The 230000-nt window shown below is 41.8% G+C and overlaps 12 protein-coding genes, 2 long non-coding RNA genes and 2 pseudogenes across 16 annotated transcripts in view; 11 read left to right on the top strand and 5 right to left on the bottom strand.

Moving 5' to 3' along the window:
* Positions 1 to 5207: 5207 nt before the first annotated feature.
* On the top strand, positions 5208 to 10690 carry LOC117375771 (class I histocompatibility antigen, F10 alpha chain-like; annotated as a pseudogene).
* A 15559-nt stretch (positions 10691 to 26249) lies between these two features.
* On the top strand, positions 26250 to 28929 carry LOC117375770 (GTPase IMAP family member 8-like). The gene is given in 4 exon segments (XM_033972088.2): positions 26250 to 26337; positions 26589 to 27857; positions 28128 to 28580; positions 28583 to 28929. Coding segments are annotated over 4 exon segments (2157 nt in total).
* A 7581-nt stretch (positions 28930 to 36510) lies between these two features.
* On the top strand, positions 36511 to 43118 carry LOC117376682 (GTPase IMAP family member 8-like). Its single transcript, XM_033973206.2, has 4 exons — positions 36511 to 36751; positions 37335 to 37383; positions 37703 to 37759; positions 38759 to 43118. The coding sequence occupies exons 2-4, from the start codon at positions 37371 to 37373 to the stop codon at positions 41098 to 41100; spliced, it is 2412 nt and encodes an 803-aa protein (XP_033829097.1). The 5' UTR covers positions 36511 to 36751; positions 37335 to 37370; the 3' UTR covers positions 41101 to 43118.
* Positions 43119 to 56100: 12982 nt separating this feature from the next.
* Positions 56101 to 61132, top strand: LOC117375768 (protein mono-ADP-ribosyltransferase PARP14-like). The gene is made up of 3 exons (XM_033972085.2): positions 56101 to 56292; positions 60800 to 60885; positions 61127 to 61132. The coding sequence occupies exons 1-3, from the start codon at positions 56118 to 56120 to the stop codon at positions 61130 to 61132; spliced, it is 267 nt and encodes an 88-aa protein (XP_033827976.1). The 5' UTR covers positions 56101 to 56117.
* Positions 61133 to 61190: 58 nt separating this feature from the next.
* On the top strand, positions 61191 to 89511 carry LOC117375767 (protein mono-ADP-ribosyltransferase PARP14-like). Its single transcript, XM_055224025.1, has 22 exons — positions 61191 to 61230; positions 64471 to 64590; positions 64662 to 64724; positions 65494 to 65679; positions 67354 to 67479; positions 67745 to 67846; positions 72040 to 74194; positions 74357 to 74488; positions 74717 to 74789; positions 77792 to 77845; positions 78536 to 78757; positions 78859 to 78964; positions 79765 to 79914; positions 80810 to 80872; positions 80946 to 81131; positions 81433 to 81633; positions 82347 to 82474; positions 83085 to 83317; positions 84081 to 84352; positions 87488 to 87630; positions 88120 to 88294; positions 88968 to 89511. The coding sequence occupies exons 1-22, from the start codon at positions 61191 to 61193 to the stop codon at positions 89243 to 89245; spliced, it is 5208 nt and encodes a 1735-aa protein (XP_055080000.1). The 3' UTR covers positions 89246 to 89511.
* LOC129456499 (uncharacterized) lies at positions 69194 to 69918 on the top strand. The gene is made up of 3 exons (XR_008648798.1): positions 69194 to 69226; positions 69595 to 69665; positions 69744 to 69918. It is a non-coding gene; the product is annotated as an uncharacterized LOC129456499 (long non-coding RNA).
* Positions 89512 to 93726: 4215 nt separating the features above from the next.
* Positions 93727 to 121615, top strand: LOC117376681 (protein mono-ADP-ribosyltransferase PARP14-like). The gene is made up of 23 exons (XM_033973205.2): positions 93727 to 94002; positions 96775 to 96860; positions 98435 to 98462; positions 98534 to 98596; positions 99797 to 99982; positions 101589 to 101714; positions 101984 to 102085; positions 103884 to 106056; positions 107786 to 107917; positions 108146 to 108218; positions 109934 to 110170; positions 110848 to 111069; positions 111171 to 111276; positions 112060 to 112209; positions 112420 to 112482; positions 112556 to 112741; positions 113042 to 113242; positions 113931 to 114058; positions 114674 to 114906; positions 117350 to 117621; positions 117938 to 118080; positions 118553 to 118727; positions 119438 to 121615. Exons 1-23 carry the CDS (start codon positions 93828 to 93830, stop codon positions 119713 to 119715), a joined length of 5538 nt encoding a protein of 1845 aa, XP_033829096.1. The 5' UTR covers positions 93727 to 93827; the 3' UTR covers positions 119716 to 121615.
* An 806-nt stretch (positions 121616 to 122421) lies between these two features.
* LOC129456510 (GTPase IMAP family member 7-like) lies at positions 122422 to 123957 on the bottom strand (annotated as a pseudogene).
* A 4272-nt stretch (positions 123958 to 128229) lies between these two features.
* Positions 128230 to 131741, bottom strand: LOC117375765 (GTPase IMAP family member 8-like; the record flags this gene model as incomplete). The annotated part of the gene is given in 5 exon segments (XM_055224024.1): positions 128230 to 128688; positions 128690 to 129024; positions 129105 to 129623; positions 129670 to 130284; positions 131726 to 131741. Coding segments are annotated over 5 exon segments (1944 nt in total), but the record flags the coding sequence as incomplete, so codon positions are not given.
* A 4210-nt stretch (positions 131742 to 135951) lies between these two features.
* Positions 135952 to 163523, bottom strand: LOC117376683 (phosphatidylinositol 3-kinase regulatory subunit alpha-like). Its single transcript, XM_033973207.2, has 17 exons — positions 163327 to 163523; positions 157117 to 158526; positions 156827 to 156956; positions 154411 to 154503; positions 154115 to 154186; positions 152793 to 152909; positions 151270 to 151468; positions 150871 to 150953; positions 145322 to 145424; positions 144463 to 144561; positions 142979 to 143159; positions 142720 to 142845; positions 142040 to 142182; positions 141399 to 141575; positions 139684 to 139758; positions 139435 to 139605; positions 135952 to 138907 (listed from the first exon to the last, which is right to left on the bottom strand). Exons 2-17 carry the CDS (start codon positions 157306 to 157308, stop codon positions 138718 to 138720), a joined length of 2151 nt encoding a protein of 716 aa, XP_033829098.1. The 5' UTR covers positions 157309 to 158526; positions 163327 to 163523; the 3' UTR covers positions 135952 to 138717.
* A 1496-nt stretch (positions 163524 to 165019) lies between these two features.
* zgc:101664 (uncharacterized protein LOC450064 homolog) lies at positions 165020 to 176132 on the bottom strand. Of its 2 annotated transcripts, none has more exons than XM_033973210.2 (5): positions 176048 to 176132; positions 174248 to 174455; positions 173282 to 173623; positions 172681 to 173004; positions 165020 to 166703 (listed from the first exon to the last, which is right to left on the bottom strand). In XM_033973210.2, the coding sequence occupies exons 2-5, from the start codon at positions 174353 to 174355 to the stop codon at positions 166500 to 166502; spliced, it is 978 nt and encodes a 325-aa protein (XP_033829101.1). In that variant the 5' UTR covers positions 174356 to 174455; positions 176048 to 176132; the 3' UTR covers positions 165020 to 166499. The 2 variants fall into 2 exon arrangements, with proteins under 2 accessions (XP_033829101.1, XP_055080117.1); XM_055224142.1 differs by having other exon boundaries at positions 165035 to 166703; positions 172681 to 173001; positions 176048 to 176068.
* A 9640-nt stretch (positions 176133 to 185772) lies between these two features.
* Positions 185773 to 197569, top strand: LOC117375764 (protein-lysine 6-oxidase-like). Its single transcript, XM_033972080.2, has 7 exons — positions 185773 to 186379; positions 191391 to 191499; positions 191705 to 191836; positions 195080 to 195233; positions 195914 to 196009; positions 196729 to 196844; positions 197295 to 197569. The coding sequence occupies exons 1-7, from the start codon at positions 185857 to 185859 to the stop codon at positions 197299 to 197301; spliced, it is 1137 nt and encodes a 378-aa protein (XP_033827971.2). The 5' UTR covers positions 185773 to 185856; the 3' UTR covers positions 197302 to 197569.
* A 2402-nt stretch (positions 197570 to 199971) lies between these two features.
* On the top strand, positions 199972 to 215087 carry sncaip (synuclein, alpha interacting protein). Its single transcript, XM_033973212.2, has 15 exons — positions 199972 to 200100; positions 203254 to 203338; positions 204739 to 204808; positions 205209 to 205609; positions 206678 to 206809; positions 208211 to 208397; positions 208644 to 208861; positions 208972 to 209151; positions 209835 to 209948; positions 210058 to 210183; positions 210249 to 210418; positions 212292 to 212381; positions 212837 to 213141; positions 213961 to 214999; positions 215037 to 215087. The coding sequence occupies exons 2-14, from the start codon at positions 203282 to 203284 to the stop codon at positions 214572 to 214574; spliced, it is 2664 nt and encodes an 887-aa protein (XP_033829103.1). The 5' UTR covers positions 199972 to 200100; positions 203254 to 203281; the 3' UTR covers positions 214575 to 214999; positions 215037 to 215087.
* A 5277-nt stretch (positions 215088 to 220364) lies between these two features.
* The window catches only part of LOC129456516 (uncharacterized), a 77720-nt gene continuing 68084 nt past the window's right edge, over positions 220365 to 230000 (top strand). The window contains exon 1 of the long non-coding RNA XR_008648802.1: positions 220365 to 220459. This is a non-coding gene — a long non-coding RNA (uncharacterized LOC129456516). The remainder of the gene's footprint in view (positions 220460 to 230000) is intronic.
* Positions 222687 to 227500, bottom strand: rnf214 (ring finger protein 214). Its single transcript, XM_055224090.1, has 6 exons — positions 227299 to 227500; positions 226826 to 227025; positions 226189 to 226322; positions 225839 to 226067; positions 224979 to 225188; positions 222687 to 224609 (listed from the first exon to the last, which is right to left on the bottom strand). Exons 1-6 carry the CDS (start codon positions 227354 to 227356, stop codon positions 223845 to 223847), a joined length of 1596 nt encoding a protein of 531 aa, XP_055080065.1. The 5' UTR covers positions 227357 to 227500; the 3' UTR covers positions 222687 to 223844.
* Positions 228701 to 230000, top strand: part of snx2 (sorting nexin 2) — a 26990-nt gene continuing 25690 nt past the window's right edge. Inside the window, exon 1 of one of the 2 annotated variants that reach the window (XM_055224092.1) lies at positions 228701 to 228898. In XM_055224092.1, the coding sequence (XP_055080067.1) occupies positions 228833 to 228898 (66 nt within the window). In that variant the 5' untranslated portion in view covers positions 228701 to 228832. The remainder of the gene's footprint in view (positions 228899 to 230000) is intronic. The other variant, XM_055224091.1, reaches the window with a different exon arrangement.

The raw sequence follows: 230000 nt of genomic DNA, 5'->3' as shown, positions 1-230000 counted from the left end.
TTTTGAAGCGTGTGTGTTGATTGTTTGCAGTGTGTGGTTTGTAAATATATATTTATTTTGACCCATAGCACTTGTTTTGACTGTATTTTATATACAAATATACATTTTATATTGTGTTTTGATATGATATATAAATGGACAGTAATAGAGCAGCTGGGTGTGCAGATACAGATTCCTCTCAGTGTGAGTTTTCAGTAGGGCCCTCACTGATGTCTGTGGGTTGAAACATTCAAAAGTTATTGCACTTTTTCCAAACGTTCTCCAAATGTCTTCATTCAGATAGGTGTGGAGAGGCCTGGACTTACTCATGATAAAATGATTGTAAAACTCTCATTTTTATAGGTATTGACCTCAAATTTGAAATGTAAGTGGTCAACGGTCTTGTCAGTTGAGGTATGGTGTATTTTTGTCCCCAGCTCCCTACTGCAGCTTTCTACACCTTCATTTTCACAAAATTTCTTTGGTGAGGATGAGAAAAAAATTGTTTTTATGTGTGTTCCAAAGTGTATAAATGCTCAGCAGACAAACTTACAGTGATTCTGACACCTGTGGGTAAAACTATAGTTTGTTACCTTTACAAAGACCCCAAACTAGTGTAGTTACTACTGAGGGTTCAATAATGGTGATTATTTTAATTTGGAGAGGTCAGAACAAAGGCAATTTCACCAAAATCACCCGGAATGCTAAGGGGTTTTAAGCACTCAACAATAAAAGTATGTCGCTGTCGTTTCGCTTCTCTCTCGCGCACTAATGTGCGTCTGTCTGTCACAGCTTCAGACTCCACGTGTGTCTTAACCTTAACACAGGGGTCACCAACCCTGTGCCCGCGAGCGCCATGTCGCCCCCAAGCCCCACATGAGTCGCCCGCAGACCTGTTCTAAAAATAGCACAACTCACTAATGAGCTGCATCTAAAATTAAATTTTATTCTGTTGCTATTTTTTTTTATCACCCTTGCGTTTATATAGATTTAAAAGTGACAATATCTTAAACATATGTTTATTGTGCGTGTGACAAAACCAGTGCTCTGCTCTGCGTTGTGAGGATGCGCTGAATGCAGTTTCTTACTCCAAAACATGGTAGAAAATTAAGAGATCACTTTCACAACGATTTAAGACAGTAAAAGAAACCTGCACGTATCTCATCTGCAGAGCGACTGTGGTGACGGCAAAGCGGCACAATGAGGAGGGACACTTCACTACGTCTCACAAAACTCCACACTAACTACCCACGGGGAAGCGCACTCCCCACGGGGACGCGCACTCCCCACGGGGACGCGCACTCCCCACGGGGGCGCACACTATGGGCAGAACAAGCCCAGAGCTAAACGCAGCTGTGGGTAAACAACAGGCTTTTTTCAAGACACCGGTGAAAAAGTCACACAACGCAACCGAGATTTATTTTAAAATATGTAAGCTTATTTTTCTTTAACATTACATAATTGATAACTTTATGAAACATGGTGAAATGTATATTATTTATGTTTTGTTAAAAAGGTTTGTCAATGGATAGTGAAAATGGGACACTTTTCCTATGAGATGTAGTGATGTAAGTGTCATCTGGAAATTTAACAATTACTAAGATTAGTAAAGTTAATGTGCTAAATACTGATATCTATTTCCCTCCTTGCTCATTGTTGATAATTATTTTGAGAAGTCATTAATGTGATCAGTGTCTTGCAACATGATCAGTGTGTTCACATAGATGATCATCATTTATCATTATTAATAATATATAACTAAAGGCAAACTGAGAAAATGTGTTATTTCAGAAGAGCGTCTCAAACTGGTAGCCCTTCGTATGACTCAGTGCCCATAAAGTAGCTCTCAGGTTAAAAAAGTTTGGTGACCCCTGCCTTAACAGCATATGGCGCCAAATCAAACACAGAAGGAATAGTTTAGAGTCCATAAAGATGTTCTACACAAGCTATTAGCCATGTTTTTATTTTTGGACAATCCGCCTCTTATTCAACTGCTGATGCAATAATATGTATGTAGATTCAATAGCGCAAGCATATGGTGGCGCATTTCTAGGAAAAAATCAGTTGAATTCTCATAAAAAACAACATAACATTTAAGTCTAGGAGCGTGGACAAAAGCGGACTGTGACTTTCATAACCGCGGGAAGCAGGGGTGCTGGGGGTGCAAGAGTAGCCTGTGCTAGATTCCCAGGGGACAAAACTATATCTATTCCTAATAGAGGTAAGATTACAATTAAACTAATACTCATTTAAGTGGTTTTCACACATGCTGGTGTGAAACCCTCGCTCTGTGGAGCAACCCCAGTGCACACTAGATTTATTTTGGTTATTTAACTTTTTGATCGGCCTTATTAACTTGCACCCATCATTCATCCCTAACACACAGCTTGAGCCAAGTGCGAGTCCATCAGCTGATCCCTGAACTTTTTTTTTTTTTAATAACAAAGCGCTTCAAGCAGACGGAGCCTCGTGAATAAAGGCGCACACGCTCGCTTCCTCTGCAGGAGGTTGTCTTTTCTTTCTCCTGTGGCTAAATACACCATGGAGACTGTCCGCTCCAAAGTACGAGTGGAGCTGCTCTGAGACCTCTTCTTTCAGCGCTCTCGGTCCGGCCTATAGTGCAACTGCTGGGCTCTTTTACGTCGACCCGTCTTAATGACAGTGTGAAAAATTGAAATGAAAGAAACCTACCCTATTTTGTGCCATTTTACATGGGTGGTGGAGCGTTGTCCAATCTCCGATCTGCTGGTCAGGGCCAAAGACAAAGATGACCTTGGCAGAGGTGGTCAAAGTACTGCATTTCATTACTTGAGTTTTAGTATAGTTGCTCTGGTCAAATATTACTCCAATACAACAAAAGGACCTCAGTCAAATTACTACTTTAGTTAAAGTACTCAAGTATTATCCATAGAAATAATTTGAACATACAGACATTTTTGCAAATCATTTGAAATCAGTATTGTCTATAATGGCTTGACAAGATGCACATTTCAATTTGTCTAATTCTTATACAGTTCTAGAAAAAAAGATTAGAACTGACCCTAATGACCCTAAAATAGATTAAAACTTTGTCACCACAAATGTAATGGAGTCAAAAGTATATTAAGTACCCAAGTACAAGTCAATTAATATAGATACTGTGAAGTTAACTTAAACGTATGTTATGTCTTCACATTAAAGTCAGTGTGGCTACAAACTTTAGGCTAATGTTGTCTATTCCGTTTATTCCAAGCACTGCATGTAGGGTAACTAAAGTCACATCCTTCCTGTTTCACCCTCCAGCTTTTATATAATTACTATATTGATCGTCAGCACTGATTTGCCACCTGCTCTTGACTAACGCCAGAGGCCGTGTCCCAATTTGCCAAAATGCCCTTAAATGCACCCTTCGAAGTGTGCGTCGAAGGGCATTACGTAACTTCCGGCGCTGTCCCATTTCAGCTCACCCGACAAATGCGGACAAAAATGTGCCAAGTGTTTCCATGGAGATCGACCATAACCGAAGTGTCTCATGTCTCATTTCGCCAAATGCATACCCTTCGAAGTACCAAAAAGGTGTATTCCTCAGTGTAGCCCCTTGCTTAAATGGGACAGGCCTACACCACGGACCGTACTTCCACTGCTGTATTTGCGCGTATGTTACGCATGTTATTTTTAATTATTTATAATAATTTATTATTTAATAAAAAAAAGAGTCAAGGTGTCATTCTTGCATCCGTTTATTTCTGTTTAGACTGAATGAACTACGTTTGAATATAAATAGGTAAATATAACGTTCAAAGTTATTTTTTCCCAATTGTAGTTTCTACATAATGTTAACAAAATATACCTTGTTAAAACGTAATAACAGAGACAATATAATTTTTGCATTCATAGTCTATAAACCAGAAAACACTGATTAGCAACGTAACGATTCAGTATTTGGGCAGATTTAATTTGATCTATGGCTAAGCCACTTTTTAAGCCATAAGATTAATATTTAATCAATAATATTAATAAGATTAATACGTTTGTGGAGCCAATCTCAAGCATAATGAGAAGGTTCTACACGTGTCGATGATAGGTTTATGGGAGATTCACTGTTTTTGAAACAAATCTCCAGAGTTGTATAACCCCCGCCCTCCATTTGAAACTATGACATCATCAGATCGTAGAACAGGACTGTGTAAGCTGTATTTCTCATTCTGACACTTGTGTTTGTTCACAGGTGATATTTGTTTGGACAGATCAGCGCTCCATTCTGAGGCTTCATGAGTTTTCAGTATAAATTAAAACTTTCTCCTGCTTGAATCTTATTAATTAATGTGACATTATTGGGTGGCAGAGTGGTTAGCAGCGCTCGTGGCTCATATCTAGAATGTGTTTGTGACTCCAGATCAGGATCCTGGCTCAGACCTGGTTCACTGCTCCTGACGGCTTTAATCCAGAGACACTGAAGGAGAGGGCAGATGCAGAGGACACATTTCTTACCTTTGACTTTTACTGGAGTGGTTGTTTAAAGCAGTTAAAGCCTCTTTGAAATCTGAACCTGGGTTATAGGGCAGGGCCATGTCGTATTGGTCATGATAAATCATTGTTTGCTTTGGGGGTGTTATGACATTTGGAATAGATTTGGAAAGACTGCTGCAAGCATCTAACTCTTACCAAGCAGCATGCTAGCACCATTATTGGTCTGGGGCCCAATCTGGAATAAAATGATAAGGACAGAATTTTGTATGGTGCATGGCATCAGGAAAAGCTGTTCACAGGGCACTGTAGGTCCCCCAAAAAGAAGGCTGTTAATGCAGGAGTTGACAGCACACAAAGGTGTGTACTTGGTTCTACTGGGTCTGCAGCTCAGTAGCGGAACTGCAGCTGCCTAGTAGAAACTATATTCATGCGATTATGTAACATTCATAACAGCCATGACACCAAACCTTATCAAGATGGTCACTAATTCTAAAACTCATTTTGAACACCTTAAGGCAGTTGCATAATAAATGGTTTAAGGCACAAGATGTTGCCATTCTGCTGCAAGGGTTGGCAGTGGACCATTGTTCCCCATCAACACAAAGCCCACTGAAGTTACTCCACGCAGACATGCCACCTGATACAAGTGGGCAGGCAAATACCAAGCTCTGTGTCAGGGACAGAGCAGAGCTGAGTCCCATTCAGCCAAAACCACCTCAAACATCTCAGCCAGTTTTTATATGCCACTAATGCCACCTCAGACCACAGCACCTGGCAACATGACGCCAATGTTCTCTTCATCTCCACACCACAATCTGAGAGCACTCCTACTGATCCTGCCCAAACACAAGACAAACCACAAAACCGCAAGCACACAAGGACAATCACCTCCCAACAGATGCACCAAGTGCGGAAAACTCCCCACCACATACAGCTATAGCCAGTTTAAAGGCAGAATTTACTACCCCAACTGTGAGACACTCAATAAGGAGCAGTGGAGCAGCGATTATTATTATTATTATTATTATTACTATTATATTTGTATTATGCGGGCGCTTTGAGAATAAAATTGTAACATTTTAACATTAAAGTCATAGTTTAATGAGAATTAATTCACAATTTTATGACAATAAAGTTGTAATTTTACAAGAATAAAGTCGCAGTCAGCGCAAAGATGTAATTTTATCCAGACTTAGGGGACGGCGTAATTCACCACCACGACCAGAGTGCAAAAGAATGGCCTTTATTTGAGTTAAAAGATTACATTAAAACCTACGTACGATAGTAGATCTTTATATTGCTGGCCGTTTAAACATTAACAACTGTTGAATCATTTACCCAGATATGACACCCATGAGCCTCTGTGCGTAGCTGAGCGCTCCTGGGCAGGACACCGACAGGTGTAGGAGTCTGTGCCTGAGGTGTACCTGGAACATCCACAGATACAGGGTGTGCGCAGTGCTCCAGACCCTGTACTGGGGAACGGAAGACAGTGTGCAATGTCGATCCCGCATAAAGAATTCGGGATCAGGGACTGAAACAAGCTGTCTATAAAATTTGTCTATAAAATAGCTCTAAGTACTAGATAACAACAAAACAAAAAGAAAGAAAAACATTATATAGATATAGATAATATAATATAATATAATATAATATAATATAATATAATATAATATAATATAATATAATATAATATAATATAATATAATATAATATAATATAATATAATATAATATAATATAATATAATATAATATAATATAAATAAATATAGATACATTTACAACAAAACATTACTTTGATAACATTGTTTCTTATAAACGTGATTTATATTTGTATTTACTGTAATTGAGAAGGACTGCACTAAACTGTGACCATCTGCACACAGAAACAGGACAGCACAGTGGACGTAGAGATTAGGCTACTTCGGTGCGTAAAGCCGGGGCTGCCCAGTGCGCACGGCTCCACAGGCCCGGGGGGGCTGAAGTTATCAACAAGGAGCACATCTTTGAACGGTGAGTGTGCGCAAAGTGCCCATGTTTACAACAGTAGAGAAGCGAAGGTAAACGAAGCGGAGTATGGGACTGCACTGAGACTCCTCCACCTGTTAGTGAAGAGTGGGTCTGCGCTGAGACTCCTCCACCTGTTAGTGAAGAGTGGGTTTGCGCTGAGACTCCTCCACCTGTTAGTGAAGAGTGGGTCTGCGCTGAGACTCCTCCGCCTGTTAGTGAAGAGTGGGTCTGCGCTGAGACTCCTCCGCCTGTTAGTGAAGAGTGGGTCTGCGCTGAGACTCCTCCGCCTGTTTAGTGGAGTGTGGGTCTGCGCTGAGACTCCTCCGCCTGTTTAGTGGAGTATGGGTCTGCGCTGAGACTCCTCCGCCTGTTTAGTGGAGTATGGGTCTGCGCTGAGACTCCTCCACCTGTCTGCGTCTCAGAGCACAGCCTGTGTTCTGTACAGTGAGCTCCAGGGGGCGCCAGTCTCTGCAGCTTTTTCCAGGAGAAGTCCAGTCACTCCACAGGGACAAAATGTGGCCTACTTCATTCAACAGTTTGTGGCTGATTAAAGGCAGCGTACAGCAAAATTGGAAGCAGAGTCAAAAGCAGAGTCAAAAGCAGAGTCTAACGATGAGTCTAACAATGAGTCTAACAAATTGAGATTACACCACTGTTTTAAATCCTCTCTTAGAGGGAGTCATGCACTCCTGTATGAAAGAGACCACAGAATAAATGCGACCTTGACCAAAGTGATAGAAAAGTATAGCCGCTATATCTCAGTTTCCTGTGATTACAAGAATATACTGTTATACTGTTGCATGGGAAACAGAACGTTTTGTACCTTTGTGAGAAAGCAAGTAATCTATTATATTTGTATATTGTTCATTAAATGTCAATGTTTTTCGCTACAGTTTTATCCTCATAAAATTCTGACTTTATTCTTATGAAACTATTACTTTATTCTCACAAAATTACGACTTTTTCTGGCTTCGACTTTATTCTCATTAAATTACGACTTTAATGCCGTCGTAGTTTCGTAGTTAAAAATACTACCATTTTCCATTTTGAGATGCAAATGAAAATCAGTTTAAATTTAATGGAAAATTAAATATATTTGTTTATTAAACATTAATTAAAACAAACTTGGTCATAAAAAGGATATTTACCTGTTAATCTTGTTCACACTTTAGTTACAGTTAAATGATTTGGCCCCATCTTAATCCTGCACCAGTCACTTACTACACTAATATCAGATAGAACTGAATATCCCTAAGCTCATTCTTTAACGTAGTAGTGTTTTCATTTATTAGAATTTAAAGCTCAGCAATATGATAAAATCTATTATGATAAATATTTTTACTTTTATATTTTTGGATTCAGTTGTATTTTGTCGTATTAAAACAAATAAAAATGTCTTTCTTAATTTCATGAACATAAACAAGACAGACTTTTAATCAGTTTCATTTCACACAATAGCCATATTTCCTTCATCCAGAGTCTTGCGTCTGCTCCAAACCTGTTGTTTTTCCTGACAGAGGACTGGCTATAGACTTCTCCGTTCAAAAGACCCAATCTGATTATTGACCACTAGAAATGACTGAATCTCTGTTTGATTCATTGCACAGCCCTTTTTGTAATGGCTGCTCCAGTTTGTTGTTGGAGTAAATGGCAGAAAATCACAGGGGGTGGATTTTCTATATTATTGGTAAACTGCTTTGTATATTCATCTCAAAACTCTGCAGCATTCATTCAAATTAAAGTCATTCATAAAAATCACTAATAACATAAGAGCCTTAACTGTTATTTATACTGAGATCTGAAATGGTTCTTGTTGTTTCCACAGCAGTTCACACTTTGAGATATTTTTACACTTCATCATTTCAAGTTCCAAACTTCTCAAAGTATGTTTCTGTTGGATATGTGAACGACCTTCAGATCATTCATTACGACAGTGACACAAAGAAATTGGTCCCCAAACAAGAGTGGATGAACAAACTCACAGAGGAGGACCCTAGGTACTGGGAAAGAAACACTCAGAGATGTTTGGAGAATGAGCAGGTGGGAAAAGGAAACATAGAAACTGTGAAACGCCGCCTTAATGTGACCGGAGGTTTGTGTCGTCTGCACTTTTCAGATTATCATGTATCAACTTTTTATAAATGAAACACATTTAGTCTGAAATATTTATGGACAGTTTTTTCTTGTAGTGAAAGTAGGAAAAATGTAGTTTTGATGTAAATCTTTTTGTTTGTTTGCAGCACTGGAGTTTTGTTGGTCAGGGATCAGGGCTGTGGTACATTTACTTGTTTTTCATATTCTATTCAGTCAATCTTTGTATATAACCCAAAATCACAACAGCAGTTTCCTCACAGAGCTTCACAAAGTTGTAGATTTAAAAGAAACAATAATGAAACATTGACCAACTGAAGCTGTAAAATGTGAGGAATTTAACCATTGCAAATGTAAACATTTCACTCCAAAATGCAACTTGTGATTTATAAAAAATGAAATAAGAAGTTTGAATCCTTTAAAGGATTATCTGAAGCTCTATGGCTGTGAATGGGACAATGAGACTAGTGAAATCAGAGGATATGAGCAACACTCTTTTGATGGAGAAGATTTTATTTCATTGGATTTTGACCCTGAAACTTTTGTCGCTCCAAAACAACAGGCTTTTATCACCAAACTGATATGGGAGAGGGATGGAGAGGCTGTCAGAGTGAAACACTACATCATCCATGAATGTGCTGAGTATCTGAAGAAATATGTGCGCCACGGAGAGAGCGCTCTGAACAGGATAGGTAAGAGACATGTAGTTTTAAAACTCTATAACAGATAATGACAAAAACTGTCATAATTATATAATATGTATAATTCATATGTATATGTATATGTATAATGTGTATAATTCACGCTGGAGGGAAACAGACAATAACGACTATGGACTATAATGATTATCTGCTCCCATTTCAGCTAAACACTACAGGGGAGGGCATCTGACACACAGGGATACAGGAGGATGGGAGGGCACCTGACACACAGGGATACAGGAGGATGGGAGGGCATCTGACACATAGGAGGCTGGGAGGGCATCTGTAAACATGTCAGTAGTTGTGTAATGCACTGTTGTGGTGCTGTGTAGAGCTCCCCCTGGTGTCCCTGCTGCAGAAGTCCTCCTCAGCCCCAGTCACGTGTCACGCCACAGGCTTCTACCCCGACAGAGCCATGCTGTTCTGGACCAAAGACGGAGATGAGCTGCTGGAGGACGTGGAACTTTGAGAGATCCTGCCCAACAGAGATGGGACCTTCCAGACTAGTGTGTCCCTGGACCTGTCCTCTGTCCCCCCTGAGGACTGGGACAGGTACCACTGTGCATTCCAGTTGTCCGGGGACAAAAATAAGTATCTGACCAGACTGGACCGTTGCATGATCAGAAACAATGGTGAGTTTTTGATCACAGGGATGTCACAATATCACATTCTAGTCTGAAGATTATTGTGAGAAGAACTATCACGACAAAAAGATTCTGTAGTTTTTGACCTCTGACCAAACAAGAGTTACATCCTTAATTGAGTTTGTTGTGGTTAATAGCAGACACTTGACCCACCCTGCCTAGTATGAATGTGGTGTGTGAGTGTTGGTGGTCAGAGGGGTTGATGGGGCAGATTGAGGGCAGAGTGAACAGATAATGCACCAAATTGTAAAGTGACTGAGCGTCTGGAAAAGTGCTGTATAAGATGATCATGCATTATTCCTTAGGGGATGCTCACACTCACTCAATCAGACCCAAGCATAGAAAGCCCCTAAAGCGCGGTACGTTTGTCCAGTGTGAGTGGACTTTGGCCTGGTTGGAGGAAAGTTCTTGTACACACACACACACGCTATTTATGTTTACGAGCCCGTGTATCAGGACACATTTGACAGCTATATCATCAGGAGCTTCATGCCCCTGGTAGGGTCACCCATGGCAAACAGGTCGAGGGGGATTGGGTCAGACTACGAGTGGTTCAGAAGCCCGTTATGACGAGTGAAAAAGCAAGGTCAGCTACATTGCCCAGACCGCCGTCACTGGGGCCCCACCCTGGAGCCAGGCTTTGGGTGAGTGCCTGACAGCAAGCGCCTGGTGGCCACGAAGACCACGAGGACCGGTCGGGCACAGCCCAAAGGAACGACGTGGGGCCGTCCTCCTGTGGACCCACCGCCTGCAGGCTGATCCATGAGAGGCTGGTGCAGAGAGATCTGGGCAGCAGTCGAAGGCATGGGCCTTGACAACCGGATCTCCGGACATGGATACTGGTTCTGGGGACATGGACTGTCACCTCGCTGGGGGAAAAGAAGCCTGAGCTTGTTCGAGAGATTGAGCGTTACCAACTAGATATACTTGGCCTCACCTCCATGCACAGCTTGGGCTCTGGAACCCAACTTCTTGAGAGTGACAGACATTTCCATTTATTGGGCGTTGCCCCCAGGGAGAGACTGTGAGCTTGTGTGGGCTTGCTTATTCCCCACAGCTCACCTGCCTCGTGTTGGAGTTCACCTCAGTGAACGAGAGGGTTGCGTCCCTGCGCCTTTGGGTTGAGGACAGGTCTCTCACCATGTCGGCCTACGGGCCAAACAGCGATGCAGAGTCCCTAGGAGGGGTACTAGACAGCGCACTGACCAGGGACTCTGTTGTTCTACGACTTCAACGCCCAGGTAACGACAGTGACACCTGGAGGGGGGGTGATTGGGAAGAACAGCCTCCCTGATCTGAACCTGAGTGGGGTTCTGTTGTTGGACTTCTGTGCTAGTCACAATTTGTCCATAACGAAAACCATGTTTGAGCACAAGATACCAGGACACCCTAGGTCGGCCTCGAAGAGATTCTGGTAAACTGTCCAGCGCCCCAAGAGGCAAAAGCAGTGCTCCACCAACACTGTTTACAATGCAGGCGGAGAGCTGCTGACCTTAACAGAGGAAGGAATACTTTGAGGATCTCCTCAATCCCACCGTCACGTCTTCCGAGGAGGAAGCAGAGACTGGGTACCCGGAGGCGGACTCATCCATCTCCCTGGCTGAAGTCACTGAGATGGTTGGCAAGCTCCTCGGTGACAAGGCTCCAGGGGTGGATGAGATCCATCCTGAGTACATGTTTCAGGTGGTTTGCGATTGTATGTTTCAGGTGGTTTGCGGTTGTATATTTCAGGTGGTTTGCGGTTGTATGTTTCAGGTGGTTTGAGGTTGAAAGAGGAATTAATTAATGTACTGGTCTAATATATCATATTCTTCCCAGATGATAGGAATTTTTATTGGCTCTCAGGTCTTCAGTTGAACTGGCCCAATTGATCATAATCAGTACTTTTTACAGCAAATTTGAGCAATCCTACCAATATAACCTAAATAACATCACATTGCATTGTCATACAGACCTAATATTAATATTTCAAGCCTTATTTAAAGTATAGAGTCAAAACTATGTTAAATGCACCCATCTGAATTATCCACTGTATTGACCACTGGCCCTCCATGTCGAATATTTTTCAAGATATGGCCCTCGTTGAAAAGAGTTTGGGCACCCCTTATTAAGAGTATGAATTCACTTAAAGTAACTAAACTAGACATTTAGGATGCAGACAACGCACATCAGTACCTGTGTCTGTGATGTTAATGTGACTCACCTGTTGTACCCGTGTCTGTGGTGTTAGCGTGACTCACCTGTGCTGTCCCCTGTCTGTCTCAAAGAAGAACTGCACAGCTCTCATCTCTCCTGTGTCGGCTGCTCTCGCTGTTGTTCTCACTGCTGCTGTCCTTGCTGTGGTCACCTTCATCTTGTACAGGAGATGTAAAGGTAACACAACATTTAGTCATGTGTTTCTCCTTTTGTCCAAACTTCAAACATTAAACTAACATGTTTTTTTGTTTTTGTTTCAGCCAAACAGCCCACGCCTCATAAGTAACACTTTTATTTACTATTTACTTTATTTACTTTTATTAATACTACTACTATTACGGTACTGTGACGATAAGTTAGGAATGTGCAAATCGATTTTAAGTATCGATACTTTCGATACCAGCTGTTCTAATTTATTGTATCGATAAAGTTCTAGAAGAATCAATACTTGTATGAAATTTCATATAAGCCTTTGTGACTCATCATAACACAGTGTTAATGTGATTTCCAAAGTAGATTTGTGTTTTAAACTGTTGTTCAAAGAGTAATCTAGAGGCAGAAGCAGTGCTTCACTGTGTGTAATAAACTGTACTTTTGTGTTGTAGCTCCAAATGAGCCAGAAGTGCAGGAGTTGAACCCTCAGCCACCGTGAGTCTAACACTTTACTCTGTGTTTATCATCTGCTCCAAACCTGCTCCTTTAAGGGTGAGCTCATACTCGCCCAATCCAACCGTGTCCAATCAGAAGCCCCTAAGCCAGACAGGTCAGACAGGTCAGACTCATTTGTCCCTTGATACAATTATATTTGGCACTCGAGATCATATCAAATATGTATTAAAGCTGGCGCGCAGGCCGCCGCGTCAGTATAGCGCATGCACCTCTAATAATACGAATCCCAGAATGCTTTGCAAATGTGTTGGCGCTGGCCCCCACCACTTTTGTTGACACTCAGTAGCATCTGCTACCTGTCGCTTCACTCAAATTTAATCCACCCCTTCTGAAAAACATGCAGATCTTGTTGAAATGTTTCAATAAATATTAAATTTGGCCCACGATTTAGTCACAGTTTTTAATTTTGGCCCTCTGTGAATTTGAGTTTGACATCCCTGTCCTAAGGGATTCACGCCATTCTGAGGCTTCATGAGTTTTCACAGTTTAATATTAAATTCAAACTTTCTCTTGCTTGAATCTTATCAAATATGACATTATTGTGTGGCAGAGTAGTTAGCAACGCTCTTGGCTCATATCTAGAATGTGTTTGTGACTCCAGATCAGGATCCTGGCTCAGACCTGGTCCACTGCTCTCAACGGCTTTAACCCAGAGACACTGAAGGAGAGGGCAGATGCAGAGGACACATTTCTTTGACTTTTACTGGAGCGGTTGTTTAAAGCCGTCATTCTGTTTGAAATCTAAACCTGGGTTATAGGGCGCAGCCGTGTCGGTCATGATAAATCTGTTGCTCTAGGGGTGATAGGAAATTTGGAATAGGAAATTTGGAATAGATTTGGAAAATAGAATTTGATTGCATCAAACTTCTTCCACTTAGGCCCAGAGCATCTTAAACACTGACTGTGGAAGATCTTACTGTATATCTATAACATAAAGAGCGTAAGACAAGTTTCACAGTTAAAGGTGCCGTACCTGATTTTTACTGTTTTAAAAATGTAAAAAACAGAACTAGTTCATTTTAAATGTTTGCAGTGGTCCAAAGTTATTCTCACTTACCTTATGCATTCAGAGCATCCTAATTATTCACCATGATGAGTTTATAAGCACAACTCTCACCGACCAGAGTGGAGTTTTGTCATTGTAATTATCTGGACCATACAGACTCTAAAACACATATGAAAAGACCTTTTTATACCAAAGACAGAGGTCTTATTAAATCAAAATGTCCAAAAAGAACATTATCCTCACATATTTTGTATTTAGAAGCTTTCAATCTCCATATTTCAGCCTTTATTTGGCTCATAATATGTTTAAAGTCTCCAATAGAAATGTTTGACTAGTTGACTGCTAAACTAATCGTTAGCTGCAGTCATAGTTTATACCGTTAATGTAAATCTTCTCTTTTATATTGTGATCAAATTGTAGTCCCTGCTCTACTGGAGCACCTGTAGGAGACCAAGGACAGATTTATGATTTAACTTTGTTTTTTAAGGCACTAAAGACGTTTATTGATATTTTGCAACTGATGTTATCAACATTCCCTGGGTGTGTGATGCTAACTGTAGGCACTGCTCTGTCTGAAGATCTGTTATTCAACTTAGACTTAAATCTGAGTTTTGTTTTAAAAAACTGTTAAACAACTCCCTAAATTTATATTACAAGGTAGATAGCGTTAGCCAACAGTTTTTTAGTTGGTCTCTCACCTTTTTGTTGAAAATCAAACTCCTAAACAGGACCATCAACGCTCCTGAAAAGGTGTTTAAAGTTTAAATCCATTTTGTATTTTTCTTGAGTTTTCAGACCATTTAAAAACTTACTTTGCAAGTGTTTGCTAACTGTTTACTGAACATTCTTCCATAGACATACATGCAGTACACTTCCAGCATGATGTCACTGTATCTATTGTCAATGCTGTTTTTTTCCATTGTGAAAAAGTATTGATTTCGTTTGTTTATTTAAATATCTGCTGGATCAGTTTGTTTATTCTATTTCATTATGGTTTATTATTGTGTGATTTGTATAAACTTTTGTGAAGGCTCATTTTCTTATTAACTGTAGATGCACAGTTTGAACTCATCTGCACATTTTTGCTTTTCAATAAAATCTAATTGGATGAAAAATATTGTTTCCAAATATCCGTGATAAACTTTGGACAGAACGAGACAGGAGCGCCAACTAGTGGTGTACATGTCACTTTATAGTATAGGGCAGGGGTGCTCAGACTTTTTCAGTATGTGAGCTACTTTTAAAATGACCGTGTCTGTAAGATCTACCACCTAATACAAAAATGTTAAACATATATTTATTTGTAAATGTATTATGAATTCTTACATGTACAGTGCATTTTGATGTACCTTGCACAGCGTCATGAGATAATACTGCACAACACAATTGAACTTCTTACATGTTCATAATTAGTTGAATGATGATTACTGCTCTGATGACTTGCACTGAATGGAATCAGTGAGGGATGCATAGTTCGGGCAGTAGCTTCTGACAGTCAGCCAGGAGTAAAATTGCATTTTTCGTTTGAAAGCGATAACAGAGCTAATCATGTTGATTACGGTTTTGTCTTTTTTTCATAGCCATAAAAATCACGTTAAACGAAGTATCAGAATTTACTGCATTTTTTAACACAACTACTTCTATTTTACACATCCATCCGTATTTTTTCTTTTACACATCGAATAAATGACTGGGAAAATCCCCGCAGCCCCCGCGCTCTCACTCGTCACCTTCTAGGGACAACAGAGGCAGATTACTGTAATGATGGTAAAATATTTAGATAGCCCCATGTCTCCGCTTTGAGACGCCGTTTGAATTTACATGAGAGCACGACTGGGCACGGAGTTACGCTGCTGGAAAGTCCGCAACCACGATCTATCTGTGACGATAAGATCCGACGCTATAGGGTTAATAACATTATTTTAATAACAGAAAATATGTAAAATGCATACATTTCCCTGAAATTCATAAAAATGTAATCCTCATTTAAACTATAGATATTTTTTAACCAACTGATTACTGATACTGAAAATATAAAATATAATAAAATGAAATAAATATCAAAATAATACATTAAAATGACCTAAATATCAAAATAATACATTAAAATGAAATAAATATCAAATTAATACATTAAAATGAAATAAAAATCAATAAACTTGATAGCGGCCCCCACTATTTGAGAAGCACTGAGATAAATTACCATGCCTTTTGCTACCCCCTCCCAAACATGTTCAAAAGAATATGCTCCGATGATTCACTAACCAAGCTTAAGACAACAAACAAATTCATCTTTTAAACAAAATTCTTAAAACTGTTTTTGCTGTTTTTGTGAGTTTTGCCAAATGCCAATTGAGAGAATAAATGAAGATACTTAAAATAAAGTTCACAGTTTTTGTTCTTTGTGTTCAATGCACTTTGTTCAGTGGAGTATTTCTTGTGAAACATATAGAAAAGTTACAAACTACATTAACTTCCATTACCTGGTTTTCCTGATTTAGGGGTCACTATTGTATCATTTGTGTACACTGCACATAGGACCTTTATGTGTGGAGTTTGCATGTTTCTCCCCGTGTCTTGGTGGGTTTCAATGAGCAACACACTAAACTTTGAGCTGAGAGAATTTTCTTCTTCAAAATGATAAGTGACCAATGAGCAACTTTGATTTATGCATGACTGAAATAAACAAATCTGATTGCACAGTAGCCTACTATCTGACTCGAGGCACGACGAGGGAGTGGTGCCCAGACCGATATCCTGTTTAAAAATACAGAGGTATATAGTGTAGATTTATCCAGGTGACTAGTTAATAGTAATTCCATAGTTTGCACAACACCTTTGAGGTCATCACCCACTACTCTGGCATGTGTCCTCTGTTTGGTTAGAAGGTGGTTAATTTACCAAGGATACATATGTTACATTACCCATAATACAGAAAAATAATTTAGAAGAAAAAAGAGGCATGGATATATATTGCCTTTGAATATATTTAAGTTTGATTAAATAGGCTAAAAACTAAAACAAGGTGAGGTAAATAGGAAAAAAAAATCTTGAATTTTGCTATATCATTTTGAAACCTGTTTACTTAGCCTACATAATTACACATTTTTCATCAGTTAATATTTTCCCATAAAATATATAGGCTACATAAATAATTCCAATAATCCTAAATTAAAAATAAAAAAGGTCCCGATTTGTAAAAATGTATCCCTTTATTTTGCTGACATAGGCCTATTAGGGTGTTTTGGATATTTTTAGAAATTGTTTTTTTTTTTTTAATTGCCTGGGATCCAGAAGACACACTTCCCAATCCTTCATGAAAATGTGACTCAACACCGGTGAGTCTCCGTTTTCAGATGGGCGTGGATGACAGGTGGACAAGACACGTGCTTGCATGGAAGGGCCTGTCCCATTTCATGCACCCGATGAATGCAGCCAACAAATGTCTCCTGCGTTTCCATGGACATTGGCCATGAACAAAGCATGCGTCCGAGCAGACTTTGGGCACTGCTATATCCCATCATGCACCGCACGTGTCTTCTTCTATGGGAGAAACAATGTATATTTTCTTAAAGTTATGTAATACTTGCTACAATTGGGAAGAAAACACATATACCGTTATATTTGCCTATTGATATTCAAAGGGAAAGATTAGTTCCTTACTTCTTTCAATATAAACAGAAATAAACACCTGCGACAACACCTTGACTCTTCCTCTATGAAATAATAAAGAATTAAAAGTAAAACTGTAATTATTTCAGTGTCCACATGTTTTGGTCATGAGTCAGCAACCGTCATGGTTGCTAGGCGACATAACGTAATCGACGAAACGTAAGTGCACAGACAGGCCGTGTCCGAATTCGTCAAATGCATACTCTTCCAAGTACTCTTCGAAATACCCGGCCGAAAATGTGTACTCCTCAGTGTAGCTAGCTCTGGCCGAAATGGGACAGGCCTACAACACGGCCCATACTACCTCCACTGTCTTTGGCTGTGTCCCAATTCGCCAAATGCACCGTTCAAAGTAAGGACATGGATTCCCTAAATGAAAATGAAAAAAATGAAAAAAAGGCTTAACTCAGAATGAATAAATAGTTTATTAAAAGCATTCACTCCCAGTAACCACTTAATTAAGGGGTTAGAGTTAAGAGTTAGGAGCATTAACTAAGAAGTTTCTAAGCCTGAATCATCAAGGCTTTGTTCATGCTTTATTAAGGCATAAGTATGTGTAGTCATTATAAAGTATTACTGAAAAGTCTTATCAATCATATACTGCACATCATTAGTATAACATCCTGCCAAGATTTGAGTTTGGCAGGATTCAGCGACAGTCCTATAGTCCTCCATATGGATCCTAAATGTGCAATAACTTCAGTTACAAAACACATTATTTCTCATTATGTCATTATTTCTCTTATTTCTCAGAATACCTTCTCACTGTGTTGAGTCATGCGCTAACATTCAGGGCTCCCTCTGGTGGTTCACTGCACTGTGTGGATGATACCATGGATTGCTCCATCTGAGAGACAGATGGAGCAATAGGGTCAGCCTATCTGTCCTCAGTCAGTTCGTGCACAAATACAACGACATGTGTCGACTCTCAGCTTATACAGTGATCCACCTGCCGATCAAAGCCCTTTTTATGGAACTGAGAGGAAGTCATTAAGTGTACATTCACACTCCGCCAATGAGACAAATCCACAAATACTAGCCTACAGAAATGCCATTTGGTTTAGGGCCTTCTTTGGAAGGTGTGGAAAGAATGCTGTGCAAAGAAGCAAGTACAATGTTTTATCATGTAAACATTATATACAGTTAAAATTCAATTTAAACAAGAGAAGCAGGGAGTTTCCCACCTGCCGACAAGTAAGTGGACAAATCTAAATTTCCACAAGTTATAAGTCATTATAAAGTAAAAGTACAGTCTCCACAGAAACTGTTTATAGGAACATAACATACATTATAATACGTTATTTGTATACTACTTGTATACTAATTGTACAATAGCCTATATTCCGAAAACACTTAAACAGGAGAAGTAAGAGTGTCCCACCAGTCGACAAGTTAGTGGGCAACCCCAAATCTCCACATCCTATTAGAAAGTATTAGAAAGTGTACTGATAATAATTTAGTCTGCACTTGCACTTTCTGTTGCTGGTGAGTTGAGACACCTGTATACTGCGCTGTATACAGTACAAGTAACAGTTTTTGTTTGTTTGTTTTTTGAAAAGTGACACGTGGAACAAATTCATTGACTAAACAAAAACTGCAAGTAATGTAGCCTACATAACTTATTTCCAAAATAATATAGGTTATCGATTAACTTTATATTCTCATAATGTCAAAATAAATTTTAAAATTCATTTTTTACATTTATGAACTTTTTTTTTTTTTTTTTTTTTTTTTTTTACAGAGAAAGGAAACATTTAATGGCATCAACAAACATAATGATATAGACAGATGTGTGACTAGCAATAAATGAAAAGCGTTGTCAAATGAGAGAGCAAATAAAAAAAGAGAGCAACTAAGATAGAAGTAAATAAATACAAGAGAGCAGGGAAAGAGAAAGAGAGGGGTCACACAAGCAAGGTAGGTCTTCAGATACAGATTCAGTTACTGCCCCGATTGAATCTCCCATAATGCTATGCTAAGGTGCGATTCAAACTAGAGACCTATATGATATGGTTTCCATTGTGAAGACACACTGGGGTGCAGACAAATAGGAGCAGAGGTCAGCACCACTGGTCCGTGGACAGCTCCTCCAGCTCTCCTCCATGCCTGACCCGTGGATTTGATGATGAGGTTTTGTTTATGGTGACAGGTGGAGTTCACCAAATGTGACCTCTCTCACACAACAGATAGCTCTTGTTACCTTGTGATAATGAACTGTGATCAAAATGTCCACCTAAAAAAGGGAGTGGGAAGAAGTATCATTTATTTAATCCCAGACCCAAATGTAATATTTGATTATCTCTTACATCACAATCAGAGCTTTGTTTTTGTCCATTTTTAGCACTAAAACAACATCATCCACAAGGCTATATATTTTTTGATGACCTAATTTTTCCGGGTCACGGTGAAGGTCAAGTCTGCTTTATAATACATGCATCATTATGAATAAATTAAATTAGACATTAAACTCATGTTCAAGTAATTTCATTTTCAACAAACCTATAATACAGACTTATATGGAGGATATTGCTATTGTACTGTCAAAATTCTGAATGTTTATCATGTTTTTGGTTAATATTTGTGCAGTTACTAAGACATTCCACATGAAACTGGTAACAATGTCTTCTCTATCAACATAAATTAACATATTTGAAATTATTTACACACAATAAACACAAATGCTATGCAAAAACAAAATTGCTATAGGCTCACCCCTCCATTTGATATTTTGACGTAAATGTTACCTACAGTTTTTTTAATCCACAAATTAACTTGACAGAAAGGTAGCTGTTGAAAATGGTGGGTATAGAATATATTGAGTGCTGAGAAGAGAAAAATAGAACATAGACAATATTGGTTAGATAAGTGCCTCATCACATCAACACTTGGCCAGGTGCACTGAATGATAAGTAGAAATTTACCCTGAACAACGTCAGTGTTTGGGGTTTTTTCTTTGGAATTGAAATTGTAAAATATTCTTTACAAAGACAGAAAACACATGAATACATGAAAAAACCCCTTATAAAACAATAGAGTATATTACTTTTACCAGCAATAAAACAACGAACCAAGTCAGAACCAATGTGTGCTTATTGAAGTGTCTCGGAAACCACACCCATGTCATTCTCTTAGAAATTGGTCCATTCTAGTTTCATGGTGAACAGATGGCACGTTCTCTTAAATTGCAATTTTAAGTTATATATGTAAATAAAAATAGAGTTTACAAGCATCAAACAGACTAAGATTTTGCTTTTGTCCTAATATGAACTGTCAGTTTGATCAGGCGCCAATAGAGAGCGCTCCAGACCACACAGAGATAGCCATCTAAAAGGGTGTGTTGCATTTTCCCTATGCCTTAATTCTGTTTGGTTGTAGACCACTATATTGATTACAGCTTGTATGACCAAGCATACATATCTTACAAGGGGTAAACTAATAATAACTTGATTGCAAAATTAAATGTATGCATTTTGTTCAGTAAATTGTTACATTTATTACAACATGCAGAGTGAATAGCTTGTGCAATATTGGCAGGTATCTACTTTAGATATATGACACCAGTGTTGGGAGGAATACTTTTCAAATAAATTCTGAATAGTTGAATTAGAACGTATTCTGTTACATGGTAAAAATCTGTACTGTATTCTGAATATTTAGAATACTTTCACACTGAGTTGCATTGGGCTGTAATGTAAAAACAAAAAACAAAAAAATAAAAAAAATAAATAAATACAGTATAGTTTTAAAACAGCTATATATATTTACACCATTTATTATGCATTAATTTATGCAACAAAAATGTATCATTTTTTCATGAAACTCAAGGCCTTACCTGAAAAAAAGCATTGTTGACAGCAAAAAGCATTGTTTAAAGCTTGAATATGCTAATTTACATATGCATTATTACAGTATTTTGATGTCCATAGGTTGTGAAACAAAAGAGTGGATCTAGAGTATTTAAATCCAAATTCATTTACATATTTTAAAAACAGTTGTTTAACTGGGCAAAAGTGAAGGAGCTCAACCTGCCATATTTTCTTTTTACCAGGAATAAAATCTGCCCGCTAGTAGCAACCGTTCAAACGTGATGACCAGTAGTATGAAGACTCTTGTCATTCAGAGAACCAAGCTTAGAACTTAATAAAATGTTTTATAATATTGCTTTTTTTAAGCATTAAACTAGTTAGTTTGAACTTGTACTTTACAAGAATTAGTTGTTAGTGATCACATTTTAGCTCATTAGAAGGCACCAGATTACATAATGCTGTAAGGTGACACTGATTGGCTCACCTGGCTTATATGGACAGGGCATCAGTGTCTTTAGACTGAACTTGTTTCCATTTCTTACAATGTGTTTCAATATAAATATTCACTACTGTCAAGTTACCAATGACAGTTGCGGTTAATTGCATCTTACTCATTTATACATTGACCCATATAGCCACATGTTTTACTATGCTTTTCAATCATCACTTTTGAGACTTAAAATTGTATAGGCTTGGCTATTAAAACAAAACTTGTTGTGATTTTGGGCGTTACAAAAATAAAATGAATTGAATTGAATCAGTGTGTGTGTGTATCAGTGCATGTGTGTGTCAGTGTGTGTGTATCAGTGTGTGTGTGTGTGGATCAGTGCGTCTGTGGATCAGTGCGTGTGTAGATCAGTGTGTGTGTGTGGATCAGTGTGTGTGTGTGGATCAGTGCGTGTGTAGATCAGTGTGTGTGTGTGGATCAGTGCGTCTGTGGATCAGTGCGTGTGTGGATCAGTATGTAGGGGTGTGTGTGTGTGTGTGTGTGGATCAGTGCGTGTGTAGGGGTGTGTGTGTGTGTGTAGGGGTGTGTGTGTGTGTGTATCAGTGTGTGTGTATCAGGGTGTGTGTGTGTAGGGGTGTGTGTGTGGGGGTGGGTGTGTGTGTGTGTGTGTACAAATTAAGCACAGTTTAGGCCTTGTGCTAAACCATATGAATCCTGAAATAGCATCTCCACAGCTCCCCCTGGTGTCACAGAGTGGTAAAGCACACATTTCACAGAGGGTATTTTGCATGACACACTCCTTCCTGCTGCCCTTTATCAAATATGAAAATACTTTCACTTCAGACGCAATGACATCCACGCACTGATCTCTGTGGGTTTCTGAACATTTTACTGAGAAATACTGAGTTTTTAGGTGGGTTTATGAGATTAAATGAGACATTTAAACGTTTTTAAATGACACATTTAATCATTCTTAAATGAGACATTATGGGGGTTTTTTTCAATGAGACTATTCTACCTTTTGAAAGTAGAGGGTCTGACTGTTCTAGTGTGATATCTTTAGAAAAAGTTATTATTTACCCGTTACTAGTTACCTCACTGGCAGGCCCTGGTCCAGACCAAACTGACTGAGGAACGATCTGAGTTACGTTACTTTGGAATTACTTTATTTGCATTATTGTACTAAATAAATAAATAAATATGTGCAGCTATTTTCATTAAAGATATTTAAATAGAGTGAAGGGTATGTCAAGTAATAAAGCTTGTGAGTTGCATTACAAATACATATATCAAAAATATGGAATGCATATTGATTGAATAAAGTTTCTTAGGGGCATCACATATACATATATATCTTTTGATAGTGAAATCATATAGGTTTTGAATATTGTCATGTAATCACCATCTTTATACTAGAGTTTGAGCACCATGTACTAACACTGAAACTAGATTAAAGGTAACATTGTAAAACGTGAATTATGGAAGACAGTTGGTGCTTTGCAGAAACTCTTTTACCGAGTTAAGGCAACATTGTAGGAGGTGAATCATGTCGTCTGACAAGCACCATCCATCCATCCATCCATTTTCTTCCGCTTATCCGGGGCCGGGTCGCGGGGGCAGCAGTCTAAGCAGGGACTCCCAGACTTCCCTCACCCCGGACACGTCCTCCAGCTCCTCCGGTGGGACCCCAAGGCGTTCCCAGGCCAGCCGAGAGACATAGTCCCTCCAGCGTGTCCTGGGTCTTCCCCGGGGCCTCCTCCCGGTGGGACATGCCCAAAACACCTCCCTAGGGAGGCGTCCAGGAGGCATCCTGAGCAGATGCCCGAGCCACCTCAACTGGTTCCTCTCAACGTGTAGGAGCAGCGGCTCTACTCCGAGCTCCTCCCGTGTGACCGAGCTCCTCACCCTATCCCTAAGGGTGCGCCCGGCCACTCTGCGGAGGAAGCCCATTTCAGCCGCTTGTATCCGCGACCTTGTCCTTTCGGTCATTACCCAGAGCTCATGACCATAGGTGAGGGTAGGAACGTAGATTGACCGGTAAATCGAGAGCTTCGCCTTCCGGCTCAGCTCCTTCTTTACCACAACAGACCGATACAGCGACCGCATCACTGCAGACGCTGCACCGATCCGCCTGTCAATCTCCCGCTCCATCCTTCCCTCACTCGTGAACAAGACCCCGAGATACTTGAACTCCTCCACTTGGGGCAGAGACTCACTACCCACCCGGAGAGAGCAAACCACCTTTTTCCGGTCGAGAACCATGGCCTCGGATTTGGAGGAGCTGATTCTCATCCCAGCCCCAAAGGACACCACGAGGGACACGGTCGAATGCCTTCTCCAGATCCACAAAACACATGTGGACTGGTTGGGCATACTCCCATGAGCCCTCGAGGACCCGATGGAGAGTATAGAGCTGGTCCAGTGTTCCACGACCAGGACGAAAACCACACTGCTCCTCCTGAATCCGAGGTTCGACTATCGGTCGGATTCTCCTCTCCAGTACCCTGGAATAGACCTTACCGGGAAGGCTGAGGAGTGTGATTCCCCTGTAATTGGAACACACCCTCCGGTCCCCCTTCTTATACAGAGGGACCACCACCCCGGTCTGCCATTCCACAGGTACCGTCCCCGACCACCACGCGATGTTGCAGAGACGTGTCAGCCAAGACAGCCCCACAACATCCAGAGACTTGAGGTACTCAGGACGAATCTCGTCCACCCCCGGAGCCTTGCCACTGAGGAGCTTGCCAACCACCTCAGTGACTTCAGCCAGGGTGATGGACGAGTCCGCCTCTGGGTCCCCAGTTTCTGCTTCCTCCTCGGAAGACGTGACAGTGGGATTGAGGAGATCTTCAAAGTATTCCTTCCACCGCCCGACAACATCCCCAGTCGAGGTCAGCAGCTCTCCACCCGCACTGTAAACAGTGTTGCTGAAGCACTGCTTCCCCCTCCTGAGGCGTCGGACGGTTTGCCAGAATCTCTTTGAGGCCGTCCGATAGTCCTTCTCCATGGCCTCCCCGAACTCCTCCCAACCCCGAGTTTTTGCCTCTGTGACTGGCCGAGCCGCGGCACGCTTGGCCCACCGGTACTCATCAGCTGCCTCAGGAGTCCCACGAGCCAACAAGGCTCGATAGGACTCCTTCTTCAGCTTGACGGCATCCCTTACTTCCGGTGTCCACCACCGGGTTCGGGGATTGCCGCCGCGACAAGCACCACAGACCTTACGACCACAGTAGAGGTGGAGAACATGGCCCACTCGGAGTCCATGTCTCCAACCTCCCCCGGGATCAGGGAGAAGCTCTCCCGGAGGTGGGAGTTGAAGACCCCCCTGACAGAGGGCTCCGCCAGACGTTCCCAGCAGACCCTCACAATGCGCTTGGGCCTGCCAGGTCTGTCCGGCTTCCTCCTCTGCCAGCGGATCCAACTCACCATCAGTTGACAGCTCAGCCCCTCTCTTCACCCGAGTGTCCAAGACACGCGGTCGGAGGTCAGATGACACGACAACAAAGTCGATCATCGACCTCCGACCTAGAGTGTCCTGGTGCCACGTGCACCGATGGACACCCTTGTGCTCGAACATGGTGTTTGTTATGGACAAACTGTGACTAGCACAGAAGTCCAATAACAAAACACCGCTCAGGTTCAGATCGGGGAGGCCGTTCCTCCCAATCATGCCCCTCCAAGTGTCACATGGGCGTTGAAGTCCCCCAGGAGAACAACGGAGTCCCCGGTTGGTTCACTGTCCAGTACCCCTCCCAGGGACTCCAAGAAGGCCGGGTACTCCGCACTGCTGCTTGGCCCGTAGGCCGACACAACAGTGAGAGACCTTTCCCCGACCCGAAGGCGCAGGGACGCGACCCTCTCGTTCACCGGAGTGAACCCCAACAAGCAGCGGCTGAGTTGTGGGGCAATGAGCAAGCCCACACCAGCTCGCCGCCGCTCCCCGCGGGCAACGCCAGAGAAATGGAGAGTCCAACCCCTCTCAAGAAGTTGGGTTCCAGAGCCCAAGCTGTGCGTGGAGGTGAGGCCGACTATATCTAGCCGGTAATGCTCAACCTCCCACACAAGCTCAGGCTCCTTCCGCCCCAGCGAGGTGACATTCCATGTCCCCAGAGCTAGTCTCCATGTCCGGAGATCTGGTCGTCGAGGTCCCCGCCTTCGACTGCCGCCCGGATCTCTCTGCATCCGCCCCGCATGGCTCCTCCCGCAGGTGGTGGGTCCACGGGAGGACGGCCCCATGTCGTTCCTTCGGGCTGGGCCCGACCGGGCCCTGTGGGGAAAGGCCCGGCCACCAGGCGCTCGCTGCCGAGCACCCACCCCAGGCCTGGCTCCAGGGTGGGGCCCCGGTAACGCCAGTCCGGGTGACGTAACTGGCCTTGTTCTTTGTCTCTTCATGTAGGGCTTCTGATATGATCATGCATTTATATTAGTCTAAACACAACTTTTGGATGTTTTGTAACATTATGGAAATACCTGTACAAATGTCTTAATTTCCAGTGATGTCCAAACAGGAACAGGGGATTTTTTGTGATGTAACATCTCATCATAGTGAAATGTGTTGTCTACTGAAGGTGGAAATGTCAACTTGTCCTTTTGTGTTTTTATTTACAGAAGATGGAAATTGTCATAAATGCAGTGGCAGCTATGGACTCCTGCCGCCGTACTGTAAGTGAACTTAGAACTCCACAGCACAAACAGACATTTAAATATTTAGGACAAAAGCCTCAGACCTCAGCTTTATCAAAGTATATCTTTGGTCCAAAGTACTAAATATAAAACATCAAAAGTATTATAATTATTAATAAATAATTAAAATGCATCAAGTTTAGTGTTTTTGGGGCACAGCAGAACAAATCAATAAAACCTCCTGCCAAGTGTAGTTCACAACTGAAGTGAGTTTGTTTCTCTGTTTCCAGTATCTGAGCTGAGGCTGGTTCTTCTGGGGAACAGCAGGACGCTGAAGAACTCAGTGGGAAACCTCCTTTTGGGAAACAAGGAGTATGATCTGTCCACTCAACATGATAAATGTGTAAAATTCAGTGGAACATTCCAGGACAAACCATTGACTGTGATCCACACTCCAGACCAGCTGCTCTCCACCACCTCACAACAACAACTCCAACAGATTATACGAGACATCAAAGATCTGAGCGCCCCTGGTCCTCATGTGTCCCTGCTGGTTCTACAGCCTGAAGACTTCACTGAGCAGCACAAAAGCAGACTACAGTCAGTCCTGGAGAGCCTCAGTGAGCAGGTCTTCCAACATTCACTGGTGCTGATGTCCAGGCCACAAGCAGAGACACCAGGGTCCATGGAGAAATACATGAGGCAGACACATATAAGGGACATGATCATCAGATGTAGATACAGATGTATGTGGATGCATCACTCTGATCTATATCAGCATGATCTGAAACAATTTAAACGTAAAGAGCTGTTCTCAAGAATCTGTGACATGTTGAAGGAGAACAGTGGAGATCATCTGAGTCCTGACGCTTTTGAAGAAGAAGACTCAGGTCTGACTTTGGCCTTTGGTACAAAAGAGAAACCCTCTCTGAACCTGGTTCTTTTTGGGAGGAGTGGAGCAGGGAAGGCGTCAGCAGCTGAGTCCATTTTAGGGCGAGCAGAGCTCCCTGCAGCGAGCAGCCCAGGGCAGTGTGTTAAACATGAGGGAGAGGTGTGTGGGCGTCGGGTGTCTCTGGTGGAGCTGCCAGCTCTGTCTGGAAAACCTCTGGAGGCAGTGATGCAGCAGTGCCTCCGCTGCATCTCCCTCTGTGCTCCTGAGGGCGTCCACGCCTTCATCCTGGTTCTACTGCAGGGTCCCCTCACCGACGAAGATAAGGCCGAGCTAAAGACCATCCAGGACACACTCAGCTCACGAGTCCTTCTCTTCACTATGATTCTGGTCACTGTGGACTCAGAGCCCACTGCTTCAGCTGAGCTTCAGTTTGACAAAAGAGACACAGACATCCAGGAGCTGTGTCAGATCTGTGGAGGAGGATATCTTAGATTCAACCTCAGGGACCAGCAGCAGGTCTCTGAGCTGCTGGAGTCTGTAGAGAGTTTAAAGGCCAAGAATGAAGCTCACAACTTCACCACAGAGACACTGGTACAAGGTCAGAGAGAGAAGATCTCTGCTCTGCAGAAAGAACTACAGGACACAAAGACCAAAGAACCAAACAGAAGTAAGTATTTAAATGTATTGTTCCCTGAATTCACACACAACTTCAGATACACTGGCTCTAATCCAGTTAAACATATTTGGGTTTATTTGACCTGACAGAGGGTTGATGTGGATTGGATTGAACTGGAGTCAATATATTATTACTGGTGCATGTGAATCAGCACTGAATACACTTCAGGTCACAACATGGAGACACACAGCTCCCAATAACCTTTAAACACACACCATGAGTCATTTGTTCCAGTGAGTAAAGGATGTTCATGTGTTACAGGTGATCAGAGTCCTGACTGTCTGAGGATCGCACTGATCGGAAAAACTGGCACAGGAAAGAGCTCTTCAGGAAACACCATCCTCGGGAGAGAGAAGTTTGAGGCAAAACCAAGTCATATGTCAGTGACCACAGTTTGCCAAAAAGCTGAGGCTGTGATAGATGGACACCATGTTTCTGTGGTGGACACTCCAGGTCTGTTTGACTCCAGTTTGTCCCATGATGAGGAAAGACTGAGGTGTGTGAGTCTGCTGGCCCCAGGGCCACACGTCTTTCTGTTGGTGATACAGATCAGATTATTCACAGAAGAGGAGAAAAAGACTATAGAACTTATTAAAAAGGGGTTTGGGAAAGAGGCTGAAAAGCACACCATCATTCACTTTACATATGGGGATAATCTGACAGGTTCCATTGAAGAGTTTATAGAAAATGATTGTGATGATATAGTTCACATTGAGAGTTCATCTCTCAATGTGGAAACAGGTACCATGTGTTTGACAACAGGAAAAAGAACGATCGCACTCAGGTGAGAGAACTGATGAAGAAGATAGACAACATGATGAAGGAGAACGGAGGAGGCTGCTACACCAACGACATGTTACTACAGGCAGAGATAGACATTAAGAAAGACATCAAGAGAATTATGGAGGCGGGACAAGATAAGATCAGGAGAGAGAGGGATGCTTTGGAAAGACGATCAGAAAGAGACAAGAAGAAAATGGATAAACTCCAAAAACAATATGAACAAGCACAAACCAAAATTAAGACACTGGAGGAAAAGATGTCCATGTTAACAAGTAAATAATCAAAAACATTAAAGGAATTAGTGATCTTCAAAAGGAGGAGACAGAGAAACATACACAAGAAATGAACAAAATCAAAGAAAAGGCTCAAATTGGAGAGGGGGAGTTATAAGGAGCAAGAGCAGAATACTTACGAAGTGAATAAATAAAAAACATTATATACATTTTTCACATTATAGCATGAGTATATCATCTGTACAGAATACAATGAACTACAGAGGGTCTGATTTGTAATAAGAAATGAAAGGCCTAAACCTGTGAAATGGTGAGTTTTGTAACATCAGTAGAGCTCACAGCTTGTCCCCCTTAAGTGAGTCTGTCGAATAAATGTGTAAATATAGAAAAGACATTAGTCCTACAGTCTGAGGGCCTTTTTGGTGTTTACAGATTTTGTTTTCAATTTATTTCAAGTTTTTATGTTGAATACTAAAAAAAGTCAACTAAAATGACTGAAATGAAAAACTATTACGCTGTACAATTGTTTGTGTAAATAGACATTTATTTTTCTGAATCCTGCAGTAGGATGTGCAGAGTCCTTTTAAAACATTGCATTTTAATTTCTAATGTTTGCCCAAATCAGCAGTTAAAGAATATATTTGCTACTATATATTTGTCATTGGGAAGTGAAAACATGTCATTAAAATGTAGAGAATCGATCCAAATCAGTTCAAATGCATATTGAGAGGGAATCAGATTCATTCACTGTTCTCTGCAGATGTGGTTGGATAAATATGGACCTTTGTAACTTGTATGAAATATTTAATAAAAATAAATAAAGGAACACTGGCTCCTGTCCCCAACATGCAGCGCTCACTTTTTCAGATCTTTGTCATTGCTGTAAAAATTAGCTGTAAGTGGCTGCGGCCTTTGGTAATGTGCAGTTTAAAGACTTTTATTGCATAGCAGCAGAGATCACAGAGAACAGAACAAACTACTTTTCATTCATCAACAAGTCCATCATAAACAACAACTATGAACAGAGCTATACAGAGCTATACAGAGGCCCTGCTTTAGTCCTGGTTTAGACCTGCTTTAGTCCTGCTTTAGTCCTGCTTTAGTCCTGGTTTAGACCTGCTTTAGTCCTGGTTTAGACCTGCTTTAGTCCTGGTTTAGTCCTGGTTTAGACCCGCTTTAGTCCTGCTTTAGTCCTGCTTTAGTCCTGGTTTAGACCTGCTTTAGTCCTGGTTTAGTCCTGGTTTAGACCCGCCTTAATCCTGCTTTAGTCCTAGTTTAGTCCTGGTTTAGTCCTGGTTTAGTCCTGGTTTAGACCTGCTTTAGTCCTGGTTTAGTCTTGCTTTAGTCCTGCTTTAGTCCTGGTTTAGTCCTGCTTTAGTCCTGGTTTAGTCCTGGTTTAGTCCTGCTTTAGTCCTGGTTTAGTCCTGCTTTAGTCCTGCTTTAGTCCTGGTTTAGTCCTGGTTTAGACCTGGTTTAGTCCTGGTTTAGTCCTGGTTTAGTCCTGGTTTATACCTGCTTTAGTCCTGGTTTAGTCCTGCTTTAGTCCTGGTTTAGTCCTGGTTTAGACCCGCTTTAGTCCTGCTTTAGTCCTAGTTTAGTCCTGGTTTAGTCCTGGTTTAGACCTGCTTTAGTCCTGGTTTAGTCTTGCTTTAGTCCTGCTTTAGTCCTGCTTTAGTCCTGCTTTAGTCCTGCTTTAGTCCTGGTTTAGACCTGCTTTAGTCCTGGTTTAGTCCTGGTTTAGTCCTGCTTTAGTCCTGCTTTAGTCCTGGTTTAGACCTGCTTTAGTCCTGGTTTAGACCTGCTTTAGTCCTGGGTATCAGATTAGTAAAAATGGATCAAGTTAGGTTTGGTTTGTTTAAGCCCCATGCGCCAGAGTCCATCTTCAGTTTGAGGTTAGAGCTGGTTTAGCCCTAAAACCTGGTCTGGTGCATTACATAAGAGCCTGATTTTATGTAGAGCACAGTGACAAAAACATGTACATTTGAATGAGTTTTTTTCCTCATATTGACCGGTCACGATATTTGATTAGATTATTTTGTCCTATTAAAAACAAATAAAAATATCTTTCTATATTAACTTCCGGAACACAAAAAAGAAACACAAAAACAGAAAAGAAAAAAAAAAAATCATTTAAAAAGAAAATCTAATTTCTTCTTTTTAATGTTTTGTTTTAACGTTTTTTTTTTAATAGGTTAAATACAGTAAATTAATTTGTCTTGCTCGATATATTCATTAGGGTTAGCAGCAGCTACTAAAGTCAGATGCATGTCCTGTCTCTGTTCTGTCTGAATGAGAAAGGTTTTGCTGGGATCATTAACTTGGATGATGATTAACAAAATGCAAACAAATCTTAATTAACTATAATTATTACAATTAATTGGGTGTTTATTTGTTTATGGATTTAAGTTTATTTATACAGCACATTCTGTACACTCAGTAATTCAAAGTGCTTTACAGAATAAGAAAGACATGAAAATCAAAATACAAACAAATGATTCCCCGACAGGACGACAGACTCACAAAATGGATGCACCATGAACAGGAAGAAAACATTTTAATCAGATAGAACATTTCAAACGAGTCAAACAGCATAGCTCTGGAATCAGTCTATTTCCTCAAAGCTTCAACAAACTGAAATTAATTTTGCAGAGACAAAATATATTCACAAACTTTTCAATATCAGACTTGTGTGTTCTAGCTGTAGCAGTCAGAACGTACAAAAAATAATGTTATCAAATATAAATAATAATAATAAAAGTGTGGTTCATAGAAGTGTAGCTTCACAAATTACACAGAAGTTCTGAATTTCATTTTTCTCACACTTTGGTTTTAAATCAATCAGACTCATTGAGTCAGATGTAACTCAATTTTTTAGAAAGACATTCGAGGATTGCTAATTCTCTCAAATCAAAATGGAAAAAATCTCTCAGAAAATGCTAATTTGTTGCCTCCATATTGTGCTGATACTAACCCCTATTTTGTAATTTTCTATGATACATTTGTATATTCTCAGCAGGTCTGATTATGTGAGCTCAAAGCTCAGAGACTTCATTTACCATGTGCTCCTCTGCACATGAAACCAGTTTAAAACCTGTTTGGTGGATTAAAGTATTTGTCAGATAAACCATCCCCCAGTCAATAAGATAACACACTATTGTGAATTAACTCCCAACAGGTTCAAAAGTATATTTAAGGTCTGTGTAATCAGTAAAGCTTACTTGCGTGCCTTAGGCTGAGCATTTTATATTCTCCAGGTGAAATTCCTGGTTGTTGGATTTGTTGTAAAAAAGTTTGCTACTATATTATATCTGAAAACATTAAAGAGCCTGTACCCAAATTTTCCATGTATTTGTGAATTCTGTGGTGGTTGGAACCCTTTGGCTCAGGGCCGTAGTGAACGTGTGTCTTCAGAAGCACCGGTGGCAGCAGAGAGCACTGGAGTCAACAGCAGAACCTGTGCCTCACAAAAAACAGTTAATGTGGAAATGTGCAATGTGCTAATGTCTAATGTAAAGCAAGATCCTGTACCTTTCCTTGGAGATAAGTTTGTCCAAAGTTAGTAACTTCTGATCCAAAGCAAGTGGTCAGCCCAAGCACATTCTAATGGAACAGAATGAAGTTCAAGGACTACAGATGGAAATTAGCATTTTGCTGAATCTGGTGCAGCCATCTTTTAAATGTATCTGCACACTGTCCTTCAAATAAATAAATAAAATAAAAAATAAAAATAAGTGTTGCACAGTGGATCCATTAAATAGCACCTATTCTAATAGATCTATTTATTTTAAAATTAATTCTGTGCACTTAGAGTTCTTTTTTTTTTTTTTTTTTTTTTTTTTAAATTCCATAAATGTGTGTTTTTAGAAGCTGAATAATTATTGACTGTGGCTTTGTAATTCAGTTATTTGATTCCCCTGGTTCACAAAGAGGCTCACAAAATGGTTGCACAAACAGGAAGAACATTTTTATAGATGACAAAAATTTTGAACAACATATCTCCTCATTTGACTAGAAAAGTATTTGGCTGAAAGATACTCTCAGTTAAATGTATTTCCAATAGACTCAAATAACTTAGCAAACGTAAAAACAAATATAATGTTGAGAGACTTGAAAATTCAAAAGGAAGAGCACATCTACAAAACATATGTATCTGAACAGTTATACATAGTTCTTTATTTCCATGCTGACAGTTATAATATTGGACACTACAATAAAAAGGGATGTGAACAATATACAAATATATTACAGTGCTTACTAAACATGGGGAATCAGCGTTTAAATTTTATGCAGCTAAAACTTGGAACAGTCTTCCTGAAGATGTGAGACAGGCCTCTACTTTGACAATGTTTAAATCCAGACTCAAAACAGTTCTGTTTAGCTGTGCATATGACTGACAGGTTTTTATTCTGCACTCTTCTCTTTTAATGTTGATTTTATGATGATTATTTGTGATTATTTATGTTTGATTTGTGTGATTTTAATGTCTTTCTTATTCTGTAAAGCACTTTGAATTACCTTGTGTACGAATTGTGCTATACAAATAAACTTGCCTTGCCTTGCCTTGCCTTGCCTTACAAAATGTTCTGTCTCCCACAAGACAGTGTCATTTCTTACTCTCAGACATAACGTTACATTTTGGCCAAGGTCACATTTCACACTTCTTCACAATAGCTTTTTTGATACAGAACGAGTAACACCCACCCTGAGATGATTAAAAACACTGGTGTAATCGCAAATTGTTAGACTCTGCATTGACTTTGCATTTGATTCTGCTTTGAATTTTGCTGTACGCTGCCTTTAACCCGACTGTAAAATAAAAATCTACAGAATGATTCCCGAGCCTCTGCGCCTGTTTTTCTGCAACAGAACAGAAACTGACAGGGACTAAAATCAAACTTACTCAAGAGTCAAAGATCAGTCATCCTCTTGAATCCAAACTAGATTTAAAAACACGGGAAATGCAAATTACTTCATTTAATGCCTCTATTCCAGCACAAAGATATTATTATAGAGTTGTTTTTCAATAATTTGGGCTTTTTGAGCTTTTTTTGTAAACAATTTATTAAGTTTATCCAGAAGTTAATTGGACAAACAATGTGAGGTCTGTAGTATACTATAGGAAAGAACTACTGTGGCAAGTTTTGGATATACAGTGTGTCTAGTGATCTAATTTCATTGCTATACTTAAAAAAAAATAAAATAAAAATCTATATTTCATTGTAATAGGCCAGAAGATATTATCACAGATATTTTCCCGTGTGCTCCTGACCTTCTGCACCTATAATCAACAGGTTTAAAAACTATTTGACATCTTCAGTTCTCACAAACCATCACCCAATAACACAAACCACTATTGTGAAATAACAACTATGCTATGTGCTTATGGACTTATGACTAAAATGATATGCCCTTCATAATTTAAAGGCCCTGTAAGTTTTTGAAGCTTAGTTATTTGTAATTAAAGTTTAGTATAGTAATATAGTGTTAGAGCAATGTCGCCAATGTCATTTTATTCGATGAGCAGGTGTGATGACCCATTTTGGCATGTTGTTGGTTGAAAACCCTGTAGGAGCAAATTTCTTACTCATAGCAGCACTATAGTGAGAGGAAAGAATAATGTGGGTGGAGCTAACATTTCAAAGTGACCCATATTCTTAATTCATGGTCCTAAATCAGGTACTGTGCCTTTAATCTGTACATTTCATCATACAGCCTTTTAAATGTGACTGTGTTGTGTATCACCTGTAAATCTTGTGATGGTTTGGGACTTCAGCTCAGAGCCACAGTGAACATGTGTCTTCAAACCGACAGGTGGTAGCAGCAGAGAGCACTGTAGTCCCCTCAACAACCGCTCGCAAAACCTGAAGAAATTATAGTTTGTTTTATTTATTATTTCTGTTATGCCAATTTACCATTAAAGGTTAAAAGTGAACAACAGAGTCTAACCAGAGCTTGGAAAAACACTATATGATTCAGACATTACTTTCAGTAGAAACAAGACTGAAAAAGCGTTGACATAGTTTATTTATCGATCAACAGCGACTCTCAATGGTTGTCGAAGATTTTGAAACAGCACAGTGGATTCTCATAAGGAGAATCATTCAAAACACAATCATTATCAGACAAACTTTAATGTGAGGAATGACTTGGAATAGACAACAGAAAAAACAGAAATCAGAGAAAGAGTCTAAATTAATAAACTGATTATTAATAATAAATTTTTATGTTATATTTTTGTTCTTTATAGCCTTGGTGTTTCACATCTGCTGTGGAGTCTGCACACTGTAAACATGGGTACATAACAATTGTATTTTACCAGGTTCCAATCTAAGGTCTATTTTTTGTGTTGATAACCACAGTAAAAGAAACCTAGTCTTTCCATTCTCAAATAATCTGCCGTAGAATTTTAAATTATATTCTTTAATGTAAATACTGTCACCTTTTCCATTGTATCAGCCTCTGAATACAAATATTCTTGTTTTTTATATATATATATATATATATATATATATATATATATATATATATATATACATATATATACATATATATATATATATATATATATATATATATATATATATATATATATATATATATATATATATATATATATATATATATATATATATTGCTAGTATTACCAACATATTTTACCGCTTAATTGCGTTGTTTTATGGCAAAACCAAACTGAACCCACAAAATCCCAAACTGTAAAGAAAGTTTATTAATTTATATTTATTAAGTCACAAAAAACTATATAACTGGCCATTTTTCATCAATTTTATCAGTTGTGGTGCGACTTAAACTAAAATGTAACACCATTTAAACATCTTACTTCATCATCATCTTACTTTATCCCTAAAATACTGCACAATGAACACTGGCAGACTATTTAAAAAAGTTTTATTCTCCTATGTGTCAACGAATAGGCTCTGAGCTGTTTTTAATCACTTAAACCCAATAAAAAAGGTAAAAGTGGAAGCTGATTTTAGCGCGACGAAAAAAAAAAGGTGTTGCTATGGAAACCACCTCTGACCTCTGACCCCTGCTCTGACGATAAAAGAATATTAACTACAACTAGGAATGAGCAATTGTTATTTTTAAGATTAAACATTATTCTGTCACTTTCATAAACTGTAATATTCTTTGCTCACTTCTTTAGATGGAAAAAATAACTTAATATAACTATAATAACGCCTTTATATAAATTAATACATTAATTACTGCCAACACAAGGCAAATAAAAACGAAATATCTCATCTCTAGACCTAAGAGCAGGTCCAGGATTATATAAATATTCTCTTTTTTAATGTATTTTTTATTAAAATTATCATTCACCATTTCTACAGTAGTGGTTGCGTGTATTCTTGTATGTCCTTTGTTATTTAATATCTACGTTTCACAGTGTTGGCTAGAGTTCATTTACAGAGCTGAACGTTGATTTTTTTTTTTTTTTTTGAAGAAAAAAAATATATAAAGCTTTCATTCAAACTAACGAAAGCCTAAATTTGCACCAAGATTTAGCATAGTTAATGAATACGTGTGCATTTTAATCTCTCACATGTAAATATTCTCAGTTGACCCTTGACCTGCTCCTTATCCCACTGTCACTAATAAAAGTCTGTGATTGGCTGAGCGCTTGTGTCGCTGGTTTAATGTTTAATGTTTTGTGCGCGTTGTTTTCACGGATCATTGTATTTTCTCTTGTAGATCGTCTGATTGTAGGTTCGTCTATTCCACACTAAATCCATTTCTTTGCTGTTATTTTTTAATGGGACGATTATCCTGCGGTTTGTGAAGTTTGGATGTGAACACGACACTTTCACTTTCACACCGGACCAAATGACGCAGGTGAAAAGTCTCACGGTGAGTTTAACTAAATAAACCTCTGTATGGAGCTAATTACGATACGATTGAGCTGTAATGTCTAGTCTAGTTTTTGTTTTTAGCCAACTAAAAACAAAAACGAGGATCAGACACGTATCGTAAAGTTTTGCTGCAGATTCGTGTTTCCCTCGTGAACATTTTCCCGTCCACAGGATCCACAGCTCACGGTGAGGAGAATTCCGCAGATTCCTACAAACATTTTAACAGAAATTTGCCCAAAAATGTTTCTTGAACTTGCTATTGGGAGTTGTTACTCCTATATATGCGTGCGTTCAGTCTTTGATTATTATGTTTTTATATGAGGGTGATCACGTGATTATTTTACATTTGAGTGTTAAAATGAGACTGTACCAAGTGAATTACAATGTATGATAGTCTAAGTAAAAAAAAAAAAAAAACCCATTCATACCAGAAATTACATTAGATGGCAGGCTAATTAAATATGAAGAAACACAAGCTGCAGATAATGTGGCATAAAACTGAAATAAAAGCCTAATAAGCATTTTCATCATATTGTTATTGTTAAACAAGGTCATTGTCTTTTTATTTTCTTTTTTTCTAGTGCGAATTCACATGTTTTTGATGATCGATGTAAAACATGGCATGTCCAGGTAAGTCCAACTCCATAGGGATTCCTCTGCTCCAGTTTTCCCTCTCCTCTGCTCTTCTGACCCTCCTCTCTACTTTATCTGATCCTCTGCATCTGCTGCTCTTCTTGACCCTCTCCACTGCATCCTCTGCTCCATCTGACTCTCTCCCTTTGTATCCTCTGCTCCGTCTGACCATCCTCTCCTCTGCATCTGCTGCCCTTCTGACCCTCCTCTCTGCTTTATCTGACCCTCTCCTCTGCTTCATCTGACCCTCTGCATCAGCTGCTCTTCTGACGCTCTTCGTCTGCTCCTCTCATGCTTCATGTTTTTTACTTCACAGTGGCAGAGTTGAAGCCCCTGAAGCACAGCAGCAGTTACGAGATTCTTCCTCCAGATTGTGAGTCAAAACAATTCCACTGATACAACTTTAGTTCATTGTCATTTAAGCTGCATTTCCCGCTCTCACAAAACTTTTAGTCCATTGCTCGTATTTACACGCATGAATCTTTAGGTGAGGACTTTCTCAGACAGAAATGAGGCAGAGTAGACCGCCATCGCTCTGTCACATGAGATTGATCAAATATTTCACAATTAGATCAGATAGCATTTTGTCACAAAGTGCTGCTTTTACAATTTACTCTAAATTCACACCTTAAATTTTACCATACCCATAAAATCATGTGCATACTTCTGTCACATCAAAATGAAATAAGTGAACACTATGTAATACATTTGACCTTATTCAAGCCTGCTTTAAATCCAGGTGTGGCACAGGGCAGAGTGCCTTTGGTCAAACAAAAGACCATAAATCACAGTGCTGATAGTAAATGATTAGCTTTTCTCTCACATCACCTGATCGTTCATATTACAGTACAGCTCGCTCTCTCTCTCTCTCTCTCTCTCTCTCTCTCTCTCTCTCTCTCTCTCTCTCTATCTATCTATTTCTCTCTATTTCTCTTTATGTCTCCTCATCGGGGTCAATGTGTGACATTCAAGACAGACACATCAATATTTTACATTGAAAGATAACAAAAACATTACTATATTACTACTACATTACTATATTACTATTAAGTTCATTAAATTGTAATTACAAATAGCATGTTATAAAGCTTATCCTCAGGTACAAATGAATGTGTGAAAGTACAGTCGGCTAATTGTTGTTAAAAAACATGTTATTTTCTTTATCAACCTAAGGCCTTTTATGAGTTCACTTCAGTAAGGTAAGAGAATGGTCATCTTGTGGTCACTCAGCAATCATCGTCAGTAGCATGTCGGCATAGTTATCAAAATACTATTAATGAGAGTTAGGATAATGTTTAGCAATAGATTGTGGGAAATGTCTTTTCTGTCTTTATCTTGGTCTAAAAATGTTGTCTATTTGTGCTTTTTCCAGTTTTGGAGCTGAGGCTTGTTCTTCTGGGGAGCAGCTGGAGTCTGAGGAGCTCTGTGGGAAACCTTCTTTTGGGAAAGTCTGGGTCCATCAAATTTTTACCTCAATGTGTTAAAGTCAGAGAAACATTCCAGAACAAACCAGTGACTGTGATCTACACTCCAGACCAGCTCTTCTCCACCACCTCTCAACAAGAACTCCAGCCGTTCATACGAGACATTAAAGATCTGAGTGCCCCTGGTCCTCATGTGTTCCTGCTGGTTCTACAGCCTGAGGACTTCACTGAGCAACACAAAAGCAGACTACAGTCAGTCCTGGAGAGCCTCAGTGAGCAGGCCTTCCAACATTCACTGGTGCTGATGTTCAGGCCACAAGCAGAGACACCAGGGTCCATGGAGAAATACATGAGACAGACACATATAAGAGACATGATCATCAGATGTAGATACAGATATATGTGGATGCATCACTCTGATCTATATCAACATGATCTGGATCTGAAAGTATTTAAACGTAAAGAGCTGTTCTCAAGAATCTGTGACATGTTGAAAGAGAACAGTGGAAATCATCTGAGCCCTGACCCCTCTGAGGAGGAAGACTCAGGTCTGACTTTGGCCGTTGGTACAAAAGAGAAACCCTCTCTGAACCTGGTACTTTTTGGGAGGAGTGGAGCAGGGAAGACCTCAGCAGCTGAGTCCATTTTAGGGCAAGCAGAGCTCCCTGCAGCAAGCGGCCCAGGGCAGTGTGTTAAACATGAGGGAGAGGTGTGTGGGCGTCGGGTGTCTCTGATGGAGCTGCCAGCTCTGTCTGGAAAACCTCTGGAGGCAGTGATGCAGCAGTGCCTCCGCTGCATCTCCCTCTGTGCTCCTGAGGGCGTCCACGCCTTCATCCTGGTTCTACAGCAGGGTCCCCTCACCGACGAAGACAAGGAGGAGTTTGAAATCTTACAGAAAACATTGAGCGCTCAAGTCAAAGACTTCACTCTGGTCCTTATCTCCATGGAGTCGGATGCTGCTGAACCTGTGGACTTCTTCAAAGAAAGTGGTGTGGACCTGGAGGAGTTGTGTCAGATCTGTGGAAGAAGAGCCCTGTGTCTGAACATCAGGGACCCACAGCAGGTCCTGGAGGTGATGAAGACTGTGGACAAACTAACACAAGGGGGCACCAGAGCCTACACCAAAGACATGTTTACAGAAGCTCTAATAGAGAAAACACAGAAGTCTCCACAGATATATTTGAGCCAGATGGAACTGAGGATTGCTCTGATTGGTAAAAGTGGCAGCGGGAAAAGTGCTTCTGCAAACACTATTCTGGGGGAGAGATGTTTCCAACCAAAAGCTGCTCCAAAAAGAGCGAAGGCGAGGTGTGAGGCGGTGTGTAGGACGGTGCAGGGACGGCAGGTGATGGTGGTGATCACGCCCCCTTTATTTAACAGGAGTTTCAGTGAAGAGGAGCTGTCCAAATGCATTTCTCTGCTGGCTCCAGGACCTCACGCATTTTTACTGCTGCTGCCGATTGGGAACATCCACAATGAAGACCGCCGATCCCTGCAGCTGATCAGAGAGAGGCTCGGAGAAAAGGCCATGCAGTTTGTCATGATTGTTTTCACCAGAGGAGACGAACTGGAGAATCAGTCTTTTCAGAATTACATAGAAGAATGTGATGACTTTGTTAAGGAAATGTTAAAGGAGAGTCGGGGCAGGTGCCACATCTTAAACAATAAAGATGAAAGTAATTGCGCACAAGTTGCAGAATTACTGAGGAAGATTGACAAAATGGTGCAGACAAACTGTGGCTTCACCAAAGAAATGTTTGAAAGTGAAAGAAAAGAGATTCAGCATGAGATGGATGTCAAAGCGCTGAAAAACCAACTTACCGAGAACAGTAGAAGGTTTGAGCAGGAGAAGGCGCTGAGAGACAGGCAGCTCAAAGAAACAGAGGAGCTAATCAAACAGGAGCGCCGGGAACGGATGAAAGAGCAGGTGGAGGAAACGAAGAGACGCAGACGAGAGGTGGAAACGGTGCGTGTGGAGTGGAAGAAGAGGGTGGAGGAGGTGGAGAGGAGGGCTGGAGGAGAAGCCGAGGAGAGGCGGAGAGCGGAGAAACAACTGGAGCAGCTCCGCAGAGAGATGGAGCGGCGGAGGCAGGAGTGGGACAAGGAGAGGGCGGACATCTTGGAGAGTCGCTGTCAGGAGTTGAAGCAGAATCTGGAGGTGCAGTCGGAGAGCTACAGGCAGCTACTGGAGGAATACCTCCGCAAACGCAAAAAGTGGACATGGATTCTGTTTGTGTCACTGCTGTTTTCTTTGTTTCTGGGATATTATTTTCTCCTCAGCCACAACTGAAGACACGGGGCCTCCATCCCATTCTTTTAACACTCTATGAATATTACACTTAAAGACACTGAAAACTTGCAAACATACAGCACTTCAGAGTCACAGTGCGATCCAACATTTATGTAAATTTGTCTGAGCACATTCTGTACTGTACAGGAGACACGGCGTGGAGGAGACTGATGGACAGTGGTCTACAGTCCTTTAGCCAATCAGGACGCAGAACACAATGCACGCTCATACACTGCAAAAAAGCATGCAAAATTCAGAGGCCAAAAAACAGCGAGGCCGCTAAAGGTGAACCACGATATAGTGAGGGACAACTGTAATTGTACTTTTTTGAGTAGATATTTATACCTGTACTTGCACTTGTGTATAATTGCAGCCATATAATTGTAATTTTCTTTTTAAAAATAATTTAAGTTACTGAATATTGCACAAGTCCCAATTCTGTAATCCATGTCATGTCTGTGTTTGCTCCTTTCTATCACGACAAACACATAACAGCACTGAATCTGCAAGTTGTGGTTTAATATGACTACATTTAGTTTTACCCATTTTGATTGAACACATTTTGTATAAAAGTGTGATCTACAAAGCTTCTAAAATTGTGTGACAGGGTGACTAGTAACCAGTATTGAGTATTATTTGTCACTCACTTTTTACTTTTACTTAAGAACAATTTTGGCTGCAGTATTTGCACAGTACATTATTAGCGATGTATCAAATTTTCTGTACTCTTTTCACCGCTGCCGATTTTTCATGTAGTAGAGTAAGTCTGTTTAGTCCCTGTACAGATGCATTACTTGACGAAGATACAATCCAAATGTGATGCCATAGCAAAACCCCACGACGTAAAGCTGCACGATCTTCATTTAAAGCCCACCCACAGTTACATAGTTCATAGTATAATTTAATAACATTCTTATTCTTGAGTCTCCATTAAATATACCGAATGTTTATTTTACTTTCAGAAACATGTATTCTCAATGTGAGTGGGCTTGTCTAAATGGAGATCACAAAGTTTAAAGCCATACCGTGTAACATTCTAGAAAGCAAAGAAGAACATGTTCCTAGAAACAGTGGCGTAAAATTGTACAGCTCCTGCAGTTGTCATCACACAATCCCATCATGCACCTCCAGACCCCATACTGGCAGAGAAGCGGCTTACCATAGAAACTAACTCCATCGGCCAAAATGAACAAACCTTTTAGGACTTTCAGAGATTGTGGATTATTTTTGCTCACCGGGATGTAAACATTATCAAGTGTAGAAGAAACCGTAATCCTAACTCTTTTTACAGGATTTGTCATGCTCCAGATTGAAAGCAGAAGTGTTTTTCTGCAACTACACAGGCTGCAGCTAAGCGAGCCGTTTCATTAGATATGAATGTATTTTTATGTTGATATATTTTTGTTTATTTGGTTTTATTTTAATGATTCAACCATTGTTTCACGATTCAAAAACTGTATGTTTGTGTCTTGTCATTAGCATTATAGTCTATTTATTAGGGCAGTGAGAGTAGTCTGAAGAGAGATGATCCCAAAGGCATTTTTCTTAACACTGTTCATGTGCATAACATGAATTGACTGCTTAGAAATGTTGACTGTAGAAAATAAAATCCCAAACTAAAGTTAAAGCAATGTTATTTGTTTTTATTACATTGACATGGGTAATTTAGCTGCCAAGTAGGCCACAACATCTGCACATTAGTTAAAGCACTAACTTTGCTATTTCAACTGTTTCACAAAGTTTATTTCAAAAACTTTATTTGTCACAGACATCTCCAGGGATCTTTTGTGACGTGGTATAAGAAGGTCAAAAGTAAACCAGATGTCCTGTTATGGCAGAGTTAAGATGAATTCAATGCGATCTGTTCTCTTTAAACTTACACCCGTGCCAGGTAATAATGTTTAATCGGTTTAGTTTTAAGATAAATCATTGTCTATGATTTCATTTTAAAAAAAAGAACATCCAAAGGCAGACTCCTGGCCTTTATTACCACTAATTTACACCTATCAAATTTTATCATGCGGTGCAGGAACTCTATTTGAAACAATTATTTCTGTCAATCTGCTGATGAAGTAAAGACTTATCATAATTAATTCGCAATTATAATAAGAAAATATTTGGTAACATAAGGAATTAATTCAAGTACATCTGCAAAATGATAAAATACAATTGGTAAATGAAGTTAAATATCCTGGATTAGTTCTTGAGCCAAAACTAAAATTTGACAATATAAAGAAACCTAAATTGCTTCAAACTAATCAGACATTAGATCCCCAACCAGGCGACCCTGTCCTAAATCCATAGTGTGATTTTTTTCCCATAAATCTATACTGCATGACAGCATGGGCCCAGGCAGCTCCCTTAGACACAGAGTGCATCGGTTCAATGTACTATCAAAATCATGGATAGAAAACCAGTCCACTTTCATTACTGTCACATCCTTAAGAATAATAATAAGTCTTGAGAGCTTCAGCAATTTGTATTTAAAACAAACTCTATCCACACCTGTAAATAGTGAGAATGAGGTGAATGAATGAGCATTGAAAATGTTTAACTGTAGAATTTATAAAGATGATTAATGTTCTTATGCATTTTGAATTGTGTCTTGTGTGTCAAATAAATAAATACATAATTAATTCATGCCACAGTAGATTAGCTTTGGTCCAGATTTTGAAGATCAAAAGAAATAATTGTTTTGATTATGCAGTTTTTATAATTCAGTGTGGTAAAAACTGTGATTATAATTTAAGCCCAGTTAACTGTATAACTAAAAAATTAAGATATTTCAGAAAATCAGAGTGAAGTCAAAGAGATATGTGGTGTAGGCAGTGAGTGTTTGTTCATGTTTGATGCCGGGGATGCTTATTTCTCATCAGTACAGGACCTGGAGTAATGAACATTTAACACAGTCTGGTTGTATTGTCTATTAAAGTTTGATCATGCTTTTATTGTAGGGAGTATTATATCCAAGGACCAAGCTGGAGCTGTCTTTGGTACATTAGTGCTGGGCTTCATAAAGACAAAACTATATTCTGGTAAAAAAAATAACTCATTTAAAGAATTCCAACATGGGCATTTTATGTTTATACAGTGCATTTGACCCATCCTTCAATGTAGAGCAATCTGACAGGAGCAGTTCATGACAATATATTCGTATATTATTAATGCTGGATTTCAATAGACATCGCAAATTTCTATGGGCCAATAATATTTAATAGTGGGGCAAAAATGAATATTGTTAAAATGCTGATTTTTGCTGTTATACACTGTGTATAGTCACTAACAGAAATTATCAGGTTCATTTTACCTTTTGGATATTTCATGGCAAAGTACAATGTAATAAATCAATAAAAAACATTTCTTATATAAATAAATACACACACACACACACATATTATGTTGATGTCGAGAGGTTGATGTCGAGAGGTTGTTTTCTTGGTTCTCCTCTTTACTGCTCTGCATGTACAAGCAGGAGAAATGAGAGACCAGGATAGAGCCTCCAGCCCAAGAGGAGTGCTTGTCTCTCTCCATAACTGCTATTGTTGTGCTTATTATTTTGGTCTTAAAATGTTCGTATTGACCTGCTCTACATGATCCTGGTATTTTATTTCACTATTTTGTGCCTGAACCAAGATATGAACATTAATAACAGACAAATCAAGTGCTTTCTTTCCACAAGTTTGCTCCTGCTTGGTTTGATTTACAGCATTGCTTAAATTGGCTTATTGGTTGCTATGATACTTGGAACACAGCTCCAAATTTACCTCTATAACTGTGAGCCTCAATGAGCTTCATTTGACTGGAGCTGAACGCTGTAGGTGACGTCACACTCACTTAGTCCACTTCTTTATACTATCTATGGGGAGAACACGTGAAGGAGAAAAGATGGGCGACCCGCAACACCGTTTGATGGACAGGACATCTGATGGAACGCTCAACTCTTTTGTGGATTATGAGGGAGAGAGATGGGAGGGCATGAGAGAGATCCAAACTTCATGTCTGACACTAAACATTAATAAAATGGTCAGTATGTATTTTACCAAAACTAACAGAATTAAAGATACGCCACATCTTTGTTAATGGAGTAAAAATACATATTGTAAGAAAATACATATTGTAAGAAATATATTCAAAATTATTAATAATGCAGCTCCACCTCCATTGAAAATAATGCATTTAACTTGGTTCCGAACAAACTCCCTGATCCACTCGCTCCTCTGTGAACCCAAACTGCACAGGTCCAAACAGATCCTCGGCCTTTTTGCTCAGTCGCCTTTTCTTTTCAAACCATCAGACAGAGAAACAGCTCCAGACAGTCTGAAAATGTCTGTAGATTTGAATCATTTTACTAGAAATTTGAAAAAGTACATCAAATGTGTCAGGATCAGTGAACTTCATTTGTAGTGTTCTGTTTCACTGTAAAGACCTGCACATTTATTTATTTATTTTTAATTGGTTTGGACTGTAGGAAACATAATGTATTGGATATGGGAACATTTTATTTATTTTACTGTTAATGTTAATGTTGGGCTGACTTATAATGTAATCGTAATGAAATGTGTATTTTTAATATGTGTTCACATGCAGAGAAAGAAAGAAAGAAAGAAAGAAAGAAAGAAAGGAAGGAAGGAAGTGAGAGACAGTGAGAATTCTTGTTTTTTCAGGTATGACTTATGTTCAAAGATCAAACATCATTAACCCCTGAATTACTTAATAAAGCCCACTAGGTGGTGCTGTAGAGCCAATAGCATTTTTGTTTCATACGGATGGGCCCAGTAATTATACAGATATTAACCATAAACCCGGTGAGCACATGTGACAGTTAAACAGCAAATTCCAACATAGAACTCTGGCCTGTCCCCAGCTTAGTTTAAACTGTGAGGGATTTTACATGTGGTGACAGTGATTTGAGTTCAACCTGTGGCTGCCACATCTGTGTAAAATATCTGTAACCACCACAGGCACCCTGCTTTGAGAATTTTATCAGACTTGTAAATTGTATTATCATTAAAGCACTAATAGAGCCCCTCCCCCCCGTGTCATCCTCTGCCTGTTGCCTTTGGGGTTCACTGGTGCATCAGTCAGGTATACAGCTGCAGTAGCCATGGTTTTCACACATGGACATGGGTTACCAGATGTTATCCCCTCAATGGTGACTTCCCAGGGAAACATCATAGAGTTTGTTTCTAATTTCAAGTATCTTGGCTTTGTACCAGATGATGAGCTCTCTTCTAAAGCTCACCTGCAAAATTTAGTTCAAGAATTGAAGATAAAGCCTTTACTCTTCAAGCCTGCAAACGTATCTGCTACAGTTTTGTACTGCAGTTTCACTTTGGCCTAAAAAAAAGAAAATTTGAAAAGAAATCTGGTCTCAATTGATTTTTTTCACCTGGTTAAATAAAAGTTAATAAAATGAAAGCATTATTGCTGCTGTAGTAGTAGCAGTATTAGGCATAGGACACACTGAAATTTGGTGTCACAATTACCATGGCCAAAATAATTGCGATTAACAATTAAATCATGATAATAAAGTTGCAGACAGTTATGGATATGGATAGCAATCCTCTGGCTACACATGCATTGAACAGCCATGTGTTCAGCTGAAACAGGCAGGCACATTTGTTCATCTTCCTTCTGTCTATGCTAGAAAGAGGCCCACTGATGAAAGTCTTAACCCCCACTTTATCAAGATCCTCGAATCATTTAATGAAATCCTTTTTTAAGATTTCAATCTGATTCATTCCGGTGTCAACTTCACCCACGTGCACAATCAGCTGTTTAATTCCTCGGTGTGTTGACAAAACTTTTGGGAGGAGTTTTGTAATCCCAGAGACAGTGTGACTGGGGTACGAGCAAGTTTGGATTCCTCTGTGGCTCACATCTCTGATAGCACCGTCTCCTAACAGCAGTGTATCTCTGACCTTGACGTTTGGCACAAATCGCATGTCTGCCGCCGCTCTTTTCCCAACTTCATTGCTCTTGTTTTGTGACAAAAATCAATTTTCTGTCTGTGTCAGGGGTAAAATTCTGTTTGTAAGCTGTATTTTCAGTGATGTAACTATATTAGCATTGTCTTTTATCATTTGTTGCATTGGCTTGAATTTCTTGTCTTTACAAAGTTTTAGAAAAGACACAGTATCAGTTTAAGTTGAAAGTAGCAGTTTTTTCACCCTCTTCTCTGAATAACTGTAGGCTGCTTACCACTGGAAGTCATAGGGAGTGTCCGGTGACGTCCTTTTTCAGATTCTAAAACAAATATCCGTGCTTGTAGCTCATTAATTTGTTGTTGATAGTTACGACAGCGTTCGCAGAAAGAATTCCTTTAGTTTCTTCCCCTGGACATATCGCTGGGTCGTCAGAAATTGAGTAAAAAAATGTAAAAATGGTTTAAAAGTGTTGGTTTACTTTAAAGAAAATCATAACTAAACAAATCTTCCAGCACTGGAAGATGATTAAAAATAAAGTAAAGAAGGAAGCAACAGGAGCAAGCAAGGTTTGCGTCTGCGCTCTTCAGAAGTAGGAAGCACTCACTCACTTGAACGGTACATGAAGGGGTACTTCGAAAGGTGCAGCTATCAAATTGGGACATAGCTTTAGTGCTTGTGTGAAGGGCTTAAAAACCTGGACTACACTTAATTATCTGCCTCTTCAAAAGAGGTAATTGTTCTAGATATAGTCTCGCAGACCTCAGATAAAGAGGCCTGAGAGACTCTCTATCTGACCAGAGAGTCACACTGGATAGTGTCAGTGTAGCCTCCACTACTGTGAGGAAGCTTGGAGTCTTATTTTACCAAGAGCTCTCATTCACACCACATATAAACCAGCCTTCTTCCACCTGCGTAATATCACCAAAATAAAAAAAATCTTGTCTAAAAGTGAAAACGTTATCCATGCATTTGTTAAATCAAGACTAGACAAATACCTCCCACTAGACACACGCCCTAAAAACTCTATAAAAAGCTTTCAACTAGTTCAAAATGCAGAAACCAGGCTCTTAACAAGAACTAAGAGAAGACCCCACATCACTCAGTGTTGGAGTCCCTTCACTGGCTTCTGTTGAGTTTAGAAATAATTTCAAAGTTCTTCTCCTGACATATAAAGCCATAAAGGGCATGGCCCCATCATATTTGCAAGATGCTATAGTACCATATGATCCAAACACAGCACTCCGCTCTCAAAATGCTGGATTACTGGTTGTTCCTAGACTGTCTAAAAGCACAGTAGGAGGGAGAGGTTTCACTTACCAAGCTCCTGTGTTATGAAATCAGCTCCCTGCCCATGTTAAAGAAGCCGCCACAGTCTTTACATTTAAGACCAGGCTTAAAATGTTCCTCTTTGAATTAGCTTATGGCAAGGCTAGTTAGGTGCAGAAATAAAACCTGCAGTTTTAGTTAAGCTGCCTAGGAGTAGCTATACTGGGAGAAGTATGGTGACCTGAGTGCTATCCTCTGTTTCCTCCTGTTTCCCTGTCAACAACATTTACTAGTCAGTTCACCTGCAGTTTGTTCATTGCTATTGCTATATTGTTCCCTGTCCCACACCACTCTGGGGAGCGCAAGTGTTTCAGATGCCTGGCCACTGACTGCCCGGTGATGGCTGGACCCTAGATCTCCTACTGTGCCCTGATTCTGTTCTGTGGATCTGAACCCTCCCTTCTTGCTCCTGGCTATATGGCCTGGGTCCCTGGCTGGGCTGGCTCCTGTCCTGCCGTGGGTGGGCCTCCCTCTGTCCCTTAGCTGAGTGGGCTCTGGCCCTAAAGATTTGAACTCTATCTATAAATGGATGTGCATTAGTCTGGGACACATCTGCAGCCTGCTGTCTATGAGAGTGGATCTTTCCTTCAGCAGTGACATAACAATATAATAAGTCCAAAAAATGCCAAAATTGTTGGTATTCTGGGAAAAAGGGCTGCAATTATGTTGGAATATTCAATCATATATCCATATACTAACTTATACTAACTTTTGAATATTGACTTATTTATTGGGATTTCCTATTAGATGGACCCAAGGGCCAGTTAGTCTTCCTGGTTTTTTTTTAAATACTTTTCAATAAAAAAAAAAAAAGAAAAAATTAAAAACAATAACAAATGAATAAAAGTTTCAATTCATTTACATGATTAAAATGTAAATATTGTAATATTTCTTGCGCTAGCACCCACAAAACTAAAACTGAACCTATCCTGCGTCTCCATAAGTGAGCTTTGTGAATATGGTCAGACGCTTCTCTCAGACGCTGTTCTCCCAAGTCACAGTATTGAGTTTGTTTGTATTGAGTCAACCAATTTCAAATCAGTCAAATTGTTTACAGTTCTAAAAAGCTGCCCTCTCAACATCTCATCCAAATTGGCAATTCCAGCATCAAAAGAGATTTTAGGGATGGTTTTAGTGATCATTTAAGAAAAGATAAAACAGAAAGAATATGGTACATGGACGAGTGACTGATGGTAGTCACAGGGGCCACTGGCACATCGGTGAGTCTACCCCAGGGCAGCTGTGGCTACAATAGTAATTTAGCATCATGAGTATGGATGAATGAATAATGCACAAAATTGTAATATGTTTCTACTCACTCTACGTCATAGAAAAGACAAAGGATCTTACCTGAGGACCTTTCATTGGAAGAACAAAAACTGTAGAAGTTATGAAACCATCATTATTCTTTATGTGAAACCACAGTTGAAGATCAGACGTAAGTGTGACGGTTCCACATGTGCAGGAGGCTGGTTCTTGCAGAGTTATGGCTCACTGTGGCTCTATGGTATTTATGAGGCTCCAGGGGCCACCTGGACCTGGGCCAAAGTGGCTGATAGATGTTCTGACCCTTTCACTCTCTCTGCACCTTCAGCTTGTAATCATCACAACACTCTCCACACAACAACTGTGCATGACATGTCCACCAGTTTACTCCATGGGACTGAAAGGGATAATATTTTACACATGATATCATATTTATATATAATATTTCAATTTTTTATCACTTGTAAAAGGCAAATGTTTCACAACTTCCTGTGTGGATTGCTAAAAATATGAATAGCTTTGTCCATTGATTTGCACAACTCTTACTACTCTATTGTTTAATTAAACAAAAGGTCTGAAAAGTAAAAAAAAAAAAAAAAAAACTCCCGCACACCATCTCACTCTTGATTCAATTTTATTCTCACAACGTTTTGGTCCCTCTGACCTTCCTTATTAACTTTTCAGACCAAGTGCTTCGCCTCCTATGCACCTGTCGCCCACTCTGGTGTGCAGAGTCTACACAGAAACGAGTACAGTTTAACTAAACAAAAGAAAAACTTTAACTGGCTCTGAAGAACATCAGCATTTATATTGCAGAGACAAGTCCATCATCTAAATGTTGCAGTTTATGGACTGATTGGATTAGTTGGTATAGTGTAGTGGTCAATGCCATGTAAATCATTACAACCAGGATCATTACAAGCTTAAGGTAATTTGAGTATCTCAATCAAATTCTGACAATGTATAGATTTTTACAATGCTCTTGGAATACTTTGGGGGATATTCATAAATGAGATATTGTTAAATAAAATATTCTTAATATTGGGTGCAGCTTGTACATGTAAAGCAGATGTTGCGTGGTTAATGAGTTGAAGGTGTGTGGACTGGCCCTGGTTTACAGCCGCCTCCTGCAGCTCACACAGGGTTTTTAAAGGTCCCACACATCTGGGACTGAGGCCCCACATGCCTCAGCCACAGGACAGGCGTCTGCATGTCTGACCCTACCTTTAAATAAGGAGCGTCCAGAGGAAAACAGCACCAGTGATCAACAAAGAGACAGACACAAGAGAAACAAGAACAACAGAACAGAGCATGGTCCCAGTGAGGATCCTCGCGTTCGGCCGTGAGTATTTGTTTCAGCTTAGGCCTTTTCAACGCATGGGTCCAAGTTTCACAAGCTCAACCAGAAAAAGAAAAAAAAAATTAATAGAATTTTACCATTAGCAATATGGATCTCAGTTTTTATTATGTTTTTGACCTGTGGAGTCTATTAGATGTGACATTTGTTGGAGCAAGTTCTTTATATGCGCTTCAACATGGACCACTGTTTTGAACTGAGTTATTAGGAATGTGTAACGTGCAGAGCTGGGGCAATTTTGCTTGAAAATAAAACTGATTCAATTTTCGATTTTTTTCCCCCTCTCCACTAAAAATTTCTGCAAACTACAGAAAATTGTTAAAACTAACTAATCTATTGGTCATTGGGGAAACCTTTTATGAATGAGATAAAACTATAAAACTATTGTATTAAACATGCAGCCCCAGTATTTAATTTGACGTCACAGATTTCAAATGACTCAGCGCTGGAATGCGCTAAACAATGCAAGAAAGTGAGGAAACTGTTGTTGTTCTTCTTCTTCAATTTTCTTCCAAACAAATTGATTGAATTTGAACTTCAAATTAATCGATTAATCAATTAAATTGTTTGTGTTTTTTGCCCTGCCCTAGCAACGTGTAGTGTAATATGTTTGCTTAGTACAAGCTATATTCTACAACAAATCATATTAATTCATTTTTTTATTCATTAGTGCTGGCTGCAGCCTGGTATCTGACTCCAGCGGCTGGTGAGTGCTTTTCATATTCATCTGTCTGAAGTGTGTAATTTGACTCCTGTTTAATTGCTTTCACTTTACCATGTTTTCATTTTTTTAATAAAATGGATTGTTTTAGTATGTCTGTCATTTAGCACTGTTAATGTGTTATTTATGTGTTGAAAAGTAAGAGACTACAGACTAAAGGCAGATATGGACTAACTGCAGCAAAGTGAACTGTGAGACTTTGATCATGACAGACTTGAATCTGCTGAATGAGACAGGCAGCTGTACAGTGTGATTTGATTGGTTTGTGTTTGACAGAGGGAGAGGTGGTGTACGCCTGCCTCAATGACACCGCCACTATGGCCTGTGGTAAGAACATTCATTTTGTCAACTATGTTTAAAGCTGTTAAAACTAAGGTCATTTGTCACAAACAATGTGATTACAGAGGTGAAAGCAGTTCTCTTATTGTATATATATTGTAGTAGTAAAGTCACTGTTTACTATTACAAATTCCTTAAAGCAGTAAGTTTATATTTATATGTTTATAATAACACTAGAGGAGCAAAGTACATGTGAAAAACTCCTATTCGTACTAAAGAAACACTGCATTTAACTTGCATGACTGCTACTGATCATTAGGGATGGGGTGAGATTGAGTCCATAAGAACGAGACAAGACAATAGTTTGACATGATAAAATTTCCCTGTTCAGTTGACATATTTAGCCTCACAAGTTTTTATTTCTTATATTTTTGTTATTGTAGAATGTCTTTATTAAACTAAGGATTCTCAAAACTTAAATCACCAGCACTTTACCCTATTTCTTGTCCAATCCAAATGTAAACACTGTAAAAAATCTCTGAAGATCATTTTCCACATGTGCATAATCTAGCAGCGATTTCATTTTACAAGATCTTGTTCCATCCCCTCTAGACTCACTGTTCTTTCAATAATGCCTTTGTAAATAGTTGGATTTTAGATGAGATCACAACATTATATAGTCCATAATATTTAATACTACTTGGTGCTTGACTTTTTAGATATTTTAGTGGTACAATGTAATCAATACAGAAATCTGCCAGTGGCCACAGAGACATACCTGGTGTTGAGCTGTAGAAATCTCATGTGATGCTTTTCTCTCTTCTCCCTCCGCTTCTTTCTTCCGTGTTTCAGAGGTGGGCACGAAGATCAAGCTGGAGCACATCTTGTACAAAGTGGGAGTTGGGACTCGGTGTGGAGAGGGCAAAGCTCAACCGGACGACGGGCCAGACACGTTCTGCACCTTCCCCTGGGCTGAGATGGTGGTCGAAGATCTGTAAGAACAAAATACTGTCACACACCATAACAGTAACAGACAACATCCTCATTGTTTTATTATAGAGGTTATGCAGATGACAGAACCTTTGGAACATTATTATCGAGTGGCAACAGTATATGAGTATCAGGGGCAGTAATGACATTTCTTCTGTAAACACTCAAAACACTAAATCTAAAATGTGAAAGAGCTGCTACAGCTTAATAACAAATATAAGTCCACAACTCTGATACATTTTTAGTTTGTACCTGACTTTAAAGCAAGAAAATCAAGTCGACAGTAGTAAAAACACAGGAACAGCTAAACAACAGGGACACTGCACACCACAGACACAGTTGAAATGGATGTTTCTCTCCTTAAAAAAAAAAAAGTTTTTGAGTCTGTGTGCTGAGAAAATAATTATTGTGGGTGAAATCAACAGCTCCCTGGACAAAAATGAGCCAATAAAAAATAAAATGAAACACATTATGTCTCTTGTTCTGTTCATAGTTCTTCCTCAGTGCCACTCAGTGTTGAAGGGCATTTTTCAAATAAAGTTATGTCACTGAATAACCTCTATTTAATGGTAGCTACTTCTCCACCTTGGTACTCCGAAAGGAATACAACTATTGTGTAAACCAAACTTCATTGCAATAACATTGAATACCTCCATCCAACAATGATTGGGTTTCTTACCCACAGTATGGCATTAAACTTATACACCACCATGGAGACAAGCAGGTGACAGCTCTGTGACGAGGTGACTCTGCTCACTGTACAAATCATAATTATTGTGAAATTTAGACATGTTTTGACATTATGGTTGCTAGGTAACAGTTATGGAGTTACCTCTATGTTATATCTGCCCTTGTCCAACAAGGAAGCAAAATTATAAACTTTACCAAAATGACAAAACTAGAAAAGACTAGTCTTTTTTCTTTTTTTTTTTTTGGTAAAATCTTAAATCTAATGACGTTAACTATGTTTTAGAGGAATTAACTTGAGAGTTGAATAATGACTTCTGTGGCTAATTATTGCTTCATTCTGCTGTTTTATTTGTTGCAGCTCAGGCCTTTATGGTAAACTGTCTATACTGTCTATTTTACTGGGATTATCCTGCTTTATTGTTATTGTGTTGTAAGTAGTTTCAATCGTTTATGTCTCTGTAACAATATATCATGCTTCAAAATGTGTTGTTGTAACAGGTCTACTCATAGTTTTTTGTATTTCTGATAAATCTCAGGGTTGACTCCTCTCTTGTGTGTCAGGTGTGCAGACAGACGCTCCTGCAGGGTCCCCGTCACAGAGTACGTGTTTGGAGAGTATCCGTGCAAAGAGGAGACCCGATACCTGGAGGTGTCCTACAGCTGTGCCAAACCCCCTCCTCCTCCTCCACCCCCTCCTCCTCCTGCACCTATCAAACCTGACTGTACGTACCAGATCACCTGCTAACCCCTGTGCACACCAAACCTGACTTGCTATGAAAACGCACACTTGATTTACACATATGGAACTTGGTTGCAGATTAGCCTGTATAACTGCTCGCCTCAATTGGCTTCATTTGGCTGCCACTGAATGCAACGGGTGACGTCACACTCACACAGTCCTCTTCTAATATACAGTCTATGGTGATGACGGAACAGGCACTGTGACAGGACAGGACAGTCGAGCATTCATAAGAACCAATGCATTTTCAGGTTTACCCAAAGTCTCACCACATATAATACACAGAGCAGTGCATGGGCGTCCTCAAGGGGCCACTAATGTGTACTACACCAGCTGTCAACTGCGTGGTGCTCATGGGCATACATTTGTTAGTCAAGCCTAGTTTAAGTAGCATGTGTTCTGTCTTTAACTTATTAAAACTCATATCTTCCCATTTTCTCTCCCCTTCTTGGGATGACAAAGCAATGCTTTTGCTCATGACATAACTAAAGCTGAAGAACTTAAATCAGGCCTATTCAGCAAAATCGACTTTTCAGAGCATGTTTTAACCATGTTATAGTTGTATTAACCATTTACTCACCCGAAGTTGTATTTGGAGTGATTCATGCAGGTTTGAGTAATTTTCAATTTATTATTTTCAAGACACCATACTACCGATCAATCACCGTGTTCACCTCCATTGGTACACACTCACTGAGATGTACTTCCTTATCCAGTTTGCTCGCTATCCTGATCTGAAACTATCCATATGAGGTGCCAACTCTACTTTGAGGATGTTTACGGCGACGTCAGCCCCCACTGGGCCCTGCAGTTTTCTAATGTGGAAGTCAGCGGACTTGCTTCTTATATTAAGTTGTTTTAGATGAATAATGCAATTTAAGATGAGCTAATTAAAACATAATGATCCATGGCTTTCATAAATTATAACTATAGACCACAGACAAGCACAATAAGCAGCACAGTAGAATATTAAATAAAGTCAAACAAAAATAAAACTCCAGCGACTGATTCATTCACATGTAACCCGCACTGACCTCATTAACTTGCTGTTTTCTTTCATGATGTAATGATTATGTTCTGTTTCAGGTGACGATAAACCTTCTGCAGACAAATGAAACCTCCAGATCACAAATTTAAACAAATTACATTTCATCTTTTTTACTGTGAAGAATTAAAATGGAAGAAAAAGGGTCAGTTTATTCCTCCATGTTGTTGTTTTATGCAAAAATAATAAAACAAATGACCCCCCTCCAGAGTGTAGAAGCTATTTGCCTGTTTTGTTTGTTCAGTTAAATTAAGATGTAATTCTTAAGTTTAGTTATTTTTGTTTATGTCAGTTTATGTCAAATGAATTTACCAATTTCGTTTTTGCTAATTTGCATTTGTTATATATTTGGTTTAGTCTGTGAGGCGCCTAGGGGATAAGGGGATATCGGTGGGTGGTACAGGTAGACCAGAGTGCACCTGAATATATATATATATATATATATATATATATATATATATATATATATATATATATATATATATATATATATATATATATATATATATATATATATATATATATATATATATATATATATATATATATATATATATATATATATATATATATATATATAGTTGTTTCTCTTGCTGCGCGGAGAAATCGAAAGTGAAAGCAGCCGGTGGTGCGTCAGTTTTGTTTGCGCCCGTGCAGAGAGAGCTGTCTGCGGGAGGATGGAGGAGTGGGGCATTGTCGTTGAGGGCGACTGGGCCCCGGAGCAGAACAGAACCGCGAAGAACAAACTGCTAAAACATTTCCTGAGCGAAAAGAAGTCCGGCGGAGGAGAGTGCCGCGTGGAGACCGTGGACGGGGTCGCGAGGGCTGCTGTCCTCTTCAAGTCACGACAAGGTTTGTGTCAAGTGTCACGTCACCTGCTGCTCTACTTGAAAAAAACAAACTGAGAGAAAACGAGTGTGTTTGTGCTGTTTAAACATGTATTTGTATGTGGTCCTCTGAGGTTCCCATAGGATTGACCCAGTTACTTTTTATTTAAGTTTAGAAGTGTAAGCAACACATTATCCTGATGTTATTAACTCATGTAAACACGGTACTAAGATTTCCAACTCGATTAGACAGACCTGCTAAAAATAGGCTCACAAACTAACACAGGCCTGACCATTCGACCGCCCCCACCGCTCACCCCAAGGCACCAGCTGAGCACAAGAACAGGAAAAAAAAAAAAGTATATATACATACACATACATCTCAATACATGCATACACATATACATACACACATATGAATTTAAATAAATATTTAAATACATTAATTATTAAAAAAAAAAAAAAAAAAAAATCACCCTCTGCGGGTGGTCTCATCCCCTCTCTTTTCCATGCTCTAGTCCTCTCCCTGAGGCCTGGGAGCTTGAGGGTTCTGCGCAGTATCTTTGCTGTTCCTAGTACTGTACTTTTTTGGACTGAGATGTCTGATGTTTTTCCTGTGATCTGCTGTAACCACTCCTCCAGTTTGGGGGTCATTGCCCCGAGTCCTCTGATGACCACAGGCACCACTGATACCTTCACCTTCGAGGCTTTCTCCAACTCTTCTTTGAGCCCCTAGTATTTCTTTAGTTTCTCATGTTTCTTTTTCCTGATGTTCCCATCACTTGGTTCTGCGATGTCCACCACACCAGTTTTGCTCTGTTGTTTATCCACCACCACAATGTCCAGTTGGTTTGCCATCACCATTCTGTCAGTCTGTATCTGGAAGTCCCACAGGATCTTTGCTCGATCATTCTCCACTACCTTTGGAAGTGTTTCCCACCTTGATCTTGGGGTTTCCAGTCCGTACTCTGCACAGATGTTTCTGTACACTATGCCCGCCACTTGGTTATGCCGCTCCATGTATGCTTTCCCTGCAGCATCTTACACCCTGCAGTTACGTGCTGGATTGTCTCAGGGGCCTCTTTGCACAGCCTACACATTGGGTCTTGTCTGGTGTGGTAGATCTGGGCCTCTATCGCTCTGGTGCTCAAGGCCTGCTCCTGTGCAGCCAGGATTAGTGCCTCTGTGCTGCCCTTCAGTCCAGCTTTCTCAAGCCATTAGTAGGATTTCTTGATATCAGCCCCTTCAGTTATGTTCCGATGGTACATCCTGTGCAGGGGCTTGTCCTTCCATGATGGTTCCTCCAGCACCTTTTCCTCTGCACTCCACTGTCTGAGACATTTGCTGAGCATGTCATCTGTTTGGGCTTTGTCCTTGATGTACTTATGGATGTTTCATCGACTGACTGTGGCTCTCACACTCACTAATCCTCAGCCTCTGTGGTCTGTATCTCCTCCTTTGGCCAGCTTATGATTCCTGCTGGGTTCTCAACTATATATATATATATATATATATATATATATATATATATATATATATATATATATATATATATATATATATATATATATATATATATATATATATATATATATATATATATATATATATATATATATTGGCATTACAAACAATCAGTTGAAGTTCAGAGCTCATGGACAGTTTTGGGACCTACTCACAGAGGAAAAGTACCCCAACATGAGGAAATGTGCTATCACCTTGACTGCATTATTTGGCCCCACTTATTTATGTGAGTCAGCCTTTTCTCACATGAAGATCATTAAGTCCAAGTACCGTTCCACGATGACTGATGACCATTTGGAAGTGTGCTTGAGGCTGGCTGTCAGCAGCTACTGCCCGAACTACGCATCCCTCGCTGATTCCATTCAGTGCAAGTCATCAGAGCAGTAATCATCATTCAAGTAATTACGAAGATGTAAAAAATTTAATTGTGTTGTGCAGTATTATCTCATGACGTTATGCAAGGTACATCAAAATGTACATCTAAGAATTCATAATACATTTACAAATAAATATATGTTTAACATTTTTGTTTTAGGTGGTAGATCTTTCAGACACGATAATTTTAAAAGTAGCTCACATACTGAAAAAGTCTGAGCACCCCTGTCTCAGAGCATGTTTGTACAGATCTAAACTACAAGGTTTGCAAGATTTTATGCAGAATAAGACCGGGGATTTAGTTGTCGTGGGGGAAATTATGCAAATAATGTGCCATTGTCGAATGTCTGCGCTGTCTAGCGATTGGCAGAGTAACCATGTAATACTCTTCCATATCAGTAGGTGGCAGCATGTAGCTAATAAGTAGCTGCTAATTGATTTCAATTTGAGACAAGAGAATTAGTGATACGTGGATGCGTCAGGTGACAGTGGCATTGTGGCTAGCGAGACTATATGGTGAGAGTGATGGAGAAGTTTTTGAAAAGGAAAGATGCTAACTCCGAACCGGACCCTGGGCAAAACTCAGACCCAGATGAAGGCCCAAGTAAGAGTGGAGATCAAAAGAAAGCAAAGACGGTTAGCTCAAGCAAAACCTCTGGCGCAAGGCAATACAGCGAAAGCTATATTTTATTTGGATTTACTTTCACTGGAGATCCAATGAAACCAACTCCGTTGTGCTTGGTGTGTGGTGAAAAGTTATCCAACAGTGCTATGGTCCCAAGTAAGCTTAAACGGCATCTTCAAACGAAATACCCTTCACTTCAAAACAAGAATGCAGACTATTTTGTTCGCCTGCGTGAACACACGGAGAAACAGGCAACTATTATGAGAAAAACCACAAAGGTAAACAAGAGAGCCCTTAAAGCTAGCTACCACATTGCTGAACTTGTAGCTAAGTCAAAAAAGGCGCACACTGTGGCAGAGACATTAATACTTCCCGCCTGCAAAGCCATTGTAAATGAGATGCTCGGTTCTGAAACAGCTAAAGAAATAGCCAAAGTTCCTCTCTCAGATAACACAATTTCCAGACGTATTGATGACATGTCTGCAGATATCGAAAGTGTGGTTTTGGAAAAGATCCGTATCAATACGAAATTTGCATTGCAGCTTGATGAGTCTACTGATATTAGTGGGCACACTCAACTCTTAGCCAATGTGCGTTTTGTGGATGGAGACGCAATCAGAGAAAACTTCTTTTTGTGCAAGGCATTACCCGAAAAAACAACAGGAGGTGAAATTTTTCGGGTCACATCAGAATATCTTGAACAAGGAGGACTTAAGTGGGAAAACTGCACGAGTGTTTGCACTGATGGAGCTGCAGCTATGGTCGGGCGCACCAAAGGCTTTGTAAGCAGAGTGAAGGAAAGAAACCCAGATGTGATTGTTACGCACTGTTTTTTACACCGTGAGGCCCTCGTAGCCAAGACTTTACCAGCAGAACTAGTTCCTGTGTTGGATGATGTTGTGCGCATCATAAACTTTGTAAAGTCGTGACCCGTGAAAAGCCGCATATTTGCGTCCTTGTGTGAGTTTCTGTGTGAACTCCGCACACCCGACTGGGCGACAGGTGCGTAGGAGGTGAGGACAGGTCCTTGTGTGAGGAAATGGGAGCGGAGCATAAAGCCTTGCTGTTTCATACGGAGGTCCGGTGGTTGTCGCGCGGCAAGGTCTTGGCCCGTGTGTATGAGCTGCGGGAGGAACTTAAAGTATTTCTGACAAATGAAAGGTCCGATTACACAAAGCTACTAAAATGGCAATCTTGAAATGTTTACACTCACCAAGCAATGGCAAGATGTTAACACTGCTGTGAGATAATAGTTAAACATTTAAAAACTCTTGAGGAGAAGATGTCATTTTATTTTTCTTCAGCCTCCACTGAATGCCTTGACTGGGTTAGGGACCCATATAGCTCAGCATCAGTTGGTGGAAAGGACATGACTTTACAGGAGCAAGAGGAACTAACTGAACTGAGACAAAACCATGGTTTAAAGCTAAGCTTTGCTGATTTACCTTTGGACAGTTTTTGGTTAGCTACTGTCAAGGAGTTCCCCATTCTGGCAAACAAAGCTATTTTGACATTGCTTCCATTTTCCACGACATATCTGTGTGAGGTGAGCTTTTCAAGCCTGACTGCTATAAAAACTAAAAACAGAGAGAGACTGAGAGTTGTTGAGCAAGAGCTTCGTGTGTGTCTTTCTTCAATTCCTGCCAGGATATCAGCTCTGTGTTCATCCAAACAGGCCCAGGTTTCACACTGAGTGAGTAGAAATATTTTATTTTATTATAAAATGTTTTTTTGTGTGTTTATTTGATTCCTGTTCAAAATACTTTGATGAGAATTATTTTATATTGTAAACATAGGCTGCAGAGTTTCATTTTTTAGCATTTTCTGCTGATGGTGTGTCTTGTGATTTTTTCAATGAAAAAAATGTGCCTTGGCTCAAAAAAGGTTGAAATACACTGCTCTACCATCTAACCAACCAAAAGATTTGAAAAGACAACAGTGTGTGCCTCAGTGGAACAGGTGAACAAGAGAAAGTCTGAAATCCCAAAATGTTTTGTTTGTTTTTCAGTGAGAGACCGAGTTCTATCCAAACCCATCCATGAAATCACAGTGGACGACAGGAGTGTTAAACTGCGGCTCAGTGAGGACTCTCCGGTGAGTAGAGCCAGAGGAGCAGAGGAGCAGAGCCAGAGGAGCAGAGCCAGAGGAGCAGAGTCAGAGGAGCAGAGTCAGAGGAGCAGAGCCAGGGGAGCAGAGTCAGAAGAGCAGAGTCAGAGGAGCAGAGGAACAGAGCCAAAGGAACAGACAGGGTTTTGGCCAAATTTGAAGTGTTTGTGATTAAAACTGTGCGAGGCGATGTCTTAAATGGGAGGGTGTGCGCTTTTGTCATTCCCAGGTTTGATCCAAAATGGCCGACTTCCTATATATTTTATCTATCAAACAGAATGCAATTCGTCCAGATGGACGAATATTCTTCCACTCTGAGGCACATCACTTGCGGTGTGCCTCAGGGTTCCATACTTGGCCCAATTCTCTTCCTACTATATATAAATGACCTGTGTTCGATCTCCAAAAAGCTTAAATTGGTGCTCTTTGCCGATGATACTACAATTCTGTGCTCTGGGAAAAACCTGCAACAGTTGATGGAAGAGGTCTCCAGGGAAATGAATAAATCAAAAGAATGGTTTGACTGTAATAAATTGTCGATAAATCTGAAAAAAACTAAATTCATGGTAATAGGTACCAAAAAAATTGACACTGAACTCAAGGTGACTATAAATAATGAAATCATTAAATGTGTGAGTGAACATAATTTCCTTGGAGTTATCCTTGACCATAAACTTTGCTGGAAGCCTCAATTAACTGCAGTAAAAAACAAGATAGCTAAATCCATTGCAATTATGAGGAAATCTAAATGTTTGCTGGATGAAAGAGCACTTTATACTGTATATTGTACATTAATTTTGCCTTATCTTAACTACTGTATAGAGGTGTGAGGAAATACTTATAAAACAAATATTAATATTATGTCCATTCTTCAGAAAAAGGCGATATGGATAATTCATAATGCTGGGTACAGGGAACATACAAACCCTCTGTTTCTTAAGTCAAATATAATTAAATTTGAAGATCTAATCAAATTCAAAACTCTACAAATTGTATATAAAGCACGATACAATCTGCTCCCAAATAATATCCAAGGCATGTTTCAAATTAGAGATAATACCGTAAATACAATCTGAGGGGACAAATGAATCTTAAGAAACAGTGTGTTCGCACTACCCTAAAAAGTATGTTCATTACCCGACGTGGAGTTGATCTTTGGAATGATTTGGAAGAAAGCTTAAAATGTAGTATCTCTCTAGTAAATTTCAAACAACTGTACAGATTAAATAATTAATTAATTCAAAAGCTATGCTACTAAAGAAGGATCATAGTAAAACTATGAATACTCATCAATGTGTTGGGTGTTAACAATTCTCCGTAATTCATTATCTACTGCCTCAATGTACTTTATATTAACTACAATTTAGTGAGTTTTCAATCTACGTAAACATTATGCGCACACATTACATGCATGCACATGCACACCTGGTGTGTATGTGCATGTGTTTGAATGATTCACACATACACTTTACTTGCATACACTTGCACACGCACACTCGGTGTGTGTGGGCATGTGTATGGATGTTACACACATACACATTACATATATACACACACACACATACACACGCACAGATAGTGAAGGAATGTTATAATTGTGACCTAACTTTTCTGTACAATCTTTGCTACTGCGATCAGCATCTTAATTGTGTGATTTAGTTAAATATGGGCGGTAAACTCTCACAAGTATTATACTTTTACTTACTCCTTTTGAGCATTGTGCAAAATTTGGATTTGGACGTACACTGTTTTTTTTTTTTTATTATGCCTGCTCAAATAAACAATATTCATTCATTCATTTTAAGGTGGGCCCATAATATAATTTTTGTCATGTCCTGACATGTTCCATTTTTGATGCGAGTTTCAGATTTTTACGTCAACTTTTTTCCGAGTCAGGCTCCCATTGACCCAATGAAAATCAAAGTTTTAGGGGGCAAATGCACCTTTTGAAGGTACCCTTCGAAATACTCCTCCAAGTGTAGTTTGAAGCTTCCAGACGAGAATCTGCCCTCCTCAGAGGGCCTGTCCCATTTCATCTTGCTGAAATGGGACAGGCCCACACCACGGACCGCACTTCCACCGCTGTCTTTGAGCGTACGATACGTACATTACGTACGTTATTTTTAATGATCTATTATTTAATAGAAGAAAAGTCAAGATGTCGTCGTCACAGCCGTTTCTTTTTGTTTAGATTGAATATCAATTGGCAAATATACGTTCAAGGTGATTTTTTTTCTCAATTGTAGCTACTTCATAACTTAAACAAAATATACCTTGTGAAAACGTAATAACAGAGACAGAGGTAACAGTATCATTTTTACATTCATAGTCTATAAACCAGAGAACACTGATTAGTTGTACATAAAATGGGATATTGCAGTTTAACGATTCAGTATTTTGGCCAGTGGCTACACCACTTTAATAACAGTAGAGGGCACTGTTTCCCTTCTATGTCGTGCCAGTTCTTTTCATCTTATTATTGTAAAGTATTGTCTAGCAGTCCAGCGCTACATCAAGCTAGTATATTGACTTTACTAACACGAAGGTAAATGACACATGCCCACCAGGGGGCGCAGACCTATGGAATGTACCGGAACTCATGAAGATTTTGTTCATGTCTCTGTAATCTCTTCTGTCCTTTCCTGAGAGTCCGTTGCTTCATTGTTCACATTACCTGTGTGGAACTGATTAAACTCTTCTGACTTTATGTTTCAGTTTTTTGGTCTTTGACGCTTACAATAGAAACAAACATTTTTACATTATTCTTATTGGAATAATAATTTTTAATGATAATAAAGTCTTCTTGTTGTCTAGCAATAACTGCACATTCCTTTATTCCATGTAACTCTCCTCCTTTTTAATCATCAAACACACGGCCTGTACAGATCTTTATTCAGATTTAACAGTTTCATGTCACACTGATGAGGTAAACCAGTACGAACATTTGAACATGTATTGTGCAGCGGACTCCATTTTCTTCTCTTTTTTGCGTAGTCGTGGTGCATGATGGGATATAGAAGTGCGTGAAGTGTGCATGGATGCACGCTTCGATTATGTCCGATCTCCGTGGAAAAGGTGGAAAGAGCAGGGCACGTTTGTCGGGCGCATTCAGTCGGGTGCATTGAAATGGGACAGCCCAGAAATTACGTAACTGCCCTTCGACACACACTTCGAAAGGTGAATCTAAGGCCATTTTGGCGAATTGAGACACAGCCTGTGGCACTTTTAGCCACTGGCGCCCTCCTGTGGCACCTAGTATTCCCAGTGGTTTTCCAAGTACAAACCTGGCTTAGCTTCTCAGATGTGACAAGATCAGGCTTGGACAAGGATTAGAATTGGTCACAAACAATTGGCAAAAAGAATCTGAACTGACAAACTAATACAAGAATTACATGTATTTCAGAACATGTTTGTACAGATCTAAACTACAGGGTTAGACATTTTTATGCAGAATAAGACAGAATATTTTTTGTTTGTACAGGAAATTGTCATACTGTACTTTACTTTGCAGCATTTGTGATTTGCTAATTGCAGCAGTTAGTGATCTCGATTGGATTACGTTTAATTTTGCAGAGCATAGTTTCCACGTTCCTGCACTGACCTCTAACCTCTTGAACAGTCAATGGGACACTCAGGTGATCTTCAATGTGTTCTTTCTCTTTCATGTCCAAACCTCCACAAGCAACGCTCCAGGTAAAACTGAACTTTGTGAGATTATGTTTTGTGAGAAGAAATCTGCCTAATTATTTTGTATTCATTTTTAGATGCACAGAAAACTGCTGCGCCTCCTCAGAGAAATGAAGCTCAGAGAGAGCAAACCAAACCAGGTGATAATAACAACACAATGTACTTGAATGACTTTAGTCTGACTGTAGAGCCACTGAAACAGCTGTACCTCAGTAAGACTGAAATAATCAAGAAGGCAGCACTACAGAATTGCTAAAAGTGCCTTAAAAATACTTACTGTGTCTCCAAAGATCTGACCTGTAACCTGGCCTGGGGGTGTCACATGCTGTTTCCATGGCGATAGAAGTTTAATGCCATACTGTGGTACATACAGGCAAAGCAATAACTTCCCCAGAGAGACAAGTAAATAGCAGGCACTAGGGCTGGGTACTGTTAGATTTTTTTGATGCTTGTACCTTAACGATACCTACTTTTCAATACCACTTCCTGAATGGGTCTTTTTTTGGTGCCTTTACAATTCAGTTTTGAATGTAAATTAATGGCCAACATCATTAAGAGAATATGTAACATTAAAAAATTATGTTATAACCACACAGTTTGCACGTACTTAAGTTTAACTTTTTTTTCCGGCACATTTGGCACTTTATATCAAAGGCAGCTTCACTACACTGTTACCTGGACGGAGGAGGATTATGTAGAACTTAGTAAAAGGAAAATATAGAAGCAGTCAACTGGACTAAACATTGTAGGAGTGAAGACATTTGGCTGCTCATCCAAGTCACTTCTTCAGTTCTGGTTAGATCACCTTTTCTGGTTAAGTTACGTAGTGCCCCTTTAAGTACTCAACAAATTTGAGAGAGTGTTTTCATATGAAACACATTAAAAAATATTCTTAAATCTCTGCCCCAGACCGAGGCTCCTCTTCTGGGTCCGATGCCCGGTGCAGTGTGGCTCTGGGGCCGGTTTCTGAGGGCACCTCCAGAGACCTGCTGTGTGTCCTGGTGGAGAACGTGTGTAAATTGGAGGAGGAACAATACGACCTGGAGCTGATATGGGAGAGTAGCGTCGCCGTGGTAACCTTCAAGAATCACACAGGTACAGTGTAAAACTCACACCTGTCTCACTTTAAACAGTCCAGTTTTCACATTGGTCTCGAACTTTATGTGATTGGAAGGGGTCAGGAAATATTTTACAATATCTATGTAATTTCCTGCATTTTAGTGAATTTCAGATGATAAAGTAATTAGAGTTTATGGAGTAAATATGGTTATATTACTCCTCAGTTGAACAAATACTTTTATTAATAATTGGTACCATTTCACTAGAGAATTACACTGGAGTTTAGGAGACTATATTACCACAACACTGTTTGCTGTACTTGTACTTCTATCTGCAGTTTCATCACACTATGCATCTTTAACTGACTTAAAGGTAAAGCAGGAGTGGGCAAACGTTTTGACACAAGCCACAGTGGGCTCTAAAGTTTCACAGAGGGGCCGGGCCAGGATATTTAAATGTATATATCACATTAGAGATTTGGCCTGTAGCAAAGCATGAGTATACAAGGCTCATTGTACAAATTGTTTTCCAAATGCAATAATTAAGTGAATAATTGATTTATTACATTTCTGTTAAATAAGCACAGCAAGTACCAAAAGATCACCAACTTGTTGAAAAGGTAAACTGAACAAGGTTCTTAGCTATTTCAATATAATTTGTTCATGTTCGGTGGGCCGGATTAATAAGCCCAAAGGGCTGTGTGTGGCCCCCGGGCCGTAGTTTGCCCATGTCTGGTGTAAAGAATACTGCTGTTTTACTACCATAACAGTAATAACACAGTAATAACACTACCATAACAGTAATAACACTTTAAACATAACCTGCTACTCTTTGTTCAGTAATTGTTAGAATCACTGCATTATGAGAATATTTGACCCACTCCTGGGTTTTATCACACTGTAGTGTGGCCAGTGGCTCCTGAAAAATGCAGAGGATATAATTCTTATGAGGTAAATAGAGCATGAGTTCAGACCTCATATATGTCAGTATTATAGTAGTGTTAGCTACGCTGTGTAGCCGATTATGAAACTGTGTAGCCACAACACTGGTCAGGCACATACGCCCCCATTCCCACATGTTAAATCCCACGTCTCATTTCACGTTTTTACTCATTATAATTTATTGGTGAACATGAAAGTTATTAAAAAACAAACACCGTGCACCAGCATTGAGAACTAGAGGCTGCAGCCACTTAGCTTCATATCAGCATGATGCCAATTCTGAATCTGATTCTGAATCTGATTCTGAGCAGCAGACAGAGCGAACATGTTTAATATCCAGCACTAAAAGTTTCTCATGGTCAATGCACTGCTCTGAGGGTCAGTGCTGGTCAGGGGGAGCTCAGGCTCACCATTTGGCTCCTGCAGACGCACTCTGTCCCTCACTGTAGTGAGAGCACTACAAGTATGTGACGCCTCTGAATGTGCCACACTATAGTCATTGTTCATTGTAAGGAACTTACAACTTGCAACATCTGAGCAGGAACCCATTTTCTGACCTTCAGGTTGTTGGACAAGTGCTTTAACCACTGAGCCTCTATTGCTCCATAATCACTGCATTTTGACAGTTAAAGTAGGTTAAAAAGCAGTGAAGAATGTTACAGTGTCACGTGAACATAGCCTTTCAAGGAAGCCAATATTAGTGAAGACTAAAATAGTTCCATCCTGCATGAATATAGTTCTTACTGAATTTCATGTGCTTCTTTCTCAGATACAGAGAAGTTCATGACCTTGAGCCAGAGCAACAGTAGACTCCATAAACAAGGCCTGACCGCGACTCTTCTGGACCCAGCGACAAAGGTCCGAGTTGAGAACCTGCCGCCCAATGTGGTCAGAGGTGAGAAACTCCATAAGAAATATCCAAGGTCCATTCTCCCGCTATATTTATCCAGCCACACCACAACATCTGCAGATTAGAGACATTTGACCTGCCCCCATCTCAATCTAACACCACAGGGATAGAGGAGGATAGGGCATCTGACACACAGGGGATATAAAGAGAGGGGAGGGCATCTGATAATAATTTAATAAAAGCGAACTTTGTGTTACATATTTTTGTTATGTTCTGGTGATGTGAATAAAGTTGTGTTGAATTCCTTCAGACATGTTGGATCTGTATTTTGAGAAAAACTGGGTGGCACCAGACAACATCATGATGGTCCCACAGGAGCAGGCTGCAGTCCTCTCCTTCTCCGACCCAACAGGTAATCTCCCCTGCGGCAGAGTCGTTAGCACTGCCTCCAACAGCAGCAACATTCAGGTTTGATTCTTGGATGAGTTTCTTCCGATTTCCCCATGAACTTAAAGCTGTGGTTCTGAACCTTTAGTGGCGCCTATTTTACCAGCAGACCCCAAAAACCTCCTCCTACCTCACAAACTACTGTTATTTAAATCATGTGATGTAAGACAGTGTCTAATAACACTGAACTGAAGAAGCGTCTTGGATGAGGAGCCAAATATCTTCACTCCAGTTGACAGATTTGAATTTTTCTTTTACTATAATGTGAATGTTAATGGTTAATGCTATAAGGCTGTGCAATATATCCAGTATCAATTACATTCTTGATTATTGCTTTTTCCAATTGTATAATCAAGATCATTAACATTAATTCTTAGTTGTGTTCAATGTAAAAAGTTTTTCTGTGAAGTATGGAAACTAAGCAAACAATTGTTTAAATAATCATGAGTTATATTTTTTATATTATTGGTATTATAAAGCTGTTTAAGAATATTTATCCTTCCTGGGAATGTGTTACAGAGAAAAAGTCCAGGGGAAAACCCAGAACACGCTGGAGACGTGTCTGGGGAGTAAAGCTCATGGGATTAGATTTGGTTTTTACGTTTCTTCAGAGTTGACATTTTGAACTCGTCCAGAAGAATTAACAAAAAGACTGAAATGGAGCTCAACAGCGAACAGCCACCTCACACTTCTGGAATAAAATTTCCCATTCATTTTTCACAGACTTTCTGAGAAAAAAAAAAGTAATATTAAAAGTTCGAAAGCTGCGCAGGGATCATCTGCTACGCGGAACTACTAACCACAAGACCTAGAATTTTATTTAAAATCTGTTTCTGAAGCTTTATAAACTGTGAAGTTATTAAAACAAATAACAGAATCTTGCATTTTAAACTGCCTTTTTGGACTTATAGAACAAATATTGTGTTTTTTATGACATACTAAATCATATATGTATGGTGTATTATCATTGTAATATTAGATCCTATGGTCTTACTTTCTCATAGTTTTGTGCTCCAGAGCGCCATCTCAGACCCTCGCTCAGAGCACTGACTGAAAACTCGTTTTGCGCTGGCTCCTTTAAATGCAAATCAGATACTTCATACCTCACCCCCTTCCCGGCACCTGGGAGTGTTTCTTTACCTGCGTCACACCCCCGGCAGCCATTGTTGTAGTCCTCTAGATAATGGAATCATGCACTGTGGAAGTTTAGCTGAAATTAGATAACTTTTTTAGAAGAATTTACTGTCCAACCCTACATGTTTAAACCAGAATCTGACCCAGAGCACTAAGATGTCGAACAAGACGAACCTTTGGAATATAAACTTGAAAAGGACGCTTCTCAATGGTGAGTTGGTTAACTTGTAATTATATAATTATACACTAACAAAGGTGCATTAATGAACGGTGTATGGATGATGCATATTATTATAAATTAAATCATCATTTACATGCTTTTCTTCTATGAGAAATAAATTGAGCAAAAAAGTACTTTGGCTGGCTATATATAATACTGTTAAATCAAATACGATTAAAGGTAATACATTTATAAACTCCTCCATAAACCACATGTGCATACATAGTTTGTTTACAAGTGTGTACCTCACTGCAGAGCCCTCAGAATGTGGAAACAGAACATTTGATGTTATTTGCGGATTAAGCATGTCGTTTTGGCTCGTGTGCAATTGCTGTAGTTCATTTTGTTTATATCTTTAGGTGTGACACATGTGGCAACTGTGCTACAATGCTGACTGAAGTGGAAAACATGCTGTCAAGAAACCCCCAAAGTAAGTTCTCTTTACAGAAACTTGTTTTCATTTACAGTATATTATACAGACTCACGTTACTGTTAATATATTTGGTAGGTGTCTGCAAGAATGGAAAAGTCCCCAGCCAACCCACATGCACGGAGGACCATCCAGGACTTGAGCCTGTATGTTTTAATATATACTTCCTTCAAAATGCCATTAACGTGTACAAAGCACTGTGTGGACCATTATAGTTGAGGGGAGTGGTGCAGTAAGTTGATTTTTTGATTATGGTGCCCATTTATTGTCAAACAAACGCTAAAAGTTACATTTGTTGTTTTGCACAGCTGCCATTAAAATACAGCAAATATGAGAGAGTACTGTATAGTTTCTGATGGTAATTTTTTGCATGCAACATCTGTGCACTGTGGGGTTGTCCGAGTTCCTATGTAAAAAAACAACAACAACAAAGAAACTGATGACAAAGGAGGACATTATCCTTACAGTTCTTTCAGCCCAGGGTTTATACACCAAATTCACATAAGAACACAGGGTACTATTAATCTCGTTACCTCATTATAGTATCTGCACATAGTATAAATGTTTACATACCTATACTCCTAAAATGAGGCTGCAGGGTTTTGACAGACAGCTGTGTCCCTGTTGTGCACGTTTTTATTATTTCTGTCTGGCAGCTTGTTGTAGCAGATGATGGCTGGTGTGCACTGAAAGTCCCCTAAACAACAATAACATTGTTCGATAATTGTGAAATATATAATCAGTCAAAAAGTAATAGTCCTTCAGTGGTCATTAGTTGTTCTGCTTTAAAGTTAGAAATGTTCGTTATCCACTATATTTAGGTACACACATCCAAACAGGAATAAAAATGAACGCTGCCTGTCTATGCTATTATTATCAGACACTAAACACAACTCTGAGTGAGCTAAATAAAATATTTAAGCGAAACATTTGATATATGTCTTCTGTGCGCGCTTGGTTGTCATTTGCAAAGACACAATCTAACAAGAATATTTATGTTTGTGTAGCTACTCATAATGTTACTGTAAGGTATTTTTTAACAAATGTAATACTACCCCAGATGCCTGTAGCCCTATTCACCAAAGACTGTGTGACCCCCCACCCTGAGAGGGTCATAAAGCAATCTGCGAGCACTGGGGCCAAGAAGATAACACCTATGATCAGGGCCACTTCTTATCTGTAGCCCTGTTCACCAAGGACTGAATGACCCCCACCCTGAGAGGGTCATAAAACAATGAGATTGATTGACTTAAAAACACACATTGTGGGATTTTGCCAAAAGGTTTTTAATGTGTAACCACATGTTGCCGAGAAGAAGTCCCACCTCACACACACGCACTGGGAGGCCTATAAAAGCTGGAAACACAAACATCTCAGGACTCTCTTCCTATCCTTTCCTGAGAGCCAGGTGCTCCATTGTTAACTTTACCTGTGATGAACTCATTAAACCCTTCTGACTTATATTTCAGTCTCTTAGTCCTCTTTGACGCTTGCATCAGAAACGAACATGTCTTACATTACCATTTCCTTCACTGAAAATACATAGGATGGTTTCCACGTAGCTTGTGATAACAGGACTGGCTCCTGAAGACCACAATGTTTATTCTTCAGTTTAAAAGACCAAATAACACCCAAATCCACCTCTGACCAACAAGTAGCCTGAGGCCACTGTAACAATACGTGTTGGTTGATACAACCAACAACCAAACACCTAGCTTTATCAGTACGCATTTTCTTCATCATGTTACATTTGTACTACAAACTAAAAACAAGATGGCGGACTCGGAGAGCAATTAGACAGAAAGTTATTGAACTTGTTTGGCCTTTTATGGAGATTTCCTCTGAAAAGAGGTGTCTAAAAAGATAAGATATCTCTACAACTACAGAATAGTTCAACTGAATTTAATACAGACCCTGTAGACCCAGGAAAAGGTATCCAAGAGCTAAAAATGTTGATTTAGTATAATGTGTTCTTTAAAACAACCACGTCATGGATATTTGTTGGCATGTAGCTGTTAGTGGATAGCTGATTAGCCTCCGTGATGAATGGAAAATGTTCTTCTGGGACCTGAGCAGATGTCACTGTTGAGCTCCATATGAAATGACAAACTAATACAAGAATAACATTTCAGAACATGTTTGAACAGATCTAAACTATGCAGTTAATAGCTTTTTTTGCTGAATAAAACCAGATATTTTGGTTGTGGAGGAAACTGTGGTACTTCAAAAATTACAGCCGTTTTGATTTTCTAATTGCATCCATTAAAGTTTTGATTGGATTGTGATTAATATGGCAATTCTTCTGTGGAGCCTGTGAAATAGACATGAATAACCTGCACTGCTCTCTGGTGATGTTTGGTTTCTCTCTTTGCAGTGGTGAAGGACATCTGCTCTCGATCTGACCGCACCATCAAATCCACTCAGATCAAAGTTTATCCATATTACTCGTCTCTGGGTGCAGCTCTAATGGGCGCCGATCGACCTGAGTTCAAAATGCCTAAACCGTTCACTGAAAATGTGCTTGACCCGATCTGGAGGTTCCTTTGCAACAAAGATCTCTCCAAGTCCATCAACCAAAACATGAGTTTGCACTTCTGCCACGTCAACATGGACACGCCCCAGGTCAAACTGAGCCCATTACCCAACTTTCTACGGCAAAACAATCTCACTAAAGATCAAGTAGAAAAGTGGAACACCGTTGCACTAAAGGCGTTTCGGGAGCAAATGAACGAATATGGTGCATTTGATTGTCCTGTGAACAATGCTGCGTGGGGATTAGTTGAAAAAGAAGTGCGTACGATTGTGAAAGATGAAGCAGAGCTGTTTTTCGATAATCCAAAAGGAGTTCTCACTGTTGCCACAAGCTTCAAAACCTTAAAACAGATAAGGGCAGAAGTGGAAGCAACAGTTCGCAAAGCAGTCAATCAAATCGACAGAGAAATGAACGGAGTGGAGGAGAAAATGATACTGACTCCAGCCATGTACTACATTTTAAACGAAAGTGGCCTTCAGAATGCAGCGCGAGACATCTCTCCTGACATCCTCATGGGCTTTGACAAAGGAGTTCTGAGTATATCAGGATTGCAAAGTGAGGTTCTCAGGTTAAAAACTTGGATTCTTAAAAAAAACATGGCACTAGAGAAGAAACCACTGGAAATACCAACCCCTCTTAAGGATTTTCTCCAGAATGTTGATGTAAAGGAGTTGTCCCAAGATCTGTTCACATCACAGGGCATCTGCGCGTTCATCAGCTTCGAAACCAAAGGGATTTTTCTCATTGGAAGTTCAGAGCGGTTTATCAGTGACGCAGAGAAGAAACTGCAATCTGTTTTGACCATTCAGGCTTTACACTATAAAGACAAAGAAGTTGTGAAGCTTAAAAAGTGGTCTGATCTGATGGCGAACTTGCTAGATTTGTACAACACCTCCAGTAAAACTGTGCAGGTCGAAATTCAACACCCGAAAATTACAATCGCAGGTTTTTCGAATCCGGTGAAAGAAGTGGCTCAAAGTTTAAGCGACTTTATCAACAATTATTCCTGGGTTCAGGAGAGGGTCAAGGTCGAATCCTGCGCTGTGGTTCAGTTCATTGAAAAGAAAAAGATGGAAGAATGGACTGTAATTGCCAAAGACAACCAGGTCAGCACAGAGTTTGACCCTGTTCAGCCCAAATTCACTATTTCTGGACCACGGCTATATGTCCAAAATGCCAAATTGCTCTTCCTCAGTGTTACACGCTCGCTCATCACCGACACGTTTAAGGTGCAAAAACCAGGGGCCAAAAAGTTCTTTATGAACCAAGGAGGACTTTTTCTGTCTACCTTTATGAATGAATTTGGATGCGCCGTAATTCTGCATCCTGAACTTCCTAATGATGATGATGAATTTGAAGAAGCATTAGACGTTCAAGACGGCGGTTGCGTTGTGAGAGTTAAAACCAAGAGCGGAGTGGAGGTTTCGGTGAGGAAAGCGAACATGTGCAAACTCAATGTAGACGCAGTCATGAACGCGGCTAATGAGGACCTGAAGCACATCGGCGGGTTAGCATTAGCCCTCCTGAACACAGCGGGACACGAGATGCAACAAGACTGTGACGATTTCATCAAGCAAAAGGGAAAGGTTCCTCCGGGCCAGACGTTTGTCACCAAATCATACCGACTTCCGTGCAAACATGTGATCCATGCCGTCGGGCCGAAGTACACCGAAAATGGAGCTAAACTTTCACATCTTCTCCTTAAGCTCGTTGTTACAAACAGCCTAACAGAAGCAGAGAAGCTGCAGTGTGCGAGTGTAGCGATGCCGGCTGTAAGTTCAGGGATTTTTGGTTTCCCGGTGGATCTGTGCACAGAGACCATCGCTCAAGCCGTCAGAGAATTCTGCGATGACCCAAAGAACCAGCTGGTGGCGCTCCGACAGGTGCAGTTGGTGGATAATAATGATAAAACAGTGAAGGCTCTGGCTGAAGCAGTGAAGAGGGAGTTTTCTGACCTGAAACCAACGACAAGGGTCCAGACGGAGGGGGCAGTGGGGTGAGGTTAAACTACGTTTTACAAATGTTATGTTAAAAGATGATTAACTTGATTGGAAGAAGTGCAGTGGAAAACATTATTTTCATAAAGCTAGTATTTAGTTTTTTTGTTTAGGGTTGTAGCTAATTTTCAGTTAAATGTTTTTCCAAATCTTTCTCTCAGTGGCTCTGAGGCTGGATGGGAAACTGTGACTTATGAAGATATCAACTCAACAGAAAAAAAAGAAGTTTCTCATGAAAGACCCACAGCAAACAGACTCAGCGCCGTCCCACGAATCAAACCAAGACTCAAAGGGTAAAAACTATAGTACGAACAGCAATCAGTCCTGAGCTGAAAAAAATAAAATGAATATCTAAATAGGTTAAAATCACTTGAATTTCAGTAGTACTAAATTGATTTAGTTAATGGATTAAGTACATTAATGTAATTAAGTAGATTATTTATTTCTATTTTCTCATCTTGTCAAAACTACTCACTACTGATAATGACATCATCACTGTGCTGTGCTTTGATTGGCTGCAGACAGACGCTGGAGCAGACCACGCCCGAAGGACTCAGCATCAGTCTGGTGAAAGGAAACATCCAGGAACAAACCGTGAGTGCAGCTTTCAAAATAAAAGTCTAAATCCAAAAGTGAATCTGATCAAAACATTTAGTACTAAACTAACTTTTTTTTTTTTTTACATTTTGCTCCTTGCAAAAAACAGTTTTCATTTATTTTTAATTTATAGTTTATTATGTATATATATATATATATATAAATATATATATATATATATATATATATATATATATATATATATATATATATATATATATATATATATATATATATATATATATATATATATATATACACACTCACCTGAAGGATTATTAGGAACACCATACTAATACGGTGTTTGACCCCCTTTCACCTTCAGAACTGCCTTAATTCTACGTGGCATTGATTCAACAAGGTGCTGATTCATTCTTTAGAAATGTTGGCCCATATTGATAGGAGCATCTTGCAGTTGATGGAGATTTGTGGGACGCACATCCAGGGCACGAAGCTCCCGTTCCACCACATCCCAAAGATGCTCTATCAGGTTGAGATCTGGTGACTGTGGGGGCCATTGTAGTACAGTGAACTCATTGTCATGTTCAAGAAACCAATTTGAAATGATTGGAGCTTTATGACATGGTGCATTATCCTGCTAGAAGTAGCCATCAGAGGATGGGTACATGGTGGTCATCAGTGTTGGGAATAACGAAGTTAAACTATAACGGCGTTGCTAACTGCGTTACTTTTTCAGTAATGAAGTAATCTAACTAATTACTTTTCCCAGCGTCCTAACGCCGTTACCGTTACTGACAATAAAATGTAGCGTGTTACTTTTAATTGAGTTCACTCTGCTCTTCATCAGAGTCTCTCAGCCAAGGAGCTGCAACGCTGTTCTGTTTCTGTGGTGAAAGAGGAGGCTGGGCTGAGATAAAAGGCTTGTTTGAGATGAGGCAGGTGCAGATACGATGCTGTCGATCGGTGCGCGGTGCATGCCGGTTAGTTTTGTGTCCAAGATGCCACCGACTTGCTCTGACATAACCTGTGCGCCGGTAACGGGAAGTTTTTGCGAGAAGTGAGCGCAGCAGCTCTCCACCGACTGCGGCCGCCTGCATGGACTACAAACGCTTAATGCATGATGGGAAATGATGTCCTGTCCACACGTGCATTCACAGCAGATTGGGTCCGAGTTGTGTTTTGATCAGAAACGTGACCGTGTTCTCTCCAAAGAGGAACAGGCTCAGATCAGAGGTGATTAATATTTGAATACTGGGCAGAGAATTACAGTGCGTGGCCAGAGAAGGCTTAAAGGTTTTGTATTATTTTACATGGTTTACATTTGAATGCCTTAGTTTTGCAAAACATGGTAATGAATCTTTTCAGTATTAAACTGAAAGCACTTTATTGTTACTGTTTATTTTAATGAAGAAAATACTTGGAGTTCAGTTGTCTGAAATTGTGTGACATGTTGATTTATTTGCACTTCAAATGAAATGTTTTATATATATATATATTTTTTTTGATACATTCTATAATTTACTTGGAGACAAATGCAATATAATTGCAATCTGTTAAAGTGAAATAAATGTTAAAGGTTCACATCTGTTGTGTTTTTATTGTTTTAACATAATAAGTAACGTGGAGTAGTTACTTTGCCTAGTAACTAGTTACTTCTCCCAAAACTCAGTTACTTTTTGGGAGAAGTAACTTGTAACTATAACTAATTACATTTTGAAGTAAGATGCCCAACACTGGTGGTCATGAAGGGATGGACATGGTCAGAAACAATGTTCAGGTAGCCCGTGGCATTTAAACGATGGTCCCTTAGTACCCAATTGGCACTAAGGGACCTAAAGTGTGCCAAGAAAACATCCCCCACACCATTACACCACCACCACCAGCCTGCACAGTGGTAACAAGGCATGATGGATCCATGTTCTCATTCTGTTTACGCCAAATTCTGACTCTACCATTTGAATGTCTCAACAGAAATCGAGACTCATCAGACCAGGCAACATTTTTTCAGTCTTCAACTGTCCAATTTTGGTGAGCTCGTGCAAATTGTAGGCTCTTTTTCCTATTTGTAGTGGAGATGAGTGGTACCCGGTGGGTCTTCTGCTGTTGTAGTCCATCCGCCTCAAGGTTGTGCGTGTTGTGGCTTCACAAATGCTTTGCTGCATTCCTCGGTTGTAACCAGTGGTTATTTCAGTCAACGTTGCTCTTCTATCAGCTTGAATCATTCGGCCCATTCTCCTCTGACCTCAAGCATCAACAAGGCATTTTCGCCCACAGGACTGCTGCATACTGGATGTTTTTCCCTTTTCACACCATTCTTTGTAAACCCCAGAAATGGTTGTGTGTGAAAATCCCAGTAACTGAGCAGATTGTGAAATACTCAGACCGGCCCGTCTAGCACCAACAACCATGCCACGCTCAAAATGGCTTAAATCACCTGTCTTTCCCATTCTGACATTCAGTTTGGAGTTCAGGAGATTGTCTTGACCAGGACCACACCCCTAAATGCATTGAAGCAACTGCCATGTGATTGGTTGATTAGATAATTGCATTAAGAAGAAATTGAACAGGTGTTCCTAATAATCCTTTAGGACAGTGTATATATATATATATATATATATATTATTTTACATGGTTTACATTTGAATGCCTTAGTTTTGCAAAACATGGTAATGAATCTTTTCAGTATTAAACTGAAAGCACTTTATTGTTACTGTTTATTTTAATGAAGAAAATACTTGGAGTTCAGTTGTCTGAAATTGTGTGACATGTTGATTTATTTGCACTTCAAATGAAATGTTTTATATATATATATATTTTTTTGATACATTCTATAATTTACTTGGAGACAAATGCAATATAATTGCAATCTGTTAAAGTGAAATAAATGTTAAAGGTTCACATCTGTTGTGTTTTTATTGTTTTAACATAATAAGTAACGTGGAGTAGTTACTTTGCCTAGTAACTAGTTACTTCTCCCAAAACTCAGTTACTTTTTGGGAGAAGTAACTTGTAACTATAACTAATTACACCGCTTGTGCTTGCCCCGCCCCCTTGTCCCGCCCTGGGACAAGGGGGCGGGGCAAGCACAAGCGGTCAGTGTCAGGTGTCACACGGAGGGAAAATCTCATTGAAACTGAAGCCATGGCTAACACAGCAACAAATCAATTTCCCAGTTAGCAGTTTAGCCTAAAATGAAAGACTAATTTCGACTAATTTCCACAAGAACTATCTGCATTTTCGCTTTAAACGCTTATGTTAATTGAGAAGCACGACCCGAAACCACAAATACTGATTTCTAATCTCGAATATAAAATTATACAAGTAAAAAGTGTTCAAATCTGTAGTTTTAAGTGCTAGCCAATTTTTTTATTCTAACCCTCGTTACAGTTAGCTAAATACTGTTTAGCCAAGTGATTTCTGAGGCTCTGAGCAAAACCACCTCACAAACAGGATTAATGACAAGCGTGAATGAAACAAAATACAAGTCCAGGTTTGTTTTTTAATGAAGGAACAACAATATAAAAAGCCAAAAGTTGATCTAGCATAATACATGTCCTTTAAAACTAGTATGGTAACAAATAAGCATTCATAATAATTGTAATGTAATTTCATTTCTTTGTATTTAGAATTAATGTGACTCTTATCTTGTAGTAGTAAAATGTGGTAGTTTTTTGTAAAATTGTGGTGAACCTGCATCGATTCGTAGTTGACCCTTAAACCACAGAATTTCATAAATTCTTTAATCCTAAAATGTGTAAAATAGAATTTGACCGTGTGCCCAGATGTTGGAGGGTATAGTCTGGTCGTGTCTGGAGGGGGCGGAGCGCCAGCGGCTCAGCTCCATCTCGTTTCCTGCTCTGGGGACAGGAAACCTAAACTTTCCCCGAGGTGTGGTGTCTGCTCTGATGCTGCGACAGGTGCACACCTTTAGCCAGGTGCACTCATCCCAACACCTGAGGGCGGTGCAGCTGGTGGTGCACCCGGCCGACACTCAGACGGTGGAGGTGAGGCTCAGTGCATTTAACTTTAACATGAGATTTATCAGCAACAAAACAAACCTGAGCCTTCATCAAACTAAAGCTAATGTCATGTTCTGTGGCTCCAGTGCTTCACTAAAGAGTTCGAAGGTCAGAACTCTCAGAGAATCGTCCAATCAGAAGCAGAGTTTGAGCATTTGCCTCGACCCAGTGGCCAAGCACAGCAGTCCTCAGGTGAGACACACCTGTATCTAATACTGTTACATTTGTTTTGTACATATATTTAGTAGTAGTCAGTTTGACATTACCAGTCAAAAGTTTTCATTTATTTTTCTTCATTTCCATGATTATTTGAATATTCATAGTCTGAAGGCATCAAAACTATGAAGAAACACATGTGGAATGTAGTAAACAAAAAATTCAATTCAATAAAAAAAACTCAAAAATATAAAATTACCTTCAGTCTTTGCACCCTTGAACCCTGGTTTGCCTTTTGGCATTTCTTGACCCTGAGGCGGCATAGCTGTGAAGTGAAAACCATTTCAGGGACTTCATCATGAACTTCATCGTGCTTCATATGCTCGATGTCTTCTGTTTGTATTGTCATAACCTGGCTCTGCGCTTTGACCCAAAAATATGAAGCCAGTTAAATTAGTATTTATTTAAAAAATGTAGAATTGAAGGTAGTTTAATGAGGGGTGGAAATGTCAGGGTGTAGGTGCGTGTGTGACAGCCTGAAAGTGTGTAGTAGGGTGCCAGTTTAATTAAAGAAAATAAACTAAATGGTGTGGGTGCACAGGTGCAGGGCTGGGAGTTGAGTGAGCTAGTGGCTGTAGACGGTTCTTATATAGGTGCCACTCCCCAGCTCCACCTGCACAGAGCAAAACAATTATATACACTACCACAAGGGGGCAGCCAAGACGTGGCCATGACAGTGTCTAAAATGTAGAAAGTGGTAAACATAAAGAAAAAAAAAAAAAAACACTGAATGAGAGAGTGTGTCCAAATGTTCTCTTCTGTCTCTTCTGTCCCAGCCACTTTCGGCCAGGTGCAAACTCTGTCACTCAGGGTTCATCAGATGCAGATGGGTCAGGTGACCCTCGAAGTCTCATCAGGTGACATCACCAAAGAGACCTGTGATGTCATCATCAACTCATCCAATCAGAACTTTTCCTTGAAGTCAGGTGAATTTCTAACTGAATTTATTTTAACTTTGGTTACTGCAGTTTTATCAGAATCAGAATCAGAAGACTTTTATTGCCATAGTCTGTGAACACAGTTCACAAACTAGGAACTTGATACAGTGAAAAAGTGCAACATAAACACACTGAATAAATACAAATACAAATAAGGGCATGCACAAAGTTAAAAAGATATGCTTAAAAAAAATCAAATGAAATACTTAAAGGGAGAAAATATGTACAACATCAGCATCAGAACAACAGTGCAAAGTGGCTTATTAAAGTGACCAGTGTTATTAAGTGTCCAGTTTAGTGCAGATATTATAAAGTGTTCATGAGACAAACAGCAGAGGGGAAGAAACTGTTCTTATGGCTGGTGATGGTGGTTCTGGTCCCAATGGACCGTAGCCTCCTGCCAGAGGGAAGTGGCTCAAATAGTCCATGTCCAGGGTGAGAGGTGTCAGCTGCTATACGGCCTGCTCGCCCCCGAGTCCTGGAGAGGTACAGGTCCTGTATAGATGGAAGGCTGCAGCCAATCACCTTCTCAGCAGAGCGCACAATGCGCTGCAGTCTCTGTCTGTCCCTGGCAGTGGCCCCAGCGAACCACACAGTGATGGAGGAGGTGAGGATGGACTCAATGATGGAAGTGTAAAACTGCACCATCATCTGGACCGGCAGCTTGCGTTTCCTCAGCTGCCGCAGGTGGAACATCCTCTGCTGGCCTTCCTCTCATTCCTTTTAAGGGCAGCACTGCACCCTGAGGTCATCATCGTTTTTTTTTATAGTTCAGTCCTGGATCAGACGCACTTTAAATCTGGTTCATTGTTTTGCTGCAGATGATTTGATTAGAACAGTGTATTGTGTTGACTCAGACTGAAGGTTCTGTTTCTCTTCTCAGGCGTGTCGAAGGCCATCTTAGATGCTGCGGGCCGTGGCGTTGAGCAGGAGTGTGCAAACATAGGTACATCTCTGTTCCCTTGGTTTTTCTGTCACAGCTTCATGCTCCATGTGATTCCTGCTCTTTGTCTCCATAGTGGGTTCTCCTGGATATCAGCCCAGACCTCTGATCATCACGTCCGGGGGGCAGCTGCCGTGTAGAAACATCATCCACGTCGCAGGAACCAACAAGCCCTCCATGATAAAGGACCTGGTCTACTCTGTGCTAAAGCTCTGTGAAGACAACAACTTCTCCTCTGTGGCCTTCCCTGCTCTAGGCACAGGTCAGTCACTGAGGCACTCTTACCACATAACAGCAAGCTCCCAGGTTTGATTCTTATGTGGGGCCTTTCTGTGAAGTTCACTGTATGTGACCCTGACCCTGGCTCAGGTCTGGTGCACTGCTCATGACAAGTTTAATCTCAGAAGGTCCACTGCCTAGAGGACGGTCTACCTTACCTTATTTTGCCATTTGCTGCTAGAGAGAAATATTGTGACTTGATTGGCAGCATCTCCAGTTTACCTGTCGACAGATGGCACCTGTTGGATGCCCTTCATTACTGAGGTTGCTGTGGATGTGCACAGGGGCCGGGGGAGCAGACCCATCCCTCGTGGCTGACGCGATGGTGGGGGCCGTGGAGGACTTTGTGAAGAAGAAACAGCCAAAGATCGTGCGCAGCATCAAGATCCTGGTCTTCCAAACGGTGATGATCTCAGAGTTTCACAAGAGCATGAAGTCCAGAGAGGGGCAGCCTCTGGAGCTCGGGTTCATTGGCAAGTTCAAAGGTACAAATACAAATTATTTATAATAAATAAATGCAGCCATTTAGATTACAGTTTTGCCCTCACCTATTACGCCTTACAGCAAGAAGGTTCCGGGTCCGATTTCCAGGCTCTTCAGTGTGGAGTTTGCATGTTCTTCCAGTGTCTTGGTGGGTTTCCATCAGGCACTCCGGTTTCCTCCAACAACCCAAAACATGCAAGAGGTCAAATCCTTCAGATAAGGTAGACCTGACCAAGAGTAGCTCAAGATCTGCAGATGGGTCCCTGGGCACTGTACTACAGCTGCTCACTGCTCCTGACAGGTTGCCCCAGCGGCAATGGTTGAAGGATGGGTCAAATGCAGAGAATGAATTTCCTTCATGAAGGATCATTAAAGTAAACATTACGTTACCCTACATTCAGAAATATAACTCGTCAGCACTCAGTTGTCCAAACCAAATGTATCTTGTGACAATTTTCTTTTGTGTGATTTTGTGGAACAAAATCATATCCTATCCCAATCTGTAACTATCACCTTTGTTTTATTTGTTTATTGCCAAATCATAGTATTTATTCAGTGTTTTGTTTTTTTACACCTGGTGCCCTTCCGATTGCCAGCCTAGCACTTGCCCAGATTCCATTATTGCCACTCAAAAAGAACAGACAAAACTGTAAATATTCATTGTTATTGCAGATATTTTTAGCTTTCATGGCTGATGTTGGTGTGCTTGTTTCAGCGTTCATGTCACCCCTGACGTCGCTCTTGGGTCTGAGCAGCGAGGGGCCGGTCAAAGAGGGTCCATTGGTTCTGGAGGGACAGGAGTTTGAGCCCACAGTGTTCGAGCTCTGTGGAGAGACTCAGAGGGTACGGAGCACATTCATTACATGGGTTTAAATAATAATGTGAACTTTGAGGTCAAATATTGGGTCTAGTTCTGCTAACAGGGTTACCAAGGAGGGCCTCCTCCAGGTTGTTTCTATGGAAATATGACTATAATATTCAAGAGTATGGCATAACTTTCTATTTCCATGGGATCAGGTGATGTGCCACCTCAAGAAAGTTAAGTGTGAATCACATCCATTTTAATAAAGAACTAAACTCTATTTCTTTATTGAAGTTAATGTGAGAAAGTCTCATTGCTAAACCATTACGTATATAGTCAGTATGTTTGTCTAAGTCTAAACATGTACTATTATTGTAACAGTATTAATGCTGGTTATACTCTGTGTGTCAGATGCCCTCCCATCCTTCAGTAGTGTTTAACTGAAATGGGAGAAGGTCAAATGTCTCTAGTTAATCTGCAGATGTTGTGGTTGGATAAATGCAGTGGGAGAATGGACCTTGTCACTGATAGAAATGAGCAAGGAAAACATTTGGAGATTTCAGATGAAAATCCCAAAGAATGACAGAACAGTGACTCTGCTCCATCTGAGAGAGGGACAGGACTTTATACTGATGAACTGTTTGTCCTCAGGCGATCGCTCAGGCGAAGAAGAGGATTGAGGAGTTGATTCTGATGGAGCAGGCTCAGAGGACTATTTCAGACCCGGTCCTAGTGCATTTGACCCAGAGCAATGTGGAGCAGCTGGATGAGCTGCAAAAGAGCCTCACGGTGAAGATCAGACTGGAACAAAAGAATCCAGAGGAACCATCCATTCACCTGGAGGGTCTGACAAGAGACGTGACCGCCGCAGAGTCCGAAGTCAGGTCAGTACTGTCACAAGTCCTCATGAGCTCTGAAAGTGTCTCCACTGTGTTAAGTGAACAGTACCGGTCCTTTTGAGGGTCTGAGCTGCTTGAGATGATTGGAAAAGAAAACAAGATATAAACTGAAAATAACCAAAAGCTGATTTCATCCTGTGATAAACCGCAGTATTTTCAGTGATGTGACTTATATGTGGAGTCGGTATGCTTTGCAAAAAAAGCTAGCACGTTAGCAACAGCAGAAAATGTTATATTTCCAGCGCATAAGGGATCTAACATGAGCCAAACCTAGTGCATTACATAAAGAGAGGCTAAAACACGGCATAGAGGAGCAGAGAAGTGAAATAAATGCAGATAAAGCTGATGGTAAACCAGAAGTAGCTTTATGTTTATGCTAGCTTTAGCTGTAGGGTTAGGGTTAGCTCACAGCTCACAGCTCACAGCACCACAAACTGAATTACTAAATGTCATGTTTTGTGAATAGCTAAGACCTGCCTTATGTTTAGAGGTGAAAGTAAATAAGTAAATTATCCAGTTCAGTTCATAATTTTGGAATTCATTTCTCCAGAGGTATAATTCAGCAATTTTGTGTCATTGGGGAAGACACTAAATGAGCACGTCTGAATGTGCAACTTAGTGATGGTCAGAGGCTGTTGGCACAAAAAGACTGTCACTTCTTTGTCAGTCTGACCCAGGGCAGTTGAGGCACAATGAGCGATGTCATGACATATTTCATAAAAGTCATGCTTGTGCTCCTATTTTTCAGGAACATGATCCGTAAGGCAGAACGCACTGAGAGTCGGAGGAAAGATGCCTTTATGCTGAGTGGGTTAATCGAGTGGCAGGTTGTTCAAGACGACGGACAAAAGAAACCCTTCGACCCAATGACCAACCTGGCGCTGGAGGAAGCCTTTAGGCAAAAGAAAACCACAAAGATCACCATAAACCAACAGCCATTCACCGCGGACCTAGAGAGGATGAGAGCAGACAGTGAGAGGTGGAACAAGACTGTGGAGCTGTTCAGGAAGGAGTATAAAGGTGAGGACTCAAATTAGGGCTGGGTATGGGAAAGGATATGGCTGAGTTTTTGAATACAAAGAGCTATTCCGCAAATTTTACCATCAACATGAGGTGAATAATCATAATAAATGTTCTTCTCTCTGTCACCCAGCCCTACTTCAAATACAGACATGCAACCTGATTTTTGATAATAGCAAAAGATTAAGTTTAAATCTGTCAAACTGCAAACTGTTTTTTGATGAGATCTAAATTACTGGGCCTATCCACAAGAAACCAAAACTGGCACAAAGATCAACATATAACCATCCATCCATTTTTTTCCGCTTATCCGGGTCGCAGGGGCAGCAGTCTAAGCAGGGACTCCCAGACTTCCCTCATCCCGGACACGTCATCCAGCTCCTCCGGTGGGATCCCAAGGCGTTCCCAGGCCAGCCGAGAGACATAGTCCCTCCAGCGTGTCCTGGATCTTCCCCGGGGCCTCCTCCCGGTGGGACATGCCCAAAACACTTCTCTAGGGAGGTGTCCAGGAGGCATCCTGAGCAGATGCCCGAGCCACCTCAACTGGTTCCTCTCGACATGTAGGAGCAGCGGCTCTAATCTGAGCTCCTCCCATGTGACCAAGCTCTTCACCCTATCCCTAAGGGTGTGCCCGGCCACCCTACAGAGGAAACCCATTTCGGCCGCTTGTCCTTTCGGTCATTACCCAAAGCTCATGACCATAGGTGAGGGTAGGAACATAGATTGACCAGTAAATCGAGAGCTTTGCCTTTAGACTCAGCTCCTTCTTTAACACAACAGACCGATACAGTGACCGCATCACTGCAGACGCTGCACCGATCTGACTGTCAATCTCATGCTCTGTCCTTCCCTCACTCGTGAACAAAACCCCAAGATACTTGAACTCCTCCACTTGAGGCAGAGACTCACCACCCACCCGGAGAGGGCAAGCCACCTTTTTCCGGTCGAGAACCATGGCCTCGGATTTAGAGGAGCTGATTCTCATCCCAGCCGATTCACACTGGGCTGCAAACCACCCCAGTGCCTGCTGCAGGTCCTGGCTCGAAGAAGCCATCAGGACAACATCATCTGCAAACAGCAGAGATGAAATCCTGTTGTTCCTGAACCAGACCCCCTCCAGCCCCTGAACCAGACCCCCTCCAGCCCCTAGCTCCGCCTAGAAATTCTGTCCATAAATATAATGAACAAAACCGGTGACAAACGTCAGCCCTGGCGGATTCCAACATGCACCGGGAATAGGTCTGACTTACTGCTGGCAATGCAAACACAGCTCCTGATCCGGTCATACAGGAACCAGACAGCCCTTAGCAAAGAGCCCCAGACCCCATACTCCCAGAGCACCCCCCAAAGGACACCTCGAGGGACACAGTTGAATCCCTCCTCCTCATCCACAAAACACATGTGGACTGGTTGGGCAAACTCCCATGAACCCTCAAGGACCCGATGGAGAGTATAGAGCTGGTCTAGTGTTCCACGACCAGGACGAAAACCACACTGCTCCTCCTGAATCCGAGGTTCGACTATCGGTCGGATTCTCCTCTCCAGTACCCTGGAATACACCTTACCGGGAAGGCTGAGGAGTGTGATTTCTCTGTAATTGGAACACACCCTCCGGTCCCCCTTCTTATACAGAGGGACCACCACCCCGGTCTGCCATTCCATAGATACTGTCCCCGACCGCCACGTGATGTTGCAGAGACGTGTCAGCCAAGACAGCCCCACAACATCCAGAGACTTGAGGTACTCAGGACGGATCTCATCCATCCCCGGAGCCTTGCCACTGAGGAGCTTGCCAACCACCTTGGTGACTTCAGCCAGGGTGATGGACGAGTCCGCCTCTGGGTCCCCAGTCTCTGCTTCCTCCTCAGAAGACGTGACGGTGGGATTGAGGAGATCCTCAAAGTATTCCTTCCACCGCCCAACAACATCCCCAGTCGAGATCAGCAGCTCTCCACCCGCACTGTAAACGGTGTCGGACGGTTTGCCAGAATCTCTTTGAGGTCGTCTGATAGTCCTCCTCCATGGCCTCCCCGAACTCCTCCCAACCCCGAGTTTTTGCCTCTGCGACTGCCCGAGCCATGGCACGCTTGACCACCGGTACTCATCAGCTGCCTCAGGAGCCCCACGAGCCCACAAGGCTCGATAGGACTCCTTCTTCAGCCTGATGGCATCCCTTAATTCCGGTGTCCACCACCGGGTTCGGGGATTGCCGCCGCGACAAGTACCGCAGACCTTATGACCACAGCTACGAGCAGCCGCATCGACAATAGAGGTGGAGAACATGGCCCACTCAGAGTCCATGTCCCCAGCCTCCCCCGGGATCAGGGAGAAGATTTCCCGGAGATGTGAGTTAAAGACCCCTCTGACAGAGGGCTCCGCCAGATGTTCCCAGCAGACCCTCACAATACGCTTGGGTCTGCCAGGTCTGTCCAACTTCCTCCTCTGCCAGCGGATCCAATTCACCACCAGGTGGTGATCAGTTGACAGCTCAGCCCCTCTCTTCACCCGAGTGTCCAAGACACGTGGCCGGAGATCAGATGACACTACAACAAAGTCGATCATCGACCTCTGACCTAGAGTGTCCTGGTGCCACGTGCACCGATGGACACCCTTGTGCTTGAACATGGTGTCTCCATGTCCGGAGATCCGGTCGTCGAGACCCCCGCCTTCAACTGTTGCTCGGATCTCTCTGCACCCGCCCCTCATGGCTCCTCCCGCAGGTGGTGGGTCCACGGGAGGACGGCCCCACATCGTTCCTTCGGGCTTCCCCACGGGGCCCGGCCACCAGGTGCTCGCTGCTGAGCACCCACCCCAGGCCTGGCTCCAGGGTGGGGCCCCGGTAATGCCAGTCCTGGCGATGTAACTGGCTCTGTTGTTTCTCTCTTCATGGGGGCTTCTGAACCGCTCTTAGTCAGACCCGTCTCCTGGACCTGTTTGCCATAAGTGACCCTGCCAGGGGCATGAAGCCCCCGACAACATAGCTCCAGGGATCATTCGGGTGCTCAAACCCCTCCACCACGTTAAGGTGGCGGTTTGGGGAGGGGTACTAACATATATGTGAAAAGTTAAAATGTGACCTGTGTGAATTTGTAACTTGATACTTGATCTAATCTTATAACTCCACTACTGTTTTAGATGATGCGTCGCTGCCGTCTGAGTGGAGCGACATGAAGAGCGATGAGCTGTTGAAACTGGTCCAACTTCTACCCACGTCAAATGAGTATAAAAAAGTGGAGACAGAAGTGACCCAACATGGACTACAGCTCAACATCCTGTCTGTAAGCAAACTGGGACTAGACCAGGACTAAACCGGGACTAAATCAGAGTATATCAGTCTCAACCAGGACTAAACCAGGAATGAACCAGTTTACTACCTTGAAAATGCCTGATTTGGTCTGATGTCGTTTGTTAAACAGGGCTGGGACTGGTTGGTACTTGGATGGTGGGGCAGCAGTGGTTTAAGTGTAAATCGCTGTCCTTAGGCAAAACACTCCGCCAACTTTGCCCAGTATGAAGTGAGTGAGGGGCCGATGGCACATATTGGCAGTCCATCTTTTGTCAGTCTGTCCCATGGCCGCTGTGACTGTTGTACATGTATTTCCATCCATTCTATCTTTTATATTATGATTAGGATAATGAAATGAAAACAAGAAAAATTGGCATCAAAACTCAAGAAGGACTGAACCATGACTGAAGCAGGACTGAAGCAGGTCTAAGCCAGTGAACTATGACTTATTCAATTATAGTGATTAACTCTTCCCTTTCAGATCGAGCGCGTGCAGAACGTGACTTTGTGGAAGAGTTATCAGATTAAGAAGAAGGAGATGGACACCAAAAACAAAAACACAAACAACGAGAAGGTGCTTTTCCATGGAACTGGAGCCAAGTCCATCGACCTCATCAACAAACAGGGCTTCAACCGCAGCTACGCAGGAACTCACGGTAATCCAACCGCATTCACCATGCACCAGAGAATAACAGACCAATCAGACGCCTTCTTTCACAGAGAGTGCTCCTGCTAGCGTGAGCAACAGGTTTGATTGACAGCATTGCTAAGTGCCCCCTTACCCACCTATTAAGTCAGCAGTGTGGGTGGGAGAGAGCATTACCTTCAAAAGCTTGACTCTGGATTGGCTCTTTGGTTGCCATGATTCCTGCAGTCGGAATTCCAAATATGGAACTCCGCTCCTAATTCACTCCTATAACTGCTCACCTCGACCATAGAGTGTATAAAGAAGTGGGCTAAGTGAGGGTGACGCTTGGCTCCAGTCAAATGAAGCTCATCGAGGCTAACAGTTTTTAAATATTAAAAAAAACTTGACAACTCATTAGTGACTTACTTCTATTTTTTCAAATCTGTTGCTAACGCTAGCGGGAGCAACATCAGGGAAAGAAGGGGCCAGATTTGTCGATTGTTAATGTTCATATCTTGAGGATCATGTAGAGCTGGTTATTACTATGAATACTATGATTTAATGTTGAAAATCACATTCTGTTGTCTAAAGAAAGAGTGCTTTTATTGTTATCTAGGCATTGGAATCAGTATTGAGTCTATTCCTTACTATTAAATTTGAGTTTTTTGTCATGACAGCACACATTCCCTTTTCCTTCACAGCTGCGATGTACGGTAAAGGCTCGTACTTCGCCGTGGACCCTGTATACTCAGCTCAGGGCTACTCTGCGCCAGATGCTAAAGGTCACAAGCGCCTGTATGTGGCTCTGGTCCTGGTTGGAGAATACACCACAGGTCAGAAGGGCATGATCACTCCTCCAGCCAAAAGCAATCCCAGTGACCTCTACGACAGTGTGACCAACCAAATGCCAAACCCGACTATGTTTATCATCTTCAACGATGTACAGGCCTATCCACAGTACCTCATCACATTCATGTAAGAATAATTACAATGGTTGAGGAATAAAAACATGGACTAAATAAACCAGCACTAAACCAGGTCTGAACCAGGTCTAAAGCAGGTCTAAACTAGCACCAAACCAGAATTCAAACAGTCTAATAAGGTCTCTTTGCAGTACATCATCACATTCACTGAAGGCATTTAATAATCACAACTAATCCTATAGTCATTTACACAGAACCAGGAGCCAGGGCTTAATAAGGTCTAAACCAGGTCTAAACCAGGTCTAAACCAGGTCTAAACCAGGTCTAAACCAGGTCTAAACCAGGTCTAAACCAGGTCTAAACCAGGTCTAAACCAGGTCTAAACCAGGTCTAAACCAGGTCTAAACCAGGTCTAAACCAGGTCTAAACCAGGTCTAAACCAGGTCTAAACCAGGTCTAAACCAGGTCTACCCCAACGCCTACTTCAGTGCCTAAATATGACATTCACCTAATGCATTTACAATCATAAGCAGATCATCAAGTAATGAAAATGAACTCAGGATTAACCATGACTAACCCTAAACCTGGACTAAACAAGGCCTAAACTATTGTTAATCAGCTCTGGGTTTAACTAGTTCTGATTCAGTCCTTGTTAAGTCCTGTTTTAGACCTGGTTTAGAACTAAACCAGGACTGTGGACAAGGACTTAATTAGATCTAAAAGCAGAATTAAAACGGTACTGAACAACAGACTAAATGACAGTTACATAGATTAAAAACAAAACCATGTATAAGCCACAGACTGGGTTTGTCACTGACTCCTCTCTCCTTTCAGCTTAACTCTTCAGGAAATAATATCACCATCAATTATGTGCCTTGTAATGTTTAGCTGTTTCACATATAATCATGTTCATTTAACATCAAGATTTACACCAGATGCCCTCCCTGATCTGGTCTATTTTGTAAAAGCATTACAGTTATATCTTTAAGTTGAATAAGTCAAATCACATCAATGTATTTACAGGTCACTTTCCGCACGTAAATGGTTTCTCAGTACACCAGGGGGCGGTACAGAGCATTGTAATCACTGACAAAGCCTGTTATTAAATATAGCATTGTTCCATTATTTTTAATTGTTTTATTTAGAATCTAAGCGCAAGTTCTCATTAAATAAAGTACTAACATAATAATAATAACTCAAAGGGCTTTGTGATTAAAGTAAAACTAAGTTGAAGTTTACTCATGTTTATAACTACAGCCAGAGAAAAACACTCACTGGCCCCTTTATCAGGTACATTTTGAACTGATCCAGTTGAACCTGCCTGCTTAAGACTGATTACTGTCTTTGTGGACGTTTGTGGATGTAAATTGATCCTTCCTGGAACAGCAGATTTATAAAGTCTCAGGTTCATTTTCCTCAAGTCTATAAATCTAAACTAGGACAAAAACCCACAAATAAACCAGACACAAACCAGATGTAAACCAGGACTAAAGCAGATCTTAACCAAGACTATCCCAGGAAACACAATTAATAAAACATTGTGGAAATATTTATAATTCATCTTGAAAGACATTTTTAATTTTTTTTCATAAAAATATCTTAAATCAATCAATATGAGAAATAAGGTTCTTATGTAATACACTAGACCAGGTTGGGGCTAAACCAGCTCTAAACTGGATGCATGTGGCTTAAACAGACCAAACTAGAACAAAACCAGGATGAAACCTGGACTAAATTCTCGGTTCCAATGCTTAGGACTATACCAGGTCTAAACCAAGACTAACCATGTGTAATTCAGATATAGAGCAGTACTAGATCAAGACTAATCCAAGACTAAACTTGGTCCATCTTTTCTGCTGTGACACCCAGGGTTTAACTAGAACTAAGCGAGGATTAAAGCAGGTCAAAAGCAGGACTAAAGGAAGTCTAAACTAGGACTAAAGATGAACCTCTCCACTGTATAGCCCAGAGCTGAGTTGTGCCTAATGAAGTGTCCGGTGAGTGTCGTCATTGAAGCTTTAATATTTACTCTGTTCATAGTTGTTGTTTATGATGGACTTGTTGATGAATGAAAAGTAGTTTGTTCTGTTCTCTGATCTCTCCTGCTATGCAATAAAAGTCTTTAAATTACACATTTATTTGTCTTTAAAAAAAACCAATTCTACCAAATGCTGGTCTTGGCTAATGTCTACTCCACAGACACACTAATGAGTTCAAGAAGCTTGATTTTGTCCAGTTAATGCACCACACCAGGTTACCATTGCCATACCTCACCACCGTCTCCGAATTGTAAAAGGTGATGATTATCTCTTGAGTTGACACCAAACAGCCTCAACTTCCTCAAGAAGTAAAGTGTTGTGGACAATTTCCCACAAAGATGTGCCACATGGTCACTCCATTTGAACTGGTTGTAAAGTACTTGGAGTTCACAGCTTCAATCTGCCTAGTGTCAATCACAAAAGAATTAGGCTCCCTTACATTCCAAGGATCAAAAATGATCTCTTTTGTATTACGTATAGTTTTTCACTGTTTAGATCCTCACACCAACATTGTAATTTGCACACCTCATCAAAGTAAACTGATTGTGTATTATCTGTAGCTGACAGCCTAACAATAATTGTCTGAGAACTTGGCAATTCTGTTTTGTTTATGGCTGCTTTGGCATTTGTTAGTGTAAAGTGTGAAGAGTACAGGCGAGTACAAACCTGACTGTACGTACCAGATCACCTACTAACCCCTGTGCACACCAAACCTGACTGCACCATTGCTATGAAAACACACACTTGATTTACACATATGGAACTTGGTTGCAGATTAACCTCTACAACTGCTCGCCTCAATTGGCTTCATTTTGCTTCCACTGAAGCTACGGGTGACATCACACTCACACAGTCCTCTTCTAATATACAGTCTATGGTGATGACGGAACAGGCACTGTGACAGGACAGGACAGTCGAGCATTCATAAGAACCAATGCATTTTCAGGTTTACCAAAAGTCTCACCGCATATAATACACAGAGCAGTGCATGGGCGTCCTCAAGGGGCCACTAATGTGTACTACACCTTCTGTCACTTGTGGGGTGCTCATGGGCAAGCAAATTAAACCTCCAGATCACAACTTTAAACAAATTACATTTAATCTTTTTTACTGTGAAGAATTAAAATGGAAGAAAAATGGTCAGTTTATTCCTCCATGTTGTTGTTTTATGCAAAAATAATAAAACAAATGATCCCCCTCCACACTGTGTTGTAAATGCACTACAGTCTATGAAGCAGATTAGTTCAGACCTATGACAACCATCAGTGGCTTTACATACTTGAGGGCATTACCTGAAATGTTTTGTGTCTTGATCATGGCAGCTGTTGTTGTTCTCCTCCAAATTCTGAAAAACAAACACAAGAAATCAGCAAAATGTTCATTTTAAATTTATTTGAATAATTGTTCATGACCTTTTAATTATAACAATTGTGGCATCGCTCTATAATTTACTAAGTTATTCTCAGTTAAATTTTCATTATTTATCACAACATTTAGTTGATCTGGAACTTTACACAATTAAAAAAATCACATTCATTATATAGGCTATGTAGCATCTATTTGCATGTTTTGTTTATTCTACAATTTGATAACGTATTTAATTTACCAATTTAGTTTTTGTTGTTTGCAAATTTGTTGTATATATTTGGTTTAGTCTGTGGGGCACCAAGGGGATATAGTTGGGTAGTACAGGTAAACCAGAGTGCACCTGTGTGGGTCTATGGTTTTTACTAATCAGCAGGAGAGGCAGCAAGTAGGCCTTGTACATGTCTGTTTGCCTGCATGGAAACTACCAATGAAAACTGCATGTCTGGATCGGACATAGGTTTGGTTAAGTTTGTACCGCGTTAGACCTCATACTCATGGTGTACGGTGACCAGGTGTCCATATTGACACGGGACAGTCCCAGTTTGACCCGCAGCACATTTTTCCAAAACCAGAGTCCACTACCTCTGTAATATCTGCTCTGTCAATCTACCTTTACATTTCCGTGTTTGTAAATAAACTCAACTTTTTGCCCCAAGTCTGTATCTTTGATCCCTCAGACATTACGACAGAACAATGTGGCCAACACGGACTATGATTGGACAACATTAACATAGTATCCGGGCGCTGCTTGCAAGTAACCAAGCCCTGACCCCGGCGCGCCCAAAATTAGTGTGGACTCAACCATGATGTTATAATGCACGTTTTTGGGAGCACAAATAGAAACAGATACAGACATCCTTAAAATGGTGTTCCATTTCCAGTAAACTATTTGGATACAGCCTTTGGGAAAGAAGAAGACGTCCTGTTTTAGTTAGACAGTGTCAGTTGTGCTGCTTATAAGTGTGGAAATGAACAGAATGTGATATTTGAGATTATAAGATAAAATGCAAAGGAAACCAAAAGTCATTTGGCTTCTTAACATGCCCTGACAGGCCGGGATGGGGAGGGGGGTTAAATCTCTCCATGAGTCATAATGTCTCTATAAGTTGCTGTTTCTCTCGCTGCGCGGAGAAATCGAAAGTGAAAGCAGCCGGAGAGTTCCTGGTTCGTTCAGAGGGAGCGGTGCGTCAGTTTTGTTTGCGCCCGTGCAGAGAGAGCTGTCTGCGGGAGGATGGAGGAGTGGGGCGTCGTCGTTGAGGGCGACTGGGCCCCGGAGCAGAACAGAACCGCGAAGAACAAACTGCTAAAACATTTCCTGAGCGAAAAGAAGTCCGGCGGAGGAGAGTGCCGCGTGGAGACCGTGGACGGGGTCGCGAGGGCTGCTGTCCTCTTCAAGTCACGACAAGGTTTGTGTCAAGTGTCACGTCACCTGCTGCTCTACTCGAAAAACAAACAAACTGAGAGAAGACGAGTGTTTGTGCTGTTTAAACATGTATTTGTGTGTGTGGTCCTCTGAGGTTCCCGTAGGATTGACCCAGTTACTTTTTATTTAAGTGCGGAAGTGTAAGCTACACATTATCCTGATGTTATTAACTCATGTAAACACGGTACTAAGATTTCCAACTCGATGTGACAGACTTTAACACAGGTCTGACCACGTGACTGCTTTTTTCCCCACGTGACCGCCCTCTCACCTCTCACCCTTTTGACCATCACTCCAGGTAAAAAAATAAAAAATATAATAATAATAATAATAATAATAATAATAATAATAATAATAATAATAATAAAAGAAAAGAAGGCAACTCTGTGAAATCTTTTGCTCATCGAAACTTAAAATTAAGTTTAAAATTAAAAGGTAGCCGTAATTTCTAACACAAAATATTAGCTTAGCAGCACTTTGTTTACGTTAGCTTCCACGTTATCTTACATTAGTTCTGATGAAGTGAGATCATTAAACGGGTAAGGTCCAATTCTGTCCTGTTTGTGAGATTTTTTAGTATCGATACTTACTTAAATGCGTTATCTAGTTTCAATATGTTACCAGTTTGATTGATGAGTCTCTAGTTTTTCTTGGCCTGCTGTTGACAACTCTGCCTACACTAGTCAGGCTCAGATGTGGATAAAGTAGCTAAACATTTTATTCAAATAAGAGTAAAGTTACTTCAGAATAATTCAGTTCGCTTCTATTTATTTTTGTAAAGCTCAAACTCCCAGCAGCAGTCGCCTCTTAGGGCTGAACATGAGAATTGATTTAACCAACAGAAAGTTAAAAAATCAACAATGAAACAGACACTGGTCAATAACAGATCAGCAGATTAATCAACAGAAAGCAAGCAAATGGATAAGTGTCCCTTCCCTCACTCGTGACCCCTCACTCGCTGTATCGGTCCGTTGTGGTGAAGAAGGAGCTGAGCCGGAAGGCGAAGCTCTCGATTTACCGGTCAATCTACGTTCCTACCCTCACCTATGGTCATGAGCTCTGGGTAATGACCGAAAGGAAGAGATCGCGGATAGAAGCGGCCGAAATGGGTTTCCTCCGCAGGGTGGCCGGGCGCACCTTTAGGGATAGGGTGAGGAGCTCAGTCACATGGGAGGAGCTCGGAGTAGAGACGCTGCTCCTATACATTGAGAGGAACCAGCTGAGGTGGCTCAGGATGCCTCCTGGACGCCTCCCTAGGGAGGTGTTCTGGGCATGTCCCACCGGGAGGAGGCCCCGGGGAAGACCCAGGACATGCTGGAGGGACTATGTCTCTCAGCTGGCCTGGGAACGCCTTGGGATCCTACCAGAGGAGCTGGAGGACGTGTCTGGGGTGAGGGAAGTTTGGGAGTCCCTGCTTAGACTGCTGCCCCCCTGACCCGACCCCGGATAAGCGGAAGAAAATGGATGGATGGATGGATGGATGGATAAGTGTCCCAGAGCGCCCCCTGTCCTCAGATCATTCTTCTTGGCAAGGAAAAAAAAACAGTAGGAAAAAGAGTGAAGGAGAGTTTCACTCCCAAGGACAGGCAGCTACAGGTGTGTCCAGGAAACAATATTACTCAAATAAAAGTGCAAAGGAAGTAGTTCTCCAAGAAGTGACTCAAGTAAGAGTAAAAATGTATTTGTGAAAATTACTATTCAAGTCAGAGTAACGTAAAGAGTAACAAAATGAGCCAAACAAACTCATATCTGAAGGAGCTGCAAGAAACAGAAATGTTCAAATGATTTTATATTGTCGACATAAAGTTCAAGTCACTTTAGAGTGACTCACAGGGGGAAGAGGATCCAAAATGTTTACTACTCAAGTAGAAGTAAAAGTATGCAGCTAGTAAAGTACTCTGGAATGTACAACTCCTTTAAAACGTTTATCAAGTAAATGTAACTGAGTAAATGTAGCTCACCTGTGATTAGGCTCCTAATGGATATTAAGAATTATTTATTTATTATTTTATACCATGATCAGTGAGAATTCTAATGCTAAATGCCCTGCATTTTTTTGTTCCTTCCGGTAACAGTTAATCACTTTGCTGTATCTCTACACTGAGTCATCACTTTCACAGCGGGTAAACAAATGAACTACTGTTTAAGAACAGAAGAAAATGGATGGATATTGTAACTATATAATTTACCAGAGCAATGTAAAACGCTCCTTTAAAAAGTGCAAAAAGTTCCTCTGACTAGAGCTGAACCATTTGGGAAAAACATCTAATTGTGGTGATATTTGTGATTTATGTTTTAATAATGTTCAAAATTCACTTTTTAAACATGCCCAGAAGAAGACTTGAACTAATACAAGAATCACTTTTCATAACATGTTTGTACAGATCTACACTACAGGGTTAGACGTTTTTTTTGCAGAATAAGACCCCATGGAGACACAGGGAGGGCATCTGATACACAGGGATATTTCAGAGAATGTTTTTACAGATCTAAACTACAGAGTTAGCAGATTTATGCAGAATAAGGCTGGGGATGTAGTTGTTGTGGGGGAAATTATGCACACTTAAATAACTGAAGCCTTTTTGGCATTGTCTATTCAAATTATGATTTTGATTCGATGGTGATTAATCTTTCAACCTCTGACCTCTAACCAACCAAAAGATTTTAAAAAAAAAAACAACAACAGTGTGTGCCTCAGTTGAACAGGTGAACAAGAGAAAGTCTGAAATCCCAAAATGTTTTGTTTGTTTTTCAGTGAGAGACCGAGTTCTGTCCAAACCCATCCATGAGATCACAGTGGACGAGAGGAGTGTTAAACTGCGGCTCAGTGAGGACTCTCCGGTGAGTAGAGCCGGAGGAGCAGAGTCAGAGGAGTAGAGTCAGAGGAGTAGAGTCAGAGGAGTAGAGTCAGAGGAGTAGAGTCAGAGGAGCAGAGTCAGAGGAGCAGAGTCAGAGGAGCAGAGTCAGAGGAGCAGAGTCAGAGGAGCAGAGTCAGAGGAGCAGAGTCAGAGGAGCAGAGTCAGAGGAGCAGAGTCAGAGGAGCAGAGTCAGAGGAGCAGAGTCAGAGGAGCAGAGTCAGAGGAGCAGAGTCAGAGGAGCAGAGTCAGAGGAGCAGAGTCAGAGGAGCAGAGTCAGAGAAATTCACTAAAACAAATTATTTGACTCTGACTTAACCTGATGGGGGAGCTAAGTGTTAAAATAGTGACCTACTACTATTCTTGAAAAACGTTTTTATTCTAGTGTAGTCCCTCTGTACAGGCGTCAGGTAACTCTCAGGTGAACTGTTAAGTTTCCTCTTCCTCGCTGCAGTAAAAGTCACGTGACTACAGTTATGTCAGGTGGAGTTTGGACTCTGTTCCACACCTGGACAAACTGGATCTGCTGCTCAATCTCTGCTGTAAAATCACAACACAACAAGAGCTAAAAATAAATGGTTACTTTCATTACGGCTCCTGCACTGCTCTGATCCTGATGCTAACACTGCTCTGGTACTGACGCTAAGACTAACCACGGCTGTCCAGATATTCTCACTGAGGGACACGTTCTGATGAAAGATTATTCAGGCTTTAAACCTTAAAATATTTGTCATCAAGGTTATGAAGATAGTGGGTGTTTAAACCTGCATTAAAATATTTATGATAATTTGGAGCAATTATTTGTGATTCATGTTTTAATAATAGGATTCTGTTCAAAGTTCACATTTTAAACACATCCAGAAGAATTAATAACCACAACAACAATGATGACAATAATAATAATTTAAAAAAAAAAGTCTTTTCTAGGTGTTAAAGGAAGCTTTACAATTTCATGTATTATTCATTCACTCTAAACTGGTGATAAGCCACAGCTGCTCTGATGAAAGTGAGGCTGCCAATTTGCACCATCGGCCCCTTCGACGATCAACACTCACACCCACACGACATTGATACTAGGGGATGTGAGTGAAGTGTTTTGCCTAAGGACACTATGACACTTTTAGCCACTGGCGCCCTCCTGTGGCACCTAGTATTCCCAGTGGTTTCCCAAGTACAGACCTGGCTTAGCTTCTCAGATGTGACAAGATCAGGCTTGGACAAGGATTAGAATTGGTCACAAACAATTGGCAAAAAGAATCTGAACTGACAAACTAATACAAGAATTACATGTATTTCAGAACATGTTCGTACAGATCTAAACTACAGGGTTAGACATTTTTATGCAGAATAAGACAGAATATTTTTTGTTTGTACAGGAAATTGTCGTACTGTACTTTACTTTGCAGCATTTGTGATTTGCTAATTGCAGCAGTTAGTGATCTTGATTGGATTACGTTTAATTTTGCAGAGCATAGTTTCCACGTTCCTGCACTGATCTCTAACCTCTTGAGCAATCAATGGGACACTCAGGTGATCTTCAATGTGTTCTTTCTCTTTCAGTTCCAAACCTCCACAGGCAACGCTCCAGGTAAAACTGAACTTTGTGAGATTATGTTGTGTGAGAAGAAATCTGCCTAATTATTTTGTATTCATTTTTAGATGCACAGAAAACTGCTGCGCCTCCTCAGAGAAATGAAGCTCAGAGAGAGCAAACCAAACCAGGTGATAATAACAACACAATGTACTTGAATGACTTTAGTCTGACTGTAGAGCCACTGAAACAGCTGTACCTCAGTAAGCCTGAAATAATCAAGTTGGGAACAGAATGAAACACATCTGGGATCTTTTTTTCTAAAGGTGCACTATGTAACTTTCCCCACCGCCTTCTTGTCACCATGGAGACGATAATGCTTGACCTAAATTGTTCTGCAATAAAGCATTACAGAATTGCTAAAAATGCCTTAAAAATACTTACTGTGTGTGGGGTCACCTTTCCAAAGATCTGACCGGTAACTTGGCCTGGGGGAGTCACATGCTGTTTCCATGGCAATAGAAGTTTAATGCCATACTGTGGTACATACAGGCAAAGCAATAACTTCCCCAGAAAGATAAACAGGTAGCAGGCACTGGGGCTGGGCACTGTTACTGTACTGGTACTGTTCGATTTTTTTGATGCTAGTACCTTAACGATACCTACTTTTCAATACCACTTCCTGAATGGTTCTTTTTTCTTTTTTTACATTTGTTTTTTTAATGTAAATTAATGGCCAACATTATTAAGAGAATATGTAACACTACATTTTTTTTATAACCACACAGTTTGCACATGCTTAAGTTTCACTTTTTTTTCGGCACTTTTGGCACTTTATATCAAAGGCAGCTTCACTACACTGGAGGAGGATTATGTAGAACGTAGTAAAAGGAAACTAGAGAAGCTGTCAACTGGACTAAACATTGTAGGAGTGAAGACATTTGGCTGCTCATCCAAGTCGCTTCTTCAGTTCCGGTTAGATCACTGCTGGACACTGCTACTGGACACTGAAGGGTCTATTGAACTACACTTAGTGTGCAGTGTGTCTGAGTGATCAATCACTCATTAAGGGCTTGAATGATTATGTTCTTTGTCTTGGGTCATTGGGCATTTAAAGTCAAGGAACCAAAAGTTCGCACCAAACAAACATTTTTTGGTGCCAGTACTTACCTTTTCTACGTTAAATTACGTAGTGCCCCTTTAAATACCCAACAAATTTGAGGGAGTGTTACTTGGTTCATCTCTGTGGTTGTGTATTATTGCTAAAACGAGAACTAATGTGGGTAAATAAAAGGAAATAAAGGCCTAAATCAGTTGGCTCAGATATAGTCAGTGGTGAATATGTTTTCATATGAAACACATTTAAAAATATTCTTAAATCTCTGCCCCAGACCGAGGCTCCTCTTCTGGGTCCGATGCCCGGTGCAGTGTGGCTCTGGGGCCGGTTTCTGAGGGCACCTCCAGAGACCTGCTGTGTGTCCTGGTGGAGAACGTGTGTAAATTGGAGGAGGAACAATACGACCTGGAGCTGATATGGGAGAGTAGCGTCGCCGTGGTAACCTTCAAGAATCACACAGGTATAGTGTAAAACTCACACCTGTCTCACTTTAAACAGTCCAGTTTTCACATTGGTCTCGAACTTTATGTGATTGGAAGGGGTCAGGAAATATTTTACAATATCTATGTAATTTCCTGCATTTTAGTGAATTTCAGATAATAAAGTAATTATAGTTTATGGAGTAAATATGGTTATATTACTCCTCAGTTAAACGAATACTTTTATTAATAAGTGGTACCATTTACTAGAGAATTACACTGGAGTCTAGGAGACTATATTACCACAACACTGTTTGCTGTACTTGTACTTCTATCTGCAGTTTCATCACACTATGCATCTTTAACTGACTTAAAAGTAAAGCAGGAGTGGGCAAACGTTTTGACACAGGCCACAGTGGGCTCTAAAATTTCACAGAGGGGCCAGGCCAGGATATATATATGTATATATCACATTAGAGATTTGGCCTGTAGCAAAGCATGAATATACAAGGCTCATTGTACAAATTGTTTTCCAAATGCATTAATTGAGTGAATAATTAATTTATTAAATTTCTGTTAAATAAGCACAGCAGAAAATCTCACATTCAGTTTTACCAAGTGCCAAAAGATCACCAACTTGTTGAAAAGGTAAATTGAACAAGGTTCTTAGCTATTTCAATATAATTTGTTCATGTTCGGTGGGCCGGATTAATAAGCCTAAAGGGCTGTGTGTGGCCCCCGGGCCGTAGTTTGCCCATGTCTGGTGTAAAGAATACTGCTGTTTTACTAATACTGCTGTTAGAACACTACCATAACAGTAATAACACTTTAAACATAACCTGCTTCTCTTTGTTCAGTAATTGTTAGAATCACTGCATTATGAGAATATTTGACCCACTCCTGGGTTTTATCACACTGTAGTGTGGCCAGTGGCTCCTGAAAAATGCAGAGGATATAATTCTTATGAGGTAAATAGAGCATGAGTTCAGACCTCATATATGTCAGTATTATAGTAGTGTTAGCTACGCTGTGTAGCCGATTATGAGACTGTGTAGCCACAACACTGGTCAGGCACACACGCCCCCATTCCCACATGTTAAATCCCACGTCTCATTTCACGTTTTTACTCATTATAATTTATTGATGAACATGAAAGTTATTAAAAAACAAACACCGTGCACCAGCATTGAGAACTAGAGGCTGCAGCCACTTAGCTTCATATCAGCATGATGCCAATTCTGAATCTGATTCTGAATCTGATTCTGAGCAGCAGACAGAGCGAACATGTTTAATATCCAGCACTAAAAGTTTCTCATGGTCAGTGCACTGCTCTGAGGGTCAGTGCTGGTCAGGGGGAGCTTAGGCTCGCCGTTTGGCTCCTGCAGACGCACTCTGTCCCTCACTGTAGTGAGAGCACTACAAGTATGTGACACCTCTGAATGTGCTACACTATAGTCATTGTTCATTGTAAGGAACTTACAACTTGCAACATCTGAGCAGGAGCCCATTTTCTGACCTTCAGGTTGCCAGACAAGTGCTTTAACCACTGAACACAACCTTTCAAGGAAGCCAATATTAGTGAAGACTAAAATAGTTCCATCCTGCATGAATATAGTTCTTACTGAATTTCATGTGCTTCTTTCTCAGATACAGAGAAGTTCATGACCTTGAGCCAGAGCAACAGTAGACTCCATAAACAAGGCCTGACCGCGACTCTTCTGGACCCAGCGACAAAGGTCCGAGTTGAGAACCTGCCGCCCAATGTGGTCAGAGGTGAGAAACTCCATAAGAAATATCCAAGGTCCATTCTCCCGCTATATTTATCCAGCCACACCACAACATCTGCAGATTAACTAGAGACATTTTACCTGCTCCCGTCTCAGTCTAACACCACAGGGATAGAGGAGGATAGGGCATCTGACACACAGGGGATATAAAGAGAGGGGAGGGCATCTGATAATAATTTAATAAAAGCGAACTTTGTGTTACATATTTTTGTTATGTTCTGGTGATGTGAATAAAGTTGTGTTGAATTCCCTCAGACATGTTGGATCTGTATTTTGAGAAAAACTGGGTGGCACCAGACGACATCATGATGGTCCCAGAGGAGCAGGCTGCAGTCCTCTCCTTCTCCGACCCCACAGGTAATCTCCCCTGCGGCAGAGTCGTTAGCACTGCCTCCAACAGCAGCAACATTCAGGTTTGATTCTTGGATGAGTTTCTTCTGTTTTCCCCATGAACTTAAAGCTGTGGTTCTGAACCTTTAGTGGCGCCTATTTTACCAGCAGACCCCAAAACCTCCTCCTACCTCACAAACTACTGTTATTTAAATCATGTGATGTAAGACAGTGTCTAATAACACTGAACTGAAGAAGCGTCTTGGCCAAACATCTTCATTCCTACAACTTTTTGTCCAGTTGACACATTTGAATTTTTCTTTTACTATAATGTGAATGGTAAATGCTATAAGGCTGTGCAATATATCCAGTATCAATTACATTCTTGATATTTGCTTTACCCATAGGAAAAATTGTGTAATCAAGATCATTAACATTAATTCTTAGTTGTGTAAAAAGTCTTTCTGTAATATACATCACCTAAGTACGGAAAGCAAGCAAATAATTGTTTAACCCTATAGCGTCGTAGGCTATCATCACCGATAGAGTGCGGATGCGGACTTTCCAGCAGTGTAACTCCACAACGAGTCGTGCGCTAAAGTAAATTCAAACGGCATCTCAAAGCGGAGGCACGGGGCTATTTAAATATTTTTCCATCAATTACGGTAATCTGTCTCTGTTGCTCTGCGAAGGTGACGAATGAGAGCGCCGGTGCTGCGGGGATTTTCCCAGTCATTTATTTGATGCGTAAAAGAAAAAATACGGATGGATGTGTAAAATAGAAGTAGATGTGTGAAAAAATGCAGTAAATTCTGATACTTCCTTTAATATGATTTTTATGGCTAACAAAAATATAAAAGTCTAGGTGAGCTATACTGGCCCATAGTGTGCTCAGTCCTTAAAGGGTTAAATAATAATGAGTTATATTTTTTTCATAATCCATCAACTTTATTATTGGTATTATGAAACAGTTTAAGAATATAAATCCTTCCTGGGAATGTGTTACAGGGAAAAGGCCCAGGGAGATGTGTCTGGAGAGTAGGGCTGATGAACTCGTCCAGAAGAATTGACAAAAAGACTGAAATGGAGCTCAACAGCAAACAGCCACCTCACACTTCTGGAATAAAATGTCCCATAAATTTTTCTCAGACTTTCTGAAAAAAGTAATATTAAAAGTTCGAAAGCTGCTGGGGGATAATCCCCTACGTGGAACTACTGATCGCAAGACCTAGAATTTTATTTTAAATCCTTTTCTAAAGCTTTATAAATCATGAAGTTATTAAAACATTTAACTGAATCTTGCATTTTAAACTGCCTTTTTGGACTTAAAACCACCGCGTCAGGGATATTTGTTAGCATGTAGCTGTTAGTGCATAGCTGATTAGCCTCCGTGATGAACGGAAAATGTTCTTCCAGAACCTGAGCAGACGTCACTGTTGAGCTCCATATGAACTGACAAACTAATACAAGAGTCACATTTCAGAACATGTTTGAACAGATCTAAACTATGAAGGTTAATAGCTTTTTGTTTTTTACTCAATAAGACAAGATATTTTGTGGAGGAAATTGTGGTATTTAAAAATTACAGCCTTTTTGATTTGCTAATTGCGTCCATAAAAATTTTGATTCAATTGTGATTAATATTGCCATTCTTCTGTGGAGAGGGAAGTCTCTGCTTAGACTGCTGCCTCTGCAATCTAGCCTTGGATAAAACAGAACATTAATTATTTACCTGTTGTGCCACATGAGTCCTTTTGATTCTGAGCCTGTGGAATAGACATGAATAACCTGCACTGCGAGTGATGTTTGGTTTCTCTCTTTGCAGTGGTGAAGGACATCTGCTCTCGATCTGACCTCAAAATCAAATCCACTCAGATCAAAGTTTATCCATATTACTCGTCTCTGGGTGCAGCTCTGATGGGCGCCGATCGACCCGAGTTCAAAATGCCTAAACCATTCACTGAAAATGTGCTTGTCCCGATCTGGAGGTTCCTTTGCAGCAAAGATCTCTCCAAGTCCATCAACCAAAACATGAGTTTGCACTTCTGCCACGTCAACATGGACACGCCCCAGGTCAAACTGAGCCCGTTACCCAACTTTCTACGGCAAAACAATCTCACCAAAGATCAAGTAGAAAAGTGGAACACCGTTGCACTAAAGGCGTTTCGGGAGCAAATGAACGAATATGGTGCATTTGATTGTCCTTTGAACAATGCTGCATGGGGATTAGTCGAAAAAGAAGTGCGTGCGATTGTGAAAGATGAAGCAGAGCTGTTTTTCGATAATTCAAAAGGAGTTCTCACTGTTGCCACAAGCTTCAAAACCTTAAAACGGATAAGGGCAGAAGTGGAAGCAACAGTTCGCAAAGCTGTCAATCAAATCGACAGAGAAATGAATGGAGTGGAGGAGAAGATGAAACTGACTCCCGCCATGTACTACATTTTAAATGAAAGTGGCCTTCAGAATGCAGCGCGAGACATCTCTCCTGACATCCTCATGGGCTTTGACAAAGGAGTTCTGAGTATATCAGGATTGCAAAGTGAGGTTCTCAGGTTAAAAACTTGGATTCTTGAAAAAAACATGGCACTAGAGAAGAAACCACTGGAAATACCAACTCCTCTTAAGGATTTTCTCCAGAATGTTGATGTAAAGGAGTTGTCCCAAGATCTGTTCACGTCACAGGGCATCTGCGCGTTCATCAGCTTCGAAACCAAAGGGATTTTTCTCATTGGAAGTTCAGAGCGGTTTATCAGTGACGCAGAGAAGAAACTGCAATCTGTTTTGACCATTCAGGCTTTACACTATAAAGACAAAGAAGTTGTGAAGCTTAAAAAGTGGTCTGATCTGATGGCGAACTTGCTAGATTTGTACAACACCTCCAGTAAACAAACTGTGCAGGTCCAAATTCAACAGCCCAACATTACAATCGCAGGTTTTTCGAATCCGGTGAAAGAAGTGGCTCAAAGTTTAAGCGACTTTATCAACAATTATTCCCAAGTTCAGGAGAGGGTCAAGGTCGAATCCTGTGCTGTGGTTCAGTTCATTGAAAAGAAAAAGATGGTAGAATGGACTGTAATTGCCAAAGACAACCAGGTCAGCACAGAGTTTGACCCTGTTCGGCCCAAATTCACCATTTCTGGACCGCGGCTATATGTCCAAAATGCCAAATTGCTCTTCCTCAGTGTTACACGCTCGCTCATCACCGACACGTTTAAGGTGCAAAAACCAGGGGCCAAAAAGTTCTTTATGAACCAAGGAGGACTTTTTCTGTCTACCTTTATGAATGAATTTGGATGCGCCGTAATTCTGCGTCCTGAACTCCCTGACGATGATGATGAATTTGAAGAAGCATTAGACGTTCAAGATGGCGGTTGCGTTGTGAGAGTTAAAACCAAGAGCGGAGTGGAGGTTTCGGTGAGGAAAGCGAACATGTGCAAGCTCAATGTAGACGCGGTCGTGAACGCGGCTAATGAGGACCTGAAGCACATTGGCGGGTTAGCATTAGCCCTCCTGAACACAGCGGGACACGAGATGCAACAAGACTGTGACGATTTCATCAAGCAAAAGGGAAAGGTTCCTCCGGGCCAGACGTTTGTCACCAAATCATACCGACTTCCGTGCAAACATGTGATCCACGCCGTTGGGCCGAGGTACACGGAAAACGGAGCTCAACATTCACATCTTCTCCTTAAGCTCGTTGTTACAAACAGCCTAACAGAAGCAGAGAAGCTGCAGTGTGCGAGTGTAGCGATGCCGGCTGTAAGTTCAGGGATTTTTGGTTTCCCGGTGGATCTGTGCGCAGAGACCATCGCTCAAGTCGTCAGAGAATTCTGCGATGACCCAAAGAACCAGCTGGTGGCGCTCCGACAGGTGCAGTTGGTGGATAATAATGATAAAACAGTGAAGGCTCTGGCTGAAGCAGTGAAGAGGGAGTTTTCTGATCTGAAACCAACGATAGTATCTGGCAAGACGAGGGTCCAGACGGAGGGGGCAGTGGGGTGAGGTTAAACTACGTTTTGAAAATTTTATGTTAAATTTTCATAAAGCTAGTACAGTGAGGCAAATAAGTATTTGTCTCTTTTAACACCCTGTGATTTTGCATGTTCTCCCACTTAGAAATCATGGAGGGGTCTGAAATTTTCATCTTAGGTGCATGTCCACTGTGAGAGACATTATCTAAAAAAAATCTGGAAATCACATTGTCTGATTTTTAAAAATGATTTATTTGTATGTTACTGCTGCAAATACGTATTTGAACACCTGAGAAAATCAATGTTAATATTTGGTACAGTCGCCTTTGTTTGCAATTACAGACGTCAAACGTTTCCTGTAGTTTTTCACCAGGTTTGCACACACTGCAGGAGGGATTTTGGCCCACTCCCCCACACAGATCTTCTCTAGATCAATCAGGTTTCTGGGCTGTTTCTGAGAAATGCAGAGTTTGAGCTCCCTCTAAAGATTTTTTATTGGGTTTAGGTCTGGAGACTAGCTAGGCCACTCCAGAACCTTGATATGCTTCTTACGGAGCCACTCCTTGGTTATCTTGACTGTGTGCTTCGGGTCATTGTCATGTTGGAAGACCCAGCCATGACCCATCTTCAATGTTCTAACTGAGGGAAGGAGGTTGTTCCCCAAAAACTCGCAATACATGGCCCCGGTCATCCTCTCCTTAACACAGTGCAGTCGTCCTGTCCCATGTGCAGAAAAACACCCCCAAAGCATGATTTTTCCACCCTCATGCTTCACAGTAGGGATGGTGTTCTTTGAATGGTACTCATCATTCTTCTTCCTCCAAACGCAGCGAGTGGAATTAAGACCAAAAAAGTTCTATTTTGGTCTCCTCTGACCACATGACTTTCTCCCATGACTCCTCTGGATCATCCAAATGGTCATTGGTCAAACTTAAGATGGGCCTGGACATGTGCCGGTTTAAGCAGGGGAACCTTCAGTGCCATGCATGATTTTAAACCATGACGTCTTAGTGTATTATTAACAATAACCGTGGAAACAGTGGTCCCAGCTCTTTTCAGGTCATTGACCAGCTCCTCCCGTGTAGTTCTGGGTTGATTCCTCACCTTTCTTAGGATCATTGAGACCCCACGAGGTAAGACCTTGCATGGAGCCCCAGTCCGAGGGATATTGACAATCATTTTTAGCTTCTTCCATTTTCTAATAATTGCTCCAACAGTGGATCTTTTTTCACCAAGCTGCTTGGCAATTGCCTCGTAGTCCTTTCCAGCCTTGTGGAGGTCTACAATTTAGTCTCTTGTGCATGTTGACAGTTCTTTGGTCTTGGCCATGTTAGTAGTTGGAGTCTTACTGATTGTCTGGGGTGGACAGGTGTTTTTATGCAGCTAACGACCTCAAACAGGAGCTTCTAATTTAGGATAATAAGTGGAGTGGAGGTGGACTTTTTAAAGGTGGACTGACAGGTCTTTGAGGGTCAGAATTCTAGTTGATAGACAGGTGTTCAAATACTCATTTGCAGCAGTCACATACAAATAAATTATTTAAAAAATCATACAATGGGATTTTCAGATATATTTTTTTAGATTATGTCTCTCACAGTGGACATGCACCTAAGATGAAAATTTCAGACCCCTCCATGATTTCTAAGTGGGAGCAAAATCACAGGGTGTTCAAATACTTATTTACCTCACTGTATGTAGTTTTTTTTTTTAGGGTTGTAGCTAATTTTCAAATCTTTTTTCCAAATCTTTCTCTCAGTGGCTCTGAGGCTGGATGGGAAACTGTGACTTATGAAGATATCAACCCAACAGAAAAAACAGAAGTTTTTCGTGAAAGACCCACAGCCAACAGACTCAGCGCCGTCCCACCAATCAAACCAAGGCTCAAAGGGTAAAAACTATAGTACGAACAGCAATCAGTCCTGAGCTGAAAAAAATGAAATGAATATCTCAATAGGTTAAAAAGACTTGAATTTCAGTAGTACTAAATTAATTTAGTTAATGGTTTAAGTAAATTAATGTAATTAAATAGATTATTTATTTCTATTTTCTCATCTTGTCAAAACTACTCACTACTGATAATGACATCATCACTGTGCTGTGCTTTGATTGGCTGCAGACAGACGCTGGAGCAGACCACGCCCGAAGGACTCAGCATCAGTCTGGTGAAAGGAAACATCCAGGAACAAACCGTGAGTGCAGCTTTCAAAATAAAACTCCAAATCCAAAAGTGAATCTGATCAAAACATTTAGTACCAAACTAACTTATCACATATGTTGTTTTATTTATTTTTTTATTTTCTTTGTTTTGTGTGTGTGTGTGTGGGGTGTGTGTGTGTGTGTGGGTGGGTGTGTAGGGGTGTGTGTGTCTGGGTGTGGGGGGGTGTGTGGGTGGGGGTGTGTGTGTGTGTGTGTGTGTATATATATATATATATATATATATAATTAAATTTTCATTTTAGGTGCATGAGACATGAGAGACATAATCTAAGAAAATAATCTGGAAATCAAATTGTATGATTTTTGTAATAATTTATTTTGTATGTTACTGCTGCAAATAAGTATTTGAACACCTGAGAAAATCAATGTTAATTTTTGGTACAGTAGCCTTTGTTTGCAATTAGAGGTCAAACGTAGTTTTTCACCAGGTTTGCACAAACTACAGGAGGGATTTTGGCCCACTCCTCCACACAGATCTTCTCTAGATCAGTCAGGTTTCTGGGCTGTCACTGAGAAACAGAGTTTGAGCTCCCTCCAAAGATTTTCTATTGGGTTTAGGTCTGGAGACTGGCTAGGCCACTCCAGAACCTTGATATGCTTCTTACGGAGCCACTCCCTGGTTATCCTGCCTGTGTGCTTCGGGTCATTGTCATGTTGCCACGACCCATCTTCAATGCTCTAACTGAGGGAAGGAGGTTGTTCCCCAAAATCTCGCAACACATGACCCTGGTCATCCTCTCCTTAATACAGTGCAGTCGTCTTGTCCCATGTGCAGAAAAACACCCCCAAAGCATGATGTTTCCACCCTCATGCTTCACAGTAGGGATGGTGTTCTTTAGATGGTACTCATCATTCTTTTTCCTCCAAACATGGCGAGTGGAATTAAGACCAAAAAGTTCTATTTTGGTCTCCTCTGACCACATGACTTTCTCCCATGACTCATCTGGATCATCCAAATGGTCATTGGTCAAACTTAAGACGAGGGAGATTGACAGTCATGTTTAGCTTCTTCCATTTTCTAATAATTGCTCCAACAGTGGATCTTTTTTCACCAAGCTGCTTGGGAATTGCCCCGTAGTCCTTTCCAGCCTTTGGAGGTCTACAATTTTGTCTCTTGTGCATTTTGACAGTTCTTTGGTCTTGGCCATGTTAGTAGTTGGAGTCTTACTGATTGTCTGGGGTGGACAGGTGTCGTTATGTAGCTAACGACCTCAAACAGGGGCTTCTAATTTAGGATAAGTGGAGTGGAGGTGGACTTTTTAAAGGTGGACTAACAGATCTTTGAGGGTCAGAATTCGAGCTGATAGATAGGTGTTCAAATAATTTGCTGCAGTAACATACAAATAAATTATTTTAAAAATTATACAATGCAATTTCTTTTTTTTTTATTATTATTATGTCTCTCACAGTGGACATGCACCTCAGATGAAAATTTCAGACCCCTCCATGATTTCTAAGTGGGAGAACTTGCAAAATCACAGGGTGTTCAAATACTTATTTGCCTCACTGTGTATATATGTGTGTGTGCGCGTGTGTGTGTGTGTATATATATATATATATATATATATATATATATATCTTTGTTGTTTTTGATCAAATTGGCATCTCTTCTCAATCTTCTCAATCTTCAGTCTTGATTTTTGAACCGTTCAAACCATTCGACTGACTTCTCACTGTATTTCGTTAGACGGATGTCATTGTGAACACCATTGCAGAGAATATAAACCTCCAGCAGGGGGCAGTGTCCAAGGCTCTTCTGGAGGCGGCCGGCCCTGAGCTGCAGGCCGCGGTGCTCTCGTCCGTCTCAGAGGAGATGCTGGCGTTTGGGGAAGTGGTCATCACCGACAGCTTCAAGCTACACTGCCAAAAAGTGTTCCACGCCGTGTGCCCGCCCTGGGACAAGGGGGCGGGGCAAGCACAAGCGGTCAGTGTCAGGTGTCACACGGAGGGAAAATCTCATTGAAACTGAAGCCATGGCTAACACAGCAACAAATCAATTTCCCAGTTAGCAGTTTAGCCTAAAATAAAAGACGACTAATTTCTACAAGAACTATCTGCATTTTCGCTTTAAACGTTTATGTTAATTGAGAAGCACGATCCGAAACCACAAATATTTTTTATTTTATTATCTTATTTCAATATTTCTTATCTCGAATTTAAAATTATACAAGAAAAAGTGTTCAAATGTGTTTATTTTTTTATGCTAACCCTCGTTACAGTTAGCTAAATACTGTCTAGCCAAGTGATTTCTGAGGCTCTGAGCAAAACGACCTCACAAACAGGAATAATGATGAGCGTGAATGAAGCAAAATACAAGTCCAGGTTTGTTTTTAATGAAGGAACAACAATATAAAAAGCCAAAAGTTGATCTAGCATAATACATGTCCTTTTAAAACTAGTATGGTAACAAATAAGTATTCATAAAAACTGAAATGATCCATCCATCCATTAATGTGACTTATCTCGTAGTAATAAAATGTGGTAGTTTTTTGTAAAATTGTGGTGAACCTGCATCGATTCGTAGGTGACCCTTAAACCACAGAATTTCATAAATTCTTTAATCCTAAAATGTGTAAAATAAAAATTTGACCGTGTGCCCAGATATTGGAGGGTATAGTCTGGTCGTGTCTGGAGGGGGCGGAGCGCCAGCGGCTCAGCTCCATCTCGTTTCCTGCTCTGGGGACAGGAAACCTAAACTTTCCCCGAGGTGTGGTGTCTGCTCTGATGCTGCGACAGGTGCACACCTTTAGCCAGGTGCACTCACCCCGACACCTGAGGGCGGTGCAGCTGGTGGTGCACCCAGCCGACACTCAGACGGTGGAGGTGAGGCTCAGTGCATTTAACTTTAACATGAGATTTATCAGCAAAAAAACAAACCTGAGCCTTCATCAAACTAAAGCTAATGTCATGTTCTGTGGCTCCAGTGCTTCACTAAAGAGTTCAAAGGTCAGAACTCTCAGAGAATCGTCCAATCAGAAGCAGAGTTTGAGCATTTGCCTCGACCCAGTGGCCAAGCACAGCAGTCCTCAGGTGAGACACACCTGTATCTAATACTGTTACATTTGTTTTGTACATATATTTAGTAGTAGTCAGTTTGACATTACCAGTCAAAAGTTTTCATTTATTTTTCTTCATTTCCATGATTATTTGAATATTCATAGTCTGAAGGCATCAAAACTATGAATAAACACGTGGAATGTAGTAAACAAAAAATGAAATTCAATTAAAAAGCACAAAAATATAAAATTACCTTCAGTCTTTGCTTTGAACCCTGGTTTGCCTTTTGGCATTTCTTGACTCTGAGGCGGCATAGCTGTGAAGTGAAAACCATTTCGGGGACTTCATCATGAACTTCATCGTGCTTCATATGCTCGATGTCTTCTGTTTGTATTGTCATAACCTGGCTCTGAGCTTTGACCCAAAAATATGAAGCCAGTTAAATTAGTATTTATTTTAAAAAAATGTAGTATTGAAGGTAGTTTAATGAGGGGTGGAAATGTCAGGGTGTAGGTGCGTGTGTGACAGCCTGAGAGTGTGTAGTAGGGTGCCAGTTTAATTAAAGAAAATAAACTAAATGGTGTGGGTGCACAGGTGCAGGGCTGGGAGTTGAGTGAGCTAGTGGCTGTAGACGGTTCTTATACAGGTGCCACTCCCCAGCTTCACCTGCACAGAGCAAAACAATTAAATACACTACCACAAGGGGGCAGCCAAAACATGGCCATGACAGTGTCTAAAATGTAGAAAGTGGTAAACATAAAGAAAAAAAAAAACACTGAATGAGAGAATGTGTCCAAATGTTCTCTTCTGTCCCAGCCACTTTCGGCCAGGTGCAAACTCTGTCACTCGGGGTTCATCAGATGCAGATGGGTCAGGTGACCCTCGAAGTCTCATCAGGTGACATCACCAAAGAGACCTGTGATGTCATCATCAACTCATCCAATCAGAACTTTTCCTTGAAGTCAGGTGAGTTTCTAGCTGAATTTATTTTAACTTTGGTTACTGCAGTTTTATCTCATTCCTTTTAAGGGCAGCACTGCACCCTGAGGTCATAATCATTTTTTATAGTTCAGTCCTGGATCAGATGCACTTCTGGTTCATTATTTTGCTGCAGATGATTTGATTAGAACAGTGTATTGTGTTGACTCAGACTGAAGGTTCTGATTCTCTTCTCAGGCGTGTCGAAGGCCATCTTAGATGCTGCAGGCCGTGGCGTTGAGCAGGAGTGTGCAAACATAGGTACATCTCTGTTCCCTTGGTTCTTCTGTCACAGCTTCATGCTCCATGTGATTCCTGCTCTTTGTCTCCATAGTGGGTTCTCCTGGATATCAGCCCAGACCTCTGATCATCACGTCCGGGGGGCAGCTGCCGTGTAGAAACATCATCCACGTCGCAGGAACCAACAAGCCCTCCATGATAAAGGACCTGGTCTACTCTGTGCTAAAGCTCTGTGAAGACAACAACTTCTCCTCTGTGGCCTTCCCTGCTCTAGGCACAGGTCAGTCACTGAGGCACTCTTACCACATAACAGCAAGCTCCCAGGTTTGATTCTTATGTGGGGCCTTTCTGTGAAGTTCACTGTATGTGACCCTGACCCTGGCTCAGGTCTGGTGCACTGCTCATGACAAGTTTAATCTCAGAAGGTCCACTGCCTAGAGGACGGTCTACCTTACCTTATTTTGCCATTTGCTGCTAGAGAGAAAAATGTGACTTGATTGGCAGCATCTCCAGTTTACCTGTCGACAGATGGCACCTGTTGGATGCCCTTCATTACTGAGGTTGCTGTGGATGTGCACAGGGGCCGGGGGAGCAGACCCATCCCTCGTGGCTGATGCCATGGTGGGGGCCGTGGAGGACTTTGTGAAGAAGAAACAGCCAAAGATCGTGCGCAGCATCAAGATCCTGGTCTTCCAAACGGTGATGATCTCAGAGTTTCACAAGAGCATGAAGTCCAGAGAGGGGCAGCCTCTGGAGCTCGGGTTCATTGGCAAGGTCAAAGGTACAAATACAAATCATTTATAATAAATAAATGCAGCTATTTAGATTACAGTTTTGCCCTCAGCTATTACGCCTTAGAGCAAGAAGGTTTCGGGTCCGATTCCCGGGCTCTTCTATGTGGAGTTTGCATGTTCTCCCAGTGTCTTGGTGGGTTTCCATCAGGCACTCCGGTTTCCTCCAACAACCCAAAACATGCAATAGGTCAAATCCTTCAGATAAGGTAGTCCTGACCAAGACTAGCTCAAGATCTGCAGATGGGTCCCTGGGCACTGTACTACAGCTGCTCACTGCTCCTAACAGGTTGCCCCAGCGGCAATGGTTGAAGGATGGGTCAAATGCAGAGAATGAATTTCCTTCATGAAGGATCATTAAAGTAAACATTACGTTACCCTACATTCAGAAATATAACTCGTCAGCACTCAGTTGTCCAAACCAAATGTATCTTGTGACAATTGTCAATCTGTAACTATCACCTTTGTTTTATTTGTTTATTGCCGAATCATAGCATATATTCAGTGTTTTGTTTTGTTTTTTCACCTGATGCCCTGCCGGTTGCCAGTGCAGCCCTTGCCCAGCGAGGTTCCAGATTCCATTATTGCCACTCAAAAAGAACAGACAAAACTGTAAATATTCATTGTTATTGCAGATATTTTTAGCTTTCATGGCTGATGTTGGTGTGCTTGTTTCAGCGTTCATGTCACCCCTGACGTCACTCTTGGGTCTGAGCAGCGAGGGGCCGGTCAAAGAGGGTCCATTGGTTCTGGAGGGACAGGAGTTTGAGCCCACAGTGTTCGAGCTCTGTGGAGAGACTCAGAGGGTACGGAGCACATTCATTACATGGGTTTAAATAATAATGTGAACTTTGAGGTCAAATGTTGGGTCTAGTTCTGCTAACAGGGTTACCAAGGAGGGCCTCCTCCAGGTTGATTCCTTGGAAATGTGACTATAATATTCAAGAGTATGGCATAAACATATGATTTTAACTTTCTATTTCCATGGGATCAGGTGATGTGCCATGTCAAGAAAGTTACATACTGTACCTTAAGTGTGAATCACATCTATTTTAATAAAGAACTAGACTCTATTTCTTTATTGAAGGGAACTATTACATATATAGTCAGTATGTTTCTCTAAGTCTAAACATGTACTATTGTTGTAACAGTATTAATGCTGGTTATACTCTGTGTGTCAGATGCCCTCCCATCCTTCAGTAATGTTTAACTGGAATGGGGGCAGGTCAAATGTCTCTAGTTAATCTGCAGATGTTGTGGTTGGATAAATGCAGTGGAAGAATGGACCTTGTCACTGATAGAAATGAGCAAGGAAAACATTTGGAGATTTCAGATGAAAATCCCAAAGAATGACACAGAACAGTGACTCTGCTCCATCTGAGAGGGACAGGACTTTATATTGATGAACTGTTTGTCCTCAGGCGATCGCTCAGGCGAAGAAGAGGATTGAGGAGTTGATTCTGACGGAGCAGGCTCAGAGGACTATTTCAGACCCGGTCCTAGTGCATTTGACCCAGAGAGATGTGGAGCGACTGGGTGAGCTGCAAAAGAGCCTCACGGTGAAGATCAGACTGGAACGAAAGAACCCAGAGGAACCATCCATTCACCTGGAGGGTCTGACCAGAGATGTGTCCACCGCAGAGTCCGAAGTCAGGTCAGTACTGTCACAAGTCCTCATGAGCTCTGAAAGTGTCTCCACTGTGTTAAGTGAACAGTACCGATCCGTTTGAGGGGTCTGGATCTCTTAATCATTTCTGACCAAAATCTGACTTCACCCTGTGATAAACAGTAGTATTTTTAGTGATGTGACTTATGGTGATGTGGAGTCGATATGCTTTGCAAAAAAAGCTAGCACGTTAGCAACAGCAGAAAATGTTATATACCAAACCATGTGCATTACATAAAGAGAGGCTAAAATGCAGCGTAGAGGCACAGAGAAGTTAAATAAATGCAGAAAGTTGATGGTAAACCAGAAGTAGTTTTGTGTTTACACTAGTTTTAGCCGTTGCCCCAGCTCGCAGCACCACAAACTGTCCAGTGTAAAAAAGGCTAGAAGACATGATGAGATTTTGACATACCGTAAATTTCGGATTATAAGCCGCTACTTTTTTTCCACGCTTTGAACCCTGCGGCCTATACAGCAGTGCGGCTTATTTATGGAATTTTTACTGGATAACGGCCCCTGGGGGCGCTCTCTAGCTGTAAACGTAAAAGTGAGACAGACGTGGGGAAAGATTCTGCTCTGAAAAATTCACTAGTTTTGATTTTGAACGATCATTTTGCACATCATGAAATGGATATGATGCAGTTTTTAAGATAAAGAAGGAAATAGAGCAGGGGTCGGCCTTTAACACGCAAAGAGCCATTTGGACCCACTTTCCATGTAAAATAAAACACTGGGAGCCGCAAATACTTTTTGACATCTAAAATGAAGACAACACTGTGTATAATAATAATAATGTAACGGAATAATGTAGGTTTTATTTTCACGGACAAGCTTTCTACACGTGGCAGATAAATATGGCAAAAATAACTTAAGTGCATAAAAAAAAATACAACTCACCAAACCGCTGCATCAGTGTGCGCTGATTATGTGATTATATCTACTCTGCTCCGCAGTTTCTTTAAAAAAAAAACCCAAAACTCTAAAGGCGTATCGTTTAATCCCAGGTGCTTATTCTCCATGTGCCAGAGCAGTTGTGAAGCATTGCCTCATTTGCTTTTCCCGCATGTTATGCAGAGCGGACTGTGCGTGAGAGTCACCTGCAGCGACAAACCCAGATTTTAAGTAGGCATTGTCTGTTAAATTTATCTTTCTTTTTCTTGGAGGTCGTGGTCTCCTCTTCCGGCTCCTCAGTTGTCATTTTCCCCTTTGTTAAAAGCTCTCCAAAGACTTTTGTTTTGGCTCATTTTCACTCGCTTGTGGCTCTACTTTTGAGCGACGTGTCTGATGTGTTATACGTGATACGTCACCGCGGAGACAAGAGCAGATAATAAACTTATCACTACATCAAATAGATTTCTGTGGCGATTTCCAGCAGGATTTTCATGATACATCTACGGACAGGCTTATTAGTGTGTCATTAGGGACGGGCGAAAGTTGCTCCTGACCCCTGTGCGCACAGCGTCTGAAAATCAGGGCTTTTTACGCAAGACTGTGAGCTGTGTCTGTGTCAGTTCCCAAGCCACGCAGAGCCGCAGTATAAGGCTGAAAGAGGCGCATGCGGCTCCGGAGTCGCGGGTTGCCGACCCCTGAAATAGAGCCACTGCACGTGAGCTCGACATCAATGAATCCAACTTGGTCAATGTAAAACGACGACAAAAGTTTTCAGAGGAAATAAAAGCAGATTTTCCGTGTTGGTGCAGCTTTATTTTCTAAACCTGCAGATGTGTTCATCCCGTATTGATGTCGTGTTGGTGCCAATTTTCAGGCACAGTTTAAAAAAAGCGTGTCGGTGCACCGTCTTTCTGTGTAAATATCTCATATTACAATATGAAAACCTGCGGCTTATATTCAGGTGCGGCTTATATATGTACAAAATTGATTTTCTTTTCAAATTTAGCTGGTGCGGCTTATATTGAGGTGCGCTCTGTAGTCCGAAATTTACGGTAATTAAAGTAAATAAGTAAATTGTCCAGTTTAGTTCATAATTGTCATTTCTCTTGAGGTATAATTCAGCACTTAGCAATTTTTCTGTGTCACTGGGGAAGACACTAAATGAGTACGTCTGAATGTGCAACTTAGTGATGGTCAGAGGCTGTTGGCAGTCCTCATTTCTGTGTAAACTCTGCACACCTGACTGGGCGACAGGTGCGTAGGAGGTGGAGCACTTGTCTATAAAATAAAGGAAAACTCCCGCACACTGTCTCACTCTTAATGCAATTTATTTCATACAACATTTCGGTTGCTCTGACTTTCTTCAGGTTGCATTAAGAGTGAGACAGCGTGCGGTAGTTTTCCTTTATTTTATAGACAAGAGGCTGTTGGCACAAATCGACTGTCATTTCTTTGTCAGTCTGGCCCAGGGCAGTTGAGGCACAGTGAGCGATGTCATGACATAACTGATAAAAGTAATGTTTGTGTTCCGATTTTTCAGGGACATGATCCGTAAGGCAGAACGCACTGAGAGTCGGAGGAAAGACGCCTTTATGCTGAGCGGGTTAATCGAGTGGCAGTTTGTTCAAGACGACGGAGAAAAGAAACCCTTTGATCCGATGACCAACCTGGCGCTGGAGGAGGGCTTTCTCCAAAAGAAAACCACAAAGATCACCATAAACCAACAGCCCTTCACCGCAAACCCAGTGAGGATGAGAGCAGACAGTGAGAGGCGCAACAAGACCGTGGAGCTGTTCAGGAAGGATTGCAAAGGTGAGGAGTCAAATCAGAACTGGGTATGGGAAAGGATATGGCTGGGTTTTTGAATACAAAGAGCTGTTCCACAAATTTTGTCACCCAGCCCTACCTCAAATACAGATGTGCAACCCGTTTTTTGATAATGGCAAAAGATGAAGTTTAAATCTGTCAAACTGCAAACTGTTTTTTGATAAGATCTAAATTACTGGGCCTATCCACAAGAAACCAAAACTGGTGCAAAGATCAACATATATGTGAAAAGTTAAATGTGACCTGTGTGAATTTGTAACTTGATACTTGATCTAATCTTATAACTCCACTACTGTTTTAGATGATGCGTCGCTGCCATCTGAGTGGAGCGACATGAAGAGAGGTGAGCTGTTGAAACTGGTCCAACTTCAACCCACGTCAAATGAGTATAAAAAAGTGGAGACAGAAGTGACCCAACGTGGACTACAGCTCAACATCCTGTCTGTAAGCAAACTGGGACTAGACCAGGACTAAACCGGGACTATATCAGACTCAACCAGTACTACACCAGGAATGAACCACTTTACCACCTTGAAAATGCCTGATTTGGTCTGATGTCGTTTGTTAAACAGGGCTGGGACTGGTTGGTACTTGGATGGTGGGGCAGCAGTGGTTTTAGTGTAAATCGCTGTCCTTAGGCAAAACACTCCACCAACTTTGCCCAGTATGAAGTGAGTGAGGGGCCGATGGCACATATTGGCAGTCCATCTTTCGTCAGTCTGTCCCATCGCTGTGACTGTTGTACATGTATTTCCATTCTATCTTTTATATTATGATTAGGATAATGAAATGAAAACAAGAAAAATTGGCATCAAAACTCAAGAAGGACTGAACCATGACTGAAGCAGGACTGAAGCAGGTCTAAGCCAGTGAACTCTGACTTATTCAATTATAGTGATTAACTCTTCCCTTTCAGATCGAGCGCGTGCAGAACGTGACTTTGTGGAAGAGTTATCAGATTAAGAAGAAGGAGATGGACACCAAAAACAAAAACACAAACAACGAGAAGGTGCTTTTCCACGGAACTGGAGCCAAGTCCATCGACCTCATCAACAAACAGGGCTTCAACCGCAGCTACGCAGGAACTCACGGTAATCCAACCGCATTCACCATGCACCAGAGAATAACAGACCAATCAGACGCCTTCTTTCACAGAGAGTGCTCCTGCTAGCGTGAGCAACAGGTTTGATTGACAGCGTTGCTAAGTGCCCCCTTACCCCCCTATTAAGTCAGCAGTGTGGGTGGGAGAGAGCATTACCTTCAAAAGCTTGACTCTGGATTGGCTCTATGGTTGCCATGATTCCTGCGGTCAGAATTCCAAATATGGAACTCCGCTCCTAATTCACTCCTATAACTGCTCGCCTCGACCATAGAGTGTATAAAGAAGTGGGCTAAGTGAGAGTGACGCTTGGCTCCAGTCAAATGAAGCTCATCGAGGCTAACAGTTATAGAGCCTAATTTGGCACAAAATACAATCCAAATCTCTTCCCATCTGCATCACTAGTTTAGCAGGGAGCGGGTGCTTAGTAACAGATTTGATTGACACCGTTGCTAACACTAGCGGGAGCAACATCAGGGAAAGAATGCACCTGATATGTCAATTATTATTGTTCATATCTTGAGGATCATGTAGAGCTGGTTATTATTAATACTATGATTTAATGTTGAAAATCACATTGTGTTGTCTAAAGAAAGAGTGCTTTTATTGTCATCTAGGCATTGGAATCAGTATTGAGTCTATTCCTTACTATTAAATTTGAGTTTTTTGTCATGACAGCACACATTCCCTTTTCCTTTACAGCTGCGATGTACGGTAAAGGCTCGTACTTCGCTGTGGACCCTGCATACTCAGCTCAAGGCTACTCTGCACCAGATGCTAAAGGTCACAAGCGCCTGTATGTGGCTCTGGTCCTGGTCGGAGAATACACCACAGGTCAGGGGGGCATGATCACTCCTCCAGCAAAAAACGGCCCTAGTGACCTCTACGACAGTGTGACTGATCGAGTGCCAAACCCATCTATGTTTATCATCTTCAACGATGTACAGGCCTATCCACAGTACCTCATCACATTCATGTAAGAATAATTACAATGGTTGAGGAATAAAAACATGGACTGAACCAGGTCTGAACCAGGCCTAAACCAGGTCTGAACCAGGTCTAAAGCAGGTCTAAACTAGCACCAAACGTCCTGAAAAAGGTCTTTTTGCAGTACATTATCACATTCACTGAAAGCATTTAATAATCACAACTAATCCTATAGTCATTTACAAAGGACAGAACCAGGAGCAAGAGTTTAACAGGGTCTAAACCAGATCAAAATCAGATCTAAACCAGATTTAAACCAGGTCAAACCAGGTATAAACCAGGTCTAACCCAACGCCTGTCTCCAGTGCCTAAATATCACATCCACCTAAACAAACCTAAACAGATCCTAATAAAAATAAATTTGGGATTAATCAAGACAAAGCCTAAACCAGGACTAAACAAGGCTTAAACTATTTTTAATCAGCACTTGGTTTAACTAGTTCTAAACCAGGTCTAAAACAGGACTTAGCAGGGACTGAATCAGAACTAAACCAAGACTGTGGACAAGCACTTGACTAGATCTAAACTAGAATTAAAACAGTACTGAACAATAGACTAATTGAGAGTTACATAGATTAAAACTAAAACAAATCCACGTATAAGCCACACACTGGGTTTGTCACTGACTCCTCTCTCCTTTCAGCTTAACTCTTCAGGAAATAATATCACTGTCAATTATGTGCCTTGTGATTTTTATCTATTTCACATATAATCATGTTCATTTAACATCTTGAATAAGTCAAATCACATTAATGTATTCACAGGTCACTTTCTGCACGTAAATGGTTTCTCAGTACACCAGGGGGCAGTACAGAGCATTATATTCACTCTGAAAAAACCTGTTTACAAATGCGTATAAATACAGCATTGTTCCATTATTTTTAATTGTTTTATTTAGAATCTAAGTGCAAGTTCTCATTAAATAAAGTTCTAACACAATAATAACTCAAAGGGCTTTGTGATTAAAGTAAAACTAAGTTGAAGTTTACTCATGTTTATAACTACAGCCAGAGAAAAACACTCACTGGCCCCTTTATCAGGTACATTTTGAACTGATCCAGTTGAACCTGCCTGCTTAAGACTGATTAATGTCTTTGTGGACGTTTGTGGATGTAAATTGATCCTTCCTGAAACAGCAGATTTATAAAGTCTCAGGTTCATTTTCCTCAAGTCTATAAATCTAAACTAGGACAAAAACCCACAAATAAACCAAACACAAACCAGATGTAAACCAGGACTAAAGCCAAGACTATCCCAGGAGACACAATTAGGGCTGTGCAATTAATCAAAAACAAATAATAAATACATGTGTGGAAATATTGATATCTTCAAAGACATTTTTATTAGTTTTTCATAAAAATATCGTAATCGATCAATATGAGAAATAAGGTTCTTATGTAATACACTAGACCAGGTTGGGCTAAACCAGCTCTAAACTGGACTCATGAGGCTTAAGCAGACCAAACTAGATCAAAACCAGGATGAAACCTGGACTAAATTCTCAGTCCCGATGCTTAGGACTATACCAGGTCTAAACCAAGACTAACCATGTGTAATTCAGATATAGACCAGTACTAGATCAAGACTAATCCAAGACTAAACTTGGTCCATCTTTTCCGCTGTGACACCCAGGGTTTAACTAGAACTAAATCAGAAGTAAAGCCGGTCTAAACCAGGACTAAAGGAGGACTAAAGCAGTTCTAAAACAGGACCTCTGTATAGCTCAGAGCTGAGTTGTGCCTAGTAAAGTGTCCAGTGAGTGTCGTCATTGAAGCTTTAATATTTACTCTGTTCATAGTTGTTGTTTATGATGGACTTGTTGATGAATGAAAAGTAGTTTGTTCTGTTCTCTGTGATCTCTGCTGCTATGCAATAAAAGTCTTTAAATTACACATTTATTTGTCTTTTTAAATAACAGTTCTACCAAAGGTCCACTTATAGTTCATTTTTACATCAACAACAAAGATCTGAAAAAGTCAGAGTGAGCGCTGCATGTTAGGGACAGGAGCCAGTGTTCTTTTATTTATTTTTATTAAATATTTCACACAAGTTACAAAGGTCCATTATATATTTATCCAACCACATTTGCAGAGAACAGTGAATGAATCTGATTCATAAATGGTGTGACCCGATTCCAAGACGCTGTAGATTGCTGTAGCTCACTCTCAAAAATATTTATTTGAACTCATTTGGATCAATTCTCTACATTTTAATGATGTGTTTTCACTTCCCAATGACAAATATACAGTAGTAAATATATTCTTTAACTGTTGATTTGGGCAAACATTAGAATTTAAAATACAACGTTTTAAAAGGACTCTGCATGATTCAGGAACAATATAATAATAAATGTTCATTTACACAAACAAATGCACAGGATAACTTTTTTTTTTCATTTCAATCTTTTTATGAATATACATCCTTTTTTTAGTAAGTAACATAAAAACTTGAAATAAATTGAAAACAAAATCTGTAAACGTCAAAAAGGTCTAATGTCACTGTCTTTTCTATATTTACACATTTATTTGACAGACTCACTTAAGGGGGACAAGCTGTGAGCTCAACTGATGTTACAAAACTCACCATTTCACAGGTTTAGGCCTTTCATTTCTTAATACAAATCAGACCCTCTGTAGTTCAGTGTATTCTGTACAGACGGTATACTCGTGCTATTATGTGAGCATTTCATATAAAGGTTTTTATTTATTCACTCCAGTAGTATCCTCTCCTATTTGAGTGCTTTCTTTGATTTTGTTGATCTGTTTGTTTATTTCTTGTTGGCGTTTGTTTATTTCTTGTTGGTGTTTCTCTATCTCCTCCCTCTTCTTCTCAAGTTGTTGTTGAAGATCACTTATTCTTTCAATATCTGCTTTTATTGACCTTTTTAATGTAGAAAGCTCGTCCTCCAGTTGTTGTTTTTGGAGTTGGCGTTTTTTCTCTGTCAGTTTATCTATTTTCTTCTTGTCTCTTTCTGATCGTCTTTCCAAAGCATCCCTCTCTCTCCTGATCTTATCTTGTCCCGCCTCCATAATTCTCTTGATGTCTTTCTTAATGTCTATCTCTGCCTGTAGTAACATGTCGTTGGTGTAGCAGCCTCCTCCGTTCTTCTTCATCATGTTGTCTATCTTCTTCATCAGTTCTCTCACCTGAGTGCGATCGTTCTTTTTCCTGTTATCAAACACATGGTACCTGTTTCCACATTGAGAGATGAACTCCTTAAGTATATCATCACAATCATTTTCTATAAACTCTTCAATGGAACCTTTCAGATTATCCCCATATGTAAAGAGAATGATGGTGTGCTTTTCAGCTTCTTTCCCAAACCTCTTTTTAATAAGTTCTAGAGTCTTTTTCTTCTATTCTGTAAATCGTCCGATATGTATCACCAACAGAAAGACATGTGGCCCTGGAGCCAGCAGACTCACACACCTCAGTCTTTCCTCATCATGGGACAAACTGGAGAACTCTGATCACCTGTAACACATGAACATCCTTTACTCAATGACTACAATCACACCAAAGATCTGATCATGATCTGATTTCTGGAGTTATCAGATTATTGAAATAAACAGTTTCATCTGATGTGAGTAATCTAATTTCTTTCTGATTATGAAAATTATGCAAAAGGGGGCAAAGGAATAGTTACACCTTTCCTTTTATGTTCAGATTCCCTGTTGTCCTGTTTTTTTTTTTGGTTCTCTTTGATCTATTGAAGGCCTTTGTGAAGGGTTCCAGATCTTGAATTTTGATTTTAGCCCTGTTCAGCCATGGATTTGCCCGGAGAAGTTTCCTCTAACCTGGAAATATGTGGTATTTAAACAAATTTCCATCAGTTTGTGGATTTGGTCTGGTGTCAGTTTAGTTCTCTCTTTTAGTTTAGTATCCTGCAGTAGCCTCCTCTTTGCTGCCTCCATCGCTACTGATGTGGGGATACAAGTGAAAAGAGAGGTCACATCAAATTAAACCATGGTCTCATCTGAATCAAACTGGATATCATTAATTTTTCTCACAAATTCTGCTGTGTTCTCAATATGGTGCTCCGTGTTGCCCACCAGAGGAGCCAGGATGGTGTTCAGATGTTTGGCCACATTGTATGTGATAGAATCAACACTACATACAATGGGTCTGAGGAGTACTCCTTCTTTGTGGATTTTTGGGAGACCATAGATACAAGGAATGGAATGGAAAGGAATTCAGCTTCTGTAAGCAGTCTATGATCTTCTTCTTGTACCCATTACTAGGGTCTCATTTCAGCAATTCATAGGTGGCGGTGTCACTGAGGAGGCTGTTCATTTTAGCCTCATAATCAGCTGAGTTCAGGATCACGGCGCATCTCCTTTTGTCAGCTTGAATGTTGATGCTGTGGACCTTTTCTAGAGCAGTGCAAGCCTTTCCTTGGAGGGAGGAGGTTTGGCGCATCTCAGTGCAGCTGTTACTTTCAGTCTACGCTCTCCAGCTTCTGTCTCTAAGTTTATTGTTCCTAATGACAGTTTCTGCTACTGTAATGTAGCCCACTATCCCCACAGACAGATGTTACAGAGAAGTTTAGAGCTAAAAAAAAAAATAGGACAACAGGGAATCTGAACCTAGAAGGAAAGGTGTAACTATTCTTTACACAGCTGGTGTGCCTGGAAAACTTGAGAATTTTCTCTCAAGTTTGAAATTCCAGGTCTATTTCAAATCTACAAACACTTTAAGACAGAAACTGCTTCAGCCAAAGGACAAAATCCTGAGCCACAAATAAAGTAATGTGGTCTACTCCATTCAGTGTAGTGAAGAGTGCAGTGAGCAGTACATTGGAGAAACTACGCAGCCAGTCCATAAGAGGATGTACAAACACCGTTGTGAGAGCTCCTCAGGAACCCAGTCTGCTGGGATCTCCATCAGACACTAACCACTCCTTTGAAGAGAGTGAGGTACAGATCTTAGCAAGAGAAAAGAACTGGTTTAAGAGGGGAGTTAAAGAAGCAATGTTTTCAGGAAAGGCAATTCTTCCTTGAACAGGAATGGGGGGCTTCAGACATCATCTATCCCCCATCTAATAACTCCATCCTCAGGTCCAAAACAAAACAAGCCAGGAGGTGCGAATAGGTGTGAAATCACTCATTAGGGACTTGAATCACTATTAAGTATGACTCAGGCATAGTTCACACTTAGGGTAGCACAAGTGACCTAGCCTACAAAAGAAAAGTAAACAATAGGTGTTTTTAATTCCAGTGTAGTTCTCTCCTCCCGTCAGATAGATACAGTGAGGCAAATAAGTATTTGAACACCCTGTGATTTTGCAAGTTCTCCCACTTAGAAATCATGGAGGGGTCTGAAATTTTCATCTGAGGTGCATGTCCACTGTGAGAGACATAATCTAAAAAAAAAAAATCTGGAAATCACATTGTATGATTTTTTAAATAAATGATTTGTATGTTACTGCTGCAAATAAGTATTTGAACACCTGAGAAAATCAATGTTAATATTTGGTACAGTGGCCATGGTTTGCAATTACAGAGGTGAAACGTTTCCTGTAGTTTTTCTCCAGGTTTGCACACACTGCAGGAGGGATTTTGGCCCACTCCTCCACACAGATCTTCTCTAGATCAATCAGGTTTCTGGGCTGTCGCTGAGAAACACGGAGTTTGAGCTCCCTCCAAAGATTTTCTATTAGGTTTAGGTCTGGAGACTGGCTAGGCCACTCCAGAACCTTGATATGCTTCTTACGGAGCCACTCCTTGGTTATCCTGGCTGTGCTTCGGGTCATTGTCATGTTGGAAGACCCAGCCACGACCCATCTTCAATGTTCTAACTGAGGGAAGGAGGCTGTTCCCCAAAATCTCGGAACACATGGCCCCGGTCATCCTCTCCTTAATACAGTGCAGTCGTCCTGTCCCATGTGCAGAAAAAGACCCCCAAAGCATGATGCTACCGCCCCTAAGCTTCAGCAGTAGGGATGGTGTTCTTTGGATGGTTCTCATCATTCTTCTTCCTCCAAACACGGCGAGTGGAATTAAGACCAAAAAAGTTCTATTTTGGTCTCATCTGACCACATGACTTTCTCCCATGACTCCTCTGGATCATCCAAATGGTCATTGGAAAACTTAAGTCGGGCCTGGACATGTGCCGGTTTAAGCAGGGGAACCTTTCGTGCCATGCGTGATTTTAAAACATGACGTCTTAGTGTATCATTAACAATAACCGTGGAAACGGTGGTCCCAGCTCTTTTCAGGTCATTGACCAGCTCCTCCCGTGTAGTTCTGGGTTAATTCCTCATGTTTCTTAGGATCATTGAGACCCCACGAGGTGAGATCTTGCATGGAGCCCCAGTCCGAGGGAGATTGACAGTCATGTTTAGCTTCTTCCATTTTCTAATAATTGCTCCAACAGTGGATCTTTTTTCACCAAGCTGCTTGGCAATTGCCCCGTAGTCCTTTCCAGCCTTGTGGAGGTCTACAATTGTGTCTCTTGTGCATTTTGACAGTTCTTTGGTCTTGGCCATGTTAGTAGTTGGAGTCTTACTGATTGTCTGGGGTGGACAGGTGTTTTTATGCAGCTAACGACCTCAAACAGGAGCTTCTAATTTAGGATAATAAGTGGAGTGGAGGTGGACTTTTTAAAGGTGGACTAACAGGTCTTTGAGGGTCAGAATTCTAGCTGATAGACAGGTGTTCAAATACTTATTTGCAGCAGTAACATACAAATAAATTATATTTAAAAATCATACAATGTGATTTCCAGATTTTTTTTTTTTTAGATTATGTCTCTCACAGTGGATATGCACCTAAGATGAAAATTTCAGACCCCTCCATGATTTCTAAGTGGGAGCAAAATCACAAGGTGTTCGAATACTTATTTGCCTCACTGTATATGAAAAGCACTCACTTTTCTAATGTATAAACTTCATAAATGTTTGATAAAAAAATACCCAAAGAGCCAAAGAAATGATACATGTTTCGGTTACAACTCTTCAATAAACCAACAAAATGTGTTCGGGCCTAAATGGAGGCAACAAATGAACATTTTCTCAGATTTTTCTGTGTTTTGAGAATGAACAATCCTTGAGTCATGAGGAAGTAACGTTTTCTGTTTTTCTTTTTTTATTTTCAACTGAGTCAATAAGAGTGCTACATTTAACACCACATAATAATGAAATAAACACTTTTGTTATACACCCCAGATTTATCCTTGTTTAATTACATCCATGGTATTTTTTTTTTTTTTACATTCTGACTCCTACAGCTAGAACAAACAAGTCTGATATTGAAAAGTTTGTGAATATATTTTTTCTCTCTGCAAAATGAATTTCAGTTTGTTGACGCTTTGAGGAAATAGACTGATTCCAGAGGTATGCTGTTTGACTCGTTTGAAATATTCTATCTGATTAAAATGTTTTCTTCCTGTTCATGGTGCATCCATTTTGTGAGTCTGTCGTCCTGTCGGGGAATCAACAAAACCACAAACAACCAACGTTTACTTTTAAATGACTCTTAATGAACACAACACATAGAAGAATGAGCGACTGAAGCCATAAAGAATCACCTTATAAAGTGTCACATGTGCAATACCAACACCAGGCTCCATAAAGACTTATATTAAACTGTTCAAACACAACCATTTAATGTACAGTGAATATGATCAGACTAAACAAACTAAAAGAAACATTTAACTATCACCAGAATGCAAAATGAAACAAGAAGAAGAAGAGTGCTGCCAAAAAGATCATGTACAATTTTACACTTTATACAGTTAAATGAAATAGACAAAAATGCTGAAGTAAATACAGGGCTGGGAGATATGACAAAAAAATAAAAAACAAACACAAATACACACACACAATTTTTCCCTAATATCGATTGATTACAATTTTAAAATATTTTTCAAATATAAATTTGATGATTAGAAGGTACAGAATGTTTTATCTCAAATTTGTACTAATTGCCTAGTCCCAAATAAATATCAAAATGTCACAGCTTCTTGTTTTTGTAATCATAAAGAACTGTTGCTTGGTGTCTGCATTTTATTTTTATGAAGCACTGCATTTGATCAAGACCAGACAAAAAAACTTCTCACTGTGTTGGTGGTTGGCCTCGCTTTGCTTCTCTGTTTATGTGAACATTTCAAACATATTTACAACTTAAACTTCAGCAGGTGAAGAGTCAGATGTGCAAGAGGTTCAGAGAGAAGTGAATACATGTTGGACTCGTGTCTAATGGCTCAAACTCAACTCTTTGTGTCATGGCTTGAAAACAGGAGAAATCAGGAGATCCAAGTCAATCTTTGTTCTCAGCTTAGTGTGCACAGCTCCTCTTTCAGTTCTTTCCAACTCTTTTGTCTTTCTTGCTCCTTCTTTCTCTTTGTCTCTTCCTCTTTCTGCTCTACCATTCTTTTTGCTTGCAATGTTTTTTTGAGTACATTTAATTCTTCAGCTTGTTTTCTCACCCCCTCTTCATATGCCGTCTTAATTTTTCTTATTTCTTATTTTATTTTTCCTGTCTTTCAAAAAACATATTTTCTATTTTTTTCTTTTCATTTTTCCATTTCTTATTCTCTTCTTCCATTTGTCTCTTGCTCTGCTCTAGTTGTTCTTCATATATTTTCAGTTTCTTTGTCATTTCCTCTATTTCTTCTTTATATTTTCCCTCCATCTCTTCTCGTTCTCTGTCTTTCTCTTTCAGTATTTTGGGAATCTCCCTCTTCATGTGGACCTCAGCCTGTAGTAACATGTTGTTGTTGTAGCAGTCTCCTCCGTTCTCCTTCACTATGGCGTCAATCTTCTTCATCAGCTCTTTCACCTGAGTGCGGTCTTCCTTTTTCCTGTTATTAAACACATGTTTCCTGTTTCCACAGTTTAAAATGAGCTCCTTAAAAGATGCATCACATTCATTTTCTATATAATCTTCAACCGTCATGTTGACATTCTCCAGTTTGTCTCCATGAGTCAGAAGAACAATCATGAACCTGTCAACTTCTTTCCCGAATTCTTTTTTTTATAAGTTCTAGTGTCTCTTTTTCTTCAGGTGTGAATCGTCCGATCTGTAGCACAAACAGAAAGACGTGTGGTCCTGGAGCCAGCAGACTGATGCATCTTAATTTTTCCTCATTTCCCTCTTCACAGGATGTGGTGGTGTCAAACAGACCTGGAGTGTCCACCACAGAAACACGGCGTCCGTCTATCTCAGCCTCAGCTTTCTGACAGACTCTGGTGACTGATTTTTGACTCAGTTTTGTGTAAAACTCTTCTCTCCCGAGGATGGTGTTTCCTGAAGAGCTCTTTCCAGTCCCTGTTTTTCCGATCAAAATAATCCTCAGATCACCTAAAAACATGAGATAATATTACATAAATAAATCACACTCTTCTTGTACCTCCTCATTATCACTTGAATCAGAAACTTACTTCTCTCCTGTAGTTCTTTCTGCAGAGCAGAGATCTTCTCTCTCTGACCTTGTACCAGTGTCTCTGTGGTGAAGCTGTGAGCTTCATTCTTGGCCTTTAAAGTCTCTACAGACTCCAGCAGCTCAGAGACCTGCTGCTGGTCCCTGAGGTTGAATATAAGACATCCTCCTCCACAGATCTGACACAGCTCCTGGATGTCTCTGTCTCCTTTGTCAAACTGAAGCACAGCTGAAGCAGTGGGCTCTGAGTCCACAGTGACCAGAATCATAGTGAAGAGAAGGACTCCTGAGCTGAGTGTGTCCTGGATGGTCTTTAGCTCGGCCTCGTCTTCGTCGGTGAGGGGACCCTGCGGTAGAACCAGGATGAAGGCGTGGACGCCCTCAGGAGCACAGAGGGAGATGCGGCACTGCTGCATCACTGCCTCCAGAGGTTTTCCAGACAGAGCCGGCAGCTCCATCAGAGACACCCGACGCCCACACACCTCTCCCTCATGTTTAACACACTGCCCTGGGCGGCTCGCTCCACCCAAAAAAAAACAGGTTCAGAGAGGGTTTCTCTTTTGTACCAAAGGCCAAAGTCAGACCTGAGTCTTCCTCCTCAGAGGGGTCAGGGCTCAGATGATCTCCACTGTTCTCTTTCAACATGTCACAGATTCTTGAGAACAGCTCTTTACGTTTAAATACTTTCAGATCCAGATCATGTTGATATAGATCAGAGTGATGCATCCACATATATCTGTATCTACATCTGATGATCATGTCCCTTATATGTGTCTGTCTCATGTATTTCTCCATGGACCCTGGTGTCTCTGCTTGTGGCCTGAACATCAGCACCAGTGAATGTTGGAAGGCCTGCTCACTGAGGCTCTCCAGGACTGACTGTAGTCTGCTTTTGTGTTGCTCAGTGAAGTCTTCAGGCTGTAGAACCAGCAGGAACACATGAGGAACAGGGGCACTAAGGTCTTTAATGTCTTGTATAAACTGTTGGAGTTCTTGTTGTGAGGTGGTGGAGAGCAGCTGGTCTGGAGTGTGGATCACAGTCACTGGTTTGTCCTGGAATGTTTCTCTGACTTTGACACATTTATCATGTTGAGTGGACAGATTGTTTCCCAAAAGGAGGTCTCTCATTAAGGCCTTCAGTCTGAAGTAATTCCCCAGAAGAACCAGGCTCAGCTCAGACACTGGAAATAGAGAAACAAACTCCCTGTGAACTACACTGGCCATTTTATTATTTATATGTTCTCCTGTGTCCAAAAATACTAAACTTGACACATTTTAATTATTTATGAATTATCATAATAAGTTTGAGGTTTTATATTTGGTACTTTGGAACAAAAACATATGCTGATAAAGCACAACTAAAACTCTGCTCACATGAAGGTCTAACAAGACTTTTGTCCTAAATCTTTAAACCATGTCAGTTTGTGCTGTGGAGCTTTAACATAGTGTTTGGTGGCAGGACTCCACAGCTGCCACTGTGTTTATGACAATTTCCATCTTCTGTAAACAAAGACAGAAAAGGATAGGTTCACATTTCCACCTTCAATGAGGAGAGTTGTGGAAATTATATCTTAATGAATAATAATCCCAATAAGCGAAGAGTTATGAACTCAAAAAGGTTTATCCTTTGTTACATCAGGTTTGGACAGGACAGGGCCCAGGGTTGCCCTGGACACAGACCTGCAGCCTCCAGGCATCCCAGGCCAGTCTCCCCTCCGTCCCTCTCAGAGCATCTGAGTATTTATACCACAATGACAAATATCATGCATAATAAAACCAGAGTGACTTTTGTTTCACAGTCACGAGTTGATCAACTTTACACTTGACGACCGGTAGAACATAGTGTTTCCTGTGGGATGGGACAGTTCACACATGTTGACGTCTGCTCTGGGTCTGACACAGATCAAATACATTTACACAAAGAAGAATATTTTCTTCACAACATGATGCACATAAATCACAAGGAGAGTGTCATTTTCATGGAGGACGAGCAACACTGATGTTAATGCACATTTGACAAGTTAAGACAATTCCACTAAAGCATTGTTAAAATGATTGCTACATCACAAAAAAAAAAAAAAAAAATCAAAATGTGACATTTGTACAGGTAATTCCATGTTATTAAGCTTCTATACAAGAGCCAAAATATGTCTAAATGACACAATAGTTATGATTAGACTTAGACTAAACTAAATTAATGATAATTAATTTGCTAAAGGAGATTTAAAATGTCAGAAATATGTTTTCCTCGTGTCTAAACTGTCTCTGTGTTTTGGATGGAGTTTTCTGTATTGGTGACAGAGGCAGTAGAGCACAGTACCTGTCCTAAATACTTAGGATAGTAAGTAACTAGTAAGTAAGTAGGAAGTAACTAACTAACAATCAGAAAAACATGTCACAGAAATATCTTCCATCAAGAGGCAGAGGTGGTTGGATAACTACAGTGGGATATTGAATATTGTCACTAATACACATTGGTTTATTTTATTTTTTGGAGAATTCTCATAAAAATGACATAGAACACTGACTCTGTTCTGTCTGAGAGGAACCTGAACAGGGAACAACACCAACAGTTGCACTTCCTGATACTGTAATACAGTACACAGTGTGTAATATTCTTACCATTATGTGCGGCCATGGTGGTCTCCATGGAAACAGAACCAATCTAATAATCTGCAAATATATTTGAAATTTTACTCTCAAATATAAAGAGCAGCTATAAAGTACGAAGAGGTGACGTCACAAAACCTTTTCTAAAGTCAAAAACCTTTAAAGCAGCACCATGTATTTATTTATGAACATTTATTTAACAAGGTGAAAAACACAATGAGGTCGAATCTCTTTTTCAGGGCTGACCTGGACCAAAGTGAAACTGCAGCACAACAACAACAACAACAACATTTAGAAACAGAGTAAATGATTTTAAAAGGATGACTGCTCTGGTTTGTCTCAGTCACAGATAAAACTCGTCTTATTCACCGTTTAACTCTGTATAATTGTTATTAGCGGCGCTGTGTTTAATTAAACTTAAATAGTTCCACACAAATATAGATTCATAATTTAAATCAAGTAAAATGTGTTTTATATATAATGATGTTAAATGTCAGACTCACGACAAACAGGAGACGCTGCTTTCCTCTTGGCTCTGGTCAAACTGAAAGTATCAGGTGTATGTGAGTGTGTGAGCTGCTCTTTGTGCACATCCACACAACAGGTCTGTCTGGTTTTCACGTTTGTGATGCTCTTTAAAAGCACTTGACGTTCCGACGGCCGTTGCCTTTACGTTACAACTTTACATCAACGTACGTGTATTTCTGCATCACCCACACAAACAATCTACACATCAAATAAAAGCTACGGCATTTACACCTCGAATCACCACAGTGCTGACAGGAAAGACGTTTTTACAGAAAAGACAAAAATGTGGATTTGGACATCACTTACCATTGGTTCTATCAAACGTCAACATATTCACACAAAATTGGTCTCAATCGTTCCGTAAAGGTCCAGAGAATATAATCCAGTCAAGAAATTATGTCCACAAAAGAAGTTAGATCCTCCATGTCCAATCTGCTGCAGGAAAGTCAAATCTGCTCCGTCACTTTTTTGCATTTCTTTTGTCGATTTCAAGTATAATAAACTTCTGACAGCACCAACTTTGTTCCTCAGTGCAAAACAAACTTGTTAGCTTGTGATTGACACCAAAGTTGGCCAATAAGGTGGGGGCTGTGGATTACTGGAGCCGCGGACAGTGAATGAGAGCTACAGATGACTGGAAGAGTACACCCCACTCTCCCCCTTGTAGAATCAAGCTGTTACATTACACACGTTTAGTGATGTTTTCCCCTTAAAGCAAATGAACAGCGGAACACGACGATGCATGACATGCAGTGGTTTCCAGTAAACAGACGGAGTTTGCTACGCGCGTAAAAGGAGAAGACTGGATGCAAAGATCCGCGCGTAAAATTAGGCGTGCGTAATTGCGTAATTTTACGCACTGTTTTGCAGCAGTTTTGCGTTTTAATCATGATGAAACGGACAAAACAAAGGAAGTACGCGACGGAGGACACTGTGGATGTTTGTACAAGTTAAACTAGAGGCATCTCGGACCCGGAGCGGTTCGTGGAACCGAGTGAAGATCTCATGGTGGACTCAGGAGTAGAGGGACCTTGTTTTGATGGACTGGATGCTGTTCCTGATCTTGACTTGTGGGTCAAATGTGTATTATGTGTAATTATTAGCATTAGCTAATGCTAACGCCAAAGTGTATAAATGCTCAGCAGACAAACTTACAGTGATTCTGACACCTGTGGGTAAAACTATAGGGTGTTACCTTTACAAAGACCCCAAACTAGTGCAGTTACTACTGAGGGTTCAATAATGGTGATTATTTTAATTTGGAGAGGTCAGAACAAAGGCAATTTCACCAAAATCACCCGGCAGGCCCAGTTATAGGCCAGATCTGTGGAGAGGCGAGCCTGCACACAGTAAGAATACGTGTTTTTCATGATATTTCTGAAAAGTACAAACAAATGGAATTGCACAAATGCAAGATAGACCAGTTTAATGCCCTATTGTGGAATATACTAGACCAGGGCTCACCAACCCTGTGCCCGCGAGCGCCATGTCGCCCCCAAGCCCCACATGAGTCGCCCGCAGACCTGTTCTAAAAATAGCACAACTCACTAATGAGCGGCATCTAAAATTTAATTTTATTCTGTTGCTATTTTTTTTTTATCACCCTTGCGTTTATATAGATTTAAAAATGACAATATCTTAAACACATGTTCATTATACGTGAAGTTTAGATAAGTTAAGGTGAACTTTGACCTACTCACTTCGAAGGTCAGTATTGTGCGCGTGACAAAACCAGTGCTCCGCTCTGCGTTGTGAGGATGCGCTGAATGCAGTTTCTTACTCCAAAACATGGTAGAAAATTAAGAGATCACTTTCACAACGATTTAAGACAGTAAAAGAAACCTGCACGTATCTCATCTGCGGAGCGACTGTGGTGACGGCAAAGCGGCACAATGAGGAGGGACACCTCACTACGTCTCACAAAACTCCACACTAACTACCCACGGGGACGCGCACTCCCCACGGGGACGCGCACTCCCCACGGGGACGCGCACTCCCCACGGGGACGCGCACTCCCCACGGGGACGCGCACTATGGGCAGAACAAGCCCAGAGCTAAACGCAGCTTTGGGTAAACAGACTTTTTTCACGACACCGGTGAAAAAGTCACACAACGCAACCGAGATTTATTTAAAAATATGTAAGCTTATTTTTCTTTAACATTACATAATTGATAACTTTATGAAACATGGTGCAATGTATATTATTTATGTTTTGTTAAAAAGGTTTGTCAGTGGATAGTGAAAATGGGACACTTTTCCTATGAGATGTAGTGATGTAAGTGTCATCTGGAAATGTAGTTAAGTTTAGTTTTAAGTTAAAGTGCTGAATACTGATATCTGTTTCCCTCCTTGCTCATTGTTGATAATTATTTTGAGAAATCATTAATGTGATCAGTGTCTTGCAACATGATCAGTGTGTTCACATAGATGATCATCATTTATCATTATTAATAATATATAACTAAAGGCAAACTGAGAAAATGTGTTATTTCAGAAGAGCGTCTCAAACTGGTAGCCCTTCGTATGACTCAGTGTCCATAAAGTAGCTCTCAGGTTAAAAAAGGTTGGTGACCCCTGCTCTAGACATTTACAATCCACAAAATCCCCATTAACAGAAAGCCCTTCTTCTGGTCTCCTGGAGGAGACTGGGCCCTTTGCACGATACGGCCCCCAAGTTTTAAGTGCAGATCTTCACTGTTCGATTCATTCTCTGGAGAATAAGCAGAGTTGTGCTGAAATAAATCAATAGTTAATGACTTCACAGTGAACAGAAAGTTACACAAGGATAATAACGTCTAGAGAGTTAAAACCTTCAAGTACAATATAAACACTTGAGCTTCACCAGAAGAGAGGCAGATGGGCTTTTGAAATAAATCATATCTCATCATTTACATAAATTTGTGTCCTTTGGGGATGTTTTATTGTGACATTGTAATTTCTGTTTTGGGCAGTGTACAAAAAATCCCTCATATACTGCACTATTAATAGCAACAGACAAAGTTTAAATCTGTCAACTGGACAAATCATTGTAGGAGTGAAGACATTTTGCTGCTCATCGAAGTTGCTTCTTACAATGTACAATTCATCATTATAAAATATAGTCAAATGCGAATCGTATAGTGTATTGTATAGTAAATATAAGGGGGTAAATAATGTGTTTGTGTCCTGCCTCCGAGTCTCTGTCCTTACGATGTGTTCCAACCAAATGCAAATCAAGCAAAAACAAAAAAGTCATGTCAAAATAAATGAATATTAATTTTGAGTGTACTTAGATGTACAGAGCTGTATCAGTGGAATCAGTGACTACAGGTCATATAGCGCTCTCTAGTGGGTGAAGTTGGACATGAGAACTGCAGTATTCACCAAACAACACATCACACACCGTCTGAAGAGGGTCAGAGGAGCAGGAGGCTTTACTGTGGACAATGGCCTAGATGTTACTAACAATACTACTACTACTACTATTACTGCTACTGACAGTGGTAGTAAAATGTTAGTGATACATTTCCTCTGGTTCAATCCATGACTCGCTCACTGCTGGACTAGTCGTTGAAGAAAAGGCTGAGAGTCTCTCAAATCAAAACAAAGACCCACATCACTTCTAGATTTGAACAGGAACAATCTGACACAAGAATGAAATTAAATTTACAAAGAGAAAGTTCATGACATTCACATTGAGTTTAATATAAAAACATGACAGACACTGTGATTCAGATCATTATGATTTATTTGTTCAGATCAGAGGTTAAAATGACAAACCGTTTGAGAAATAGAGAGAGCGGAAAAACACAAAAACATGTTAAATCAGTGAACCTCCAGGTTTGGTCCTGAAACTGAAACATCTTTGAATCTGGTTTTAGTGGAATTTTTAAGGAGCTTTAAAAATGTTATTTCACATTAATTCATTTCCTCAAATTGCACATTTTGGTTTTATTTTCAGGTCAAAGCTTATTTTTAATCTTTGTTTAATGCTACATTTAAGTTTCACACATTTCAGTAACAATTTATGTCAAAGTGCCCGGACTAGCACATGAACGTTTGATAAAGGAGGGGAAATTTATGGACAGACCTGTGTCCAGAGCCTTGTCCTGCAGATAGAGACACATACAGTGTGTCTCATTCTCAGTTTATGGACAGGCCTCATGTCCAGAACCTCCAGATTCACTCTCTGAGCTGCAGAGGCTGCACTAGCACTGAGTCCTGACTGTCTGCAGGTGTTGGCTTTAGGCAGTGAGTGTTAAGATCATGATAGAGGTATTTATGGTTTATTTCTCACTAATTTTAGTTGTATTATCTGGCAACCCAAATGAGACTAATGTGAAAGTCGACTTTCTGATTGGACAATTGTTATAATTTGCGGTTTTGAACCATAAATCCATAAATCTGCTTTATAATCGTTACCAGTAAAAGTAATATTTGATTTAATGTGTTTACCTTGTATCTGGGGACACAGAAATCTGAAATCTAATTCGTACTCCACAGCGCCCCTTTAAGTCCTGGTGTAACTCCAGTTGTAAATGGAGTTCACCTTGTTCCAATGGACACATGAATCGTCGTTGTTTCAGTTTATAAACCCACAGTCGAGGCTTTTCAATCCACTGGAGGTAATTCACTCAATTTGAACAAAAACGTACAATTTTAGATTATGAAATTTCGAACCAAATCCGTGTTAAGTTCAGTCACATTTCAAGTCCACAATCCGGAAAATTCCAACGACACTAAAAAGTCCGGAAAAGTCTGTAAATTTTCCATACATTTGGGAATCTTGAGGTGGAACTGTGTCACTGTTAAATTAAAGTAGAAAAACGTGATATTTGGAGAATCAGATCGTCTTTACAATGTCACTTTGATCCTTTTGGTTTTAAGTCACAGTGTTTTTCCTCCTCAAAAAGTTCAACATTTTATTTCCTGTTATGAGCCGCCATCTTGTGTCAAAAGTCTTTAAAACGTCCAGAAATCCAACGTTTTGGTTTTGTTTCTCTGGTTCTCAGAGTTTGAACCGTTTTGAGGAGATGTCTGCAAAGTCCTGTCATGAGAAGGTTGGTAGTAACAGGTCCGGTTATTGTTGATCTTGTGTCCTTGGGCAAGACACGTCATCACTATGGTCTGTGTGTTAGTGTGAAGAGTGGCAGCCAGGTTTGTGTCAGTTTGCCCCGGGGCAGCTGTGGCACAGAGGAAAGGCCCATATTACACCATTTTCTGATCAATGCCGTTTCCTCATCACAAACAGACTTGGAGTTGTGTTTTGTTTCATTTACATGTTTATCATACAAACTTCTTCTCTCAAACTGAAAACACAGGTGGAACAGAGCATTTTGAGCTTTGGAGATGTAACAGACTAATAATAAAGTGTTCCTCAAATGTGTGTGAATGAAACAAAACACAACTCCAGGTCTGTTTCTGAGGAGGTAAAAGTATTAGAACATGGATTAAAGGTCTCAAGAATCAGTTTTGTGTCATATAGAACCTTTAAATGTCATTTTGAAGTAGATTTTCGCAGCTTTGTAGATTCTACTAACGGAACAATTGAAGGAAAGACGACTTTTTAATCCATGAATGGCCCAAATATTTTTTTTCTTTTTAGACCAACAATTTAGGCCATAGTGATTCATGTCTCCTTAACTTTAACCTTTGACCTGTTCATGTGTCCTGTTCAAAAACATCGCTGGAGTCGTGTTTCGTTTCATTCACACACGCTTCAGTGATTAGAATTAGTTCGTGTTCCTCTGCACAGCTCAGAACGCTGTTACAGCTTGTGATGTCATCAGGTGGTTTTAAGTCTTTACTGCCGTCATTACAATGCAGCTTTAGCCCGTTTCTAAACCGCTATAATTTTTTGTCTTATTTCAGTAGTTTTTATGCACAGAAATGAGGGCAAAGCTTCCATTTCCTCTCCACTCATCATCTTAAACATCAGTGTGTTCAAAATAGATACAAAATATTGTATTGGACCATTAAAGGGACGACCTGTGTTAACGGCCTGTTCCCTTTTGCGTAGAACTTTCAATCCGTCTCATTTGAGTCCAAAAACCCCTCAACCTCTGGAACATTTGTATGAACAGATTTGTGAAGTCGTCTTATTGATCAGCGAGTTGTGAAATGTGTTGTGAATTTCTTTGTCCATATGTTGTCCAGTCCATATATGGCCCCGGCTTATCCATATTTGGCCCTGAATTGTCCAGTTCAGGGCATATTCCATCCATATTTGGGCGTGTTTGAGCTTTGGGGGTCACCTGACTTGTCCATATATGGGTGTGTTTTCTCCACATTTGGGTGTGTTTTGTCCATATTTGGGTGTATATATAGGTGTGTTTAGTCCGTATATCTGGGCGTGTGGGTCACCGGACTTGTCCATATTAGGTTGTGTTTTGTCCATATGTTTGGGTGTTGGGGTCACCTAACTTGTAAATATATGGGCGTTTTCTCCATATTAGGCTGTGTTCTGTCCATATTTGGGCGTGGCTGGGCGTGGGGGTCACCGGCGCTGTTGGCTGTACACGGGGAACGCCAGAGTGACGTTGAGCGAGTCGTTGTGTTGGACCAGAGACGTGTGCTGATAGTGAAGGACCAGCTCTTTGAGAGACGAGTAAAGATTATACGGCTCCGCGAAACCAAAACCGCTGCTCGTTTTGTTTATGACGCAGTGCTTCACCTCGCCATCCACCCTGAGGAGAGAGAGAGGAACCAGTAAGTCAGATGTCCTCCCAACGTCAGTATCTCTGTGTCAGATGCCCTCCCGTCCTCCTATATCCCTGTAGTGTTAGACTGAGATTGGGGCAGGTCAAATGTTAATCTGCCCTCCCAGATGTTATACTATGTTTGGACAAATACAGCGGGAGAATGTCACTAATAAAAATGATCATGGAAAAAAACATTTGTGGATTTAACTTATTGAAAATAGAGAATGAGACAATACTGGCTCAAACTGTGGTGCATGTCTGACTTTTGACCATGTGCTGCCCCTGGTGGTACAGGAGGTCCTCTGCAGTTTTTGTTTCATTTATAGTCATCTCTATTCTATTTTTTGTCTAATTTGGGTTAGATCTTGTTTAAAACTATTCAAATCATGCTGTAGTCCCAGTTTAGCTCTGTTTTAGATCTGGTGGTACTAGGCCCGATACTTTTACATAGATACTTGGAGTGAAACGTTTTAGAACCACTGCTTCTGTTCAAAGTGTAAAACGAGACATACACGACAGAGCAGGCGTAGCAGCCGGGTTTGGAGCTCTCTCGAACCAGAAAAGTCCCGTCTCGTTTGCCCCGGAGCAGAGACTCAGCCTGGGTCCGGTTTATGTTCCCCAGACGCCACAGACGCTCGTCGTGATGCGGCAGATCCTCCTCGTCCTCCACCAGACTGTACTCACTGTAGAACAACATGTGGGTCAATACTCTTCCTTACCCGAGTGCACAATGACAGTGTGAACATGGGATTTAAACTCACTCCTCTGTGGTCTCGTTCTTGAGTCCGAGCCATTCGTTGAGTTTTCTCTGTCGGACTCCTTTCTGCGTCAGCCACCTGAAAAACACAAAGACACGAACATTTAAACCATTAAACAGGTAAAAGGTCAAAGATGAGCAGTGTTTCCATAGGTTTTGTCAGAACTATGGTGGTTTGATTTGAATTATTGTTAATCTCTTTCAATTTGTGCAATATTAAAGCATACATCAGCCTGTCCAGGGACTACAGGTGGAAATTAGTATTTATGCTATAACCTGGCACCAGACATCTTTCCTGTTTTTAAGGTCAATGTAATGTTGTGCACTGTCCCTGTTTCAAATTAAAGCATACTATACCATACCATATATTCAATCTTTAAGCAGTCATTTTTACCAGTGTGCTCTAATTTTGTTACGCCAATATAGTCTTGGTTGTTTTTAGACAATAGGGAAGAATGTTAAACTATGAGGGGCAGCTGTATTAATGGGAAACACAGGGTAAAGTAAAACTGCTGCTCAGACAAAACTGTTCTTGAGGTTTTGGGCTTTAAAATGTCTCCACTCCACTCTATTCTTTAGTAACTTGAGTTCACATTAGGCTGGTGCTATAAAAGGGAATTATTTATATTTTATTTGCACAAAAAGTTAAACATTCCAATATTTTTGTCTTAGTTTAAAATGATCATTTGTAAAAGCAAATCCAGAATTCCCCTAGTTTAAAAATGAGGTTTGACTTGTCTGTAATAAGATAAAGGAGGTAACAAGTAGTGTTTGGATCCCCCATGTGGCAGCTCACTGTAACTGTCTTTGGTTTAAAAACTCCACTTCAGTCCAAACGCCACTAGAGCTGTTTAAAAAATCTGCAGTGCACATTACATCCATTTCCTTTAAAGGGTTTTCTCATAAAATAGTAAATGTTTTTCTCTCCATAAAGTGTACTGTAAAAGCAGAAGTTTGTGACAAAAATAAGACCACTGCACACCGTCTGCAATCTTTAAAATGTTTTAGAATGAACTTGTAAGAAAGAGCCACAAGAGTCACTACACGACTAGGGATTTGGAAAAGGGTGAGACCTAGGAACAAGTGAAACAGTGTAAATATTTTATCCCATGTTTTGAAACTGGGGTACCCCCAATTTAAAATATTGTTCAAACAGTGTGTCACCCATAGCATTCAGCTCTAGTTAAATGAAGCTCATCGAGGCTTGCAGTTACAGGGGTGAATTTGGAGACGAGTTCCACATTTGGAATCCCGACTGAATATCACAGCATGCAAAGAACCAATCCAAAGCGAGGCTGATGAAGATAATGTCCCTTCCCGCCGCTGGTTTAGCAGGGAGTGATCGCTTAGTAACACTGTCAATCTGTTGCTAACACTAGCGGGAGCGACCTCGGGGACAGAAGGCACCTGATTTGTCTGTTATTAATGTTCATATCTTGATTTATGGACACAATAGTGAAATAAAACAACAGAATCATGTAGAAGGGTATGAACATTTTAAGGCCAAAATGATGAGTCTGACAGCAGCAGTTACAGAGAGAGGGGACACAGTTTCCTAATGTAAAGTGAACTGGAGCCGAGTCGATGGAGCCGGAAGTGCATCCATGATCACTTCCTATTTGGAACACAGCAGCTAGCAGGTTTAGCCATGTCCATTTATATACACAGTCTATAGACTCATATGAGTATATAGACCGGTCTGTTTAAAGTGGGACTCACATGAGGTACTGGTCTCTGGTCTTCCTCAGCTGGATCAGATCTGGTTTGATGCTGTTCATCTTTTTGTCGATTTCTCTGTAATCCGCCGCCTGCTTCTTCAGGTCGACCTCTAGGTGGCGCTTACTGTCCACGATCTCAGAGATACGAGACTTCAGTTTGTCGTAGTTCTCCATTATCCTGCAACACATTCAAGAGAAAAGTACAGCTTTGTTAAAGAGGACGCATTTTACTTCTATGGGGTATTAAAAGGGGAATATTTTACTTCTGCGCTACCGATCAACTGGTTGAGTAAAAAGGGGGCGTGGCCAAACCTCTCAAAGCTATTCTGCATCTCTGTCTGACCCAAACTGCACTCACAAGTCCTGAAGGGGGAGCTCATACAAAAACTACAATTTATGCAGAAAACACTATGCAACATAGTATTACAGACAAATTAAACTTGTGGTAGTATGATGTCACACTTACACCAAAATGTCTCATATGATAAAGATTATTACAAATGCAGGAGACACAGGATGCAGTACAGCCATTTCATTCTTGTAGTTTGACTGGTCAGGTCGTTTCATTTTACGTGTATTTCTGTATATACGACATTTAAAACATGAGCGACAGACTAAACTTGTGTTCTCATTGGCCTGTACCTCTGCATCTCCTTGTCGTTTCCCTCACGTCTGAACTTCTCAATATATTCTTTACTGAAGCGTTCTTGTGTCTGACACTGCTCCTCAAAGATCTTTATGGTCTCGTTAAAAGCCTCGATGGCCGTGCGCTTCATCTGGATCTCCTACAATTCAAACAGAAAAACAGTGAGAAAAAACACACAAGATTAACAGTTTACAGCCCTCGGTCAGCAGTTCAATCCTCCCACGGTCCCAGAGTAAAGTTTCAGATGTTTTTCCCATAAACCATATATACCAATACTGAGATTTTAAAGTTTTAAATGTCTTAAGCTAATTGACTTCTTTGGGGTATTAAAGAGGGGGGTAATTTACTTCTTTGGGGTATTAAAGAGGGGGTATTAACTGCAAAACATAACATATTTAGATCACCATGTTTACTTTTCCTGTTTTGAAAATGCTATATTCATTCAAAACAATATATTAATATATAAGTTGTTTTTTATAAGTTTTAATTTTGTTTTTGACACTCTCCCGTCCCTTTGCTCTCCATGTTAAGTCACTCTCCCTTCAGAGCACCATCACAGCACAATCAGAGGGGAGGCAAGGAGGGACATGTTTCATATCTGACAACTTCCAGTAAAGAAATCTAAACCTTACAAATAGTAGTTTTAAAAATAATGTTTGGAGTTTGCGTGCTTTACCTGTGAGGTCCGGGTGTATTCCTCGTAGAGCCGGTCGTACTCGCGATTCTTCTCCTGATACTGGAGGTGATACTCGTGAAGCTTTTTACCCACAGCCTCGATACTGTCCTCCTTCACCACCTGGTCCTGAAACCCAACAAAACCATTAGTAAGAGACAGGCTAATCACTCTGCCACAGTGACACAGGGAGAACATGCACACTCCAGACTTAGACTCCTGATCGGTTTGAGTGGAGGGCTAACCACTCTGCCACACTTACCTGCTGGTGCTTGGACACGGGGTAGAGCAGTTTGACGTCCAGCTTGGGGTTGTACTGGGCCAGAGACTCGTGTCTGTAGTGGTTTATGAGCTCCACCACAGAGCTGAAGGTCAGAGGGTCAGAGAAACCATACTTCCCCTCGCGATGGAAGATCTTTATCAGCTTGTTGTTGCCTCCCTTCCTGCAGATTAATGAAATACAGTGAGGAATTAATTATTTTCATCAACTTTGAGCAATTTAACGATTCTAAAAGACATATAGAAAGCAGACCCAGGGATTGTGTGGACAATAAAGTTGCCCGTTACAGAAGAAACAGCAGCTCAAAACATGGTAAATGGTCAAGTTTTTATATTCAACATTCGGACCGCCAACCTTCGGATCAGTGGGCAATTGCTCTACAAAGTGAGCCACTGTCACCCAAAAACACAGGAAATAAGGGAAAGAGCTTGATCAGTAGGAACAGCCATAGGTAAGGCCTGTCAACCATCATGATAAACAATGACACTGAAACTAGGAATGGGACGATAAAAAATAATATCGTTTATCGTGATAAAAGGGGAACACAATCGTTCGTGGGACATTTTATATAATCGTGATCACCAACAAAGATAATCACCTTTATATCACCTGAATGTGCAGAAAACGCAGCTTATCCACAGGGGAGTTGACGGGGGGGACAAAGAGGTCTGTTGTCCCAGCCCCCAGGGTCTTAGGGGGCATAATTGTGAGGGCCCCAAATTTCTGACGAGAGCCCTGCTTATTCATAATATTCTCCACTAGATCATAGTTAATTTCACTGATAACAAAGTACAATCATACAAGAGCTGTTTATACATGGAAGTTATTAATAACATTCAAATTATAACATTAATTATTAATTATAACAATAATTATATAAATCACATTTTTTAATCTGCAATTTTAATCGTTATGATATAATCGTTGATTGCAATTATTTTGGCCATGATAATCATGACAAAAGATTTAATATTGTCCCAAATGCCTAATGGAAACTACTTTAATTTAAAATTTAAATAATGCAAGATAATCCCAGGAAACCATTTTTAAATAGACTATTTGTTGCAGCTAATGTGTTTTAATGAAACAAACTAATAAGCCATAAAAGTAACTTATTCACCCCTCTACAGCTCAAATCTTACAAAAAAATGTCCCATTTTTGCAGAGAAAATGTACACATGATGAATATTAAGGTCCAAAATATACTGTTCCATCTTTCATATGTTGAACGATACGTTAATACAGTGATTACAGAGACAGGTCTAACTACAGGTGCAGTCAATTTAATTAGTTTAGCTAACCCTTACAAATTTTAAAATGCATTTTAATTAATTTCAGTTAAAAGTCCATAAAAGCAGAGTAAAAAGCCCTCAGGTCACATTATGATATATATGGGATTTTTAAGAATATGTAATAAGGTAATTCATGTGTAAACAGTCACTCCAGCCCCAGATCCTTGGACTGACCTGAGTGTGAGGGTGTAGTCTCCGTGCATCTTTGTGGAGGCATCTCTGACCAGAAATGTCCCATCAGCTGTGTCTCTGAGCTTCTCATTCACCTCCTCCCTGTAAAAAGTCATTTATTAGTGACATAACTCAGAGCTATGTCTCAGTGGCAGTAGGTGAATATGAACCAGAGCATTCACTGTATCCAACAGATCAGTGTGTGGAAGCAAACCAACTTCCTCTATGTTTCTGTGTTCCAAAGATGATGACTTCAGTCTTTTTTGGGTTACCAGGAGAAAGTGTCAGTAGTCACCTCCAGTCTCTCTCTCTAAAACCTTCAGATCTAAGCTAGTAATCTAGGGGTAACAATGGACTCAGACTTGAAATTTAACATCCAAATCAATAACATCTGGAGCTTTTTACCATTTACAAAACATTGCAAAAATCAAAGGTATACTGTCAAAACCAGACTTGGGGAGACTTATCCATGCAGTTGTCTCCAGTATGTTAGACTACTGTAACGGCCTGCTCACTGGCCTCTCCAAACGAGCCTTAACACAGCTGCAGTACATCCAGAACACTGCTGCTCGGGTCTTGACTAGAACCAGGAAGTATGAGCACATGCGTCCTGTACTCAGGTCTCTGCACTGGCTCCTGTGGCTCAGAGAATAGACTTTAAAGCAGCTCTGCTTCTGAACAAGGCTATCCATGGACCAGAGGACCAAAGAACATCTGACATGTTAGAGCCACATGAACCATCTCACACTCTGAGGCCTAAATCAGGACTAAACCAGGACTAAACCAGGGCCAATGGTTTCTGAACATACTCCTAACACTCTCACTCTATATTAACACACCCTCCTTATGAAAAGGCAGTTACCTGGAGATGTCGCCCCAGTACCACTCTGCGTCCTGCAGCGAGATGCTGTTGTTGAAGGTGGAGGCGGCCGGGGCCGCGGGCTTCGGAGGTTTGGGAGGCAGTGCTGCAACAAAACACAAAACATATTTTTACATTTACAAGAGAAATATGAACTAAAGAGGCTGAAGAATGAACTTATACTTTACTGTTCCTTAAAAGTCCTATATTACACAAAATTAGTCTTGTGAGCTTCAAGTCATGTTATAACCTCTTGAAAAACATACTTGGAGTTGTGTTTTGTCTCATTCACACATATTTGAGTAATAATTTTGAGCTTTGAAGATGTAGAGACTAATAAAAGCTCTGTTCCACCTTGTGACATCATAAAGTGGTAGTTTTCAAGTGAACAGCTCCTTTTACCTTTAGTTCAGTAGTAGATTAGCAATTCCAGGTCTGAAATCATCCAAATGATTGTAGTGAAGCTGTATGTAGTTTAAAAACACAGTGGAGCACTTCCTGTATTACCACTTGATGTGTTTTCCGTTTGAGAGAAGAACTCAGGTTAAATATGCAGGGTTTGTGTGTTAAACATGTCAATGAAACAAAACACAACTCTAGGTCTGTTTATGATATAATAACATGGATCAGAAAATAACATAACATGGGTCCTTTAAATGAGTCTCTGCATTTGACCCATCCTTCAGTATCTCTGAGTTAAACCAAGAGCAGTGGACTAGATCTGAACCAGGATCCCAGTCAGGAGTCCCTAGCTGGAGGATTGTGAAAATGGGCCCACAGACACGGGCAGAAAATGCAAACTCAACACAGACAGAACCCATGTCGTCTGGAAATTAAAACAACTGCCAACAAACCACTCTGCCCCATTTACCATAAGGGACCCAACAGGATATGAACACATGCTGACATCTGTTCAGCGTAAAGCGTGACATGTTTGACCCTTTTGCTCCCTCCTCTGTACTTGTCCAGAGGAGAGAGGAGAGGGTCAGAAGATGCAGGGGAGAGAAACAAAGAGGCAGAGGAGAGGGTCAGAAGAGTAGAGAGTCACAGGAGCACAGAATGCAGAGGAGAGGGTCAGAGGGTCAGAGGGTGCAGGGGAGAGAAACAAAGAGGCAGAGGAGAGGGTCAGAAGAGTAGAGAGTCACAGGAGCACAGAATGCAGAGGAGAGGGTCAGAGGAGCAGAGGACGCAGAGGAGAGAGTCAGAGGGTGCAGAGGATTCCTACCTGGGCTTTTCATGTTTATGTAGCAGAGGATTTTGTCTCGACTCCGCATCCCAACACCCTCGCCTTCGTTTCTATCCATTTTTTAATACTTTAAAAGCAAACTATTCAAAATTCAAAAACAAAATGTCCACCAAGAGTTTCATAATGGCTGTTAAAGAAAAAATCTGACGCCATGTACAAAAAAATTTTATAACTGAGATTATTTTTAAATGACCAAAAGCTATTCATTTTACAGTTTGCAAACAAGTTAAAGGAGAGATAACTGGAAGAGGAGGCAACAACAGGAACCAAAACTCACACTGGTTTATGTTTAAATAAAACCTTGGTTAATGTCGATATAATAAAAAACTAAGAGGTAAAAATGTAAAAGTCTAAAGGAAGAATGGATAATTAGCTTGTTAACGATGAAGGATGCTTAGACAACTTAATTAAAAGAAAAACACAAAAACAGTGGTATCGTTGTGTTTCTGATGACATCACAACAGTCTATGGGCCAATCATATTTAACACAGATGGAGCAGATAAAATTAATATTGTTGTAACACAGGGAGTTATTGGGTCTAGTCACAAGTAGAAATGATCAGGTTCAACTTTTGTGAATCTACCTTTTGGATATTTCAGGTGAAGTACATTGTAATCTATGGGGAATTCTGGCTCTTTCCCCCCTGTGGGAGTATGACATCATCAAAATCAAGAATTTGAAAAATAGTTTGACGAACAACCGTTTAATGACGCAATTTCAAACCATTATGAACACATTTGCGTATGAATATTGTTGAAGAGCATGAACAAGCTTGCAAGCAAAATGTGACATTTAATACAAAAATAGAAAAAAATATTAAAATGGTTGTAAGAATTATGATAGGAAACGAAGCAAGAATGGATAGACAGTAAAAATGATGCAATGTGAGGAACTGATGAAGAATTAGGAGACAAGGAAGCATGCTAGGAAGGACAGATAGGAAGCAAAAAAGGCTGCATCTAAATCCAAGGTATTTCCTTTGAATTACAGCGATTTAATCCATATATATGGGAAATGTAGGATTTTTTTTTTTTAAAAAGGAGCTTGCAAGGAAGTAAAAAATTATCAAAAGGTTGAATCCCAAGAAACTGTCCAGTCTAGTCTGCAATTTTATCAAGTTTTATTCCAGATTTTTGGGATAAAAATGTAGAAATTGGAAAAAGAAGGATGCAAAAAAGCCAAGGAATCATGCCAGGAAGGACGAGCAGAATTCCTAAGTCCGGAGTCCCCGTTCTGTCGTGTTTAATTTTGATTTTTGTTCGTTTTTTGGGGGGGTTGCAAATTTGAAAATGCGTGTTCGCCAGAGAGGGAGAGAGTGGGAGAGAAGCAGAGCAAGAGCAGCCCGGAGACGTGTGATGTCACTAACGGCAACGGCCAATCACAGCGGGGCAGAGAACAGTGATGTCATGCGGGGGCAAAATAATGAATGGACAGAGAGGGGAGGAGTAAGAGGAGAGGAGGAGGAGTAAGAGGAGAGGAGGAGGAGTAAGAAGAGAGGAGGAGGAGGGGTCAATGGAGGGAAAGAAGGAGCAATCGGGCAGCAAGAGGCATCAGAGGCAAAGCTACATTTCAATTAAAATTTTTTACTCTGAAAAATGTTTTTGCGTCTGTCAGGTACCTTCCCTGTGTGTATGTGTCGTGTGCTCCCTGTGTGTGTGTGTCAGGTGCCCTCTGTCTGTCTGTGTGTGTGTCGTGTGTGCTCCCTGTGTGTGCATGTGTCAGGTGCCCTCTGTGTGCATGTGTCAGGTGCCCTCTGTGTGTGTGTGTGTCAGGTGCCCTCTCTATGTGCATTAATCATGACAAATAACAGAATAATTGCGTAAGTTGTTCAGTTCTGGTTTTCTGTAGATCTTAAAACATTTTTCCAGACTGTTCCCCGTCTCCATGACAACCGGAGGCATGTCCCCAAACCGAGCCTCCTGATTGGCTGATCTCCCACACCCACCTTTTACACAGCCGCAGAGGTGTCACTATGTCAGGGAACACGCCAAGAAGGAGAAAAACTATTACAGCCAAAAGATGTACTACTTTTAGATTTGAAATGTAATGAGATTTGACACACGGGCGAGGGCATCTGACACACAGGAGAGGGCATCTGACACACAGGGACATTTAGTTCTCAAATAGGATATTAGATTACCTAAAGAACAGTTTGCTAACCTGAAACCAAAAGATGCATAAATATAATTTTAAAAATTGTTTGGCATTTTTTAAGATGCTGGAGCAGATTCAGGGTAAAGATGAGTCCAAAATGATTCACAAGTTTCATTTTAAATTGTGGAATTTCTGAGTAATTTCTCAAGAGCAGATGGACAGTTACATTTTGCCGATTTAAATGTGTGACAGCTTTAATACATGTAAAAAATAAAAAAAAACACACTTTAGAGCCGAGCAGAGAAAGAGGAAGTAGAAGGTTTGTGAGGCATCGCCGTGTGACCGACAAACAGGAAGTGAAACCAGAGATCTTCAAAACACAGAATCGCAGAACGACCCAACAAGTCTACAGTCAATAGAACGTAATCAGAGCTCGTCAACATTTCTCACAACTTATGAAACAATCGGAAACATGAAGAAGACCCGTCACTAGCCAGACCATGATGAGGCTGTGTTCACGTGACGTCAGCACACTGTAAAACGCCTCTAGTTTAACTTGAGCTGGAGACAGGGCAGGGGGAACTGTCAGGTGCAGATGTGTGGACCTGGTTTATGGTGAAAATCTCTGCCAATTGATAAGCCCAGTAATTACAAAGTTCATCGTCTGTCAATATATCGAGATCAACCAATATGTTTTTTTTATGGCTGGTGCTGATAGCAATTGTTTTGAATACAGAGAAACCGATGGATGATATTTTTGTGCCAATATGTACAGTCAATTAGGGATGGCACAATAAACAATAATAACGTTTATCGTGATAAAAAGCTCACCTATGGTCATGAGCTCTGGCGATCTTGACCAAAAGGACGAGATCGCGGATACAAGCAACCGAAATGGGTGTCCTCCGTAGGGTGGCCTGGTGCACCCTTAGGGATAGGTTGAGAAGCTCGGAGTAGACCCGCCTCTACACATTGAGAGGAACCAGTTGAGGTGGCTCAGGCATCTGTTCAGATTGCCTCCTGGACGCCTCCTGGGGGAGGTGTTCCGGGCATGTCCCACTGGGAGGAGGCCCCGGGGAAGATCAAGGACACAATGGAGGGACTATGTCTCTCGGCTGGCCTGGGAACGCCTTGGGGTCCCACCGGAGGAGCTGGAGGACATGTCCGGGGTGAGGGAAGTCTGGGAGTCCCTGCTTTGACTGCTGCCCCCGCGACCCGGCCCCGGATAAGCGGAAGAAAATGGATGGATAGTAAAAAGGGCCAACAATAATCGTTTGTGGGACATTTTAGATAATCGTAATAATCGCGAACAAAGATAATTGCCATTATATCACCTGAATGTGCAGAAAAAAACTGCTTATCCACAGTTGAGTCAACGGGGGGGGGGGGGGGGGGGGGGGGGACAAAGGGGCCTGTTGTCCAGGGCCCCAGGGTCTTGAGGGGCCAGTATTGGAACCTCTTCCTACTCATTTGTATTACGGGGGGCCATGTGAGGTTTATTGCCCAGTGCCTCCAAATTTCAGTGGCCCTGCTCATTAAGACTATTTCCTGTTAAAGTTATAATTATTCATATCTATAACAACTTTTATCATTATCGTGATATAAACGTTAATCGCAATCGTCACAGAAAATGATCATTTTTCCAAAATTATGTAAATATTTAAATTAACTTCAAAGCCCCTTTTTTACTACATTATCTTGGCAGCAGATCCACCAAAACAAAATTGGCGTCAGCTGGAGATTTGAGGCCGATACCCCATAGGCTAAAAAGTCCAAATATCAGTTCATCTCTAGTATAAATAAACAAAAGTCAAATTATTTTTTCACAATATCTTCAGAAAGTGGAGCCATCTTTCAACCCCAAAGACATGAGTGTCATCAGTTAACATTAATGGGACGAGTTTGTGGAGCCGATCCCAAGCTAATAATGCGAAGGTTCAACATTTGTGGATCAGAAGTTTGGAGATTTGTTTAAAAACAGTAAATCTCCCATAGAGTTATACAGAGTTATATTTCACAGCCTGTAAATACAAAAACAAAATGGAAGAACAGTTTACAAAACCTACAGCTATTACTACAAGTTTCTTCATAATTTGGTCCCTTCTTCCCTTCTCATTTACACGCAGAAGTAAAGAGTCTTGCACAAGGGCACAAAAAAAAGAAGAGCAACGCAAACCGTAAACCTTGTGGTTACAGGACGAAGTGTCTTACCTGGAGCAGCCTGGTTCATGTTGAGTTCACTGGTGATGAGAATCTCCAACACCTGCACCATGGGATCCACACCAGACTCAGCCCTAAGGGAGGAATTTACATTCAGAATCAAGAATATTTTTAATGAAAAGGACTCCTTTGCCTCTCTCCTCTGCTCAATCTGACCCTCTCCTCCGCATCCTCTGCTCAATCTGACCTCCCCACCGCATCCTCTGCTCAATCTGACCCTCTCTCCTCTGCATCCTCCGCTCAATCTGAACCTCTCTCCTCTGCATCCTCCGCTCAATCTGAACCTCTCTCCTCTGCATCCTCTGCATCCTCTGACCCTCTCCTTTGCTCCATCTTCCCACTGCTCCTCCTCCTCTGCTTAATCTGACCCTCTCCGTCTCCTCCTCTCACCCGGTGTTGTTCCTGAAGAGCAGGGGGCTGAAACCGTCTGCGAGGCCGTGTGGGTTGAGTTGATTGCGGTGGTTGTGGAGGCAGACCCTGGCGAGGTGCCGGATCACACTGAGGAGGGTGAGTCCGTACTGGGCAGGAGTCAGCGAGGACGAGGCGATGGTCCGGAGCAGCTGAGCACACTCCTCCAACTCACGCACATCTGCACAGGACACGCAGATAATTACACACATACTCAAAGATAACAAAACGGATTTTAACTGGTACTATGAGTGGGAATACAAAACAGTAAATATGTAACAATGCATTTTTTATTTATAATTTACTTTGTCCAAACTATACTTTTTTTTTATTACTTGGCACAGTGAATAAGGAAGGTTTGCACTCTCCAAATAAACAACAAAAGCAATGAGATGTGGTTCCCCAACCCAAAGGTCAGAAAATCAATTTCTGCTCGGACCAAGTTCTGTCATTGTGTCCTTGGACAAGGCACTTTACCCACATGGCTTAGAGTAACAGTGGTGTGTGCGTGAATGATTGTGTCATTATTCATTCACTCCCTCCTACCACCACCAGTGTAAGGCTTTGAGAAGCGCTGGCAAGTCTAAAGAGCATTATCATCATCAAGATCATCGTCATCATCATGAAGATCATTATGATCACCATCACCATCACATCATCCTTATCATAATCAAAACTGTTCCATTCATGAACACAGGATATTTTCCCAAGTTATAGCTAAACAAATCAAATGTTTTGTTATTATAATTATACACTGCCTGGCCAAAAAACAAGTCGCAACCTGGATTTAACTAAGCAAACAGGTACGAGCCTCCTCCAGTTGTTCAGGTCTAGGTTCAGCAACAGTCCGTGTTCAAAGAATGAGGTCAGCTGACACCTGAATATACTGAATGACCAGGTTATTCCATCAATGGATTTTTTCTTCCCTGATGGCACGGGCATATTCCAAGATGATAATGCCAGGATTCATCTGTCTCAAATTGTGAAAGAGTGGTTCAGGGAGCATGAGACATCATTTTCGCATGGATCGGCCTCCACAGAGTCCAGACCTTAACCCCACTGAGAATTTTTGGGATGTGCTGGAGTCGGTCCTACACACTGTGCAGCGGTCAGACTCTACCATCGTCAATACAAGATCTTGGTGAAAAATTAATGCAACACTGGATGGAAATAAATCTTTTGACTTTGCAGAAGCTTATCGAAACAATGCATGCCAACAGTGAATGCATGCCATAATCGAAGCTAAAGGCGGCCCCTAATCAGGAGGCTTGTGTGTGACCTTGGTGGTGGCTTGGTGTAATTAAAGATGGACTATATCACTTTTCTAGTGTTTTCAAGGTATTTTAAGCAATAAAAACACTTGTAATTGAACAAATGGAAAAATAAACAACACATTACGACACAATGGCTCCATACACAGAGTTTGCAGTACCACTCTCTGAAGCGGACTTAAACCCTGCCTTGATAACACTGATAATGTGTAATTATGTAGATGCTGCACTGACCCTGTACAGCCTGGATCATGTCTCCCTGTAGAGCTGTGGGTAAAACTGGTCCTGGGAGATCCTGAAGAAACCGCACCACTCCCTCACAGAGAGACGACAGCTCCAACTGCTCCAAATCTGAAACAACAACATCACAGGGAAATTAGAAACAGAAAGATGTAGAAACAAATATAATGCTGTTAATATGACACATTTACACCCATTTCACTAAAACATAGTTATACTATAACAAAAAAAAAAAAAAATCATGCCTAGTTTTTTCTACTTTTTATTTTGTTGTGAAGTTTATGTCACTTCCTGGTTGGGCACATGCAGCAGATGTGACAGAGGTACTTCCATATCTCTTAGCAACCACAATGTAAACAAGGGTCAAAACGTCTCTAAACAGCACAATAGTTCTGATTTGACTAATAAAAATAAGTTACATGTTTATTTTGTTAAATGAATGTTTAAAGCTCATAATTCCGACTTGGTTTGGAGGTACAATGTCTGTGTTAAATATTTTTGATTGTCATCTAACTGATGTAAAACTATTTGAGAAGAAAAGTAAAAAACTAAAGTTGTGAAATACAGGACAGAGGGCTGAGTTGTAAAACAAAATCCCTCTGCCTGTCCTCAACACAGAAAAGTAAAAAAATACAGAGACACAAGGAACTATACTAATTTTAGACACATTTTGGAGCTTGTTTGCATTGTGTGCATACTAGGTATTGTGGTTGCTAGGTAACAGTTATGGAAGTACGTCTACATATGTTAAATCTGCTGCTGTGTCCAACCAGTAAGTAAAATTCAACAAACTTCAACAAAAATACAAAACTAGAAAAGACTATGGGTAAGATTATTATTAAACTCTTAAATATAATGTGACGGTTTAAATTAATTTAACTAAAATATAGTTAACATCATTATATTTAAGAGTTTACCAGAAAGAAAAAAAATCTTGTCTAGTTTTTCTAATTTTTATCTTTTTTTGTCAAGTTTATAATGTTACTTCCTGGTTGGACACAGCAGCAGATGTGATTATACGTAGAGGTACTTTCATAACTGCTACCTAGTAAGAGTAATGTAAACAAGGGCCAAAACGTGTCTAAAATTACACAAAGATTCTGATTAGATAAATACAAAGAAAAGGCAACATCTTTATTTAGTTAAATACAGGTTTAAACCATTAGAAAAAATACCTTTCCCATTTGTAAACTGTCTGTGTTTTTACAACTCAGTGCTACTTCATGTATCTTTGTACTTTTCTTCACAAACTACCACTGCCAACCAAGTCAGAATCAGAAAAATGTTGCAAACCTGTCAGATTAGATTTTTCTGACCTGTTTCTGCTAACTGACGCGTGTCCAGAGTTCCTCCGGTCAAACTGCGATACAATGATGGACTATCAATGCCTAAAAGACAAAGAAAAGGCTTTAGTACAGAGGACGGGAGGGCATCTGACACACACAAATAAAGGAGGGCATCTGACACACAGAAATACAGGAGGATGGGAGGGCATCTGACACAAAGCAGGGATACAGGATGACGGGAGGGCATCTGACACACAGGGATACAGGAGGACGGGAGGGCATCTGACACACAGGGATACAGGAGGATGGGAGGGCATCTGACACACCTTTGGTCTCCACAGCCTCCATGAGTCGGCTGAGCAGTGGGGGGGCTGTGTCCGGGGGTCCAAACTGATCTGGGAGATCTGGAAGCACAAAACCTGCAAAACAGACACAAAATGATCAGGTTTCAGTTTAAAGGGGCAGCGTCCGATTTCAGGTAATAAAAGGTCACAACACTAAAATGTCAAGCTCGATTTTGATACTAAGGAATACACTCGATACTCAATACTGATTCCGATGCCACGTCGACAATAAATACCCTCTTTGTTTAGACAGTATACTGTGATTTTCCACATTCAATTGTAGTACTTTGTTTTCTATTCCCATGTGTGTAAATCTGTGTAATCCTGCAGTGTCCAGTAGGTTCATAGTGGTCCATGGGTGTGTACTAGTCTGTGTGTCTTATACTTGAGACATACAGCTCAACATCATTATAAACATCTTCAGCAAATGTTCATTTCCACCAATGGGACTTTTTTAGTATCGATACCTGTGAAAAATTTGTATCTAGTTTCCATACTAGTTTTATTATTGATTAGTATCCGATTTTTAATTCTTTTGACGACACTACAGGAAACAGAACTAAGGTCAGGGAGAGAGAGAAGGAGTGAAGGGAGAAAGAAGGGGACAAAGAGACAGAGAGAGCGAGAGAGAAAGAAGGAAGAGAGAAGACAAGGACAAAAAAAAGAGTGAGAGAAGAATGACAAAAAAGAGAGGAGAAAAGGAGAGGAGGAGGAGAAAGGATGATGAGAGAGAAAAAAAAAGAGTGAAGGGAGAGACAGGGGATAAGGACAGAATGAGAAAAGGAGAGTGGAGCAAGAGAGAGATAGAAAGAGGAGAGATGAGGAAAAGAGAGGGGGAAGAAAGGGAGAGAGATTCATTTCTGTTCTAAGAATTGGACGTTTTAGTATCCATACCAATGAGAAATGAGTATCTAGTTTCGATACTAGTTTTCGAATCGATTAGAGTCTGAGTTTCGACACTTTTACCAACCCTAGTACAGCTATATTGTAAAACCAGTTTACCGTCCAAAAAACAGGAAATGTGGTGTTAGCATGCTAGTTGTTAGTTTTACAGTGACATTTATAAAATTATTGTGGTGAATAATTAGGATTCTAGGAATACATAAAGTAAAAATCAGGTACACAGACTTATGATTGTGGTAATCACTTTTTATACTTTAAGAGTTAGCTTATTTTGTTGTTTGTTAAGCCTAATCCTCCAGCTGGGTACTCGATCTGGTCCACTGCTGCTGACACGTTTAACAAAGAGGCACTGAAAATTGGGTCAAATGCAGGTTTAATCCAGACAAAGTATAGGAAGGGTCAGGTCAGGTGTGGTCAGTTTGGTTGTTTTTAAAGCAGAGGTCTGTCTCAGTAAAAGCCTGCAGTTTGGAGCAGACGTGCTAAATGTCAGGGCTTAAACATGTCTTTATTATGTTCATGAACAAGCTCTGAAACTTATTTTGTTTTTGAAAAGAAAACCTGCAATTAGTCAGAAGTTGAGATCGGAAACAAGGCGATAAGGTCACATGTTGTTGCCTTATCGCTCAGCACTAACCACAAGTCAAATTTAACCCCAAATTATTTTTAACTGTTCAGTGAATATAAAAAGCTGCAAAGGCCACAGTTAAATAAACGTTTTACTTTTAGCCATTTCCGGTTTAATACCTTGAGTTACAGCAGTGTTTCAGAGAAAACAGGACGCGCTCAGAGCAGAGCGTTTAAACGGTTTCCTGTAAAAAACCTCAGATTAAACATAAGACTTAAGTCTATTTTTAGACTTTTATTTAAGCCACAGCTGTGAAAGGCTAAAACTGCAGCAGGTTCGTTCATTTGCAGAGGGCTTCATACATTTAGCCTCAAAACCTCATGTCGATGTTTTTACTGCGCTCCTCAAAACAAAAGTCAAAATAATAACAAACATAATCATATGCACATGTAGGTGGTTTTCACACATGGTCTTGCGCTCTGTGGAAACACCCCAAGGCACAAGACTTAGTTCTGTTGGCTTCACTTTTGAATTTGCCCACCTGTGTGTTACCAAGACAACCCTATGAGTCCCCCTTCTTTTGACCTCTGCGCTAAGTCACTCTCCCTTCAGAGCACTATCACAACACTATCAGCTGCATCCCACTAATGAAACTATCACACATCACATCAGGTTTGTCAAGTTGCTGTGTACAGTTCTGTACCATGTTTTTCTATATTTATAGAACTTCATAAAGGCTTGCACTGCTAACTGTAAGGAGGGTGTGACTAAAGCCCGGGAGAGATCGCTAAATTACTCAAACATGAATGGATGACATCTAATGCCCCTTCAGACATGTTTTTGATGAGTCAGGGTTTTAACATGGGAGAAAGAAACATTCTGCATAATACCATCTCTTTAATGGGAGAATGCATTAAGATGCACACTCACCTTCAGACTCCGAGTCTGCCCGAGCAGACGCAGCGGAGGGTGGTCTGGGGGGGCGGGGCTTCGGGGTGGGTGGAGACATGCGCTTCCTACCGACGAACTCAACGTATGTCCCCGGAAAATCTCCTTTCTCCTGAAGAACCAAGAACAAAACAAGAATTAGACTTCTTAACTGTATGAGACAAGTGTGCACGTTCTCCCTGTGTGACTGTGGTAGAGTGGTTATCCTGTCTCCTCCCTCTCACCAGGAGGTTGTGGGTTATAAGCCTGATGTTGCTGTGGCAGCCTCTCACCTGTGTCGTCTCGTTGAATCCCGGCAACCACCCGATCTCGGCGGGCCGCTCCTCGGCTCCGTTGGTGCATCCTAAAGCGAGTAACGCCGCTTTCGACACCAGCAAAACGTCGCCAACATGGAGGTCGATGTCTTCTTCTCTTTCCTTCTTATAATCGTACAACGCGCGGTACTGGAATCCCTCAGACGTCATGTTTTAACAGATGAGTATCCTCGCAAAAATAAAAAACTAAAAATCTGCTTCGACCAATGTCCAAAGTCCTTTTTATCAGACCGAGAAGCGAGAAGCAGCTGGTCCACAAAAATTCAAAATATTGTTGCAGAATTTAAGCAAAAAATATATAATATTTTTCAGTTCAAAACAATTAACTTCTGGGAATGATGGACACAAAAAGAATTCAAAACACTGTGAAAATGGTCAAAAGAAGTGGAAGGATTTGTTTAAGTCCAGCAATTCAATGCACAGTTCAAAATAACAAGATGAGCTGCTTCTTGGAATATTCACACCAAAATTTCTGTTAGTCCCAAGCCTGGATAAATGGAAAGCCAGGTCTGGTGTAAATTTAAAAAAAAAAATCCTAAAAAGTTAAATTGCCAATAACCAGACTCAAAACGAGGTGAATTCCCGTGTGATATGAAAGTACATGGGGTGTAACTTCCAGATTCAAGTTCTGTTTTTACAGTTGGAAATTTTGTGAAATTCAAATATGATTTATATTTTTCTAAATGAATTAATGATGGAATGATCTTTGAATATAAAGGCTGGAAATCTTTGGGAATGACCAACTTTTTTTCTTACTAAAATATGGAGTTACAGATTTGGGGAATAGAAATGAAACGGTTTAAAATAGATATAATACAAGGTTTTTTGAGGCTATTTAAAATCTGAAAGGATATTATGGGTTTCACAATTTTTAAAAATGAATATCTCCCTGCAAACTTGATTTAAAATGAGATATTTAAATATGGGGTAATCTTGAAGGGTTTTATGTTATTTTGAACGAACAATGGCTTTAATATTGTAAATTCCTTGAGTGTTACTATTGTGCAGTGAGTGAAAAAATAGGCATTTATTTTGTCGTTAAAGTTAGTTGCACCCTGATGATCGAACAGTCTCGGTTTTAGCAGCAGAGGTCGGACAGGAAATGCTTTGGGACCTGAGAGTTAAAAAAATACAAACGAAATAAACGAAATAATGGCGCCTTTGTACGTCTTTGTAGAAAAATAGGTTTGGTTTCCTGAGGTCACAGAGGGAGAGGGGGGTACGTTTCTCCGCTCTCCATCTCTGATCAACACAGCGTCATTCGGCCAAAACATCGAGAACAAGCACCGCCGCCATCTTGGAAAAACAGAGCGCGGGAAATGAGGAGCAGGAAGAGGAGGGGGGCGGGGCAAACATCTGGAGCTGCGTCTGGAGGAAAGAGAGGGAAAAAGAGAAATATTAAATAAAAGGTATGAAACCAGCAACAGTTAGTCTTCACAAAAAATATGTACTGGTTAACTCTTTATGGTGTGGAGTCTATGATCGTCAAAAGTATCGAAAATCAGATACTCATCGAAACTAGATACTCATTTGAGCAGGTATCGATACTAAAAAAAGTCTGATTAACAGAACAGAAATGAACCTCTCTTTCCCTTCTCGCTTTCTGCCCCACTCTCTCCCTCATCTCTCCTTTTCTCCTTCTCCCTCTCTCTCTCTCTTTGTCCTTGTATTCTCTCTCCCTTCTCTCTGTCTCTTTCATCATCCTTTCTCTTTTTCTTCTCTTTGCCCTCGTCTTCTCCCTTTTCTTCCTCTTTGTCTTTGACCCCTCTCTCCCTCTCTTCTCTCCCCCCCTTTCTTTCTTTCTCTTTTTCCTCTCTCTCTCCTTAGTTGTTTTCTGCAGTGTCATCAAAACTATCGAAAATCAGATACTAGTTTTAGGATCGTGTAGTATCTAAACTAAATAACGATTGTTTAGAATTCAGAGGAACCGATGGCCGATCTGTATGGATGATTTTGATAATGTTCTCCAATTTGTCAATTAAATTTACTACGAACTCACCCAGAGTTCTTTTTTCCCCACAATCCTTTGAGAGAGCTGTGTAGTCACGTTCTGTGCAGCTCTCTCCTTGTATTAAATTGTTAACATGAAGCTTTGCATGTATTTTTAAGGCAGCAGATCAACAATATATATGGGCCTTTGCTGGAGATTTAAGGCAAAACGGCGATTACGGACGTTTATCATGATAAAAAGGACGAAAACCACACTGCTCCTCCTGAGTTCGAGGTTCGACTATTGGTCAGATTCTCCTCTCTAGTACCCTGGAATAGACCTTACCAGAAAGGCTGAGGTGTGATTCCCCTGTGATTGTGTGTGTGTGGTTTTCGTCCCGGTCATGGACCGGCTCTATACTATCCATCGGGTCCTCGGCTCATGGGCATTTGCCCAACCAGTCCACATGTGCTTTGTGGATCTGGACAAGGCATTGCGTGAGATTGACAGGCGGATCGGTGCAGCATCTGCAGTGATGCGGTCACTACATCGGTCCGCTGTGATAAAGAAGGAGCCGAGTCCAACGGCAAAGCTCTCGATTTACCCGTCAATCTACGTTCCTACCCTCACCTATGGTCATGAGCTCTGGGTAATGACCGAAAGGGCAAGATTGCGGATACAAGTGGCCGAAATGGGTTTCCTCTGTATGGTAGCCGGGCGCACCCTTAGGGATAGGGAGAAGAGCTCGGTCACGCAGGAGGAACTCGGAGTAGAGCCGCTGCTCCTACACGTTGAGAGGAACCAGTTGAGGTGGCTCGGGCATCTGTTCAGGATGCCTCTCTAGGGAGGTGTTCCAGGCATGTCCCACAAGGGGGAGGTCCTGGGAAAGACCCAGGACACGCTGGAGGGGCTATGTCTCTCGGCTGGCCTGGGAACACCTTGGAGTCCCATCGGAAATGGTGGTGAGGGAAGTCTGGGAGCCCATGCTTAGACTGCTGCCCCCGCAACCCCGATAAGCGGAAGAAAATAGATGAGCGGAAGAAAATAGATGGATGGGTGTGATAAAAAGGGTCGGCTATGACCATGCATGGGACATTTTATAAAATCATGAGAATCGCCAACAGAGAGAATCGTCGTTACGTCATCAGAATGTACAGCAAAAACATACTTCCCATAATAAGAAAGTACAATAATATAACAGCTGATTAAATATGGAACTTATTTATTCATTACATTAAAATTATAATTATTCATATCTAGAATATTTTTAACTGTCAGCAGCTTTAATAATTATTGTGATATTATCGTTAATTGCAATTATTTTGGCCATAATAATCCTGACGAGGCATGGGACGATATTGAAATTTTGTGTGACAATTATCATGGCCAAAATAATTGCGATTAACAATTATATCATGATAACTTCAACAAAGAATATTATGGATGAGCAGAGCTGTCATGGGCTATAAAATGTCCCACAAATGATTAGTGTCAACCCTTTTCATCACGATAAACGGTATTATTGTTTATCATCCCCTCCTTAACTACAATTAGACTTGAGCTGATTATGCATTACACAAATTAACAAAGCATTTTCAAACAACACTGTACATTAATTAGAATGAAACATTTAATGGGTAGATGCAGCATCCAGCTCCAGTTTTAGATGCTTAGTGATGATGGTTTTTTAGGAAGTGTTAATGTTTGAAATGTCGTCAGGAGTTATTTTATGTAAATAAGCCATTTACTGCCCAAGGGCTCAGACGGAAAACATAATAAAAATATTGTTTATCGGGAAACAAAAAACGCTTGTGGGACATTTTATAAAATCTCTGACTGTCACAAAAAAGACTACACAGACTTTTTCCACACGTAGCTGATGGAACATTTTTGAGGTCAATAGTGGGAAATTTCGGTTATTTTTCTGTACTACAATGAGATTTGAGCTGTAGAAGTTTGAATTATGAACTTCTATGACTAACTATAGACAAACTAACTACTTAAGTGTTTCTTTCTGTTACTTATTTATTACAGCTCATTTTTTAACAATATTACAGATTGAAATTAGTTATTGGGGATAATTCTGCTTTACGTTTTGGTTTCAATATTATCGTTTATTGTACTTCAAAATGTGTTCTCGTAACACATCAATGAAAATTGCCAACAAACAAAATCCCCATTTTATCACATGAATGTGCAGAACAAAGTTACAACGCTCTCAAGATCTCGCCTAGATCACTATTGCCTTTACTTATAACAAAGTACATTATAACAGCTGTTTAAATATGGAACCTATTCATAACATTAAAATTATAATTATTCAGATCCAACATTTTTAAACTGTCAGCTACTTTAATCATAATCGTGATATAGTCAGTAATTGCAATTATTTTGGTCATTATAATCGTCACATAAAATGCCGACACTGGGCTAAACGATTATAAAGCTATTCATAAAGTGAAAACCTTGATTAAACGAGGATGTAGTTTAGTTTTATTATTATCAATTAGTATCTTTGTATCATTTTGACAATGCCATGTCCCACACAGGAAAGTCTGTGTCACTCACCCATAAAATAAACTGATACAGATCTAAAACCTGCATGACAAGAAGCTTTTAGACAGTGGAAACTTGAGTTTAAACGCACACTGACACTTTGAGATAATCTACGTGGAAGACAGAATGCAACTCCCCTTTAAATGCATATAATTAACTGAACACTGAGCTGTGACCAAACCAGAGAAGCCGTTTCTGCGGCGTCAGCGTTTATCTCAAATGTGCTGGTGAAAAACTGAAACAGACTATTTCTGTCCATCATCTTCGCCACAGTTTTGCGGATGTTGAACTAAACACGAGCTGAGTAATAAAAGACAGAAAAGTTCCACAGGAAACCGCAACACAAATCTGCCTCATGACCGACCAAAACGGCCAAAAGATTTATATCAAAACAATTAAACAAACGTATATAGTGCTGTCACGATACTAAAACGTCAAACTTGATACTGAGGAATAGACTCAATACTGGTTCTGATACCATGATGATAATAAAAACATTTTTTCTTTAGACAATATACTGTGATTTCCACATTAAATGTTCGTACTTTTCTGTTCCCATGTGGCCTTATATCTGTGTAATCCCTCAGTGTCCAGTAGGTTCATAGTGGGTGTATAATAGTCTATGTGTCTTATACTTGTGAAAGATACAGCTCAACACCATTCTAAACATATTCAGGAAAGATTCATTTCTGCCCTGTGTATGTGACTTTTTTAGTATCGATACCTGCTGAAATGTAGTTTTTATACTAGTTTAAGATTCGATTAGTATCTGATTTTCGATACTTCAACCCAAGTGTCCAGTTTTTCACGGATCACTCACATATTTCGTTGTCTTTCTTGAATACTATAGTAAAAATTAATCCAATAACTAGTACATTACCAATTATAATTATTCGATTTTCTTGTTTTTTATTAAATTAATGCCAAAAATGTCCTGAAAAAGCATTGTTGATAACTACAAAAGAGCATTTTATATTCAAATACTACAAGTACCTCCTGGTTGAAACACTCAATTATAATCCACATATTACAAAACAACAACCTGGATTTATACAATATTATTTTTAAGTACCATTTTCATTTCAGTTTTTGTTATGTTGTAAGTGGCACAAGAGTAAAAACCGTTACTAGTTCATACATATTTATGCGAAGTGGCTTGTATAATGAAGACAGTTATATAATGAGACTGTTCAGTTTAGTGGATCAGTATGCCACCCATTTAAACAAGGAATCTGGACTAACTACAAAGTAAAGACGCATCATTACAGTGACTTGATTTAACACATTTTCAGCAAATTTACAAATATTGTTTTAATTACACATGGCCGAATTAAAGACGAGAACACCTGTGACTTACCTCAAACACACATCTCTTATTCTTTCAATGTTAAATACAGTTTATCACGGGATTTTTACAGAATGTGCAGGTTTTACAGTAGCGTTTCGTTTGCTGCTTGCATTAATAATCACAGGGATTTTGTGAACAAATGTAGTAATATATTTAAGCTGAAACACGCACTAAACGCTGTCTATAGTAAAAAACGAAAGCCTTATGTGTGAAACCGTAAAAAGCTCCATATAAAGAGAAGTCGTGAGCAAACACAGGACGCCTTTTATTTGAGGGAAACGCCAGTGAAGGCTAGCCGCTGTTAGCATGTAGCTCGAATGGCTCTGTCACTTACCGCTTGATATTTCCGCATTAAAACTCTTCTTTAATGCAAAAAGCGGTCGCCATCGTCAAGTGGAAACGCCGAACCGTCCGTAATCACAGTTATGTAACGTCCAAAAGCGAAAAATCCAACGAAATGCGACTAATTCCCCCACACTCGTGGCTTCAGACGTCTGACACAGGTTTATGTCAAGCTAGCACTTTTTGCCCAGCTTCCGGTCTGAAGTGTCAACGTAAAAGTGCTGGCGGTTTTGGCATAAAAAGCTTATTGAACGTTAAATTCCTTCACGTTATCAAATAAACATGATTGTAGCTTTATGTCAACTTTGTATTGAACATGGTAATGAGTGTTTTGTTAGTTTTTTCTAATTACGTTTTTGGGCTGTTTAATCTTGTTACGTAACTGGGTTGACTAATCTACATCTTTACGTCCAGATCTGTGTTACGGCTCTAATTTTGCTTTCTTAGACTTTATTATTAAAAAACTTGTAGGGAAGTATCTCTTATTTGTTTACATTTACGATGATACGAGTAATGATGTTTAAATAATGATATAAAAGGTAGAAATCATGGTTTTAAACAGATCACGTAGAGACGTCTGGGAGGCACGACTCTTACGTCACATCCGGTAACCCACTTTGGCCGCTGAGCAGACGTAGGAGCTGAGGAAAGTGAGCGGAGACGAGCCGTGACAAAAGACCGAGTGTGGCGTGTGCGGAGGGGGGGTGAGCTGAGCCTCCGCTGGCCTCGTTTATCCAGACGGCTGCGTAGGGCTCTGCGTGACTTGCGTGCGCGCGCGTGGGGAGAGAACGCGCGACCTCACTCACATACAGCATTTATTAAACCATGTATAATATGATATCAGTGGTAGAAAGAATACTGCTAATGTGTAATCATATAAAACTACTGTCATGGCTAACGTGTACTCAATAAATACAATAAATGTACTTCTGCACTTTAATCTTAATTTCATGATGATTATTTGTGATTATGTTTTGATTTGTGGTATTGTGAGTTGAATGTATTCTTTTTCTGTAAAGCACTTTGAATTACTTTGTCTACCAATTGTGCTATACAAACAAACTTGCTTGCCTAAGCACAAGTACTGCTTCAAAAATTGTACTTAAGTGAAAGTAAAAAGTATACATGAAAAACACTACTCAGTGTACTTGTTACTAGTTACTTTTGAACAGATTTTTAGCAAACAATTTAACAGTTTAAAGTTGAATGTAACAGTGTCAAACACCAGCCTGCATGTTCAATAGGTGGTGCTGTTCTATGAATTTGTTGGTGTAAAGAGGAGCAGAGACACAGGAGAGACAGACGAACTTTGGGACGATCAGGACTTGAGCTGAACTATCTACTCATATGATTTGAAATGTAACTCATTATTATTACATGGCTAGATTTATACTTAAGTACAAGAACAGACTTAAAAATCTACTCAAAAAGTACAATTACACAAGAAATCTCCTCAATTACAGTAATGTGAGTATTTGTAATCAGTTACTTCTCATCCCTGTATAGTAATATTATCTTTACATTTATTTTATTCCCATTGTATTCACTGTTTGAAGGGCTATTGTAATTTCAGAGTTGTGTCCAGGTTATTTTCTTCAACAATCCAACAGTTTATGGAAGATCACTTCTTTCTTTTTTTTTCTTTTTTTTTTTTTTTTTTTACAAACCACAAGAGAAAAAGCATGAGCAGTGTGAAACATTTTTATAAAAGTGTTTTGGTCACAAGTTCATCTGGAGTAAATCCTCCTTTTGTACAACTACAGTTTATCATAGCAGCTGTAACAGACATTATAATTGTAAAAAGCAGCTTCCAGTGTAGAACACATTTATAAATACAGGTTTTAAACACCTCTGAGGTAATTTATGGCACAAACAAATCATACACCAAATATTTAAATAAAATGTTAATCATGTGGCTATGAGTCTTATTCCACTTCCCAATAATTATCCTTTTTTAAATTAACTAAACAGACTTTTACAGTTTGCACGCAGATTTTGAGGACTTGTTTATAGTTTTTATGACAGGCCAAACTTGGATTTTAAAATATATTTAAAAAGTTATTTGTAGTTTACTTGCACCTATAAAAATAAATCACAGAGCAGTGATAAAGCTCATGTGAAGTTTTGGCTTTTTGATCACCAACAGGACCTGATCAAGATCTAAACCTGAACTGAACCAGAACTGAACCAGAACTGAACCAGGACTGAACCAGGACTGAAATATGCATAAAATATGCAGGACCTGATCAAGATCTAAACCTGAACTGAACCAGAACTGAACCAGAATTGAACCAGGACTGAACCAGGACTGAAATATGCATAAACCTGGGTCAGTTCCAGTTGGCTAGATACACTGCATCTTGAGTTCATTCTATTCTTGGTGTCTTTGGAGTGGGCTGTATAACTCTATGGTCTGTTTTGGAAATAAATAACTAAATTTACAATCCCAAACTGTTTAATCTCAGTTCAAGTATTGAGATAGAGAAGACCTTTGTGCCAGTTTTTGTTTCATGTGGATAAGCACAGTAATTACAGAGATATTAAGCATAAACCGGGTCAACACATCTGCATCTGATAGTTACAAAGGTTTACTCCACCTGAGGATTCACTGCTAACACATAACATATTCAAATCACCATGCTTCCTTTTACTGTTTTGAAAATGCTATATTCACCCAAAACAACGTACTAACATGTTTTATAACTTTCATTTTTGACGCTCTGAGTCCACCCTCCCTTCGATCTCCGCGCTAAGTCACTCCCCCTTCAGAGCGCTATCACAACACAATCAGCTGCATGCCACTAATGAAATTACTGCACATCACATCAGGTTTGTTAAGTTGCTGTGTACAGTTTTGTATCATGTTTTTTGTATATTTATGGAGAACTGTCAGGTGGGAGCATAGGTGGCGTAGGCTTGTGGGTGGAGCCTCGTACAGGATCTTACTGCTAACTGAAAGGAGGGTTCAAAAAGGGCCCGTGAGAGATCGCTAGATTAGTCAAACATGCATGGATGACATCTAAAACCTCTTCAGACATGTTTTTGATGAGGGGACATCATTATAACATGGGAGAAAGATTTTTTTAATGTATTTTGCAGAATTCCTTTCTTTAAAGAGTTTAAAGAGGGGGAGTTCTAAACTTTCACAAGTTTAAACCAGTTCAATTAGAGGCAGTAGATGTTCCCGTGGCTCCGCTCCCACAGTGAGATCCTTCCCCTCAGACTCAGCTCTTCCTTTAGCCTCAGACCAACCTCCTCAGACTGGACCAGGTCACAGTAGAGCCAGATCTGAGCCTGGTCCCGGACTATGTGAGCGTTACAGGAGGAGGGGAGGGCCGAGAGGGAGGGCCGAGAGAGGCAGCGCCATACCTGAGGAAAGAGAGAGAGGAGTGAGAGAGGCAGTGCAGTACTTGAGGAAAGAGAGAGAGAGGGGGTGGGTGTGAGAGAGAGCAGAGAGGGAATGTAGCACAACAAGGATCAACAACTACAATCACATTTTAAAGCTGCACTATGTAGCTTTTCTGGTAGAGGGTCCACCACCTGCTTGTCTCCATTGAAATGTTATTATTTTACATTTATTTTTATCTCTATGGTACAAATGAGCCTTGTTTTTCTAGAAATGCAGTGTATGAATGTGCCACACCACAAATGGAGTTCCCGAAAGAACAAAAACGTTCTTTGACTTGAATGATCCACAGTATATGGTTTTAAATGTATATATCTAGATGGAGACAAGCAGGTGTCAGATCTGTGGAGAGGCAAGCCTGCTCACAGTAATAATGAATGTTTTCCCCTGTCTTGGCAGAGCAATAACATCTTCAGTAAAAGAGCACAGGCTTCTGTTTAAAATTGTGAGTGACCTTCTCAGGTAGAAGTCATGACATTTGAGCCCACATAAACTTCATCTGTGAACCTCAGCGGAAAAGTCACAGATAAAGATCCACAAAAACACCAAACAGAGGAGCCATCTTATGTTTCTGTCTCCATCACTGCAGCATCATGGGAGATTTCACAAGGAAAAACATTCAACTGCAAGATCAGGGCAATCTGATCACAGTTTACCGTACACCAGCTAAGCTCAACACAATGACAGCTGGGTTCTAAACTGGAACAAAGGCGATTTGATCGGAAACACGCTCAGTGAAGGCTCCCAAAATCACAGACAAAACAAACAAAGCTGTTTTAGTGACGGATGATCACTCAACCACACAGGAGTAACTCTAGAGCCTCAGTAGAAAACATTTCCACATGTGGCATAGTTTTGTGTATTACTGACATTTACAGTTAGCCAAGATTAGCACACATGCTAATAATGTAATGACCACATTAAACATTTCTTAAGTCTAATGTTATGCTGGACAAACATGCACCAAAAATACAGTGCCACGACAGTGAGATACTTTTATTTGAGTTTTATTTCATGAAGCACCACAAATCCTGCAAACATGAGTTGAAGATTAACATTAGAAACTCAAACTGGACATGGAAGTTAAATATAGACGTAGCCAAGTGTAACAAACATATAAACAACCTGAACGTTAAAGCCCCTCCCCCTCACCTGTTAAATCCCTCCCTCTCACCTGTTAAAGCTCCTCCCCATCACCTCTTAAATCCCTCCCTCTCACCTGCTAAACCCCTCCCTCTCACCTGTTAAACCCCTCCCTCTCACTTGTTAAATCCCTCCCTCTCATCTGTTAAAGCCCCTCCCTCTGACATGTTAAAGCCCCTCCCTCTCACCTGCTAAAGTCCCTCCCTCTCATCTGTTAAAGCCCCTCCCTCTCACCTGTTAAAGCCCCTCCCTCTCACCTGCTAAAGTCCCTCCCTCTCATCTGTTAAAGCCCTCGCTCTCACCTGTTAAAGCTCCTCCCCCTCACCTGTTAAAGTCCCTCCCCCTCACTTGTTTAATGCCCTCCCTCTCACCTGTTAAAGCCCTCCCTCTCACCTGTTAAAGCTCCTCCCCTTCACTTGTTAAATCTCCTCCCCCTCACTTGTTAAATCTCCTCCCCATCACCTCTTAAATCCCTCCCTCTCATCTGTTAAAGCTCCTCCCCCTCACCTGTTAAATCCTTCCCTCTCACCTGTTAAAGCTCCTCCCTCTCAACTGTTAAAGCCCTCCCTCTCACCTGTTAAATCCCTCCCCCTCACCTGTTAAAGCCCCTCCCCCTCACCTGTTAAAGTACCTCCCCCTCACTTGTTTAATCCCCTCCCCCTCACTTGTTAAATCTCCTCCCCCTCACTTGTTAAATCCCTCCCTCTCACTTGTTAAAGCTCCTCCCCTTCACCTGTTAAAGCTCCTCCCCTTCACCTGTTAAAGTCCCTCCCCCTCACTTGTTTAATCCCCTCCCCCTCACTTGTTAAATCCTTCCCTCTCACCTGTTAAAGCTCCTCCCCCTCACCTGTTAAATCCTTCCCTCTCACCTGTTAAAGCTCCTCCCCTTCACCTGTTAAATCCCTCCCTCTCACCTGTTAAAACTCCTCCCCCTCACCTGATAAAGCACCTCCCTCTCACCTGTTAAAGCTCCTCCCCCTCACCTATTAAAGCTCCTCCCCCCTCACCTATTAAAGCTCCTCCCCCTCACCTGTTAAAGCTCCTCCCCCTCACCTGTTAAATCTCCTCCCCATCACCTCTTAAATCCCTCCCTCTCATCTGTTAAAGCTCCTCCCCATCACCTCTTAAATCCCTCCCTCTCATCTGTTAAAGCTCCTCCCCCTCACCTGTTAAATCCTTCCCTCTCACCTGTTAAAGCTCCTCCCCTTCACCTGCTAAAGCTCCTCCCCTTCACCTGCTAAAGTCCCTCCCTCTCACCTGTTAAAGCTCCTCCCCCTCACCTGTTAAACCCCTCCCTCTCACCTGTTAAAGCCCCTCCCTCTCAACTGTTAAAGCCCCTCCCTCTCAACTGTTAAAGCCCTCCCTCTCACCTGTTAAAGCCCCTCCCTCTCACCTGCTAAAGTCCCTCCCCCTCACCTGCTAAATCCCCTCCCTCTCACCTGTTAAAGTACCTCCCCCTCACTTGTTTAATCCCCTCCCCCTCACTTGTTAAATCTCCTCCCCCTCACTTGTTAAATCCCTCCCTCTCATCTGTTAAAGCTCCTCCCCCTCACCTGTTAAATCCTTCCCTCTCACCTGTTAAAGCTCCTCCCTCTCAACTGTTAAAGCCCTCCCTCTCACCTGTTAAATCCCTCCCCCTCACTTGTTTAATCCCCTCCCCCTCACTTGTTAAATCCTTCCCTCTCACCTGTTAAAGCTCCTCCCCTTCACCTGTTAAATCCCTCCCTCTCACCTGTTAAAGCTCCTCCCCATCACCTCTTAAATCCCTCCCTCTCATCTGTTAAAGCTCCTCCCCCTCACCTGTTAAATCCTTCCCTCTCACCTGTTAAAGCTCCTCCCCCTCACCTGTTAAACCCCTCCCTCTCACCTGTTAAAGCCCCTCCCTCTCAACTGTTAAAGCCCTCCCTCTCACCTGTTAAATCCCTCCCCCTCACCTGTTAAAGCCCCTCCCTCTCACCTGCTAAAGTCCCTCCCCCTCACCTGCTAAATCCCCTCCCTCTCACCTGTTAAAGTACCTCCCCCTCACTTGTTTAATCCCCTCCCCCTCACTTGTTAAATCTCCTCCCCCTCACTTGTTAAATCCCTCCCTCTCACTTGTTAAAGCTCCTCCCCTTCACCTGTTAAAGCTCCTCCCCTTCACCTGTTAAAGCTCCTCCCCTTCACCTGTTAAAGTCCCTCCCCCTCACTTGTTAAATCCTTCCCTCTCACCTGTTAAAGCTCTTCCCCCTCACCTGTTAAATCCTTCCCTCTCACCTGTTAAAGCTCCTCCCCTTCACCTGTTAAAGCTCCTCCCCTTCACCTGTTAAAGCTCCTCCCCTTCACCTGCTAAAGTCCCTCCCCCTCACCTGCTAAATCACTTGTTAAGTCCCTCCCTCTCACCTGTTAAAGCTCCTCCCCATCACCTCTTAAATCCCTCCCTCTCATCTGTTAAAGCTCCTCCCCCTCACCTGTTAAACCCCTCCCTCTCACCTGTTAAAGCCCCTCCCTCTCAACTGTTAAAGCCCTCCCTCTCACCTGTTAAATCCCTCCCCCTCACCTGTTAAAGCCCCTCCCTCTCACCTGCTAAAGTCCCTCCCCCTCACCTGCTAAATCCCCTCCCTCTCACCTGTTAAAGTACCTCCCCCTCACTTGTTTAATCCCCTCCCCCTCACTTGTTAAATCTCCTCCCCCTCACTTGTTAAATCCCTCCCTCTCACTTGTTAAAGCTCCTCCCCTTCACCTGTTAAAGCTCCTCCCCTTCACCTGTTAAAGCTCCTCCCCTTCACCTGTTAAAGTCCCTCCCCCTCACTTGTTTAATCCCCTCCCCCTCACTTGTTAAATCCTTCCCTCTCACCTGTTAAAGCTCTTCCCCCTCACCTGTTAAATCCTTCCCTCTCACCTGTTAAAGCTCCTCCCCTTCACCTGTTAAAGCTCCTCCCCTTCACCTGTTAAAGCTCCTCCCCTTCACCTGCTAAAGTCCCTCCCCCTCACCTGCTAAATCACTTGTTAAGTCCCTCCCTCTCACCTGTTAAAGCTCCTCCCCATCACCTCTTAAATCCCTCCCTCTCATCTGTTAAAGCTCCTCCCCCTCACCTGTTAAATCCTTCCCTCTCACCTGTTAAAACCCCTCCCTCTCACCTGTTAAATCCCCTCCCTCTCACTTGTTAAATCTCCTCCCCCTCACTTGTTAAATCTCCTCCCCCTCACTTGTTAAATCTCCTCCCCCTCACTTGTTAAATCTCCTCCCCCTCACTTGTTAAATCCCTCCCTCTCACCTGTTAAAGCCCCCCCTCTCATCTGTTAAAGCCCCTCCCCCTCACCTGTTAAATCCCTTACCCTCACCTGTTAAATCCTTCCCTCTCACCTGTTAAAGCTCCTCCCCCTCACCTGTTAAATCCTTCCCTCTCACCTCTTAAATCCCCCCTCTCATCTGTTAAAGCCCCTCCCTCTCACCTGCTAAAGTCCCTCCCCCTCACCTGCTAAATCCCCTCCCTATCACCTGTTAAAGCTCCTCCCCTTCACCTGTTAAAGCTCCTCCCCTTCACCTGTTAAAGTCCCTCCCCCTCACTTGTTTAATCCCCTCCCCCTCACTTGTTAAATCCTTCCCTCTCACCTGCTAAAGTCCCTACCCCTCACCTGTTAAAGCTCCTCCCCATCACCTCTTAAATCCCTCCCTCTCATCTGTTAAAGCCCCTCCCTCTCACCTGCTAAAGTCCCTCCCCCTCACCTGCTAAATCCCCTCCCTCTCACCTGTTAAAGTCCCTCCCCCTCACTTGTTTAATCCCCTCCCCCTCACTTGTTAAATCTCCTCCCCCTCACTTGTTAAATCCCTCCCTCTCACCTGTTAAAGCTCCTCCCCCCACTTGTTAAATCTCCTCCCCCTCACTTGTTAAATCCCTCCCTCTCACCTGTTAAAGCTCCTCCCCTTCACCTGCTAAAGTCCCTCCCTCTCACCTGTTAAAGCTCCTCCCCCTCACCTGTTAAATCCTTCCCTCTCACCTGTTAAAGCTCCTCCCCTTCACCTGTTAAAGCTCCTCCCCTTCACCTGCTAAAGTCCCTCCCCCTCACCTGCTAAATCACTTGTTAAGTCCCTCCCTCTCACCTGTTAAAGCTCCTCCCCTTCACCTGTTAAATCCCTCCCTCTCACTTGTTAAATCTCCTCCCCCTCACTTGTTAAATCTCCTCCCCCTCACTTGTTAAATCTCCTCCCCCTCACTTGTTAAATCTCCTCCCCCTCACTTGTTAAATCTCCTCCCTCTCACCTGTTAAAGCTCCTTCCTCTCATCTGTTAAAGCTCCTCCCCCTCACCTGTTAAAGTCCCTCCCCCTCTCGTGTTAAATCCCTCCCTCTCACCTGTTAAAGCCCTCCCTCTCATCTGTTAAAGCTCCTCCCCCTCACCTGTTAAATCCCTCCCCCTCTCGTGTTAAATCCCTCCCTCTCACCTGTTAAAGCCCTCCCTCTCATCTGTTAAAGCCCCTCCCCCTCACCTGTTAAATCCCCTCCCTCTCACCTGTTAAAGCCCCTCCCTCTCATCTGTGAAAGCCTCGCCCCCTCACCTGTAAAATCCCTCCCTCTCACCTGTTAAAGCCCCTCCCTCTCACCTGTTAAATCCCTTCCTCTCACCTGTTAAAGCCCTCCCTCTGACATGTTAAATCCCTCCCTCTCACCTGTTAAGCCCCTCCCTCTCATCTCTTAAAGACCATCCTTCTTACATGTTAAACCCCTTACCAGTTAAAGCCCCTCCCTCTCATCTGTGAAAGCCCTCCCCCTCACCTGTTAAAGCCCCTCCCTCTCACCTGTTAAAGCCCCTCATCTCACCTGTTCTATGTCTCTGCAGTTGTTTTTATCGATGACCCACTTGACCCTCTGCCTGGGATGGAGCCTCAGTTTGGACACAGTCTGCAGGAAGCGCCTGGACGAGGTCTGGACCCTGCACTTGACTTTGGTCTGGTCTTTAGTCCGATCTTTAGTCTGGACTCTGTGCCTAAACACAGTCCAGCAGCGTTTGGATGGAGAATCTGGTTTAGATCCTGATCCGGTCTGGACCTGTAGACCTGGGCCTGGGGGGGTCTCTGGGACAAAGGGACATTCACTCCTGATGACCTCATGTTCGTCCACTCGGGGACTGGTCTCTCCATTCTTCTGTGAAAGAACAGAATTTGTGATTTTTTTCTTTTTTTTTTTCAATGAAGATTCCATTCAGGAGGTTACATTTTAAACCCTTCTAGAAGCTGAAATCTGAACTTTAAACTAATTAAAGAATCACACAGGGAGGGCATCTGACACACAGAGACATTTCAGAACATGTTTGTAGAGGTCTAAGATACAGAATAAGCAGCTTTTACACAGAATAAGACCCTTTTTTCAGTTCAGTGGTCTTGTTTGTCTAAACTTTATTCCTTGGTTTACCCAGACTTACCATGAAGTTATCATGCCTCTGAGTTGGTCCAGTTTGGCAGCTGTTTAGATTCTCATTGGGGCTGGTCTGGTTTTGGTCCTGGGTCGATTCAATGTGGTTTGGATCCTGATTCGGTCCTGTTTTCTCCCTGGTCTCCTGTGTAGTCTGATTTAGATTCTCATTGGGTCCAGTCTGGTTTTGGTCCTGGATTGATGCAGTCTGGTTTAGATCCTGGGTTAGTCCAGTTTCCTCTCTCACCTCCTCTGTACTCGGGGCAGGAGCAGAGAGGATTTTGGGAGGATGTCTGGCCGGTCTCAGCGGCAGGTGTCTGTCTACGATGGAGGGAAACCAGGGACTGAATACCTGAAGGACAGAGAACATTTTATTTGAAGAGGGGGTATTATTAAAGAGGGAGTATTTTACTTCTATGGGGTATTAAAGAGGGAGTATTTTACTTCTACAGGATATTAAAGAGGAGGTATTTTACTTCTATGGGGTATTAAAGAGGAGGCAACTTACTGCTAATCTTAAGGACCGGGGGAGATCACTAGATTACTCAAACATGCATGGATGACATCTACACCTCTTCATGCATGTTTTTGATGAGGAAACAATGTTATAACATGGGAGAAAGCTCCTTTTTAAACAAGTCTGTCAATTCTATTTAACACATCATTCCAAGTCAGACAGCAGAATGGTGTGTTCCTCTCAGATGGAGCACAGCCAGTATTCTGTCTCATTCTCTGGTATTTTCATCAGAAATCTCCAAAAGTCAAATTTTCAATGTTTTTTTTTTTCCGGATCATTTCCATCAGTGACAATATCCATTCTCCCACTGTATTTATCCAACCACATCACAACATCTGGGAGGGCATCTGACACACCACAACATCTGCAGATTAGAGATTTGACCTGCCCCCATCTCAGTCTAACACTGGAGGGATATAGGAGGATGGGAGGGCATCTGACACAGAGGGATATGTTTACCTGAGGAGGGCGACAGGGGAATGGGGCCAGCAGTCTCTCAGTGGTCCCGATCAGAGAAGGCAGGTCCTGGTCCGGTCCAGATTTATAATGAAGAAACACATCCTCCATAGGCCCATCCCAAGACCAGGACTAAGACCAGGTCTGGACTAGGACTAGAACAGGACTGAAGCAGGACTACATGGACCGCATCTGCTTCTCCAGGACCAGACTGTGAGGAGAGAAGAAAAAGGTGAGTGAAAAGAGCAGGGGATTGGGATTGTCAATTAGACTTTACTGATACTTTGCAGTGACATCACGCTACAGGTGTTCTACATGTGACTCTATAGTGGAATGCTCAGCAGTTGTTCAATGTACACATTCGCAAACATTATCCCAAAAGTTTTAAAATCATCTGAAAGCTTAAGAAACAGCACATTTTCGGGAGCCTGTGATCAATCCGAGCCAATCCAATTGATTTTCAACAAAAATGTGAGAGTGACTAACTGAAAAACTGTTGGCTAATGCTAACGCTGGCTAGTGTGTGACTGGAATGTTATCTGTTATCTCTATATTTCAGTTAAGTCTGACCAGACTCCTGACTTGTTGTGTTCATCATGTTGATGACATCAGTTACAAAGTCTCAATACTAGTGTGGATAATCAATTTGGAACATTTGAGTGTAAACCTGGTTTGTCCAGTGAAACCAAAACTAAAACAGGTCTACACTCTGGGTCAAAATGACTGAAATCAGGGCCAGTTCAATTCTACTTTTATTAAGAACAGAGTATCTGGTTCATAGTTTATCCACAACAACTGACATTTCAGGACAAAATATTACATCTTTGAATGGTGAAAAGTCCTCATAATGTCACCCAACATGAAGCTCAAAGTCATAAATACAAGAAGAACAAGTTTTATGAATGTTTAACAGATATTTCAAAAAATTTGACCTGGCAAAATCAATGTCTTGATTGACATTTTTTATAGGAAGGGCTGTAAAAACCGAACCCCCAAAACAATATGCATAATTGCTTGTAAAAATGCTGATTATTGTTCAAATATAAAGTGTTTTTGAGCAGGCCAGATCGTTTTTTTATTGTTTGCTTGCATAAAAGTTGCTCAAAAGTGCATTTGTTTTTATATTTTTCTACTTAAACTGGTATTACACACTTATTTGACGCATCAAAGGACAAAAAAGGAACTATGGAAATAAGGAAATAAGACAGAGATAGGAAAATTAATAGGAAAATAAATAAAATAGGAATAATGAATAAATAAATAATAGGAAATATGTAAAATATAGGTAGTTGTGTAAAAAAGGGCTAAAGTACATGCTGACGCCTCCTTTAACATGATTTTTATGGCTAAAAAAAAAAAAAAAAAGAAAAAAGTCTAGGCGAGCTATACTGGTCTATAACGTGCTCAGTTCTTAAAGGGTTTAACGAATGCAGATGTAATACGCAAAATTCATTTGGGCTGAACAGCTTCGAAATCAACAGCCACATCAGAAAAGGATGACATCAGAAAAGGATGATCGTTTTAAAAGTGATATTTTAACAACATCAAACGTAAATATGATCTGAAGCAAACAGCTGCTACGATCCAGAGCCATTTATGAGAGAAGATGAACAGATTTATCCCTGAAACAGCAGCTAGCCTCGGGTTTGTTTTTAGCTTCCTTGCTAACAGAAGGTAACAGGTTAACGTTAGCTCACAACAAAAACAGAGGGAAAATTTGTTTTATCTAAAATCTAAAAGAACCCGTATCGACCCGAGGGTAAACGGATTAGATAAGTATTAAGAAAAGAGTTTTCACTTTACCCGGAGCCGGCTTCTGATGGAAATGTTAAACTGAACCAAACACAAACATTAGGAACATTAGAGACATTAGAGGGGCTCTGTCTCCATGGAAACAGCGCCGCGTAGTGGTGTGGCGTGTGGTGACACTGCACCTGGAGGCCGCGGGTTCAAATCTCTGACGTGAGAAATGGAGCACGCCTGAAAATATTTAGTCATTATTTTTAAGATGCTATTGTAATTCTAATAATAATGTCTGCGTGTCCAAAAGATTCAAAGGTTTAAAATGTAGAGCCCGGTTGTGTGAGAGAAGGTGACACAAGAAACAACATCAGAAAAAGGTTAGAGGTCAGAGAAATAGAGAACAGTCTATAGAAGGCTTTGCAAGAATAATTAAAACGTGTTTCAAAACTGAAGAATATTGTATATGGAGTAAAACTGCAAAACATCCAGTCTCCAGCAGAGGGCAGCACTGAAACATTGTCGTGCGTCACATGGATCACAGGTCAGCACCAGGAGCAGCACGTCTGAATCTGCTTAAATCAGAAGCAGAATGAGCCTCACATGAATCTCTCACTTGGGTTGCCAGTTTCAATGCTGAAATCCAGTTGTTTCAAACCTAAAATGACTCTCTCAGATCTGAACGGTCACTGCCTAAACCCCAGCACCTGCAGACAATCATGACTTGGTGCTGATGCAGCCTCTGCAGCTCGGTGAGTGAATCTGGAGGTTCTTTCACATGAGGTCTGCCCATTAACTCAGAATGAGACACACTGTACTTGTCTCTATCTGCAGGTCAAGCCTCTGGACATAGGGTCAGGTGGGACTATATTAACTTTTAAAACTGTAAGAGGCAGGAGACATACAGTTCCTTTAAGTGAGATAAATATATTTGTAGCAATAATTTGCCACAGGCTAAGTTACAGGTCAGGTCTGTGGAGAGGTGACCCCACTCACAGCAAGAATGCATGTTTTTTAAGGTATAAAAACATTTGTAATTGAATAAAAGCAAGACAGAAGTTTAATGTCACATTGTGGAACATTCCAGGCAAAGCAGTGACATCTCCATGGGGACAAGCAGGTGACAGATCCTCACTAGAAAGCTAACAGAGCACACCGTTAAAGAGCTCTCAGACGTTAAAGAGCTCTCAGACTTATTCTATACTGGTAGGACAGGTAATCAAATCTAATCACAAAAGACACAAGGAGCACATCACAAACAATCAATGTGTCAGATGCCCTCCCTGTACAAACATGTTTTGAAATATGCTTCTTTATCAGCTCAGATTTCAGCCTTTTTGTCCATTTTTCTGGATGTGTTTAAAACTTTGAACAGAATTCTATTATTAAAACAAAAATCACAACACTTAAAGATACATGTTCCATCCTTGGTCAGATTTAGACAGCGTGGTCTACTTTGGACTCAACTTGAGAAAATGAGGTGTTTTTGAGGTGACAAAAGTTTTTTTAGTCAAACCAAAAGCAGAGGGTTGATGTGAGGAGGCCAAACAGGACGCAGCCTCAGGTCTGTCATTATGTCAAAGAGTTGAGTCTAAAGCGCTTCAGATCTCTCACTGAAACATGTTCAGCCAGACAGGAAGCCTCAAATACTGTACTGCACATTTAACAGAAGTACATTTACCCAGCTGTCTATTTGCCCTCTACATTTGACCCATCCTTCAATATCTGTGGGTTAGTGGTCGATGATAGTAACAAAAATGTTTACTGCATCCTTTTTTTCTATTATTTAAAAATTCTGACAATATTTTCAACAATTTATCAGGATTGTGCTAAAAGGTGTCTGCAACATAGACTGTATATATAAATGGACATAGCTAACCTGCTAGTTCTAAAGTGGAAGTGACCATGGGCGCACTTCCGGCTCCATCAACTCTGGCTTCAATTCACTTTCTATTGAAAAACTGTGGCCCCTCTCTCTGTAACTGTTGCTGTCAGACTCATCGTTTTGGTCTTAAATGTTCGTATTAACCCGCTCTACATGCTCCTGATTGGCTCTTTGGTTGCTATGATACTTGTGGTTGGAATTCCAAATATCTAACTCTACTCCAGATTAGCTGCTATAACTGCTAGCCTCGATGAGCTTCATTTCACTGACGCTGAACGATGTGGGTGACGTCACATTCACTCAGTCCACTTCTTTACACTGTCTATGGTCTGTAAATGTTCTGGTTGAGGTTCAAATTTTGCATAAAACCATAAAAGTGACGATAAAGAAAATATCACAGTTTATACTTTATATTTGAGAGATTACACTGGGCGTTTAATACCTAAAATATGTATAACATGTTTTTATTTTTCATTTTGGGTGTTTTCATTGCACATAGACATTAGACATTCCATTTCTGTGCTGTGCTGAGGACTCTCACTGCTGACTCAGTCCTTTATGTCTCAGCCTGCATCATCAGAGGTATAATACTCCCTACAATGGAAGCATATACTCATTCATGCTTGTTTCCATAGAAATGCTATTCCTTCGGCTGTAATATTCCACATTATGGCATAAAACTCATCTATCTCCAAGAAGTATGGTTTTAACATTCTATTTCCCTGGAATTATGCAGGTGACTTTCCATAATTTAAAGTTACATACTGTCACTTTAAACTACATACAATTAAGTTTGAGGAGCAGTGAGGAGCAGTGAGGAGCAGTGAGAAGCTACGAGGAGCCATGACGAACAGTAAGGAACCGTGAGGAGCCGTGAGGAGCAGTGAGGAGCAGTGAGGAGCAGTGAGAAGCTACGAGGAGCCATGACGAACAGTAAGGAACCGTGAGGAGCCGTGAGGAGCAGTGAGGAGCAGTGAGGAGCAATGAGAAGCTACGAGGAGCCATGACGAATAGTAAGGAACCGTGACGAGCCGTGAGGAGGAGTGAGGAGCTGTCAGGAGCAGTGAGGAGCTGTAAGGAGCAATGAGGACACCGTGGCTTTGGCCTCTGACAGTGTTACAAAAGTGTTAACCAAAGTGCGAAATGAGCCAAACACTCGATGTGGTCTGACCTGCCACATGAACTACAGGCTCTGCTCCTCTCTCGCCTGCTCCTCTGCTCCTCTGCTTCTCTGCTCCCCTGTTCTTCTGACCCTCTGCTCCTCCTCTTCTCTGCTCCTCTGCAATCTTATCCATTTTTCAACATGTCTCCCTCCTCTCCTGTGGTTTAAACTGTCAGGAGCATGAGACACAAGAGTTGGAACTAACCTCAGCCACGTGCCTCCTGACTCTGAGATGTGTGAATTGGTCAGTAAGGGGACCATGAGGGGCTATGAGGAGCCATGAGGAGCAGTGATTAGCTGTGAGGAGCAGTGAGGAGCCGCGAGGAGCAATGAGGACAGCGTGGCTTTGGCCTCCAACAATGTTACAAAAGTGTGAACCAAAGTGCGAACCAAGCCAAAATATAAACACTCACTGTGGTCTGACCTGCCACATGAACTACAGCCTCTGCTCCTCTGCTCCTCTACTCCTCTACTCCTCTGCTCCTCTGCTCTTCTGACCCTCTACTCCTCTGCTCCTCTCTCCTCTGCTCCTCTACTCCTCTGCTCCTCCTCTCCTCTGCTCTTCTGACTTTCTGCTCCTCTGCCTGTCTGCTCCTCCACTCCTCTGCTGCTCCTCTCCTCTACTCCTCTACTCCTCTGCTCCTCCACTCCTCTGACCCTCTCATTGTGTCTGTGTCAAGTTTGCATGTTCTTCCTGTGTTTGTGTGGAGTTTGTGTGTTCTCTCTGTGTCTGTGTGCAGTTTGAGTGATCTCCCCATGTCTGTGTGGAGTTTGCATGTTCTCCGTGTGTCTGTGTGGAGTTTGCATTTCCTCTCTGTGTCTGTGTGGAGTTTGCATGTTCTACATGTGTCTAGCTCCAGCTAAGATAGTCCTGAGCAAGACTAGCTCAAGATCTGGAGATGGTCCCACTGCTCCTGACAAGTTTAACCCAGAGACACTGAAGGACGGGTCAAATGCAGAGGGCTTTGTGGGCTGTTCCATCTCGATGCTCAAGTCTTGCGTGGATAAGTTTGTTTTATTTAGTGTCTATTGGTTCCAAACTGAGATCTTGCATCAGTTTAAATCTCTCCACATGAACAGCTGCACATGTGACCTCGTCCAGTCCTGGTCCAGTCCTGATCCAGTCCTAGTTCAGTCCCAGTTCAGTCCTCAGTCCTGGTCTAGTCCTGGTCCAGTCCTGGTCCTGTGCTGGTTCATTCCTGGTCCAGTCCTGGTCCCGTCCTGGCTCAGGTGTGTACTTCTCCATGGCGACAGTTCCTCATTAGCATTGGTCTCCATGGCGACAGGTCCTCGTTAGCGTCTCATTGCGTGCCGCTCTCTGTTTGAAGTTAATGGGCAGTAAAAGCAGATGGAGGATCAGATTTTCCTCTGAGCCTGGGGTTTACAGCTCTGCTTCAGCACAAAGCTGCGTGTGCGCTGCTCAAAGGCACGTGGGCACAGCCGGAGGCACAACCAGCAACATTATCCGCCGCTTAAAACCCTGTTACATAGACACACCTCCAGGACCAGATGTGCAGAAGGCCCTCTGTTTAAGCACAGCAGGTTAGAGGCAATTTTTGAGATAAATCAGGGGAGAATATCACCAGTTTTTGAGGCTATTCAGTAAGAAATGAGCAGAGGAGGAGCAGACCAGAGGGTCAGAGGAGCAGAGGATGCAGAGGAGAGGGTCAGAGGAGCAGAGGAGAGGAGCAGAGGAGAGGGTCAGATGGAGCAGAGGATGCAGAGGAGAGGGTCAGAGGAGCAGACGAGAAGGTCAGAGGAGCAGAGGAGAAGGTCAGAGGAGCAGAGGAGAGGGTCAGAGGAGCAGAGGAGAGGGTCAGATGGAGCAGAGGAGAAGAGAGAATAGAGAACAGAGAGAGGAGGAGGAGAAGAAAATGAGAGGGGTGAAGAAGAGGAGAGGAGTAGGACAAAGAGAAGGAGAGGAGGAGGAGAAAGAAAAGGAGAAGAGTAGGAGAAGAGTTTGACAGACCCCATAATCCAGTACAGAGAGTAAGGTTGCTTGCACGATTTCTTTTCTGTCATTTATTGGGATACAATATTTGTTTCTGTAATAAAATAATAATTTGATTTGCTTTGATTAATGCACGCATTCCCTGTGGCAGTGTCTGGATAAGCTTCTGCAATGTCAAAAGATTTTTTTCTATCCAGTGTTGCATCCATTTTTTTACCAAGATCTTGCACAAAGATCCAGCACAAAGACTCTCAGTGGGGTTAAGGTCTGAACTCTGTGGGGGCTAATCCACGTGTGAAAATGATGTCTCATGCTCCCTGAACCACTCTTTCACAATTTGAGCCTGTTGAATCCTGGCATTCTCATCTTGGAATATGCCCGTGCCATCAGGGAAGGAAAAAAATCCATTGATGGAATAACCTGGTCATTCAGTATATTCAGGTGTCAGCTGACCTCATTATTTGAGCACAGACTGTAGCTGAAACTAGACCTGAACAACTGCAGCAACATCAAAGCTATTTAGTGAAATCCAGGTGGCGACTTTGGTGGTGAGGATGCAGAGGAGAGGGTCAGAGAAGCAGAGGAGGAGCAGAGGAGAGGGTCAGAGGAGCAGAGGAGAGGGTCAGAAAGAGCAGAGGAGGAGCAAATGAGAGGGTCAGAAAGAGCAGAGGAGGAGCAAATGAGAGGGTCAGAAGAGGAGCAGAGCAGGAGCAGAGGAGGAGCCGGAATGTCCCCTCTGGTCCTTCCTCCTCTGGGACAGTTTCGTTTAAAGGAGATGGTTCAGAGATTATAGGGTTTAATGAAGACATTAAAGACATGGCCTTTAGGTTTAACACACAAAAAAGTACAGAGAAGAGGAGGGGGAGGATGAGGAAGAGGAAGAGAAGGAGAGGAGGAGGAGAGGAAGAGGGATGGAGAAGAGGAGAAGAGGAGGAAAAAGAAGGAGAGGAGGAGGAGAAGAAAAGGAGAGGGGTGGAAAAGAGGAGAGAAGGAGGAAGTGAAGGAGAGGAGGAGGAGAAAGAGGGGAGGAGGAGGAGAGGAAGATAGTTGGAGAGGAAGAGGAAAGGAGGAAGAGGAGGAGGATGACGACGACCCAATACTAATCCAATACAGAAGTCTGTATGTACCTCCTCGCATCCCCATAATCCAGTGCAGAAATCTGCACATACACCACATCCCCATAATCCAGTACAGAAGACTGCACACCACACATCCTCCACCACATCCTCATAAGTTTGTGGATGACACCACCCTCGGACTCATCTCGGATGGCGATGAGTCTGCCTACAGGAGGGAGGTGGACCGGCTGGTGTCCTGGTGCAGCAGCAACAACCTGGAGCTTAACGCCCATAAGACAGTGGAGATGATCGTGGACTTCAGGAAAGTCACAGCCCCCCTGCCTCCCCTCACCCTGACGGACTCCCCCATCACCACTGTGGACTCTTTCCGCTTCCTGGGCACCTGCATCACCCAGGATCTCAAGTGGGAGTCGACCATCAGCTCCCTCATCAAGAAAGCCCAGCACAGGATGTTCTACCTGCAGCAGCTGAGGAAAGGCAAGCTGCCGGTCCAGATGATGGTGCAGTTTTACACGGCCATCACTGAGTCCATCCTCACCTCCTCCATCACTGTGTGGTTCTCTGGGGCCAATGCCAGGGACAGACAGAGACTGCAGCACATTGTGCGCTCTGCTGAGAAGGTGATTGGCTGCAGCCTTCCATCGCTACAGGACCTGTACGTCTCCAGGACTCGGGGGCGAGCAGGCCGTATAGCAGCTGACACTTCTCACCCTGGACATGGACTATTTGAGCCACTTCCCTCTGGCAGGAGGCTACGGTCCATTGGGACCAGAACCACTCGTCATAAGAACAGTTTCTTCCCCTCTGCCATTTGTCTCATGAACACTTTATAATATTTGCACAAAACTGGACACTTTATAACACCGGTCACTTTAATAAGTCATGTTTACACTGTTCTGATGCTGCTGTTGTATATATTTTCTACCTATAAGTACCGGTATTTTATTTATTTATTTATTTTTTAAGCATATCTTTTTTAACTTCGTGCATGCCCTTATTTGTATTTGTATTTATTCAGTGTGTTTTATGTTGCACTTTATTACCGAAGTAAGTTCCTAGTTTGTGAACTGTGTTCACAAACGATGGCAATAAAAGTCTAATGATTCTGATTCTGATAATCCAGTACAGAAGGCTGCATGTACACCATGTCCTCATAATCCAGTATAGAACTCTGGACCTACACCACATCCCCATCCAGTACGGAGAGTAAGGTTGCTTGCACTATTTCTTTTCTGTCATTTTTGGGATACAATATATGTTTCTGTAATAAAATTATAATTTATATTTTAAATGTATATAATTCAGAGATATGTCTTTAAATGCATTTAATCTGTGTCAGTCTGTCAGACCCAGACCAGACATGAACATGTGTGAAGGCTCTGTCTCCATCCCACGGGAAAGCCTTTGCTGTCTTAGCTGTTTTCAGGTGTAAAAGTTCATTATCTCATGGGTGTGAAACAAAAGTCACTGCTTTGAAATGTGCACTGCCTGGCCACCAAAAAAAAGGTCACACACTCTAATATTTGCGTGTTCTGCCTTTAGCTTTGATTATGGCATGCAGTGTTGAGTTAATCTTTCACTAAAATCTTGCATTGATGATGGTAGAGTCTGACCACAAAACAGCATCATCTGCATATAAATGTATGAGACTTACTCTTAAATTGTAACCAATAGAATTAATTCAAAAAAAAAAAAAAAAAAGTAGGGGGCCCAAAATTGAGCCTTGGGGCAGACCTTTACTTAAAGTTAGAAAATGTGATTTAAAACCATTGGCTTCTACTGCCTGGGTTGAGTTTAAAAGATAATTTTGGAACCAATCACATATAGCATTGTCAAATCCAATCTGCTTCAGACACTTTAAGAGGATTTTATGATCTAAAAAAAAGCTTTTGTTAAATCAATAAACAGAGCTACACAATCTTGTTTGTCATCGAAGGCTGAGAAAATGTCATTTAAACTTTTGTGCTTGTAGTGACAGTAATATGTGTCCATAATTCTGGTGTAACTGCCATTTTAATTGATAAATTAAAAATATGTAAAAGAGGTTGAATTAAATTCTGTCAGTTGGAAATAGGTTTTGCTATGATGTTATGATATTCAGGACTTATGCTAGTTTAGACTTGTGCTAGTCTAGACTTACGTTAATCAAGAGTATGCTAGCCAAAAGAGTCCTAACCTTCTTTCTGTGTCTCCTCACGTTTCTGTGCAGGTATTTGTGAGCTAAGCAGAGTGCGGGTGGCAGTTTCAAAGCGCCTGGTCCCAGCGGGGTCTGAACTGCTCCTGTAAAACTCAGATCTACAAACTGAGACAAACCTGTAACAAGTTTACTGTGAAAGACAACCAAAACAATATGACTACCTCAACAACACCGGGAGCAGAGGAGGAAACAAGAGGAAACAGGAGGAACCAGGAGGCTACAGGAGGAACCAGGAGCAGAGGAAGAACCAGGAGGAACCAGGAGGAATCAGGAGGAACCAGGAGGAGTTAGGAGGAACCAGGAGCAGAGGAAGAACCAGGAGCTGAGGAGAAACCAGGAGGAACCAGGAGCAGAGGGAGAACCAGGAGCTGAGGAGGAACCAGGAGGAACCAGGAGCAGAGGAAGAACCAGGAGCCGAGGAGGAACCAGGAGGAACCAGAAGCAGAAGAAGAGCCAGGAGCCGAGGAGGAACCAGGAGGCACCAGGAGCAGAGGAGGAACCAGGAGGAATCAGGAGGAATTAGGAGGAACCAGGAGGAACCAGGAGCAGAGGAAGAACCAGGAGGAAGCAGGAGGAACCAGGAGCAGAGGAGGAACCAGGAGATGAAGAGGAACCAAGAGGAGCCAGGAGGAATCAGTCGGAACTAGGAGCAGAGGAGGAACCAGGAGGAACCAAGAGCAGAGGAGGAACCAACAGGAACCAGGAGGAAGCAGGACAAGAAGAGGAACCAGGAGGGACCAGGAGGGACTAGGAGGAACCAGGAGGGACCAGGAGGAACCAGGAGGAACCAGGAGGAACCAGGAGGAACCAGGAGGAACCAGGAGGAACTGCCCTCTGTTAGTGACCTGTTCTCTGCAGTGGCTCAGTGGAGCGACCCCTCTCAGACCAGTTCAGGCTCATGTTTTGTCATTGTTTGTTTGTTTGTTTATTTTTCCTTGGGGTCCACAGTTTAAAAACAAATGTGTTATGTACACAATATGATGATTCACAATTTAAAAGAATAAAAGTTTTAAAAGATAAATACATCACACAAATGCATAGCAATGTTTCAAAACACTTTTTTTTAAATATATATATATATATATATATATATATATATATATATATATATATATATATATATATATATATATATATATATATATATTGATAGTTGCAGTGTTTGTGATGTTTGCTGAGACAGAGTTCCTTCATCACTCTGTTCTGTGTCCAGTTGTTGCGTTATAGGCTGGAAGACTTATGCAAAGTACAACTGAAAACAATCATGTCGCGGGCTCCCTGAGTCAGCAGGAGGAGCTCGGAGTAGACCTGCTGCTCCTGTCAGAAAGTGTTATATAAAAAAGTGTGCCTACGTGACAAACCTGACATCACCTGTCCCTGTGGCTCTGGGCTCACAAGGCACCAAGTCTGTGTCTCCTAAAAGAGTTAAACAGTTGCTCCTCCCTCTGTTCCTGCTGTGGTCCTGTGTTCTTCACTTCTGCCTCTCCCTCTCTCCTCTCACTCTGTCCCTCTCTCTTTCTTTGCTCTCACTCCCTCTCTCCACACACTCTCCTTCCCTCCATCTCTTTTTGCCCCTCAGTTTCAGACCTTCTCTCACAATGAAGAAGCGGTGTGTGGATGTGCTCCTGCTCTTTGTCTGCACAGCGTCTCTGCTGCCTGTGGGTGGTGCTCAGAGCGACTTCACCTGGCAGCACAATGGGCAAGTGTTCAGTCTGCGCAGCCGAGGATCTGCGTATCGACCGGGACGCGTCAGGACCAATCAAAGCAGCCCGAGCAGCCCCAGGACCAATCAGAACAGCTCGAGCAGCCAAAGCAGCCAGAGCAGCCAGAGCAGCCAGAGCAGCCAGAGCAGCCCGAGCAGGCCTGCCACTAACAGCACTGATGCTAACCGACGTGTCCCAGCATCAAGCGGGACGCATCAGCTCCGTGTGGAGGCGAGCCAGCGACGGGTGGAGCAACCGGAGCAATTTGCCCAGGCAGACGCCATGGTGGGAGACGATCCGTACAACCCGTATAAAAACTCCAACTACTACCCCTGGTACAACTACTACAACTCATACTACCGCCCTCGGCACCGCACAGCACCACGCCACGGCTATGGCACCAGCTACCACCAGCACGGTACTGCCCCTTTAATGTTCACACAGGATCTATCTCACACAGAACATAGAATTTTTATATTATCAACACATGTTTGTCTTTGAACCAGATGAATAATTACATAAAGCATTATATAATTACATAACATAAACATATTAAATGATTACATAAAGCAAAAACCTAAATTAGTCCAAATGTTTCATATGGCAGTGTTTTGTTTTTTTTCCATTATAAATGTATTATTTCTGACTGTTTAAATGTGTAGACTGTAGATATGTGACCAGGAGCAGGTGTAGAGACTGTAAAACATGAGAGACTTAAATCTTTTCATATTGTCCCAGTGTAGATGTATTTAGACTGTATATAGACTGTATATAGACTGTGTGTAGACTGTAGAGTGTATATAGACTGTATGTAGACTATGTAGACCAGGGGTCCCCAAACTCTTTTCAATGAGGGCCATATCTTGGAAAATATTCGACACAGAGGATCACAGACCAGTGGTCAATACAGTGCATAATTCAGATGCATTTTACATACTTTAAATAAGGCTTGAAATATTAATATTAGGTCTGTATGACAATGCAATGTGAATGCATGCATAAATAATGCAATGCGTTATTTAGGTTATATTGGTAGGATTACTCAAATTTGCAGTAAAAAGTACTGATCATAATCAACTGAGCCAGTTCAACTGAAGGCCTAAGGGCCAATAAAAATTGGTCTGAGGGCCACATTTGGCCCATGGGCCATAGTTTTGACATCACTGATGTATACTGTTTATAGACTGTATGTAGACTGTAGATTGTGTGTAGACTGTAGACTGTATGTAAACTGTAGACTGTATGTAGACTATATATAGGCTGTATATAGACTGTACACTGTATGTAGACTGTATTAGTCTGTATGTAGACTGTAGTCTGTATGTGGACTGTAGACTGTATGTAGGCTGTATGTAGACTGTAGTCTGTATATGGACTGTATGTAGACTGTACACTGTATGTAGACTGTATTAGTCTGTATGTAGACTGTAGTCTGTATGTAGACTGTATTAGTTTGTATGTAGACTGTAGTCTGTATGTAGACTGTATTAGTCTGTATGTAGACTGTAGTTTGTATGTAGACTGTAGTCTGTATGTAGACTGTATTAGTCTGTATGTAGACTGTAGACTGTATGTAGACTGTAGACTGTATGTAGACTATATTAGTCTATATGTAGACTGTAGACTGTATGTAGACTGTAGACTGTATGTAGACTGTAGTCTGTATGTAGACTGTATGTAGACTGTAGTCTGTATGTAGACTGTATTAGTCTGTATGTAGACTGTAGTCTGTATGTAGACTGTATTAGTCTGTATGTAGACTGTAGTTTGTATGTAGACTGTAGACTGTATGTAGACTGTAGTCTGTATGTAAACTGTAGACTGTATGTAGACTATATATAGGCTGTATATAGACTGTACACTGTATGTAGACTGTATTAGTCTGTATGTAGACTGTAGTCTGTATGTGGACTGTATGTGGACTGTACACTGTATATAGACTGTATTAGTCTGTATGTAGACTGTAGTCTGTATGCAGACTGTAGTCTGTATATAGACTGTAGACTGTATGTAGACTGTAGACTGTATGTAGACTGTAGACTGTATGTAGTCTGTATGTAGACTGTAGTCTGTATATAGACTGTAGACTGTATGTAGACTGTAGACTGTATGTAGACTGTATATAGGTTGCATATAGACTGTATACTGTGTGTAGAGTGTATGTAGATTGTATGTAGACTGTATGTAGTTTGTATGTAGACTGTAGTCTGTATGTAGACTGTAGACTGTATGTAGACTGTAGACTGTATGTAGTCTGTATGTAGACTGTAGACTGTATGTAGTCTGTATGTAGACTGTAGTCTGTATGTAGACTGTAGACTGTATGTAGTCTGTATGTAGACTGTAGTCTGTATATACACTGTAGACTGTATGTAGACTGTAGACTGTATGTAGACTGTAGACTGTATGTAGTCTGTATGTAGACTGTAGTCTGTATATAGACTGTAGACTGTATGTAGACTGTAGACTGTATGTAGACTGTATATAGGTTACATATAGACTGTATACTGTGTGTAGAGTGTATGTAGATTGTATGTAGACTGTATTAGTCTGTATGTAGACTGTATGTAGATTGTAGACAGTGCATAGACTATATTCAGCCTCCTTCATGTCACAATGCCTCTTGTCTCAGGTGATCAGGAGCAGGTGTAGACACTGTAAAACATGAGAGAGTTTTATATGGAAATGCTGCAGTAAAATCAGAGCTGCAGGAAACAGAGAAAGTGCCTTAAACCTTTGACGAGGTTTTTATGAACGTTTCACTTGCGCCTCAGAGCTTCTGTTACAATGGCGGCAGTTGCACGTGCATCTCAAAATGTGATTATTCTCAGATGTCTGAGGTTATAAGATTATTAAAAGAACATGTGAACAGTGAGGTCATGTGATCTCTTTCTGACCATGGCCCCAGTGATTACTCACATTTGTGGTTTGCATCTTAAAAGTCCAGAAATCAGACTATAATCACAGTTTGGTTTGTATCTAATCAAAGCCAATGTGTGTGAGAGTATGGGCAACTACAGAGAGAGTATGGTCCAGCTTTGGTCCAGCTTTGGTCCGGTTTTGGTTTATTTCTAATCATGATCTTCATTATGGCTGTGTACGGTTTGTCATGAAACTATTGATAAAATAATCCCATTCCAGCCTTAAACACATTAAAGACATGTCTTTGGTCACATAATGTATCTACATCAGGACGATCACATCTTTGGGTTTGAGGTGATGGTCTCTTTTCTTCAGGCACACATTAAACATATATGTATGTCTGTATATGATCGCACATGCATCAGGATGATCAGACCTTTAGGTGTGTGTATGGGAGGGGTGTTGGGGTGTGGGAGTTATGAGGAGTGTTGGGGGTAATGGAGGGTGTTGGGGTGTGGGAGTTATGGGGGGTGTGTGGGTTATGGGGGTTAACAGTTTCTTCAGGCCCAGTTTCCTTCATTAAACACATGCCTGCCTTTATGAGACTATTATCCTCACAGCGACGGGCTACTGTACTAATGCGAACCAGGACCGAACCAGGTCTGCTGTAGACTAAAACAGATCTGAACGAGGTCTGAGACAGGACTGAACCAGAACTAGCTTGGGCCTAGACCAGGTCTAAATCAGCTACTGTACTAATGTGTACCAGGAACGGTCTGAACCAGGTGTAAGTTGTCACTAACCCAGGTTTATCAAGAATATTTGACATAATAATAAAATTTGCAACCAACTGTGAAGCAGCTGGGATGAGAATCAGCTCGTCCAAATCCAAGGCCATGGTTCTCGACCGGAAAAAGGTGGTTTGCCCTCTCCAGGTGGGGTGTGAGTCCTTGTCTCAAGTGGAGCAGTTCAAGTATCTCGGGGTCGTGTTCTGAGTGAGGGAAGGATGGAGCGTGAGATTGACAGGTGGATCGATGCAGCATCTGCAGTGATGCGGTCGCTGTATTGGTCTGTTGTGGTAAGGAGTTGAGCCAAAAGGCAAAGCTCTCAATTTACCAGTCAATTTACATTCCTACCCTCACCTATGTTCATGAGCTCTGGGTAATGACCGAAAGGACAAGCAGCCAAAATGGGTTTTCTCCGTAGGGTGGCTGGGCACACCCTTAGGGATATGGAGCTCAGTCACACGGGAGGAGCTTGGAGTAGAGCTGCTGCTCCTACATGTTGAGAAGAGGTGTCTCGGGCATCTCAGGATGCCCCCTGGACGCCTCCCTAGGGAGGTGTTCCGGGACACGCTGGAGGGACTATGTCTCTCGGCTGACCCTGGGAACGCCTTGGGGTCCCACTGGAGGAGCTGGAGGACGTGTCTGGGGGAGGGAAGTCTGAAAGTCCCTCCTTAGACTGTTGCCCCCGTGATCCAACCCCGGATAAGTGGAAGAAAATGGATGGATGGATAAAATTGCAATTTAGCTTCAGAATACTTTAAGGGTGCATTCTCACCCTTTACACAAGGGCCATTAAATTTGGGACTACACTGGGACTCATTTCAGAACTAATCATGAACTAGACCAGAACTAACCCAGGACTTAACAGGACCAAATCAGGTCTATCATCCAGGACAAAAACTGGGCTGAAACCAAGACCCAACAAGGGCAAGTGTGAACGCAGCCTTGGACAAAGTGTATAGCCTGTCAAAAACCCCTCATGTCTCCCCTATGCTTTAGAATGACCCTGTGTGTACCCTCATATTTGCCCTCATGTGTGCCCTTATGTGTACCCTCATGCGTACCCTCATGTGTACCCTCATATGTGCCCTCATGTGTACCCTCACGTGTGCCCTCATGTGTATCCTCATGTGTACCTCACATGTACCCTCATGTGTACCCTCACGTGTACCCTCACGTGTGCCCTCATGTGTACCCTCATGTGTACCCTCACGTGTGCCCTCATGTGTACCCTCACGTGTGCCCTCATGTGTGCCCTCATGTGTACCCTGCCTGTTCTGTGCTCTTATGTGTGCCCTCCCTGTTCTGTGCTCTCATGTGTACCATTTCTGTTCTTTATCCTCACGTGTGCCCTCATGTGTACCCTCATGTGTGCCTTCATGTGTGCCCTCACTTGTGCCCTCATGTGTACCCTGTCTGGTCTGTACCCTGATGTGAACCCTGTCTGTTCTGCACCTTCATGTGTGCCCTCATTTGCACCCTGTCTGTTCTGTACCCTCATTCCAACCCTCATGTGTACCCTCATATGTGCCCTCATGTGTACCCTCATATGTGCCCTCATGTGTATCCTCATATGTGCCCTCATGTGTACCCTCATATGTGCCCTCATTTGTATCCTCATGTGTTCCTTGTCTGGTCTGTACCCTCATGTATACCCTCATGTGTACCCTCATATGTGCCCTCAAGTGTATCCTCATGTGTGCCTTGTCTGTCCTGTACCCTCATGTATACCCCATTGCGTACCCTGTGCTTTAGAATAACCCTGTTCTGTCCCCTCCGTAGGCCTCCCTGACCTGGTCCCAGACTCGACCTACCTGCAGAGCGGCGCCTACGTCCAGAGAGTCCCAATGTACAACCTGCGCTGTGCAGCAGAGGAGAACTGCCTCGCCTCGTGAGTAAAGGCCTGTCCCACTGCAGGTAGAGCTTTGGAGAGCCCTAAAACCCAACTCCATGAAAAGCTAAACTACATAAGAAGACATTAGAAGATAGATGGAACCAGAGGCCTGTATCTTTTCAGAGCACTCATTTAAATGAACCGTAGTCCGATTCTCTCTCTATCTCCTCTCATTATCCCCTCTTTCTCCCTCTCTCCTCAGTTCTGCCCATTACGCTCAGGATTATGACACCAGAGTCCTGCTGAGGTTCACTCAGAGAGTCAAGAACCAGGGCACCTCCGACTTCCTCCCCTCCAGACCTCGCTACGCCTGGGAGTGGCACTCTTGTCACCAGTAACTACCTCTAACTAATACTAACTACTATGAACTATATACACCTAGGAGACTGTAGGGGGCGCTACACCTGGGAATGGCACTCCTGTCACCAATAACTATCTCTGATACCATCTATAAACTATGGATACTTTGCAGTGACATCCTACTGGGGGGTTATTCATGTACAGGGTGGCCCAAAAGTCTTTTGTTTCTAAATTTTTTTATTTTTTTTTTCCAGAGCATTTAGAACTACCTTTCTGACATTAATATGAGCAAATATGGCACAGAGGAGCGAACCCTTGTACAGTGGTACATTGAGTCACATGGGTCAAATTCAGAAACCCAGCGGTGTTACCGTCGACATTTTAATACCAGAGATGCCCCGAGCGTAAATGCCATTAAAGGAATAATAAGTCGTTTTCAAAGACAGGGGCAGTATGTGATCTCCTGAGACCTGGCTAGTCCCAATTTCTATTTCTATCTTAAAGAAAAGGGGTTTGTGACTAAACCTCAGACAATAACTGACTAAAACCGTAATATCGAGAATCAAACCAGAGCCAGAAGCCTGGAAATGCTTTCAAATGTTATGCAAACTGTTTTGGATCGGGCTATTCAGTGTGAAAACAATAATGGTGGACACTTAAAAAAACATATTTTTAAAAATAGGTTATTTTACTTCCCCTAGTTTAAGTAGTGATAAGTTCAAGTCTAAGTGAACAATTATAACTGTATATATTGCCCAAAATCTCGGAAGGTTCAGTTTTCCTACTGCTAAAATTTGGTGAGTATAATTTATAGGATTAGAATTATAGGAGCTATTGAAGATTTAAAAGTGTCAGTGACTTTTTTTTTCTATGCCAGAATGTTCAACAGTTACCATTGTACAGTGACACAATGCACACGTAACAAACACTGCTAAAAAGACACAGCACAAAAAACAGCACAAATCACTAATACACTCCCTCTTGAACTGCCACCTTATCGTGGTGGAGGAGTTTGTGTACCCGACTGATCCTAGGAGCTACGGTGCCCAGGGCATTATGGTCCTGGTAGGGTCTCGCATGGCAAACAGTCCTAGGTGACGGGTCAGACTAAGAGCTGTTCACAGTATCTATATGAATAGTATAATATCAAGGGGCGTTGCCCGGTATGGCACAGCTGGGGCCCACCCTGGAGCCAGGCCTGGGGTTGGGGCTCGAATGAGAGCAGCTGGTGGCCCCAGCAGGGCTCAACTCGAAAGGACGAAGTGGGTCCACCCGGGTTCATAGGGGTCGGATGCAAAGAGGACTGGGCAGCAGTCAGGGATGGGTGTCTCGACAACCCAGTCCACGGACACAGCATATTGCTGTGGCAGAAGGAGCTTGAGCTCACATAGGAGCACAGCTTGGGCTCTGGAACCTAACTCCTCGAGAGGGATTGGACTCAGCACTTCTCTGGCATTGCCCGCAGGGAGAACTGTTGTGGGCTTAAAGCCCCACAGCTCAGTCGCCACGTGTTGGAGTTTACCACAGTGAATGAGAGGGTCGCATCCCTGCACCTTCCAGTCTGGGACAGGTCTTTTACTATTGTGTCAGCCTGCGGACCAAACAGCAGTGCAGAGTACCCGGCCTTCTTGGAGTCCCTGGGAAGGGGATCCGAGTGGTGTTATTGGACTTCTATGCTAGTCACAATTTGCCCATAACAAACACCATATTCGAGCACAAGTCTGTCCAGGACCCACTAGGTCAAACTTCGATGATCGACTTTGCTGTTATGTCATCTCACCTCCGGCTGCGTGTCTTGGACACTCGGGTGGAGAGAGGGGCAGAGCTATCAACCAACCACCACTTGGTGGTGAGTTGGATATGCGGCGGAGGAGGGAGCCAGACAGACCTGGCAGACCCAAGCATGTCGTGAGGGATTGTTGGGAACGTCTGGTGGAGCCCTCTCTCAGAGGGGCTTTCAACGCATGCCTGTGGGAGAGTTTCTTCCACATCCCAGAGGAGGCTGGAAACATTGAGTCCGAGTGGATCATGTTTTCCACCTCCATTGTCAATGCAGCTGCTCACAGCTGTGATCACAGGGTCTCTGGTGCCTGTCGTGGTGGCAACTCTTGAACCCAGTGGTAGATGCCAGAAGTAAGGGATGCAGTCAGGCTGAAGACCTATCAAGACCTGTTGGCTTGGGGAACTCCTAAGGCAGCTGACAGGTACCGACGGGCCAAGTGTGCAGCAGCGTGTGTAGTCGCAGAGGCAAAATCTCGCGGTTGGGAGGAGTTTATGGAGGCCATGGAGGAGCACTATCAGTCGGCCTCAAAGAAAACCGTGCGACATCTCCAGAGGGGGAATCAGAGCTTTGCTAACACTGTTTACAGTGCGGGTGGAGAGATGCTGACCTCAACTGGGGATGTTGTCAGGTGTCAGGTGGTGGAAGGAACACCTTGAGCATCTCCTCAAGCCCACCACCACATCTTCCAAGGAGGAAGCAGAGACTGAGGACTCGGAAGTGGACGCATCCATCACCCTGGCTGAAGTCACTGAGGTGGTTGGCAAGCTCCTTGGTGGCACGGCTCCAAGGATGGATGAGATCCGTCCCGAGTATCTCCCTAGGGAAATATTCATGTCCTACCAAGAGGAGATCCCAGGGAAGATGCAGAACACGCTGGACGGACTATGTATCTCAGCTGGCCTGGGAACACCTCGAGATTCCCCCGGAAGAGCTGGAGGAAGTGTGTGCGCAAAGGGAAGTTTGGGCCACCCTGCTCAGACTTCCTCCACGACCTGGCTCCGGATAAAGCGGAATAAAATGGATGGTAGGCTAGATCAATTATACAATCAGTAATAATAGAAAGCTCAAAAAAGTCTCAGTGCAGCTCAACATGTCGGGTCCGATCCAGAGTCAGGACAGTTTCATTTCCTGCAGCCATCACCATGAGTAAAAAGTAAAGTTCGTAAACGTAGCTCTCTGGGGAAAAAAGGTACCTGCTCTCATCTCACCTGTCCCCCCGTCTGCCCCATCCTCACCTGTCCTCACCTCTCCCCCTCTGTCCCCCCATCCTCATCTGTCCCACCTGTCCTCACCTGTCCCACCTGTCCCACCTGTCCCACCGTCCCCCTGTCCTCAAATGCCCCCCGTCCCACCTGTCCTCACCTGCCCCCCCCCCCCCCCCGTCCCACCTGTCCTCACCTCTTCCCCTCTGCCCCCCCCCCCCGTCACCCCCTCTCCCCTTCTGTCCTCACCTGTCCCACATCCTCACCTGTCCCCCTGTCCCCCTGTCCACAGTCACTACCACAGTATGGATGAGTTCTCTCTGTACGAGCTTCTGGACTCAGGGCACCGGGCTGTGGCCGAGGGACACAAGGCGTCGTTCTGCCTTGAGGACACGTCATGTGACCCGGGATACTACAGGAGGTACGCCTGCACCTCCCACACCCAGGTGAGGACTAAACTAGGACTAAACCAGGACTACAACAGGACTAAATCAGGACTATAATGGGACTAATCCAGGACTATAACGGGACTAAACCAGGACTAGACCACAGGAGGTACAACTGCACCTCCCACGTGAGCACTAGACTCAGACTAAACCAGGACTATAACAGGTCTAAGCCAGGACTTAACCAGGACTAGACCAGGACTATAACAAGACTAAACTAGGACTAAACCAGAACTAAACCAGGACTAAACCAGGACTAAACCAGGTCTAAACCAGGTCTAAACGAGGACTAAACTAGATTTAAACCAGGACTATAACAAGACTAAACCAGGACTACAACAGGACTAAACCATGTCCAAACCAGGACTGAACAGGTCTAAACCAGGTCTAAACTAGGTCTAAACCAGGACTAAACCAGGTCTAAACCAGGTTTAAACCAAGCCTAATCCAGGACTAAACCAGGTCCTAACAGGACTAAACCAGGCTAAATTAGGTCTCAACCAGGTCCAAACCACGACTATAAGACTATACCAGGTCTAAACCAGGTCTAAACCAGGTCAAAACCAGGTCTAAACCAGGTCTAAACCAGGACTATAACAGGACTAAACCAGGACTATACCAGGTCTAAACCAGGACTATAACAGGACTAAACCAGGTCTAAACCAGGTCTCTCTGTCCAGGGCTTGAGTCCGGGCTGTTATGACACGTACAGCGCCGACATCGACTGTCAGTGGATCGACATCACCGACGTGTCTCCGGGAAAATACATCCTCAAGGTATTTATTTATTTATATTATTATTTATATTATTTTATTAAAATCTTGTATGGAATTAAATACATCCATCTAGTTTGTATTTAACTCCAAGTGTTTGTGCTGAAACACCTACATTTTTTGTTTGAGCAATGTTGCCTCTCCACAGATCTGACCTTTAAGTTGGTCTAGGGCCACTGTCTTGTCTCCATGGAAATAGATATGTTAAATGCTGTACAGCAGAGCAAAACGCGAACTACTACTACCAGAACAGTTACTTAGAGCACCTTTAACTTGTAACTCACAAACATTAAGTAAAGGTTTACTCCAACTGGAGATAGACTGCGTCTCAGAGGACAAAAATAAAATACAATTATAAAAAAAAAAGAAATTAAAAAGAAAAACATGCCCCAAATGTGTGAAAGACAGTCTGTGCTAATAAAAGTACAAAAGAAGTACTGTAGTTGTAGTAAAAGTGAAATACTCTTGTTGTAGCAAAAGTACACATGTGAAGTACTGTAGTAGTAGTAAAAGTACACAGATTAAGTACAGTAGTAGTAGTAAATGTACACATATGAAGTACGGTAGTTGTAGTCATAATGCACATATGTAGTACTGTAGTTGTAGTAAAAGTACACAGAAGAAGTACTGTAGTTGTAGTCAAAATGCACATATGTAGTAAAAGTACACAGATGAAGTGCTGTAGTTGTAGTAAAAGTGCAGTACTCTTGTCCTTTGTCCAGGTGACCGTGAACCCGCGACACAGAGTCCCAGAGTCAAACTACAACAACAATGTGGCCCAATGTGACGTGCACTACACCGGCACGAGCGTGCACGTGTCCGGATGCACCACCACATCGTAAGAATATACTAGTACTAATACTACTGATATTACTAGTGCTGCTACTACTAATACTTGTATTACTACTGCTGCTGCTACTACCATTAATCTGGCCCAATTCCGCTCATGGCTTAGTCCCAGATTTAGAACTAATTTTTAGGCTTAATATAGTCCTGGTTCAGTCCTGGTTTAGTCCTGGTTTAGAGCTGGTTTAGTCCTGGTTTAGTCTTGGTCCGGTCCTGGTTTAGTCCTTGTTTAGTCCTTGTTTAGTCCTTGTTTAGTCCTGGTTTAGTCCTGGTTTAGTCCTGGTCCAGTCCTGGTTTAGTCCTTGTTTAGTCCTGGTTTAGTCCTGGTTTAGATCTGGTTTAGTCCTGGTTTAGTCCTGGTTTAGTCCTGGTCCGTTCCTGGTTTAGTCCTGGTTTAGTCCTGGTTTAGACCTGGCTTATTTCTTTCTGTTGTGTTTTTCAGACACTGACATCTGGAGCAGAGGAGACTCACCTGACTCAACATTCTTCATGTTTAATTTAAGATAAAAAAACATTTAAATATTTTCAAATTTATACTTTATGAAGTGGATGTTTTATTTATGAACTTTTGACTCATTTAAAGCTGCCATGTTTAAGTCTCCCTCGTGTGGCAGGGGTGGGTCAGATCACATGGCAGCGTTAAGGTCTCAAATAAAACTATTGAATCATAAATGACACAGTTGATTTGAAAAATGCAGTTTGTGTTTTGTGACTTTTGCCTTTAGCGCCGTAGACCTTTAGTGCTGTTATTTTGTAGATTTATTTAGATTTCTTTCTTTTTTTCCCAGTGATGTGTAATGTTTTTGCTTTCGCTGCATTCATAATAAAGATTCATGGTAAAACGATCAGTTGGTATTTTCTTTTATCATAGAACAGTTCTACATCTGTCCACACGATGTCGCTGTCGAGCCAATCACACAATAATAGACTTTAATACAGCAAAACATCTGGTATGGAAGACTTTTTATTTATTTATTTTATTTATTGTGCTCGTGTCTGCTCTATAATTATAATGTACAACACAATTTTGACTTTTTTCATATTTATTGGTTAAATACGAAAAAAAATACCACTCTTTTGAGCTTTAAGTCATGTTATAACACTGCCACTTCCTCAAAAACAGACCTAGAGTTGTGTTTTGTTTCATTCACACATGTTTGAGTAACACTTTATTATTAGTCTGTTTACATCTCAAAAGCTCAAAATGCTCTGTTCCACCTTGTGACGTCATGAAGTGGTAGTTTCCAAGTTAACAGCTACTTTTACCTTTAGTTCAGTAGAGATTGGCAACTCAAGGGCTGAAATGATCCAAATGGTTCTAGTGAAGGTGTGTGGAGTTTAAAAACACAGTGGAGCACTTTCTATATTACCACATGATGACATCACAAGTTGAAACAGAGTGTTTTCAGTTTGAAAGAAGAACTCAAACAAAATACAACTCCAGGTGTTGGGGCACGCTTTTTATTCTGAGGTAACGGAGAAAAGTAACGGGACTGCACAGATCGTGTGTGGGACAGAAGCTCGGCCGGACACGGGACAGACGCGTCAGAAGTTTAGATCTGAGTTTAACGGCACTCTGTAGGTTTAATATAAGGCTAGATTAATGAGCATTTTAATCACTAGTGCACGCGCATATATCACTTTTATATTATTATTATTATTATTATTATTATTATTATTATTATTATTATTATTATTATTATTAAATTTTTATTTATTTATTTATTTATTTTTTCAAACGTACACGTAGTTCTAATAGGTGTAAAACTAAAGCTGCTCAGTTATAATTTCTGCTCCAGCGATGTTAAAACGGCCCGTGTTCTGCGCATGTGCGGAGAAAAAGTAAAAGAGTTTTCAGTTTGACGGTGTCTTATAAATGACTCGTTGAGAACAGAGTTAAAAGAGCCGAGGTTTTGTGGTGCGGGTGAAATGTGCGTGAACTGTGGCGTGAGATGCGCTGGTCCCGTGCACGTTGTATATTCATTGGTTTATGTGGAGAGTCGTGAAGAGCCGTGAATCAGATCATTCTCAGTGGAGCTGTGTCAGATTCACCTCTGAACATTAAAATGTGCAATGTACTTTTACATCTTTAAAAACTACTCCATCTCTCTCTCTCTCTCTCTCTCTCTCTCTCTCTCTCTCTCTCTATCTATCTATCTATCCATCTCTTTTTCTCTCTCTTCTTTTTTATTTATTTATTTATTTATTTTTATATTTCTTTTAAGAAAACTATGAACCTGTCATTCCATGTTCTTAATAAACATTTGAGTAAACGTTTAAAATAAATAAATAAATAAATAAACAGGTTTAATTTAATGACGTCATAAAAGTTGCACGAGCCACTTTAAACAAAACAAACTTTTTTTTTCTTTTTTTCTTTTTTTTAAATAAACTGATTTTTAAATGACATAGACAAATGTGTGATTAATATAAAAAGTATAATACATATACATTTAAAAAAATTGACCCCAGGAATCGTTAATCCGGTGAAAGTGAAAACTAAAAGCCCGTTTGTTTTTTTAAGGAGAAAAAAGAACGTGTTTTGGTTGATTTTTCTGGGTCAGAGTGGTACATCTGTCTCTCCTCCCTTTGTGCTGTACATCAGGGGCTTTAAGTCAAGAGCGAACCAGGAGCGGATCACAAGCGGGCCAGGAGCGGACCACAAGCGGACCAGGAGCGGATCTCAAGCGGACCAGGAGCGGATCTCAAGCGGACCACAAGCGGACCACAAGCGAACCAGGAGCGGACCAGAAGCGGACCAGGAGTGAACAAGGACCCGACCAGGAACAAACTAGGAGAAAGCCAATTAGGAGCGGAACAAGAGAGGACACAAGCGCGGACCATGATTAAACCACGAGCGGACCAGAAGCGGACCAGAAGGGAAGACAAGAGAGGACCACGAGCGAACATGAGCGGACGCATGAGCGGACCAGGAGTGAACCAGGAGCAGACGAGGAGCGGACCAAAAGCGTACTAGAAGCGTACTAGAAGCGGACACAGCAGCGAATCAGGAGCGAACACAGGAGTGGACCAGAAGCGACCAGTAGAAGACCGAGAGCGTGCCAGCAGCGAACCTGGAACGGACGAGGAGCGAACATAGGAGCGTTTCAGGGGCGGATCAGGAGCGAACATAGGAGCAGGCGGAGACTGAGGAAAAACGGTGCGTTCTGGAGACGGCTAGCGGTGCGCGGCTAACCATCTGCGCCCCAAAATCAACTCTCTCCTCGGATTCACCCGTTTTCACCCAGGTACATCCACACACGCACATTAAACACATAAATATCTGTCGTTTCTCACAGCCACAGTGTTTAACTTTACTACAGTTTTATCTTTTGACGTGTTTTTTTCCACGCGAGACAGTTAGCTTCCCCGTTAGCATTAGCTCCAGCTGGCTCCACATAGGATTTAATTGGCTGTCACTAATTTGGCTAATCTGGTTTACTTTCGCTTTTTACGCCGTTATTGTTAAACATCAGCGTGTAGACATTACGTAGCATTTTCAAAGACTGTTTCTGAAGCTGGTAATTGCCGTAAATTGGCTAAAAGTGTCTCACAAAGCTGTATTTTGGTGTTGTTTACCGGGCGTAATGACCAGGTACGACACTGGCCATTTGTACGCTCCTTCAAAAGTGACATTTATCCACTTTGCTGAGGAAAATAGACACGTTTCGCACTTAAATGGCCTTTTGTGAGCAGAAAAGTGTGCCCGGGCTGTAACAGGGTAATTACAGGGTTAGTAACAGTGTGTTTTGTTTTTCTGATGCTGTTTTTCACTGGTGGAAAATACAGAGAGAAAATACAGAAAATAATCTTTAAAACGTGGCATTAATGTTACACCTGGTTTAGACCTGGTATAGTCCTGGTTTAGACATGGTTTAGTCCTGTGGAGATGTGTTGTAACATAAATCCATGGCACTATTAGAATAAACAGAGCCCTTTTTTTTTTTTTTAGATCTTGTCGAAACTCAACCTAGCCTTGAGATTTGCCCAAAGGCACAGCAACAGTATGCACAGGCCAGTACTGGATTCAAACCATCATGTGACAGCTGCCCCTATCATGTGCCACTGGTCACTCTCACCTGCTCAGTTTTTGAGTTTTAAAATGATGAAACAGACATGTAACAGATCTGATGCCTGTAATCTGATTTCTGTATTGACCATTTCTTACCTTCAAACAGCCACACTGAGACACAGGTTTGAACTTCAGCTATATCTCTGAAGGGCAAGGAGCCTCAAATGAGTCTGGTTCCATTTAATAAGGAAATCATCTTCTCCTGACGCCTAAGAGCGCGATGACATCACATTTATACAGGGGGCGCCAGCAGCATTGAGATTCTTTTAGCAGAGACATTTGACCTGGTTTTACTCCATTATGAACTGTCCTTTAATCCTAAATTAAATGGTTTGTGCTTTTATCCATAATTATATAAAAATGAAATGTTTTTAGAAAAATTATACTGTAGTGTTCTGGTAAACACAAGGGCTACTGTTGGTCGTGACCCATGCCAGAACAACAGCAGAATTACAGCAGAACAAGAACAGAACAACAGCAGAACAACAGTAATCTGACCAAAAGACTGTATATATAAATGGACGTAGCTAACCTGTTAACCACCACGTTCCAAACAGGAAGTGATCATAGCCGCACTTCCGGCTCCATTGACTCTGGCTCCAATTCACTTTACATTGAAAAACTGTGTCCCCTCTCTCTGTAACTGCTGCTGTCAGACTCGTCATTTTGATCTTAAAATGTTCACATTAACCCACCGTACATGATCCCAGGGTTTTTATTTTTCGATTTTGTCCTTAAAACAAAATATGAACATTAATAACAGACAAACCAGGCGTCTTCCTTCCCCAGGTCGCTCCCGCTAGTGTTAGCAACAGGTTTGATTGACAGCATTGCTAAGCGACCACTCCCTGCTAAACCGGTGGTGCAGGTGGGAAGGGGTGTTACCTTTAACAGCTTTGCTCCTGATTGGCTCTTTGGTTGCTATGATACTTGCTGTCATAATTCCAAATATGGAACTGGGCTCCCGATTAGCCGCTATAACTGCTAGCCTCGATGAGCTTCATTTGACTAGAGCCGAATGCTGTGGGTGACGTCACACTCACTTCTTTAAACAGTCTGTGGGCTTAACTCACAAGAGCCAGAAATCAGATTAGAAACAAAGAAATATATTTTGTATTGAGTGATTGATAAGGTCAGTATTCCATTACATCAGGTTCAAAAGTAGAGTCATTTTAAATCCAATCAGACTTGTTCTTCAATGTGTGTGATTCATGTTTGAGTAAGCTTTAATCTTATTTTCAAGACACATTTTTGTCAATCTACCCCCTTTTCCACTTCCACCGGTACACGCCCATTGTGACTCGCCCACTGTGACGTACACGCCCACTGTGACTCGCCCACTTCCTTCTACAGTTTTATTTTCTTAATCGGTGATACTTTTAGGATTTGGCAGCGTCGCGTCATCATTTTGGTACAAATTTTGAAAATGTGCTGCTCTAAGTGTGATGTGCAGCTATTCATAGGGGGCGCCGACAGCATGCGGTGCTTTGTTGTGATGACGCTTCCATCTATCTAAATTATCATAAATGTGAGTGAGAGCTGGTTGACTAGCGTTCTGGAGAGCTGTGTCTCTGTGTTTTGTTTTCAGATTTTTCACTAAGAAGATTTAACTCAACACATTATCAAAGGAATTTAACCTGATTTTTTTCACAGAGCTCAGACCACAAAGAATCTGTGACCTGGATTCTGTAGACCTGGTTTAGACCTTGTTTAGACCTTGTTTAGACCTGGTTTAGACCTGGTTTAGACCTGGTTTAGACCTGGTTTAGACCTGGTTTAGACCTGGTTTAGGCCTGGTTTAGTCCTGGTTAAGAACTGGTTTAGTCTGGTTTAGTCCTGGTTTAGTCTTGGTTTAGTTCTGGTTCAGACCTGGTTAAGAACTGGTTTAGTCTGGTTGAGTCCTGGTTGAGACCTGGTTCAGACCTAGTTCAGACCTAGTTCGGTCCTGGTTTAGTTCTGGTTTAGTCCTGGTTCAGTTCTGGTTTAGACCTGGTTTAGAACCGGTTTAGTCCTGATTTAGTCCCCGATTTAGTCCTTGGTTTAATCTTGGTTCAGTCCTTGGTTTAGTCCTGGTTCAGACCAGATTTAGTCCAGGTTTAGAAATGGTTCAGCCCTGGTTTAGACTTGGTTTAGTCCTGGTTTAGTTCTGGTTTCGACATGGTTTAGTCCTAGTTTAGACTTGGTTTAGTTCTTGTGGACTGTCTAATCCACCCCTAGTTCTGTGAGATATGATATAGTTCCTAAGCACTCTCACCCCCTGACCAGAGGTTGACCAGTTTGCGTCTCTAGGCTCACAGTCATAGTTTAACATATATCATTGTGTGTGCAGAGCTGTGAGCTGAGGATGCAGTGTGAACATGGAGGCTCCTGAGTATCTGGACCTGGATGAGATCGACTTCTCCGACGATTCTGTGGTCCGTAAACGCATCACCACAACAGTGACCACATCGCACAACAGTGAACGCATCACACAACAGTGAACGCATCACACAACAGTGAACGCATCACACAACAGTGAACGCATCACACAACAGTGAACGCATCACACAACAGCACTGGTCTGTGTGGTGCAAAGTCAAATATTTCTTGAAGACGTCACACATGGTCTTCCACCTGCTGTTCTGCCTGTAGTGTTTAGTTCTGTATTCTTCTGGACTGTGGCTTAGCTTAAATGGATTCACATCCGTTTTGACAGTTTCACAGAGTTCATTCTTACAAACAAAAACGATTGTGTTTGAACAGAATCTTCAGAGTTTTACTTCAGTCAGACTTTATTCAGCTTGTTTTCTGACCTTTAGTAACAGTGTAAATCAAGAATTTTCACACACACAGAGCAAATATTTTTCAGTAAAACACTTTATATTCAAGAGTCAATTTGAACCAGCCAATCTCAAAAATGAAGTTTGTCCAAAGTAAGGTCACTATAGCAACTCCAGCGCATGGGCCAAAGTGTCTGGGCATGCCGTGTTAAAAAACAGTGCCAAATCGGGTAATGACGGGGCACTAACAAGAGTAAATCCACATCTGCCGACATGTGAATGGACAATGACCTCAAGATCTAGACCAGAATGTGGAGATATCCCATGATTCTCTGACGGCAGACCTCCCCCACCGTATGTGTCTTTATGTGCGTTTATGTGTATAAGAGGACTTTTTTTGGCTAAGCTCCAGATGAACCACTTGGATGGGCTTGTCCTTCAGAATGATGAAAAGTTAGGACTGTTGCCATAGCAATTAACAATTCAAAACAAAATACTATATCTTTTGAATGGCCAACTGTCCTCAAAATGGCTCCATATAACAGGAAGCTAAAGCCAGTGAATAGCTGGATATGGGTTAGTTTGTTTAAAATCAGACTGTTTTCCTTTCAGTTCCAACAGCCCTGGGTCTTTTGTAACACACTATTTCTGCAAGAAAAACAAGACTAAACCAGTGCTGTCATGATACTAAAATTTCAAACTCGATACTAAGGAATAGACTCAATACCGATTCCAATACCACAATCATAATAATAACACTTTTCTATTCCCATGTGGCCTTATATGTGTGTGTAATCCCTCAGTGTCCAGGCAGGTTTCATATTGGTCCATGGGCTTATACTAGTTTATGTGGTCTTATAAATGTTCTGATACAGCTCAAGATCATTCTAAACATAATCAGGAATTTTTAGTCTCGATACCTGCTCAAATATATAGATTCCATAGTAGTTTTAGTATCGATTAGGACCTGATTTTGGATACTTTGAACAGCCCTATACACAAGTACTGTGCAGCGTTGTCAAACATTTGTTTTCCTGTTTGTTTGTTTTTTTCAGTATTCCGTGTCATCTCTGAAGAACATCCCGGAGCTGTCGAGGAGGAGCGATGGAGCCGAGGACAGAGCAGGTATGTAACATGTGGACTTACGTAACAAGGAAATGGAGAAACGTCAAAATAATGTATATATTATAAGATGAAGATAGCTCATGCTTTTGTGAATACCTACGGCTTTGTTTGAGTGTGTGTCTGTATGTGTGTGTGTGTGTGTGAGAGAGAGGGTGTGTGCGTGTGTGTGTGTATGTGTCAGAGAGTGGACGGTGTGAATTGTTATTGTTGAATGTCACAACCCTGTACATTATTTCTGTGTAAATCTGTTTTTTGAGCTTAATGTCCCTTTACTTTGTCTCCTCAAATAAAAACTAAACTTAACCAAAGGAGCTAGCCATAGGAGAAAAGTAGAGACTTATACTTAATATAATCTGTTTATGTTAAATGTGTTTATGTTAAATCTCTGCTTTGTCCTCAGCCCCATCTGTCCCCTGGAGCCGCGGCGTCTCGGCTCACGCCTTGTCTGAGGTCCACAGTAAGTTCAGGCCGGTCAAACGTGTCTCGCCTCTGAAGCACCAACCGGAGACGGACGCCAGCGCGGACACGAGTGGCGCTGAGCCCGAGGACGCCAAAGCCACCACGGCCACAGAGGGCGCTAAAAATGAGCCCGAGAAACCGCCGTGCGCCCAAACCACTGGGTCGAACGCAACCGCCCCTCACGCAACCCACCCGCCCGTCGAGCACAAACACAAACCAGCCGGAGCTCCCCACAGCCTGTTTGGGGAACTGGAGCACTACGACCTGGACATGGACGAGATCCTCGACGTACCGTACATAAAGTCCAGCCCCATGTCCACAACACTGCCCCGAGCCACACAGGTCAGAAGTCACACAGGAGTCACTCTGAGGTCACAAACGGGTCACTCTGAGGTCACAAACGGGTCACTCTGAGGTCACAAACGGGTCACTCTGAGGTCACAAACGGGTCACTCTGAGGTCACAAACGGGGTCACATAGAGGTCACAAATGGGTCACACACAGGTAACACAGAGGTCCCAAAGGGATCGTTTTGAGATCACGCAGGGGTCACACCGAGGTCACAAATAGGGGTCACACAGGGGTCACTCTGTTGATTAATTTGTTTGTCTGTTTCTGTTTCATTGTTGATTTTCTAACTTTCTGTTGATTAAATCAATTCTCATGGTTAGCCCTAAGAGGCAACTGCTGTTGTGATTTTGGGCTTTACAAAAATAAATTGAATTGAATTAAAACTCATAGGTCACAAATAGGGGTCACTCAGGGATCACTCAGAGGTCACACAGGGGTCACAAAGAGGTCACGCAGGGTTCACACAAGTCACACAGGGGTCACTCATAGGTCACAAATAGTGGTCACTCAGGGATTACACAGGGGTCACCTCACCTCCCTGGCATTTAACACTAGACCCGCCTCTTCTCCCTGGCATTTAACACCAGACCCGCCTCTTCTCCCTGGCATTTAACACCAGACCCGCCTCTTCTCCCTGGCATTTAACACCAGACCCACCTCTTCTCCCTGGCATTTAACACCAGACCCGCTCTTCTCCCTGGCATTTACCACTAGACAGGATATACAGGTGTTTTATTATTTTTTTTCCTATGTATCGTGTTATTGGTATATTTGTGTTTTGTGGACTTTTATGTGAAGCACAACAGCTCAAGGTGTTTTAAATGTGCTATAGAAATAAAATGGAATTGATTTAAAATGCCCAAATTATAACAATATCAGTGGCTCCATAGGTCTGGTTTAAGAAAGCTTTTAGAAAGTAAAGACAAATGATAGACTTTTTTGGCCTTAATACCGCACCTCAGAGTTTACAGATCTGTTTTGAACACCACAACAGTTCATTATCACTGCTGTTCAGTTATGATTTATAAATGAATCAAATCTTTTTTTTTTTTGCTACAGGAGAAGAGGAGCACAGCAGGCAACAGTGTGAGTGCAGCTGGGACTCTGGAGAGGAACCAGAGGGGGACAAAAGCCTCGGCTCTGCCCCACAATGAGACCCTGTCCTTGGGCAGCAGCAGTGCGCAGACACCGGTGAGGAGAACCAGGAGAGACACATGTGTGACCTGGTTTATGGTTAATGTCTGTGTCTTCACTGGACCTGTCCACAGGAAACAGAATGAAACACGTCTGTGTAATTCCTCAGTTGTCCAGGTCTGATCCATAGTAAAAGCAAAAAGTAAAATCTGTTAACTGGACAAAAAGTTGTAAGAGTGAAGACGTTTGGCTGCTCATCTAAGCCACTTCTTCTGTTCTGGTCAGATTGCTGGTGGACACTGCCTTATATCTATCTAAAGGGAGGAGCTAACTACACTGAAACTGAAAAAAGTTATTGTTTACAGTTTGTGTATGTAGGCTTGAGTCCTAAATAGCATAGTCATTCACCTCTTAATGGGCGCTTTCACACCTACTGGTATCCTGGCTAGTTCTAGCCTTCTCCTGTTTCCTTTGTTTGCTTTGGGGGAACTTTTTGGGGTGTGATGTTGTGGGGCCTTCAATAGATCTAAGAGAGCTAAAAAACAGGACAACAGGGAATCTGAACCCAGATGGAAAGGTGTAACTATTCCTTACACAGCGGGTGTGTCTGAAAAACAATTTTCAGACCGTATGAAATTCCAGTATATTTCAAACCTACAAACACTTTTAAGAAACCAATGTGGTCTACTCCATTCAGTGTAGTGAAGAGTGCAGTGAGCGTTACATTGGAGAAACTAAACATCCACTCATTAAGAGGATGTACCAATGCTTTCGAGAGAGCTCCTCTGGACTCCAGGCTGCTGTACATCTCATCATCATCTAATAGTTGTGAAAACACCCATTAAGGGGTGTATGAATATGTCAAGTATGTCTCAGGCACAGTGCACACTTAGCTCAATAGTCCTAGCCTACATACAGAAGCTGCACCATAGCTTTTTCCAGTTTCAATGTAGTTAGCTCCTCCCTTCAGGCAGATATAAGGCCAGTTGTCCAGTTGACAGATTTAACTTTGCTTTAGTTTCTGTTTCATGTGTTTCATTCTTAGTAAAAGCCAAAGTCCAGCATCGTCTCTGTCAGTTGACACAACAGTCAAATTATTTATATACTGTTGTAAAATGTGCCTCCTCTCTCTCCTCTGACATTCCCTCTCTTCCTCTTTCTCTCTCTCTTTCTCTCTCCCGATCCTCTTCCCTTTTTCTTTTCCTGTTCTCTCCCTCTTCCTCTCTTCTCCTTTTTGTTCCTCTGTTATCTCCATCTCCTTTCTCTCTCTCTTCTTCTCTATTTTCTCCCTCTCCTTTTTTCCTCCTGTTTTCTGTTTCTCCCTTTCTCTCTCCCATTTCTCCCTCCTTCTCCCTCTCTCTCTCCCATCCCTCTCTCCCTTACTCTTCGTCTCTCTCCTCTCTGTCTCTTGCTCCTTCACTCCCCCTCTCACCCTACCTTCCTCTCTCTCTCTCTCAGTTCTGTGTGTTGTCTCCGGTGAAGTGGTCAGACCTGAGGAAGTGTCGCTCCATAGATCCAGACCTCCATCACCTCCAGCGCTCAGGAGCTTCAGCTGGAGCATTCACCCCAACAGAGGTGCACTGCTCTGGGCTACTCAGCTGCTCCTCCTCCCTCTCCTCCTTCTCCGACACTGGATGTCATTCAGGTGAACCAGGACTGAACCAGGACTGAACCAGGACTGAACCAGGACTGAACCAGGACTGAACCAGGACTGAACCAGGACTGAACCAGGACTGAACCAGGACTGAACCAGGACTGAACCAGGACTGAACCAGGACTGAACCAGGACTGAAACAGGACTGAGCCAGGACTAAACTAAAATGAGTATTTAGTTTTGATGCTGGTTTTAGTTTCAATCAGTTTTTTAATATTTTGACCCTACTCTCCACAGAAAAGCTGCTGTCGGCGCGTGTGTTCCCGGACGTCCAGAGGGCTGGAGGGGAAGCAGGGGGCTCGGGTCTGATGTTTGCCCAGGGAGGGTGCACCATGGCCAGGCAGGACCAAACCAAACCCTGGACCCCTGGAGGGCCTGCTCCAGAGATGGACGAGGAGACCAAGAGGAACCAGAACATCCTGAACATTGTCAGAGAGGGACAGATCTCTCTCCTGGTGAGTCCTGGTTTAGTTTTTATTTAGCCCTGTTTTGATTTTCACACTGTGTCCCTAATCTCTTTCTTTGTCTCCCTCCCCCTCCTCTCCCCCAACTCTCGCTCTCTCAGCCTCACCTGGCGGCCGATAACCTGGAGCAGATCAGAGATGACCAAAACAACAACCTTCTGCACCTGTCTGCATCACAGGGTCACAGCGAGTGTCTGCAGCACCTGACATCTCTGATGGGAGAGGATGGACTAAACGAACGCAACCAAGACCAACTCACACCCGCCGGGCTCGCTGTTAAGGTGCTTCTGCCTGCTCCCGTCTACTCCTGCCTGCTCCCGTCTACTCCTGCCTGCTCCCGTCTACTCCTACCTGCTCCTGTCTGCTCCTGCCTGCTCCTCTCAGCTTCTCTGGCTCTCGCCCTCTGGCTCTATTCCTGTTTGCTCCTGCTTGCTCCTGTCTGCTTCTCTGGCTCTGCTCCTGCCTGTTTCTGTCTGTTCCTCTCTGTTCCTCTGCCTCTGCTCCTGTTTGCTTGTCAGTCTCTGCTCCTGTCGGCTCCTGTCTGTGTGAATAAATTACAGGAAGTTTAGTCTGCCCTGTCAGAGGGAAGCCCAGAGCTGATTGGCTGCCAAACAGGACGTGTGTGCCAGCAGATAAAATTAAATGGTTTCCCATCTCGGGCCAAAATTCTCAAACTTTTTACACAAACTTCCACCTCAGAGACTGTTTGACTCCACATCTTTTTTAAATGATCCAAATGAAGGGCACAAAATAGGGACTAAACAAATATAGACTAGAGGGGAACCAGAACTAACTCAGGACTAAACCTGGACTAAACCAGACTAAACCATGACTATAAGGACATCTGCATGCCTCTAAACTAGATTAAAACCAGGTCAAACCCAGATCTAAACCGAGTATAATCCAGGTCAAACCCAAGTCAAACCCAGGTCTAAACCAGATCTAAACCAGGTCACTGTTTCAGAACGGGCATCTGGAGTGTGTGCGTTGGATGGTGAGTGAGACTGAGGCCATCGCTGAGCTGAGCTGCACCAGAGAGTTCCCCAGCCTCATCCACTACGCCGCTCAGTACGGACAGGTGAGGGACACGTTTATACAGACAGTAATATACACAGATACACACAAGACACTGTGTGGGTGTGTGTGTGTGTGTGTATAATAAAACATATGTTGCTGTTGTGTTTTAGGAGAAGGTTTTGTTGTGGCTGCTGCAATTTATGCAAGAACAGGCCATTTCACTGGACGAGGCCGATCTCCACGGCAACACCGCAGTGCACACGGCCGCCCAGCACGGACACCTCACCTGTATACAGGTGTGTGACACTACAGGATGGGAAGGTGACTCTCGTCATGTGATTAATCATGTGTCTCTGCTCAGACTCTGGTGGAGTACGGCTCAAACGTGACGGTGTTGAACCAGCAGGGTGAGCGAGCATCCCAGTGCGCAGAGAGACACGGACACACCTCCTGTGCACGGTACCTGGTTGTCGTGGAAACCTGCATGAGCTTGGCCTCACAGGTGGTCAAGCTCACCAAGCAGCTCAGCGAGTGAGTACCCCCCTCTCCCTCCAGAGAGGTACTCCTGACCAAGACTAGGGTCCTGACAGGTTTAACACTGAGACTAGGGTTGGAATCACAGGGCCCCTCGCAATTCGATACCCAGTACATGGTCTACGATATGATATCACGATATGGAGCTTCCTACATTCTCAGCATGTCGTCCAGAGGTCAGGCTCAGCCCTGTCAAAGCTAAATACCTGCTGCTGTGTTTCCCTGGAGACCGAGTTCATTTCATAATCACCAGATGTGATTACAGCAGATATTAACCACTTGACGTGCCGACGTGCCGACGGCCCGCCAGCGGACCGTTATTTTTGTTACAACTTTACAGCAATGTACGTGTATTTCTGCGTCACCCACACAAACACTCTACACATCAAATGAAAGCTACGGCATTCATCTTTCTGAATATGTAAACCATTTACACCTGTAATCACCACAGTGCTGACAGGAAAGACGTTTTTTACAAGTCGGAAATGTGAATTTGGACATCGCTTACCTTTGAGCGCTGTGGTTCTGTCAAACGTCTGTCCACAAAGGAAGTTAGATCCTCCATGTAAATGGTAAAAAGCGCTTTACAACAAGGAACCACTCACCCATTCACACACACATTCATACACCAGTGTACACAGACACTGAGGGCGAGGTGGGTTAAGTGTCTTGCCCAAGGACACAACGACAGCATTCAGCTGTGTGAGTTAGAATCGCACCGCCAACCTTCGGATCAGTGGACAAACACTCTACCAACTGAGCTACTGTCGCCCTGCAGTCTGTCCAGTCTGCTGCAGGAAAGTGAAATCTGCGCCTGGACTTACTCATGATAAAATTATTGTAAAACTCATTTTTATAGGTATTGACCTCAAATTTGAAATGTAAGTGGTCAACAATCTTGTCAGTTGATATACAGTGTATTTTTCTATACCTTCATTTTCACAAATAAAATTTAGGCAAGGATGAGATTTATTTTTTTTATGTGTGTTCCAAAGTGTATAAATGCTCAGCAGACAAACTTACAGTGATTCTGACACCTGTGGGTAAAACTATAGGGTGTTACCTTTACAGAGACCCCAAACTTGTGTATTTACTACTGAGGGTTCAATAATGGTGATTATTTTAATTTGGAGAGGTCAGAACACAGGCAATTTCACCAAAATGACCCAGAATGCTAAGGGGATTTAAGGCTCAGAGACACTGACAGTGTCTGTGTGATCTGTTAAATACAGTTAAATAATAATTATTCATCATTTTCTTTCATCTAAAATTACAGCTCAATTTAGCTAAGACCTGGTTAGTAAACCTAACCAAAAACACACACCCACATGCTCCTAAACCTAATCCTGATCCTAACCTGATTCTAACCCTCATCCTAACCTTAACCTGAGTGTGAAAAATATCCTGTCTCAAAGGGTCTGTTTGGAGGAAAAACAGTGCCTCTGAGGAATAAGCATTTTTGTTCTGAAGGGGGGATGAGCGAAAGGGAGGAGAGATTCAGAGCATCAGAAACAAAAATGAAACTTTTAAAACATATTAATACTTTGTTTTGGGCGAATATAGCATTTTCAAAACAGTAAAACAAAACACGGTAATCTAAATATGTTATGTGTTACAGTTAATACCCCACAGAAGTAAAATACCCCCTCTTTATACCCCATAGAACTCAAAAATGTATATTTGGACATTGTATCTTGTGTGTGTGTAAGTGTGTGTGTGCGCGTTTGTGCACGTTTGTGTGTGTATATATGAACATTTGGACGTTGTATCTTGCGTGTGCGTGTGTTTGTGTGTGTGTGTGTATATGTATATTTGGATGTTGTATCTGTTCATACCATGCACATAAACTGTTGTGTTGTTGTTTTCACAGACAGGCGTCTGAGAGGATGTCTCTACAGAAGCAGCTCCAGAGGCTCATGGACCCAAACAAGACGGAGAGCTCCCCCTGCAGGTCTCCAGGGTCAGTCTCACACATATACTGTAGTAGTGTTGTGCTGCCATACTGTAGTACTTAAACTCACATACTACAAACACTACGCATGCTACTTATACTACTAATATTCTTCTATAAATACATTTGTTCAGTGCAATGTGGGTCCAGACTCAGCCCCTGCGTCAATTGAAAACTTTCCACAAGAATGTGTGACCCTGGTTTAGACCTGGTTCAGACCTGGTTCAGACCTGGTTCAGACCTGGTTCAGACCTGGTTCAGACCTGGTTCAGACCTGGTTCAGACCTGGTTCAGACCTGGTTCAGACCTGGTTCAGACCTGACTGAGTCCTATTTCAGTCTTGGTTTAGTCCTGGTTCAGTCCTTGTTCACAGCTAATAAAGCCTTTTTGGTTCAGTCCTGGTTCAGTTCTGCTGTAGTCCTCACATTAGCCCTGATGCCCTCACGCTCTCTCTCTGTCTCCAGTTCCCATCATGCCTCAGGGGACGCGTGGCCGGAGCTGCTGCTGACGGCGGAGGTGAATCCTGGTGATGGAGCGTGGACAGTGAGACAGCTCCAGAGCAGGGACTCCTCTGAAGCACCGTGCCCCAGGGACAGGCTCCCCACGGCGGGTACAGTGAGCCGCGACGCCCCGTTACCCCCCGGGGCACCTGGAGCCCCCGGAGCCCCGCGCAGACGAGAACTCAAATTGCAACGATTCAAAAACCTCAGCCACCGAACCATGAGCGAGTCTGACACCGAGGCAGTGACAGACCAGAACAACGGCATCTGTGAGTCCCGGTTTAGTCTTGGTTTAGTTATAGTTTAGACCTGGTTTAGTCCTGGTTTAGACCTGGTTTAGACCTGGTTTACTTCTGGTTTAGTCCTGGTTTAGTCTTGATTTAGTCCTTGTTTAGACCTGGTTTAGTCTTGGTTTAGACCTGGTTAAGATCTGGTTCAGACCTTGTTCAGTCTTGGTTTAGTCCTGATTCAGTCCTGGTTTAGACCTAGTTTAGTCCAGGTTTAGACCCGGTTTAGTGCTGATTTAGTCCTGCTTTAGGCCTGCTTTAAACTGGATTTAGATCAAGTTTAGACCTGGCTTAGTCTTGGTTTAGTCCTGGTTTAGACCTGCTTTAGACCTGGTTTAGATGTGGTTTAGATGTGGTTTGGTCCTGGTTTAGACCTGGTTTAGATGTGGTTTGGTCCTGGTTTAGACCTGGTTTAGATGTGGTTTGGTCCTGGTTTAGACCTGGTTTGGTCCTGGTTTAGTCCTGGTTTAGTCCTGGTTTAGTCCTAGTTTAGACCTGGTTTAGACCTGGTTTAGACCTGGTTTAGATCTTATGCAGTTCAGGATTAGTCCTGGTTTAAATGTGGTTTAAACAGGAACATGAACATTTAAGCGAAGGCTGAACAAGAATCCCATGTTCCCATCCTGTGTTTGTACAGATCTAAACTACAGGGATAGCAGCTTTTACACAGAATAAGACCCCATGGAGACACAGGGAGGGCATCTGATGCACAGTGACATTTCAGAACATGTTTGTAGAGTCTAAGTTACAGGTTTGGCAGATTGTTGCATACATTCTAATGCCGTATGCCTCTCGTCTTAGATGGCCACCAGTCTGAGGAGGTGAAGCCTGGCCCTGGACTCCGCCCCTCCCACCTCCCCCTCTCCCCCGACGACCAGTCTGTCCCGGATCATCTACACCTCATGATGAAGAAACACCTCCCTCACTCCAGCTCCATTTCCTCCTCCCTCTCCTCCTCTTCTGACCAGCGCAAAGCCTTCTCCATCCGAGAGTCCAAATCTGTGGACAACTACTGCAGTTACACCCTCCAAGACCACCCTCCCGAACCTCGACCCCCTGACCCCACCAACGAAGACCCAAACAAGGTCGCCACCAGCCCCAAAAGCGCCTTGAAATCCCCCTCGTCCCGCCGAAAAACCGCTCCCAACCTCAAACTCAGAGTGACGTTTGACGAGCAGATGATCCACAAAAACAACAGTACCGCTCCGAGCCAGCAGGAGGCGGAGCCAAGCAGAGTGCAGCAGAAGAGGTCATTTGGGACATTCAGGTCGATCATGGGAACGCTGAGCGGGAACGCCAACCACAGCAACAATAATGGTAACAGCGGAACAGCAGCCAATCAGAGCGCAGCGGGCCGGAAAGGAGCAAGTCCAGGAGGGGGCGCTAAAGGAAAGAGTCGGAGTAGCAATGTCTAAAGTTCCGAAATTCTGAAGGTTTTTAGAAATACTTTCGCACAACTTAAAGCAACTGTATGTAAGATTTAGATTTGAAACTCCATAAACGTGACCTCTGTGAACCCAGATCCTTACGTAACATTCACGTCAAATAGTATTTCTCATAATAATCATAACGCTGATTTATTTTTAATGACAAAAACATTGGTCATGACATTGTTTTTATTTATGTTATGATTTGACGTTTTGGTTCAAGACGATTATCCATTCAGAGCCTCACATGACTCTCTCATTTGGGTTGCCAGTTCCAAAGCTAAGACATACAGCTCCTTTAAGTGTTGGTATTTCACATTTGACAGCTTAAATAACAAATAAAAATTGCCTCCAATATTCATCATAAACAGCAAAGACGTTATATCAGTAATATTTAACGTAAACAATAGTGAGTTTTCTTGCTCTGTCTCCATCTGCTCCAAACCACAGACTGACAACACGACTGGCTGTGGACCTCCGCTATAAAACACACAAATCTCTGACCCTTAGACAGGACTCAGTGTAGATTAACAGCACAATAACAATGTGAATTGAAAATAATGAAACATGCTTCATGTTTCATTATTTTCAATGCATTAAAATATCTAAATATCAGATTTCAAAATGTCTAAATATCAAGTTTTCATGATTTATTGTATGTAAAATAGAATCTTTCCAAATTTTCAACTCAAAAACAAACTGAAATTAGTGTATCTGAAAATGATTTTAATTTGAAACTGTGAAGCTTGTCCCTTGATGTAGTTCCTTTAGTGACCAGCAGAGGGCAAGCTAATCCAAATGTCTGTGGAGGTGCCCCAAAGAAGACAATTTCCATTCAGATATTTAAGTTACAAAATGTGAAATAAGAATACAAAAATGTCCAAAAGTATTTTTAAAAACCTAAAATAAACAAAACTGAAGCTTTAAACAGCGAAACAACCTTCTCTTTTCCTAATCTTCCAGTTGATTTAATCAGTCTGTGTGAGGTTTCACCAAAGGAGCCTTTTATGTTTCAGCTTTTATTTTGGCGAGCAGTGTTATGTTATATTGTGCTTTTATTTTGGCGGGCCATGTTCTGAAGTGCCTAAAACTGTCACAAAGCACAAACTGAACTTCTCAAACTGTGTAAATGTGTCTGAGGAAAAATATTATAGCTGAGATTTTAGTTTGAATGGAAAAGTTCTGATTCTGAAAAAGACTCAACACTCAACAATCTTTTTACATTCAAGAGTAGAGAGGAGGGGAGGGCATCTGACACACACAGTTACAGGGGGATGGGAGGGCATCTGACACACACACACACACACTTACAGGGGGACAGGAGGGCATCTGACACAGTTACAGGGGGAGGGGAGGGCATCTGACACACACAGTTACAGGGGGAGGGGAGGGCATCTGACACACACACTTACAGGGGGACGGGAGGGCATCTGACACACACACTTACAGGGGGGTGGGAGGGCATCTGACACACACACTTACAGGGGGGTGGGAGGGCATCTGACACAAACTCTTGCTGGACTCTAACCCAATGTTGAATCATGGTATTTATGTTCACGCACACGTATGTTATTATGGGTTTGTGGTTACTCTCGTGCACGCTCTTTTACGTGCACGCTCCCGGCCCACGTGCACGCCTCTTTTAAACCACTGTGTAAATAGCAGCCGCAGTATTTAAGGTTTTGTACCGTTTTTTATGGATGCAGTTTTGTTGTAGCGTAAAACTGACGAAGGGTCGCGCATCTTTGAGACTCTGTGACAAAGATTAAAGATGTTTTTATCCATAAGCTGGACTCAAACGTGTTTATTTCATCTTTAAAGTGTAAACGGGCAGAAATAAGACACATCTTTGAAGAAACGCTTTAAAAATTTAAGAGAAATTTTAATGTTCATATGAGGGAGGGACGTGAACTATTGTACAGTGAAGATATACAGAAGAGGAGAAGAGAGGGTCAGAGGAGCAGACTCTGACCCTCTTTCACGTGCACGATGAGAGCCCACGTGCACGGAGGAGCAGAGGGTCAGAGGAGGACAGGGTCAGAGGAGCAGAGGAGGACAGTGGCAGAGGAGGAACAGTGGGTTGTTTGTTGATGACAATTTGAAAAACATTGGTCTGATTGACCTTTGACCCTTGGGGCGGGTTGCTTTAAGGCGCTCTCTTCATTACTGCACGAGGTGCAGACGTGTCGGTTCATGCGCGTTATTGATGAGGATCCATATTTTCTCCATAAACCGGTTGTAGACCAGGTCCAGGGAGAGTCGGAGCCGGTGTTCCGAGTCCCACTCCGACTCTTTAGGATCCGCACTAATGCGCTTTATGTCGATTCACATCGGTCACGGAGCGCGTGAAAAATCAGCGCTCAGCTCGGACCCGGAGAGTCGTTTGTTAAAGAGACGAGATACATTTAACATTTCAACATCCATTTAAACAGAGACACGGGGGCGCTGTTCACTCTGACCTCAGCCTGAACACGTGAAACCAGAGCAGGAAAAACCTTCAGATAAACTCCAGACCAGGACCAGGAAACCTCCAGACAAACTCCAGACCAGGACCAGGAAACCTCCAGATAAACTCCAGACCAGGACCAGGAAACCTCCAGACAAACTCCAGACCAGGACCAGGAAACCTCCGGATAAACTCCAGACCAGGACCAGGAAACCTCCGGATAAACTCCAGACCAGGACCAGGAAACCTCTGGATAAACTGAGTTCTTCTTCCAAAACAGAAAACTGTTCCAAACTCTGTTCCACCTTGTGATGTAATCATGTGGCAATACAGGAAGTGCTCCACTGTGTTTTTAAACTCCATACACCTTCGCTAGAATCATTTGGATGGTTTCAGTCCTGGAACTGTCAATCTCTATTGAACTAAATGTAAAAGGAGCTGTTAACTTGAAAAACTACCACTTCATGACATCACAAGGTGGAACAGAGCACGTTGAGCTTTGGAGATGTAAGAGACTAATCATAAGGTGTTACTCAAACATGTGTAAATGTGAACAAAATGGCATAATGGTCACAGGGTCAGTTTGTGTGATCCAGAAGCTTTAAAGGAGTGTCGACAAAACATTAATGGTTTGGCCTCAGCCGCTGATACACATTAATTTTGTCCCCACCAAGGAAAAAAGTTTGAGCGTCCCCAAATGAAGTCTCCTGAGATCATTTTCACTTAGTCTCTTAGTCATGGAGGAGCTTGTAATAGAGCTGCTGCTCCTCTACATCCAGAGGAGGTTAAAACCTGAAGGTTTGATGCGCCTCCACCTGTAGGGGCACACAGATTCTCAGCACAGATCTCCTGCCCCCTCTGCTCTTGTGCCTGTACACCTCCCGATGCACCTGCAGGCACCTCCCCCTGAGGCTGATCCACCTCACTTTACTTTTATTATTGTTCCTTGTGTTGCACCACGATGCAGAAGAGAGAATCAGTTTGGGGATTCTCTTCACTGACACCGGAAATACAACTTTTTTCCTGACTCCTCACTGATCCAGATTGTTCACTGATTCCTGCTGATATTGCACGGGCCTCCTCCTGCCATGGTGCCCTTGGGCCTGACACTTCCTCTGCCTGTGTGCATCTGTGTGCGTCTGTGTGCGTGTGTGTGGCCCCGTGTGACGCTCTAAGGGCCGCACAGAGACAGAAGCGCGCTCTTTAAACCTCCTCCTCCGCGCGCTGGTTACACTTAAACTAAACAAGTCCAAACAAAACATCACCGCGTCAGATCGACCCGACGCGCCGCCATCTTTTCCGCTCCAAATTGGTGTCAGGCGCGTCTCTGACGCAGAGGAGCAGAAGGATGCACGAGGCGCAGGTAGCGCAGAAAAAGCGCGGTAAAGGAGTGATGGAGGGAGAGAATAACGGGTTTAACGGAGGAGAGGAGAGAGGGATCAGAGATGTTTTATTGTCCACAGGAGCGCTCACTCGGACTCTAATTGGCACAGAGCGGCTTTGTTACCGGAGTGCGGGGGGTAAACGGGCTGTTAGCGTGCACGGGCTCGTTCGGCGCGTGCATGTGGGCCTGAGGTGTGTGCGCGTGTGTGCGCGCGTGTGCGTGGATCACGTATAGATTTTTGTGTCGGCTCTTCGCTCGCGCCCGCCGCGTCCTCCGTCAATCACGTTTAATTGACAGCGCTGCGCCGCGGTGCATGCTGGGAGATGACAGGCCGTAACGAGAGGCGCGCGCACGTGAGGCCGAAGCGCGTGCACGAGCAAGGGGCGTCATTCATCAAAAGCATTTAGTGAAAGTGACGGGTGCGCGTGATGGATCCGGCACCGCGCGACCTTTAACTAAACCACCGCTGTCACCGCGAGGGACGAGAGAACGTCTGAAACAGGTCTGAAACAGGTCTGAAACAGGTCTAAAACAGGTCTGAAACAGGCCTGAAACAGGTCTGAAACCAACACTAAAACTGGATTAAAACAGATATGAAACAGATCTGAAACAAGACTGAAACAGGTCTAAAACAGGTCTAAAACAGGTCTGAAACAGGTCTGAAACAGGTCTAAAACAGGCCTGAAACCAAGACTAAAACTGGATTAAAACAGATATGAAACAGATCTGAAACAAGACTGAAACAGGTCTAAAACCGGTTTGAAACAGGTCTGAAACCAGGATTAAAATAGGTCTGAAACAGGTCTGAAACAGGACTGAAGCAGCTTTAAAACCAGGGTTGAAACAGGTTTGAAACAGGTCCAAAACAGGTCTAAAAACAGGACTAAAACAAGTCTAAAACAGGTCTAAAACAGGTCTGAAACAGGACTAAAACAGGACTAAAACAAGTCTAAAGCAGGTCTGAAACAGGACTGAAACAAGACTGAAACAGGTCTAAAACAGGACTGAAACAGGTCTGAAACCAGGATTAAAATAGGTCTGAAACAGGTCTGAAACAGGACTGAAGCAGCTTTGAAACCAGGGTTGAAACAGGTTTGAAACGGGTCCAAAACAGGTATAAAATAGGTCTGAAACAGGACTAAAACAGTTCTGAAACATGTCTAAAACCATAACTAAAACAGGTCCAAAACAGGACTGAAACAGGCCTGAAACCAGGACTGAAACAGGTCTGAAACAGGACTGAAGCAGCTTTAAAACCGGGGTTGAAACAGGTTTGAAACAGGTCTGAAATAGGTCTGAAACAGGACTAAAACTGGACTAAAACCGTTCTGAAACAGTTCTGAAACATGTCTAAAACCATAACTAAAACAAGTCCGAAACAGGACTGAAACAGCTTTAAAACCAGGACTGAAACAGATCTGAAACCAGGACTAAAACAGGTTTGAAACAGGTCTGAAACAGGACTAAAAAAGACTAAAACAAGACTGAAACAGGTCTAAAACCAATGCTTAAACGAGTCTAAACCAGGACTAAACCTGGTGTCCAGCTGAGAACACGTCGGACCCGCAAATTTGCTACGGGTGTAGTCCTGGTTTAATCTCAGTTCAGTCCCTGGTTCAGACCTGGTTCAGTCTCTGGTTCAGTTCCGCTTCGGTCCTGGTTTAGTCCCGGTTCAGTCCCGGCTCATTAGCGTTTCTCTGTCAGTTGTTTTGTTGTTGACAGAAACCGATCGATGCCGTTTTTTTTCCTCTGACATTTTTCAGGAGGATGATTCTGTCCCAGGAGTCCTCTGCACCTCCTCTGCATCCTCCGCACATCTTCTGACCGTTTTGTCTGCTCCTCTGACCCTCTCCTCTGTATCAGGACTTGCCCAAGACCAAGATACCCACTGAATTGTTTTTTTGTGTACTTTCACACTAAAACACAGTAAATAGACTTAAAGAGGAGGTACTTTACTTCTATGGAGTATTAAAGAGGAGGTACTTTACTTCTATGGGGTATTAAAGAGGAGGTACTTTACTTCTATGGGGTATTAAAGAGGAGGTACTTTACTTCTGTGGGGTATTAACTGTAACACATAACATATTTAGATCACCGTGTTTCCTTTTATGCTATATTTGCCCAAAACAACATATTTAACCTGTTTTATAAATTTCACTTTTGTTTCTGAAGCTCAGTCTCCCCTCCCTTTCCTCTTTGGACTAAGTCACTCCCCCTTCAGAGCGCTGTCAGAACACAATCAGCTGCATCCCACTAATGAAATTACTGCACATCACATCAGGTTTGTCAAGTTACTGTGTAGTTTTGTATCATGTTTTTGTATATTTATGGAGAATTGTCATGTGGGAGCATGATGTATTTTTGTGGGCGGAGCCTTGTACAGGCTAAATGTAAGGAGATTTTTATTTGGGGCCCAGGAGAGATCGCTAGATTACTCAAACATGCATGGATGACATCTAAAACCATCTTCAGGTGTGCTGTTCCTGCGTTTTTGATGAGGGAACAACGATAAACATTGGAGAAAGCTCAAAAAAAAAAAAAAAAAAAAAAAGATTTTGTATTATACCTCCACTTTAAGATTTTACAAACTGGTGTAAAACTCTGGTAAATATTTCACACGGGTTCTTTCCACCAAACCAAGTCAGAAATATAAAAACATGAAACGCCGTCACACGCACTTTAAATGAGCAACATTATAAACTTACAAATGATCCAGATGAATGTATTGATTCCTTGTTCACGGAGAGTTTGGAGCAGACTTGTGCGCGTGGATCAGATGCCCTCCCGTTATCGACCTGCGTTGGAAACAAAGATGGCGGCGCGCTTGTTGTGCAGATAATGAGGCTTGGGTCGACAGTGAAGCGGCTCTGACCCCGGCTCCTTCGATCGCTGCTCCTCGAGTCTAAACGCACAAAACGCCAAATGTTTAAGGCACAAAGTCCAGCCAAACAGAGGATAATAAGCACTTACAGCAGGCACTGCAGCAGAGTGGTTAGCCCTCCCGTCTAACAACTAGGAGGTCTCGGGTTCGATCCCCACGGGCCTCAGAGTGTCACGTTTGGCATTTCCCATCAAACTAAAAAAGGACAGCACTGTTTTTAAGAGAATATGTGACGAAGATGATTTTATTTATGATTTTGAGTCCTAGATTGGTCCCGGGTTTAGTCCCTGATTTTCATTACCAAGTCCAAAATTCACTTTGATTTAGTCCCGGTTCAGTCCTGGTTTAGTCTGTTGTTTTAATGTCACTAGTAAAGTCATATTTTAGTTTTATTATAACTGAAATGACAAAGTCCAAAAGTAAAGAAAACATGACAGTCGCACAGTCGATCCTCCTCTGCTGCGGAGATATAACCCAGAGACACTAAAGCTGCACTGTGTAACTTTTCTAGTGGAAGGTCTGTCTGGTGCTCGTCTCCTGGAGATTTTATTGATTTGCCAGAAATGTTCCACAGTATTGCATTAAACATATCCATCTCCATGGAGACAAGCAGGAGGTGTCACCAGGCCAAGTGACAGATCAGATCTGCGGAGTGTAATTGAATAAAGAAATTTAAAAGGACATATTATGCTACCACAATAACACCTGCTTAAAGAGGGGGTATGTTACTTCTATGGGGTATTAAAGAGGGAGTATGTTACTTCTATGGGGTATTAAAGAGGGAGTATGTTACTTCTATGGGGTATTAAAGAGGGGGTATGTTACTTCTATGGGGTATTAAAGAGGGGGTATTTTACCTCTATGGCAGGGGTGTCCAAACATTTCTCTTTAAGGGCCACATATAAAAAGACAAAGCTGAGGGCCATAAACTGGTCACCAATACAGTGAATACTTCAAATCTGCATTATTATTACAAGTTAGACTGAACCATTAGACCTTTATTCATGTTTAAATTTGCAATGGGACACATTAAATATTTGATATGGGCTCGTTAAAGTAGATTTTCAGAAATGTACAGTAAAAAGTACCGTTTAAAGTAATATGGGACAATTCACATAACATATTTAGATCACCATGTTTCCTTTTGTTTTGAAAATGCTATATTCACCCAAAACAACATATAAATATGTTTTACAAGTTTCACTTTTGTTATTTCTGCTGAGTCTTCCTCCCTTTTCTCTCAGTGCTAAGTCACTCTCCCTTCAGTGCACTGAACACAATCAGCTGCATCTCACTAATGAAACTACTGCACATCACATCAGGTTTGTCAAGTTGCTGTGTACAGTTTTGTATCATTTTTTTTTTTATATTTATGGAGAACTGTCATGTGGGAGCATGGGTGACGTAGGCTTGTGGGCGGAGTCTCATACAGCTAATCGTAAGGAGTGTTTGAATAGGGCCCGGGAGAGATTGCTAGATTACTCAAACATGCATGGGTGACATCTAAAACCTCTTCAGGCAGGTTTTTGATGAGGGGCCGACGTTATAACATAGTAGGAAGAAAAAAAAAGATGCCCCCCCCCTCTTTAATGAAGCCATTATTATGCCGGTTTTAATTTTAGATTATTAAACCATCAACCGAATCATTCTACAGCAAAATTGTGGCCACAACAAACACATGGCTCTGATAGCATAGCACATCACGTTAGCATAGCATTCATAAATAAGGACCAGATAAAGAGTCCCGTTGCTGACAGCAGGGGGAGCTTGTTGTAGCTCATAGTTTATTCTCCAAATACAGACATAATTTTAAGTTACAAAATATGATATTACTCCAATCAACCAAAAGCCTGTTTACAAGAGAATTAAAGCCACGTGAACGCATCAGATGTGTTCTCATTGGGATTATCTTTGGCATTTATAACAAAACTATCAAACATTTCACTGTAATTTTGAAGGAAAAACACAGGCACAGAATAATAGGCACACCGTCATCAGTCTGCCCCAGGGCAAAAGGAGGGGCGGTACTTGGGGGTCGTTCTCTTCACTCGTTGGGACAGTTTTATGTCAGTTTTGAGAGTGAGGTCACCCACTGCTTTCGTCTCCATCCAAACGAAGCTCGCAGTTACAGGGTCGAACATGGAGCCCAGTTCCATATTTGAAATTCTGACTGAGTATCATAGCAACCGAAGAGCAACCGGTTAGCGGGGGACAGGCGCTTAGCAACACAATAAATCAAAACATGTTGCTAATGCCGGTAGGAGTGACCTCAGGGAGAGAAGATGCCTGATTGGTCTGTTATTCATGTTCATATATAATACAAACATTTTAAGACCAAAATGACAAATCTGACCAAATGACGAGCTGCAGTTACAGAGACAGGGGCGATGGATTTTCAATAGAAAGTGAATTGAAGCCAGAGGCGATGGAGCCTGAAACGTGGCCATGAAGACGTGCTATTTGGAACGCGGCAGCTAGCAGGTTAGCTATGTCCATTCAGTGTATGGTCAACTGCGGTAGTTTTTGGTTCAGTTTTGGGTCAGGTTGTCACTTGTTGGGGCAGAAGGGGCAGTTGTTGCTCTTGCTGGACTTTAGCCACACCTGGATACACTCCTTATGCACTGTGTGGGAACATTTCAGCTCGAACTTTGCTCCGGGGTCGATGGGCTTCTGGCACATGAGGCAGGGCTTTCGGGTGGAAGGGGAGGCGGGTGCAGCAGGCGCAGGGGTGACAGGTGAAGACGCCTCCACCTTCACCCTGACCCGATCTATCACCTCCTCCATAGAGAGTCCGGCTAACGTCCCGCGGTCCATCTTCACCTGTTGGAGCAGTTTGGTTAGCTCCGGGCCCGAGCACTGTGGGAATTGAACCCTCAACTTCTCCAGAATTTTGGTCAGTGTCCCAACGGCTGCAGCAGGTGGGGCAGTTGCATTAGCAGTTGCATTAGCAGTAGCATTAGCAGTAGCATTAGCAGTAGCATTAGCAGTAGCATTAGCAGAAGCGTTAGCAGAAGCGTTAGCAGTAGCATTAACAAGGGGAGGAGTCTGTGCTCGAGGAGGCGGGACGTGGACAGGAAGCGAGGTCACAACGAAGCGCGGGGGAGGATGATGATGCAATGGATGCGGGAATCGTTGCCCTGGAAACGGAGGAGGCGGATGCAGATGCAGAGGGAAGTGGCCGTGTATGGGCCGATTCGCAAGGAGGGGGACTCCGATTGGTCGAACATTGGGAAGGGGCAGAAGGGGAGGGGTTGGGGGCGGAGTCTGAGGGCGAGGGGTGATTTGCATGATACGGTGGAAGTACAGATCCGCCTGGAAAATAAAGAATAACAAACATCCGCTCATAAAGTTGTATTAATCCTTCAGTTCTGCTTTAGTCACTCCTTTAGTCACTCCTTTAGTCACTCCTTTAGTCACTCCTTTAGTCACTCCTTTAGTCACTCCTTTAGTCACTCCTTTAGTCACTCCTTTAGTCACTCCTTTAGTCACGTTCAATCCCTGTTTTAGTCTTGGTCCCTGGTTTACTCCTAGCTTCAGTCCCCAGTCCAGTCCCCAGTCCAGTCCCCAGTTCAGTCCCCAGTTCAGTCCCCAGTTCAGTCCCCAGTTCAGTCCCCAGTTCAGTCCCCAGTTCAGTCCCCAGTTCAGTCCCCAGTTCAGTCCCCAGTTCAGTCCCCATCTCACCATGGGCACTTGAGGCAGATGCGGTAGAGGCACTTGTGGCAGGGTCTCCAGGTGTTGTCCTCTCTCGAGCTTCAGCAGGAGTTCAGTGAAGGTGCTCTGGATCTCCTTCTGTCTCCTCCTCACTGCTGCCTCCCGGGAATCCCACTGAGCCTTCTCCTGTCTGTGCAGCTGTGGAAGCTCCGCCCTCAGCCCATTCAGGTACACGCCCACCTGGAGACAGCCAATCACGTTTAATCACAGTATTTAACTTTTCTCAAATAAAACTATGTTCTTTTAATTTTGGATGTTCTTTTAATTTTGGATGTTCTTTTCATTTTGGATGTTCTTATTCTACTGAAAAACAAAAACCTGCGTCCTTACAGTGGGGGGGCTCGCATCTCCACAAACATGACTCTGGTTTTAACTTTCCTTTGCTGTTTTTTCAGTTTTCCTGTGTATCATTTAGGACTAAAAAACTAGAGACAAGTGATATATCAGTAACACTGAGACTGTAGCCGATATGTGAGAGTTGAGGACACACGGTGTCGACACAGGGGCCACAAAGATCTGTGCCAAATACTGACAATGCTGAATATCAAACCGATACCGAGATGGCAGCTAACTTCGGCACATTTACACGTGTATTTTTTACTGGTGTTTATTAATGTGCATTGTCCCTTTTAAATAAATAAATAAAAATAAAATAAATAAAATAAAATATCACCCCTCCACTAGTATTAGAAGTACTTTTTATAGTACCAGCAGTAGTATGTGAAGTAGTATTAGTAGTATCAGTAGTACCTGCAGTAGTATCAGTAGTACCTGCAGTAGTATCAGTAGTACCTGCAGTAGTATCAGTAGTACCTGCAGTAGTGTTGTACCTGGTTGAGCCAGCTCTCGATCCTCTCGTTGGCCGTGTCTCTCTGTTTCTCTATGGCCACTCGCTCGTCCCTCTGGGCCTTGTTCATGGCCTCTTTCGCCTCGGTCTGAGCGCGCTCAGTTTGACTCCTGAGCTCGGACATTTCCTGGTCCCAGAGACGCTGCTCCTCCCCCTGCTCCGCCTCCAGAGATGAGAGTTGAGACTCCGCCTCCACAAGCTCTGCTGCCAGCCTAAAGGACAAACACGTCAGATGCCCTCCCATACCACTGAGTCAGAAACTATAACATCCTCCTGTATCCCTGTGTGTCAGATGCCCTCCCATCATTTGACCTCTGTGTGGGCGGGGCTCACCTATCACGCTCTTCCTGGGCGTGGTCTCGCTCTGTTGTCATTTCCTGGATCTTGGACAAGAAGTTCTTCCTCGTAGCTTTGGAGTTATTCAGCTGCAGCTTCACCCGTACAGACTCCATCTTCTCCAGAAGAGCCTGAGAAAGAACAGAAAGAGAGGGACAAAAGGAAAGAAGGAAGACAGGAGAGGCGGAGAAGGGGAGGAGAAGAGAGTTTTAACTCAGGGGATCAAAAAGCAAAATGTTTCACTTTCATTTTTGACACAGAGTCTTCCCTCCCTTTGCTCTTTGTGTTAAGTCACTCCCACTTCAGAGCACTATCACAACACAATCCTCGCGCATCCCACTAATGAAACTACTGCAGTTACTGTGTACAGTTTTATATCATGTTTTTGTATAATTATGGGGACGTGTGGGACCATGGGTGATGTAGGCTTGTGGGCGGAGCCTCGTACAGGCTTGTACAGCTAAATGTAAGGAGGGTTTGAATAGGGCACGGGAGAGATTGCAAAAATACTCAAACATATTTGAATGACATCTAAAACCTCTTCAGACATGTTTTTGATGAGTGATCAGCCTTAGAACACGGGGGAAATCTCCAAAAAGCCCATTTCACACACTCCGCCCTCAGTGTTTTGTACCTGGTGCTGTTTGACAGCCTCGTCCCTCCTCTTCGTCAGTTGGCTCTTCCTCTTGTTGAAGTCGAGCTCGTCCTGTTGCTCCTTCAGCTTCTCAGAGTTGAAGTCCTGGCTCAGTCTGGACCCAGACTCGATCATGGTCCTGACCTGATCCTCCCAGTCCAGGTCTGTGTTTGTCCCACAGTCTGAGACCCGGCCAACATCTGAAAGAAACAGACGTGAGGAAAAACCCAAGTGTTAAAAGGCCCAGTTTAGTCCTGCTTTAGTCCTGGTCCAACCCTGGTTCAATGATGGTTCAGTCCCGGTTAAGTGGACTTGTTTTTTTCTTTAGACCTGGTTTAGTCCCGGTCTAGTCCTGGTTTATTGTAGTCCTTAATGTAGTCCAAGTTTAAATCCCGGTTTAAACTCGTGGTGGTTCCGTCCCGGGGCTGAGTGCTCCCGCTGGGAGTGACCCAAACCCGGCTGCAGAGTCTTACCTTTCCCCGGAGCCAGGACCGAGTCTCCGGAGCAGACCAGCCTCGCCACAGCTTCCATCCCTCGCCTTTAAACTCACAAAAACACGGATGTGGCCTATTTCATATTCAAGTGGAATATTTGCTGTTTAAACTGACTTATTTCTGATAAACATGAGAAACAGAGCGGAGAGAAACAGGTGCGTCTCTTAAAACCGTCCCTTCCGGTTTGAGACACGCTCCGAAGATCGTCTATGGAGGAATCACTCTGGATCTATCCCTGCCAGATCCATTGATGCAACACAGAAGAAGATAAGATAAACCTTTATTTGACTCACAGTGGGAAACATACAGAAATAACAAATATACATCAATCATACGTTTTTAATAGCTATAATACTAAACAAATGCTTTTAAAATATGCATATTGTAATAAATTGTGTTCTTATGACAGATTGTTGTCAGAATGTTTCCCTCTTTAAATGTCCTATATAACATGATTGTTTCATTCACACATGTTTGAGTAACACTTTATTAGTCTGTAATATCTCCAAAGCTCAAAATGCTCCGTTCCCCCTTGTGACATCATATAGTGGTAGTTTTCAAGTTAACAGCTCCTTTTACCTTTAGTTCAGTAGAGATTGGAAACTCCAGGGCTGAAATTATCCTAATGATCCTAGGGAAGGTGTGTGGAGTTTAAAAACACAGTGGAGCACTTCCTGTTTTACCACTTGATGACATCACAAGGTGAAACAGAGTGTTTTCTGAGGAGAACTCAGCCTAAATATACAGGGTTTGTGTGTTAAACATGTGCAAATGAAGGTCTGTTTGTGTTGAGGAAACAACATTAGAACAGAGAGCAGAGAATGGCCTAATACAGGACCTATAATGAAAACATAAATATTTAATTAAAATGATTAAAACTTTCTTTAGATTAGTATCAGTGCAAATTATTTTTATAGGGCTTGGAGAGAAATTGAAATGAATTAATAACTTTTTTGCAATAAAATTAAATAAAATAAATGTTTACATGACAAAATAGCAAATCAGCCCCAAAAATATCCCACTTTTGCAAGAATAAAAGCTTTTCAACACAACACAGTTGTCTCCATGGATATGTCATTGGTATTCCTGTTATTTTCCACAGTATGGCATTATTAAACTTAATATCTCCATGGAGACAAGCAGATGTGGCACCACCAAATCAAGTCAGATGTGTGAGGACATGACAGGTCACAGTAATATGTATTTTTGAGATATAAAACACTTGTAATTGTAATTAATAATGATATATTTATTTTTGTATAGTTTTTTTGTTAGTATTATCACTTAAATTATTAAAATTAAAGTAAAAAAACAAAACAAAAAACTTCCACCTGTGTCTTTCCCGCAGCAGAGTGGTACCTCCTGTCCGCTCCTGGCCACGGCGTTGGTCACATGACACCGGGGCAGGAGCAGCCTCACAGCCCGCTCTCCACAGCTGCTCCTCGGCCACAGTCCCTCCGCCTGTCCGCTCCTCTCCTCCACACCTCCAGACCTCCGCACACCCGCCCGGGCCATGGCGCAGGACCACAGCGGATTCCAGGAGCTCGAAGATGGGGACGAGCTGTTCCCGGAGCCGGAGGTAAGGCCCGGGGAGGCGCACGGGAGCAGGCCGAGGATAGATCCATGGAGCTGGGCGTGATGCTCCTGTCAACACCAGGGGATAGGAGCTGTAAAAACGGGTCAAATCAGCTCTGTCTCCCCTTACCCTGGTTTAGTCCGGGTTTAGTCCTGGTTTAGTCCTGATTTATCTTTGGTTAAGTCCTGGTTTAGTCCTGGTTTGGCCCTGGTTTAGCCTAGTTTCCCCCTGTTTCAGTCCTAATTTATACAATAAAAATGAAAACATGCACATTTAGTGAATGGCAATCTGTTATAAATAATATTTAGTTGAATCAAACGCGTTTAAAACATTGAGTGTTGTTTTGAAGCGCTGCTGGAGCCGGAGGAGGCACGTACGTGTGACGTGTGTGCGTCAGGTGACTGTCACAGGTGAAGCGCGGGACGTAACGGTTAAACACTGATCTGTGGCATCGTGTTTAGAAAAACTGAAAGTTAAAATAAAATAAAACTGTTACCATTAACGTTTGGGTTTGTTTTAAGCAGCTGTGCAAAAGTCCATCACAGCATAGAACATGAAACTCTGTAAGAACCTGATAATAAAACTGCAAGAGACGAGGAATAAGTGAACAACCAATTGTAGTAGTAGTAGTTGTAGCAATAGTGACAGTAGTAGCAGTAGTGGTAGTAGCAGTAGTTTGTACGTTGTGATGTATTTCATGTTAAAATTTTAACCAAAAATGTTGAAATCTGGAGCCTGGAGACCCCAGGGCCAGTGCTTTACTGATGAAAGTGACTTTTCTTTCTGGAAGTTGTGATGTCTTAACGGTCATTGGTGGTGATGTCATAACGCCTCTGTTTTATCACCAACATGACTTTTGACCTTCAGACAGTCAAAACAGATCAGGGCTCTTCTGTTCAATCATTTCATACAAATCAGCTCTTAGTAGTAGTAGTAGTAGCAGCAGTAGTAATAGAAGTAGTAATACCAGTAGTAATAGCAGTAGTAGGGTTGTCAAAAGTATCAAAAATCTGAAACTAATATTGAAACTAGATACTCAATTGAACGAGTATTGAATCTGAAAAATCATTTATCTGGACAAATGGGACCTTTCCTGAACAGTTTC

This window comes from Periophthalmus magnuspinnatus, chromosome 9 (assembly GCF_009829125.3).
Source record: "Periophthalmus magnuspinnatus isolate fPerMag1 chromosome 9, fPerMag1.2.pri, whole genome shotgun sequence".
Taxonomy (NCBI): domain Eukaryota; kingdom Metazoa; phylum Chordata; class Actinopteri; order Gobiiformes; family Gobiidae; genus Periophthalmus; species Periophthalmus magnuspinnatus.
The sequence above is the reverse complement of the archived record's forward strand: the minus strand, read 5'-3'. Positions and strand labels throughout refer to the sequence as shown.

What these genes read in the sequence shown, in the direction of transcription:
- LOC117376682 (XM_033973206.2), top strand. An exon ending in CGAGATTCTTCCTCCAGATT is followed by an intron (nt 37,760 to 38,758) that starts GTGAGTCAAAAC and finishes TGCTTTTTCCAG; the next exon opens with TTTTGGAGCTGAGGCTTGTT.
- LOC117375768 (XM_033972085.2), top strand. Translation starts at nt 56,118, where the DNA reads ATGGAGGAGTGGGGCATTGTCGTTGAGGGCGACTGGGCCCCGGAGCAG. An exon ending in CCTCTTCAAGTCACGACAAG is followed by an intron (nt 56,293 to 60,799) that starts GTTTGTGTCAAG and finishes TTTGTTTTTCAG; the next exon opens with TGAGAGACCGAGTTCTATCC.
- LOC117375767 (XM_055224025.1), top strand. Translation starts at nt 61,191, where the DNA reads ATGGACGAATATTCTTCCACTCTGAGGCACATCACTTGCG. An exon ending in CTCCACAAGCAACGCTCCAG is followed by an intron (nt 64,591 to 64,661) that starts GTAAAACTGAAC and finishes ATTCATTTTTAG; the next exon opens with ATGCACAGAAAACTGCTGCG. An exon ending in GAACTTTTCCTTGAAGTCAG is followed by an intron (nt 79,915 to 80,809) that starts GTGAATTTCTAA and finishes TTCTCTTCTCAG; the next exon opens with GCGTGTCGAAGGCCATCTTA.
- LOC117375764 (XM_033972080.2), top strand. Translation starts at nt 185,857, where the DNA reads ATGAAGAAGCGGTGTGTGGATGTGCTCCTGCTCTTTGTCTGCACAGCG. An exon ending in CACCAGCTACCACCAGCACG is followed by an intron (nt 186,380 to 191,390) that starts GTACTGCCCCTT and finishes TCCCCTCCGTAG; the next exon opens with GCCTCCCTGACCTGGTCCCA. An exon ending in CGGGAAAATACATCCTCAAG is followed by an intron (nt 196,010 to 196,728) that starts GTATTTATTTAT and finishes TCCTTTGTCCAG; the next exon opens with GTGACCGTGAACCCGCGACA.
- LOC117376683 (XM_033973207.2), bottom strand. Translation starts at nt 157,308, where the DNA reads ATGACGTCTGAGGGATTCCAGTACCGCGCGTTGTACGATTATAAGAAG. An exon ending in CTCTTCAGGAACAACACCGG is followed by an intron (nt 150,954 to 151,269) that starts GTGAGAGGAGGA and finishes TTCCTCCCTTAG; the next exon opens with GGCTGAGTCTGGTGTGGATC. An exon ending in ACCAGAGACCAGTACCTCAT is followed by an intron (nt 139,759 to 141,398) that starts GTGAGTCCCACT and finishes TGTGTTTTTCAG; the next exon opens with GTGGCTGACGCAGAAAGGAG.
- sncaip (XM_033973212.2), top strand. Translation starts at nt 203,282, where the DNA reads ATGGAGGCTCCTGAGTATCTGGACCTGGATGAGATCGACTTCTCCGAC. An exon ending in GCAGCAGTGCGCAGACACCG is followed by an intron (nt 206,810 to 208,210) that starts GTGAGGAGAACC and finishes TCTCTCTCTCAG; the next exon opens with TTCTGTGTGTTGTCTCCGGT. An exon ending in ACGCCGCTCAGTACGGACAG is followed by an intron (nt 209,949 to 210,057) that starts GTGAGGGACACG and finishes GTTGTGTTTTAG; the next exon opens with GAGAAGGTTTTGTTGTGGCT.
- zgc:101664 (XM_033973210.2), bottom strand. Translation starts at nt 174,355, where the DNA reads ATGGAGGATGTGTTTCTTCATTATAAATCTGGACCGGACCAGGACCTG. An exon ending in AGAGGCATGATAACTTCATG is followed by an intron (nt 173,005 to 173,281) that starts GTAAGTCTGGGT and finishes GTTCTTTCACAG; the next exon opens with AAGAATGGAGAGACCAGTCC. An exon ending in ACTGCAGAGACATAGAACAG is followed by an intron (nt 166,704 to 172,680) that starts GTGAGATGAGGG and finishes CTCTTTCCTCAG; the next exon opens with GTATGGCGCTGCCTCTCTCG.
- rnf214 (XM_055224090.1), bottom strand. Translation starts at nt 227,356, where the DNA reads ATGGAAGCTGTGGCGAGGCTGGTCTGCTCCGGAGACTCGGTCCTGGCT. An exon ending in GCCCAGGAAGAGCGTGATAG is followed by an intron (nt 226,068 to 226,188) that starts GTGAGCCCCGCC and finishes TTTGTCCTTTAG; the next exon opens with GCTGGCAGCAGAGCTTGTGG. An exon ending in ATCTGCCTCAAGTGCCCATG is followed by an intron (nt 224,610 to 224,978) that starts GTGAGATGGGGA and finishes TTTATTTTCCAG; the next exon opens with GCGGATCTGTACTTCCACCG.
- LOC117376681 (XM_033973205.2), top strand. Translation starts at nt 93,828, where the DNA reads ATGGAGGAGTGGGGCGTCGTCGTTGAGGGCGACTGGGCCCCGGAGCAG. An exon ending in GGCTCAGTGAGGACTCTCCG is followed by an intron (nt 96,861 to 98,434) that starts GTGAGTAGAGCC and finishes TTTCTCTTTCAG; the next exon opens with TTCCAAACCTCCACAGGCAA. An exon ending in CAGACGGAGGGGGCAGTGGG is followed by an intron (nt 106,057 to 107,785) that starts GTGAGGTTAAAC and finishes TCTTTCTCTCAG; the next exon opens with TGGCTCTGAGGCTGGATGGG.